Genomic DNA, 288,358 nt, shown 5'->3' with positions numbered 1-288,358 from the left:
TTTATTGCCCATCTGTAGTTGCCCTTGAGAAGGTGGTGGTGGGCTGCCTTCTTGCACCACTGCAGTCTACCTGCTGTAGGTTGACCCACAATTCTACAAAAACAGAAGTTGTTGGAAAATAAATAGAGAGAGGAGGGATGGCGCTGGGGAGGGTAGATTGGCACCGAGTTGGTGACAGATGAGTGCTGGTAAGGACGGGTGGGGATTAGTCAGTGGGAAGGGTGGGGTGGACAGGTGGGAGAGAAGATGGACAGGTAAAGGAGGTGGGGATGAGAGGGTGGGTTGGCCACGGAATGAGGCCGGGTGTGGGGAGATTTTAAAACTGGTGAATTCCATGTCTAGGACATTGGATTGTAGGCGCCCAAGGCGGAATATGAGGTGCTTCTCTTTCAGTTTCCGGTGGCATCATTGTGGTTCTGGAAGATGCCCAGGATGGACATGCCACCCAGAGAGTGAGAGGGGGAGTTAAAATGGCTGACAACTGGAAGATGTGGTAGAGAGCAGATGCATTACGAAACAGTGTCCTAGTCTATGCTTGGTCTCACAGATGGAGATGAGGCTATATCAAGAGCAGTGGATACATAGACCAAGTTGGTGGATGCACAGCTGAACTCCCATGTGATGTAAAAGGTTTGCTTTGGGCCTTGAGTGGAGGTGAGGGGAGAGCTGTAGGGGCAGGTGTAGTACTTCCTGTGGTCGCAGGGAAAGGTGCTGGGAGTAGTGGGGTTAGTGGGAACGTGGAGCAGATGAAGGAGTCGCAGAGTGAGCGGTCTCTACAAAAGGCAGATAGGGGTGGCGAGGGAAATATCTCTTTGATCATGGGGTTGGATTGTAGGTGGTGGAAGTAGTGGAGAATGATACGCTGGATACAGAGGTTGGTGCAGTGATATGTGAGGACAAGGGGGATTCTGTCTTTACTTGTTGGAGGGATGGATTTGAGAGCAGAAGTGCACGAAATGTAAGAGATGTGGTTGAGGATATTTTTTGAACACTGGAGGGGGGATGTTGCGGTCGTTGAAATAAGAGGACATTTGGGATGTTAAGAGTGGAATGTTCTATCTTGGGAGCAGATGTGGTGAAGGCAGAAGAATTAGGAGTAGGGCACCACATTCTTGCAGGAAGGTGGGTGAAAAAAGATGTAGTCAAGGTAGCTGTGAGAGTTGGTGGACTTGAAATGGATATCAGTTTTGAGGTGCTTACCAGAGATGGCGACAGAGATGTCCAGGAAGGAGAAGGAGGTTTCAGAGATGATTCAGGTGAATCTGAGATTGGGGTGAAAGGTTTTAGTAAAGATGATGAACTGTTCAAGCTCCTCGTGGGTGCATGACGCAGTATAGATACAGTCATCAATGTAGCGGATGAAGAGGTGGGGGATAGTGTCAGTGTAACAGCAGAAAAGGGACTATTCCACATATCCTATGGAGAGGTAGGCATAACTTGGGACCATGTGGATGCCCATGGCTATCCCCTTAGACTGTAGGAAATGTCCTCCTGGACAACACCCAATGGCCTCCTACCCTCCCTCAACCTGTTCATTTCCAAATGCCATCGCGACATCAATCACCTCAAACTCTCCACCTCTTTCACCACTCCAACCTCTTGCTGACAGACATGCAGCCCTCTGCTCCCTCCACTCCAATCCTAACCTCACTATCAAACCCGCGGATAAGGAGTGCACAGTTGTGGTATGGCGCACTGACCTTTACATTGTTGAGGCCAGGCACCAACTCTCTGACAGCTCCTCCTACCGCCCCCTTGATTATTATCCCACATCTGAGGATCAAACCATTGCCTCTCAGACCATTCATAACCTTGTCACCTCCAGTGACCTCCCACCCACAGCCTCAAAGTTCACCATTCCTCAACCCCGCACCGCACATTCCTATCTCATTTACAAAATCCACAAACCCGACTGCCCTGGCAGACCCATTGTCTCTGCCTGCTTCTGCCCCATTGAACTCTGCCTTTTCCTCCGGTCCAGGAACTTCCCACCTGTGGCCACCACCTCCTCCAAGACTTCCAATTTTCTGGTTCCCAACGCCTCCTCTTCACCGTGGACATCCAGTCCCTATACACTTGTATCTCCCATGCAGATGGCCTAAAAGGTCTCTGCTTCTCCCTCTCCTGAAGGCCCAACATGTCCCCCTCCACCAACACCCTTATCCACTCAACAGAATTTGCCCTTTCCCTGAGCAACTTCTCCTTTAACTCCTCCCACTTCCTACAAAATAAGGGGGTGGCCATGGGCACCCACATGGGCCCAAGCTATGCTTGCCACTTCGTAGGATATGTAGAACAGTCCCTATTCTGCAGTTACACTGGCCCTATCCCCTAACTCTTCCTCCATTTCATTGATGGCTGTATTGACACAGTCTCACACCCCCACGAGGTGCTTGAACAGTTCATCAATTTTGCTAACAGTTTTCACCCCAAGCTTAAATTCACCTGCATCATCACCTTCTCCTTCCTGGACCTCTCTGTCTCCATCTCTGGTAACCAACTCAAAACTGACATCTATTTCAAGCCCACCAACTCCCACAGCTACCTACACATCCTCTGACCCTGCGATAGGGTTAGGGTTAGTGACATGTCCATCCTAGGCCTCCTCCAGTGTCACAATGACACCATCTGCAAACTGGAGGAGCAACACCTCATATTCCACCTCGGAAGCCTACAACCCAATGCCTAAATGTAGAATTCACCAGTGTTAAAGCCTCCTCACCCCTAGCCTCATCCCATGACCAAGCCTCCCTTTTTTGTCTGTCTCATTGGCGTGACACAACTTATCCATCTCTCTCCCACCTGTCTGCCACACCTATCCCATTGACCAATCCCCATCACTCCCTACCTGTACTCACCTCTCACCATCCCACCTACCTTCCACAGCCCCACCGCTCCTCTGTCTATTTCTTTCTCAGGTCCCTTCTACCTTCCACATTTCTGAAGAGGACCCAAAACATCAAATTTCCTGCTCCTCTGATGATGCTTGACCTGCTGTGTTTCTCCAGCTCCACACTGTGTTGTCTCCGTCTCCAGCATCTGTAGTTCTTGCTATATCTGATACCTTAAAAGCTCGGCAGGTCTGGCAGCATCTGTGAAAAAAAATCAGAATTATCGATTCGGGTCCAGTGACCCTCAGAACTGATGGTAGCTGAGAAAGGGTCACCGGACCTGGAACGTTAATTCTGATTTTTTTCTTCATAGATGCTGCCAGACCTACTGAGCTTTTACAGCAAATTTTGTTTCATTTCCCTGCTTTACAGCACCTGCAGTTCTTTTGATTGTTATTTTGACCACAGTGGTATTAGGGTGCGAATGCCAGAATGTTGACCCAGTAACAGTGAATGAACAGTGACATAATTGCAAGTTAGGATGGTGAAGGGCTTGAAGAGGAACATGCAGGTGGTGGAGTTCCTACGTATTTGCTGCCATTGTCCTACTAGATGGAAGTGGTCGTGGATTTGGAACGTGCTTTCTAAGGATCTTTGGTGAATTTCTGCAGTGCATCTTGTTGATAATACACACTGCTGCTACTGAACATGCGTATTTGTTGATGTTGATGTTTGGGGCATATGTGTACGCCTGGAGGTTGGGGTGTGTGGTTTACTGAGTTATTGTCTATGCGGGGCTGGGTTGTTGTGTATGTGGGAGTGACTTACGGTCATAGAGTGATAGAGTCCTACAGCTTGGAGACAGGCCCTTTGGCCCAAACTAGTCTGTGTCAACCAAAATGTCCATCCACGCTAATCCCATTTCCCTGCACTTGCCCCATATCCTTCTAAACCTTTCCTATCCATGTGTTTGTCCAAATGCCTTTTAAATGTTGTTAACGTACCCAACTCAATCACTTTCACTGGCAGCTCGTTCCTTATGTGTATCACCCACTGTGTAAAAACGTTGCCCCTCAGGTTCCCATGTATTCTTTCCCCTGTTGCATTAAACTGATGCCCTCTAATTCTCAATTCCCTAATTCTGGGAAAAAGACTGAGTGTGTTCACCCCATCCATGACTCTCATGATCTTACACACATATATAAGATTCCCCCCTCAGTCTCATATGCTGTAAAGCAAAATGTACCAGCTTGTCCAACCTCTCCCTATAACTCAGTCCCTTGACTACTGGCAATATCCTTGCAAATTTCTTCTGCGCTCTTTCCAATTTAATAACGTCCTTCTGATAGCAAGGTGGTGAAAACTGTACACAGTACTCCAAGTGCAGCCACACCAATGTCCTGTACAACTGCATCATAACTTCCCAACTTCTGTACTCAATACCCTGACTGATGAAGGCCAGTGTGCCAAAAGCCTTCTTCACTACCCTGCCTACCTGTGACTCCACTTTCAGAGAACCGTGCACCTGAACTCCAACGTCCCTCTCTTTCGGTGCACTCCTTAAGGCCCTACTATTCACCATGAAACTCCTACCTGGATTGGACTCTCCAAAATACAATACCTCATGGGAAACAGCATTTCCCATTTCTCAGCCCACTTTCCCAGCTGATCAAGGTTCTGCTGCAATTTCTGATAACCTTCCTCACTGTCCACGATTCAACCTATTTTGGTGTCATCCGCAAACTTACTAATCATGCCTTGTATATTCTCATCCAAATCATTGATATAGATAACAAACAGCATTGGGCCCAGAACTGATCCCTGAAGCACACCATTAGTCATAGGCCTCCAGTCTGATAAGCATCCTTCCACTATTAGTCTCTGCTTCTGACCATCAAGACAATCGTGCATCCAATTTGCCAGCTCTCCCTGGATTCCATTAGATCTAACTTTCCAGAGCAGTCTACCATGTTGAACCTTATCAAAGGCCTTACTGAAATCCGTGTAGACTACATCTATGGCCTACTCCCATCAACCTTCCCGGTCACTACATTAAAGAGCTCTAACAAATTTGTGAGACATGATCTCCTATGCACAAAGCCATGCTGACTACTCTCAATCAAATTGTGTCTTTCCAAATGCATGTATATCTTATCTCTCTGAATCTTCTCAAATAAGTTACTTACCACAAATGTTAAGCTTACTGGTCCATAATTGCCAGGTTTTTCTTTGCAGCCCTTCTTGAATAGGGCACAGCATTCGCTACCCTCCTGTCTTCTGGGATTTCACCTGTGGCAAATGATGATGCAAATGCATCAGCCAGGGCCTCTGCAATTTCTTCCCTCACCTATCACAGGGTATTGGATATATCTGGTCAGGAACAGGAGATTTATCCACCTTCATACATTCTAAAACTTTCAACACTTCCTGTATTGTCCCCAAGATATTGTCACCAACTTCCCCAAGTTCCCTAGTCTTCATGTCTTTCTCGATGGTAAACACAGAGGAGAAATATTCATTGAGTGCGTTGCCCATCTCCTGCAGTTCCTCATATACATGTCCACATTGGTCCCTGAGATATCCTATTTTCTCTCTCTATTTATGATTTTTGCTTTAATATACTTAAAGATTATCTTTGGATTCACCCTAATCTTCTCAACCAAAGCTATGTTATGGATGTGAGTTTGCTCGCTGAGCTGGAAGGTTTGTTTTCAGACGTTTCGTCACCATTCTAGGTAATTTCATCAGTGAGCCTCCGGTGAAGCACTGGTGTTATGTCCCGCTTTCTATTTATCTGTTAGGGTTTCCTTGGGTTGGTGATGTCATTCAAACGAACCTTCCAGCTCAGCGAGCAAACTCACATCGAGAACCTCAACCTGAGCTATAAATCTTCTCAAAACTTGCTAGCACCTATGGGCGCAATACGCTAAAACTTGCCCGAAGATGGGAAATCAATGCCATCCGACAGAGTGCCACCCACGAACAGCTGTACTTCCTACATGAATGCCTAAGGAAAACAATGACATCACCAACCCAAGGAAACCTAAACAGATAAATAGAAAGCGGGACATAACACAAGGGCTTCACCGGAGGCTCACTGATGATGTTACCTAGAATGGTGACGAAACGTCTGAAAACGAACCTTCCAGCTCAGCGAGCAAACTCACATCGAGAACCTCAACCTGAGCTACAAATCTTCTCAAAACTCGCTAAAGCTATGTTATGTCCACTTTTCGCCCTTCTGATCTCCTTCTTCAATAAACTCCTACATCGCCTATACACCTATAGGGATTCCCTTGATCTGAGCTGCCTGTTCCTGAGCCATGCCTCCTTCAGTTTTCTGGTCAAAGCCTCAATATCTCTTGACATCTGTTTGTTGCTTATGTGAGGATGAGTTGGTGTGTGATCTAATGATAGTGATCCATCAATAGTGAAGAGAGTTCTAGACTCTCAAAAATTTCAGTTGACTATCAGTTCCAGCTGACCCCTTATTTTTAAACAGGTAGTCCCAGTTCTAGATTCCCCAATAAATGGAAATGTTCATTCTACATCTATCTTTCTCAGCCTTTGCAGGATCTTGTATATTTTAATCCAGTTGCATCTTATTCTTGTAAACTCCAGTGGATCCAAGCTGATTGTGTCCAACAGTTTCTCATGACACAGTCTGTCTATTCTAAGGATTAGTCTGTAAACCATCGTTAAACTACTTCAAAATCACTTCCATCCTTTTTTCATATTACGGACCCACCAGCAGCAGAATACAACGGTGGAGCATGGCACCGAGTAAGGCAGCTCAAGCAACTGTGCTGGGAGCTGTGGCAGAAGGAGGCAGTGATGGGGGTCAGCTGGAACAGTCCTCTCCCTGGAGGAAAGGGTGTCTTCGGTGGAAGGAGGCCTCATGGGGAGAAGAGTCGACAGACAAAGGTTTTTCTCACTCAGAAGCACAAGCTGAATTCCATGAAAATACTGTGTCTTCCTGAACTTTAATTTCCCTTTGTGTTTGTAATGACTGAATGAACACGTGGAATAAAGTATCTTTGCTTCATGATTCTTGGACTGTTGGTATGTTCAAATCAGTTGCCGCATTTAAATAAGGAGACCAATACTGTATACACAATTCCAAAAGAAGAATCATCAGTGCTGTACTCTGATGCCCTCAGTTGATTTTATTTGAATTTAAAGTAATATTGGGCTGGCTTTTCTCTCCCTCAAATTGAACATAAAATTCAATCATACTATGGTCACAGTTACTTAGGGGTGCCATCTCTTTGAGATCATTAATTGATCCTATCTCATTGCACAATACAAGGTCTGGCTGATCTTGTTCTGAAACAGAAATTGCTGGAAAACCTCAGTAGTTCTGGCAGCATTGGTAGAGACAAAGCAAATGTTTTGAGATTGGTGACTTAATCAGTTCTGATGAAGAGTCCACAGGACATGAAATGTCAACTCGGCTATCTCTCCACAGATGTTGTCAGACCTGCTAGGAGTTTCATCAGTAATTTTTGTTTTTGTTTCAGATCTCCAGCATCCGCAGTTTTTTGCTTTATTTATTGTTTATCTTATTCTCTAGTTAGCTTCAGGACAAGCTATCCTAAGTTATCCCAAAACTATTCTATGAACTCCATATCTGATCTATTTATCTTCATCTGGTTTTTCCAATACTTGTGCAGGAGGCCCATGATGGACATGTCATCTAAAGAATGGGAGGGGGAGTTGAAATGGTTTGTGACTGGGAGGTGCAGTTGTTTATTGTGAACCAAGCGGAGGTGTTCTGCAAAGCAGTCCCCAAGCCTCCACTTGGTTTCCCCAATGTAGAGGAGGCCACACCGGGTATAATGGATACAGTATACCACATTGGCAGATGTGCAGGTGAACCTCTGCTTAATATGGAAAGTCATCTTGGGGCCTGGGATAGGGGTGAGGGAGGAGGTGTGGGGGCAAGTGTAGCACTTCCTGCAGTTGCAGGGGAAGGTGCCAGGTGTGGTGGGGTTGGAGGGCAGTGTGGAGCGAACAAGGGAGTCATGGAGAGAGTGGTCTCTACGGAAAGCAGACAAGGGTGGGGATGGAAAAATGTCTTGGGTGGTGGGGTCGGATTGTAGATGGCGGAAGTGTCGGAGGATGATGCGTTGTATCCGGAGGTTGGTGGGGTGGTGTGTGAGAACGAGGGGGATCCTGATTGGGCGGTTGTGGCGGGGGCAGGGTGTGAGGGATGTGTTGCGGGAAATGCGGGAGACGCGGAGGCTTGGGGACCGCTTTGCAGAACACCTCCGCTCGGTTTGCAATAAACAACTGCACCTCCCAGTCGCGAACCATTTCAACTACCCCTCCCATTCTTTAGATGACATGTCCATCATGGGCCTCCTGCAGTGCTACAATGATGCCACCCGAAGGTTGCAGGAACAGCAACTCATATTCCGCCTGGGAACCCTGCAGCCTAATGGTATCAATGTGGACTTCACCAGCTTCAAAATCTCCCCTTCCCCCACCGCATCTCAAAACCAGCCCAGTTCGTCTCCTCCCCCCACTGCACCACACAACCAGCCCAGCCTGTCTCTGCCTCCCTAACCTGTTCTTCCTCTCACCCATCCCTTCCTCCCACCCCAAGCCGCACCTCCATTTCCTACCTACTAACCTCATCCCACCTCCTTCTCCTGTCCGTCTTCGCTGGACTGACCTATCCCCTCCCTACCTCCCCACCTATACTCTCCTCTCCACCTATCTTCTTTTCTCTCTATCTTTGGTCCGCCTCCCCCTCCCTCCCTATTTATTCCAGAACCCTCTCCCCATCCCCCTCTCTGATGAAGGGTCTAGGCCTGAAACGTCAGCTTTTGTGCTCCTGAGATGCTGCTTGGCCTGCTGTGTTCATCCAGCTTCACACTTAATTACCATGGATTTTGAAGGTGCTGTCTAAGAGCCTTTGGTGAATATTTGCAGTACATCTCGTTGACAGTAAACTAGACTAAAATCTCTCAGAGGAGCATTTCAGAGACACATTCAATCAATGATCTGCTGTTGATCTGAGCATTCTTGAATGCATCCCGCAACATACTACACACCATGAGCTCAGCAACACCACAGACTTGCACAAAGTGGAGAAGGCCATCTGCCAGTTTAAGAACAACAAGGCTGCTGTAGAAGACAGTATCCCCATTGAGGCATTGAAGTGCAGAAGCAAAGAGCTCCTGCGGCAGCTACGTTCCCTTGTCTGCCTTATCTGGCAGGAGGAGAGCGCCCAGGAGAGCTCCAAGACCACAGTTATGAGTATTTCAAAAAAGTGAACAGGTCTAACCATAACAACTACGGGGGAATCTCCCTGCTGTCAACTGTTGGAAAAGTCATCGCCAAGGTCCTCCTCAACTGTCTCTTCCCTGTGGCTGAGGAACTCCTCCCGCAGTCACAGTGTGGCTTTCAGCCACACAGGGGCATAATGGACACAATTTTCTCCGCATGATAGCTGCAGGAGAAATGCCGAGAAAATAACCTACTCCTGTACATAGCCTTCTTCGACCTTACAAAGTCCGTTGATATTATCATCAGGAAGCATTATGGTGCGCCCTTCTCCCCTTTTGTTGCACAATGAAGTTAGTCACCATCCTTCACCAGTTCCAAAGTAGTAATGACAAATGGTTCTATCACACACACATTCTCCACATGGACCAGTGTCAAGCAGGGCTACATCATCGCCCCGAAACTGTTCTTGATCTACCTCGCTGCAATGCTTCAACTCACCGCGGACAAGTTCCCCACTGGAGTGAAGCTAACTTACAGAACCAGCGGGAAGTTATTCAACCTCTACCACTTTCAAGCCAAAACCAAAGTCACCCCAGCCAGTGTCATTGACCTGCAGTATGCAGATGTAGCTTGTGTATGTGCAGACACAGAGGATGTACTCCAAATCATCGTCAGCACCTTTATGGAGGCATATGAGAGCATAGGTCTCACCTTGAACATCAGCAGAATAAAGGTCCTTCGTCAACCTGGCCTGGCATTGTGGAGCGAACCCAAGATCATCAAGGTCCTTGGGGAGGCCTTAGAAAATATTGACTACTCCCAATATCTCGGAAGTGTCCCGTTGGCCAAAGCAGCTATTGATGAAGACATCCAGCATTGCCTCCATTGTGCTAGTGCAACCTTCGGCCAGTCGAGGAAAAGGGTGTTCGAGGACAATAACATCAGATCCGACACCAAGATCATGTTTTACGGAGTTAACCATGGTGGTTCCTGTCCTCCTACATGGCTCTCAGATGCAGACTGTCTACAGCAGGCAACCCAAGGCACTGGAGCAGTACCATCAATGCTGCCTGTGCAAGATCCTGTGAATTACTAGGAAGAAAGACACACCAACATCTGACTCCTTGACAAGGCAAACGTAGCCAACACTGAGGCACTGACCACCATTAATCAGCTACAATGGGCTGGGCTTATCACCCACAAGACCGACAAGAGACACCCCAAGCAGGGACTCTACTTCCAGCTTTGAAACAGCAGGCGAGCGCTGGGAGAACAGAGGAAGCACTTCAGGGATACTCTCAGAGGTTGCCTAGTGACAAGTGACATTCCCACAGATATGTGGGAATCACTGGTTCAAGGCTGTCCAAGAATGTGTTCATCTAGCTTCACACTTTATCATCTTGGATTCTCCAGCCTCTGCAGTTCCCATTATCTCTCACCTTCAAAATCCATAACCACTTCCATCTAAAAGGACAAGGGCAGCAGATATATGGGAACACTCCCAACTGTACTGTCTATCTGTTCCATTCTCAGCCTGTTATCATTTCCCATATTAATCCCTTCTTCTGATATCTTGTTTCCACATCTTGTTTTTAATTTCGTTTCTGATCCCAAATTTGATCCCTTGCCCCCACCATTTTAAAGTAAAATCCTTTCTACTTCCCAGTTCAGCAGCTTGCAAGAACACCAACTACAGCATGAGTCAGGTGTAGACTGTCACATCTGTACAATACTGCTGCCACTGCCTTCCAAACCAAAACCCACTTCTCCCACAATTGACTTTGAACTGTGCATTCATTTCTCTAATCTTATTTGCTTCATGCCAAATTGCAAGTGACTCAAATGGGAAAAGAAAACATTCCATTTGAGGTAACTCAGAAAACGCTCACTAGGAGGATTTTATTTTTACTTACTTGTTGGACATGGGCATCGGTGTCTGGCATTTATTACACATCACTAGTTACCTTCGAGAAGGTGGCGGTGAGCTGCTTTTTTTGAACTGCTGAAGTCCATGTGCTGTCGGTAGACCCACAATGCCGTTGGGGAGGAAATTCCCAAGTTTTGACACAGTGGCAGCAATAGGACGGTGATATATTTCCGCGTGAGGATGGTGAGTACTTTGGAGAGAAACATGTCAGTGGGTGTGTTCCCATATATCTGCTGCCCTTGACCCAGATGGAAGTGGTTATTGATTTTGAAGGTGCTGTCTAAGAGTCTTTGGTGAATATTTGCAGTGCATCTTGTTGATAGTACACACTGCTGTTACTGACTATTAATGGAGGGAGTGGATGCTTGTGGATGTGGTGGGTTCTTGTGTGTTGGAGCCACACCCATACAGCCAAGTGGGGACTATTGCATCACACTCTTGACTTGTTCTTTGTAGATGGTGGATAGGTTTTGTGGAGTCAGGTGAGTGACTAGTTCTGTTGTATGTTTATGTAATGAGTCCAGTTGAGATTTTGGCCAATGACAATCCCCAGAATATTGATAGTGGAGGATTCAGTGAGGGTAATACCATTGAATGTCAAGGTGCAAAGGTTAGGTAGAGTCATAGTCATAGAGATGTATAGCACAGAAACAAACCTTTTGGTCCAACTTGGCCATGCCGACCAGATATCCTAAATAATTCTCGTCACATTTGGCAGCTTATGTCCCATTTCCATCTAAACCCTTCCTGTTCATATACCCGCCCAGATGCCTTTTAAATGTTGCAATTGTGCCACTCCCCACCATTTTCTCTGGTGTCATTCCAAACACGCACAATCTCTGAGTGAAAAAGTTGCTGCTCTTGACTTGCCCTCTCGCACTCCCAATTGAATCAGGGTTGATCCGTGGCTTGACGGTAATGGTTCAGTGGGGGGATATGCAGTTGAGCCACTGTTAGTAGTGGGTATTGAAGCCCCTCAGCCAGAGGACATTTTGTGCTCTTGCCACCCTCAATACATCCTCCAAGTGTTTTTTTTAAGATGTTGGAGCACTAATTCATCAGCCAAGGGAGGATGGTGTGTGGTTATCAGCAGAAGTTTTCCTTGCCCATGCTTAATCTGAAGCCATGGATTCCAGAGTCAATGTTGAGGACTCCCACGATGACTATCGACCAAAGTGCTGCCACCTCTGCTGGGTCTGTCCTGCCAGTGGCAAAGGACATATCCAGGGATGATGACGGTAGTGTCTGGGACATTTTCTGTCAGGTATGTTTTTGTGAGTATGATTATGTCAGACTGCTTCTTTTCTAGTCTGTGGGACAACTCTCCCCTTTGGCACTAGCCTGCAGATGTCCATAGGAAGAACATTGCATGGTTATCAGGGCTGTTTGCCATTGTCTTTTCTGGTGCCTAGTTTGATACCAGCTGATCTGTCCAGTTTCATTTCTTCATTAAGACTTTGCAGCAATATATGCAATTGATTGGCCTGGTATGAGGCGACTGTCTTATAAACAAAGGCTAAACAGGTTGGAGATGTGCTCATAGGAGGTTTGAAAAATGAGAGGCAATCTTGTTGAAATGTATAGGATTAGTAAGGGGTTTAACAGAGTAAATTCTGAGAAGATGTTTCCCTCCTGAGAGACTCTAGGACCAGAAGGCATCGTCTCAGAATTAAGCGGTACCTATTTAAGACCAAGGTGAGGAGAAATTTCTTCTCTCAGTGTTTGGAACTCCTCGCCGCAGAGAGCTGTCGGCCGAGTCCTTGTGTATATTTAAGACTGAGACAAATCAATTATTGATCTGCAGGAGATACAAGGGTAATGGGGAAAGGATAGAAAAGTGAATGTGAGGAATGTCGGATGTGTCATGATCCTACTGAATGGTGGAGCAGGCTCAAGGAGCCAAACAGTCTGCTCCTGTTCCTATTTTTTACAGTCTTATGGTAATAACCTAGAGATTAATACCTTTGAAATTCTGCTTAGTTTGGTGCTTAGGTTCTCATACTGACTTGTCATTGGCACACTCGGGGGCCATGAGAACTGGATCTTCTCTCCCTGTCTATAAGATCCTCTCCAGGCCAGGTGTCCCAAGTCTGAACACAGTTTCCTGGGGTCTTGGTCTTTTCTGCAGGGAACAGGGTCAATCACCCTCACTATAATGCCCCCTCTTGACAATACATTCCTTCTTGCTCTCCCCTCTCAAATCTCTTCCACTACCATAATGCTATTTTCAGTTAGCCTATCCACCCAACAGCCTCCACACTCATCCAAACAATGTCGAAGAACTTCATATCTGTTGGATACCTGCAAAGGGTCTCTCAGTCTCCTCATCTATCTCACTCACTTCAACCTGTTGTTGACCACTGACTACATTAGAAGACACTGTCCAAAAGGTATGACTGTCTCCTAGTACAAAACATCCAGATAGCTTCCCCTCCCCGTGTCGCAGTATCTGCAACTCAGCCTCCACCCCAAACTCAGAACTGAAGCTCCTCTAGACACAAATATTTACCACAGATGCATTTGCTCTGGATCACACTGAAGCCAAGGGACTCCCACAAGCTACAGCCATGACACATGACTCACTTGCCATTCATGATGTGTTTTACTTAACTACTAACTATTGTATTCAATTATTTGTTTTTTAATATATTTTGCTAACCCTACCACCAGTCCTATACTATTTTAAACCATACGGCTAGCATAGACCTTAACCAGCTAATAAATACTCATCAAGCAGGTAGATTCTTATCCTACAGGGGACTAAGAACCAATTCACAAGGGGTGAAAAAAGGTTGGAAAACATAAGATTAAAAAAAAGCACTTTCTATTCCAACTCTCTTAATCGCGAAAACGTTCAGCTCTTGGTCCATAAAGCCTGGTTTTATAAATATTTTAATCAGCCTGATCAAACATGTTGTGACACATGCCCAGAGCAGGCGGGACTTACAGCTTCTGAAGTTTGCCTTTATAGATAGTTTCTATTCAACCTGTTCAGAAATGTGAACAAACATACATATCTGGGGCAAGTGGGATTTACCACCAGGCCTACGGGGCTCAGCAGTAAGAACACTCACTCTGTACCAAAAGATTCCTCCCAAACCTGCCTTTGTATGCTTCAGAAGTACAAAGCAGGTAGTTGATCCCAGTTATGGAAAAATAGTTTCAATGCCTTGTTTTAACAAACTAAACACAACTGTTCTCCCAGCTAAGGTCTTATGAAGTCCTGCTTAAAACTGGGAAGTTTATAAATGAACTAGCAGATTTTGGTTAATTGTTAAATGCAAACAAAATTGGATTGTTACAAAAAGTTTAAAACTCCCTCACTCATCAACTGCCAGGATCTGATTTGAAAAAATCTCTGCTTATATGATATTAAATATCAAATTGAATCAAAATACATGCTGATTTTTTTAATAGTTAGTTGAAACGCACCTAGGCTTGGCAAAAATTAACCACGTAAGTATTCTTATAGTTAGCAATTTTTAAATTTAATGATCAATAGGTTAAATCAATAACACTTAATCACGCTCTATACAGTATAATTTAACTTGTGTTGAGCAATGTAATTATAGCGCTATAAGTAAACTATTACTGCTTGCTTTGATCGACAGTTCACTAATGAATGTTTTCTAATTTGTTAATAAGGTACGTAAAGAAACAACACTGTTTCTCAGGACAGTATGACATTCTGAAATAGAGCTATCGTCAACCCAGCCACAGTGAAATCTTAGGCTCATTAAGACTGATGCTCTTGAAAATACTTCCAATAAACACATTGATAAAAAGGTTTTCTATGATTACTGCCCAAGACAACCTGCAACAGAATAATTAGCTGAATTCATTTGAGAACCTCACTGATCCACACACAACTCTTTTGGAGTTTTCAAGGTTGCAAACATGATTGCTGAGCCGGTGGGTTTGGTTGCAAACATTTTGTCACCCTGCTGGGTAACATCATCAGTGTACCTCCGGTGAAACATCGGTGTTCTGTCCCACTTGTTATTTATACGCCTCAGTTTGTTGGTACCACTTTTGGTTCTGTCTCTCAGTGGTCTAATTCAATGTTGATGGAGTTCCAGTCAGAATACCAGGCCTCCAGGAATTCCCTGGCATGTCTCTGTTTCGCTTGTGCAATTATGGATGTCTTGTCCCAGTCAAATTTGTGTCCCTCGTTGTCCACGTGTAATGAGACAAGTGAGAATTGGTCATGTCTCTTGGCGGCTAGTTGGTGTTCGTGAAACCGTATTGTCAATTTTCTTCCAGTTTGGCCAATGTAGTGTCTCTCACAGTCCTTGCACGGTATTTGTGTACTGAACCAGCTTGGGGACTGCTTTGTGGAACACCAACGATCGGTTCGCAGCAAAAACTGCACCCCCCAGTCGCGAATCATTTCCACTCCCCCTCACACTCCTTGGATGACATGTCCATCATGGGCCTCCTGCAGTGCCACAATGAGGCCACCTGAAGGTTGCAGGAACAGCAACTCATGTTTGGCTTGGGAACCCTGCAACACAATGGTATCAATGTGGACTTCACAAATTTCAGAATTTCCCTCCCGTGACCGCATCCCAAAACTAGCCCAGCTCGTACCTACCTCCCTAACCTGTCCTCCAATCTATCCACTCCTCCCACCTCAAGCCCCACCCCCATCTCCTACTTACTGGCTTCATTCTGCCTCCTCGCCCTGTCCATCCTCCCTGCACTGACCTATCCCCTCCCTAACTCACCTTTACTGCCTCCAACTTCACATTCTTGAACTGTCTGTCTCCTCTCCACCTATCTTCTCCTTTATCCATCTTCTATCCACGTTCCCCTTTCTCCCTATTTATTTCAGAATTCCCTTCCCCTCCCCCATTTCCAAAGAAGGGTCTAGGCCTGAAAAGTCAGCTTTGCTGCTCCTCTGATGCTGCTTGGCCTGCTGTGTTCATCCAGCTCTACACCTTGTTAAGCCAGATTCTCTAGCATCGTCAGTTCCTACCATGTCTCAAAACTTATTAAACACTTATTGATGTGATTTATTATTATGAAAAAGTCATTTACAGCTGTATCAAGTTGCCGCTCCTAACTTTAGCAGGGAATCATTTTTAAAGCAAGGGATAAATAAATAATTATGTTCTATTATGCTATCCAATTGCACTAGATCATGCAACATTTTATGTTTGTAATTAGGCAAACGCTTCAAGCAGTAAATTGAATGGAACTTTACTGAAAAAAAAACTAGTACAGTTTCTGCACGGATTGCTGGTTACACCCAATGTGGAAACTCCACTCGTTGTTGGTAAATGATTTATTAACAGTGTGTTAAGGTTTAAATAACAAGAGCAATTATACAAGATGGAGCCATCTGTCTGCTAGAAAGGTCATACTATTAACAACAAATGATAAATTCCATTTATATGGTACCATTAATGTAAGAAAATAACCCTCCCACCTCCACAATTCACAAAATCATGACGAGACTGATGATGTTATTGCAGCAATGAACAAGTTATCAGAAATGTTAATGAAAACTATAGATGTGCTTGAAGCCAAAACACAAAACAGCTCTAGAGGGAGCATCATAATACCATTGGTTGATGTTAGAAAGATCAAAGGAAAATTAAAAGAGAAGATCCAACAGGCACAAAAAAGGCCCCTTTAAAACTATAGCACGCCATCAGTAATAAACTGGAGCATCAGTCCTGATATTGCATGTTCTTGTCCTTGGCATAGGGCTACGGTCATAGAATCATAGAAAATAGGTGCAGGAATAGGCCATTCATCCTTCGAGTCTGTACCACCATTCAATATGATAGTGGCTGATCATGCAATCTCAGTATCCCATTCCTGCCCTCTCTGCATTCCCCTTAATCCCTTTAGCCACAAGGGCCACATCCAGCTCCCTATTGAATATATCTAATGAATTGGCCCCAACAGCTTCCTGTGAGAGAGAAATCCACAGGCTCACAACTCTCTGAGTGAAGCATTTCCTCCTCATGTCAGTCCTGAATGGTTTACCCCTTATTCTCAGACTGCGACCCCAATTTTGGATGCCCCCCACATTGGGAACACTCTTCCCGCATCTAGCCTGTCTGGTCTAATTGGGATTTTATATGTTTCTATTAAATCTTGCCTTGTTCTTCTAAATTCCAGTGAATACAAGCCAGGTTGATCCAATCTTTCCTCATATGTTAGTCCTGCCATCCCAGGAATCAGCCTGGTGAACTTTTGTTGGACTCCCTCAATAGTAAGAATGTCCTTCCTCAGCCTAGGAGACGAAAACTGTACACAATACTCAAGGTGTGTGGCCACACCAAGGCTCTGTTTAACTGCTGTAAAACATCCATACTCTGATACTCCAATCCTCTCACTATGAAGGCCAGCATGCCATTAGCTTTCCTCACTGCCTTCTGAACCTGCAGGATGACCTTCAGCAGCTGTTCCACCATGACACACAGATTGTGATGCACTTCACCTTTCTGTAAATTGCCACTATTCAGATAATAACCTGTCTTCCTGCTTTTGCTACCAAAATGAATAACCTCACACTTATCCGCATTACATTGCATTTACCAAATATTTGCCTATTCAGCCAATCTGTCCAAGTCACCCTGCAGCCTCTAAGCACCCTCCTCACAGCACACACTGCCACCCAGCTTAGTGTCATCTGCAAATTTGGATAAATGGCTTTCATTTCCTTCATCCAAATTTTTAATGTGTTTTGTGAACATTGGGGTCCCAGCACTGCATGCTGTTGCACTCCCATGTCACTGCCTGCCACTCTGAAAAGGACCTGTTTATTTTAACTCCCTGCTTCTGGTCTGCCAACATGTTCTCTATCCATGTCAATACATTAGCTCTGAACACCATGAGATTTAATTTTCCTTACTAACCTATTATATGGCACCTTGTCAAAAGCATTTTGAAAGTCCAGATAGACAACATTTACTGATACACCATTGTCTACTCTACTAGTCACATGCTCAAAAAAATTCCAGAAGATTTGTCAAGTGTGACTTCCATTTGGTGCATCTATCCTGGCAAGGACAAATTCTGTCACTGCTTTCCAAATGCTTTGTTATTACATTCCTAATGATTGACTCCAGCATTTTCCCCACACCAATATCAGGCTAACTGGTCTATAATTCCCCATTTTCTCTCTTCCTCCTTTTTTAAAGAGCGGAATTACATTAGCTACCCCCCAGGCCATTGGAACTCTTCCTGACAATGCTGGAAAATGATCACCATAGCATCGCTATTTCTAGGGTCACTCTCTTAAGTACTCTGGGATGAAGAGCATCAGGCCCTGGGGATGTTTCAGCTTTTAATCCCATCAATTTCACTAATACTATTTCCTGACAATTAAGGATTTCCTCAGTTCTCCTTCATGCTTCCCCCTCTGCCCCCAGCCTTTCCTGAAGATTTTTTGTGTCCTCCCTTCTGAAGGCAGATCCAAAGGGTTTGTTCAACTGGTCTGCCATCTCTTTATTGGCCATTATAAATTCACCTGATTCTAACTGCAAGGGATCTACATTTGTCTTCAGCAGCCTTTCTCTCTTCACATACCTACAGAGGCTTTTACAGGCAGTTTTTAAGTTTTCTGCAAGCTTACTCTTATTTTCCTTTTCTGAACTAAACCCTTGGTCTTCCTGTGCTGAATTTTAAATTTCTCCAAGTCCTCGGGTCTGCTGCTTTTTCTGGCCAACTTATATACGTTTCCTTTGGCTTTAACACTGTTCCAGATTTTGCTTCTTAGCCTTGGTTGACCCAGCTTCCCGGTTTTACTATAATGCTAGACAGGGATGTACAATTGTTGAAGTTCATCCATGTGCTCCTTAGATGTCCACCATTGCTTATCCACCTCAACCCCTTAAGTACTCTTTGCCAGTTTATCCTACCCAATGCATGCTTCATCCCATCAAAGTTAACTACTTTTAAGTTCAGAACCCTAGTTTTAGATTTAATTGCATCACTCTCCACCTCAATGAAGAATACTACCATATTATGGTCACTCTTCTCCAAAAGATCTTACATCACAATGTTGCTAATTAATCTTCTTTTGTTGCACAATACCCAGTCTAGGATGGCTTGCTCTCTAGTTGGTTCCTTGGCATATTGGTCAAGGAAACCATCCCTCATACATTCCTGGAAATCCTCCTCCCTCGCATTGCTACCAGTTAGATTAATCCGATCAATATGCAAATTGAAGTCACCCATAATAACTGCTGTATCCTTACTGCATGCATCTCTAATTTCCTGTTTAAACAGTCCCCAACATTACAATTACTGTTTGTTGGGCTGTACACAACTCCTACTAACGTCTTTTTCCCTTTGGTGTTCCACAGCTCTATCCATATAGATTCCACATCATCCAGGCTAATGTCCTCCCTTATTATTGTGTTAATCTCCTTCTTAACCAGCAATGCTACCCCACCTCCCTTTTCTTTCTATCTGTCTTTCTTGAAAATTGAATAACCCTGAATGTTGAGCTCCCATTCTTGATCACCCTAAAGCCAGGTCTCTGTGATCCCAATTAGATCGTATCTATTAATAACTGTATGCACCGTTAATTCATCCATCTTATTACAATTACTTCTCGCACTGGGACACAGAGCCTTCCATGCTCATTTTTTGACATTTATCGCCCAACTAGAATCATTGTAAAATTTGGTCCTTTTGATTTTTGTCTTTTCTTCCACTTTCACTTTTCCCCTTATTGTCCTTTGTTTCTGTCCCCACTTTACCTCCCTCTGACTTCCTGTATTGGTTCATATCCCCCTGCTATGTTAGTTTGAAACTGCCCATACAGCACTAGCAAACAATCCCCCTAGGACATTGGTTCCAGTCCTGCCCATGTTTAGACCGTCTGGTTTGTACGGTCCCACCTCCTCCAGAATCAGTTCCAATGTCCTGCAAATTTGAATCCCTCTAGCACCATCTGTCAAGACACATATTCACCTTAGCTTTCCTGCCATTCCTACTCTGGCTGGCAAGTGGCACTGTTAGCAATCCTGAAGTTACTACCTTTGAGGTTCGACTTTTTAGTTTAGTTCCTAATTCCCTAAATTCAGCTTGTAGGATCTCATCCCATTTTTTGCCTATATCTTTGGTGGCTATATAGAACATAGAACATAGAACAGTACAGCACAGAACAGGCCCTTCAGCCCACAATGTTGTGCCGACCATTGATCCTCATGTATGCACCCTCAAATTTCTGTGACCATATACATGTCCAGCAGTCTCTTAAATGACCCCAATGACCTTGCTTCCACATCTGCTGCTGGCAACGCATTCCATGCTCTCACAACTCTCTGCGTAAAGAACCTGCCTCTGACATCCCCTCTATACTTTCCACCAACCAGCTTAAAACTATGACCCCTCGTGCAAGCCATTTCTGCCCTGGGAAATAGTCTCTGGCTATCAACTCTATCTATGCCTCTCATTATCTTGTATACCTCAATTAGGTCCCCTCTCCTCCTCCTTTTCTCCAATGAAAAGAGACCGAGCTCAGTCAACCTCTCTTCATAAGATAAGCCCTCCAGTCCAGGCAGCATCCTGGTAAACCTCCTCTGAACCCTCTCCAAAGCATCCACATCTTTCCTATAATAGGGCGCCCAGAACTGGACGCAGTATTCCAAGTGCGGTCTAACCAAAGTTTTATAGAGCTGCAACAAGATCTCACGACTCTTAAACTCAATCCCCCTGTTAATGAAAGCCAAAACACCATATGCTTTCTTAACAACCCTGTCCACTTGGGTGGCCATTTTAAGGGATCTATGTATCTGCACACCAAGATCCCTCTGTTCCTCCACGCTGCCAAGAATCCTATCCTTAATCCTGTACTCAGCTTTCAAATTCGACCTTCCAAAATGCATCACCTCGCATTTATCCAGGTTGAACTCCATCTACCACCTCTCAGCCCATCTCTGCATCCTGTCAATGTCCCGCTGCAGCCTACAACAGCCCTCTACACTGTCAATGACACCTCCGACCTTTGTGTCGTCTGCAAACTTGCTGACCCATCCTTCAATCCCCTCATCCAAGTCATTAATAAAAATTACAAACAGTGGAGGCCCAAGGACAGAGCCCTGTGGAACCCCACTCACCACTGACTTCCAGGCAGAATATTTTCCTTCTACTACCACTCGCTGTATTCTGTTGGCCAGCCAATTCTGTATCCAAGCAGCTAAGTTCCCCTGTATCCCATTCCTCCTGACCTTCTGAATGAGCCTACCATGGGGAACCTTATCAAATGCCTTGCTGAAGTCCATATACACCACATCCACAGCTCGACCCTCATCAACTTTTCTAGTCACATCCTCAAAAAGCTCGATAAGGTTTGTAAGGCATGACCTACCCCTCACAAAGCCGTGTTGACTGTATTTGATCAAGCCATGCTCTTCCAGATGGTCATAAATCTTATCCCTCAGAATCCTTTCTAACACCTTGCAGACGACAGACGTGAGACTTACTGGTCTATAATTGCCAGGGATTTCCCTATTTCCTTTCCTGAAGAGAGGAATTACATTTGCCTCTCTCCAGTCCTCAGGTACGACTCCAGTGGAGAGCGAGGATGCAAAGATCTTCGCAAGTGGCGAAGCAATTGCATTTCTCGCTTCCCAAAGCAGCCGAGGACAAATCTGGTCCGGGCCTGGCGACTTGTCAATCTTAATCTTATATGCACCACGATATCTGGCTGTTCACCCTCCCCACCTAAGAATTCCTTGCACTCCTAGACATCCTTCTCTCTTGCACCAAGGGAAAAAAAACAAACCATCTTAGATTCTCATTTGCAGACACAGAAATGTCTATCTATTCCCTTTACAATTGAATCTCCTATCACTATAGCTCTGCCTCTCTTTACCCTCGCCTCTTGTGCAGGAGAGCCAGCCACAGTGCCATGAACCTGGCTGCTACCACCGTTCCCTGGTGACCCATCTCCCCCAGTATATCTGTTTTAGAGGGAGATGACCCCAGGGAACCCCTGCGCTGCCGCCCTAGTCTTTCCCTGCCTGTTGGTCACCAAGTAATTTTTATCTGCAGCTTGACCAACTTACTGAATGTGTTATCCACGATTCCTTCAGCCTCGCGATGCACCAAAGTGAATCCAGCCGCAACTCCAGAGCTGTTGAGCAGTCAGACAGGAGCTGCAGCTGGACACAATTCCTGTACGTGAAAGAGCCAGGGACATTGGAACAGTCCCTGAATTCCCACGTTGCACAGGAGGAACATGACATTGGTCTGGGGTCTTCCGCCATGAGTTAACCCCTAAGTTAACAACATTGCAAAGTGAAGAGAAAATAACAAAAAAGAAAACCTACTCACCAGTCACTCACTTACCTGCTACCTGTGACTTCGCAGTTAAACCTACTCAGGCATGATTACTGCCAGTTGAGGCACAGCTAATACAAATTCTGACCAAGAAAGTCATTGCATATGTAAATAGAATAAAATTGAATGTGCTTATGTTCACAAGAAAAATTCAATAATAATATTAAACCAATGTCCTTGACTTTAGAATGATAACCCACTAATCACCACACATAATTTTAATAAATCTGCATATTTATGTTCCAAATTAATCTTAATGTTTTCTGTTATATTTTAATTCAGTTTAATATATCATTCCAATATAGTGTACACTTAGAAATTGTTTATAAGTAAGAAAAATACAGTTTTCAATCTAGGAAGACAAGATGTCTACTACCTAATTTTGACTCCTGTTCAATATCCCTTTGAAGCTGTGATACAGTTAGAACAATTGGCACAAGAATTAGATTACCATTAGGTCCAATAACATTTATTCAACAATATCAAGTGGTATCCTAAACCATGAAATGGAATATTTTAAAAGGTTCTTCAGACTCAGAATAGCAATGCACAAGCTAATGCATAACCAAAATAAAAGAAAAAAAACTATTCATTTTATGCATTTTATGAGATTATTTAAATTTTAAAACAAAAGGATATGGTATTAGCCATAAAGAGGTGATTTTCTTGTATGTATTATTCTCTTTTGATATCATATTGTTCATCATTATTCAAATGGACAGTGAGAATATAGTTCACTGCATTGAAATAAATTATTCTGATTTGACTTCCTCCCACTAACAATTGTAATTCCAGTGAGCAAAAGCGACATGCATTTTCCATTGGTTCAAAATGAAGAAAACTACTTATTAAAGTTATTATTCTAGTATTACTCCCCTGACAACCATTAACCATCATTAGCAATACAGACATGGAAGAATTTGCATGATAGATTCAGAGCAATTGGACAGCAAAGTGCACTTTGTGATGTGGACTATGAAGGGCAAGGGATTATGCTGGACTGAATTTCCCTTTCCCTTGAACGATGAGTGCAATGGCAAGTTGATTGTGAAAGTATGGTATGGTGGGAAATGTGAGATATCCAATGTGGAGAAACAATGTAATATGATGTACCACCCAAGGTTTTAAAGGCAAGACAAGAATCTCAAAGGTAAGTGGCATGAGCCTAGTTGTATGCAATAATCTAACATTCTTACATCATCTCACTTTACACATATGCATTTTCTGGGATACTCATTGGTCGAGTCAAAAAGGATGTTATCAGTCAGTGAGTCACCACCGTCAGTCAAGGGAAACAGACGATCACAATCCAGGGGTTTGAACACAGTCAGTCAGCTGCTTGAAGCATTCCAGTAAGTGGATTTTGTATCAGCACAGACAGAGAGTTGCACAGAGAATTGTCTGGTCTCTCGTCATTTGGAGTTGTCATTCCAGTTTGATCAAACGGGTGAGTGCTGAACAATAGAAAATTGTATGATGTTAGGATTAGGGAAAGACTAGCTCTTCCTTTAGTCTGGATTCTAACATGCCTTGGCTCTAAGGGCAGGTAGACTGTGTAGATTCATTCTTGTAGCTGCTGTTACAATAATAGTCTGATAGGCGAGTATGTAAAGAGGCAGTACATTTACAAACGTCAGCTTTTATCTTCAAAGAGGTGTCACCTGTACTAGCGTGTGCCCTCAGGATCATTTCTTTTTCATTTCATTTGCATTGCAGGTTCCATGAATGACCAACCCTGAGTGGCTGTCATTGCCCTGGTGCACAGGTGAGTTTTAAATATGGCATCAGTGGCACAAATCCTGGGAAGTCCCAGCAGTGAGGAGTATTCCTCCTCCAATGAGTGCAAGATAGTGCAAAAGTGCTCCTAGAGATGCATGCTGCATACATAAGTGGGTAAGCAGCAGAGATTTGAAAGTCTCAATAAAAAATGAAACCAGACAGATGATTTTGCATTGACCTAGATACCAGAAATAGCAATGGCAAAAACTAATCCCATTCTCCCTGCAAGGTCTTCTTTCATAATATCTGGGGGCTATTGCCAAAATTACAGTCTGACATAACAATATGGCATCATACCTGAGAGGCAATGTCCTAAATATCACCATCACTATCCCTGGATATATCCTGTCCCACTAGCAGGACCGACCCAGCAGAGGTGGCAGCTCCACAGTCTACAGTCAGGAGCGGGAAGCCCTGATATACTCAATATTGACATCAGACCCGACAAAGTCTTATGGTATTGAGTCAAACATGGTCAAGGAAACCTCCTCTGATTACCACATCATGTCCCCCCTCAGCTAGTGAATTAGTACTTCTTCATGTTGAATGACACTTGGAGGAAGCACTGAGGGTAGAAAGGACTCTGTACTCAGGATGATGGACTTCAACATTCATCACCAAGAATGGCTCAGCAGCAACACTACGAATCGAGCTTGCTGGGCCCTAAAGGACATAACTGCTAGGCTGGGTCTGCAGCAGGTAGTGAGGGAACCAGCAAGAGAGATAAGCATATCTGACATCATCTTCATAATCTGACTGATGTAGGTGTATCTATCCATGACAGTATCAGTAATAGTGACCACTGCACAGGTCTTGCAAAGGCAACATCCCACCTTCACACTAAGACTATCTTACATTGCGTTAAACGGGACAGACTTCAAACAGATCTAGCAACTGGGCATCCATCAGACATATGGGCCATCAACAGCAGAAATATACTCCAGCACAATCTGCAAACTCATGGCCCAGCAAATCCCCTACTCAACCATTACCTTCAAGCTAGAGGATCAACCCTAGTTCACTGGAGAGTGCAGGAAGGAATGCCAGGAACAATACCAGGCATAACTAAAAATCAGGTGCCAACCTGGTAAAGTTATAAAGCAGGACTATTTGCATGCCAAACAGTGTGAGCAGCATGTCATAGAACTAAGCAATTTCACAATCAATGAACCAGATCTAAGCTCTGCAGTCCTGTAAAATCTAGTTGTGAATGGTGGTGGACAATTAAACAGTGGACTGGAGGAGGAGGCTGCACAGATATCTCAAACCTCAATGATAAAGCAGCTGGGTGGATGACATTCGGACTCCTCCAGAGGACCCCAGCGTCACAGATATTAGTCTTCAGCTAAATCAATTCAATCCATGTAATATCAAGAAATGGTTAGAAGAACTAGCAAAGGCTGTGGGTCCAGACAACTCTTCAGCAATAGTACTGAAGGCTTGTGCTCTGAAACTAGCTGCCCCCATACCCAAGCTGTTCTAGTACAGTTACAACACTGGCATCTACCCAATGACATGAAATATCGTCCAAGTGTATTCATACACAAAAGGAGGGACAAATCTAACCCGACCAGTTACCACCTAATCAGTTGTTGATCATACTGTTGCTCAACATTGAAGTGCTGGAATGTGTCATCAGCAGCGCAATGAAGTAGTATCTGCTCAGCAATAACCTGCTCAGTAATGCCCAGTTGGTTCTGCAGAGAATAGTCAGCTCTTGGCCTTATTACAGCCTTCATTCAAACATGTACAAACTGCTGAATTCCAGGGGTAAGGTGAGAGTGACAGCCCTTGACATCAAGGAACCCTGGTAAAACTAGACTATTTTTCAAATTCATTCATGAGATGAGGCCAACTCTGGCTATGCCAGCATTTATTGCCCATCTGTATTCACCCACAGGGCAGTTTAAGAGTCAACCACATTGTTGTGATCTGGGGTCTCACATAGGCCAGACCAGGTAAGGATGGCACTTTCCTTCCCTGAAGGACATTAGTGAACCAATGGGTGGCAGGGGCCAAAATCTCCACTGGCTGGAGTCATGCCTGGCACATTGGCAGATGGTTGTGGTTGTTGGAGTTCAGTCATCTCAGCTCCATGGCATCTGTGCAGGAGTTCCTCTGGGTGTGTCATAGGCTCAACCATCTGCAGCTGCCTCATCAATGAGCTTCCCTCCATCCCTAGGTCAAAATTCGAGATGTCCACTGATGTTTGTGCAATGTTCAGCACCAGTCGTGTATCTTTAGATACTGAAATATTTTGTGTTCAAATGCCTGATAATGAACAAGAGAGAAATCTAACGATCATCATTGACATTCTCGTATAATACCATCGATCAGATATTACACTGGATTAGCCACATTAATAAAGTGGCTGCAAGAATAGGTCAGAATGTAGGAATCCTGCAGTGAATTATTCATCTCCTGAAATCCTAATATCTGTCTACCATCTACAAGACACAAGCTAATAGAATACTCTCAGCCTGCCAGGATGGCTACAGCTCCAACAACACTCAAGAAGCTTGAGACAATCCAGAGCAAAACAGCCTGCTTGATAGGCATGACAGCTACAAGTAGCCACTCTCTGTACTATCAATATTCAGTATCATCTACAAAATACACGGCAAAAACTCTCTATGACTCCATAGACACAACCTTCCAAACCCACAGCCACTTCTATTGAGAAGGGCAGTGGTAAAAGGTTAATAGGAACACCATCACCTGCAACGTCCCTTCCAAGACACTGACCATCCTGACTTGAAAATATAAGAACATATGAACATAAGAAATAGGAGCAGGAGTAGGCCATCTGGTCCCTCGAGCCTACCCCGCCGTTTAATCAGGTTATGGCTGATCTTTTTGAGACTCAGTTCCATTTACCCGCCCACTCACCATAACTCTTCATTCCTTTACTGTTTGAAAATTTATCTAGCCTTGCCTTAAAAACGTTCAGCGAGGTAGCATCAACCGCTTCACTGGGCAGGGAATTCCACAGATTCACAACCCTTTGGGTGAAGAAGTTCCTCCTGGCTTCAGTCCTACATCTGCTTCCCTTTATTCTGAGATGATGCCCTCTAGTCCTAGTTTCACCTGCTAGCAGAAACAACCTCCCTGCCTCCACCTTATCGATTCCCTTCATAATCTTATAAGTTTCGATAAGATCTCCTCTCATTCTTCTGAATCCAATGAGTATAATCCCAGTCTGCTCAGTCTCCTCTCATAATCCAACCCTTGCAATTCTGGAATTGACTGAGTGAATCCCCTCTCCACCCCCTCCAGTGCTAGTATATCTCTTCTCAAGTAAGGAGGCCAAAACTGCACACAGTACTTCAGGTGTGGCCTCAAAAGGACCCTATTCAGCTGCAGCATGGCCTCCCTGTTTTTAAACTCTATCCCGCCAGCAATGGCAGACAAAATTCCATTTGCCTTTATAATTATCTGCTGCACCTGCAATCCTACTTTTAGTGATTCATGCTTATGTAGCAGCCTTTGGTGTGGCACCTTCTCAAATGCCTTCTGGAAATCCAGATACACCACATCCACAGGTTCCCCATTGTCCACCATGCAAGGAATGTCCTCAAAGGATTCCACCAAATTAGTTAAACATGACCTGCCCTTCATGAACCTATGCTGGGTATTCCCAATGGGACAATTTATATCCAGATGTCTTGCTATTTCTTCCTTCATGATAGATTCATGCAATTTCCCCACTACCGAAGTTAAGCTAACTGGCCTATAGTTACCTGCTTTTTGTCTACTTCCTTATTTTAAACATTGGCATCACACTGGATGTTTTCCAATCTGCGGGAACCACTCAGAGTCCAGTGAATTTTGGTAGATAATTACTAGTGCTTTTGCTATTTCCCCCATCATCTCTTTTAGTACCCTGGGATGCACTTCATCAGGGCCAGGGGACCTATCTACCTTTAGCCCCATTAGCTTGCCCAGCACTGCCTACTTAGTGATAATGATAGTTTCTAGGTCCTCACCTGCTATAACCTTCTTGCCATTAGTTTTTGGCATGTTATTTGTGTCTTCCACTGTGAAGACCAACACAAAATAACTGTTTAATGTCTCAACTATTTCCTCATTCCCAGTTACTAAATTGGCCTTCTCATCTTCTAAAGGACCAATGTTTACCGTCACCACTCTTTTACGATTTACATATTTATAGAAACTTTTTTTTAGATTACCTACGGTGTGCAAACAGGCCCTTTGACGCAACAAGTCCACACTGAATCTCAGTGCATCCCACCCAAACCAATTCCCCTATAACCCACACACTCCTGAACACTACAGGCAATTTAGCATGGCCAATCCACCTAGCCTGCACATCTTTGGACTGTGGGGGGAAACCGGAGCACCCGGAGGAAACCCACACAGACTCAGGGAGAATGTGCAAACTCCACACACAGTCGTCTGAGGTTAGAATTGAACCTGGGTCCCTGGTGCTGTGAGGCTGCAGGGCTAACCACTGAGCCACCTTGCCGCCCCGCCTGTTTTGCTGCCTATTTTTATATTCTGAGCTAGTTTACTCTCATAATCTATTTTACTTTTCTTTATAACTTTTTTTGTGGCTTTCTGTTGGCCTTTAAAGATTTCCCAGTCTACTAGATCCCCACTACTCTTTGCTTTTTTGTATGTGTATTTTTTCAATCTGATACTTTCCTGCATTTCCTTCGACATCCATGGCTGGCTCTCTCTTTTCCTACAGTTCTTCCTTATCAGCAGAATATACTTCTGCTGAGCACTGTGAAAAATTGTTTTGAAAGTCCTCCACTGTTCCTCAATTGACCCACTGTAAAGTTTTTGCTCCCATTCTACCTTAGCTAACTCCTCCATCATTCCTTCATAGTCTCCTTTGTTTAAGCACAGGACATAGGTACTGGATTTAACCCTCTCACGCTCCATCTGTATTTTAAATTCGACCATACCATGATTGCTCCTTCCAAGAGAATCCCGAACTGTGAAATCATTAATTATTCCTGTCTCATTACACAGGACTAGATCTAGGATAGCTTGCTCCCTCGTAGGTTCCATTACATATTGTTCAAGGAAATTATCATGGATGCATTCTATGGACCCCTCCTCAAGGCCACCATGACCAACCTGGTTTGACCAATCAATATGGAGATTAAAATTCCCCATGATAATTGCTGTACCATTTTTACATGCATCAGCTGTTTCCATGTTTATAGGCTGCCCCACCATGATGTTATTATTTGGTGGCCTATAGACCGCACCTATCAGTGACTTCTTCTCCCTGCTATTCGTAATTTACACTCAAATGGATTCAACGTTTTGCCCAGTAGAACCTATATCGTCTCGCACTACCGCCCTGAAATCATTCTTAAAAATCAGAGCAACACCACCTTCCTGTTTGTTCTTCCGAATAGTTTGATAGCCCTGGATATTTAACTGCCACGATGAAGGACATGTCATAATAACTGAAGCATTTTGTCAAAGGGGAGAGTGAGAAGCCAGAAGTACACATTGGTAGGAATGACGTAGTTAGGGAAAGAGTTAATGCTTTAAAGAGTGAATATAAGAGATTAGGCTGAATGTTTTTTAAAAAATCCCTCAAAATTAGGTATCTCTGGTTTACTCATGGTGCCACGTTCTAATGAGGGAAGGAATAAAATTATAGGGCGCATAAATCAATGGCTGAATAGATGGTGCAATGTTCATGGATTCAGATTCTTGGGTCATTGTGATCTCTTCTGGGGTAGAAAAGATCTGTGCAAAAGGGATGGGTTTCACCTGAACTAGAAAGAGATCAAGGTCCTGGTGAGGAGATTTGCTAGTTCTATTTCAGGATCCTGTAAAATGTTAGGGGCAGGACAGTGGTTCCTAAGTGGTAGTGAAAATAGAAAGGCAGATAAGGATGGATCTGATGGTTAATCAGAAAAGACAGAGAAGAGCAAGTCAGAAAATGAGGTAAATCTGAAAAGTTAAATTGCATTTATTTCAATGCAAAGCATCTTAAAAGTAAGGCTGATGAAATCAAGGCATCTATCCGAACATGGGACAGGGCCATCATTAGCTACTACAGAAACTTGGCTTAGGAAAAGATAGAATTGGCAGCTCGATGTTCCAAGTTTTAAACAGGAAGGGAAGAAAGAAAGTCTAGGCAGGAAGGGTAGTAGAATTTTCGATTAAGAAAAACTTTACTCTAAAATTAGAGAGGATATTGCTGAACACCCCCCACCCCACCCTGCATAGTCAGAGGGAAATTGAGGAATAACAATGTAAAGTCATCTCAAATTTTTGTAAGAATAATAGGGTTGAAATATAATAGGGGATTCTAATTTTCTAAACAATGACCAAGAATGCCATCGCATTAAAGGTTTGGCTGGTCAGAAATCTGTAGAATTTGTTCAAAAAAATTTTCTTTATAATATGTAAATGTTCCTTCTAGAGAAGGAGCAAAAGTTGACCTTCTCTTGGGAAATAAGGCAGGGCATGTGACTGAAATGTTAGTACTGAAGTGTTGAATTATGACCATTAGTTTCACTTTGGAACTAATGGTCATAATTCAATTTGTTTTAAAATAGTTATGGAACAAGATACACCTTTCATAACAGTTTAAGTTCTCAATTGGATTAAGGTAAATTTTAATGGTATGAAAGAAGAACTTTCAAAAGTCGATTAGAGTTGACAGTTCGCAGGTGGTGGGTCAACTGACAAGTGGAGGTTTTCAGAAATATGATAAGCGTTCAAAGACATTACATTCCTGTTAGAGTGAAAGGTAAGGCTGGTAAGATTAGGGAACAATGGATGAATAAAAATGATAGGGAGGCAATGGCCTAGTGGTATTATTGCTAGACTGTTAATCCAGAGACCCAGATAATGTTCTGGGAACCCAGGTTCGAATCCCACCATGGCAGGTGGTGGAATTTGAATTCAATAAAAAGTATTAATAATCTAATGATGACTGTGAGTCCATTGCCAATTGTCAGGGAAGCCCATCTGGTTCACTAATGCCATCCTGACCTGGTCTGGCCTACATACGACTTCAGACCCACAGCAATTAGGTAACAAATGCTGCCTAGTCAGTGATGCCCTCCTCCCATGAAAGAATAAAGGATAAGGATATTGAGGTCCTCGTTAAGAATAAAAGAAGAATGGGGGGTATGGAGAGTGGCTAAAGTTATGCCTTTATTTAAGAAAGGCTGTAAAGAGAAGCCTAAAAGCTATAAGGCTGTGGGTGTACATCAATGGTGGGTAAGTTATTGGAGATAATTCTGAGAGATAGGATTTCCATGCATTTGGAGGGGCAGGAAATGATTAGGAAGAGTCAGCACATTTCTGTGTGATGGAAATTGTGTCTTATAAACTTGATTGAATTTTTTGAGGAAGTAACCAAAAAGATTGATGAGGGCAGAGCGGTAAATGTTGCTTACTTGGACTTTAGTAAGGCCTTTGGTAGATTAATTAGTAAAGTCAGATCAAATGGGCATCAGGGTGAGCTAGCCAATTTGATACGAAATTGGCTTTATGGTAAGAGACAGAGGGTGGTGGTGGAGGGTTCTTTGTTGGACTAGAGGCCTGTGACCAGCAGTATTCTACAGGGATTGGTACTTGGTCCACTTTTATTTATTATTTATATAAATGGATGAGAATATAGGAGGCATGGTTAGTAATTTTGCAGACGACACTAAAATTGGTGATATAGTGGGCCATGAAAAAAGTTATCTAGAGATTACAGAGGGATCTTGATCAGTCGGGTCAATGGACTGAGGAGTGGCAGTTGGAGTTTAGGTTGAATAAATGTAAGGTATTGCATTTTGGTAAAACAAATAATGGCAGGACTTATACCATCAATGACAAATCCCTGGGTGGTGTTGTAGAACAGAGAGACCAAGTGGTTCAGGTATATAGACAGGGTGGTTAAGAAGGCATTTAGCATGCTTGCCTTCATTGCTCAGACTGTTACGTTTAGGGGTTGGGACGTCATGTCGAGGCCCTTTGCGGATTGGTGGGGCCTCTTCTGGTGTGTTGTGTCTAGTTCTGTTGCCAATTCTGGTATAGGAAGAAGGGTTCAGAAAATATTTACCACGATGTTGCTGATAGTGGAGGGTTTCAGTCATAAAAATAGGCTGGCAAGGCTGGAATTTTTTTTCACAGGAGCTTAGGAGTTTGAGGAGGAATCTTATTTCAGTTTATAAAGTCATGAAAGGCAGAATTAAGGTGAGTAGCAAAGGTCTTTTGACTAAGGCAGAGGAGTTCAAAATTAGGGGAGCCTATTTTTAAGGTAAACAGTAGAGGTGGCCCAATTAATTATAGACCAGTGAGCCTTATGTCAGCTGTAGGAAAAGTTTTGGAAAGGATTATAAGAGATAGGATTTATAATCATCTAGCAAGCAACAATTTGATTGGAGATAGTCAACATGGATTCGTGAAGGGGAGGTCATGTCTCACAAACTTCATTGAGTTTTTTGAGAAGGTGACCAAGCATGTGGATGAGGGAAGGGCAGTTGACGTGGTGTACATGGACTTCAGTAAAGCCTTTGATAAGGTTCCTCATGGTAGACTATTGGAGAAAATGCGGAGGCATGGGATTGAGGGAGATTTAGCAGTTTGGATTAGAAACTAGCTTTCTGTAAGAAGCCAACGAGAGATGGTTGATGGAAAATATTCAGCCTGGAGTTCGGTTACTAGTGGTGTGCCACAAGGATCTGTTTTGGGACCACTGCTGTTTGTCATTTTTATAAATGACTTGGATGCAGGCACAGGTAATTGGGTTAGTAAGTTTGCAGATGACACTAAAGTCAGTGGAGCGGTGGACAGTGTGGAAGAATGTTGCAGGTTGCAGGGAAAATTGGATAAACTGAAGAATTGGGCTGAAAGGTGGCAAATGGAGTTCAATGCAGAAAAATGTGAGGTGATTCACTTTGGGAAGAATAACAGGAAGGCAGAATACTGGGTCAATGGAAAGATTCTTGGTAGTGTGGATGTGCAGAGGGATCTTGGTGCCCATGTACATAGATCCCTGAAAGCTGCTACCCAGGTTGATAGTGCTGTTAAGAAGTCTTACGGTATGTTAGGTTTTATTGGTCGAGGGATTGAGTTCCAGAGCCGTGATGTCATGCTGCAACTGTACAAGACGCTAGTGCGGCCTCACTTGGAATATTGCGTGCAGTTCTGGTCACCCCATTACAGGAAGGATGTGGAAGCACTGGAAAAGGTACGGAGGAGATTTGCCAGGGTGTTGTCTGGTCTGGATCGAAGGTCTTATGAGGAAAGGCTGGGCGACTAGGGTCTGTTCTCATTGGAGAGAAGAAGGCTAAGAGGGGATTTAATAGAGACATACAAGATGATCGGAGGATTAGATAGGGTGGACAGTGAGAGTCTTTTTCCGAGGATGATGACGTCGACTTGTACGAGGGGAAATAGCTACAAATTGAGGGGTGATAGATTTAAGACGGATGTCAGAGGCAGGTTCTTTATTCAGAGAGTGGTAAGGGCGTGGAATGCACTGCCTGCCAATGTAGTTAACTCAGCCACATTAGGGGTATTTAAACAGTCCTAAGCATATGGATGATGATGGAATAGTGTAGGGGTGTGGGCTTAGAGTAGTCCACAGGTCAGCGCAACTTCAAGGGCCGAAGGGCCTGTTCTGCGCTGTACTCTTCTTTGTTCTATGTAAGAGAAGAAAGATTTTTAAAAAAGCATGAGGAGCAACTTTTTACAAGGAGAGTTTATTACCAACCTCATGTGCGGGATCTTATCAGATGTTTTTTAAAAATCAAAATACATCACTTCTACTGATTCTCTTTATCTATGTCACAAGTAATGTCCTCAAAACCTACAACAGTTTTGTTAAATGTGATATCCCTTTCATAAATCTGAATCAATTCTGCCCGATGTCTAGTCATCATATCCTTTATAATACATTCTGACATTTTCCCCACTGCTAATCCCAAACTAGCAAAATTATTAATGTAGTTTTCCATTCTCCCTCTCTTTTCTTCTTAAACAGTAAGAACACATTTGCTAACTTCTAGTCCAGAGCTATCTTTCCAGAGTCCATAGAATTTTAAAATAAAACCACTAATGCATCCATTGTCTCTATAGCCACATCCTTTCATCACTCTCCTCACTCACTGAAATTCTTCACTTCCATCTTCAACTTTCCCTGATTTCCAATTCCCCAATCCTCTTCCTTCCCTAAATTTCCTAATCTCTGATTCTTTGATGCAAGTCCATCTCTATTTCCTGCCTTTCATTTCCAATTTATTTCACCTCAATTTCCAATTACCTCCCTTTGACAAACTGACTGCCCATACCTCATCTCTAATTACCTCTACCCAGATCCCTAGCTCTCCTGTGTTCTGCTAATCCCACATGCCTGATCTTTGTACTCTGCCCCAATCTCTGACTCAGATGAGAAGGGTAGAACTGAAGTTCAGAACACCATATAATGCTGTTTGGTGTATCTGCAATGTGGCATCTTCTTTCAGTTAGATATCCATTAAGATCATGTCTGGCTTTATACCAATACTCTTCAGAGGATGCTGCTTGATCCTCAGAATCTCTGCTCTGGTCAATTAGAGGATGGACCAGGCTATGGGATGTACAATGGGGATCCATGAAAGTCATAGGATTATACTATGTAAGACAATCAAAAATGTTTTTCAGATAGAACAGCATCTGCAGCATTCAATGCTACAAAAGCATCAGCCAAAGCAACTCAGCAACACTTTGTGAACCTTTTTCAATGGAACTGAGTTGCAGGAATTCATTTTTCACTGTTTGCAAATATTTTGATGCTGCTGAGATCAGCATTCCTCGTGCAATTGCAACTGCAAGTACAACTTATCAGTTTCCTCCCTATGCAGTTCATGCCTTTTTATGAATGTTAAGGCTGCAACTGAATGGAAGCCTCCAAAATAGCTGATGCTCCCTCATTCAATCATAACAAAGTTTCATGATGGTATGAGCTCCATAGAAAGGATAGCTATCACTCAGGCAGAGGTAGAACATTGGTTCTGTGAAGGATGGCTGGCCCCTTTACTTTCTTTTTGACATTTCAGCTGAAATGCCATTCATTTACATAGCTGATGCTGAAAGGCAAATATGTACCTACAAATATGATCGCTATTTTCAATGAAGTCTCATTCATTCCAACAATGTGCACCCGTATGATTTTTTCCCCGTTCCCTCCCACTGTATCTAGTTAGAGGCCCAAAATCTGCATCTGGGGTGAGGAACACTGCTCCATTGTGGAGCCTGTTGGCCTTGGGGCTTGTTTAGGTAACTTTGGGAACATTTGTGGCTAGAGGGTATAGACATACTTGCTACGCTCTGCCCAGATATAGTATTTTCTTTGGTTTGAAATCCTATGTGGTTGAGATCGGCAGGCAGGGTGGAGGTACAGAGAGACCAGGCACCTCTGGAGTGCCCTGAGAATATGATTCTTCTTATGGCTGATGGTAGCACTCTTTCTCTTTGTGAGGATGGAGCACCCTTGAGTGAGGAAAAAAAGCCCTGTAGGATTTCCATTGGCAGTGATAACTGACGATAGAACACTGGAGCGCAGGTGAGAGTTTATATCCAACAGATTCTGCATATGCCAGACCCTGGCTCTACATGGCAGCCACCAGCCTGTCCACGAAGATAGCCAGATCCTTACATGTTACAGTTAGTTAGGTACAGATAGCATTTGAGGTAATCGTCCGAAGCTTTGAATGAGTTTGCCCAGTGCCTGCCTGTGCATCTGGATAAATATCCAACAGCCTGCAGTCCTTCCCTACCCAGAGCTGAGCAGGTGCCTGATCTCTAGAAGATCTCTGTGTGCCAGGGATCTGGGGTGTTGCTTCCTTGACTAGCTACAGAGATATGGCAGTGATAATATTCAAGAGAATGTCCTTCTGACTCTAATCTAACCAATGTACCCACTTTAGTTTCAATATCTAATCTGATGGAAGGTGCAAGGAGGCAGCCTTGTCAGTGCTTCTCATGTGGGGTTAGTTCCTGGTGGGAGGGGGTTGGGTGGTTGTTGGTGGCAGGAGTAAATGATGTCCTGAGGGACTGCTGTTTCCAGGGTGGCAATCTTATTGATGCCACTAATGCCGACAAAAGACAGAAAAGAGAAGGGGTTGTGAAATAGGGTTAGGAATTTGGGCATTTTCATAATATATTACAATGCTGGCAATGAATGCAGCACAGCAGTTGATAATTAATCCGACTTAGTTGGCAGGGCACGGAGGTCTTGGCATCACCACATGAGCTGTTACTTTCCTCTCTCACTAGGGCAAGGGTTCTCCCCATGTAGGAGGTGAGGAGATGGATACTGGGCAGCCCACCAACCATTTTGGTTCTCTCCCCACTCTGTTGTAGAATGTTTTCTCCTGGAATGAGATAGATAGAGTGAGTTGAACATGGCTGGCACAGCTGTTAGTGCTGGTGCAAGCAGAGGAAAGGTGCTGCAAATGAGTGCATGGGCGGCGCAGAGGGCATTGTTAGATTTGGAGGGTTTGCAATCACAGTTCCCTAATGTAGGTAGTTAACCAGTTGTAAGTAATTTTCAGACAATTTACTGCGTTTGTTGAGAAGCAGTAATTTAGGTATGATTAAATATTTAATTCAACAAAGAAGGGGAAATATATGGCCCATCGCAGAGGAGAACGCTTTACCAATCTCAAAGCTGTTTTGCAGAATGAACGAGAGATGGCAGGTCCCTATGGTTTTGGTGTGATGAAGTATTTGTCTCTGATGTTAAACAGTCTTTGGTGACAGGCTTTCGTTCTTCCTTTGGCCTGATGTTGGGCAATTTCTGGCATTTTTCTCAAGAGGTGGTGGCTTGATCTCCTGCATCTTCTCACTCTCTCTCTCTCTCTCTTTATCTCTCACTTCCCACCTACCCCTGTTTATACCCCTTATTTTGTGGATGAAAATCAATGCCGTGTCATTCAACTGTCTGAACCCTCTTGGCCAATGTCCATGAGCAGCTACTCGTGATACCAAGATGATCATTGTTTCCTTGCCCATCTCTATCTGAATGTTAGTTTTCATTCCTTCTAAGACCAAAACATCCATTTTCCCAAACACTGCATTGATAATCAGATTGTGTGGCTCTTAACATCTATTTACATTTATAGAAGACTATTAACACAGTTGACTGGGATGGCAAGGTGGCTCAGTGGTTAGCACTGCTGCCTCACAGCGCTAGGGGCCCAGATTTGATTCCACCCTCGAGCATCTGTCTATGTGGAGGTCACACATTCTCCCCATGTCTGCAGGGATTTCCGTTGGGTGCTCCAGTTTCCTTCCACAGTCCAAAGATGTGCAAGTTAAGTGGATTGGCCATGCTAAATTGTCCGTAGTGTCCAGGGATGTGCAGGTTAGGTGTGTTAGCCGTGGGAAATGTAGGATTGCAGAGAAAGGGTAGGTGGATGAATCTGGGTGGGATGCTCTTTGGAGAGTCAAGGGAGCTTGTTAAGTTGAATGTCCTCTTTTAACACTGCAGGGATTATATGGAGTTCTAATTGAGGTCACATTTTGCATAGGAAGACTAAATATGGTCCGCTAAAATAACTCAGAAATATCCACTTTGAATTTGCAAACCTCAGTCTGAACTAAACTATCGATTTCTAAAGTAAAAGTTTGGACCTCTGCATTCTTTGTAGTTTGTGAAGCTGTGAGAGTTTGTTGAGAGGTTGTCAATCTGACAGAATCAAAAAGAAGTTTAGCCAGCAGCCCAGGAAGGATAACAGAAAAGAAGTCATAAAACTATCTCAGAAGTTCTAAAAGGCAAACTGAATAGATTCAGCTAAGTAAGAAATTACAGGTATGAGATAAGTGTGACATTTTCCCTCGGATTTGAGTTTCTAAAATGGATATTGCAGGGAAAGAGATCGAAACCTTGTTTTGTTACTTATAGTAAGATCTTTCTAACTCCCTTTTGCAAAAATAGTTTGGTTTGTGTTTTCTTTTCTTGCTTTTGTGTGATAAACTTGTGTTCTATTGTTTAAGAGTGTTTGATTATTAAAGACTTGTTAATCACTACCAGGTTCACCAATTACATCCATTCAACTCATGATGTATCAAGTCAGGTTTCACTTTGGGATCTGACATGACAAGTATTACTATCTCTGGGTCCTCTCAACAATCTTTGTAGCAATATGCAGAATGGTTCTGAAGAAGAATCACTGGAGTCAAAACATTAACACTGTTCTCCCTCATAAGATGCTGCCAGACTTGTTGAGTTTCTCCAGCAACTTCTGTTACTGCAATAAACTACATCTTGTTTACTCTACAAAACTCTTCTCATTAAACTAGGTGGCTACTCTCATGTACAAACCAGATCATATAAGGCCTTAAAGACCCCACATATTTACAACACACATATCACAGCATATGCAACAAGCAGCAGATGGACTGAGACAGCCGCAGAGTTGGACTATGTTCTGGAGGTGAAAATTGGCAATTTGGTGATGGCATGGATGTGCGGTCAGAAGTTTATCTCAAACACAATTCCAAGGTTATGAACAATCTGGGTCAGTTTCATACACTTTCTTTGGGAGAGATATGGAATTAACGGCTAAAGAGTAGAGACTGAAAATAATAGCTTCTGTCTTCCCAGTATTTAATTGGAGGCAATTTCTGCTCATCAATTACTGGGTGTTGGGCAAACAGTCTGCCAATTTAGAGACAGTAGACATGTCAAGTAAGGTAATAGTGGGTATCCTCAGTGTGATCGTGGGGCTTTATATCCAGGTGATGTCATCCCAGGGCAGCATATCGATTTGAAGTGAAAAGGGGCTGAGGATAGGTCAGGGAAAGTGAGAGATAAAGTTGAACCCTGGTTATTGTTTAGAATAGGTGGATATATCTGGATGGATAGACGGGTTTTTATTTAAAGCAAATCTCCAAGTTAGAAAAGGATACAAGGGAATAAAAATGGCATAATGAAGTAAAATATTTATCTACAGTTATTCACACAGATATGCTACTTTTAACAGCTTCAGTGGAAGGCCAAGGAGTAGATGCTGTAGCTGTGTACGGAATTATCTTTACCAGAATAGAAGTTTTGGTAAGAAAATCATACTGGAGACCCATCATTGTGTTCTTTTACTCTGATATATAACTGCCACTGAGACATATAAAACTAGCAAACCATGTAAGTAACTGTACATCATTATTTAGTTTTAAATCCCATGAAAATATTAAAACAATTACTCCCAGAACATTTCAGAAATGCAAAACACTGGCCAAATTCACTGGCAGATGAATCCTGGGCAAGCAGCCAGCTATATCCCCATACTTAGTCATAGACAGCTTTACTGTGTCTCTCCAGTGGATTTCCAAATCTTACTCAAATTAGGAGTATTGTCATGGTGAAAAAAATTGTTACAATAAATACCAGTGGGTCATTGGAAAGTCAATAGCCTCACGTTGTCAAAGCATTGGATAAAACAACAGAACGACACATAATCTTAGATAATAAAATGTGAGGCTGGATGAACACAGCAGGCCAAACAGCATCTCAGGAGCACAAAATGGCCTGCTGTGTTCATCCAGCCTCACATTTTATTATCTTGGAATTCTCCAGCATCTGCAGTTCCCATTATCTCTGATACTATTTTAACCTCACTGCGAAGCCTCTTCCAGGGATGCCTAACCTGAAGAAGTTATCCTCCTCCCTCCGGACCAACCTCAGGGAATCTCTCTCCCATTGCAACTCTCTTGTAATTTCTTCGGCCCCACCTATACTCTCTCCACCTATCTTCTTTTCTCTCCATCTTCGGTCTGCCTCCCCCTCTCTCCCTCTATTTCAGAACCCTCTCCCCATCCCCCTCTCTGATGAAGGGTCTAGGCCCGAAACGTCAGCTTTTGTGCTCCTGAGATGCTGCTTGGCCTGCTGTGTTCATCCAGCCTCACATTTTATTATCTTGGAATTCTCCAGTATCTGCAGTTCCCATTATCTCTGACACATAATCTTGGTAGTTTAATACATTACAAGATCATTTGGAAGCAAAAACAAAATACTTATGATGCAATTTTAATTGTGAAATTATTCAACTTTGGCAGCACTGTGATCAGTGAAATGAATTAAATGTTCTGCCATAATTTTTCAGGTACCTGTCTTACCTGTAATTTAAAGCTGTGAAAACTCTCTTAGTTCTATCTAAAGCACTCACGCTCCCCCAACTGACTGCAGGCTGACAAGAATTTTTTTTCCACTTGTGTCTATCAACACATTATGATCCGGTAGTTAGCAATTTCCCAAAAGTGGCCTACCATGTATAGTTACTCTGTGAAGTGACTTTAATTTGATGCCTCTTCCTGATGTTGTGATGTCAACAGAAGATGAATTGTGCATGGAAATCTGAAACATGGATCAGTTTCCTACAATTCAGTGGCTCAACAAACAGGAGCAAAGGCACTGTCACTGTCCAGCATGCTGTGAGGTTTCTGCCGAGCTACCATAAATCATGGAGTAAAGGCCTACATATATGGCAACCCAATTTTTCTGGCCCCATAAATCATAATTTTGAAATACTTGTTATGTAGGTTTATGCCCATTTTCAGTTACAACATGTGGTGCTTGCATTAATAATTACCTTCAATTTTTCACCTCATAAAGCATGTTTTATTTGCTGATATCTTAAACTGGGCATAAGGGATCAGTCTGGCAATGTTGCAAAGATGAGTGGGAATTTGTGTCATTTCCGCACTTTGTGTGTTGGATGCTGATGACTTTTGGGAATGGCAACCACTCAAAGCTATGCCTACAGTTAACTATTATATGCAACATATAAGCTACCCTCCATTTCTAGCAGGAATTTTTAAATCTTCAAAGGCAATTTATATGCCAACATTTACATTTTGAATGATCATTCTTTGCATCTTTTCTGGGGGACTCAACAATCCACAATTGTTTGAAGCCAATGTTGAAATATGAGATGATAGTTCTATCCTCACTGCAGTCTACTTGTTTGGGTGGATGGGGGGCGCGGGGAAGGGAGGGAGGATGACAGAAACCATGTTCAGGTCAGCTTCACCACCAAATGGACTCAAAGTGAGATTTATTTTTCTCTCATTAATGAAAAGAAGCACACCCTGAGGTACAACATTTGACTTCATTCTGGTCAGTCATTTCGGAAGTGACCGTCAGGTTTTTCTGACAATTTCAGAGCCTGCCAGAATTTCTTAAAAAGGTTAGAATTTCAATGTTGCTTTCTGTTCTGTGTATACCATCGAGTTCCCATGGAAACAACTGAAATTACTTTGACACTGCATGTAGATGTCATGACACCACACTGCTTGTTAATGTTTATCTTCCTGCTTGCTTAAAAAAATATATAGGAGTTTCAATGCTAGCAAGCACAAAATAAGTTAATCAGAATGAGTTTGAGTTTGGATTTAATCTGATGCCCAGTATAGTTTGCTTAACAGTGTTTGATTCTTTTCATAAATGGCAGCCCGAACATTCCAACTCAAAGCTGAATAATGGTCACGTTGTTAAGTTTCACAGAATGACACATGCTTCATTGTATAAATGGCTTCCTTTAGTCTGGATATTCTGAAGTAATTTCCTTTACTAACATCTGTTTTGACAGTGAATATAGATCTGGAATCGTTAGTGGTAAGGAATCAATATTGATACCTTGGCAGTGTAAACGTTATCAAATCGATCACAAAGGTCATTATGATCATTTGCAGGAATCAGGTCAAAGAAAACATTTATCTAGAAACCAAAATCAAATAATCTTACAAATTGTGTAAATTTAAATGATTAATGTTGGCTATTTCAAATGTTGCAGTTAATAAATGTCTTCAATTTCATGTATCACTCATACTTCACCTCTATGATAATAAACGTATTTTAAAAGTAATTCATTGGTTGCCAAAGACGTAGGACAGGTTGAAGATATGAAAAGCACTTTACCATACAAGTTCTTTTAGAATGTCTGCTGAAATCTTGCTGAAACCACAAGCTGGCTGCTACATTCTCACTTCTGCCTTTGGTGCTTTGTTATTTTTTTTTAATCTGTAAGTTCACAGAAAAATGATCCCCCTATCGTTTTACAAGGTCTTTGCTTCCCTTTCAAAGCTGCAGAAGAACTTTGTTTCTCTCAACTTCAGAAAAAGTATCTTTTCTGTACTGTATAAAATTACTTGCTGCAACAAGATCTGATGCTTGAATATTCTGAATGCATTTAATGCAATAAAAATATTGGTTACATGATAGTATTAAATAGGAATAGAGCATATGAAATAAATGACACAACTGGCTGTTTGCAGAAAGTAAATCAGATTGTGGTGATTCTGTTACAGTATTTTAAGCAATTGTACATTATTTTAGAATAAAAACCAAAAGAATGGGGGATGCTGTAAATCAGGAACATAAACAAAGTTGCTGGAAAATAACTGATTCTGAATTCTGAGGAAGGGCCATCTGACCAAAACATTAACTCTGTTTCTTCCTTCACAGATGCTGCCAGACCTATTGAGCTTTTTCAGCCAATTTGTTTTTGTACATTATTTTGGTTTTGGTTTGTTTGTTTAAAGGAACTTTTAAGCTCTTAACTGGTAAGTGGCAATATACAAATGCCATTCACATCAGCTTTACTAAAATGTCTTTCATGCTAATATGTCAGAAAAAAATATTCTGCTTGTTAGTCATGAAAGATTAAGCCATTTAACACTAAACACTGGTATGGTTTGAATGAGAAGTCTACAAGTCATGTTGATGGATCAGTTACTATTCTTGGCCAAAGATAATGGAGTTTCTCTTGCTGGTTTATTTCTAGTTGTGCTGAATGGATCAATACATGAGTAGAAATAAATTCTTATGTGGACCTGTAAACTACATTGCAGCTACCAAAAAATCTTCAATTCATCTGAAGAGTTTCTCATGCAGTTTGTTATCAAAGGTATGCAAGGTCTCCCTATGTGCATCTAAATTCTTAAAAAACAGAATACAGCAAGGTGTTATAGGACCACATCCATTACATAAATAGAGAATACTAAGAAGGAATAATAGAAAACAGTTTACATTCCAGAATTAACTGACACATTGGCAAGGCTATTAAGGCTAAGGGCGTCAGGGTCCAACTTTGGTTCAGGCCAGGGGGTAAAATGTACAATCTTGTTGACCCAGCAGAGAATCAGCAATTGAAGGGAACATCTATTTCCAACAACATATGATTAATTCTCCAATTTATTCTTTTTTATAAAAGCATTGGATAATGGATCATACACCTTATAGAATCATAGTCATGAGGTGCAGAAAAGGCCCTTCAGCCCATTGATTCACCTTATCTTTATCATATGGATCCTGTTTCTATTATACTAAAGGTAAGGAAAAGTGCTATTTTGCGGGGTGACATGCAGAAAGTTAATACAAAATGTATTTCTTTTAAATAATTTTTTTTTACAATTGTGACATGATGGGGTATGGTTTTCCTAGCTTACTGACTATGGTGAAAAGGTGTTATGAACATGAAATAAATCAGCTGCCAACATTAGGGATAGGGAAAATGACATGTTGACGATCCTGTGATCCATTAACTCTATTCCCAACACTGCCAGTGACAGAGACAGCGGCAAAGCATATCTCTAATACATGTTATACCAACCCGAGGCTGCTTATATCTCTGTATTCAGGTCTTAGGGGGTCATTATTCCAACAGACCTACCCTGTGGTCTTGTGCTTAGTGTCGTAAACACAGTCAGTGCTGCAGATTTCTTAAGCCTTACAGGGGTACCAACATTTGGCTTAGAGAACTTCTTTGTCACCCTCTGCTCCTCTGATTCTTAGTGAACCGGGTACAGGCATATGCCAACTTGATCCAGTAACCTATTGACTAACATTGAGAAATAAATAAGACCCTTCTTCCCTCCTAACATCCCTCTCCTACCACACTGTTTGCATTTTGGCTGTGCTTATTCAGCACAAACACTCTGCCAAACCCAGCTTGGCAGAAGCCCCAATTAACAGACCCAGAAACATTCTGACCCTTTCACTTACCTTTTGGTTTTGGGTGTGTAAACTCTCTAAACAGTTTGGACTGGAGGCCTGTTGTTCTACTCATCAGTATCTTGACGACACAAAGAAAATTTCGTGGAAATGGATGTTATCACGTGGAAGAGAAAACATCTCCCTAGAGGCTGTAAATGCAGTGTTTAAACTTTATTCTGCATTAGCCTAAGGTGCAAATCTCTCAATGCTATTGCTTGACATTTATTGCAGTTGGCATTATTCCCCTCTCATGATAAATAATGCCAGTCACATTGTAAAAAGTGTCAGCAAATTCCACTTCATGGCTTAAGCTTGTCTGTCCGTTTCTCAAATGTAATTACTAGATGATTGATAAAAAATCTCAGGCAGATTACTGGGCCTAGGAAGTTTGGAGGTGTGGAGATTGGGGTTGTGGTGGTGAAGGAAGATATCAGTGGAGGTGGGTCATGCACAGAGCAATCACGTTTAAGGATTTTGTTTATGTTATTTACTGAAATGAATTGCTGTTTAAAATCTATTCACCTGTATGTATGAAATCACTTTGTGCAGATTGAACAAAGATGAATTTTATTGTAATATTCCCTGGTTCACCAGCACGTAACTAGATCTTAGACAATAAAGTACCCTTCAGATCATGGAAAATTACTTACAAAATAACTGGTGAGTTTCAGTCCTCCCTGCTGATTTTTGCAAAACTCAAATTTGGAGCTGGAATCGTTAACTCTTTTCCTTTCCATCAACAATCTGCTTTAATTTGATAAATTCACCCTGACTTTGAAGGTAATGTCCTGTTTTTAGCAAATAGTTCAGTCAGCTGGGTGTTGGCATCAAAGCCAAAAGGTTTTATTGTTGAATGTTGGGATTCAACTAATCTTCCATCCTTCCAAAAAGAATAGCCAGTGAAATGTAACAAATAATAAATAGTAGGGCAAATTTTGAGGGTTTTACATTCTGCAAAGTTGCTAAATTCAGACATGTATCCAATGTATCTGATTCATTAAAGAGTTTAGGAGAAAGTTAGAACAGCTCAAAGACACGGCCCTAGCAAGTTGAGCAGTCTTATTACATATACTTCAGTTCAAATTTTGTCCACTACAGAAATTTGGTGAAGTTCCTTTTATGTTACAATTGTTTCTTTTAAAAGCTGGGCCTCAGGATTCCACCCAGAAAAGTCACCTTTTCCAATATCTGAGTGCTTGTGTCCAAATTTGGAACAGGCGTCCCACAAAACAGTCAAGTAAAGGGAAGCACGGTGGCTCAGTGGCTTGCACTGCTCCTTCACAACACCGGGAACCCAGGCGATTGTCTATGTGGAGTTTGCACATTCTCCCCGTGTCCGCATGGGTTTCCTGTGGGTGCTCCGTTTTCTTCCCACAGTCCAAAGATGTGCAGGTTTGGTGGATTGGCCATGCTAAATTACCCATAGTGTTTCAGGGATGTATTGATTAGGTGGATGGGTTTGGGTTGGTGTGGATTTGATGGGTTGAAGGGCTTGCTTCCACACTGTCGAGATTCTATGATCTAAGGAGGGAGGCAATGCCTTGTGGTATTTTTGCTACACTATTAATCCAGTAACACAGGCAATGAAGAGAAAGCCAAGTTTGAATCCTGCTATGTCAGATGGTGGAATTTGAATTCAATAGGACAAAACAAAGTCCAGAATTAATAGTCTAATGATGACAATGAAACCTTTATCAATTATCAGGGGAAAAAAATCTTGTTTTAGCTGATCTCCTTTAAAGAAGGGAAAATCTGCCATCCTTACCTGGTCTGGCCTATATGTGACTACAGATTCAACATCTAAAAGGCACAAGTCAGGATTGAGGTAGAATACTCTCTGCCTACTTGGATGGGTGCAGCTATAATATAAAAGCAGCCCACTTGATTACTACTTCAGCCACCTTTTTCAACATTCACGCCCTATCAAAACCAAGACCTCTGCCAACTCCTACAACTATGTGTAGAAAAATGGATCATTAAGACAAACATAGGTCCCTCACAGTCAGAAACAGGAGAAATTATAATGTAGAACAGAGATGGCAGACCAATTAAATACATTTTTGCTTCTGCCTTCACAAAAGAGGACACAAATAGAGTCCCAAAAATACCGGAGAACACAGTGTCTAATGAGAGGGATTAGTAGGGAAATGGTGTTGAAGAAGTTGATGGGGTTAAAGGCTGGTAAATCCCATTTTAGAGCCCAGTAATCTACACCCTAGAGTACTTAAAGATGTGGCCCTAAAAATAGTGGATTTTTGAAAGGGAAATCATGCTTGATGAATTCACTGGACTTTTTTTATGTACCTAGTAGAGTTGATAAGGGGAGCCAGTTGATGTGGTTTGCTTGGACTTTCAATAAGGTCCCACTAATTGATTAGTATGTAAAATTAAAGCACATGGAGTTGTGGGTATTGTACTGATGTGGACAGAGAACTTGTTGACTGACAGGGAATAAATGGGTCTTATTCAGAGTTGCAGGCAGCGATGAGTAGGGCACCACAAATGATAGGTCCACAGCTATTTACAATATATATTAATGATTTAATGAAGGGAAGAAATGTAATGTTTCCAGGTTTGCAGACATAACAAAGCTGGGCAAGAAAGTTAGGAGGATGTAGGGATGCTTCAGTGTGACTTGGTTAGGTTGAGTGAGTGGTTAAATGCATGGCAGATAAAGTATCATGTGGGTAAATATAAGATTATCCACTATGATAGCAAATATAAGAATGCAGATTATTATCTGATTAGTAATAGATTATAAGAGGAAGTGGTGTAGGGAGGCCTTTTGTTCTTGTACCCCATTTGCTGAAAGTAAGCGTGCAGGTGCAGCAGGCAATGAAGAAAGCAAATGGTACGAACGATAAAGTTTCAAATGATGAGAGATCCTTAAATAGCAACAGCATTATACGGACGAATGCACACAAGCTATGAGTAAAATGTGTTTTGAACTATAGGCATTAACGTAATGAGTGTAACCTGAACCCTTTGCCCCAAGTACTCTTGACCGCATCAGCAATCACTCCCTCCAATGGTTGTGATGCACCCATAATGCTTTGCCACCTGGATAGATTGACCATTGTTGCTAAGATAACAATATCCTATCATTCACCTATAGTGTGAACACTGCACAGAAGTTGATCATTTCACATCATGGACTATCAAACATGCACTGCACTAAGAGTGGCTAGGCTCTGTATGTAAATGTCGAAGTTGCAATTAGACAGATATTCACTCACGCAGCTGATGAAGAAAAGTGAGCATACATTTACAACTGTGAAATTTATTCATATTGACCTGCCACTTGTGCCATCCATGTATCTTCAGAAGGTCTTTTTTTTTCCCTCCCACTATATCTCAATGTAGTCCCAGATTCTGCTGCTGGAGTGGAGGAATTCTGCCCTACACTGGAGCCAGCTGGCCTTGCTGGTTTGGTCGGGTGGCCCTGGAGGGGCTTGTGTCTAGAGGACCCAGGCAGACTGAGTATGTCCTGGCTAGTGCTTGCTCCTCGCCTTGAACACCCACGGGACTGAGAGTGTGTTATGGTTCGATCGTGGTTTCAGTGGAATGTAAGAAAATACTTTATGAGTTAAGTGATACTAATTAACAAGTTTATTGGTGGTAATATTTATGCAAATGTGGAGTGGTGATGAATATATTAAGTGGTAAATTAATATATTGAGATAAATAAGTATGTACATGAAGCAGTAAATATGTATATATAGCAGTAAATCTCTATTAAGTATTAATCTACTCTAGATATATTACAAAAACACATGTAAACTAGCCATTGCTGAAACTACCTTAGACATGTTGAATAATGAGTCTCAGTGCCTCCTGCCCATTGGGGGCCCCGCTACAGTGGCTGGGGGGAACTCGGAGTGCCTAGCATCATTTGCAATCCCAGTCCAAGTTGAAGTCCCTGAATAGGATGAAGTCCCTGATTTTAATACTATTCTGAATCTAAGATTACATACTGTATTATCATTCCATGGTACCTCAGTAGTTTTTCAGAATTCCATTGTGCTGAAACAATATGTCCAGGTGAACCCATGTAACGGCTCATCGAGACAGTTCCCAGTGATAAATTTGTGCTTTTCAGTATGAAGCAGGCTATTTTTGCACTGTTTTCCAGTACTTTTCCACTTTATTTCATTTGCTCATTTTCAGGTCCAATTAACCATTAATGGCCTGATTTGAAGACATCATTTTTAATTTCTACAACCATAGAGTGCTGGAAAAGCCTCAGACCAGAGGAAAGGTGACGTGACTTGAAATGTTAACTCTGTTTTTACTTTCATCGATGCTGCCAAACCTGCTGAGCTTTTCTGGCAACTTTGTTTTATCACAGAACTACTACGGTGTAGAAATAGACCCTTCAGCCCAACAAGTCCACGCCAACCCACAGCACATCCTATCGAGACCCGTCTCCCTCTATCCCACCTAATCTACTTATCCCTGAACACTATAGGTAATTTAGCATGGCTGATCCACCGAGCCTGCACATCTTTGGACTGTGGGAGGAAACTGGAGCACCCGAAGGGAACCCATGCAGACACGGGGAGAACTTGCAAACTCCACGCAGTCAGTTGCCCGAGGGTGGAATCAAATCTGGGTCCCTGGCTCTGTGAGGCAGCAGGGCTAACCACTGAGCCACTGTGCTGCCCCGATGTTCCTGATTTGCAGCATCTGTAGTTCTTTTGGATTTTGCGAAGACTTCTAGTGGTTCTGTATGTGATTCCTGCTCAGGCTGAGTGGATCTTTGTGAAAAAGGGATCCCTGGAGACAGGTAAGGACCCCCTCCCCACAACCCCATCTCCCCCTGTTGTCTTGTCAACAATGCTGAGCATTCAATGACTAGGGTGTCTGTGCTGTTGTAGCAGTCTCTGAGACTGGAGCCAGCAACTATCGATGGAGGCAGCTAGATTCTCGGTAGCAGGTTCCTAGCTGTTTTTGCTGCCATCCTGTGGCCTTTGTATCAGGATGCCCAGTGCTCCTGTCAAACCTGCCCACCACTCCTGGCTCTGCATATGTATTCCAATGAAGTCATGAATTGCAACCTCCATAGGATCCTCACCTGCGCCTGAGCAGGCCATTAGTCCCTGGCAGTCCACTGAGCGCCAGTGCCTTGAACCATTTCTTCCTTGACCACCTGCAGAGGGTGGCAGAGAATTGCTGACCAGCAGCTGCTCCTGACTCTCAGATCACTAAACTAAACATCGAGGTGTCAGTGTCTGAGCTGGTTGAGGGATGCAGGAGACAACCTTGCCAGATCTTCCCCTGAGATGTCTGTGCCCTCTTCTTCCAAGGTGGAGGAAGGCATGTATCAATGTATTGTCCTCTTGACCTCAGAGAATGTTTCGCAACCAAGAGTTAGAGGTTGTGGCAGCTTAACAATCCATTCAGCTTCTTACTTGGTTGTTGGGACATGAAAGTTCCAGCATCTCCACAAAGACCAGTCCCACTCCTCGTCGGTGAGTCAAAGATTCTTTCCTCATAGGGGTAAGATTCTCAGTCACCCTGTCACGCATCCTAGCTCTTTTGGCTCTATTATGGGCTATGCGGGAAGTGGAGGGTTTGAGTGAGATGAATGTGGCTGGCATAGCTATTAGTATTGGTGCAGATGAGGGGAAGATGGTGAGGAGTCCTCAGTGAGTGGGAAAGCAGCATAGATATCATGCAGGGTACATGCTTAGTTAGCAGGGTGAGGAGGAGGAGGAGTGGGGGAAGGTGAATGAGGGATGGTGTTGTATGCAATAGTGTGGCGGATCTAACCCAAGCCTTGGTGGGAGTTATGTGCAATAGCAGAGATAGAGCAAGTGGGAGGTAGAAAACAGATGATTATAGCATTTACCCAGGTGGAGTGGAGAAAGCCATTGACCTTTTGTCATTGCTGGGCATTTCTCTAGGCCTTGGAGACAGCAATGACTGGGCAATAAATTCTATCAGTCTAGTTTTTGCTAATTCCTATAAATCCGTCAGGGTAGTTTAAGTTGTTTCCAATACTATTTTGTGTTATAGTATGAGAAATCTGGTATTTGTCCTGCTATCCTTTACCAATTAACCTTACTCCTAATCCAAGTCTATGATGTTCTCATTCAAAGATCCTGGACCTTGAGTCCCCAAACTTTGGTTAGGACTACATTGAAAAGAACGTATTGATAATTGAATACTACTATTCTACATTCAGTCACAAATATGAAAAAACCTAATCGAACTACCAAGTTGATCAATTTGCCTGATGCACTGCTACTCAGCACAAAATCAATTTACTCCAGGTTTCCCCTCTTACAGAAAAATAATTCTATTTACTGTGAATGTGTTTATTAATCAACAAAAATCAGGAAAATAAAGGATCAGTATCTATTACTCTGTGATTTAAAAGGTACCCCTTCATTCATTCATTAATATTGAATGGTGAAAGATAGTTTTGTACAAATATTGTGGGTGGAAAATGATAGATAGAGCATATAAAATCTGTAGGTCATAAATACAGATCACAAGATGGAGAGTTACTTTCCATAGAGACAGCAAGAACTGCAGATACTGGAGTCAGAGATAGCACAGTGTGGAGCTGGAGGAACACAGCAGGCCAGGCAGCATCAGAGGAGCAGGAAAGCTGACGTTTTGGGTTGGGACCCTCCTTCAGAAATGGGGGAGGGGGAAGGAAGCTCAGAAATAAATAGAGAGAGAAGGGGTAGGGCCGGGCAAGGTAAGTAGGACGGTGATAGGTGAGTGCAGATAGGGAGTGATGGGGATTGGTTAGTGAGTTGGGTTGGGTGGAGAGGTGGGAGACAAGATGGACAGGTTGTGTCAGGTCAAGGAGGTGGGGATGAGAGAGAGGGTTGGTCATGGGATGAGGCCAGGGGTGGGGAGATTTTGAAACTGGTAAAGTCCATGTTTAGGCCACTGGGCTGTAGGGTTCCAAGGCGGAATATGAGGTATTTCTCCTCCAGTTTCCAGGTGACGTCGTTGTGACACTGGAGGACGCCCTGGATGGACACGCCACCCAGGGAGTGGAGGAGGGTGGAGTTGAAATAGTTCACGGTAGGAAGGCATTGTCATTTGTCGCGAACAGAGCGCATGCGGTATCCGAGCCTCTGTATGGTCTCACCGATGTAGAGGAGGCCACATCAGGACCAGCGGATGCAATCAACAACATTGATGGATGTGCAGGTGAACCTCTGTCTGATGTGGAAGGTTTGTTTGATGTCTTGATTGGAGATGAGGGGGGAGGCGTAGAGGCAGTGATAGCACTTGTAGGGAAGGGTGTCGAGGCTATCGCCTCATCCCATGGACAACCCTCCCTCTCATCCCCACCTCCTTGACCTGACACAACCTGTCCATCTTCTCCCCCACCTATCCACCCAACCCATCCCACTGACCAATCCTCACCACTGCCTACCTGCACTACCCTATCACCATCCCTCCTACCTTCCCCAGCCCCATCCCTCCTCTCTATAGTTATTTTCCATAGTTCCTTTGAGTTTAGTGATGATGACACAATGTTGTCTGTAAAGTAAAGACTATTCCTGGATTTTTTATCTGATTGGGCGAACATAGGTCTTTCTTGTGTTAGAATCATTCCTATTTGGATCTCTTAAGTTTTCTTCTTTTCACTCACAGAGAGATAAAGAAGGGAGAAATGTTTTCTGTGTCCTATTTCTGAATGTCCCTGGCTGCATGGCACTCATTGCTCTGTAACAAACTTCAGCTGGGCCAAACCTTTGGCAGTATTTCCTTAACTCCTGGTGTGAGCATGCCTCATTAAGCAACAATCTCAATGCTCCAAAAGGAACATATTATTGTATAGCTAAAAATGTACAACCTACAATTCCACTTAATTTTCAAGGTGTAAAACTCCTGGTATTTTAGGTCTGTAACAGTGTCTGATTTCCATTCAAGACTATCACCCATAACAGAAAAATATGTAATCCCTTACTATTGTAGTATAAAGGGTTAATGTGAATATGTAACCAAAATATTTTACATCATAATTAAAGGAAGTGATGTCGCATCCCATGGCTACTGAGGGAGATTTCTCTCTACACCTCCAATGTGATATCTTGACCAGTACCTATTTGTCAGTTGATTAAAAGTAAAAGTTTGCAAAAACCAAGCCTCCTGTAATCTTTAATCAGCTACACTCCCAAAACAAACCTAACTAGTACAATTTAATAACTGATGCATGGGTGAGGATGGGGTATCTTGCAGTGCTTCCAGACATGATGTTAACAGCCCAGTCATAACATTAAGATGTCAAAGGTCCAGCTGCCATATTTAAAGGGAAGTCATGGAGGCATTCAATCCCTGTGAGGCAGGAGCATCTTTCCTGCTTTCTGGGGAGCTTTCATGAACTGTATGTACCGCGAGCCCATCTCAAATGTGATCAACTGTAATGTCTGATCACAGAAAACATGTGACCGCAGGGTTCATTCATGCCTCACTACAAGTTCCCCTCCAGGTCAATTGGGAAAAGTGGGAGGCATTGTTTCGCAGGCATGACAGCAAGAGGCCTGGCCAAGGTGGCCTGGATGTAGGTTACAGAGAGGATTTAGTGCCCTGGGGCCCAGCTCGGAGCCTCAGTACAAGTGGAAAGAGGATGAAAGTTGTTTTGCATTTTGCCCGAGTAGACGTCAGTATGTAGTCACTGCAAAATTATACTGATAAAGGCATCAAGCAGTGTAAGTGAGTGAGAGCAAAGGAATATCTGATAGCAGATAACACAGTGGGGAGCTGGAGGAACACAGCAGGCCAGGCTGCGTCAGAGAAACAGGAAAGCTGACGTTTCAGGTCAGGACCCTTCTTCAAAAAATCAAAAAAATCGAAAATCAAAAATTGCATTTTCTGAAGAAGGTCCTGACCTGACATGTCAGCTTTCCTGCTCTTCTGATGCTGTCTGGCCTGCTGTGTTCCTCCAGCTCCACACTGTGTTATCTCTGACTCTAGCATCTGCAGTTCTCGCTATCTCATGTCTGATAGGAGTTTGGCTCAGGGACCTCACAAGGATAAGCCAGTTCAGGCCGTGAATGTTGTACGAATTGAAGGCCAATGTGGGTGTCAAATACACACCCATTCAGATGGCAAGATAATAAAATGTGAGGCTGGATGAACACAGCAGGCCAAGCAGCATCTCAGGAGCACAAAAGCTGACGTTTCGGGCCTAGACCCTTCATCAGAGAGGGGGATGGGGGGAGGGAACTGGAATAAATAGGGAGAGAGGGGGAGGCGGACCGAAGATGGAGAGTAAACAAGATAGGTGGAGAGAGTGTAGGTGGGGAGGTAGGGAGGGGATAGGTCAGTCCAGGGAAGACGGACAGGTCAAGGAGGTGGGATGAGGTTAGTAGGTAGCTGGGGGTGCAGCTTGGGGTGGGAGGAAGGGATGGATGAGAGGAAGGACCGGTTAGGGAGGCAGAGACAGGTTGGACTGGTTTTGGGATGCAGTGGGTGGGGGGGAAGAGCTGGGCTGGTTGTGTGGTGCAGTGGGGGTAGGGGATGAACTGGGCTGGTTTAGGGATGCAGTAGGGGAAGGGGAGATTTTGAAACTGGTGAAGTCCACATTGATACCATATGGCTGCAGGGTTCCCAGGCGGAATATGAGTTGCTGTTCCGGCAACCTTCGGGTGGCATCATTGTGGCAGTGCAGGAGGCCCATGATGGACATCTCATCAAGAGAATGGGAGGGGGAGTGGAAATGGTTTGCGACTGGGAGGTGCAGTTGTTTGTTGCGAACTGAGCGGAGGTGTTCTGCAAAGCGGTCCCCAAGCCTCCGCTTGATTTCCCCAATGCAGAGGAAGCCGCACCGGGTACAGTGGATGCAGTATACCACATTGGCAGATGTGCAGGTGAACCTCTGCTTAATGTGGAATGTCATCTTGGGGCCTGGGATGGGGGTGAGGGAGGAGGTGTGGGGACAAGTGTAGCATTTCCTGCGGTTGCAGGGGAAGGTGCCGGGTGTGGTGGGGTTGGAGGGCAGTGTGGAGCGAACAAGGGAGTCACGGAGAGAGTGGTCTCTCCGGAAAGCAGACAGGGGAGGGGATGGAAAAATGTCTTGGGTGGTGGGGTCGGATTGTAAATGGCGGAAGTGTTGGAGGATAATGCGTTGTATCCGGAGGTTGGTAGGGTGGTGTGTGAGAACGAGGGGGATCCTCTTGGGGCGGTTGTGGCGGGGGCGGGGTGTGAGGGATGTGTCGCGGGAAATGCGGGAGACGCGGTCAAGGGCGTTCTCAATCACCGTGGGGGGAAAGTTGCGGTCCTTAAAGAACTTGGACATCTGGGATGTGCGGGAGTGGAATGTCTTATCGTGGGAGCAGATGCGGCGGAGGCGGAGGAATTGGGAATAGGGGATGGAATTTTTGCAGGAGGGTGGGTGGGAGGAGGTGTATTCTAGGTAGCTGTGGGAGTCGGTGGGCTTGAAATGGACATCAGTTACAAGCTGGTTGCCTGAGATGGAGACTGAGAGGTCCAGGAAGGTGAGGGATGTGCTGGAGATGGCCCAGGTGAACTGAAGGTTGGGGTGGAAGGTGTTGGTGAAGCGGATGAACTGTTCGAGCTCCTCTGGGGAGCAAGAGGCGGCGCCGATACAGTCATCAATGTACCGGAGGAAGAGGTGGGGTTTGGCATCCCTCACCTTCCTGGACCTCTCAGTCTCCATCTCAGGCAACCAGCTGGTAACTGATGTCCATTTCAAGCCCACCGACTCCCACAGCTACCTAGAATACACCTCCTCCCACCCACCCTCCTGCAAAAATTCCATCCCCTATTCCAAATTCCTCCGCCTCCGCCGCATCTGCTCCCACGATAAGACATTCCACTCCCGCACATCCCAGATGTCCAAGTTCTTTAAGGACCGCAACTTTCCCCCCACGGTGATTGAGAACGCCCTTGACCGCGTCTCCCACATTTCCCGCGACACATCCCTCACACCCCGCCCCAACCACCCCAAGAGGATCCCCCTCGTTCTCACACACCACCCTACCAACCTCCGGATACAACGCATTATCCTCCGACACTTCCGCCATTTACAATCCGACCCCACCACCCAAGACATTTTTCCATCCCCTCCCCTGTCTGCTTTCCGGAGAGACCACTCTCTCCGTGACTGCCTTGTTCGCTCCACACTGCCCTCCAACCCCACCACAACCGGCACCTTCCCCTGCAACCGCAGGAAATGCTACACTTGTCCCCACACCTCCTCCCTCACCCCCATCCCAGGCCCCAAGATGACATTCCACATTAAGCAGAGGTTCACCTGCACATCTGCCAATGTGGTATACTGCATCCACTGTACCCGGTGCGGCTTCCTCTGCACTGGGGAAACCAAGCGGAGGCTTGGGGACCGCTTTGCAGAACACCTCCGCTCAGTTCGCAACAAACAACTGCACCTCCCAGTCGCAAACCATTTCCACTCCCCCTCCCATTCTCTTGATGACATGTCCATCATGGGCCTCCTGCACTGCCACAATGATGCCACCTGAAGGTTGCAGGAACAGCAACTCATATTCCGCCTGGGAACCCTGCAGCCATATGGTATCAATGTGGACTTCACCAGTTTCAAAATCTCCCCTTCCCCTACTGCATCCCTAAACCAGCCCAGTTCATCCCCTACCCCCACTGCACCACACAACCAGCCCAGCTCTTCCCCCCCACCCACTGCATCCCAAAACCAGTCCAACCTGTCTCTGCCTCCCTAACCGGTCCTTCCTCTCACCCATCCCTTCCTCCCACCCCAAGCCGCACCCCCAGCTACCTACTAACCTCATCCCACCTCCTTGACCTGTCCGTCTTCCCTGGACTGACCTATCCCCTCCCTACCTCCCCATCTACACTCTCTCCACCTATCTTCTTTACTCTCCATCTTCGGTCTGCCTCCCCCTCTCTCCCTATTTATTCCAGTTCCCTCCCCCCATCCCCCTCTCTGATGAAGGGTCTAGGCCCGAAACATCAGCTTTTGTGCTCCTGAGATGCTGCTTGGCCTGCTGTGTTCATCCAGCCTCACATTTTATTATCTTGGAATCTCCAGCATCTGCAGTTCCCATTATCTCTCTCCCATTCAGATGGCACTCACTTATTCCAAGATTGGTGGAGGCCTGGATATGAGAATTCTGAAACCAGGTAAGGAGAATGTACGAGTGAAGACAGAGACAGAATCTGTGCTCTTCGAGAGACTGGAGTTTCAAACCATCTAGTGAAGGTGCCTCCAGTCTGCTGTTGGCACATGGATGTACCAGAGTAACACAGAGGCATTCACCCCAGTGGGTACGCATTCCAAATACGGCTCAGGTTCACAATCTATTGAGAACCAGTCTGTAGCTGATGATGGATGTGACAGCCGAAATCACTGACACTTAGGGGATTATTGGAGATTTCACTCCCACTAAGCCCAAAGCAGATAATGTGTCTCTGAACTGGGCTGTAAGAAAATTGATAGAGATGCAGAAACTGGGAAGAGAACATCTGGCAGAGATGTCAGAAGCCATATGCCAGCTTCAGTCGAAAATGGAGATGTCCATCCCAATTCTGGCTGCCGTCATAACTCCAGCATAGGATCACTTGACTGGCTCCACAGAAATGGTGGAGACTGCTTAGAGAGCCGAAACATGCATTGGCTACTGGATATGTGCTTGGACTGCCGTCTAACATTCTAGCCTATTGGTGTAATGTAGCAATGGCTACGTGAGAGGGAGAACAAGGTACTTTTGCACTCAATGAGTCCAGAAGGTGCTGTCATGCAGAAACACAGCAGAAGGAGCTCCAAACAGGCACCATCCCGGGTCACCCCAAGGGGGCCACTGCCAGTGAACCTTATTCCACCAGCAAGGCACTAGAGGGAGCAGCTGCACATCTACAAAACAGCTTCCATAGGCCAGAGCCCCCTCCGTCTTTCGCTGCCAGAGAATGACCACCCGAGTCATCAGATGCAACAGGGTGCACCAATAAACACAGACAATGCTGCAGAAACTCAGCAAGTCGGGCAGCATTCATGACAAGAGAAACAGAGTTAACATTTTGAGACCAATATGACTCTGTTTGAGCCAGGTACCACTCTGTTTAAGAACTTCAGAACTCCAGTTCTGATGAAGGGTCATTCTGGACTTGAAATATTAACTCTGATCCACTTCAGCTTTGGATATCAGAGCTGCACTTGGTAGTGGTAGGAAAAGAAAAATTAAGACGTTGTAAAGGCATTAAAGTGGCACAAGTGTCTATTCACTGTTCGGATGTAACAAAATTGTAAAGATTTGTTTAATTTTACTGACTCATTTATGCTCAATTTGATGGCATTGCTGGTTGGTTTCATGCATTTAAGGGTGTTGTATTTTTTTTCTGATTAGTTTTGGATGATATGGACTTATGGAAACACGACTTACGTCACATCATCAATAGTGACATTTCTGGTGATCCTGACAGTTATAGTTTTATACTTTGGGCATCAGTAAAGTTAGAACACAGCTGGCACCCCAGGAGATAATGTTCACCCGATTACCATCCCTCAGGATGCAGTCTGTAGCTGAGTCATTGCATGTATTGCTGCTGTGTGCTTGACAGAATTATTTGTAAGGCTTTGCCCCCATTTGTAGAACCTGTCAGTGAAACATGTGTGACATGGCTTCCAACATAGCATGCATATGGCTTTACTGTACCAAGAGCCTACAGTGCTTTTCCATCCAGTGCCAGGGGTTACAGGAATATACAGCGTTATACACGCAGTGTTCTAGTCATCACGGCTGGCATTGCCTCTGTAATTTCATCTGAGCAGTGCACCTAGCATCTTTAGGACAGATTTTATTTCAGATTGGTACTTTCACAGGATCACAATACAGCAATGTTAAGATGGAAACATCAACTTCAAACGAGCCATGAAAACAACAGAGCAATGTAATGAAGCAGGAAGTGTGCACAAATGAAGATTCTTTGGGTTCCCAGCTGCCAGAGGTTGATTTCCTTTTGATTATATTATGCATTTGTAAATGCTTTGCTTTTACATAGAGTCATGGGTATCGGGGTGGTTTACAGAATGGAAACAGACCCTTCAGTCCAAGTCATCCATGCTGATCAGATATCCTAAATAAACCTAGTCCCAATTGTCAGCATTAGGCCCATATCACTCTCAACCCTTCTTATTCATCTAGCCATCCAGATGCCTTTTAAATGTTGTAATTGTACCAGCCTCCACCACTTCCGCTCATTCCATACACCCACCATCCTTTGTGTGAAAAAGTAGCCCTTTAAATTCCTTTTAAACCTTCCCCTTCTCACCTTAAACCTTTGCCCTCTAGTTTTGGACTCCCTTAACCTGAGGAAAAGACTTTAACTATTCGCCCTATCCATGCCCTTCATGATTGTATGTACTTCTACAGCTTTTATAAATAGGGTCTAATATTTTCCCAATTTCAAACGTTAATAACTGGTCAACGATTTCTTGTCCTCCTCATATTTTGAATTAAGTTGTCATATTGACAGATTTCCACAATCTAAGAATTGTTGGAAGATTACGCCAGTGTATTCATTATTTCTGTTGTTATTTCCTTGAGGATGTCATCCGTCAGGTTCAGGGGACCTATTGGCCTTTAGCACCATTATTTTCCTGAATACGTATTTTCTAATGACGGTTTTTGTGTTTATTAACTTCACCTTATCCTCCCTGCTTAATAAACCTTCATTTGGTATTTTTGGAATGACAATGGTGACCTTTGACATGAAGACTAATGCAATGTATTAATTCAACTCTTCTGTTACTTTCTGTTTCCTATTATTATTTCCACAGCCTCATTCTGTAAGGAGCTTGCATTCTTCTCTCTTCCTTTTTCATTTTTAAAGAACCTTTAACTGTCTTTTTATATTGCTTGTAAATATATCTTGGCAGTTTACTTTTTCCCTTTTATGGTCATCTTTTGCATACTCTTACAACTTTCCCAATCCTGTAATGAATCATCAATATTTGCACTGTATATTTTTCCCTTGCAGTTTGGTACCAGCCTTAACTTATTTGGTTCCATGATATATATGTTACTAGCCAAATGTCAGCCCAAACTTGGTAATTTTCCAAGCCTTGCTATATTTGAACAGTTCAATTGGTTCAATATCTGAGGAGTCACAATTGGTGCTGAATATTGTGCAATCATCAGCAAACATCCCCATTTTGAACTTATGGATGGAAGGGCATTGAAGCAGCAGAAGATGGTTGGGCCTAGGACACTTCCCTGAGGAACTCCTGCAGAGGTGTCCTGGAGCTGAAATGGCTGATTCCAATAAACACCACGATCTTACTTTGTGCTAGGTATTAATCAAACCAGCAGAGTGTTTTCTTCCTGATTCATATTGACTCTAGTTTTGTTAGGCCTCCTTGAATCCAGACTTGATCAAATGTTGCCTTGACGTCAACTGCAGTCATTTGCACCACACCTGAGCAATTCAGATCTTTTGCTCATGTTTGAGTCAAGGCTGTAATGAGGTCAGCAATTGAGTGATCCTGACAGAACCCAAACTGAGTGTCAGTCAGCAGATTACTGCTAAGCAAATACTGGTTGATAACACTGTTTGTGTTCTCTACTATAACTTTACTGATGATCAAGAATAGACATTTTTATTGTTTATTTTGTATACAGGACAAACTTGGACCATTTTCCGCATTGTCAGGTAGATGTTAGCTATACTGGAACAAGGAGACTAGAAATAAATATATCTTTCCTGGTCCTTGCATGATCAACTAATGGAAGTTGCTTTTCTTTGTTTACCTTATCTGAATTTGTCAGAATCTTCCACTCTTATAAGGAATCAGCCTTCAATCTCCTTCATTTTGTTAGACAATGACCCTAAATTCTCCAATCGAACTTTGTAGCTGAAGTCACATATCCCTGAAATCTGCCTGGTGAGTCTCCTCAGCACCCTTCTACTTCATTCCTAATGGGTGGTGACCAGAAGTGAATGGAGCACTTTAACAGCAGCCTAAATAGAGCTTATTAGAAGTTCAGCATAACTTTGACACTTTTGTACTCAATATCTACATTTATGAAGCCTAATTTTCTGTATGCTTTGCTAGCCACTTTCACAATATGTCCTTGCACCTTTAAAGAACTATTCGCAAACACCCACAGAGTCTTTTATCCCCTCAAACTCTTTACAAATGTGTCATTAAGTCTTTATTTCCAGTCCCCGGCTCTTCTGCCAAAATACATCATCTCACACTTCTCTATATTTAATTGAATCTGCCACTTGTCTAACTATTCTGCTAGCCTATCCTTGTCTTGATTCAGTTGCTATGCATCAGCTTCAGTATTCACCATCACTCTTATTTCAATATCCAAGTCATTTATATGTATTAAAAAATAACAGCAATCTGTGCACTGATCCTTGGGAAGCAGAACTGTCTACCATACTCCAGTCTGATAAAAAGCCATTTACTACAAATCACTGTTTTCACGCTTTAAGCCAATATTTTATCCAAGAGAACACTGTACTCCTTCCTCTACGACCCTCACTCTTGTAAATCAGCCTCATATGTGGTGTAGCCTCGAACACTTCCTTAAATTTATTATGGCTATGTTAGGGGGTAAACTGATTCCTTTCCTTGACCCCTCCTACATTGATCACAACAATGTTGGAATTTAAAAATGGCAGTAACATTGCTTAATTAAAACACACACACCTATACAATCATACCCCTGCACCATCACCATCCCAACAAAAAAACAGGTTGTCCCAAATGCTGAAGACACTTTATACCCAAGATGGTGGCAATGGGATGTCCACTTGGATCAGGCATAGCTAGCTGAAGTTGCTTTTCTGGAGGCAGTGGTATAGATTTCAAATTCACCTTTACAAACCTTCACGTACGGTGAACAGGATTTTACGATGGTTTGCAACACACACCTTTAATAAGAGAGGTCTCAAAGAAAAGAAAACAGGAAGGCAAAAGCTGCTACTCCAGGCTATCTTTCTGAATAAAACCCCAAAAAAGCTACCGATGTTGTAAATCAGGAACAAAAACAGAAATTGCTGGAAAAGGTCAGCAGGTCTGGCAGCATCTGTGAAGAGAAATCGGCGGGGGGGGGGGAGGTTTTGGGTCCGGTGAACCTTCCTCAGAACTGATGGTAGCTAGGAAAATTGTATCAGCGATAATGGGAACTGCAGATGCTGGAGAATCCGAGATAATAAAATGTGAGGCTGGATGAACACAGCAGGCCCAGCAGCATCTCAGGAGCACAAAAGCTGACGTTTCGGGCCTAGACCCTTCATCAGAGAGGGGGATGGGGTGAGGGTTCTGGAACAAATAGGGAGAGAGGGGGAGGTGGACCGAAGATGGAGAGAAAAGAAGATAGGTGGAGAAGAGAGTATAGGTGGGGAGGTAGGGAGGGGACAGGTCAAGGAGGTGGGATGAGGTTAGTAGGTAGGAGATGGAGGTGCGGCTTGGGGTGGGAGGAAGGAAGAACAGGTTAGGGAGGCAGAGACAGGCTGGACTGGTTTTGGGATGCAGTGGGTGGAGGGGAAGAGCTGGGCTGGTTGTGTGGTGCAGTGTGGGGAGGGGGAGAACTGGGCTGGTTTTGGGATGCGGTGGGGGAAAGGGAGATTTTGAAGCTGGTGAAGTCCACGTTGATATCATTGGGCTGCAGGGTTCCCAAGCGGAATATGAGTTGCTGCTCCTGCAACCTTCGGGTGGCATCATTGTGGCACTGCAGGAGGCCCATGATGGACATGTCATCTAAAGAATGGGAGGGTGAGTGGAAATGGTTCGCGACTGGGAGGTGCAGTTGTTTATTGCGAACCGAGTGGAGGTGTTCTGCAAAGCGGTCCCCAAGCCTCCACTTGGTTTCCCCAATGTAGAGGAAGTCACACCGGGTACAATGGATACAGTATACCACATTGGCAGCTGTGCAGGTGAACCTCTGCTTAATATGGAAAGTCATCTTGGGGCCTGGGATAGGGGTGAGGGAGGAGGTGTGGGGGCAAGTGTAGCATTTCCTGCAGTTGCAGGGGAAGGTGCCGGGTGTGGTGGGGTTGGCGGGCAGTGTGGAGCAAACAAGGGAGTCACGGAGAGAGTGGTCTCTCCGGAAAGCAGACAAGGGTGGGGATGGAAAAATGTCTTGGGTGGTGGGGTCGGATTGTAGATGGCGGAAGTGTCAGAGGATGATGCGTTGTATCCGGAGGTTGGTGGGGTGGTGTGTGAGAACGAGGGGGATCCTCTTTGGGCGGTTGTGGCAGGGGCGGGGTGTGAGGGATGTGTTGTGGGAAATGCGGAGATGCAGTCAAGGGCGTTCTCGACCACTGTGGGGGGAAAGTTGCGGCCCTTGAAGAACTTGGATATCCTGGATGTGCGGGAGTGGAATGCCTCATCGTGGGAGCAGATGCAGCAGAGGCGGAGGAATTGGGAATAGGGGATGGAATTTTTGCAGGAGGGTGGGTGCGAGGACGTGTATTCTAGGTAGCTATGGGAGTCGGTGGGCTTGAAATGGACATCAGTTAGAAGCTGGTTGCCTGAGATGGAGACTGAGAGGTCCAGCAAGGTGAAGGATGTGCTGGAGATGGCCCAGGTAAACTGAAGGTTGGGGTGGAAGGTGTTGGTGAAGTGGATGAACTGTTCGAGCTCCTCTGGGGAGCAAGCGGCGTCGCCGATACAGTCATCAATGTAACGGAGGAAGAGGTGGGGTTTGGGGCCTGTGTAGGTGTGGAAGAGGGACTGTTCCACATAATCTACAAAGAGGCAGGCATAGCTGGGGCCCATGCAGGTGCCCATGGCTACCCCCTTTGTCTGTAGGAAGTGGGAGGAATCGAAAGAGAAGTTGTTGAGGGTGAGGACGAGTTCAGCTAGGCGGATGAGGGTGTTGGTGGTGGGGGACTGGTCGGGCCTGCGGGACAGGAAGAAGCAGAGGGCCTTGAGGCCATCTGCATGAGGAATACAGGTGTATAGGGACTGGACGTCCATGGTGAAAATGAGGTGTTGGGGGCCAGGGAATTGGAAGTTCTGGAGGAGGTAGAGGGCGTGGGTGGTGTCACGGACGTAGGCAGGGAGTTCCTGGACCAAAGGGGAGAAAATAGAGTTCAGGTAGGTGGAGATGAGTTCGGTGGGGCAGGAACAGGCTGAGACAATGGGTCGACCAGGGCAGGCAGGTTTGTGGATTTTGGGAAGGAGATAGAAACGGGCCGTGCGGGGTTGGGGAGCAATGAGTTTGGTGGCTGTGGGTGGGAGTTCCCCTGCGGTGATGAGGTCATGAATGTTGTTGGAGATGATGGTTTGGTGCTCAGGGGCGGGGTCATGATCGAGGGGGCGGTAGGAAGAGGTGTTGGAGAGTTGCCGTTTGGCCTCGGCGATGTAGAGGTCAGTGCGCCATACTACCACTGCGCCACCCTTGTCTGCGGGTTTGATGGTGAGATTGGGGCTGGAGCGGATGGAGCGGAGGGCTGCCCGTTCTGCGGGGTAGAGGTTGGAGTGGGTAAGAGGGGTGGAGACAAGCCGCACCTCCATCTCCTACCTACTAACCTCATCCCACCTCCTTGACCTGTCCGTCTTCCCTGGACTGACCTATCCCCTCCCTACCTCCCCACCTACACTCTCTCCACCTATCTTCTTTTCTCTCCATCTTCGGTCCGCCTCCCTCTCTCTCCCTATTTATTCCAGAACCCTCACCCCATCCCCCTCTCTGATGAAGGGTCTAGGCCCGAAACGTCAGCTTTTGTGCTTCTGAGATGCTGCTGGGCCTGCTGTGTTCATCCAGCCTCACATTTTATTATTGTAGCTAGGAAAATGCTGGTTTATATGTAGAAGATAGAGTAGGGGGAAGGGGGAGGGGTGAACGATAGGTGGAGATAGAGCCCAGAGAGAGAGAAGGACAGCTGGACAGACAAAGGATTGGATAATGATCTGGCGAGGAGTGTGAATAGTTATTAATGGAGACTGTTAGTGACTAACAATGGCAAGTGGAACATAGATGATGTGCGAAGTGGTCACCCATTCTACGCTTCGTTTCCCCAATGTAGAGGGGACCACATTGTGAGCAGTGAATGCAGTAGACTAGATTGTGGAAAGTGCAGGTGAAGTGCCGCTTCACCTTGAAGGTATGTTTGGGCCTTTGGATACTGAAGAGGGAGGAGCTAAATGAGCAGGTGTTACACCCTCACCAGTTGCAGGGAAGGTGCTGAGGGGGTGTGTTGGGTGTGAAAGCAGAGTGGACCAGGGTGTCATGGAGGGAACAGTCCCTGCAGAAGGTGGACAATAGAGGGGAGGGGAGGGGAATGTGTGTCTGATGGTGGCCTCTGATGTGAAAATACTGGCTGATGATCTTATGGATGCGAATGCTCATGGGATGGTAGTTAAGAACAAGGGGGACCCGCTCGCCATTGCTGGAGGTAAGAGAGAGGAGGAGGGCAGAAGTGCGGGAGATGGGTCAGACCAGATTGAGGGCCCTGTCGACAACAGTGCTGGGGAATCTTCAGTTGAGGAAGAAGGTATACATTTCAGAGGCTCCTTTTTGAAGTTGGCCTCATCAGAACATATGCAACGGAGATAGAGGAAATGAGAGAATGTGATGGAGTCTTTACAGGAAGCAGTGTGTGAGGATACATAGACCTCACATAGTGTGGGAGTTAGTGGGTTTATAGTGGATATTAATGGCCAGTCTATATCCGGAAATGGAAACAGAGATGTCGAGGAAGGGAAGGGAGGAGTCAGAAATAGACCAGGAGAAAGTGAAGGTGGGGTAGGAATTGGAAGCAAAATCAACGAACTTTTCCAATTCCAGACGAGAGAGGGTTGCAACATTGATGATATCCTTGATAAAGCCATGTGTGTGTGTAAGTGGTCAGTGGCGTTAGGCAACATTGAGCAACCTGTTCTCCCAGCAACACTGCTTGTGTGTGCTCCTGTTCCAACTCTCTATTCTGACAGAAGACAATGAGGATCCCTCGAATGGTTTACGGAACGGGTATCAATTGCTCAATGCAGTGAGGGAGGGTAAACAACTAAATATTAGCTATATTGCCTATACCATGTTGGCACTGAAACCACCAGTAAAATGGAGCTGAATCTGGGGCCATAATGTTTTAAACTTGTGTGCCTTTTCTTAGTAATTATGACCCACTTGGGTAGGTGTGCTTATTCTCAAATGCCACTACACCCAGGGTCATCACAAAGTTAATCATTTAATCAAATTACACAAAAGGGTCACAGATCCGAAACATTAACTCTGTTTTCTCCTTCACAGATGCTGCCAGACCAGCTGAGCTTTTCTAGCAACTTTGTCTGATTCCATTAAGTCAACAAAAAACACTGACCAGTCCTTTCCCCAGGGCAGGATTGACTGCCACAAGGGGTCATAGTTTTAAGGTGTTAGGAGGAAGGTGTAGAGGAGACGTCAGAGGGAGGTTCTTCACCCAGAGAGTTGTGAACGCATGGAATAGTTTGCCAGTGGTAGTCATGGAAGTGGAGTCATTAGTGACATTTAAGCGACTGCTGGACATGTACATGGACGGCAGTGAATTGAGGGGAATGTAAGTTAGGTTATTTTATTTTTGGATTAGGATTATTCCACGGCACAACATCGTGGGCCGAAGGGCCTGTACTGAGCTGTACTTTTCTATGTTCTATTAAACAAGCGCTGTTTGTGGTAAATAAATAAATTCTAATTACAAGTGAATCGCTATGAACTGTTAATATACATCTCTCCTGAGTAAAATTCTATCTCTTTCTATAACCCACACACATGTACAGACAGGTGCAGACAGTAACAAAGATTGTTAGGGTAGAGGGGAGAAAATTATGGAAACACAGTTCAAAGCACCAATCCATGGGCTTTGATAAGCCATTCCTCTTTCCTGCCAAGACCTTCTGCTCTCTAAAGTCCTTCCTTCCAGATTCACAATTCTTTGCCAAAGCCAGGGGAGGTTAAACATTAATTGTTCAGTTTTGCAGTCAATGGTTAGAGGCAAAACCTTGTAGCAAGTGATGGGACGGAATAACTGACTGTCTTCAGGCTTGTGTTACTTTGCTACGGAGATATAGGGACAGACCCTACTTCTTTCAGTCTGAAATTTCTTCTGTCACTGTAACATTCATACACACATCCTGTTCAGTTGCCTTGGACATATCAGTGAGCTGTCATCAGGTTGATGACTTTTGGCATCCAAAACTGGCCACCACTGCACAAACCAATCAGCTAACTGTTACTATGATAACAAGGTGTAGAGCTGGATGAACACAGCAGGCCAAGCCTCTTCAGAGGAGCAGGAAAGCTGATGTTTTGGGGCCTAGACCCTTCTTCAAAAAATTTTCCATGCAAGGGTCTAGGCCCGAAACATCAGCTTTTCTGTTCCTCTGATGTTGCTTGGCCTGCTGTGTTCATCCAGCTCCACACCTTGTTATCTCAGATTCTCCAGCATCTGCAGTTCCTACTATCAGCTAACTGTTGCTATCTGAATCTCACTTTGCACATACTCCAGTGCTGTGACATCTTACCTCACCTCTCCCAAAACTCACAATGCCGTAACATAAAGACAACTCAAAATCAGTTCCGGTAACTTTGTTTTATAAAGGGCAGCAACTCATTCCACAGTCAGAGCTTCATATAGTACAGAAGGGGCTCTTCATCCAATCAGGTCTCTGCTGACCAACATACTTCCACTTTCCAGCACTTGGCCACAGCCTTCAACCTTATGAAATTCCAAGTGTCCTTCCACGTATTTTTGAAAGCTTGGGAGGATTCCCACCTCTACTGCCCTCCAATGAATTCCAAATTCCTACTACTTTCATCCTGTCTAAACCTTCTACCCTTCACCTTATAATTATGTCCCCTCCTTCTTGATTCTTCAACTAAGGGTGAACAGCTACTTCCTATAAACCTTGCCCATGCCTTTCATAATATTTGCTGAAAGCTGTACAAAGTACATCAACAGCACAGACCTCATTGTCTCTCATCTACCTGTGCTTTAAAGGAAACAACCTAGGCTTATCCAAACTCTCTTCATAGATAAAATGCTTCAACCAAGGCAACATCTGGCGAATCTTGCCTACACCCCTCCAGTGCAATTGCACCGTTCCTACAGTGTGGTTATCAGAACTGCACACAGTATTCCAGCTGAGGCCTAATAAAAGTTTTGTACAGCTCCAACATAACCTCCCTGCCCTTATAAATTATGCCATAGTTGATAAAGGTAAGTGTCCTGTATGCCTACTTAATTGCCCTAGTAACCTGTCTTGATGACTTCTGGGATCTGTGAGTAAGTACTGCAAGATCCTGGATGTGAGTTTGCTCGCTGAGCTGGCAGGTTCGTTTTCAGACGTTTCGTCACCATTCTAGGTAACATCATCAGTGAGCCTCCGACGAAGCGCTGGTGTTATGTCCCGCTTTCTATTTATCTGGTTAGGGTTCCTTGAGTTGGTGATGTCATTTCCTGCATTGGTGATGTCATTTCCTGTTCTTTTTCTCAGGGGATAGTAGATTGGCTCCAAATCAATGTGTTTGTTGATGGAGTTCCTGTTGGAATGCCATGCTACTAGGAATTCTCGTGCGTGTCTCTGTTTGGCTTGTCCTAGGACACGCATGAGAATTCCTAGAAGCATGGCATTCCAACAGGAACTCCATCAACAAACACATTGATTTGGAGCCAATCTACCATCCCCTGAGAAAAAGAACAGGAAATGACATCATCAACACAGGAAATGACATCACCAACCCAAGGAAACCTAACCAGATAAATAGAAAGCGGGACATAACACCAGTGCTTCGTTGGAGGCTCACTGATGATTTTACCTAGAATGGTGACAAAACATCTGGGGACAAACCTTACAGCTCAGTGAACCAGCTCACATCTCAAACACAATAAAGACCCACTCTCTTGTGGACTGAGAGGACGAGAGTGCTGTCTTGGAGGTGAAAGGAGGACGTCGGGTTGGCTGTGCACCCTTGCGACCAGTGGATCTTAATGCTGGCTTGGGCCTAACACTGGTTCAGGGGAGCAGCCAACCTGCAACGATGGCTGCGGCAAGTGCTCGTGCCCCAGGTCAGGGGGTCCGGAACACCATCCGTGTTTCTGTAAAGAAGGTGGATGAAGGTGCACCTGTGGACCGCACCTTCTTCGTGAAGAGGGTCCTGTTGGACTGTTGTGGGTTTGCTGCTGCGGACATTTACTGCCTGCAGGATTTCCCCGGAGGAGGTTTTTACGATGTGACCTTCCGGAGTGCCAAGCCTTGCGAGCGCTTCCTGGAGGTTTTCAAGGAGAAAGGAGGTGAGGGCCCCCTCTCTGTATTGACCGCTGCCCCACTGTTTGTGATGCCAGCACAGAGGAGCCGTATGGTGACTGTACACATGTACAACCCGCATGTGCCAGCAGTTGATGTCCTGACCTTCCTCGGAAGGTATGTGAAGGTGGAAGGGGACCTAACTGACATCGTGGACCCCTTTGGCATCTGGACGAGTAAGAGGCAGGTCAAGGTGATGCTGAGGATGGACGCAGACGGGAATGTCGCACACCCACCGTCCAGCTTCGCGATCGGCGGGAGCAGGGGCTACCTGACCTATGCAGGGCAACCTAAAGTCTGCCATGCCTGTGGTAGGTCAGGTCACATGGCGGCCGACTGCAAAGTCACCATCTGCAGGGAGGAGGGACACCTGGCAAAGGATTGCCCACGAGAGAGAAGCTGCAACCTTTGCGGGGAAGCGGGCCACTTCTATAGGGCATGCCCGCGGCGGGGTACCACCTACGCCCAGGTCGCCGGCAGGGGAAATGCGGGGCCAGCCCCCCCGGAGGAGAGGAAGGCACCAGGGCCCAGCAAGGACCCCACTAATGTGCAGGAGGGCCAGGCCGTGCAGGAGGGCCCAGCCCTGCAGGATGGGCCCGAGGCCAGCAAAGCACCCCTGCAGGCTCCGATCCCCCCCCGACAACCCGGAGCTAATGGAGGCGGCGACAGGCGACCCAGGGGAGTGGACTACAGTCCGGAAAGCGAGGAGGAAGGTGCGTCGACGGGCCCAGGAACCGCAACAATCAGGAGGGAAGAGACAGCTACAGGGGGGCTATAAGAGCTCCTCTGACGAGGAGGATTCGGAGAGGGCCCACCCGAAGCAGAAGTTTAAGGTCTCAAGGGGGAAGGAAAGCAGCACCCTGCTTCCAGGTGACGGGAGGCGTCCGGAGGCTCACTCCGACACCCAGTCAAGTGCCGCTGGAGCACTGGAGGGCCCCCCCGAACTTCCAGGCGGGAAGGAGGAAACAGCACGTCCCCAGCCTGATCCGGAGCCGGACCCTCCTGCCTCCGCACCCCTGACGGGGGGATGCCACCCGGAAGGCAGCACAGACGGTTTCCTGAGCCCAGAGAGCGTCCAGCAGTTAGCCCGGGCAATGGGCATGAAGAGACAGATGGAGGGGCTGGACCTTGGACTTGGGGAGGGTACTGCGGTCACTGCCCACAATGGGGGTACGAATTGCGAGCATTAATGTGCGCAGCGTCAAGTCAACCGCGAGATGTGTGTCCACATTGGCCTACCTGACCACCATCAAGGCGGACCTCCTGTTTCTGCAGGAGTGCGGGATACCGCACCTCGGCAGGTACGGGAAATGGTCCGGCGCCTGGACCTGTGGGCCTTCGATCTGGTCGGGGGGTAACGACTGTCGCTCCTCGGGCCTGGCTATTCTGCTGCGGGGGCACAACGTCACCATCTCTCAAGTTCAGGAGGTGGTGGGGGGGCGCCTCCTAGTGGCTGACATCACCTACAGGAATGCTCCCCTGAGGCTGATCAACGTGTACGCCCCAGCGGTACGGAGTGAGCGGTTGGCCGTCCTGCAGCGGCTTCCACCCCTGCTGGCTACGTCCAGGCCGGTCATCCTAGGCGGAGACTTCAACTGCATCATTGATGCAGATGGAAGATCCGGCGTGGGGACAGCAGGTGGGGGGATTCAACTGGACGTCACGTCCAGATTCCTGATGGGCACGGTGAAGGACGCCAAGCTGCTCGACGTCTTCAGCACCCCTGCAGACGGAGCGCAGCAGAGGTACACCTGGTCGCGGCCAGACGGGTCTATCCGCTCAAGGATAGACTTCCTGTTTGTGTCACGGACGTTCTCGGTCAGATCCACTGGTGTCGAGCCGGTGTTCTTCTCTGACCACTGCCTCCTGCTGGCCGACTGTCACTTACAGGACGACCAGCCGGCCGGCAAGGGGACGTGGAAGCTCAACACGACTCTGTTGACCCCAGAGAACGTCGAGGAGCTTAAGAGGGAGTACACCGGTTGGAGGACCGTGAAGCCCCTCTTTGAGTCTCCAGGCGACTGGTGGGAGACGGTGAAGGAGAACATCAAGAGGTTCTTTGTCCTCAAGGGTGTTCAGAAGGCAAGAGAGAGGCGGGGAAAGCTGTCGCGACTCCAGAAAAGGGTGCAGAACCTGCTCCTTCTGCAGTTGATGGGGGTCGATGTCACAGAGGACCTCCGCGAGGTGAGGGGCCAGCAAGCCTCGCTCTTCGCCGCGGAGGCCTCCAGGATAATCTTCCGGTCCAGGGTCCGCTCTGTGGAGCAGGACGAAACGTGCTCGCGTTTCTTCTTTCAGAAGGTGCACAAAGAGAGCTCTGTGCTTAGCCGGCTGAAGGAGGACGACGGCTCGGTGACGTCGTCTCGGCCCGACGTTTTGAGGATCAGCAGATCCTTCTATGCCGGACTGTACGACACGAAGCCCACGGACAGCACGGCCTCCGAGTCGTTCCTGTCGTCTATCACGGAGGTCTTAGATGACGGCACGAGGGAGTGGCTGGACCGGCCGATATCCCTGGACGAGCTGGCCAGAGCCCTCAAGTCCTTGCAGAGGAATAGGACTCCCGGAAGTGATGGCTTACCGGTCGAGCTGTATTCTGCTCTGTGGGGCCTGGTCGGCCAGGACCTGCTGGAGGTGTACGATAGTGCGCTTCGGGCAGGGGAAATGTGCAAGTCCATGAGGAAGGGCATCATCACCCTCATTTACAAGAGGAAGGGGGAGAGGGAAGAAATTAAGAATTGGCGTCCCATTTCACTTTTGAACGTGGACTACAAAATCCTGGCCAAGGTCATTGCCAACCGGGTCAGGTCTGTCCTGGAGTCGGTGATTCACCCTGACCAAACCTGTGCTGTGCCGGGCAGGAAGATCGCTGAGAGCCTCGCGCTCATCAGGGATACGATCGCCTACGTACAGGACAGGCGGGTGGACACCTGCCTCGTCAGCCTGGACCAGGAGAAGGCCTTCGACAGGGTCTCTCATGCTTACATGAGGGACGTCCTCTCCAAATTGGGGTTCGGGGAGGGCATCCGCAATTGGATCCGGCTGCTCTACGCCAACATCGTTAGCGCAGTCTCGATCAACGGGTGGGAATCAGACAGTTTTCCTGTTAGATCTGGAGTCAGGCAGGGCTGCCCACTCTCTCCTGCCTTGTTCGTGTGCTGTGTGGAGCCCTTCGCCGCCTCCATCAGGAAGGATGTGAGCCTGAAGGGCGTGACTATCCCAGGCAGCGGAGGCCTTCAGGTCAAGACCTCCCTGTACATGGATGATGTCGCCGTCTTCTGCACCGATCGTCGGTCGGTGAGTAGGCTGTTGGACATCTGCGGCCAGTTTGAACTGGCCTCGGGTGCCAAAGTCAATAGGGGTAAGAGCGAGGTCATGTTCTTCGGGAACTGGGACGACCGCTCCTTCATCCCCTTCACCGTCAGGACAGACTACCTGAAGGTGCTGGGTGTTTGGTTTGGTGGAGCTGGGGCATGCACTAAGACTTGGGAGGAGCGTATCGCCAAATTTAAGCAGAAGCTGGGCAGGTGGACGCTCCGGTCCCTCTCCATCGCGGGTAAGAACCTGGTTGTCAGGTGCGAGGGGCTTTCGGTACTGTTGTATGTGGCGCAGGCCTGGCCTATTACCTGGACCTGCGCCGCTGCGGTCACCCGGGCCATCTTCCACTTCATTTGGGGGTCGAGGATGGACCGGGTCCGCAGAGATACCATGTACAAAGACCTGGGAAATGGGGGAAAGGGCGTACCGAACGCCACCCTCGCCCTGACGGCTACCTTTGTGTGTGGTTGCATCAAGCTGTGCGTAGATCCTCAGTACGCAAACACCAAGTGTCACTACTTACTGAGGTTCTACCTGTCTCCGGTGTTGCGAAGGATGGGCCTGGCCTCGTTGCCGCGGAACGCTCCGAGTAGTTGGACCGTTCCGTACCACCTGTCCTTCGTGGAGAAATTTTTGAAAGGAAACACCTTTGACCACAAGGCCGTCAGGCAGTGGTCAGCACGTAGTATCCTCGAGACCCTTCGGGAAAAGGAGAGGGTGGATCCCGTCGTGTGGTTCCCCACGCAGACTGCCAAAGTCGTTTGGCAGAATGCCTCATCGCCAGAACTTTCAAACAAGCACAAGGACATTGCTTGGCTGGCGGTAAGAGGGGCTCTGCCAGTGAGATCCTTTATGCATGCCCGGAATCTCTGCACCACCGCACGCTGCCCTCGAGGTGGCTGCGGGGGGGACGAGACTGTCGATCACCTCCTTCTGGAGTGTGCCTATGCACAGGAGGTCTGGAGGGGGATGCAGTGGTATTTGTCGAGGTTCGTCCCGAGCAGCTCCGTGACGCGGGACTCCGTGCTCTACGGGCTGTTTCTGGGGACGCACACCGAGACCAACATCAACTGCGCCTGGAGGACCATCAATGCAGTGAAAGACGCTCTTTGGTCTGCCCGCAACTTGCTGGTCTGCCAGCTGAAAGAACTGACCCCGACCGAGTGTTGCAGACTGGCGCACTCCAAGGTCCAGGGCTACGTGCTGAGGGACGCGCTAAAGCTTGGGGCAGCCGCCGCCAAGGCGTGGTGGGGAAAGACCACCGTATGAGCCCCCTCGTCCAGAAAAGGGAAAAGAATCCTATCTGGTAACTGGGCCCAGCTGGCGCCTTCCCCAACTGGTCAGGGGGCCAACTGGGACTGTGCGGGGTGACGACTGCCGGGGCGGTTTCTTCGCTTTGTTTTTTTTTCTCTGTTTTGTTTTTTTTTTCCCTTTCGTTGGTGTACGTACCCCCGGGTAACCTGGAGTGGCTTGCATGACTGGGTAGGTGTATAAATGTTTTATTTTTTGTACATTCTATGAATAAAGTATATTTTTTTCAAATAAAAAAAAAGGTGACGAAACATCTGAAAACGAACCTTCCAGCTCAGCGAGCAAACTCACATCCAGAACCTCAACCTGAGCTACAAATCTTCTCAAAACTCACTGCAAGATCCCTCTGTTCCTCTGAACTTCTTAGCATCCTGCCATTCATTAAATACGACCTTCTTTTTGTTACTTCTGCCAAAGTGTCTCACAGTTATCAGGATTAAATTCCACCTGTTATTGATATTGACAAACCTGTCTTTACCTTCCTGTTGAAAAAGATTCTCTTTCTCAGTATTAACCGCGCAACTAATCTTTGTGTCATCTCAGATATACTTATTATGCCCCTCATATTCTCATTTATATTGGCTATATACATATATCATGAACAAGAAAGGTCACAGCACAGGTGCCTACAGTACACCAATAGAAACTGGTCTCTAGTCACACAAACAGCTTTTTATCACTATCTTTTGTCTCCTAAGCCAGGTTTTATTCCATCTAGATAAGTTACCCTAGATCCCAAGTGTTTTTACCTTCTTTATCAGTTTCCTATGTGGGAAAGGTTTTGCTGAAAGCTGTACAAAGTACATCAACAGCACAGCCCTCATCATGACTAGCTAATGTGGTATATTCAAGTATATCTCTCCAGATTACTTCACACTTCCAAAGTAGTCTGACAAGATCTTCCCATTGCCCTTCCTCTAAATAAGACAACAGAGTGTCTAGCTGTCCCAGTGCTCCTGTGTTGGACTAATAGAATTCAGCAGGTTCACTTTGAGAACTGTCTACCTCTCCTTTAACCTCACTCTTATTGTCTCAGTCATCCCTGATCACACTGACCAGCTGACACCCAATCCACCTCATCCTCCTCCTTTTGATGATGCATTTCAATACTTTCAGCATCATAACCAAATCTTCTTTCTGCAATTGGATTATCTAACAAATAAGTCACTTTATCAACCCTACTCCCTCCACCTCCCTTTTTTGGAACATTGAATTTTACTTACAGAGGTTGACCCTGCAAAGGCGGTAACATCAATACTTCATCTCCTGTTTGATACACTCTAGTTGCGGAACTTCTAACCGTCTACTCTTTCACTTCATCTCCTGTTTGATACACTCTAGTTGCGGAACTTCTAACCATCTACTCTTTCACTTCATCTCCTGTTTGATACACTCTAGTTGCGGAACTTCTAACCGTCTATTCTTTCACTTTTGCTTATGAAACTTTTACACGGTCTTATGCTACCAACTCCTGTGATTCTTTCTCTGATCCAACATTGAGGATTTGTCTTTTTACGTTAAGAATTTTTCTCTCATCAATTTTATATGACACCTAATCTCATGACCATGAAACAATTTAAAACTAACTAACCAGTCAATTCATTTGGGAAATCTTGGGTAGGAAGTAGTTAGAAATCAAATCCTTTGTCTTAATCCTGTGGGTAATTTGTGACAGTGTGACTTAATCAAGGTTTTGAGAGACTGATAATAAAATGTGGAGCTGGATGAGCACAGCAGGCCAAGCAGCATCTCAGGAGCATAAAAGCTGACGTTTCGGGCCTAGACCCTTTTTAATAATGGATCTGTACAAACTACTACCATTTGACTGATGGTTTGTCAAAAACTGGTTCAGATTTCATGCCAGTTGGTGCTGATTTCATTTTGATGTTGATGTTTTCCCACCATCTGTCACTTACAACTCATTTTACAGAACTGCACTATATTTTTATGAAGTTTTGGCCATGAAAAGTACCTGTTTATCAATGCTGTGCTTTCCGTATTCCCCCTGTCCTGCCATACGAATTCATGCGTTACTTGTAATATTCTCTTACAATATCTGGGAGGTACAACTTTATGTTGAATGGTCGTCTATTCTTTGACCTCAGATCTGTGAGGGTGTGTCTACTTCCTCATCAGAAAACTGTTCTGAATGTAGTTGTATTCTAGAACACCTAGAGCTACAGCTTCAGTGTGAGCTGACTGTTAGTTTACTTAAATCCAGATCTGCTTCCCGAGCTTCAATTATTGAAGACATGCCAAACATTCCTTTCAAATTATCCTGTTTTTAATAGGATTCTGGTTGCCCTAATATCTGCCTGTGGTATTACTGTGGTCTCCGGGAATAGACTTTGTTTGGTCATTGCTCTGCTCAATACACACTATGGAAAAATACCCTGAAACCATTTTTACAACTGCTCTGTCTCTTTAGACAACAGGTAATTTCCTAATTCACCTGCCAACCACTCATCTAGACAAGAAGTCTCATTCCAATTGGATTTTGTTCTCTGGGATATCCTCTCCATCTCGCATATTAACGTACATTTTGCCTTTCAGTGAAATATCTGGAGGGAAAACTAAATCCTTCACCAGCAAGAGAGTTTGAGTAGCCCTGTGTCCTTTAGTGTAGTTACAAGCTTGGTGGCATCATTTGATAAAGGAGTGGTTATCTTAAATTCTTGTTCATGTTCCCGATTAGGGATCTCGGTGGGACCTCTAATTGTCGGGGTGGCACAGTGGTTCTGTGGTTGGCACTGCTGCATCACAGCGCCAGGGGCCTGGGTTTGATTCCAGCCTCAGTGTGTGGAGTTTGCACATTCTCCCCACGTCTGCATGGGTTTCCTCTGGATGCTCTGGTTTCCTCCCACAGTCCAAAGACGTGCAGGTTAGGTGAATTGGCTATAGGGATGTATAGATTAGGTGGGTTATAGGGGGTGAGTCTGGGTGGGATGCTCTGAGGTTTTGTGTGGACTTGTTGGGCTGAAGGACCTGCTTCCACACTGTAGGGATTGTATGATCGATGCACTTCTTCTGCACTCACAACAGTGTTTGCCTCCAGTCACTTAGTTGGAGTTAAAATTAGAATTTCCTTTGTCTTAACATCCAACTGACTCTACATGAGCAACATCCAGTTTTCCTTCAGCCAATTCATTTGTCTCACTATTTTCTCAAAGGACTTGGAGGACTCTACAGCCTTTTCCTCAAAGATAAGCATTTCATTGTTAGTCTTTTGATTATGACTCAGATTCTCTAATTAGAGCCTGCATCAGCATCTGACATCTTTCTTCTTGAACTGCAGTGTTTCAAGCCTATTCATGTTCCCTCTCTTTCCTTTTCTGTTCCCTTTGCAATCCAAATTCTAGTTGTCTCATGTCCATTTCCAGTCTTTTAAACACCATTTTCTTTTGTATTTTTCTGCTCTTTGGGATAAATTCATTTTTTATTTATAAAACTAAATGCTGTGCTAATACATCAATTCTGACTGCATTCACAGCATCCAACATCACCCCCAACTCACTTGCCAATTCAATTAACCTAACTTTTGAAACTTCATTTTAAAATGTCAGGGGTGATTCTACCAACTGCAGGAGCTCCTTGGAACTTGCTGTTCGGCTATTATTTTTAGTCCAGAATCGCTTTTACTTTACAAATTTACTTTAATGACATACCACATCCAAATTCTCCTTATCTCTGTTTCAAAATGATTTGGTGTATGCCCCAAATATCTTTATTTAAAATTCATTTGTGGGATGTGGGTGTCGCTGGCTGGCCAGCATTTGTTGCCCATCCCTAGTTGCCCTTAAGAAAGCGGCGGTGAGCTGCCTTCTTGAACTGCTGCAGTCCACACAATGCCATTAGGGAGGGACACGCTTGGCAAATTGTACTAACTCTCAAGACCCACTACCCTTGGAGTCATCGCAAAATCCTTAATCTACCTATCTAACAGAATCAGGTTAACAGAAAGCATTGACCAGGTTCCTGTACATGACGAAAACACTTTATTACAAAATGGTAAAGTTGAGACATGCCAGAGAGGAAAACAATGAAACATGTGAATGACACATACTGGTCTGACTTTTTCTTTACAACTCAAAACAATGTTCCAGTATGAACAGTATGTTCATTTCCAAATATCACACTCTATTTTATTGCTTTTTGCCCTCTGAAAAGTAAAACGCTATGACTGTACTTGTCAAAACTCTACTCTCACTTAAAAACCTTACATAAATATACAGAATGACACAGAGAAGCAAAAAAAAACTGTGGTGCTATGTGTGAAGGGAAAGAAGAACTCGGGAAACATAGTTCAATAATACTAGTCCACAGGCTTTATATAAGATTTTCTTTTCCTTCCCAATACCAGAATTCAGATTCTTCGTTCCACAGGGATATAGAGAAAAACCCTGCTTCTCATAGTCTGGCAAGCCGTCTCCCTGTAGATTGTTCACACACAAAAATTGTTCATTTACCCAGGAACTAATCAGACAGTTGTTTTCAGGCCAATGCACACAGGCAACCACAACTGGTCACAATGGCACAAACCAGTCAAACCAATAACCATTTTGAGCCCACCGACTCCCACAGCTACCTAGAATACACCTCCTCCCACCCACCCTCCTGCAAAAGTGCCATCCCCTATTCTCAATCCCTTCGCCTCCGCCACATCTGCTCCCAGGATGAGGCTTTCCACTCCCGTGCGTCTCAGGTGTCCTCGTTTTTCAGGGACCACAACTACCCCCCCCCGCCCCCACCCCGCAGTGGTCGACAACACCCTCGACCGTGTCTCCCACGTTTCCCACATCTCATCCCTCACACCCCCTCCCCGCAAGAACCACCAAAAGAGAATCCCCCTCTTCCTCACGTACCACCGCACCAAACTTGAGATCCCATGCACCATCCTCCGACACTTCTGCCTTCTGCAATCAGAGCCCACCATCAAAGACCTTTTTGCCTCCCCACTCTTGTCTGCCTTCTGGAGGGACCACTCTCTCCATGACTCCCCTCCAACCCCACCACACCTGGCACTTTCCCCTGCAACCGCAGGAAGTGCTACACTTTCCCCCACACCTCCTCCCTCATCCCCATCCCAGGCCCCAAGATCACTTTCCACATCAAGCAGATGTTCACCTGCACATCTGCCAATGTGGTATACTGCATCCGCTGTACCTGTTGTGGCTCCCTCTACATTGGGGAAACCAAGCGGAGACTTGGTGACCGCTTTGTAGAACACCTACGCTCGGTTCGCAATAAACAACTGCACCTCCCAGTCGCGAATCATTTCAACTCCCCCTCCCATTCCTTAGACGACATGTCCATCATGGGCCTCCTGCAGTGCCACAATGATGCCATCCGAAGGTTGCAGGAACAGCAACTCATATTCCGCTTGGGAACCCTGCAACCCAATGGTATCAATGTAGATTTCACCAGCTTCAAAATCTCCCCTCCCCTACCACATCCCAAAACCAGCCCAGCTCATCCCCGCCTCCCTAACCTGTTTTCCTCTCACCTATCCCCTCCTCCCAGCCGCACCCCCATTTCCTTTTTACTAACCTCATCCCGTCCTCTTGACCTGTCCGTCCTCCCGAGACTGACCTATCCCCTCCCTACCTCCCCACCTACACTCACCTCTACTGGCTCTATCCCCACCTCTTTAACTTGTCTGTCTCCTCTCCACCTTTCTTCTCCTCTATCCATCTTTGATTCGCCTCCCCCTCTCTCCCTATTTATTTCAGAACCCGCTCCCCCTTCCCCTTTTCTGATGAAGAGTCTAGGCCTGAAACATCAGCTTTTGTGCTCCTAAGATGCCGCTTGGCCTGCTGTGTTCATCCAGCTCTACACTTTGTTATCTTGGATTCTCCAGCATCTGCAGTTCCCATTATCTCTGATACAATGACTACTTGTTGCTAGTTGAATCTCACTTTGTACCACACTCCAGCGCCAGAGTATCTTACTTCTCCTCCCCACTGCTTTCAAAGCAACAGTGTGAACATAACCCACAATGTTTTTTCAGAAATGTAGCAATTCCTTTTACTGTCCTTGATTTAAACAGCCTGTCTTCCATTCTATTTACACTTAAATATAAGATAAAATAAAAATACTGTTTTTACGAAGCCAATGTAGCAATTGCCATAAAGAGAAATTACATAGAATATTACTTCATCACCATTTTAGGCAGCATTCGACCCATAATTCAGTTTACTTTGTATGATTCATATATTACTAAGAATTTCCGCAAAATATTTCTTTTAGTTGTTGTATAACTGAAAGGGAAGCTTTAAAAAAAACTAGTATGTTTTTAGAATGGTCAGCATACACATTTTGTATTACTTAGTGCCAGTTCTGTTTGCATCGATAATACTGAAAATCATATTCCTGTCAGACTTGTTTACTATAATGCTTTCCCTGTCATGCTTTGTTGATCATATCCCCAGTACTTTAAAACAATCTAACCTCCAGCTTGTTGTCAACCAAACTACAAGAGATAATTAACTAATCAGCTCTCACATGGAATTGCTCCTAGTAAGTCAAAAGTTTGATTAAAAACAAGGGATTAGGGACACTAACTTATCAACACTGGGAACAAATCTGGTATCTTGAAGCACTGGGAAAAAGAGACAGGAATAATTACATTAGAACGGAAGTCCCGTTGTCTGAGAACATTGGTTGGCTTATTCTGGAAATGCTGGAGCGGTACTAAGATCGGAGATCATTGGCAAGAAAGTCTTAACGTATAAGAATATTGAAAAGGTCTAGAAAGGAAATCACAAGGACAGCATCTTTGTGAGCAGTTGAAGAGTGGTCCAGGATTCATGTGACAAAGGGACACAAGGTGCGAGGACATGTGAATTTGCAAGAATGAAAGACGGGCTATGAGCATTGAAGAGAGAAGTGGTATTTGATATTTTTGAGATTGCCTTGATGTGACATTATTGAAAATTGATCACATTGTGGGCTAGGGAATATTGGAAAATGGGACCTCTTTAAGTCTATCAATGCTGGTCACAGACTGAAGTCATTGCTGTTATTTAGTTCATGTATTTATATTTCAAAACATCAAAGCACTTCAAAGTAAGTTTTCTGTTTCTCAACATTAATGAGATCCCAAGCAGGAGCGCCTATATAGGAAAATTACAACTCAATACAAATTAATGATTGTCAACTTAGACTGTTTGAAAACCTCCCGAGTTTTGGAATTTTGCCCCAAATCTCTTTCCTATCTGTCTCTCCACCTTAAAGATGCTTCATAAAACTTTGGAGACCAAGATTTTCACATTTATTTTAAAACATCCTCATAACTTCCAGAACTCTGAGATAAGTAGTGCGTTTAATATCTGGCACAAACTAAAATAAAACAAATGTACAGCAGCGGTAAAAGTCACATGACTACAGCAAGCCCCTAGCACACTATGTACAGTCACATTTCTCCAACATCCCACCTTTCAAGAAAAGTTTGCAGGTAAAAGTTACCCAACATATATGATCAACAAAAGAAAACTAACTTTCATGAATAAATTAATTCAAGCAAGTGCCACTCTGATCAGTCTGTGCACATATATTTCATCCATTATCCTAAAAACATTTAGATCTTTTCAAGTTGCCTGTGAGTTGTCAGTTTGTCATGTCCCTGGTTGGTCCTGGGGTGATATTCCTTCCCTGTGCAGTGTCATTCCTGCAGTAAGTGGTTGATCATTGCAAGATACTTGTCTTTTACATTCAATATTCCTGCTGGCTTGCTGACTCCCAGAATTTGTCAACTGGCTGCTCCTAGCTTTTTTTGATCCAAGTGAAAAATACTACTTGCTTTATGACCCAGTCCTGCCGCAGACACTAAACAAGAAGCTTACACTGACGTTCACACGCTGATGATAGATTAGGGAAGAACAAGAGAACAAGATCAAAGAACAAAGAAAATTACAGCACAGGAACAGGCCCTTCGACCCTCCAAGCCTGCACCAAAATACTGCCATCACAATCAAAACCGCCTACCCTTCTGAGGACTGTATCCCTCTATCCCCAACCCATTCGTGCATTTGTCAACACACCCTTTAAAAGTCACTATAGTATCTGCTTCCACTACTGCCCTCGGCAGAGAGTTCCAGGCACCCACCGCCCTCCGTGTAAAGAACTTGCCTCATACGTCACCTTTAAACCTTGCCCCTCACACCTTAAACCTATGGCCCCTGGTAACTGATTCTTCCACCCTGGGAAAAAGCTTCTGTCTGTCCAGTCTGTCCATGCCCTTCATAATCTTGCAGACCTCTATCAGGTTGTCCATCAACCTCTGTCATTCCGGTGAGAACAACCCAAGTTTCTCCAATCTCTCCTCATAGTTAATGCCCTCCATATCAGGCAACATCCTGGTAAATCTTTTCTGTGCCCTCTCCAAAGCCATCACATCCTTCTGGTAGTGTGGCGATCAGAATTTAACACAATATTCCAAATGCACCCTAACTAAGGTTCTATAAAGCTGCAACATTACCTGACAATTTTTTAACTCAATGCCCCGGCTGATGAAGGCAAGCATGCCATATGCCTTACTGACTACCTTCTCCATCTGCGTTGCCACTTTCAGTGACTTGCGTATCCGTACGCCCAGATCCCTCTGCCTATCAGTACTCTTAAGGGATCTGCCATTTACTGTATATTTTTCATTGGATTAGACCTTCCAAAATGCATTACCTCACATTTTTCCAGATTAAACTCCATCTACCATCTTTCTGCCCAAGCTACTAACCGATCTACATCCAGCTGTATCCTTTGATGCTATCATTGCTATCCTCATTGCTATCCGCAATTCTACCAACCTTTGTGTCATCAGCAGACTTACTAATCAGACCAGTTACACTCTCCTCCAGGTCATTTATATATATTACAAACAGCAAAGGTCCCAACACTGATCCCTGAGGAATGCCACTAGTCACAACCCTCTATTCAGAAATGCATCCTTCCACTACCACCCTCTGTCTTCTATGACCGAGCCAGCTTTTTATCCATCTTGCAAGCTTAGTTCTGGCCCTGTGTAACTTGACCTTCTGTATCAGCCTGCCATGACAAAGGCCTTACTGAAGTCCATGTAGATAGACAACATCCACTGACCTACCCTTATTGTTAATTTTTGTTACTTCCTCAAAAAACTCATCTAAGTTAATGAGACACGGCCTCCGCTTTCACAAAACCATGTTGCCTCTTCCTAATACCAGAACTTTGCTAGATAACTCAAAAGACCAATGTTGTTTTCCAATCTTTTGGTTTGTGCATCTGTGCTACAACGCACACTTCAATCTCAATACAAAATAATCTTGCTCTTAACAGATGCTTTTGCTAGTTGTACTTGACTTCAGGTATTTGCAATGGCATCTCTTCCTTCTGTTCATATACTTTTGCTTCTGCTGCTCTTGTAATGACAGCCTTTTATGTTTTCACTTGCTTAGCATCAGCTCTTCAAATAATGATCTCTTGGCTGTCTGATCTTACTTTCCTAATTCACAAGGATGTCCTGGATTAGTGGGGTTATCTACGCTTCTATCTTATATTTCAGATCGTATCAAAGAGCAGCTGGAAAGTTTCGCATCAGATGCCAAGTTGCTCCCTCAGCTCATCTACTTTGCGATGATTTTCACAGAAAGATATTCATGACCTGTGAGCATATTTTTGTAATCTTCCAAGGTTCAGAGGCAGTCAATGAATTGCTGCAAACCTCTTCTGGGATTTGTAGGGTTACCAACGCAAAACTTAGATTTGCTTCACCTGAAATGATTTTGCTGAATATTTACTAGCTGGAACTCCAGATCTTCGTCCTTCTCATTTAATTGGTTTCTCAGTTTCACTTATTCTCTTGGGATGAATTTAATTCCATTGCCTCAAATTCCGTGGTTGGGCAACTACCGTAATCCAATTTACACTGGCCTGTGGAGCTTATAATGTTTTATGCAGCATCAGTGTTGTCTGACACTTCACATTTACTTGATATTATCTTTTTGCAGTCATTCTATCAGATCAAGACATTTATATCTGCAGACTTGAAAATGCCAGCCTGTTGTATGGTGTAGAGTGATTTGTCAGAATTATCAATGACATCTGTCCAGAGGCTATATTTATTGTCTTGCTTTGCTTCTTTCCAGCTAAACACTTGCATATAACATGATTCAGTTTCTTGCAATTAGAGCATTTCTTCCTTCCACATTGGGCATACTTTACTTTCTGTGAAGTCCTCTGTGATATGTACATCCTATTCTTTGGCCTTGATCTTCTGAAGTTGCTCAGTAAACAGTTCCTCCTTTCTTTCAAGATGTTATTTTTGCCTGGCCTAGAATGTCTTTCAGTGTAATGCAAAGTCTCATTTGTTCTCCCATTGATATGCTCTCAATCATTGCTTCTCAAAATTTTTCCTTTTGAAGCCCACATTGTGGAATGAAAATTGTCACAAGCCCTCAGTGAGAGCAGCAAGATTAGAGTAGGAGGACGCTGAGTTCAAGACTGTTAGAGCAGGAACATGATCAGAGCTCCATGGCAGCTATCGGTGATTGAATTTCAGCATGTGGCCCCCAGTTGGGTTCCCAAACATCATGTTGGCAAACCTCAGTCCCACTGATGATTGACAATCCCAGAGTTTATGCACATACCAATAGTGTTTCTGAGAGTAATTATTATGCTCTCACAGTGGGATCTCTTGCGAGGGATAAGGCAACCTTATCTCTGATGAGATGGATTTTCAGTTGTCCAGGTTCGCAGGATTCAGCTAGTTGCATTAGCACCATCACACACTGATCAATTGTTTCCCTCTCCCTATTTGAACATACAGATTTCAAAAGCAATATCAAAATTCCAATTTTGTCCTTTATTTCCTTTCACTTCCACAGCAGCAATAAGGGGAAATTTCACAGCAATTCTGTTTCACCCAGCAAATCAAAGTTGCATTATTAATTCTTTCTTGCTAGTGTCTTTTTAATAGTAGCTGGCTCTTACACCTCTGAAATTCAATCTCAACTCCACATATCTGACACTATGTTTTGAGTAATTTGTTTAATGGCTGCCAAAAATCAAAGTTAAGTAATTTACAGTAAAGGTAGAGAATACATAGAAGTTCATTGAATCCCTACAGTGTGGAAACAGACCTTTCAGCCCAACGAGTCCACACCGATGCTAACAGTATCCCACCCACACCCATCCTCCTAATCTACACAGCCCTGAATGGACACTTTAGCATGGTCAATCTACCTAGCCTGCACATTTTAGGCCTGTGGGAGGAAACTAGAGCACGCAGATGAAACCAACGCAGGCACTTGGAGAATATGCAAACTTCACACAGACAGTCACCTGATGTTCGAATTGAATGCAGGTCCCTGATGCTAACTACTGAGCCACTGTGCTGCCCTTGACTAAGGTAAGGCAACTAGTACACTATGTAGAAATCCATTCTTCGAGGAATCACAGTATCCTGATATGAATTGAAATACATTGGTATGTAGGCATAGCAAGCAATTATAAAAGCAAATGGATTGTTGCAATTTATTGCAATGGAAAATGGAACATAAAAGTAGGGATGTTTTATAAAGGGCTTTGGTGAGACCATATCAAGAGTATTGTGTACAGATTTGATCTGTTTATTTATAAAAAGAATATAATTGCATTTTAATTAGTAGACGAATAATTCACTTGCCTGATTCCACATTAGATTGAGCTTAGGAGAATTATTTTTCTCAGAGAGTCATGAGTCTTAGTAATTCTCTTCCGCAGATGACAGTAGAGACAGGGGCACTGAATATTATTAAGGCAGAGGTAAGATGGGTTCTTGACTTACATAGGAGTCAAAGGGTGTCAGAGGTAAGCAGAAAAGTGGGCTTGAAATTACAGTCAGATCAATCATTACCTTATTGAATGGTGGAACAGGGTTGAGGGGCTGAACTGTTTCCTCCTGTTTTTTCCAAATTGTATACTTGTTATGTGTGCTGCTGTAAGATTTTGTTTGATGCAATTCAGATCAAATGCCTGAGGATATTTTACTACATTAATTGCTCCTTCTAAATACAAGTAACTGTGGTTATGAACAAATATAAATTACAATAGAGGTTACTGAATCATTTAATCCTTCCAAGAATTTAATACAGAAAAGGCTATTTAGAACTGAGGATGGTTAATAAGAATTTTGAACTCAATAGAAATAAGTCAACAATACAATTAAATACGATACTGACAGTAAATACATCACAAAACAACTTATTACTTTTATTTTCCATAAACAAATGAAGCTGTCATAAATATGGATGAAAAAGAACCATATAAGATCTGCTGATGCATGAAAACTGTCCCATATTTGCATCCTTCAAAAACAATCAAACTTTTCCTACAAAACACCAACGTAGCTTTAATTTCCCATCCTTCTTTCCCACAATCCTTTCTCAGGAGCCATACAAGCTCTTGGGAAAGGCAGAACACCTGAGAAATAAAAAGCAAGCCAATTCAGGAGAGGACAAAATACCTCCAGGAATTTCCTCTTGAATTCCTGTTGGAATTCTGATAAGCTTCAGGAAACTATGGGTGAGTGATAACTGCATCTTCATCAATCTATCCACTTCATATAACAAAAGGTGTCCTGAGTGTCCAGCTTCTTTTAAAACAATCGCAGCAAATTTATATTAAATAGCTTGTCTGAGCATTTCGATTTTGAGCACAACAGTGGTCACTTTAATTTTCTAAGATACAGTGAAATGAATGATAGTAAATCTGCAACTCATTTGATGTGTCTCCAATTTTTTTTTACCATTGACAGCAATAGGAATGAAAGTCAGCAATGGCATAAAATGGGCTATAGATGCTCTAACATTCATTTGTGTAACATCTATTGTGCAAAGACAAAATTGCCTCCAAGGGTGGCAATGTGTTGTTAATGTTAGAATAATCAGACATAAAATTCAAAGATTCAATCTCCAGTTTCTTTCAGTCTTTTGTAAGAAGCAAATAAACTCACTGGATGAAGGAACATATAGTTCTCCCTTTAAAGTCATTCTGATGTGTTGATCAAATTCAGTGAAGTGCACATGGCAAGAATGATCAGATGTCATTGAGACATCTCTTCAAAAAACAAAACATTTAGATTAATTTTTTACCAGTCGCAACTTGAGTCAAAATCTTGGGGTTACATCTGGACATTTTTTTTTCAATTTAAGAAAAGTTTCCTATCATGTCTGTGCCATGGACAAAAGAGCTGAATTCCAGAGGTGAGGTGACACCAAGTACTTGATTGAGTACAGCCTTGCAAAACGATGGGGGAAAGCTCTTTAATTGTTAGGAATCATACCCAGAACACAGGAAGATGGTTGAGGTTGTTAGAAGTCAATCAGTTCAGTCCCAGGTTATCACTGCAGGAGTTCCTCAGGGCAGTCTCCGAGACCCAATCATTTCAGCTGCTTCAGCGATGCATTCCTCCACCATAAGATCAAAGCAGGTATGTTCACTGGCGGTTGTACAATGTTCAGCACCATTTGTGACTCTTAAGATCCCGAAGCCATCTATTTCAATAAACAGCAAGCCCTGAACAACATTCAGGAGGTAGCTAACAAGTGACAATGAGCATGCGCCTGGCAATAGCCATCTACAATAGGAGGGCATGAACATGACTAAATGCCCCATTACCAACATCCTGGTGAGTGACCATTGACTAGATGGTGAAGTGGACCAGCAATACAAATACTGTGGCCTCAAGAGCAGATCAGAGGCTAGGCATTCTATCATGGGTAACTCAGTTGCTCAATTCTGTTTGCTATCTAAAAGGCATAGTCAGAAGTATGATAGAATACTCTCCAATTATCTTGGTGAGTGCAACTCTAACAACACTCAAGAAACTCGACATTATCCAGGACAAAGTAACACACTTGATTGGTATCCCATCAATAACATTCTCAACATTCGCTCCTTCTACCACACAGATTATCAGCAACATTTACAAGATGTTGTGCAGCAACTCACCAAGGTTCCTGTGACAGTGCCATCTAAACCAATGAACTCTATCACCTAGTATGACAAAGGGTGATGCATGAAAGCACCACCACCTGCAGGTTTCTGTCCAGATCACACACCATCCTAGTGTAGTAACATATTACTATTCCTTCACTGTCATTGGGCTAACGTCCTGGAATTCCCAATGTCACCATGGGTGTACCCACACTAAATGGACTGCAGCAGTTCAGGAAGGCAGCTCACTACCGTCTTCACCAGGATAATTAGGGATGTTCAATAAATGCTGGCCTAACCAGCGGCACTCACTTCCTGTGAAAGAATAAATGTGAATAGTTCTGAGAACGCAATTTACTGAATTTCTAAGCAAGCAGTTAGTAATGAGAACATGAGCTGAAGTGCAGTGCCCCCCACAGCATGTAAAGATTTGATATCTCATGTCCTTTTTTTTATCACAAAGTCATTGAAAGAAACTAGAAATGGAATGTCTGATTTTAAATAAGCGGCAAATTAGCAAAGCCTGAAAACCACTGCTCAAAGACCTCTGCTCATTTCCTCAGGCTAACAGCACCTCCTGCACTGTGTGCATTTGTGTATCCATCATGACCTTAGATAAGATTATGTAGAACTATATGTGTCTATGATAATTGCATGCATGCGACAGACATTGGGCTGGATTTCCATTTGATGGTGGGATTGACGTTGGGATTGTAATTTAAAAATCACATTCCTGGAGGGAAATTCTCCAATTCCTCTGGGATAGACCACGGTTTTCAAATGGAATGTGGGTGACTGTGGTGAGAATGAGAAACCCATTAACCTCCAATTAATGATTTGCTGACTTCCGCACAGAGCTTGCTAACAAGCCAGAGAAAGTCAGGACAGGATTTTCTACAGTCAGTTCAGCAAACCTGAACATCAGTTCAAAACTGTCCGATCTCCAATAGGGAGAACTGAAAGCTTGTTTCCAAGCAATGAAAGATGCCTGTTCATATGGGGCATCTTGCACTGGACCGAGTGCTTCATTTTGACTCCATCACCACTTTCCTTTGACTTTTTGGTGCTGGCCCTTCAAGGTGCTGTCTTTAGCAAGGCTCCCATCTGCTGGTGCTCTGCAGGCATCTCCCACCTTCTGAATGCCACCAACTAGGCACCAAGCTCACCTCTTTATCAGTTAGGAGATCGGAATTTCAAAACAGTGATGCATCAGCAAACACGGGTGGAGCAAGGTCAAGAGACAGAATTTCATCCTAACATGAATTTACTGATTCCACTTAAGAAATCTGGCCCATTGTGTACTGTGTTTGTCAGATAAAGCATATGTCAGATTATGTTCATCTGTGCAATTGTGTTGGCAGTTGGAATAATTGTCTCATGAAGGTATAAACTGTTGATGCATTCATTCTCTCTCAGATGCTGACTTACTTAATGTACATTTCTAGAATGTTCTAAATATTCTACTTTTATTTCATATTTTCTGTGTTTCCTGTCTTTCTTTTAACCTGCAGAAAATATCAAAGCAGTTTCTTTATTTATACTCTGCCCAGGCACACTACTTCAATCTAATCAGAACAGCTGTTAACTAAATAACAGAGATCCAAGCTGTCTCAACTTTCATTTTATAAAGCAATGCTGTCCTTTGAGCTTTGTGGCAGTCTTGAGGGGCTGATAGTCTTTGTTTGGTTTATATACATTACAGTCACAGGCACAAGTTTTTCAAGCCTCAAAGGTTTCATCCTCAAAGAACAAAACTAACATTAGAGACTTAACCTACAACTGTAAATCAACAACAGAGCCTTCAGTGCATTTGAAACACGGCAGTCAATCTAACAGTGCCCTCAGTGGTCAGTTAATACTGAGAATATAATTTTGATTGTCAGAACAAAACAGTCATTTGGCTTAAAAATAATGAGATGCCTGCATGAATTTCAGGCCATACACACAATTTTTGACCTTTGCTCTTTTTATGAAGAGACAAACAACTAGTGGGTGAGGTTGGAGCAAGAAGAGAACAATTTCAAGCTTGATGTGAAACTTGGAAGCGAATTGCTGAACTAAATCTATCTAAATGACATCACCCCTGAGCCCAGTGCTAATCACATTGCCCAAGGTCCATTTACTGCTTGTCTTGGAACGATTAGTGAGCAAATACAAGTACTGACCTCTTCCCAAGTCATTGAGACAATCAAGAAAACTTTTATAGCTCAGGCTGAAACCAACTAACTGTTCAATATGTTGGACATCTGACACTTAACTTCTTACAAACAATCTCCCAGACAACACTACCACCACCCCTGGATATGTCCTGTCTCACCAGCAGGACAGACCCAGCAAAGGGGGCAGCACCGTGCTATACAGTCGGGAGGGAGTTGCTCTAGGAGTCCTCAGCATTGATTCCAGATCTCATGCAGTCTCATGGTTTCAAGTTAAACATAGGCAAGGAAACCTCCTGCTGATTACCACACATCATCCTCCCTCAGCTGATGAATCAGTACTCCTCAATGTTGAACAACACTTAGAGGAAGGACTGAGAATGGCAAGGGCACAGAAATGTACTCTGGGTGGGGGATTTCAATGTCCACCACCAAGAGTGGCTCAGTTGCAGTACTACTGATCGAGCTGGTCAGGTCCTCCAGGGCATAGCTGCTAGACTGGGTCTGCGGTAGGTGGAGAGGGAGTCAACAAGGGGGAAAAACATACTTGACCTCATCCTTACTAATCTTCCAGCTGCAGTTGCAGCTGTCCATGACAGTATTGGTAAGAGTGACCATCGCACAGTCCTTGTGGAGACAAAGTCCTGCCTTCACAGTGAGAACAACTTCCATCGTGAAGTGTGGCACTATTGCTGTGTTAAATGGGACAGACTTTGCACAGATCTAGCAACTCAAGACTGGGCATCCATGAGACACTGTGGGCCATCAACTGCAGCAAAATTGTACTCCAGCACAATCTACAACCTCATGGCCTGGCATATCCCCCATTCAATCATTACGATCAAGCCAGGGGATCAATCCTGGTTCAATGGAGAGTGCAGGAGGGTATGCCAGGAGCAGCAGCAGACATATCTGATGATGAGGTATCAACCTGGTGAAGCCACCAAACAGGACTACTTGCACGCCAAACAGTTGAAAGCAGCAAGTGATAGGCAGATTTAAGCAACCCCACAACCAACAGATCAGATCTACGCTCTGCAGTCCTGCCACATCCAGTTGTGAATAGTGGTGGACAATTAAACAGCTTACTGGAGGAGGAGGCTCCACAAATATCCCCATCCTCAATGATGGAAGAGCCTAGCACATCAGTGCAAAAGTGCAAAAGAGTTCTTAGGAAGGGTCCCCAGACCTGAACCGTTAACTCTGTTTTCTCCTCCACAGATGCTGCCAGACTTGCTGAGCTTTTCCAGCAACTTTGTTTTTGTTCCTGACTTACAGCATGTGCAGTTCTTTTGGTTCTTAGTGTAAAAGATAAAGCTGAAGTATTTGCAGCAATCTTCAGCCAGAAGTACCGAGTGGATGATCCATCTCGGCCTCCTCCAGCAGTCCCCTGTATTACAGACACCAGTCTTCAGCCAATTTGATTCTCTCTATGTGATATCACGAAACAATAGGAGACACTGGATACTGCAAAGGCTACCGGCCCTGACAACATTCCGGTAACAGTACTGAAGACTTGTGCTCCAGAACTTGCCACTCCCCCGACCAAGCTGTTCCAGTACGGTTGCAACACTGGTGTCTACCTGGCAATGTGGAAAATTGTCCAAGTATCTCCTGTACACAAAAAGCAGGACAAGTCCAACCCAGCTGATTACTGCCCCATCGGTCTACTCTCAATCATCAGTAAAGTGATGGAAGGTGTCATCAACAGTGCTATCAAGCAGCACCTGCAACTGCAGATGGAAGATTAGTAAGGATGAGGTCAAGTATGCTTTTTCCTCTTGTTGGCTCCCTCTCCACCTGCTGCAGACCCAGTCTAGCAGCTATGCCCTGTAGGACCTGACCAGCTCGATCAGTAGTACTGCTGCCGAGCCACTCTTGGTGGTGGACATTGAAATCCCCCACCCAGAGTGACGCCCAGTTTGTGTTCTGCCAAGGCAACTCAGCTCCTGACCTCATTACAGCCTTGGTTCAAATATGAACATGAGCTGAATTCCAAAGATGAGGTGAGAGTGACAGCCCTTGATACCAAGGCTGCATTTCACCGAGTGTGGCATCAAGGAACCCTAGCAAAACTGGAATTGACGGGTATCAGTGGGCAAATGCTCCAGTGGTTGGAGTCATACCTGACACATAGGAAGACGGTCGTGGTTGCGGGAAGTCAATCATCCCAGCTCCAGGACACCTCTGCAGGAGTTCCTCAGGGTAGTGTCCTTGGCCCAACTATCTTCAGCTGCTTTATCAATGACCTTCTCTCCATCATAAGGTCAGAATTGGGGATGTTTGCCAATGATTGCCCAGTTTTCAGCACCATTTGTGACTCCTCAGATACAGAAACAGCCCATGTTCACATGCAACAAGATCTGGACAATATCCAGGCTTGGGCTGACAAGTGGCAAGTGACATTCACTCCACATAAATGCCAGGCTATGACCATCACCAATAAGAGACAATCTAATCACTGCCCCTTGACATTCAATGGTGTTACCATCACTAAATCTCTCACAGTCAACATCCTGGGGGTTACCATTGACCAGAGACTCAACTGGACTCATCACATTAACACAGTGGCTACAACAGCAGGCCAGAAGCTGGGAATACTGCGGTGAGTAACTCAACTCCTGACTTCCCGAAGCCTGTCCACCAGCTACAAGGCACAAGTCAGGAGTGTGATGGAATACTCTCCACTTGCCTGGATGAGGGCAGCCCCAACAACACTCAAGAAGCTTGGCACCATCCAGGATGAAGCAGTCCACTTGACTGACACTACATCTACAGGCATTCACTCCCTCCACCACTGATGCTCAGTAGCAGCAGTGTGTACTATCTACAAGATGCACTGCAGAAATTCACCAAAAGTCCTCAGACAGCACCTTCCAAACCCACGGCCACTTCCATTTAGAAGGACAAGGGCAGCAGATACATAGGAACACCACCACCTTCACGTTCCCCTTCAAGTCACTCACCATCCTGACTTAGAAATATATCACTGTTGCTTCACTGTCAGTGGGTCAAAATCTTGGAATTCCCTCCTTAATGGTATTGTGGGTCAACCCACAGCAGGAGGACTGCAGCAGTTCAAAAAGGCAGCTCACCATCACCTTCTCAAGGGCAACTAGGGATGGACAGGAAATGCCAACCAGCAAGTGATGCTCACATCCCACAAAATGAATTTTAAAAAGTGACAATCTACACTTTCCAAGTTAAATGGAGAGGGCTTGGAGGCTGGGACATGGGAAGACTTTTGTCGACATGTTGTCTTCCCAAAACATTTCTGCCTATGGAAGGTTTCATTGGGATAAACTTCGCACTGGATGCGTTGCAACTACATACAGTCAGGCACACAGCTGTTAAGGCCACATTTAGGAGCAATTTGGCAATGATAACCATATTTTCCTTACATTAAAACTATGCATTAATCCCTGCTGTGTATGGAGACTGTCAGTTCAGTTCAATCAAGACGTCCTCCTAGAGTCAGGGTCAGGGCTGTGATAGCCAGACACTCTATGTCTCAACGATGGTGTTGTGGAGATGAAAGGCCTTAACTGTGTCCATCACTACTGCAGTGGCGAGGTTTTCTTTTGCTCCCGTGGACCTACCAGCTTCAGGTCTCTTTATTTGATTACTTCCCTGCAAGCAATCAAGGGCAACTCAAGTGACACACACCTACCTGCTTCTGCTCTTCTCTCCCAGTGAGGTTGCTGATCTAAATCACAGAAGGAGGCCTCAAATTAGGAGGCTGTCTCAAGAGAGTTGTACCAGTTGCTGTATTCATGGATATGGATGGGCTTGGGCCCCCTATCTGATTAGCTACAGCCACACGTAATTAATTTATAGTTTAATATCTGATCAGTTCCTAGTCCTATGTCAGAGAGACCCGCTGCCGCAGAGAGTAGCAAATTTCCTTTCCCAAAAGACATTAGTAAACAACAATCCGGTAGCCTTATATGTATCACTGCTGGTATGATCTTATTATGCCAGATTTTGTCACTTAATTGAATTTATATTCCTTGCTGCTACGGTGGGATTTGAATTCAAGTTTAGTCCAGATTTCTGGAGTGCTAGTCAAGTATAACCACATGGCTATCACACTGTACTCCATTCATAAAATGAAATATTATCCAATGTGTTGTGAGAAATATCACAGAGATTCAGCAGCACTATAAAGTCAAAAAGCAATGGTTTGAGAAAACAATTAATTAATTTAATTTCTGGCTTCTGCTGTCATTTATAAACTGCTCAAAATTGTCTTTCTCAGGTTATATTATCTGAAAACATCTGATTGACTCACAGGCTGCCATTTTTCATCTTCCAATCATTTACCACTGATCTCAACTTCTTCCTGTAATCTTTTGTTCCAGGTAGAATCTGAAGAATTTTAAAATCCCAGGTCTAATATAATCTATCTATTTCTTAATTCACTTCATCTCCTGGTTTTCTTTACAGGCATTGACATTTCCCTCGGGTTTATTCATTCTGTGGAATGGGGGTGTCGCTGGCTGGCCAGCATTTCTTGCCCATCCCTAGTTGCCCTTGAGAAGGTGGTGGTGAGCTGCCTGCTTGAACTGTTGCACTCCACCTGCTGTGGGTTGACCCACAATGCTATTAGAGGGGGAAATCCAGAATTTTAACCCAGTGACAGTGAAGGAACAGCGATATATCTCCAAGCCAGGATGGTGAGTGGCTTGAAGGGGAACGTGAAGGTGGTGGCGTTCCTATATATATGCTGCCCTTGTCCTTCCAGATGGAAGTGGTTGTGGGTTTGGAAGGTGCTGTCTGAGGATCTTTGGTAATTGCTGCAGTGCATCTTGTAGATAGTACACACTGCTGCGACTGAGTGTCAGTGGTGGAGGGAGTGGATGCCTGTAGATGTAGTGCCAATCAAGCAGGCTGCTTTGTCCTGGCTGGTGTCAAGCTTCTTGAGTGTTGTTGGGGCTGCACTCGTCCAGGCAAGTGGAGAGTATTCCATCGCACTCCTGACTTGTGCCTTGTAGATGGTGGGCAGGCTTCGAGGAGTCAGGAGGTGAATTACTCACCGCAGTATTCCCAGCTTCTGGCCTGCTGTTGTAGCCACTGTGTTAATGTGGCGAGTCCAGCTGAGTTTCTCAGTAATGAGAACTCCCAGAATGTTGACAGTGGGGGATTCCGTGATATTAACACCATTGAATATCAAGGGGCAGTGGTTAGATTGTGTCTTGTTGATGATAGTCATAGCCTGGCATTTGTGTGGAGCGAATGTTACTTGATGTATTAAGATGTATTAAATTATGTGACAAATGAATGGCAATTAAAAAAACTATTCTGTCCATTTGTTGGCTTTGCATTTTAAGCCCATGTAAAGTTTGTTCATTTTTGTCACATGCCTGCTGCAATGGCAAGTTTATAACCCCATTTTCTTCTTTCCTAATTGGATATGAACACTTTGTGCTTGGAATACTAAGTAATGATCCAACACATATGCTTATCACCTGCTGTGTTGCTATTTTGGCTATCATCACATTTTGTTATCGGTGCAGATAACACACACATAACAATGTGACTGCATTCAGCATTCACTGGATCACATCCTTTTGTTCACTCTCACAACTTTCACTTGCTTGAAATTGATTCTAACTCTTCTGATGACAGGCCATTGACTAGGAATGTTAACTCTGCTTCTACACAGATGCTGCCTAACCTACTGAGTATTTTTTTTAGCATTTATTGCTTTTCAGGCAAAGATACAGTGAGGTGGTAGTGATAGAAAGAGAACATAGTTAAAGGGATATAGTCCAGAGATTAGAAGAGCCAGAGGCAAAAGGGAGCTGAATCAGGATTTGAAGGTAGACAAGAATAATGGATAGAACAGAAACAGGATAAAGAGGGTATAGTGACAGAAGGAAAAAGAGGCAAATAACGATCAGTTTGGCACAGAGCAACAAGGAGCAGATCAGATTCAAAGTAATGCTAAGAAAACATGAGAGAGAAAAAATGAAATGGTAGTGTTGATTAACAAAGAAGAACAAATAGAGAAAAATAGAAACTGAATTCAAACAACTGAATTCAGCGAATAACAAGATAACACGCAACTGAACTATTGGTTATGACATACATAAATAAAATCTAGAACTAACCTGTACAAGAGTAAGTCAGAGGCTAGGAATACTGCAGCAAGTAACTCACCACCTGACTCTCCAAAACCTGTCTGCCACCTACAAGGTGTAAGTCAGGAGTGTGATGGAATACTCCCCACTTGCCTGGATGGGTACAGATCCAACAACACCCAAGGAACTCAACAGTATCCAGAACAAAGCAGTCCGCTTGATTGGCAGCACATATACAAGCATTCACTCCCTCTACTACTGACACTAGGCAGCAGCAGTGTGTACTATGTACAAGATGTGCTGCAGAAATTTACCAAAGATCATTAGACAGCACCTTCCAAACCCACGATAACAAAGTGTGAAGCTGGATGAACACAGCAGGCCAAGCAGCATCTCAGGAGTACAAAACCTGACGTTTCGGGCCTAGACCCTTCATCAGAGGGAATGAAGGGTCTGGGCCCGAAACGTCAGCTTTTGTGCTCCTGAGATGCTGCTTGGCCTGCTGTGTTCATCCAGCTTCACACTTTGTTATCTTGGATTCTCCAGCATTGCGGTTCCCGTTATCTCTGATCACAATTTTAACCTTCCAAACCTATGAGCACTTCTATCTAGAAGGACAGAAGTAGCAAAGACACTGGAACATCACCACCTGTAAGTTCCCCTCCAAGCCACCCAGCATCTTGACTTGAACATGTATCACCTTTCTTTCACTGTTCTGGGTCAAAATCTTGGAATTCTCTCCCTAATGGCATTGTTGATCAACCCACAGCACATAGAGAGCAGCGGTTCACGAAAGAAGTTCTCTACCAGCTTCTCAGGGGCAACTGGGAACAGGCAATAAATGTGGTCAGCCAGGAATGCCCACATCCCACGAGTGAATTAAATTAATTACAGACACCATAAACTGAATTTAAGATTTGCTGGATAATAAGTTTGATCCATGTGAGAAAGGAGAAATTGTCTAGAAATCCTCTTCTTTCAAGCAAAGTTTTATACAAAGATTTTGACAGATAATTTGAACGTGGATAGTATAGACTGTAGAACTGTAGTAGTTTCCTATACAGTGTCTTGCTTGTCCAAATGCATGATGCAGCTGGACAATACAAAGTCAAAACTGTCTACTTATTAACAGATCCCCCATAACTAGATTTCAAGGAGTTTTTAAAAACTGATTTCAGTTTTTGTCAAAACACAATTTACATCTTGTCACCTCATATGACAGTAAGAGTCTATCAATGGTTCTCTTTTTATCCATTGGATTCAAAGAAAATTAGTCACAATAATGGATTCATTCATGCATAGTGACAATCAAATCAAGGTTTGCCAGGTACCATTCACTGGAGTGACAAATGAACAATTTTGTTTTTAAATTGTGCTTTGTTTTGATGAATGTCACTCTTAAACGGGTTTGCAATCTGTGCGCCGCTTACTGATCATGAATGACACACCGAACAGTTTCCTGATATAGACAGCTCTGTATCAAGAGTATAACTATTAGAATACAGTCAAATGTAAGGATTTTATGGTGAAATCATTCTCTGTTGTCTGTATGACCATTATCTTGACCTACCTCCAAGCAGTATCAATGTTGTAATAGCAGTATTAAGATTCTTGCCTAAGGAGGATCATCAGCCAATAAACCAACTAAAATTTCAGCCTTCTGACATTGAATCAATGAGACAGCTAATTGGATCTTGGAAATCTATACTGAAGACGCAAAGATAATTATTGTGTTCTGTAGAAGTTCAGGTCTATTTCTTAATGAGTTCCAACTATCATGTGTTAAGTTTGTAAAAACTTTAAATTGGTATGTTTGAAAATAAATGCTTGCATGGAGCAGAGTAATTGATGAAACAGACACATCAATGAGAATTCTCTTGGAAGACATCAGCATCATAAAAAGAAATTTTTATGACCAATCATGGCCAACCCCTGCAAAGTTTAGTCACAATGTGCTTCTGAAACATTGATGACTGAGGGTTGTTTGCACTGTAACATCAGTGGTATCTACTTTCCATGATTTAACCTTGGTATTCAGAGTATTATAGGAGGATAAGCAATTTCTTCCAAGTCATTTTTTTTATAAAAAGATGACAGCAATATCTATGTACATTGTGGAAACAACTTAGTAACAAAAGAACAAAGAATTGCAAGTTGTTAATGGATCTTTCAATTCCTAATTGCATACAGAACTGAATTTAACTGGCAGTCCCTGACTGTGGTTTTTAAGCAAAGCACATAGACTGCCTTCTTGAACACTTAAAGTAATGACGCTGAAACTCCTTTGAAAACAAAATTATCAAAGCAGGAGTACCAGTTAAAGTTTTCTTAAACAGCACATTCCAAACCCATCACCACTATTACATAGAAAGACAAGGACAGCAGAAACTTGAAAACACTACCATCGCAAGTTCCCCTCCAAGCACACACCATCTTGACTTGCAAATATATCATTATTCGTTCAGTGTTGCAAGGTCAAAATACGGGAGGAAACAGCACTGTGGGTGTACCTTCACCAAATGGAAAGCAGTGATTCAAAAAGGCAGCTCACCACTACCTTTTCAAGGGAAATTAAGGCTGGGCAATAAACGTTATCCCACCCATTGATGCTCACATCCCCTGAATGAAGTGAAAAAAAAATCAAGATCACTAAGTTTTGAGGCAGGTATTTTTAGTGCAATGGGTATTTTGGAATGCAATTTCTGCTTCTGCTTCTACATACAAGTCCTGTATGTAGACCTCCAATTACTTAAGCTTTATCCTGTGGCATCAAGAAGAAGTCACAGCAATTTGAGGTAATTTCTGATTACCAATCTTTTTTTGTTGTTCAACAGCATCTAAATTATTTTCTGTGTGCTTTCCACATCGGAATGAACTTTGATTTCAAAGCAACACAATTGAAAATCTTGTAATGATGTTGCTAATATCCATGTAGTCGGTGTAAATCTGCTGCCAGACTCTAACTACAGTCCTCCATGGTGACCTTGGATCTGCATTCTGTTTTCTTCTTTTTCTATAGCTCCTTTAAAAGAATCAGCATTTCCCCAAAATGGTATTGCCCAGATAATTAAGTGTGAAGCTGGATGAACACAGCAGGCCAAGCAGCATCTCAGGAGCACAAAAGCTGACGTTTCCGGCCTAGACCCTTCATCAGAGAGGGGGATGGGGTGAGGGTTCTGGAATAAATAGGGAGAGAGGGGGAGGCGGACCAAAGGTGGAGAGAAAAAAAGATAGGTGGAGAGGAGAGTACAGGTGGGGAGGCAGGGAGGGGATAGGTCAGTCCAGGGAAGACAGACAGGTCAAGGAGGTGGGATGAGGTTAGTAGGTAGGAAACGGAGGTGCAGCTTGATGTGGGAGGAAGGGATGGGTGCGAGGAAGAACAGGTTAGGGAGGCAGAGACAGGCTGGGCTGCTTTTGGGATGCAGTGGGGGAAGGGGAGATTTTGAAGCTGGTGAAGTCCACATTGATACCATTGGGCTGCAGGGTTCCCAAGCGGAATATGAGTTGCTGTTCCTGAAACCTTCAGGTAGCATCCTTATGGCACTGCAGGAGGCCCATGGCAGACATGTCATCAAAAGAATGGGAGGGGGAGTTAAAATGGTTCGCGACTGGGAGGTGCAGTTGTTTATTGTGAACTGAGTGGAGGCGTTCTGCAAAGCGGTCCCCAAGCCTCCGCTTGGTTTCCCCAATGTAGAGGAAGCCACACCGTGTACAATGGATACAGTATACCACATTGGCAGATGTGCAGGTGAACATCTGCTTAATGTGGAAAGTCATCTTGGGGCCTGGGATGGGGATGAGGGAGGAGGTGTGGGGGCAAGTGTAGCACTTCCTGCGGTTGCAGGGGAAGGTGCCGGGTGTGGTGGGGTTGGAGGGGAGTGTGGAGCGAACAAGGGTGTCATGGAAAGAGTGGTCTCTCCGGAAGGCAGACAAGGGTGGGGATGGAAAAATATCTTGGGTGGTGGGGTCGGATTGTAGATGGCGGAAGTGTCGGAGGATGATGCGTTGTATCTGGAGGTTGGTGGGGTGGTGTGTGAGAATGAGGGGGATCCTCTTGGGGCGGTTGTGGCGGGGTAGGGTGTGAGGGATGTGTTGCGGGAAATGCGGGAGACGCGGTCAAGGGTGTTCTCGACCACTGCGGGGGGAAAGTTGCGGTCCTAGATAATTGCCTAGATAATGACTAGATAATTAACTTGTTTGATGAGAGATTTCAGCTTTAGAGCTGGTCAAACCATTGGGTTGATTATTTAAATATTTAGATCTTTCCTTTCCTACTATTTTACAGCCATCTAGGTTATGGTGACTAAGCATTTCAATATATAAGATATTTCCTAAATATTCAAACTAGCCCCACATATACGCAAGTTCAAAAATTTTTTAAAAATCTATTGATATCTTGTCTGGTACAGATCTGACTTTCAAGTTATATTTGAATGCACAGTTGGATCGAAATGTACAATCCTGAGGGGTCCTGGAGACTTATTTTTCTCTGTTGCACTCTCCCTTTCTCTTCCCTAACCAAAACTGCAAATGAATTCAGCTCAGGTAATGTCAATTGTCTTTCAAGCACACATTCATCCCCAGCATCAATTGTGCTGTAATTGATTATCTCACTTGGACAGCATATAAGGATTGCTGATGTGAAAAATCAAAATTTCACAGTTTAAGGCACTATTTGAAGACTGAAGATCTGTTGGTGAAACACAATGATCATTAAATATTATGCCTCTGACCTGTGCATGTTCATGTATCAATAATCTGTTACACTTAATTCAGTGTCATGTCATTTCCATTGCCACTAAAATCATCCAATGTTGGGAGATGTGAGAGACATCAGAGAGGATGTAATTTAGGAGATGTGACTGTATTTAGAATGCCTATGGAGGTGCATGGATGTTCACTGATTACTTTTCTAATTGTGGTAATTTGTTTCATCTTTGGTCTGCATGTTGATAACAAAGTTTTGATTGTATAAACCACTTTGAGATAGTTATCCAGAGTAGAGAAATCACATCTGTTCTTCAGTCATTGAAATCCACGTACTGAGGTGTACAAATGGCATTGAATTATTCTGCCTTTCACGTGCAAAGTATTTGATCTGAATGATTTATCGTCAATTGTGTGTTATAGCGAATAATAAAGTAAAATAGAGTGACCAGCTTCAACTGTTTCCATAATTCAGCCCCATTTTGAGTAGCTTAAGAATATAAAGAATAAAAAGATTTAGCTGAAAGAAAGTCTTTCTTCGTTCTGCCACATCCTTCATGAGTCCTGAGCCCTGAGCTGGCTCACCAACAACACCTGAGTCACCAGCCCTCCTCCACCATCTCACCAGCCAGACATCAGACCCACCAATGTCAGAACCAGCATTCTTCAGGCACCATCTCTTCACCACTGGGCCCACCTTGCCAATATCGCTGCCAATACAGGGTCCAATGCTGGACCCACACACACCCTGCAACCAGAAGCCCCATCTGTGTCTTCTCTCAACTTTATTCCTTTTGCCTAAATGCGCAAACATTGCATTGAGATACAGTTCATGGGAGCTGGCTTACCCTTTGAATAAGAGTCTGTTCTTCATGTATTAGTATTGACAGTGCATTTGGAAGTCTATTGCAATCTTCCAGTGGAGGATGGGGAAGAGATTAGCGCTGGTGTTTGTACAAATGCATTGAATATGGGTATGGGAGCCATGACATCCACCTTTACTAGTCAAATCGGTGAAGCCAAATGTTACACTCCAAATGCAATGCTGGCAAGAATCTATTATGAATGCACAGATTTTTGGGCAGCACGGTGGCTCAGTGGTTAGCACTGCTGCCTCACAGCACCAGAGACCCAGGTTCGATTCTAGCCTCGGGTGTCTGCCTGTGTGGAGTTTGCACATTCTCCCCGTGTCTGCATGCGTTTCCTCTGGGTGCTCTGGTTTCCTCCCACAGTCTAAAGATGTGCAGGCTAGGTGGATTGGCCATGCTAAATTGCCCATAGTGTTCAGGGTTGTGCAGCCGAGGTGGGTTATAGAGGATTGGGTCTGGATAGGATGCACTGAGGTTCGGTGTGGATTTGTTGGGCTGGAGGGCCTGTTTCCACACTGTAGGGACTCTAAATTCTAAATCTTAGATTGAGTTTCAAACATTGCATGCAATAATGTGCCCCAGTATTGGCACTGAGGTATTAAAATCAAATCACACATACAGAAAGTTTAAAGCAATTATTTGCAATTTTACTACACAGGAAACTCATAATGGAAATTGCTGCCACTCAATAAAAATATCCAAGAGACTGTCATTATTTTCTTTGGGTTCAGGAAATAAGACTTACAATATGACTATAAGAAAAATAAACCAGAAGTAAAGCTTAAAATAGAAAGTATGCATTTTTTCATCTAGTAAAATAAAGTATTTACTATACAACATTTTTTTTCCCTTTATTCATTAACAGGATGAGGGTGTTGCTGGCCAGGCAGCATTTAATACCCATCCCTAATAGCCCGAGGATAGTTTCAAGTCAACCACATTGCTGTGGGTCTGGGGTCACACGTAGGCCAGACCAGTAAAGACAGCAGTTTCCTTCCCTAAAGGATATTAGAGAACCAGATGGGTTTCCCCAACAATTGGCAACAGATTCACAGTCATCATTAGATTCTTAATTCCAGATATTTTTTATTGAATTCAAATTCCACCATTTGCCATGGCAGGATTCAAACCAGTGCCCCCAGAATGCTCTCTGGGTCTCTGGAGTAACAGTGCAGTGATAACACCACTAGGCCATCACCTCCCCTTTAACTTTAAATTGATTTCCTTTTTTGTTTACACAGAAACAGAAAACCATGACAAACAGCAGTGACAGGAGTAAACGGTATGCTCCCCTTAATTGCGATATATCTGAAGTGCCCAACAATCAATCCCTGTCTTGAAATACTCAAATAATGAGCAAACACAGCCCTCTAGAACAGAAAATCCAAAGATTCACAGATTCATGCCTTGGTGAATGAAGAAATTTCTTCTCATCTCAGTTCTAAATGACTCCTTGTTTTGATTGTGAGGCTTCGCAGAGAGGTTAAAATTGTAGCAGAGATAATAGGAACTGCAGATGGTGCAGAATCCAAGATAACAAGGTGTGGAGCTGGATGAACACAGCAGGTCAAGCAGCATCTGAGAGCAGGAAAGCTGATGTTAGTGGCGTCACCACCATGGCCTTCTAAGTCATACAGTTCCAAAGTTGCATAGTCCTTTGATAGAATGTTTTTCTTTACCTCATCACTAAAAGGAGAATCGCATTATAAACAAAAATAAAAATAACTGGAGAAACTCAGCAGGTCTGGCAGCATCTGAGGAAAAAGGGAAGAGCTATTATTTTGAGTCCGTTGACCTTCATCAGTTGTCCTGACAGATGCTTCCAGACCTATCAAATTTCACCAGCAACTTCTGTTTTGCTTCAGATTTCCAGCATTCACAGTTCTTTGTTTTGTTTCAGTTCTGTGACTCCTTTTTAACAATGGTTGCAGACTACCTAAGCAACTATGTCTGTTTTTAGCTGAGGAGACAAAAACTGCACACAGCATTCAGGCGTGATTTGGAAAACAAGTTCAATTTGAAATATTGTTTTTATAGTTAATCTTGATTAGTAGTTGAGCGCTCCCCTGAATCTTTGCTGTCTGCTCTTAATACACAATTATTATGCTCAAAAGCTGATGAAATACGTCAGAGGCTGTGATAGATTGCTGAATAAGTTCAAGCATTTCCAGAGCAATGTATTCTTAATTCACCAATGACCAAAAGATCCCAATTCTGTCACCACCAGTGTCTGTGTTCATCACAAATTTGAACCAAAAGATGGCTTGTGACTGTGATTTAACTGGGTGTAATCTGACCTGTTGTAAACTCTTCCTAATTTACTTAATTTGCTAAAGAAATGTTTTGCATAAAGTTTCTCTTGCCCCCATTGGCTAACATTAAAAACAATTCCAGACTACTCATGTATCTGCACTATTCACCTCTGATTGCTATTCTGATTTGTTCTCCCACTTACACACATTAGCTGAAGAGGTTAAATTGCACATACATGGAAGCTCAAGGGATATATTCTAAAAATGAAAATAAGCCATTTGTGACAAATGCCTAATTTGTTTACATACCATTAATAACACATTCTTTTTTCACTCCACTTTTAACCCAACCCACATTGTTTTATCCTCCACACCAGTGTATCTGAATAATGACGTTGAGATTGTGAAGGGGATTGACAGATTAGCAGTTGTTTTAGCAATAAAAGGCTGCCCACTCTGCTGTATCAGTGCCACCTTTGGCTCCATTAAACTTTCTTGCACCTTTATTCAGGGGATCATGAGTTCAAGCCTCAATCATGAGACACCAGTACTTAATGCAGGCAGGTACTTCAATGCAATGCTGCTGGCATGTTATTTTAGGGATAAAACGAGACACCAAGCTCCAATGAATGTGGAAAATTCCATGGTACTATTTGAAGAAGAACAAAAGCATGCTCCCAGATTTGTGTAATAATAGTCAAACACCCAACAACTAATAATAGATATTTTGGCTTTTTGGCTTGATGCAGTTTGTCAGAACTTGTGCACACCTCAGCTGTTACATTTCCGAGACTGAAACAGTGACTAGACTTTACAGGAACCTCATTGGCTACATCATGTATTTGAATATCCTAAAGGGGAGAAAGGTGCTACTTAAATCCAAGTTCTTTCCTTCCTTTGGAGATTGCAGGGTCAAGCCAAATCACCCCAGTTTTTGATTGTCCAGTGCTACATTGTTTAAAAAAGATCCCCTGGTTCTTGTCTATTCTGGGCAGTGAGAGCGCATGGGGAAATATCAAACAGATTCCATCCTGAGCAGCAAGGGGCCAAATGCTTTGCTAACGAGATGACAACAACATGAAGCATTGGAAACAGCAGTGTTTTCTTCAGCTCCCCAAACACCGGCGATCTCTGAAAGGGCAGGATGGATAAACAAAGGAGAGAAGAAGGAATGAGAGGATGAAAACGAAAGAAACGAAGGAGAACGCGAAGGAAAGAGCCTCATAACTTACCTGTCTCGGTTGCAGTGTTTGTGTGAGAGGCAGCCCCCGCTCTTGGGAGCATGTGTCAGCCCCAGTCGCGATCATACCAAAGGCTGATTGACTGGCGCCTCTGTCACATCAATGCAGAGCTGTACCTACATTACTGACCTATCGAAAATCCTGTCATCCAACAGAGAGAGAGAGAGAAGGGAAAATAACCTCCTGCCGTGGCTCCAGCGAGAGGGCTGAAGTGTGCCGGCTATTGTTAGAGGTTCGGAATGTACACCCCAGCCTCTCCTGGCTTCGCTATCTCGATGGAGAGCTGCGCGACCAGTTCCTAAAGGAGGATCTGGGGAAGCCGAGAGAGACTGACAACACACGCTTGTCTCCTGCACTTTTACCAGCAAGCCCCCACCACCGCGCCCCCCAGGCCCCCGAACCTGTAGGATATAATAATGTCTCCGACACGTTAAATTAAAAGCGAAGTGTCTTATGGCGGAAAAGTTCATTTGCACAACCGTCGTGTGCAGAGGGGAATTTTAAAAACGTTTGGGATCTTAACGATCTTCAGCGATTTACATTGTATCGTGCCGCGAAGTCTTCAGGATGACAACGTTTGTACAATTGCTGCGTTATAAATTCAGCGAAAACTACACTGCACCGATTTATGGGGGGAAACTAGCGTACAGGTAAATATAAATGTCTTTTTTTCCTGTTCTACTGCACCTACTTGACTACCTTTAAATCAAAGAATAAAACCTTTGTTTATTCATTAAGAATGACAACGTTTAGGATTTGGAATGATGCCACTGCGCGAGGCAAATGTAGGGTATTTTCTATACTCTTGTATAAACCACGTAATGAATAGGATAGATTTTAAGAAATAATCATGTTTAAAAACAAACACCAAAATGGACCCAGTAGACAGGGATCTGAACCGGTCCATCCAATAGCAGGCGGTGTTTCACTGGGGAGCTGTAAGATCTGCTCAGATGGACCTACGGGCAAAGGCTGGCGCTGGGAAGGTGTACATTTACAGTTACTCTGAACTCTTTCACACCCATGTTCTCCCCCACCATTACACAGCTTCTTATTTTAACAAGTCAACCGAATCTGTCAGGCGCAATAAACAGCTCAGTAAGTTTTCATTAAATCCGTCTGGAAAAAAGAAAATGCACTTTGCAAAATTTGCTGACAGTGGACAGATCTCGCCTTCAGACGATGGGTCCAATAAATCGACAGAACCACAAGCGCGTGAAACTACCATCCATTTCTGACTTGTTTATTTGGGGGGAAGTAGGCTGGGGTTTAGCGTCTCTCGGTCTTAACGGGTGGGTCTTGTACAAATTGCTCGTAGTTCTTTATTTTTGAATCTTCATCTTTGGTTCTACTGCACAGTAGTTTATAATATAACGACCCTGCCTGCCCCAGTGAGGCAATTCGATGACAATTTCAGCATCGAAGATACTAGTCATCTATGAACTGTGTGCGAGTCTTTCTTAATGGGGTCTCATCTTGCCGAACAGCTAAAGCCATTTCTCGGACTGTGGCAATATCTTCCCCCGCCAACCCACCCATCCCCAACACCCCATTACTAAGGTGTCCTGTTGAACATCACAATATCACAAACAGTGCAATTACTATCAAAGGCTGCTTTTTAGCAGCCAGCGGAGGGAAACAGCCTATAACATTTACATAGCGTTGTCGGTACTCACTATCTTTACAATCTCATTCCAGCAATTTTTAAATTGCCCCTTAGACAATTGCACAAATGTAAACATTCACAGCTGCTACCGGGGCAGAAGGGTTGGGGGTCTAGTCTGATTAATGCCGGGATCTCTGTTGCTGCAGTAAATAGTAGGGAACATGAAAGCTCGGGGAGCGGTCTTGCGAAAGAATTAATTATGAACTATTTGTTGAAGTGTTTAACATTGAATATTTAACCAGGGTTAGCAAACACCAATCTTGACAACTGGCATTGACGAAACAGTGACCGTGAGGCTGAAAGCAAGTAGTTAACCCCGTTTGGTTACGTTGTTCTCCCCCCAAAAAATTGAGGAGATTTATGAAGCTTTTCACTGTTATCTGTAAGCGCATTGACGTACGCTAGGGAGGTTCATTCTGATAGATATGATTCCAATTTCCGACCGAATCACCCTTCCCAGGAACACGTCCGTTAACCCCAGGGCTCACAGGCAATTTCACAAATCGACCACAAACTGGGGAAAGTCTGTGCGCGCAAGCCTTTAGAAGATAAATTCTAGGGATTCACCTCAACTGCGCCATCTCCAAAAGAAACGAACGGAACGGATCGAGTGAAGGGGTAAATTTTATTAGCGGTCACGGCTCGTAACTTTGGCGGAAGAGCTGTGGAAATCCCCAGAGAGAGATGGAGAGAGAGAAAAATACCTTGCCTAAGCGGTTTCAGAGCGTTTCCATCCAAATCACGTCGGGGAACTCGCGCGGAGATTCACCCCATAAAGTAAAGGTAAGGTCCCCATAGTCTGCACAGACCGTAGGGCTGCTCCGTCTTTAGAGAGAGAGATAGAGGGAGCTGCTGGTGGTTTAACCTGAGGGTCACCACTCCTCAGGTGAGGGCAGAGGTGGAGAAACAGAATCACTCATGGTAGCCTCAGCCAATGCGAGAATTGAACCCATGCGCCTAGACTTACAAAAAAACGACTAGATGACATAATGCAGAAGAAATTGCTCTTAGCTGAACACAGCAGGTAAGCAGAGTTTCGTGGCACCAATCCACCCAAAGGGAGTAAGGGAATAGAGAATAGCTCAGGACTGCGGTGCCATTTGCAGCGTCACTCTCTGTGAGACAAAGAAAACTGAGTTGGAGTCCCATTGCTTCCTTGAAGACCACGGCAGGTACGTTAACAGTCACTTCATAACATGACAGCTTGCAATTCGCAATAGTAACAACTTCCTATAGGCCGTGGGAGACCAGCCTTAGGTCCTGCAGAATTACAGTTTCTGGCATCTATTCCAGCAAAACTTAGTGACAGAAACATGCATCACTAGAGGTAGGAAGTCTGCAATTCCAAGAATAAATCTAAAAAGGTACTCGATCACAATAAAGTGCTGCAGGGGCCTTCCAACCTGGAATTTATAAACTCAATCCACCAGGGTATTATAGCTCCTAATGGTTCATTATATCTGCATACACTGTCCAAATGTTCTATTAATGACACTTTCTTAATGCCACACCCTTCCCTTTTCTCCATCTGCTTGCATATTACTAGTTTTCAAATTACAGTCTCAACCCCTTTTGAATACAGTCGTTGAAGCTGATTCAACCACAATCTTAGGCAGTGCGGCCCAGACCCCAACTGCTGGCAGCATGAAACAGCCTTTTCTCATATTGCTATTGTTTCCATTGCCAATTACTTTAAATTTGTGCCTTCTTATTCTCAGTGTTTTCATAAATGGGAAGTTTCTCGCTGTCTGCTCTGTCCAAATATCTCATGGTTTTGATTACATGTGTGAGATCTTCTCTTAGCCTTGACTTGTCCAATCTATATTCATTATTGAAGTTTCATTCGTATAAATCTCTTTGGCACTCACACCAGGACTTTCATTTCCTTCCTAAAATTTGGTGCTCAGAACTGGACACAATATTGTAGCCGAGATAAAATTAATGTTTTATATAAATTCAACATCACATCTATGTTCTTTTACTCTCTGTCCCCATTACTAAAGGCTAGGATATTGTCTGCTTTATTAACTGCTGTCTCAGCCAGCCCTAACACCGTGTACACATACATGCCCATTGCTCTCTGCTCCCGCACCCCTTTTAGAACTAACCTTATTTTTTATTGTCCTTTTATGTTATTCCTACCAAAGTGAAAAATCTTATATTTTTCCACATTAAACATCCATCTGCCACCTGCCCTTCCATCATATCAACTTGTGTACATCTTGAAGTTCTACATGATCCTCCTCATGGGTTACAAATATTTTCACATTTTGTATTATCAACAAATTTTGAAATAATGTCTGATGCACAAAGATCCATGAATCAATAAAAACAATGGTCCCAACCATGGAAAACTCTACTGCTATAATTTCCCCAGACAGAAGAACACCCATTTTCCAATACTCTCAGTTTCCTGTTACACAGTCAATTTTCAATCCATGCTGCTATTGTCAGATTTAATCTATGAGCTTTAAATTTGTTCACATGTCTGTGCTGCACCATTATATTAATGACCTTTTGGAAGTTCATGTACACCACATGAACAGCCTCACCCTCATCATGCTCTCTTTTATGGTTAACAAGTTGTTTAAACATGATTTCCCATTAGAAAATCCATGTTAGTTTTAATTAGTTTACTTGCATTTGCCCCCATTGCCATTCATTTTTGCCATGAATTATTGTTTCTAGATGTATTCCATCATTGATTGGCCTGTAGTTCCATGATTTATTTTAGCCACCCGCCCCTAAACCCATCCTTTTTTTGAATGAGAGTGTGACACTTACAATTCTCCAGTCCCATGGCACCACCCTTGAGAGTAAGGAAATCTGAAAGATTATGGCCAGTGCCTGTACAATTTCCACTTTAATTTCCTTCAATATGCCTGGATGTGCCTGTGCCAGTGCCTTATCAACTTTAAGCAACATTAAGATAGCCTATCCTTATCATTTCTAAACATTTGTAGTGATTGAATTATTCCCTGTCTCTCCATGCCCTGAGTAGCATCTATCTTGGCAAAGACAGATGTAAAGAATTCATTTAATAATCCATCTTTGCCCCGCCTCCATGTCTAAATCCCCTTTTTCCTCCGTAATTGGCCCGATTTCTCTTTTTACCATCCTTTCTGTATATGTGCCGATAGAAGATACAGGGATTCCCTTTTGCTTTGGTTCCAGTTTCTTTTCAGACTCCTTCGTTCTTCTTTTTATTTTTTTTTCACATCTCCTCTGAGCCTTTTGTATTCAGCCTGGTTGCCAATTGTATTTTCCACCTAACATGTTTTCGTAAGCACATTTTTTCCTTTTTCTATCTCCTTTGTCCTCAATCAAATTCACCAATAGCATGAAACTTGAGAGGAGAAGGAAGCAAGAGCATGAGTTGAAAAGAAGCTGTAGGATGGATTAATGATGAATGAAATTCAGCATTGGGAAGTAATAGATAAAAGATACATGTACCTCACAGGAGAAACACAACTTGATCAAGGATACATACGAAGGAGACATAGTGGAACTAGTAGGCTCATTATTGATCACATCAACGTGGCGTGCTGACAGTAAATAAGTTAGTTGTACTACAGTGCTATATCAATTCAGCTCGATTTGTCAAAAATCCACACTGAATCTACAGTATTCCTCTCAAGGTCAGACTTGGAGTGCTGTGTTTGGTCCCAAAGATCATTTGCTATGAGGCTGATTGTTCATATCAAAATGAAGTGTTTTAAGGAACGATTTTCTAAGTTAGTACACTTCAGGCTCAGAATGGGGCATCCCAAGAAGTCATTGAAAAGTATTTAATATACTTAATGGAAGAGAAAGCATGGGCACATTATAATTTTCTGACGTAGTAGTATCACAAAACGAGAGGATTTAAGTTCAGACAGCTTGAACTGGATACATTAGGTCAGGGATCATGCTGCTTTATCTATCCTAATACTGATCAGTACTGGATTGCCAGGAAGGGATGTCAGTGGCAAAACAATTTTCACTAAAAATATCTTGTGAACGTTAGAACCAACCATGCTGGAAAAGAGGAGAAAAAAATATGCTTGGCAGGACCAGACACACACATGCTATGAATTTGAGACAATACTTTTTAAGCTTTACTATTGAGAATTGAATTCAGTTTTATCATTAGGCGCATCAATGACTGAGATGCTGCTTCCATGTTAACATCTCTATAGAAGAGAGAACAACAATAACGCCTTGACTACAACTCAGCCAAAATTCTTTTCATGCTTAATAATTGAAGTGCTGGAAAGTTTACATGATTCGCCCTTACAAAAAAATACACAAGGAGAAGGGAAAATGCACTGAATATATTCAAGGCAAGTTGTACAGATTTTTTATCGAAAAGAGAGTCCAGGGTTGTAAAGACCAAGCAAGAAGGTTAAGGCCACAATTAGATATTGAAAGACAGAGTAAGATCAATCAGCTTTACGTCTGCCCTTATTTCTTATAATCTTATGGAAACCTGTCCGGAAAAGTGACTGACAGTTGAGATTAGGCAAACGTAATACATGACAATTATTAAGGTAAAGAATTCCCCAAAGCAATTAATGGAAAACTTTTGTTATATTGTTTAGAAATTTGCTGTAAGCTATCTGTTAATTATAAGAACAGAAAATTATGAAGATATGGCAGTGTTTGTTTCTAAATGGTGAAGGATTTAACCCTTCAGCAGAACTCAAGAAGAAAAGGAAATTCATAATGAAAAGACATAATTTCATCAGTTCTGATACAGAAGGAAGCTAGGCGGAAGGAGCTCAACTAAAAAAAACTGTGACACTTGTAATCAGAAATAAGGGGATAATATTTCAACAGGGAGTTGTCAAAATCCGGTGCTATGAATTTAGTGGAACCCTAGGAGATACAATAAAAACAGATCTTCTCTTGATATCCATGCCGGAGATGGAAAAAACCTTTGTAGAAATTTTATCCCAATATGTCAGCAATACCCTACAGGTGTAAGTTTTGTAATATTCCTTTCGAGGTGTCAAACCGATTTCTGCTAAAGCATTTTTGCATTTGTAGTCCATAAGTAAAGCCTGAAACTTAAAATCTCTTGGATGTTGTATAGTGGATAGGGATCACCAGGTAATAATCTGAAGAAGGGTCCCAACCCAAAACATCAGTTTTCCTGTTCCTCTGATGATGCCTGGCCTGGTGTGTTCCTCCAGCTCCACACTTTGTTATCTCTGACTCCAGCATCTGCAGTTCTTGCTGCCTCACAGACTGATAATCATTTTTTTAACAAGGTGATATGTTTCAGAGTTCCACTAACCATGTAATCCTATGCTCTGAAAGGCAGAAAGTGACAAACTGTCAGACATTATCATTCAGGCTCAATCTACGGTATATATTTTGATTTATTCACAAAATATACGAGGGAGATTTTTCATATGCAGTAGTATTTGCAAGTTTTGATCCAGATCATTTTTTATATTGATAACTTCTCATATGTTACACTTAAGATACATTTTATTGTGTTGTGTAAAATGGTTACTGAGCTAAATGGGACAGATTCTGAACAGATCTAGCAACTCTCAACTGGACATCCGTGAAGCACTGTGTGCCATCAAGAGTGGCAGAATTATATTTGGTTAAATGGCCAAATTTATATTTTCACTCTACAATTACCATTAAACCAGGAGGACTGGTTCAATGAAGAGTGTAGGAGGGTATGCCAGGATAGGCACTGGGCATACCAAAAATAGGATATTAATCTGGTGAAGAGATAACAAAGGACTATTTTCAGAACAAGCAGCATGCAATAGATATCACGACGAATGGATCATATCCAAGATTTGCAGTCATGCCATGTCCAGTCATGACTGGTTGTGGGAAATTAAAAATTTAACAGGAGACGGAGACTCCACAAATATTCCCCATCCTCAGTGATTTGCAACAATTGCATTTGCAACAATCTTCAACTAGAAATGCCAAATGGATAATACATCTCCACCTCTTCCAGTGGCACCCAGCATTACAGATGCCAGTCTTCAAGCATTTCAATTCATTCCAGATGATATCATAGAAATGTTTGCAAAGACTATGGGCTCTGAGAATGTTGTAACATTACATTGAAGATGAGTGCTCCAGACCAATCTATGCTCCTAACCAAGGTGTTCCAGTACAGCTTCCAGTACGGTAGTATTTTTTTGGACAAATTGAAAAATTGAAATTCACGTTCTCTCTTCTTTTTCCCCTTCTAAGACCTTCTACAACAACATTTTTGTGTGGGTTTTGTCCAATGCCTAACCATTGGACCCATGGATTACTCAGTCAAATTGGAAGAGAATATAGGAGGCATGGTTACTAACTTTGTGAATGACATCAAAATTGGTGGTACAGCGGACGGTGAAGGTTATCTAATACAAGAGGATACTGATCAACTTGGCCAGTTGGCCGTGGAATGGCTGACAGAGTTTAGTTTAAATAAATGTAAGGTGTTGTATTTTGGCAAGACAAATCAGCTCAGGACTTATAAACTTAGTGGTAGAGCCCTGAAGAGAGTTGTCAAACAGAGAGACCTAGATGTGCAGGTCAGTAGTTTCTCACAAGTGGTGTCACAGGTATGTAGGGTAGCATTTGGCATGCTTGCCTTCATCGATCAGAACATTGAGCACAGGAGTTGGGACATTGGCTTGTATAGCTGTAAAACATTGGTAAGGCCACATTTAGAGTACTGCATACAATTGTGGTTGCCTTACTCTGGGAAGATGTTACTAAACTGGAAAGGATGCAAAAAAGATTTACAAGAACAGTACTGAGACTGGGAGGTTTGAGTTATAAAGAAAGCCTGCATAGGCTGGGATAATGAGAACTGCAGATGCTGGAGAATCCAAGATAATAAAGTGTGAAGCTGGATGAACACAACAGGCCAAGCAGCATCTTAGGAGCACAAAAGCTGACCTTTCGGGCCTAGACTCTTTTTACCCTGGAGCATTGGATGCTGAGAGGTGAAGTTATGCAGATTTATAAAATCATGAGGGCATAGATAAGGTGATTAGCTAAAACCTTTTCTCCAGAGTAGGGGAGTCCAGAATTAGAGGGCATTGGTTTAAGGTGAGAGGGGAAAGGTTTAGAAGGGATATGAGTGGCAGCCTTTTCACACAGAGGGTGGTGTGCTCATGGAATGAGCTGTCAGAGAAAGTGGTCAAGGCAGGTACAATTACAATATTTAGAAGATATTTAGTTAGAAAAAGTTTAGAGGGATATGGACCAAACACAGACAAACGGGACCAGAGTCCATGACTCTATGATTCTAAGTCTCTAAGATTCTCATTCCTCCTCACTTGTAGGTCCAATGGAATATTTGCTGACTATTTCTAGAACCTATTTGACATGCTCAGCTATTAGTTGTCATGTCCAACCAAAGGAATCTCTAGTCACTGAAATATTTGCAAAGAAATAGAAGATTAAGCAGCTGCAGGAATTGTTTGGATAATTATATAACTTAGACTTGGTAACTAAAGCAGCTGTCACAGATTAAGCTGGAATATCAGAGTATTTATTTGCCCTTGTAAGATGATATTCAAATTGATTGGGAAATTTTCACCATAATGGTCAAGTGGAAGGGAACTATAGACAAATCAAACATTATAAATTACCTTCACTATAGTTTAATTTTTTAGTTTTTGTGCAGGCACACATCAGGATTAAAGATAAATCTGGGTTCAAATTTTGGACCCCTATTTGTAATATAATTAGTATGTATATGAACTACTGTAGTTGTGTGCATGCACATTCCATTGTAAACTGAATGTTTGACATTTGATATCTGGTAGGATCATTCTTGCTGTTGTAAATTGGCCATGTACAGACCATTGGACAACCCTAATATAAAATTTTGTATTCGAGCTCAACATCTGAGCTCAACATCTGATTGATTGCCTTTGCATATTTTGTGCAAGAGTTTTTGTGTACTATTCAAATAAGATGATAATATATGTAAATCAGAATGTGCAGTTTCCTGTCATTCTTGGTGGAGTCATACTGTGTGTTGAACCCATCTGGTGTGCGTATAAAGAGAAGCTCCATTTTCAACACCACTCTTAAAGGGACAAACTTCTTTAATGAATATTTTTCCTTTTTTCTGCAATCACCTTTATAAGCACTTTTAGTTTTATTCATCTGCATTTCCTTATTTTCTTGCAGTGTTCTTTCCCTTGGGATGCTTTGTTTCCCTTTTTTGGGCATCAGATTATATTGACAGTATTTAAAAGTAACTCACTCCAACTCAAAAAGTTACAAATGTTGATCAGAGTAGTCAGACATGGCAAAAGGATAATGGACATGGAAACATTTACCCCAGCTCAATAAGTAACAAACCAGCTGATTACAAGCAACAGAATCCCATGCCAGTTAACCATAAATATTGTACTAAAGACAGGAACTTCAGGTACCCAAATCATCACATCTAAAAGTAGAAGTAGAGTAATGAAAGCCGGAAGACCTTTAGATTCTAGAACTAGACTACTGCTAGTCACTATTACACTATTAGCTGTATGTATAGGCTCTGTTGAAATTAACAACAAAGGACAAGTGCCTCCACAGACTCTGGATAAGCTCAGAACTGGGTCCACTGCTGTACCATCTGTTGCAAAGACATTTGAATCCAGTCTGAAAAATAGAATCACTTAGTGGCATCAAGATTTCCACTGTCCTCAAATATCTGAATGCACTTCCTTCCAGGTTACCATGGAGATCATTTGCATTATCAACAAATGTACTGCAGATAACAAACAAGTGACTGATATATTGATTAGTGCAGCCAGCATTTTTACATCCTTTTCCATTGAATAACAACATGAGCATGATGGAACTATTCAGATTTATACTTCTCAAAAATCATCCTGAGAGCAGGTTCCCACTCTACCTTTACCACTATCACATGTTTGTCCACCTATAATCTACCTCTCAATCACTGTTTCTTTCTCTAGATGTGGATGTGTATATCTGGTTCTGGTGACCTGCAAATGTGGTTGAGAAGGATGCAGGGTGCTGGTTTCTTGGGTGGCTGTTGGTGATGTAGCTGTATATTGAAAATACACCTTTGAAAAAAACGTGAAGGAATGCAGGCAAAATCCCCTTCCAAGTACTCACTGACTTACAAAAATGTGGCATGGTGTATGTTAGTATTTAGTGGTTTGTAATGAATGCGTGTGAGGGTAAGAAAGTATGAAAAAAATGGTTCTTTTGGAAAAAGTCTGTATCTCCACCATGCATCACTGTCTTATCTCTTAATCACAACCAACTATAAAGAAGCCTCTCTAAAGGTGTTCAGGAAGAAATAATTTAAAGTCATTTAGCTATGGTTTACTCCTTATCAGGTATTGCCATGTTGTCATACAAATCAACAAGTAGATTTGTAATGCTTGGAGTGTTGGGAACCTGTATAATGACACCCAGATAACCTATGCTGGAATCCATCCTGGATGTGAGTTACAGGTCAAAGGGAAGGTAACTGCCGAGTGGTAATTGATGGACTGTTAATCCAGAGAGCCAGCTAATGTTTTGGGAACATGGTTTCAAAACCTGCCACTGCAGATGGTAGAATTTAAATTCAATAAAAGTCTGGAATTAAGAGTCTAATGATGACCACAAATCCATTTGGAAAAACCCATCTGGTTTGTTAATGTCCTTTAGGGAAAGAAATTGCCATTTCAATCTAGTCTGGCCTAGATGTGACTTTTAACTGCCCTCTGGGCAATTAGGGAGGGGCAGTAAATGCTGGCCTAGCCAGTGACACCCTCATCTCATGAATCAATTTAAAAAAAGGTACTGCATCACTTGTTTTAGTGGAAATATTTATTTATTGATATTTTAGTTTGAAATTATGTTGAGTGCCACCAATAAATTGCAACAAGAATTAATACCATACTTCCATTCAAAATATCTGATGAACATTCGAGAGTGATTTGTATCAGGCTGTAGTCATTGTGTGGGAATGTGTGTTCATCTATTTGGCATGAGGTTCAAGTGGGTAGCTTAGTCATATTTGGTTTATGCAAGTCTGCAATTTTCTCATTTGGACCAGTCTCCTTGTGCAATATGAATCGCATTGATCCTTTGCATTATATTTAGTCAGGTGCTACACACCACTCTATTCCGTTGCTCCTTTCAGAAGTGACTACAAAACCGCTGAAGCGTTCTTGCACTATTGGGAAATTTCAGTGCTCTGTCTTGCCAGTGCAAAATTAAGTGTATGAACTGCAAATAATTCATTCAATATTCCCTCTAAAGGTTTGCTTGAAGAACTGCTTTGCCCTTTAATAGACAATTACAGCCAATTTAAATAGATGAGGCAATCTACAATACCCCACTTCAGGTCTATGATCTTGCTCTAATGGGTGAAATGTATGCCAGAGCTCAGAGGAGGGTATAATTAGGATTGGCCCTGGAAAATTAATTTGGGTCAAGCTTATGTTATTCAGTGGTTATATTGCCTCTCCACAAAATCTTCTTACCTTCCAAGAATGTCACAGAAAAATTAGGTTTAATGCATCACAGTCCTATTTGAGGAGTCACTTTTGTCAGCACTGTGTAATTGTGTATTAGTCAACTCTTTGAAAATGTTCATGTGTACAAATTATAATAAAAGACTCATCAATTCAAAAAATATCAGAATAGTTGATGGAAAAATAAATCCCAGACCATTTAGAAAAAAGTCCTCTCCGAGTAGTGGCCTTTTCATCACCATACTTTTAACAAGTATCCTAGGCTCTACAAAATTAAACAATAATTGAAATTTTAATGCAATATGATTTAGAAAATCCTTTCTTAAAGTTTAAAGTAAGCAAGAAATTTAACACAGAAAATTCCAATGCTTCTCTGAATAATCAGTTATTAAAAAGAATTTGTTCAATAATATTATTCCAAGTTGATGATTCATCTAATAGAAGAGTGCCAGTTATGCAAAGAACATTGCATGAATGTCAGGCAAATACAACATTGATCTTAAGTTATAAACCATCCAAATTGAAGCACTATAGTATGAATCATATAATACAGTAACATTACATTTTTTGAGTCACATAATGGTGCCTGTGGTAAAGGTATTTTCAGTTCAACCCTGCAATTGATTCTTGTTAAATAGTACATCTACATATCTAATTAGTTATAGTATCTATAAACCTACATTACATTGACATTTACAGCAAGATTAGAGTACACTGATAAAAACTTGAAAGTCCACCTGATCTCATTATGCACTGGCCTGTAACTCAAAATACATTCCATTTTGTAATGTTTCCTGTGCTTTATAAATGAGGATGGCTACACAATCCATCTGGCTCATATTATTGGGTTTAGCAGTATCTGCAATTCAATTTTTTTCTGGTATTAGATGAAATCTATGGAAAATAATCTAAAATTTTATCTTAATTCTACTTAGCCATAAAATGAAAAAAATGTAATTTAAATCTTGGTACCCAGTCCTAGTGGGTTGCTTAAACAAAAATGAATCGAGGCTGAATATTAGGACATTTCTGATAGTATTCAATGGAGAAGGTTACATTTCAAGACAACATAACATGAGAAGAAACAGAAATTTTAAAAATAAAGATTCCAATTCATTGTGTTCAGCTGAAGGAGAGGTGCCATGGCACCTAAAAGCATCACAACTTCTGTTATTATCTTCTTCCTCTGAATTTTTTATTGACATAGATCACATCAGCAATTCTATAGATAATGATGTGGTCACACAGTTAGAAAAGATCTTACCAATGCCATCATGCCACCCTGTATAATCAGTCAGTTTGATAATATAGCCAGTTTTATTGGCGTGCGTATTTAAGAAGACATGACTTACAGTCCCCTCCCTCTTGTAGTTTATTAAATAATACTTCTTGGTAGTGAGTTATTGCATTAGTTTGCTGCAGCACAGCAGTTTCTTAGCAGCATTACATAGAACATAGAATATAGAACAGTATAGCAAAGTACAGGCCCTTTGGCCCATGGTGTTGTGCCGAACGTTTACCCTAATCCTGAGGTTTATCTAACCTTCACCCCCACCTTATGCTACCATCCATATGCCTATCTAATAGCCTTTTAAATGCCCTTAATGAGGCTGACTCCACCACTCTCTCCGGCAATGCATTCCACGCCCCGACCACTCTCTGAATAAAGAGCCTACCTCTAAAATCTTCCCTATACGTATCTCCATTCATTTTAAAACTATGCCCCCTTGTAAAAGCTACCTCCACCATAGGAAAAAGTCTCTGGCTGTCTACTCTATCTATACCTCTGATCATTTTGTCCACCTCTATCAAGTCACCTCTCATCCTTCATCATTCTAAAGAGAAAAGCCCTAGCTCTCTCAACCTTTCCTCATACAACTTTCCCTCCATTCCAGGCAGCATCCTGATAAATCTTCTCTGGTAACTGAAAAGTGGTCACAAGAATATGAACAACATAGAAAGTATTTAGGTGAACAATCTAAATCTTTCTAAAAACCAACTGTTCTGCATTCTGGTACCGTCCAATGAACCCATGCCATCTTCTAAGAAAGGATTCAGAGCTATTTTGCAATGTTCTCCTCCTCAGAAAAGGTAAATTAAACACAATGCCAGAATGTGGACCTAATGTTGAATCCTTGCTGTATATTTTACCAACTCCTTTCCTTAACATGAAATGTCTACAATCACTATAGCATCAATGTTATTGGCTTGAATTTTGCAATAGTAATGACAGTGAACTGCCAATGTTCATCATAATTATTGCTTTGCAACTGACAGCAACTTCTGGAGTCTGCAGTTAATTGATAAATTTTGAAATTTCTGTCTGTGATTCTATGCTTCTCTAGTTTTTGAAGTTCCCGCAGATTAAAATCAATTAGAATTCATTGAACTAATGAGAATAGCTTCTCTTACAATGAGGTAACCATACATCTCTGTTTTCCAAGTGCTTTCTCCAGATAAGGTACTGTGTTTCTATACAATCAATGGCCTTAGAAAAGTCTCTTGTTCATAAAAATGTTCCCAAATGCCCCTACTTTTAATTTCTCCTGTTGGAATAGATCCAGTGCCTAGAGCACAAAATACATCGCATATCTCACTTTGGGCATAGGTAAAAATATATAACTGTCTCGGTAGTAGTAATAAATGCATTTGAGACAAATATCAAGAATGGTTCTGTTATTGCTATTATTGGCATTAGCTATTGCATAGATGGGAACAGCAATATTACGGTTGCCATAGGTACAGCACTGACTGAATGGCACATGACGTAGAACTCACACAAGATTGCGAAAAGTGAAAAATGAAAATTGCGTTGTCAAAAAAAGCATAATTGCTGCTTTTATAACCAGCTATAGAAATTTACCATCCAAAAAGAAACATCTTCATTGCATTTAATACAGCAATCAGTTTCTTCCATTTCAAGAGAAGGCAGGACTTCCATAAAAGAACTGAAAGAAAATATAAAGCTGCTCTTTATCTAACTCAAGTTCTGAAACCCTTTTTTTTAGTTGAGACAACACCAACTGGGCCATGTAGGCAGTGGGTATGAAAAGCTGATCTTCCTGAATAGTATTACTCGAAAAGTAATAAGCATTATCTGAGTGTGCTTCAATAGTTTGCATGCGAATGATATTCATATTTGTTTCGCATTTATAGTGTATATATGCAGGCTGAGAAAACAACTTACCTCACTATGCTGCGCAATTACATTTCCTGTCTTTGTTACTGCACTCTGACCCTGTGTGCAGTCTCAGCTAGTGCATGAAGGAAACCCATGCTGTTAGTATCAGTCTGCCTTGGCAGGCAGACCAGACATACGGCGAACTGACCCCCAATTATTAGCAGGATACGGAGCTCATCATTACTGTTAAACATCCTCTCAGGCCCTCAAGAAATGATTTTCTTTATATTGAATGACAGCTGTCTCTATTGTGATTAATTAATTGCAGTTTTGTTTTAGTCATCCTGATTGCATGTTTTTTGCTATCGATCAAAGTTAAAAGTGAAAGGCTAGACAAAAACTGATAGAACTGTGGATGCTGGTCTGACAGCATTTCTGGAGAGAAATGAGAGTTTACATTACAGGTCCAGAGACCCTTCTTCAGAACTCTTTCACTCACCTCAAACACTGTCCCTCCACCTGGACCCCTCCTTCTTGCCTTTTATCCGCACTCGACCTGTTCATTGAGAACTTTCGATGTGGCACTGGACTCTGGTTGCCACGGTGTGATGGTGAGCGCGCTGGTTTCTGAAACTTGTGATCCGAGTTCAAGCCTAGTTGGAGCCTTCTTGGCTGTGGCTGACTTGGTGTAATGGTGAGCATGCTGGTTTCTGAATCCTGTGATCTGAGTTCAAGTGTAGGTGGAGCCTTCTTTATAGGGGTGGCATGGTGGCACAGTGGTTAGCCTCACAGCACCAGGGACCCGGGCTCAATCTCACCCACGGGCAACTGTCTGCGTGGAGTTTGCACATCCTCCCCATGTCTGTGTGGGTTTCCTCACAGAGTCTAAAGATGTGCAGGTTGGGTGGATTGTCCAGGCTAAATTGCCCATAGTGTCAGGGATGTGTAGATTAGGTGGTTTATAGGGGGATGGGTCTGGGTGGGATGGTCCGAGTTTTGGTGTGGACTGATTGGGCGAAAGGGCCTGTCCCCACACTGTAGGTATTCTGTATTATATCACCAATCGCCTCAATTTCTCTGCCTCTCCTCCTGCCGCCCCCACCTTACCCATTCCAACCTATCTCCCTCTGAACTGACTGCACTGTGTGTTTTCAGATCCAATTCCGACTTTGTAATTAAGCTCACTGACAAGGTGAGGTGCAGTTGTTGTCTGGTGGACTGACCTCTACATTGCAAAGGCTGAGCACCAACTCTCAGATACTTCCTCCAATATCCCCTGGACCATGATCCCACTATGGAACATCAGGCCTTATTCCTTTTGTGATCTCTTCCTGACTGCTCCAAACTCATAGACTCCTGATCCTGCACAACTTGCTTGTACCTTCCTTGCAAAATTCACAAACAGGTCTGTCTGGGCTGAATCATTGTTTCTGCCTGCTCCTGCCTCATAGAATTCATCCCGTCTTATCTTGACTTCAATCTCTCTCCCCTCATGCAGTCTTTTCCCAATTACATCCACGATTCCACTGATGCTTTATGTCAGTTTCAGAAATTCCAGCTCACAGGCTCCAGCTGCCTCCTGTTTACCATGGACATGCAATCCTGCAATTCCTTTACACAGCCATCAGGATGGTTTCCAGACTCTTTGCTTTTTTCTGTAAAGAACGACTGAACCATCTCCATTCACCAACACCCTCGTCCCCCTGGCTAAGCTTGTCCTCACACTGAGCAACTTTTCTTTTAACTCCTCTCACTTCCTTCAGGTTTAAGGGGTAGCCATGGGTACCTGCTTATGCCCCAGGTTATCTGTTTCTTCGTGGGGTATATGGAACATCCCTTGTTCCAGACCTACACTGGCCCCCACCCACAACTCTTTCTCTGGTAAATTTCCTTATCACGGCTCTGAAGACAGGTCATATGACTTGAAATGATAACTGACTTGTCTTCACAGATGTTGTCAGACCTGCTGAGATTTTCCAGTAACTTCTGTTTTTGTTTCAAAAGTGAAAGGATTCAGTGGTGTTGCTTCTTGTCTTGTTCACAGCGAGAATATTTCAACATGATTTGCTGCTTTCTGTGCTTGATGTTATCATTGTTGCCAGATGTCTGATGAACCTCTTGATTGAGCACAAGACGCAAACTGATTTTGGGAAAGGAGAAGTCAAGCCACAATGTCACTACATTGTAGTCGTCAACTGTCTTTGAGATCAGTCACTTTGCCAGTGACTACAAAACCCAGCAACATTTGGCTTCTCACTTGCACTTATTCATGTAATTCTGCTCCCAAACAAATATTGACTAACAATTTCTACAATAAGTACTTTAAGAAATAGGAGTAGGCCATTTGGCTGATTTAACCTGTTCTGTGATTCAATAAGATCATGTCAATCATATGTGACTTTAATTACACTTGTTTGACTCCCCCACATAACTCTTGGCTTCCTTGAAGATCAAAAATTGTCTATTTTAGCCTTAAATATGTTCAGTGATTGAGCCTTTACTTCTCTTTAGAATACAAAATTCCTAATATTCACAATATGCTGAGAAAATAAGGGCATTTCTCCTCAAATCTTTCTTAAATTGAGACCCCCTGTTCTGACCTGAGTCTTAGTTCACTAATGAAAGCATCCTATCAGCACCTCGCCTGACAAGTCCCTTTAGGATCTTTTATGTTTCAGTAAGATTACCTCCCATTCTTTCAACTCTTGAGCATTTGCCCAATCTGCTCAAATGTTCCTCACAGGACGGCCCCTATATTCCAGAAATCAACCTGATGAACTCTGTCTGAGCTGCCCCAGTGAAAGTATATTTCTCCTTATTTAAGAAGACCCAACCTCAACATTATATTGTTGGTGCTGTCTCATCGATGTCCTGTAGAAATGTCATATGACTTTCTTACCTTGATATTCCATAACCTCCTTGCAACAAAGACCAATATTCAGCTTGTCCTTCTATTTCCTTGCCAGCCATACCAATGTTTTGTGATTCATTTGAGGACATATATATCCCACTATAATGCAGCAGTCTTTTAATTTCATCTTTTCCATTTGAAAAACATTCTGCATCTTTATTCTGCTAAAGCAAAGAACCTCATAGTTTCCTACATCATACTCTATCTGCTAAGATTTTACTTATCCATATACTTTATTAATATACCATCCAAACTTTGCAGACTTCTTTTGTCCTCTTCACAAACAACTTCCCTGCTTACTTTTGTATTGTTTGCAAATTTGCCTGCAACTGCTTGGTCCTTTCAACCTAGTCATTAATACAGATTGCAAATAGTTAAGGTTGCCGCATGATCTCTGCAATATTTCATTTGTTGTAATTTGCTAACCTGAAAATGACTTTATCCTGATTCTCTATTTCTATTTATTGTTAATTAGGCAGTCCTCTGTCCATGTTAATATAGCACACCAAACATCTTTCTTGCGTTGCAGCCTTTTACCTGCCTCTGGTTGAATGATGTTTGGAAATACAAATTCACTATATTTACTAGTTCCTATATCAGCCACAATGATCAGCTTATTACAGCTTAAAAGAACTCAAAAAAAGTCGAACATTAATTCCCTTTTATAAAATTATGTTAGCTTTATTTGATTGTACTGTGATTTTCTACACTTCCTTAATAATTGAATTCCAGATTTTTTCAATGACAGATATTATGTCAATGGATCTATAGCTTACGGTTTACTGTCATTCTCCATTCTTGCATAATAGAGTTACTTTTGTGTTTTTTGAAATCTGTTGGAACCTTTCCAAAACCTAGCAAATTTTGAAAGATTACAACTAATGCAACTACTTTCACTAGCACGTTTTGTCCATTGAAAATTATTATTTAAGTTTGTCCTTTAGTGGATGGTTTTTCTGTCTTTAAACATGAAGACTGATACCAACCACTTGTTCAATGCTTCTACCATTTCCTTATTCCCTCTTCTTAATTCCCAGCTTATGTCCATGTGACCAATGCTGGCTTTAGCTACTCTCTTTCTATTTATATACTGATAGAGTTTCTCAGTGTCTGCTTTTATATTTCTTGCTAGTTCCTCTCATGTTCTAATTCCTCCTCCTTTATTTTCTTTCACTCAACCTTTGTTGGTTATAAAATGGTACCAATTTTCTGGCCTACCACTAAACCGCTATCTGCTCTTCTTCTAATTTGACACCATCCTTAATTTCTTTAGTTAGCCATCGATAGTGAAACCTTCCTGTAGAAACATTCTTTCTTAATGAAATGATTAATTTTTCAGAGTTATAAATTGCCTCTTGAAATAACTGGCATTGCAACTCTAACCATCCTATCTTGTAACCTATTTTCCCAATCTACTGTGTTGTAATATTTCTGTGATCGATTTTATTCAAATTAAGGACAATAATTTTAAACTCACATTTTTCACCTTCAGACTGAATCCAAAGTTCTGTTATGCTAAGAACACTCTTGCCCTTAGAATAAATTAATTGATATGGTATTAGTTAGTCCATTGGAGCCTTTTCTGCATTTACATGGAAAAGGAAGCATGCCTTGAGTTCAGTCCAAACTGGAATAGGATAGTCTTAACTTTAAAGGAAATGCTTAAGCAGTCTTACAGGGGTTGAGCTACTCATCTAGAGAGGCAGAATCTCCCCCCACAAGACACATCCTAATCCTGGGTGACAAAAGACACAGTATAATTACAGAGGCCATGGTGTGAAATAGAATGCATTGAAATTGAACTCAGTAGGGTCTTTTAGATTTCAGAAGCAGTTTGGGTACCTGAATATTAAGACCTTCTGTGTAAATATGAGATAATTAAGTCTGTATCAAAAAGGAAGATGGAGCCTATAGTTTTGTGCCTTATGGCAGTACAATGCAGGAAATATGGGGCAATATATGTTTAGTGTTGCAGGTTTCCACCAGCCATATGAAGATGTGGTGCACTGTTCATAGAAACTCCTGTGTGATCAGCATTGGAGGGTATCACCATCAGGATCAGACCACTGCATTTCAAGCCCTTGACGTCCAGGCACCTTGGGAAAGTGTTAGGACTGTGGAACAAAATATGAGGCATGGAACATTACAGGAGAGAATAGAAACTTCAATTGCATTGTCACTGAATTGGAATCTGGAAGATTATTTTCCTTTGTTCTCCACAGCTGAAGTCAGTTTGAGCCCTTGTTTGAAGTATTTCTGAGCAGAATGAAATAATGTGAAGTTGTCCCAGCATGAACAGAAAACATCCCAAAGCATTTTGCAAAGGTGTAAGCATAAAAAGTGCTGAGCCAAATAAGTAGATATTGTGAAGCATGACAAAATGTTTTATCAAAGGGGAAAGGGGAGAGAATGGCAAAGATCTGTGAGATTTAGGAAGGAAAATCCAGTATGTGAGACTGTTGCAACAAATGGAGACACCAAAGTAAGAGAAAGAGAGTTTGGGTGGAGGGAACATAACAATGAGACAATTAAATTTTTCAAATGGAGGCATGGTCTGGGAATCAATGCAACTCGATAAGGATAGAAGTGGGAAGTAAGTTGGACTTGACACAGCATAAGATGCAGGAAAGATGAGGTAAGCGTTTTAGACATAGAATTATTCTTGTGGATGTTAAACCCAACATTCTAGCATTGTAAATGTTTAGGTTGCGAACAGTTTGATAGTATAAGATAGAGACTGGGATGCAGGGAGGAGAGGAAAACAAAAACATTTACATTGCACCTTTCATGACCATTGATTGTTTCAAAGTGCTTTACAGCCAATGAAACACATTTGAAGGGTAAACATTGTATGATATATGGAAGTCTGCAGCCGTTCTGTGTGCAGCAAACTTCCACAAACAGCAATGTGGTAATGACCAGATAATCTGGTTTGAGTGATGTTGAATAAGGGAGAGATGTTGGCTAGCAAACTAGGAATAACTGTCCTGCACCTCTTCAAAATAGTGCTATGGAATCTTTTACATCCACCCAATAGATAAATGAGGCCTTAGCTGAACATTTCATCTGAAAATTGACACCTGTAACAGTGACACTGTAGAGTTATCACAGATTTTGCACTCAAGTCATAGGCTGGAAATTGAACCCAGCGCATGTGCAACTGAAAGGCAAAGTTGCTACTGACTGAGCGACAGCAGACATGATAAAATTGGTGGCAAATTGTCTAGAATATATGGTGGCCATCACAATATTTAACCAGGGGAAATGGCAATAATCCAAGATTTGACACATAGGCAATAGAAGGTTCAAGAGAGGTGTGAGGCGAGTGGAGCTAGATGTTGTCAGTTGATCCTATTGTCAGCAAATGACCTTACCAAGGGTCAGTGCATAGATAAGAAAGGCAAGGATACAAAGGATTGACTCAGGGGTCTTTAGTGGGAGGAAGAGAAGCCATTGCTGGAGATGCTGTGATTACAACCAGATGAAATAAATCACGCCAAAATTCACCTCATTCCTTAATATTGTAAACTGTTTCTTTCCCTCTCAAGGAGACCATGTAAGAGGATGAGAAGCTGCAAGTTACTATGCAAATGAACAGAGTGAATTTCACTCAAAACAAAATATCATTATCTAAGTAGTAAATTTTATGATGTAAAGACATCCCAAAACACTTGATAGTAAATAATGAACATTTGAATTATAGTTACTTTTGTCATGTAAGGGAATATGACATTTACTTTATCCAAAAAGGCAATTACTTAATGACCAAATATTCTGTTTCACCATAAACATTGCACTTCACATGTCCCTAATAATTCTAATTATAGCACCTCTCATGTAAAAATTAAAGCAATTTAATGCACAGCAATAAGAGAAGTCAGTAACTCAAGAGTGAAAAGGAACGACTTTTGCATTTGACAGACAGCTCATGCCAAGAGAATGGTTTTAAAAGGAGAAATGGACAGATGGAGCTTCAGAACACATGATCATATATATCAATGAAAGCCTCACTAAAGATTGTGAGTCATGATTGGGAAAGATTCTTAATTGGCAAGTGATGCAGCCATTAATGATAGCTTATCCTCACTTACTTCCAAACCTTCTTTCCCATTCTCCTTACTGATTCATCCTTTCTGCTGTAGTTCCTCAGACATTGTGTTATAGCTCAGACAATAGTTTTGTCTGTTTGGCTGTGATGGTAACATAAACAACCTAAACATATATACACTCTTAGGGCCTGGACAGTGAAGAAGAGTGAGAAATTAGTTGTTTTGTTTTCTTCCTGACCTTGGAGTACAAAGGCCACTGTTAGACCCCTCTCAGACCATACCATCCCACACAAGATAACCCAATTCAGTTATTTTAATTAAAATGCCTCCTAGCACTCAAAGAGTCAATTTTGAATCAGTTATGCTCTAAAAGCTAAGCTAAGCTTCCGGAATTTTCTTTTTCTCATTTTAAAACAGGATCCATGAGGCACAATGAACAATGGCCCAGCTGTACTACAAAAAGGTCAACTATTCTCCATACATAGACCGGATTCCATTGCAGATTGTACGTGCAGAGAATGAGCTCTCACTAGAGGAGAAAGCTTACCTGAATGCGGTGGAAAAGGGGGACTATGCCACTGTGAAGCAAGCTCTGGAGGAAGCTGCAATCTACTTTAATATTAATATCAATTGCACGGATCCTCTGGGACGGAGTGCACTCCTTATCGCAATCGAAAATGAAAACTTAGAGATCATGGAGCTGCTTCTGAGTTTCAGCATTTACATGGGGGATGCATTGCTCTATGCAATACGAAAAGAGGTTGTTGGAGCAGTTGAGCTTCTGCTGCATTATAGAAAACCAAGTGGAGAAAAACAGGTAATCCATCTAATTGCAAATTATGTGTTTGAATATGTTATCCTGCTGTGTGGCATGTTGCGATAAGCAATTGGATGGTAAGCCATCTGTGATAGTGTGACAGGACTTGTGTTTGCTAACATGATTCTTCCTTATGATGAATTTAATACATGGCATTAATATGTAACTGGCTGTTCATCTCAGGGTCAACTAAAGCATCAAGATTGCAAACAGTTGCTAAAGTGTAGCTTGGAGCTAGGGAGCTCAGAGTGCAGTCTGAAAACAATTCTTACTGACTTCCCAATGTTTAAGTCGAAACTAATGAATTACTTTAGATTATGTTGTCGGTGGGCAGCACAAAAATAAGAAATACTTGGGAGCCTTGAATAGAATCTTCATGTGCACCAGAATATAATCATAGAATTCTATGTGGGCTAGCTATGGGAAATGCAGGATTACAGGGATCGGGTAGGAGTGAGGATCTGGTTGGGATGCTCTTTTGGGGGGGGATCAGTATGGATTTGATGAGCTGAATGGCTTCCTTCCACACTGTAGGAATTCTGCTGCTCTATAACCAGAGGTAACAGTGTGGCAATAGGAAGAGAAGGCAGTGCAAGTGGCATTCTGCCTCCGATTGGGTAGATAGGAATGAAACCAGACATGCAGCAAAGGAGGATGCTTTGGACAAACATACAGACAGGTTTACAAGAATGAGGAAGTAAAGTTTACCTTTGTCACTGTTGTATAGGATACATTTTGCAACTTTGATAAGAGCTGTTTCAGTACAGTGGCTGGGGTGTGGAAACTCAAATGAAGGATTTGAATATGGAATTCCAAGAAAGTTGGATTCAGGCTTAAAAGGCAACAACATGTTTAAGAGCTGGGTGATCGGCAGTTTAGACTCAAGATATAGCAACGTGAGCAGGAGGTGTGTTTCGTGTTTAAGATTGAACTCAGAGCTGTCATAAAAAGAGATTGACAGAAACTAGGGGAGTGAGTTCAGGGGTAAAGCAGGGTGGACCTTAAGGGTAGTTTTGTGCAGTAACCTACTGTGAGATAAGGACATTGCAAAGTTAGCTGATTAGATTATCACAATCTTCCTGACGTACAAGTTCAGGAGCTCCACATACTCATTGTCAAAGGTAAGGGAAGGGAACACAAGTGAGAGGTGTTTAAAAACATTCTTAGCTGTGGAGAATAAAATGCCAGGAGTTATCTTTGCAGGATGATTCCAGAATATCCTGGAATAGTCAGCAGTTTTAGCAAGGGACACAAGCCCTGATTGTGCTTTGTGGCCCAGACAACTCTGTAAAATAATGAAATTGATTATTTGGAATCAATTTCAGTAGAATTTATAGCCTAGTACAAGCATTCCAGATAGTCAAGGATAAATGAAGCGAAAGCTTGAGCTAACTCTGGAAAACTCTATATTCCAAAACGTATTTGATTCAGGTAACATGAATAGAGTCATAGAGTCATACAGCATAGAAACAGGCGCTTTGGCTCATCATGTCTATTTTGACCAGCAAACACCGAACTACACTAATCCCATTTACCGGCAATTGATCCATAGCATTCTAAACACTCATCTAGGAGTTTCTTAAATGATGTGAGACCACCACCCTTTAAGACAGCACGTTCCATATATCCATTACCCTCTGGGTGAAAAACCTTTATTTTAACATCTCCTTTAAACCACTTCCTGCTCACCTTAAATTCATGTCCTCTGGTAAATTCATGTCTATCCGCCATGGGGAAGAGATTCTCATGATCTACCCTATCAATACCTGTTATAATTTTGTACACCTCAATCCCCCCTCAGTCTCCTCTGCTCAAAAGAAAACAAACTCAGCCTATCCAGTCTCTCTTCATGCCAGGCAACACCCTGATGAATCTCATCCTCACCTTCTCTGTTGCAATCACATCTTTCCAATAGCGAGGCAACCAGAATTGCATACAGCATTCCATCTGTGGCCTAACCAATGTTCTATGAAGTTGTAACAAGACTTTCTTCCTCTTATATTCCATGCTCTGGCTAATGAAAGCAAATATCTCATAGCCTCTTTACACCTTGCCTCCCTGTGCAGACTCTTCAAGGAATGGGGCGGCACAGTGGCTCAGTGGTTAGCACTGCTACCTCACAGCACCAGGGAGCCGGGTTCAATTCCACCCTTGGGTGACTGTCTGTGTGGAGTTTGCACATTCTCCCTGTGTCTGCGAGGGTTTCCTCCAGGGGCTCTGGTTTCCCCCCCACAGTTCAAAGATGTGCAGGGTAGGTGGATTGGCCATGTTAAATTGACCATCGTGTTCGGGGATGTTTAGATTAAGAGGGTGGATTTGGGTGGGATGCTTTGAGGGTCAGTGTGGACTTGTTGGGCCAAAGGGCCTGTTTCTACTCTGTAGGAATTCTGAGATCTATGGACTTATACACCAAGGCCTCTTTTCTCCTCAGTACTCCCAAATGACCAACTAACATTCATTGTATATATCCTTCCCTTATTAGACTTCCCAAAATACATCATCTCACTCTTATTGAGATTAAATTCTAGCTGCCAAATTTACCAGCTGATCAATATCAGGGTGCAGCCTGAGTTCATCTTCCTCACTATCAACACTCCCAAAAAAAATCTTACTCTGTTCAGAACTATGGAAATTCAATACAAAGCTTGTGAATGAAGTAAAAAAAAAGTCATCCCAGCTCCTAGATAAAGAGTGATAACTAATTGATGTAATTTTGCCTCCAGGAAGGTCATTTACCTGGAGCAGCAATGTTTATGTTATCTCCCATAAAACATAAAAATAGATAATGTAGTATTAAAGAATCCAACAGACATTCCATGAGTACTAACTATTATGTACAAACATTACATTCACAGAAACATCAGTATCTGGACTAACATTAAGCTATGAAATTACAACAGAACAGCAATGAGCAGCATGCTTCAATTACAGTGTAATGCTTCAACCGATCCTGGTGTAAAGTAAGATGTTTATCCCCTTAAGTCACATGCTGCAATGATGATACAATGAGCATGTCTCTTAAAGGTATACTGGCAGATTTCGTTTCTTGAATGTATATTGACATACTGACCATAAAACATAACACAATACCAGCACAGAGGTAACGAGAGTGGGGTGCCCAGGTCTCAGTGTTAGGATGCTACTGTATCTAATTTACATCATTGGATTCAGAACCGTAATACAATTTGGTGAAATTTGCAGATGGTAGCACATTTGAATTGAAAGTGACAAGCTGCAAATTACAGAATTAGTTAACCAAAGTATGTTTGGGCCAAACATTATCAACGAAGCATAAAATATTGCACAGAGGAAGTGGAAGTTGGCAACATTAATACTCTATAGTGCCAAAACAGATGAGTGAAATTCAGTACATTCAATACCCAATACCAACTGCTGTCATTTTTATTCATTCGCTGCATGACAGTGTCACTGGCTAGGTCAGCATTTATTGGCTATCACTAAATACGTGGAGGACAATTAAGGGTCAACCACATTGCTGTGAGTCTGGAACAGACCAGGTAAGGATGGCAGTTTCCTTCACTAAAGGACATTGGTGAATCAGACAGTTTTTCCTGACAATCAACAATGAATTCATCATTAAACTTTCAAATCCAGATTTTCTTTCATTTGAATTCACATTTTATCTATTTCTAACACTAACTGGGTCTCTGATTAACAGTCAATAGTACCACTAGGCCATCACCTCCCCTAAGACAGTGTGGAGGACACTTTGGACGTGGAGAATTTTAGATTAGATTGTGTCATCTACCCACGTGATTCCACCCTCAAGCGATCTTGTTAGATATAGGGTCAGGTTGGAAGTTGATACCCAACTAGCAGTGATGGGCAGCTAACTGATGGTTGCGATTAAGTGGCAGTTTGGGGCCAGATTGGATGAAATCTTCAAGACTTTCCTGACCATGTAGAAGCCTTTTGCTGAGTAAGGATCCTGACAAATGGCTTTAGACAGCCTCCGAACAGACAGCGAGAAGGCCGGTGAAACCTCCTTTATTTCCTGAACTGGCGGTAGTGCTCAACCTTTACTTTGAAAGCTGTTATAAAACTGTTCAAGAAGCATTTTAATCTTATGGCACCCTCATGTTCTCCCACCTTCTGTAGTCGGCTCTTCCAATATGGTTGCAGGCCATCTGGAGCCTTGGGCTATCTGATTGGTCCTTCCAACAACACAACCCAACTGCTGTCTTTCATCAAACAGATGGGGTTGGATGTGGAGGCTTCCTGTCAATTGGCAGCCCCCAGAAAATTCTTGGAGGTGGCAAACCTAAAAAAAAACTATTGGGATCAGATTCTGGAAATGGTCCCATCCTTCCTTTAAAACCTAAGTCAATAAGACTCTGCCCAATATATCCATTCAATATGGAGCAGACATCAACATCTAGTACAGCATGAGCCAAAGGAAGTTGTAATTGAGCTTTAGAGTTACTACATTCGCACCGGTTCTCATTGTTGAGAAGCACAGGAGGGATTTGAATCTGGGATCAGTCTCCTGAAGAGCAATGAGGCTGATTATTAACCTCACAGTGTGAGTAATGATATAAAACTGGATAGATGGCTATTCAGAAAAAAGCATCAGGGAAATTATGCTATAGAAAAGATTAATCCAAAATGCTATCAATTTGACTGGATGGACAAGTTTGAACGAGTAAAAGATAATGTCACGATTAATATTACTCGGAGGTCCTTAACAGAGAGTCATAGGGTCATATAGCACAGAAGTAAACCCTTCGGTCAAACTCATTCACGCTGATGAGACATCCCAATATGACCTCATCCCATTTGCCAGCATTTGGCTCATATCCCTCTAAACTCTTCCTATTCATATACCCGTCCAGATGCCTTTTAAATGTTGTAATTGTACCTGCCACCGCCACTTCCTGAGCAGCTCATTCCATACCTGCACCACCCTCTCACCTCAAATCTATGCCCTCTAGTTTTGGACTCCTCTACCTAGGAAAAAGGCCTTGGCTATTCACCCTATACAGTTCCCTCATGAGTAGTTGAATCATGATGAACAAATACCCCTCTTCACCATAAGTATTTTATGACCTTATGAGCGAGTGAGGTCAAGACATGAGCTGAATTTCCTGGCAAGTCAGGGTGCTTTCTCATTTACTTTGGTCAGTGAGGTGTGATCATTGTTACAATGGAAATTATGGAAGCAGGATGTTTCTATCAGTTTTACATTTCAATTCAGAGAAGCCCTCGGGGGGATCACTACGTAACTGTAAGACACATCCCTATTGGGGTAAAATTTAACTTTGACATGTATTCAACTTTAGTGTTGGAAAATCATGAGTCCGTTTACAGAGAATTACAACGGTGATTGATCCAACACTGTTTGTTTTGTGTTCCTGCCAAACTGAACTTGGCCTTGAATACGAGGACAATCAGGATGTTGCATCAGGTAACAAATTGATATCGGCAGAGGCTTGTAGGTTACATGTCCTCTTTGTTAATGGATTAATAGATAACCTGGGAGGAAATGAGAAAGAAAACATTATCTACTTGAAATGTTTCTTGCGAAGCTCATTAAATCTTTGCACATTCATGAGGTTACTATAGTTCCAAACATTTATGACTGTATCTATAACACTTCAGTCTGCACAATTGGAATTAAACATCAGTTAGCACCACTGGGGCCACTGTCATTTCACTTGTCTGGGAATATGTGGCTTATTAAAAATATTTTTTAATCCTTACATTGTTTTTGTTTCTCCCTTCCTTTCCTGAAGCCGTTCATTTTATTATGGGCAATGGTCCAAAAACTCCAGCAAGCCTTCACTAAGGTGTTGTTATTCATGTGTGAACCTTGACAGGTAGTGTAGATACACTACTTCATGTGACATTTATTGAAGTAGAGCCTAAGCTCCTTTTGGACATATTTCTTAAAGTTCTCCATTAACAGGACATAATTGGATCACAATTCAATGGGTGAGGGAAGGGGTTTCTGTGACCAAATTTAACATCCTTCCTTCATCCCAACCACCACACCACTACCCCTTGTTGAAATCAGATAACTCCATTTAAGCAAAGATTGACCGTGGGACCCTGTGGTTTGTGTGACTCAGCTGCTTACTGGATAAATTCTTGGGATTCTCAGGAGATCTTACAAAAACTTTAGTTAAACTTTTATGAAATGATCCAATGCACATGGACTAATGACACTAATAGAACATAAATCCTTTCAATCGTAAATTTATATCGTCAGATAGTAAAGGTCATGTTTGCAGTGCTTATTTGATAAATTGAGGCCTAATTTGAGTCTACATCGGTTTATATGCTTCCATAGTTTGTTTTAATTTCCTCAGGGTTTAAATATGACATCAATAGACTTTTAACTATTTCTGAACAATTATACTACATCACTGCTTTGCTTGGTTAATCATAAGCAAATTACTGTCATGTCTGTAAGAAATCAAAGGCTCTGAAGTTCCTCAGAGTTTTTATAGAGGATTATATAAATTACACAGCACAGATGGAGACTGTTCATCCCAACCAAACTCTGTCAGCATTGCTGCCAATCTATCAGTGTTTCTACTCCCTTCTCCCTTGAGCACTTTCCCAGCCTCTCCTTAAATATATTGATGTTATTCCTGTGGTCATGAGTTCCACATTCTTACCACTCTTTGGGCAAAGAAGATTCTTCTGAATTCCAGGTTGGATTTTTTGGTAACTAAGTACTTTATATTGATGGCCACAAATTGTGCTGTTCCCCACAAATGGAAACATTCTCTCATTCTAAACTCCTATGACACAAACCCAATCTATTCATCCTCTCCTCATGAGAAAATCCCTCTTTACCTGAGATCAATCTAGTGAACCTTTCCCGGACTACTTTCAATGCTAGTATATCTTCCTGTAGATAAGGGAACTGAAACTGTTTACAGTACTTCTGATGTCATAGTCATAGACTCGTATACCACAGAAACAGATCCTTTGGTCCAACCAGTCCATGCCAAACATAATCCCAAACTAAACTAGTCCTACCTGCCTGCTGTAGGCCCATATCCCTCCAAACCTTTCCCATTCATGTATCCATGCAAATGTCTTTTAAATGTTGTAATTGTATGTACATCCACCACTTCCTCAGGAAGTTCATTCCACATGCGAACCACCGTCTATGTACAATAATTTGCCTCTCATGTTTTTTAAAACTCTCTCTCTTCTCACCTTAAAATTGTGCCCCCAGTCTTGAAATTCCCCATCTTAGGGAAAAGACAACTCCCATCAACTCTATCTATAACTCTCGTTATGTTATAAACTTCTATCAAGTCACCTCTCAATCTCCTACGCTCCAGTGAAAAATGTCCCAGGCTTTCAGCTCTTCCTTTATAGTGCGAACCCTCCATAGCTGGCAACATTCTGGTAAATCTCTTCTGAACCCTCTCCAGCTTGATTATATCCTTCCTATTAATGGGGTGACCAGAATTAGAGACAGTATCCCAAAAGAGGCCTTACCAATGTCCTGCACAACCTCGACATAACATCCCAACTCCTATACTCAAAGGACTGAGCAATGAAGACAAGTGTGCCAAATGCCTTTTTAACCACCCTGTCTATATGTGACACAAACTCTAAAGAAATATGTACCTGCACCCCTAGGGCCCTCTGTCCTACAACACTACCCAAGGCCCTACGAGTAACTGTATAAGCTCTACCCTTGTTTGTTGTACCAAAGTACAATACCACACATTTATCCAGATTGAGCGCCATCTGCCATTTTTCAGTCCATTGATCCATTTGATCAACATCCCTTTGTAATGTTAGAAAACCTTCTTCACTGTCCACTATGCCACCAATTTTGGTTTCATCCACAAATGTACTAACTGTGCCTTCTATATTCTCATCTAAATCATTTATATAGATGACAAACAAAAGAGGACCCAGAAGTAATCCCTATAGAACACCACTAATCACAGGCCTCCAGTCCAAAAACATTCTCCCTGTGTCTGCGTGGGTTTCCCCTGGATGCTGTGGTTTCCTCCCACATTCCAAAGACATGCAGGCTAGATGGATTGGCCATGCTCAATTGCCCCGTCATGTCCAGGGATGTGCAGACTAAGTTGGTTAGCCAGGGTAAATGCAAAGTTACAAGGACAGGGTGGGGTGGAGGGGGGTGGATCAGGGTGGGATGCTGTTTGTAGGTTTGCTGTAGACTTGATGGGCTTGGTGGCCTGCTTCCACCATAGAGATTCTGTGATTCTGTGAAAAGATCTAGGGAGAAAATGAAGGCAAGGTACAGATTTAGATAATGAACCATGATCATATTGGAAGGTGAAGCAGGCTCAAATGGCCAAGTGGACTATCCCTGCTCCTACTTTCTGTGCTTCTATAGTTTCCATTGCTGTTGTACACTGTTGTTTGCCCATATTGATAGTTACTTTATTTTCCCAAATTCTAGTCCCAACCCTTTAAGATTTACTCTAACTTACTATCATCATTATGCATGTTATATTATGTGCACTATTCTTATATGTTCACTGACTTTTTACTTCTCTTTTTTGGTCTGGTTTATTCCCACTCCTTGATCCAATCCCTTACCTTGTTGGGCTTTTTACGTTTTCATTTAGAAAGAAGTCCAGTGCACATTGTGAGAACTTTGTCCCCTACCTGCTTTAATTACCTTGTCTGCCTGATTAAAATTGGAGTCGTTAAATTCACCCACAATTGTTAGAACATAAGAACTGCAGCAGGAGTGAGCCATTCAGCCCCTCAAGCCTATCTCGCCATTCAATAAAATAATGGCTGATCTGCCGAGTGTATAACTCCTCTTTTAGGCCAGCTAAGCATGGCCATCATAGCGCTGATATTTCAAAAATCTGTCAACCTCTTCCATCGGTGACCTAGCCCCCCCAACTCTCTGGGATAGAGAATTGTAGGCATTCACTATCCTCTGGGAGAAGAAATTACAATTATACGAACAAAGAACAAGAGTATGTCGTTCAGCCTTTTGAATCTGCTCCACCCCTAAGAGACTGGCTGAAATGATTTTAACCTCAAGTCTATATTCCTAGAATTAGTCTACAAACTGATAATGCTTCATCCTCTTGATAATTAAGAACATAGCTACAACTGCCTTAAAAATATTTAAAAATTCTGCACCCACTGCCTTATGAGGAAGGGAATTCCATAGACTCAAATCTTCTGAGAGAAAAACACAGTTTGCTCATCTCTGTTTTAAATAGGTGCCCTCTTATTTTTAAACTATAGCCCCTAGTTCTAGATTCTCACACAAGAGAAACATCCTGTGGATATTCACCCAGTCAAACCTAGGATCATAAATGTTTCAATTAAGTCACGTCTGATTCTTAACTCCAGAGGATATAGGCCTAGCCTGTGTAACCTTTTCTCATAAAACAATCCTCTCATTCCAGGTATTAGTCTAGTAAACCTCCTCTCATCTGCTTCCAATTCATTAAAATCCTTCCCAAGTACAATGGCCTCTACTGTGTACTCCAGGTGCAATCTCAGTAATGCCCTGTATAACTAAAGTGTAACTTCCCTCTCTTGCATTCAATTCTCCTCACAATAAATAATTAACATTCTATGATATACATTATATATTAATCTTCTGCGATCCATGCATTAGGACGTGCAGATTTCTCTGCATCTCAGAGCACTGCAACCTTTTACCACTTAGATAATATGCTTTATTTTTAATTCTTTCTTCCAAAATAGACAGGTTCACACTTTTCCATATTTGTCAGATTTTCACTCACTCACTTAAGCTATCCTTTTGTTGGTTCCTTCGGTGACAGGAGCTCCCTGACCAACAGTCCCCACTCAGTTTCCGACATGGCCATTTGGTTGAATATGCATACGATGTGTTTGCCATGTAGACAGTTGACACATACTGTATTTGCTAGGTGACATCTCAGTGTGCCTTGGAGCTGCATATCCTCCCAAACCTTCCAAAGAGATCCCTTTTGACAAGCAAAACAAGCAGCCTGTCTGTGTTTCTGTACAAAAGAGCACATCAATGCGGTAGCATTGAGACCCTTTAGGCATTGTCTGAAGCCAATGTGTTACAAGGCAAGGCATGGACTCTGTAAACATGCAGGTGGGAGCTACGTCAGCAAGTACTAAGAGAACATGTGAGCAGCCCAGAGATATGGCCTGGTCCAGTTGTAAGCCAAGTCCCTGTCCCTGTGCACAGTGTCCCTATATAGTTTCACTCACTTTTCATAAAATTTCCAATTCTCATAAAGCCCATATTATAGATGCAGCTCCTTGTTAATTGAAAAGCAAACTCCTTTTCCCACAACAGTCCGTTAGTCATAATGTATTAATACTCTTGATCTAGCTGTTTCTATGCAGATGTACAAGTCGCATGACAATAATCTAGTTGTTATTACACTTGAGGTCCTGCATTTTAATTGAGAGCCCATTTCCTCTCTATCCATAACTGTCATTCATTTCAACATGACCATAAAACCATAAGACAGAAGAGCGGAATTAGGCCATTCAGCCCATCATGCTTGCTCCACCGTTTCATCATTGCTGATACCTTTCTCAATCCCATTAACCTGCCTTCTCCCCATAACCTTTGAAAATGCATGGTACTTGTTGGGAAGAAAAGTGTCTGCAGATCTCTTTGTCAAACTCTCCTGATTCTTCATGCCCTGTCTCCCTATCAGTCACCCCTCCTCCCAGAGCCTTTACTGAACCCGTGTTTTCCTCTGGGATAAGACTGTGCTCCTGTTAAAACTCTTTGCACATCAGAGGTGGAGTGGAGGAGAGCAGGATCCTGATCTGTTGCCAAAGGGAATCTTCAACACATATTTGGACTCTCATTAGGATGCACAAAGAGTCTAACTCTCATTTGAGCCTTTTAAGCCCAACCCGAAAGACAAGATACAAAAGCTGGAAAATTGGTGTGTCATCAAGAATGTGACAATTACACAGACAGGGTGAGCAGCATGTTAACAGTGACTGGATAGTTCAAGTGGTTAGAGTGTGATGATATTCATACAATGGTTAAGGGTTGGAGAGTGTAGTGGTGCAGTGTTAGTGACCCTAAATCTGAGCCAGGAGTCCTTGGTTCAAGTCCCACCTGTTTCAGAGGTGCGTAATAAAATCACATTTCAGGTTGGTTAGAAAATATATAATAAAAACGTCAAAAAACCCTGCAAACTGAGAACATTCTTAGGTACAAAGGTTCTGAGGCTTGAAGAAATGTTACAACCACATGCTACATCTTGCCACAGTCTTTACTACTCTCAGTGTGAAAGATGGTTACTGCCAAATGAAGCTGGATTAAAGCAGAAATTTCCGAACTACATTCCGTGTGCTGGTCAGGAGATCTGCATGATTGTGCATGCCATTTGGAATTTCCACTGCTCCAGAAGAGTATCAGCATGGCAGCATGAAATTACAGCGATCTTCCTGGACTGAGAGCTAGTACAAGATGTGAGATATGAGGAGCAGGAGTTGGCTATTCAGCCCACCAGATCTGCTCTGCTGTTCAATGAGGTTATGATTGAACTGAGCATCCATTAATCCACTTTCTTGCCTTTTCTCCACAGCCCTTCATCCTCTTCCTGATTTAAAATGTCTGTCCAACTCAATATGGTAAACAATGCCACAGATTCATTATTCTCTTAGATAAAAAATTCCTCCTTATTACTGCCTTATAATGGTGACCCCATATTCTGAGATTATATGTGCTGTTCCTATAGTCTCTAACTAAGGGAAACATCATTTCCACATCTAGCCTGTGGTCCCTGAGAATCTTATATATGTCAGTAAGGTCATCTGTCATTCTTCTAAACTCCAATGAGAACAGGCCCAATTCACTCAACCTTTCCTCATTAGTTTGTCCCTCCATACCCAGAATCAGCCTGCCGAACTTTTTCTGGACTGTTTCCGCTCTTCCACAGATTTCCACTTTTCCACCACAGCACCCCATCAAGTTCCAACATTTGATCGGGTCAGGCCGAGTAAAGAGAACAAGTTTCCTTTCTTAAAATACATTAGAGTAATTAGAATAAATTAGAGTTTTATAATAATCCAAAAGCTACTTGGTATCTTTTTCTTCTATAACCAATATCTGATCATTTTGCTATTCATTTTAAACTGAAGTCACATTCAAAAATTATCATAACGAGGTCAAAACATGTGTTGGTTTAATTTTAAAATATACTGGCGCCAGATTCCCATTCTACTTACTTTATGCAGGGTAACCTGTTTTGATATATTGGTAAATATTATAAAAGAATAACATAGAAACAAAGATAGGTGGAGGAGGAGGCCATTCGGCCCTTCGAGCCTGCTGCACCATTCTTCACAATCATGGCTGATCATCCAACTCAATAGCCTAATCCTGCTTTCTCCTTATCACCTCTGATCCCATTCACCCCAAGTGCTATATCTAGTCGCCTTTTGAATATACTTAATTTTTTTGGCATCAACTACTTCCTGTGGTAATGAATTCCACAGGATCCACACCCTTTGGAAGAAGAAAAGTCTCCTCATCTCCATCCTAAATCGTCCACCCCGAATCCTCATACTGTGACCCCTGGTTCTGACACACCCTGTCCAGTTCTGATAGAATTTTATAAGTCTCTGTGAGATTCCTCCCTCATTCATCTGAACACTAGCAAAAACAATCCCAATCCAGTCAATTTCTCATCATACGACAGACCCGCCATCCCCAGAATCAGCCTGGTAAACCTTCGCTGCAGTCCCTCAAGAGCAAGAGTATCCTTCCTCAAAAAAGGAGGCCAAACCTACACACAATATTCCAGGTGTGGCCTCACGAAGGCCCTGTATAACTGCAACAGCACATCCCTGCTCCTGTACTCTAGCAGTGAAGGCCGAGATACCACTTGCCTTCTTTATTGCCTGCTGCACCTGCATGCTTTCCTTCAGCAACTGATGCATAATTGCTCTGGGTGCTTAGTACTATGACATTATAAATGCATTTGTTATGCTTTCCTTTGGCATTTAAAAACAAATGAGTTCTTTCAAAATGTAATTTAGCAACAAAGGGAAGATCATTTTGGAAATATTTTTAGACAGAATGACCAGAAGAACTCTGACCAGTATAATTTTGAAATGTTGTATTTGCAATTTAAGTCCATTAATAAAAGCAACGTTTTTTTCTTGTCCGGTGCCTATTATTTGTTAATTGATTCTATTTGACAGTGATTTTCAAATCCTTCAGTGCAAACATGAACGTGTATCTGAACAATACATGCAGCTTTGTTTTGAGCCCTGATCTCTTCTATCAACAATGGAAGATGGATATTTTTCACAAAGATAATTGGCATAATTGATTTCAAGATTGTAATCTCATTTCTGTTTATGTAATTTAATAGAATTGAAACACTTTGAATCACAGCTTTACTATGAACTGTTCATTCTATTCTATTTGATACATAACCTATTATAAACATTTGTTATTTAATGTAAGCTCCTAAAGTTGAGAGTTCTGCATTTACAATAAATGCCTAAAGACTCAAACATTCTTCAACAAAATGGCTTCTGCACAGTTTGTGTAAACACCTCATGACCGCACTGGGGAGACATTTACTGACCTGCATATTTTGGCTTCCCAACATTTATTACAAACAAATGTGCTGCAATGTGTAAGCAATATAGTAAAAATGATTTATTCTGCAGGAATGACAGCATAACAAGTGGCACTTCATAGATGAACAATAAAAAGAAAATGCAAATGAATGACTTAAAGCTTAGTTGTTGATTGCATGCTGCAATATTCCAGAATGCATATAGAATTAATACATTTCCTTCTCGTGAGCAGAAATTCATTCATACAATTCACATACTGAGAAGATCACTGAAACTCACTCAAGCTTAATTAATTTGTTGCGCTTGTTGAACTTTGATTAATATCTTTGACAAAGTTATTTAATTTACATTACAATTAACTTTCTGCTTACCAACAATAGGTATGTTGCTACTAAGGAATGAAAAGTTTCATTTCTCAGACCCATTTCATAACGTCAAACAAGCTGAGTTCAGGAATAACATGAACTAACGCTGTAAAGAGGAAATGACATGAGAAAAGAATGTTTGTTTTCTTAGGCTCACAGACCATGTGCAATCTGTCTTTATCATTGTCAGTCACCTGTGAAAATGTTCTATAAAATTCACGTTAGCCGGAAGAAAAGTTCAGGAAAACATCACTATCTGCATTCAGAGCTGACATTGGCCAATTCATTTTCACAGATGACTTTTCCATTTTTCCAGCACGGAACTCATCATGTTCCATCAGCATTTTGGTAATCTTTATCTCTTGTCCATAGATCCTTAAATTACTTTATAAGTTGATACTTAAATTATTTTTGAAAGAGTTAATCAACACATAAGTTATTCACTTGCCATCCAGAGTAAACATCGCCCCCTCTTGTGCAAAACCAGAGTAACACAAATCTATCCAAGATATACAGCTATGTTGTGTCTGCAAAATAAATGAAGGCAGTCTTACTGGATATGCTTTCTAATTAAGTGCTGATTAATGATGAATTAAGGATAGTTTTGGTGTTGAGGACTCATAAATTAGAAATTAGATTGAAATTCACATTAATTAGCAACTTTACATCAAGCACTGACATGAGACGCTCATTTAGAGTCATAGAGTCATAGAACTATTTACCACAGAAACAGACCCTTTGGTCCAACTCAACCATGCCAACCAGATATCCTAAATAAATTGAGTCCCATTTGCCTGCATTTGGCCCATTTCCCTCCAAACCCTTCCAATTCATATACGCATCCAGATGCTTTTTAAACATCTTAATTGTACCAGCCTCTACCACTTCCTCTGGCAACTCATTTCATTCACGCACCACACTCTGCATGAAAAAATTTTCCCTTAGGTCCCTTTAATCTTTCACCTTGACTAAAATTTTCAGACAAGGTCCCAGAGGCAAAATTATAACTTCTAACTCCATTCATACACCTAATATAATATTTTGAAAGTGGTGCAGAAGAAATCCAACTGCATTTTTTTTTGAGCATGCAGATTTTGTTGCCTCTTCACTGAACATATGTAATGAGTGGTGCAGTATAACCAGGAAGAGGATTAGTTCGAAATATGCCATATGGTCTTTATACCCTGCTGCTAAAACTGTGCCACATTCAAATCAATTTTGAAACTTGAAAGTGCAACTTCCGGCTTGATAGCATCATTTGGTTTTGAACAAACATTGATATCAAGCAACTTTTATAACTCCAGCTGGTAGAAGTAGTTAGAAAAAAGCAGAAAGTGCTTGAGAAACTCAGTAAGTTTGGCAACATCTGAAAAAGAGCTATATCAGATTTGAGGCATAAACTTTATTTCTGTCTGTACAGATACTGTCAGACCTACTGAGTTTCTCCAGCACTTCCCGTTTTTAATCAGATTTCCAGCAATGGCAGTACTATGCTTTTACACAATCTACATCATATGCTCTTCAACAATTTCGACATAAATTTCCTGATTGTTGGTGTTGCATTATGCCACATGATTAGAATACCAGTATACTTTTGCATGCTCATGATATCATCGCTGCTTATCATATCATATGACCTGAGGTTATAAAGGTCTCATACTCCATCTTACCTCAGAAGACTTGAAGCATTACATTCCACTGGATGTATGGTTCCCTGACGTAAACCCTTCGCTTAATACTAACAGATATTTTTGCTCCAGAGGAATGTAATGTGATTGTAGAATAATTAGCTGTAATAAATGCTTCCTCAACACCATGACATCCATGCACAGTTTCTTATGCTTTGGGAGATAATATAAGTATTGCCACATTAGTTAAAAAGCCCTGTGAGAGGCAAACTCAAGTTACTGAGCATATGTTAACATCACAGCTCAAGGTCGGCCTGAGATAACAAATGTGGCTTGTTATATGAGTCAGGTTGCCACCTCTAGTAAAGTCTATTTTTGGAAAATTCAATACATAGCTTTCCATCTGGAACCAGCCCACACCTACACTGATATCAATGCTCTGTCCTCTTGGTACATTTCCTTCCTGTGGAAATCTGAAAGACAACTGACAATTGACTTAAGTGATAATGGGAACTGCAGATGCTGGAGAATCCAAGATAACAAAGTGTGAAGCTGGATGAACACAGCAGGCCAAGCAGCATCTCAGGAGCACAAAAGCTGACGTTTCGGGCCTAGACCCTTCATCAGAGAGGGGGATGGGGAGAGGGTTCTGGAATAAATAGGGAGAGAGGGGGAGGCGGACCGAAGATGGAGAGAAAATAAGATAGGTAGAGAGGAGAGTATAGGTGGGGAGGTAGGGAGGGGATAGGTCAGTTCAGGGAAGATGGACAGGTCAAGGAGGCAGGATGAGGTGGTAGGTAGGAAATGGAGGTGCGACTTGAGGTGGGAGGAAGGGATGGGTGAGAGGAAAAACAGGTCAAGGAAGCAGAAACAGGCTGGGCTGCTTTTGGGATGCAGTGGGGGGAGGGGACAAGCTGGACTGGTTTTGTGGTACAGTGGGGGGAGGGGAAGAACTGGGCTGGTTTTCGGATGCAGTGGGGGAAGGGGAGATTTTGAAGCTGGTGAAGTCCACATTGATACCATTGGGCTGCAGGGTTCCCAAGCGGAATATGAGTTGCTGTTCTTGCAACCTTCGGGTGGCATCATTGTGGCACTGCAGGAGGCCCATGATGGACATATCGTCTGAGGAATGGGAGGGGGAGTTGAAATGGTTCGCGACTGGGAGGTGCAGTTGTTTGTTGTGAACCGAGCGGAGGTGTTCTGCAAAGCGGTCCCCAAGCCTCTGCTTGGTTTCCCCAATGTAGAGGAAGCCACACCGGGTACAGTGGATACAATATACCACATTGGCAGATGTGCAGGTGAACATCTGCTTAATATGGAAGGTCACCTTGGGGCCTGGGATAGGGGTGAGGGAGGAGGTGTGGGGCAAGTGTAGCACTTCCTGTGGTTGCAGGGGAAGGTGCCAATGGTATCAATGTGGACTTTACAAGCTTCAAAATCTCCCCTCCCCCACTGCATCCCAAAACCAGCCCAGTTCTTCCCCTCCCCCCACTGCATCCCAAAAGCAGCCCAGCCTGTCTCTGCTTCCTTGACCTGTTCTTCCTCTCACCCATCCCTTCCTCCCACCTCAAGCCGCACCTCCATCTCCTACCTACCACCTCATCCTGCCTCCTTGACCTATCCGTCTTCCCTGGACTGACCTATCCCCTCCCTACCTCCTCACCTATACTTTTCCTCTCTACCTATCTTGTTTTCTCTCCATTTTCGGTCCGCCTCCCCCTCTCTCCCTATTTATTCCGGTTCCCTCTCCCCATCCCCCTCTCTGATGAAGGGTCTAGGCCCGAAACGTCAGCTTTTGTGCTCCTGAGATGCTGCTTGGCCTGCTGTGTTCATCCAGCTCCACACTTTGTTATCTGACAATTGACTTAATGCTGGTGGACGGGGAAGCAGGCTTTTCTTCCCATTTCCAATCCAGTAATAAGTAAGAAATTAAGGTGTTCAATTTTGTTTAATGTCTCAATGGTTTTCTTCCTGGGTTGGTCGCAGCAGAGTCATGGAAATTTAACCTTAAATTCCTTAATGCTAACTCTGACTAGTTGGTTGTACCTTGTACCCTATACCCCTATAGGATGCACAATTTAGGTAGACGAGGATGCTGGGTATGCTTGAGTAACAGAGTCAGGTCCCATCATCAAGTCACCCATTATTTACTAGTACACTGGCTGTGGCCAGCCAGCTCTGAATCAGTGCCCGACTGAGGAGATTCTAATCTTCTGGTTACATCGGTCAGTCAAAGCTTTCCTGATTAACCCAGAGTAACAACAGAACTCAAGAAGATTGTGGTTAACGGGGTCAACCTGGTCCAAATCACTGCATCCCTCCCCCACCCCCAGTCCAGAGATGTAGGCCTGGTCTTCTGCTTGCAGCTTCTTTTGCGATGCTTTTGCCCCAGGTCTAGTTTGTCCAACATGGATTCAGGCACAGCAGGAGTGTACCAGACTGTGGTTCATTTCTTGAACCTGGATCGTCTCAGAAGAGTCTCTTCCTCTTCTTCCAGCAGCAGTGGTATCGAGGCTGCATCCATTTCAGACTCTGAGATTTCCTTGACACAGATGAAGGGGGAGCACCTGCAATTGTGGGCCTTTGGGCTGTTCTGAGGGGCCAGGTATGTTTTGCTCCTGCCCTCTTTGTAAGATAATGGCTCTGAGGTGATCCACATGTTTGTTCAGTACTGTATCACCTACCCAGACTTTGTAAGGCTTTTTTTTTGGGACCTGACCTCATATCAACCTTGCCTTGTACCCATACAGGAATATTTCCAAGGTTCCGGCACCAAACTTTTTCCCCTGAATTAAATTGTGTCTCTTGCTTAGAGGAGGCATGTGGCTGGCATTGGCATTCCTGCTGCCATTTCACCCTCCCCACCCCTCCAGGTCTGGGAATATCAGGTTTAACGTGGTGCAGAGTCTTCTCCCCATCAGTAACTCTGCTGGAGCCATCCCTGTTGTTGCAGATGGGGTCGTCCTATAATCGAATAGGAACTGGGAGAGTTTGGTCTCAATTGATGCTGTAGGCTGCTTATATAAGCCTGCCTTCAACGTTTGGACTGCTCTTTCTGCCAGACCATTGGACAACTGGTGGTATGGAGCTGTCCAGGACTTTAGGAAATATTCAAATTCCCTGCTGGTAAATGATATCTGTGACCAACATTTCAACGAGTTTGTGTGTCACGAACGATGCTCACAGCTTCTCAATCATCATCCCTGAGTTTGCTGAAAGAACTTGATGCACTTTCAACCACTTTAAATGGATGTCCACAATGACCAGGAACATTGAGCCCTTCAAAGGACTGGTTTAGTTGACATGCAACTGAGTCCAGAGTTTACACAGCCGTTCCCATGAATGTGGGGGTGCTGCTGTTGGCAAATTTTGTCCTTGTTGGCACTCTGGGCACTGTCATACCAATGCAGCTATGTTGGCATCCACCCCTGGCCACCAGACCAAGCTCTCTGCTAGCATCTTCATCTTGGAAACCTCTGGTAACCCTGGTGAAGTTCAGACAGTATCTGATGGTAACCTTCAATTTGGACAATCAACCTTACTCCCCACAGTAATATGCTATTCTCTGTGGTGATCTGGTCTCACTGGGTCCAAAAGGTTTCAACTCTCATTTGAGGAGATTCTAATCTCTCGGATATATTGGTCAGCCAAGGCTTTCCTGCTCGGCCCAGCGTAACAACCCCAATCAAGAACCTCATAGTTAACAAGGTCAACCTGGTCCTAATCATGATAGATTCATTATTAAGTTGTCATATCTGACCATTGTTCTACCAGCAGGTAAGTAATGGTGAGGCAATGGGAAAGGTAGACTCAACTCAGAGCTCACTTATTCTGCAATACTTGTGTTCTGTCTGGAGGAGTGTGCATCTTAGATCATCATATCCTTCTCACTAAAACAGGGATACAATGAATGGTGGTAATAAAATTGAATATAAATAAATAAGCATATTACTTAAGTCATTTTCACTTGCTTCAAAATCTGGCCAGACAACAAAGCACATTGCTGTTACTTGCAATGTGCAATTGTTTAGTCAAATCTGTGTTGCCCTTATTTGTCAAATCGCTAGTAGTTTGGGACATTAAAATTGCATACATGCATATGGTGCAGAAACAAAGCATTTGGCCCAACTGGACTATGACAGAGTTCATAATCTGTCAATATTGTTTTTTTAAATCTTTCTGCATTTTTGATTGTGAGATGAAATGGGAAAGGAATTATTAACAAAAAACAAGGATTGTAGAAGAGATTGCTGCAATTTTTAACAGCAAGCTAAGAGCACCTATTTCTAAGTGCTATTTACTCTGTTGCTTGTTCAGGTAGCGGGGCCAGGCGATTGGCAACAGGGAGTGTGTACAAAGTGAGATTCAGCTGGCAAAATGTAGCCATTTGGCCTGTGAAGTGGTAACATGTTATTGATGAAAAATGCCTTCTGCCTGCTAATGACTATATGATCGGCTCCCAGGTAGCTGAACAGTTTGTGGGTGTAAACAGGGAAAAAAGCTTTTGGATCCCTGGAAGGGGAGGTGAGGTCCTTCCATGTGCAGAAAAACAAAACCTAAATCCTGATGAAAACCTGTTTATTTTACCTCACTAATTGCTGTAACTTGTTACTTTGAAGGGAGAAGACAATGATTTTGTAAGTTGTGAACCAGTTGCTCTGTGCCTCTTGCAAGCAAGGGAAAGCACCTGGCGAGGAAAGATCAAGGAAACGCAAGTCCTGGCAAGTCAAAAGGATCATCGTTGTAAACTCTGGGACAGCAACTACTTAAGGCTTTCACTGTAACAAACAAATCAAAAGCAAAATGAACTGTACATTCTGCAGAGGAGTCCTATTGGACTCAAAACATTAACACTTTTTTTTCTGCACAGCTGGTGCCAGACCTGCTGAGTTTCGCCAGCACTTTATACTTTTATTTCCAATCTCTGGCATTTGCAGTAGTTTCCTTTTATATGACATGGTAGCTTGCAATACCTCGAATACAGCAAATAATCCTATTCAGAGTTGCACAGGGGGTCCCAGGGGTGGGGGAAGGATTTCTTGTTGTCAGGTATTCTGCACCTGTCAAATGAGCCAGCATCAGAAAAAGTGGGGCGCACTGAGAACCACGTGCCTTTCCTGCTTACCTTCCCCTCGTTTTCTCTGAATTTGCACTCAATGAAAGCCATTCTACCATCACTTGCTTGTGGTCTGGGGTTCAGTGACAGTATTTGACCTGAGGTGGCTCTCATACCAGCAGCAAACACCCTCTCCCTGCTGGGTTCTGCCATTGAATGGAAATGATGGCTTGTTTGGCAGCTCTTACTGGGCAAGACTTTCGCCCCAGGTTTTATTAATTCCAGGGCAATGGGCAGAAAATGGAGTCAAGGCATGAGAATCAATTACAATTATACTGAATGATAGCACAGGCTGGAGGGGCCATGTGGTCTACTCCTAGTTTCCAGTTCTTATAGTCTTAACATGTTAAAAATTTGAGAGACGTCTATTAATTCTCCTTTCAGTCTTTTTATGTTCCAGAGCAAAATTTCTTGTCTGCTCTTTCTGATGGTTACATCCCCGTATCCCAATTGTAAATCTTCTCTACATTTTCTGTAGCATGTTCACAACTCTTTTTTGAACTGTAAAGACCAGGATGGTACACAGCACTCTAACTTATTAAAGTTTTGTGCAAAGTTTAACAGGATCTTCCTCCTTTTGTATTCTACTTCTCCACAAACTTGCTCTTGGACATTGTTGGCACTCTTTCAGACCTTAACTACTAATACTTTATGAATCTGTATCCCAAAATTATTTTAAAGTCTGTGTGCACCACAAATAATTCAATAAAAATGGTTAAGCATTATTTTCCACTTTCAGAACCCGTTGTAAGTATTTTTGTTATAATGCTACTTTTCTGAATGTTCTGATACCTTCCACTGCAGCTAAGCTAACTGCTCTAAAGTATTAAAGTGTGAAGCTGGATGAACGCAGCAGGCCAAGCAGCATCTTAGGAGCACAAAAGCTGACGTTTCGGGCCTCGACCCTTCATCAGAAAATGGGGAATGGGGAGAGGGTTCTGAAATAAATAGGGAGAGAGGGGGAGGTGGATCAAAGATGGATAGAGGAGAAGATAGGTGGAGAGGAGAGTATAGATGGGGAAGTAGGGAGAGGATAGGTCAGTCCGGGGAGGACGGACAGGTCAAGGAGGCGGGATGAGGTTAGTAGGGAGGAAATGGAGGTGCGGCTTGAGGTAGGAGGAGGGGATAGGTGAGAGGAAGAACAGGTTAGGGAGGCGGGGACAAGCTGAGCTGGTTTTGGGATGCAGTGGGGGAAGGGGAGATTTTGAAGCTTGTGAAGTCCACATTGATAGCATTGGGCTGCAGGGTTCCCAAGCGGAATATGAGTTGCTGTTCCTGCAACCTTCGGGTGGCATCATCGTGGCACGGCAGGAGGCCCAGGATGGACATGTTGTTTAAGGAATGGGAGGGGGGAGTTAAGATGGTTCGCGACTGGGAGGCGCAGTTGTTTATTGCGAACCAAGCGGAGGCGTTCTGCAAAGCGGTCCCCAAGCTTCCGCTTGGTTTCCCCAATGTAGAGGAAGCCACAACAGGTACAGTGGATACAGTATAACACATTGGCAGATGTGCAGGTGAACATCTGCTTGATATGGAATGTCATCTTGGGACCTGGGATGGAGGCGAAGGAAGAGGTGTGGGGGCAGGTGTACCACTTCCTGCGGTTGCAGGGGAAGGTGCCGAGTGTGATGGGGTTAGAGGGGAGTGTGGAGCGGACAAGGGAGTCCCAGAGAGATTGGTCTCTCCGGAAGGCAGACAAGGGTGGGGATGGAAAAATGGCTTGGATGGTGGGTTCGGATTGTAGATGGGGGAAGTGTTGGAGGATGATGCATTGAATCCGAGGTTGGTGGGGTGGTATGTGAGGACGAGCGGGATTCTCTTTGGGCGGTTATTGCGGGGGCAGGGTGTGAGGGATGTGTTGAGGGAAATGCGGGAGACGCCATCGAGGGTGTTCTCGACCACTGTGGGGGGGACGTTGCGGTCCTTGAAGAACGCAGACATCTGGGATGTGCGGGAGTGGAATGCCTCATCCTGGGAGCAGATGCGGCAGAGGCGAAGGAATTGGGAATAGGGGATGGAATTTTTGCAGGTGGGTGAGTGGGAGGAGGTGTATTCTAGGTAGCTGTGGGAGTTGGTGGGCTTGAAATGGACATCAGTTTCTAGCTGGATGCCTGAGACAGAGAGGTCCAGGAAGGTGAGGGATGTGTTGGAGATGGCCCAGGTGAACTTGAGGTTGGGGTGGAAGATGTTGGTGAAGTGGATGAACTGTTCAAGCTCCTCTTGGGAGCAAGAGGTGGCACCGATACAGTCTTCAATGTAACGGAGGAAGAGGTGGGGTTTGGGGCCAGTGTAGGTGCAGAAGAAGGATTGTTCCACGTAACCTACAAAGAGACAGGCATAGCTTGGGCCCATGCGGGTGCCCATGGCCACCCCCTTTGTCTGTAGGAAGTGGGAGGTATCTTTGTAGGCTATGTGGAACAGTCCCTCTTCTGCACCTACACTGGCCCCAAACGCCACCTCTTCCTCCGTTACATTGATGACTGTATCGGCGACGCCTCTTGCTCCCCAGAGGAGCTCGAACAGTTCATCCACTTCACCAACACCTTCCACCCCAACCTCAAGTTTACCTGGGCCATCCTCAACACATCTGTCACCTTCCTGGACCTCTCTTCCTCCATCTCAGGCAACCAGCTAGAAAATGATGTCCATTTTAAGCCCACCGACTCCCATAACTACATAGAATACACCTCCTCCCACCCACCCTCCTGCAAAATTCCATCCCCTATTCCCAATTCCTTCGCCTCCGTCATCAGCTCCCACGATGAGGCATTCCACTCCCGCACATCCCAGATGTCCAAGTTCTTCAAGGACCGCAAAGTCCCCCCGCAGTGGTTGAGAACGCCTTCGACGGTGTCTCCCGCATTTCCCTCAACACATCCCTCACACCCTGCCCCCACAATAACCGCCCAAAGAGAATCCCTCTAGTCCTCACATACCACCCCACCAACCTCCGGATACAATAAATCATCCTCTGACACTTCCGCCATCTACAATCTGACCACACCACTCAAGACATTTTTCCGACCCCACCCTTGTCTGCCTTCTGGAGAGACCAATTTCTCCGGGACTCCCTTGTCTGCTCCACACTCCCCTCCAAACCCACCACACTCGGCACCTTCCCCTGCAACCGCAGGAGGTGCTACACTTTCCCCCACACCTCCTCCCTCACCCCCATCCCAGGCCCCCAGGTGATTTTCCATATCAAGCAGATGTTCACCTGCACATCTGCCAATGTGGTATACTGTATCCACTGTACCCGTTGTGGCTTCCTCTACATTGCGGAAACCAAGCGGAGGCTTGGGGACCACTTTGCAGAACACCTCTGCTCTTTATTGTTCGCCATAAACAACAGCACCTCCCAGTCGCGAACCATTTTAACTCCCCCTCCCATTCCTTAGATGACATGTCCATCATGGGCCTCCTGCACTGCCATAATGATGCCACCCCGTTTCAGGAACAGCAACTCATATTCTGCTTGGGAACCCTGCAGCCCAATGGTATCAATGTGGACTTCACAAGCTTCAAATCTCCCCTTCCTCCGCTGCACCCCAAAACCAGCCCAGCTTGTCCCTGCCTCCCTAGCCTGTTCTTCCTCTCACCTATCCCCTCCTCCCACCTCAAGCCACACCTCCGTTTCCTATCTACTAACCTCATCCCGCCTCCTTGACCTGTCCGTCCTCCCTGGACTGACCTATCCCCTCCCTACCTCCCCACCTATACTCTCCTCTCCACCTATCTTCTTTTCTCTCCATCTTCGGTCCACCTCCCCCTCTCTCCCTATTTATTTCAGAACCCTCTCCCCATCCCCCTCTCTGATGAAGGTTCTAGGCCCGAAACGTCAGCTTTTGTGCTCCTGAGATGCTGCTTGGCCTGCTGTGCTCATCCAGCTCCACACTTTGTTATCTCGGATTCTCCAGCATCTGCAGTTCCCATTATCTCTGATCTAAAGTATTATCAGCCTTTATGAAGACAGAAATTTGTTGAGAGGTGAAAAGTGGTAAAAGGTATCCAGTGGAGCATGGAGAAAGGAAAGCAAAACACCAAGAGAGAAAGAAAACAACCTGAAACAAAACTGAAACAGAGTGATAGCACTGACTTTAAACTTACAGGTAATACCAAACCTTTGCATTGGTAGAAACCAAAAGAGCTGTGGATGCTGAGCTTTGCATTGGTAGTTTCTTGTCAGTGGAGTGAAATTCAGAATCTGCTGCTGCATCCCTTCGCCAAGTTGGGCTCTTTATAAAAATGTCTAACACTGATCTGAACCACAACCTGTTGAAGAATCAGTCCTCTCACTTTCCAGATTTTATAATTCATCCCCAACCTCAACACCTTCCCTGTTACTGTTATCTGGTTTCATATATGTGACAATGTACATTGGAGTAGTGCAAAATACTACCGAGATAACAAGGTGTAGAGTTGGATGAACACAGCAGGCCAAGCAGCATCAGAGGGGCAGAAAAGCTGACAGTTCGGGTCGAGGTCCTTCTTCAGAAATGGGGGAGTGGAAGGGGGTTCTGAAATAAATAGGGACCAAGAGGTTATGGTGAAGCTGTACAAAACCCTGGTGCGGCCGCACTTGGAGTATTGTGTACAGTTCTGGTCACCGCATTATAAGAAGGATGTGGAAGCTTTGGAAAGGGCGCAGAGGAGATTTACTAGGATGTTGCCTGGTGTGGAGGGAAGGTCTTACGAGGAAAGGCTGAGGGACTTGAGGCTGTTTTCATTAGAGAGAAGAAGGTTGAGAGGTGACTTATTTGAAACATATAAAATAATCAGAGGGTTAGATAGGGTGGATAGGGAGAGCCTTTTTCCTAGGATGGTGACGGCGAGCATGAGGGGGCATAGCTTTAAATTGAGGGGTGAAAGATATAGGACAGATGTCAGAAGTAGTTTCTTTACTCCAACAGTAGTAAGGGAATGGAACGCTTTGCCTGCAACGGTAGTAGATTCGCCAACTTTAGGTACATTTAAGTCGTCATTGGACAAGCATATGGACGTACATGGAATAGTGTAGGTTAGATGGGCTTGAGATCGGTATGACAGGTCGGCACAACATCGAGGGCCGAAGGGCCTGTACTGTGCTGTAATGTTCTATGAAATTCTATGAAAAAAAAGGGTGAGTGGGGAGGTGGATAGAAGATGGATAAAGGAGAAGATAGGTGCAGAAAAGATTGCAGGTCAAAGAGGCGGGGATGGAGCCAGTGAAGGTGAGTGTAGGTGAGGAGTTAGGGAGGAGATAGGTCGGTCCAGGGAGAACGGACAGGCCAAAGAGGTGGGATGAGGCTAGTGAATAGGACATGGGGATGGGGCTTGAGGTGGGACGAATGGTTAGGCCGGCAGGGATGAGTTGAGCTGGTTTTGGGAAGGTGTAGAGCTGGATGAACACAGCAATACGTACAGTATACTCTTGCTACAGTTAAGTCATTTGCAGCTGTACTAATTGTAAAAGCCTTCAATTAAAAGAGCAAGGCCTAAGACACAGGGCATATGCACAAGAATGTGACCAGTGAAAGAGTACAAGAGATTATATGTTCAGCGTGAATTTTTGTAAGACTGCATTTAGTTGACTTTAGATAATGATCTTAATAAATCCTGCATAAACAAGAATATTTTTGTTCAAATCAAAAGTTTTGGCTTGCTAATTTATCAAGAACAGGATGAATCAATAAAACGTGTTATTGTTCAGTAAAAGAAGGATTTTGACATAAGCATTTGAAGAAAATGCATTCCAAGTTGTTGTATTCGTGTGGATTTTGAATAAACAGAGCATTAGCTGCCTGGAGATGTAGCCAAAAATTCACAGTCCTATGCACCAACGATGTACTTAGGTCCATTTTAAAACACACTTACTGTCAACTGTCCAACGTGTTCATATTTCAGATGATGGGCTTCTTTTAATTCTCCTTTGAATCTTTTAACTACCAGAGTGATATTTCCAGACTACTCTTTCTGACAGTTATATCCCCCTTTCCTAAATAACTTGTAAATCTTTTCTACATTTTCTGCAGCATGTCACAACTATTTGTTTGAAATGTAGAAACTAGAATGGCACACAATACTCTTAATCAGAGCTGACAAAGGATTTATGCAAATTTTAACATAACCTTCCTTCTTTTGTATTCTACTTCTCCACAAACAGGTTCAGATGATCACAGCACAATGGCTCAGTAGTTAGCACTGCTCCCTTACAGCACCTGGGACCCAGGCTCGATTCCAGCTTTGGGTGACTGTGTGGAATTTGCACATTCTGCCCATGCCTGTGTGGGTTTCTGCTGAGTGTTTAGGTTTCCTCCCACAGTCCTAAAATGTGCAGGTTGGGTGGATTGGAAATGCTAAATTGCCCAGGGTGTCCACGGATGTGCAAGCCAGGTGGATTAGCCATGGAAAATCCAGGGTTACGGGGATGGTGTGGGGTAGGTCTGGGTGGGATGCTGTTCAGAGGGTGCATGTGGACTCAATGGGCTGAATCGCCTCTTTCCACACGGTAGGGATTCTATGATTCTGTTTCAGATAAAATGGGCAGTAGAAGGGAGAAGGCCTTTTGAAGATAGATGTTCAATTCATTTTGTTTACTCATGAAGAGCACAGGGATTCCTCTGGGACCCACAGGAAAATTGGGTCTTTGTGGCCTTAGAACCTCTACCCTTTGAATGAATGCTCTAAACATCACTGCTGGAACAAAGTACTCCTTCCAAAGCCCAAATCAATCCCATTCTGGTGTTGTTGACCACAGCATTTCACACTGAGTAATCTGCTTTTGATTTGTTTTGATTCACTGAGAAAATAGGTATTGATTATTATGTTGTTTCTGCTTGGCAGGTCCCTCCTTTACTGATGGATGCCCAGTTTTCAGAATTCACTCCAGATATTACGCCCATAATGCTTGCTGCACATACCAATAACTATGAGATTATTAAACTGTTGGTACATGGAGGAGTCTCCATTCCTCGACCTCACCAAGTCCGGTGCAACTGTGTGGAGTGTGTTTCTAGTTCAGAAGTTGACAGTCTCCGTCACTCAAGGTCACGCCTGAATATATACCGTGCTCTTGCCAGCCCTTCGTTAATAGCCTTGTCAAGCGAAGATCCAATCCTCACAGCTTTTCAGCTAGGGTGGGAACTGAAAGAACTCAGCAAAGTGGAGAATGAGTTTAAAGCTGAATATGAAGAGCTGTCTCAGCAGTGCAAACTCTTTGCCAAAGATTTGTTGGATCAAGCTCGAAGTTCCAGAGAGCTAGAGATCATATTGAACCACAGAGATGACCAGAGTGATGAGTTAGATCCCCAGAAATGCCATGACCTAGCAAAATTGAAGGTAGCCATCAAGTACCATCAGAAAGAGGTAGGATTAACAAACAGTCATGTCTACATGGATGTAAATTTAAGTTAATCAGCTCCTGTCAGAAGCACCATTTTAAGTCATTGTATAATTTGTTCCTTGCTTAGGCTTTAATTCATCAACATCTATTCATTGGAAATAATCTGACAGATTATAGAGCAGCGCAGGATTTCAAATGTTGCTGCTAAGTGGTGCAGGGAATTCCATATCCTACTTGGCCTTCTGTATAAATGTACTAACTAATCACCCATAATATTGTGGTCCACAAGTGAATACCAAAGGTAAAGAGGGGTTAGAGGGTTGAAAATGATTGAATCAGGGCTTGCAGACATCTTTCAGAGTCCATTTAAGAGTCAAGAGGGCACATTTTGTTGCCTGCTTCTCATCTAAATATCCAGTAGCCAACAGTGGTGGTGGGAAAGAGGGATACATCTACTAGCATTGGCATTGTATACATTTTTCAGAATGATCTGTAAATGTGGGAACAACCTCAAATAGTGATAAAACCATTAATAGATACAAATTGGAGCTCAGTGATGGCTGTAAGATCACAATGATCAATTTCAGTTTAGAATGAGTGATGCATGCATCTTGAATACTCTTAAGTGTTGACTTGCCAACCAATGTAGCAAACTGCCCAGAAAATCTTTTAACGCATTTTTGGATGCAGATGTACTTCTCCTGGACCTAGTCAAAAAACCTTGGCCTGTTTTTGGCCAGGCGTGGCCCTTTCCTGAGATCACATCAGGTTGTCCAATCTCCCTTTCTTCCCAGCCAGGCAGTTAAATAGACAACTGTTTGGCTGCAGTACTTAAATAAAACCTGGGACAGGCATTTAGCTTGCCAGTCTTGGACAATTACAACCTTCCACTAGTGATGGCATTGGCAAGTGAGTATAGTTACAAATATGTCAAATTTACTTACCAATTTCTACACAACTTTAAACATAGAACATCATAATAGGTAATTATGGCATGATGTGTACATGGAGTTTTTAGTATATTAGATATTTTGCTTAGAGGTGTCGGCCCAATTCTTCAGGATACCATCAGTGTTCAGCGAGGGTCAGGTGAAAGACAAGATGAATCAAATGACAATGGATTGGAGCTGCCAAGCTTGTCATTTAAAACTTCTGGATTACACACAGAAGAAAGACAAAGGAAAAAGCTGAGGTTCAGAGCAAGAATGATAATAGAATAATGTAGGACTGGTGATAGTAAAGGTGCAGAGAGGAAGAAAACCAGTCAGACAAGGGAAGACTATAGCTATTTATTCACATAGAATGTCATTCTCACAAATAAAATCACCACGGGCCTGAATATGAGGGAATACAGCTGCTGCCAGGAAGTTGATTTGAGACTTCATGTAGCAATGATATCTCTTCTGAATGTGGAGCATTAAATGGTGAGTAGATTGTGAAGATATATTGGATTCTGTCAAACACTGAAAAATCAACTCAGATATGCCAGGGAATGTGACTTCTCACTTTATTTCATATCTTCAGCTATTATTTCTAAACGTTATGGAGAATCCTGATGCATGGTGCTCCACCACGCTGAAGCTACTCATTTGCATGTCAGTCATTTGCTACTCACAAAGCATTGTCAATCTCAATTTGTATTGTGATTTTATCCAAACTGAAGGGGATACAAATATTGACTTCCACATTCAACTGCAATGTGTTAGGCTTCCTGTTCATAACCCCCTTTCGGGATTTTATATATTAATCATTCAGTTTGGAGTGCGACTGATGCACTTTATTCCATTTAACGTTTGGATCCATGAATCCATGGAGGAATGCATCATTCCAGTGGCCTGTCACACCACTATTTTCCTGTTTGCAGTGAACTCCAACCCTGTTCAATTGTGTACATTCCACTTTGAAGGCCTGTCAGGGTACCACACATCACCTGCTGCCATTCAGTGATTCATCTCTTCAATAAAAGTGCTCAGCATCATTGACCAGCTGAGAAAAAATTGAAGAGGGCACTGCCCTCCAATGTGGTTTGCCCACGGTTGTACTTTTGTGTCCAGGTGATGTGTGAAGCAAGGTGTGAGTCACCAGGTGAAAACCCAATTACCTGCCTTACAGAAGCTGCCAAAGTATGGATGCAAAATTCTTAGGTCCATGGATCTCCAGAAGGACTCTGTGTTCCTTTGAGGATTCAGCATTAATGATCTCACCAATTGCTACTGCACAGCTCTGCTCTTAACATGACAACTAACTGCCCTGCTTTTGGATTAGTCACTAGAGTATAGTGGAGTTTGCTTGGACTGTGTAAAACTGATAGATTATAATAGTGTGATGGCACAATTAATTGGAAAAGCTGTAAATTGGAACATTAACACGCAATGATGTGAGATGATAAAGTCAGCATCATGCCAATGAGTCCATTAAAAGCCAAATGACTGATCTCAGCTGCACGGCATAGCAAAGCCGTGAGCAAAACCAGCTGCTTTTCTGCATGAACAGAGTAACTCGATATACTCTTGCAGGCTCCCTGCAAGCAGATTTCCAGTGCCCAAATGATACTAGGCACAGAAAGGGAGTAGGAGAAAAACACATTAAATTGCGAGTTGTTCAATCACAAAAGGAAAAATGAAAATTGTTCTGATTCTAGATACTGATTCTAGTAATTTTTACCTATTCTTGCTTCTTTCACAGTTTGTTGCTCAGCCTAACTGCCAGCAGTTACTCGCAACGTTGTGGTATGATGGATTCCCAGGCTGGCGCCGTCGACACTGGGCAGTCAAACTCCTAACCTGCATTACGATTGGCTTTCTATTTCCGATACTTTCTGTGGTTTATCTGGTGGCACCAAAGAGCAGACTGGGGCTGTTCATTAGGAACCCTTTCATTAAGTTTATCTGCCACACAGGCTCCTACTTGACATTCCTTTTCCTGCTGTTGTTGGCATCTCAGCACATTGTAAAGACAGACCTTCACATGCAAGGGCCACCACCAACTATTGTCGAGTGGATGATATTACCTTGGGTATTAGGTAAAAATTTTTCCATACACTCTTCTTCATTTAGAGTAAGTTAATACATTGCTTGATGCCATAGACTCTTACAGCAATTTGTTCCATTGTGCATATGCTATCTCTTTCAGAGTTAAGCCAACAAGTTGCATAATCCTGATCTGTCCCCAATTCAGCAAGTTTTTCCTTCTTAAGATTGGATCTAATGCCCTTTTGATTGTTATTGTTGAATTTACTTCCACTGCCCTTTCAAGTCATAGACTCCAGACAATAGCATTGCACATTTGTAGGGTCCATAAACAGATTTGCTATTAACTGGTCTTGCACTTACCCACAAAGTTTGACAGTGCAAGCTGATAGTGAGAAAAACAGTATCTAGGCCTGAATGGACTGTGTAATCAACTGGCTATCTGATAACACAGACAGACTGAGGATTGAGAAATAAACACTAGAAGGATTGAGGAGTTTGAATAACAGTGAGTGGATTCTAGTCAAATCAAACGAAGAAAGAGGAAAAAAAAGATTGGACTAAAACAGAAAGAAAAATGACAAAAAGAAACAAAACTTTAAGGATTACATCTTTTCTTGGATCTTGCCAACAATTAATACATGAAGGGGGCATGTGATATGAGTCTCATCATATTTGAGACTCCACATTTTTGATAGATCATTATTAGTGTCAATGAACTGATCTTTGAAAATTATCATATTGAGCTTATTCTTGAAATAACAAGACTTCACTTTCTGTGGTGAATATATCTTGCATCCATATAAATAAAGTACCTGAATGATGTTCTGCATTTGTTAATGCTGAGAGTGAAATACTATTGTTTTCACAGCCAATGGTGGAGTGGCATATTTTTGGACAAGTATAACTGACATTATTGAGGAATTCATCTGTTTCTCACCTGAAGGTGTTGTACCATTTCCACATTAATAATAGTGCATACCATTAGCTTCACCATAAATTTAACAATAAAATATCCCTACAATTTGACTTGTGGAGAGAATTCCTCCCATCTCCACCTTCATGTTCTTTTGTCAGATATCTTAAATCTGTAACAAAAACGGAAAATTGCTGGAGAAACTAAGCAGGTTTGACAGCTCCTGTGGAGAGAAAGCAGAGGTAACATCTCAAATCCAGTGACCTTTCTTCAGAATCTTAAATCTGTGTTGTCTGGTTATTGACCCTCCAACCATGGGAATAGTTTATTTCCATCTGCACTCTCAAACCCTTTTAAATTAGGTTTAAAATCTCCATTAAATATCTCTTTAATAGTCCCTGATCTAGACTCTAGATTATAAAGCCATAGAGCACAGAAACAGACCCTTTGGTCCATGCTGACCATAATCTCAAAGTAAAATAGTCCCACCTGCCTACTCCTGCCAATATCCCTGCAAACCTTTCCTATTCTTGTACACATCCAAATGTCTTTTAAATGTTGTAATTGTACCCACATCCACCACTTCCGCAGGAAGTTGGTTCCACAAGCAAACCACCTTCTGTGTAAAAAATTTTCCCCTCATGTCTTTTTTAAATCTCTCTCCTCTCCCCTTACAAATGTGTCCCCTTGTCTTGAAATCCCCCATCCTAGGAAAACGATAACCTCAATTAACTCTTTCTATACCTTTCATTATTTTATAAACTGCTATAAAGTCGCTTCTCAACCTCCAATGCTCCAGTGAAAAATGTCCCAGACTCCAGCCTTTCTTTAAAACTCACACCTTCCATATCTGGCAACATTCTGAACCCTCTCCAACTTAATATATCATTCCTATAACTGGGTGACCAGAACTGGACACAGTATTCCAGAAGAGGCCTCACCAATGTCCTGTACAACCTCAACTCCTATATTCAAAGGACTGAGCAATGAAGGCAAGCATGCCAAATGCCTTTTTAACCACCCCATTTATATGTGATGCAAACTGTAAAGCATTATGTACCTGAACCCTAGGTCCTGTGTTCCACAACACTACCCAAGGCCCTATCATTAATTGCATAGGCCCTATCCTTGTTTGTTGTACTGAAATGAAAAACCTCGCATTTCTCCAAATTGAACTCCATCTGCCATTTTTCAGCCCATTGACCCATTTGATCGAGATCTGTTCGGAATCTTAGAAAACCTTCTTCAGTGTCTACTGTGCCACCAATTTTGGTGTTGTCTGCGAACTTACGAACCACACCTTCTGTATTCTCATCCAAATCATTTATATAAATAGCAAACAAATGAGGACCCAGAACAGATCCTTGTGGAACACTGCTGGTGACCGTCCTCCAGTCTGAAAAGCAACCCTCCCCCATTACTCTCTGTCTCCTGCCATTAAGCCAAACATTTATCCACTAAGGAAAACAATTCCCAATTCTCCAGCTTCTCTGAAGTTCTTCATTTCCTGTACCATTCTAGTATATTGCTATTCTATCCTTTTCAAGGACTTCACATCTTTCTAAAACTGCCGTGACCAGAATTGAGCACAATACTCCAGCTGAAGCCTAACCAGTGAATTAGAAAGATTTAGCAAAACTTCCTTGCTTTTGTGATAAGCCCTCTACTTATAAAGCTCAGGATCCCCTATATGTTTTAACAAAGTCATCAACTTGTCTTACCATCTTCAAAGATTTGTGTATGTGAATCTTCAGGCTTCCTTGGTCTTGCACCCCTTTTAGTTATACCAGATCATTTGAACTGTCTCCCCTCATCTTCTCTTTTAAAATGCTTCATTTTACTTATTAATTTAACACTGCATGTTTCTATTTCTTCTGAAGTATCCTTCTCACTGTTCTGTACTCTTCTAACTCTTGGTATCTTCAACAAATTTTAAAGTTATGCTTTGTATAGTCCTGCCCAGGTGATTAATGAAGACCAAAATAAGTGAATGCTTTTTCAAAATACACTAACGACTGACTACTTTCAGCTTACATTCTTATTGATTGAACAGAATGAAATAAAATTTTAAATATAAACCACAGGAACAGTTTGTAAATTCTGTAAGGAATTAAAACTGGAGACAATAATCTGAAATGAAGCAGAAAGTTGATCTGAATAAAGGTGCCAGGCACATTGATAAAGGAAATCTCTTTTTCCAGGCTTTATATGGGCTGAAATCAAAGAAATGTGGGATGGTGGGTTTACCGAATATGTACATGACTGGTGGAACCTGATGGATTTTGCAATGAATTCCTTGTACTTAGCCACCATCACACTGAAGATTGTTGCCTACGTGAAGGTGAGTAGTCAGTACATATGTTGTTGAAGGAATCCAAGAAAACTGTAGTAATAGCTATAGTAATTTCTGGGATTACATGCATTTGATCGCTAAAAAAATAGTATAAGACCATAAGACCATAAGACATAGGAGCAGAAATTAGGCCATTCAGCCCATTGAGTTTGCTCCACCATTCAATCAGGGCTATAAACTGTATCCACGTAAAGAGGAAATTATCTTGAGTCATATACAGAAATTTGAGGGAGTGGTGGTGCAGAGGTCATTTTTTTAATTTGAAGACTTCCATTGTGCTTTCTTGTCCATGTTATGATTTTTTTAACTACTTTGTGGTTTTCAATCTGCTTAACTCATCTGTTAGGTAGTTCTGACACATAGTAACAATACCTTTTGTATTGTGTTGATATAAAGGGTTTGGACTCATACAGAAGTACAACTGGAACAATTTACCAATATCCCCAACAAGCATCACTGCTCCATTAAACACAAAACAGTAGGAAAATCTATTTTCCTAGTAACCACAGAGCTTAAATTTGACACAAGACACCAGGAAGCATTATTTTTAAAATATGACTGATGCACTTCTACACATAAAAAACCATCACCCAAGACATGCTTTCCAAGGACTGGTGAAGTTACAATAGGACATTGCATGTTGCCACTAACACATCCATTGCATCACAAGTAATTCACAGTATATAAGATGGTTAGAGATGTGAAACACATAAATACTAACCTTCATAAAATAAAACTTTTCAATGCTAAATGATACAATTGACACAATGTTCATTACAATCACATCTATTGCATTTTTCCCATTTGGTAGCTCCTGAACTCCTGCAACTTTAATATAGAGACTACACATTAGTTTGCATGAAATTTATTGCTAACAGTTTCCTGATCCAAATTAGTTGAGTACTCCTTTATTGAAAAGTTTAAAACTGTTTTATCCTCTTTGCGGCTCCCTTCTCCCTTTCAGACCCCTTTAACACTTTTCAAATTCTCAGTTCTTTTGCAGATAGTCCCCCCCTTTTCCAGCCTCTTGTCTCCTTTGCAGCTGCTCTTTTCCACATTTGCAACCTCACATTCATCCCTCCTACGATCACCGTAGCCTCCTAGGTTTGTTTCCCACAGGAACAGGAATAGGCCATTCAGCTTCTGGAGACTATTTCACCATTCAGTAAGATCAGTAAGAAGGGTACTTCCCTTCATATTACTGTGACCTGTGATATGTGACCTAGCTCCAAATACCTGCCTTTGGCCAATATCTTTGCTCAACAAAACTTTATCTATCTCAGATTTAAAATTAACAACTGATCTAGTATTTGTGGAGACAGTTCCAAACCCTTCCCTGTCCAGTATGTATATAAGTGCTTCCTAAGATTGGTCCTGAACAGTCTGGCCCTAATTCTCAGACTTCCCTAGTTCTAAAATCCCTAACCATGGAAATATCTTTATATAACCTGTCTTTTTCTGCTAATATCTTGAAGATTTTGATCAGATAACTCCTTAAACTTCTAAGTTCTAGGGGAAACAGACCTAAGGTGTAAAATTTCTTGTCATACATAAATTGACCCCTGAAGTGTAAGTGTCTTTCTTGTACTCCATCCAGGTATGATACAACCTTGCTGAGGTGTGGTGCCCAGATCTACTCACAGAGCTCCAAATGCAGTCTAACCAGTGTTTTGTAGAAGCCTAACATAACCTCTACACCCTTGTACTCCAGTCCTTTAGAAATTAAAGGCCATAATTCCATTAGCTTTCTTAATTATTTTCTGCACCTATTTGTGACATTTTAAGGAACTATGTACCCTAAACTCCCAATACATCCACTGTATTTAATTCCATATTATCTAGAAAGTATCTAATCTACGCTTTCTCGGTCCAAATGTATAACCTCACACTTGTTTACATTGAACTCCACCTGCCTTGGTTTTGCCCATTCATCTTGTCCATCAATATCACTTTGTAACTTCTATCGTCTAATCTGTCTACAATCTGTCTTTGCTTCATCAGTAAATTTGGATATATAACTTTTTATGCCATTATCCATGTTGTTAATAAACAATGTGAATAATAGTGACCCTAACACAGATCCTCATGGGACACCACTGGTCACATCCTGCTAATTTGAGTGCGTACCCATTATCGCTACTTTCTATTACATGCTGTGCCCAGCCATATCAGTAATTTGCCCTCAATTTGATGGGTTCCTACCATGTCAAATGCCTTCTGGAAGTCCATATAAACAATATCTATAGACATTTCCCTGTCAACTACCTTAGCCATGTCTTCAAAAATAATTGGTGAGGTTTTTCAGGCATGACCTTCCTGTCATGAATTCAACTTAACTGTCCTGATTAACTGAAAATTTTTGAGGTGTTCAGTTAATGTATCCTCAATTTAAGAGTCCAACAATTTCCCAAATCACTGATGTTCTGTTAGCTGGTCTGTAATTCCTTGGTGTTCTTCTTCCACCCTTCTTAAAAAGTGGAGAGACACATGACAATTTTTCAATCCAGAGAGATGAATCCAGTATCTAGGGAATGCTGAAAGATTATAGTCAGAGTGTCTACAATGTGCTCCCCTACTTCCTTTAACACACTTGGGTGGAAACCATCAGGACCTGGGGATTTATCACTCTTTAGGTTTCCCAGGCCCCAATCTTGTTCCCCAGCCCGCAGCAGGCCTTCGTTCTAGTCACATATGAGCTACATGACCAGGATTATTTCTCCTCATCCGAGAGGGAAAAAAATAGCTTTTAAATAAAAAGTAAAACCAGGGAAATGGACATACTATTTTTGCTGGAGCTCCATTTTGAAGTATATAAGACCAGTATGCTTCATTTGCCAGTTTAGCTGGTTTTTCCTTCTGAGACCCTTTACTATGTTACCTGTAAGTGTGGTATTTCCCTTCATATTACTGTTACTTAGCAGCGTTTTGTAATTAGCTTTGTTTGACCAATTTCAATGCATTTTAATTTCCACTTGCTAAGATTTTGAAATAAGTTATGGTTCTCTTTTCTTGCTCCTGTTCCCACCTATGAGTTACAATGGGCAGGAAGGACATCAGTCAACTTGCTTAGTCGCAGCTACAAGAAGAGCTTGGGCTAATCTGCCACCAGTTTCAATTTTAGAAGTGACTAGTTTCTATATAGCAGGATCGCACCTTAAGAAAGTCAGTGCTGGCAAATTGCAGGAGGAGGACTATTGCTGCCGTTCTGTAGCAAAGTGCTACAGTTTCCCATTGCACTGAATCCACATCCTCACGAGAAAGACTGAATGATTCCCACAGGATTTGCAGTCCTGCCTTTACAATGGCGAGGTTAAAAATCTGCAATGGCAAGGTGGAAATGTATTCAGTAGATTGCCGCTTATCTATCCAGATGGTGAATTGTTCTGCTGACTAAAAGCATTTCTACTCAGAATACATGGGAATGTGTACAGAATGCATCTATATTTAAGCAGTTTCAGTCAAAATTTCACGCTATAAATCACACTCAGGTCAGTGAAGAAGATAACATTTTCCGTGGAGTTAAATTATGAATTTAAGAAAATAATGGCTGAATTTTGTGCACTGCATAGAAGTCCCACTGTCAGAGCTGAAAGTGGGATGTGAACCTGTTTTGGCTGCTTGTGGGATCCTGTAGAAGCAGACCTTGCCAGTGGCCAGTGAAGTGGTTGCCACCATTGCACAGTCCAAGTAAGAAATAGAGTCCTTGTGCAGAAGCTGCTGGCACAATCAGAGGGCTGGTAGCTCAACATCTCACCCTTTCTGACTGTGTCCATTGCCAAGCCTGCAGTACCAAGAAGTGGACATCTCAATGAGCAGTCACCCTCTAAGTGAGGTACGTGGTGTTGTGGGGATGTCAGTTCCAGATGGGTAGATCTTGGAGGTCTGGGTGGCTCAGGGCACCAGTATTGACACTAGCACATGTGTTACTGCTGACGTGCCTCCATTAGCCAGATGGCATCTGCTGGAGCGTTGACGTTGAAAATGATAGTGTGTATGTGAAATCAGTGCTGCATGCTTATTGACATCACAACCTGACAGCTCAGTGTTCTTCTGAAGTATATATTCCCAACAGCCAGATCATTAACCTTAAAAATGGCATCAAATACAGCCTAACAACAAGTCCATGCAACTAGGCTGGTAATATTTTGGTACCAAAATTGCCCCCATTCTCTGAAAATAGGACACTACACAACTGAACCTTGCAACAAGGTTCTCTTGCGAGGATATTATTAGTAATTTGCTAAAGATCCGAGAACGAGCTTCTTCCCCTTATTCCACATCGATGGGTTTTTTTACACTTTCTCTGGGTTTTTTACTATAACTTTTTTTTTAACCTATGTTCGTCAGAAGAACAGGAAGAGTTTAGTAGGCTTGGGTCATATAACTCCTGATTTAGAAGCAGTTGGATGATTTCACTGGAGGAGCTTGTCAATAGGTGTAAAGGATCTTGATCCAGCTTTAGCTGGTACTTGATCTTCTGTCAGTGGGTTTTGGGGCAACTATGTGAGGCAGTAGGTAGTAGAAATGCAGCAGTTGATCTTGGAATACATAGTTAATAAAACTAGCATTTCCCTGCGAATTATTTTCCTGATGAAGGTCAGCAATTGCAGATTTTAACTGGTTCATGACTGGGACAGTCTCATCCTCCAGGCTGGAGTACACACATGCTGGATGGCAAAATAAGGGGATTCTGGTGGGAGAACATGGTGAGCAAAACTACAGTTGTATACAGAAAAGGCTTATGTTTCATGGATGAAATTCCCAAGAACCTAGGAATAAGATTTTTACAGAGCAAAACCATACTGGCCACGTGGGTGTTTAACTATTTCCGGATTTAATAGCTGGCTTATAAAGTTGTTACAAGTTGATGATAAACTCCCAAAGGAATGAGACATGACCTTCATCTCTGGGTAGGACAGAGGTGTGAGATGACTGCACAATTAAAACCTCGGGGATTTCTAATCTTTAGAATTCGGAGCAGCTTACTGCTTGTCAAATGCTATGTCCATCTGTTCAATTCGATTTTCCAGTCTTAACCTATTGCTTTGTTTTAAAGTACAATGGTTCACGCCCTCGTGAAGAGTGGGAGATGTGGCATCCAACGTTGATTGCAGAAGCTCTATTTGCAATAGCCAATATCTTCAGCTCCCTGCGTTTGATCTCGCTTTTCACTGCAAACTCTCATCTGGGACCACTACAAATTTCACTGGGCCGCATGCTCCTTGATATTCTCAAGTTCCTCTTCATTTATTGCTTGGTGTTGCTTGCATTTGCAAATGGATTGAATCAGCTGTACTTTTACTATGAGACCAGTGCTTCTGAAGAACCCAATCATTGCAAGGGAATACGGTGTGAAAAGCAAAACAATGCATTTTCAACGTAAGTCCACTTATTAAATATTATAATCAGCAAAGTTAAAACACTGAATAATATTTAAATTATTTCTAATAATCTAATGGCATTTTTATATTGATGTTTTACTGTCCATCCAGGTGACATAGCCTTTGGAACATCTTTGCTTGAACTAAGAAATCTCTTGTAGCACTGCCCACAGGTCATTTGCAACTTAAATGTGTCTTTTGATGGTGAGCATGGATCTTATTGCAATCCAAATTGGTGCAGTTCACCTTATACTACAGAACATTAACTGAAGAAGAAATATATTACGGAGCTAATACCAAACGAAAAAACAAAAAACATTTATACTTATAACTTTGCTTACTAAACAGCTTGCAAACAAAGACATGCTTACAGTAAAATAGCAGCAACCTCATCCAATTATTTGCATTATGATATCTTTGTTTGATTCTCTACCCAAGTTTTTTAAAATAATCATTCACTAGATTGGGGCTTGCTGGCAAGTCCAGCATTTACAGTCCATCCATAATTATCTTGGACATGTAGTGGTGAGCTGCCTTAGGATTTGTTAAACCATTTCAGAGGGCAGTTAAGGGTCAACCCTACTCACACATAGGCTAGACCAATCAAGGACAACAGGTTTCTTTCCCAAAAAAGGACACCAATCCATTGATCCTCTGAGTCAATATCTTTGTGGTATTTCTAATAACATTTTATTCCAGGTTGAATTAATTAAATTCAATTCACACTCTGCAAGAATGGAATGAGAACTCACCTCAACAGATTAGAAGTTTTAGCCTTAGAATTGCTAGTGCAATATTGCAGATCCTCAAGAAAAATCTCCCAATTTTTCCATGTTTATATGATTATAAAGGTGGCTTTTTTCTTTCCATTATGTCTCACCGTAGATTTGACGTTCTTATTGAAACAGTCATTAGTGAACTATACCCCAAGGAAATTTCTGCCATGATGAGTTTCCAGTGACCCATACTTCAAAACAAGGTCATTCCTAACGACTTGGTCCTTGATGATTGATGGGACTCTAGTCACAATGTCCTGAATCAACATCACAGTGTCTTGTAAAGCCTTCATTTCCCATGCTAGAAAAAGTGTACCAAAACTTTCACCATTTTATTTAATGGACAAATTTGTGTAAAATGTTGCACTTACTTTTTAACTTTTGATTTCTTTTTCTGAATTCTGAATCCTTGTATGCTGTACATTAAAGAGTGGATTACTGTGGGATTTACTGCTTTAACTTTGATGGAAGATTCATACAAACCTGACAACAGGGAAGAAGTTACAATTTCTGTGATGTCTCTCAGACTCACACACAATTGGCCTCCAGGAACTGTAATTCCCCATTGCTTTCATTCATGCGTTTAATGTAGTATAAGTTGTTGTGATGCATTGAGTGTTCCAGGATAATGTTGAAAGCTGTTACTCTCACTGTACAGAATTTTCCCACACAGATGGAATCCTCAGTACACAAGGGACAAGAACAGTACCAAATGAAATCCTTAGATTGCAGACAGTACTGACAGGCACAAATGAGGGAAATCTGAAATGTAATGACCAATGTTATGCGAAGATCTTTTTCAGACCTTTTTCTTATCATAGAATCCCTACAGCGTGGAAACAAGCCATTCAGCCCACCAAGTCCACACCACTCCTCTGAAAAGCATCCCATCCAGACATATTCCCCTATCCTTTCCCTGTAACCTAGAATTTCCCATGTCTAATTCACCTAACTTACGCATCCCTGGACACTACAGGCAATTTAGCATGGCCAAACCACCTAACGTGCACATCATTGGACTGTGGGAGGAAACCCATGCAGACACAGGGAGAATGTGCAAACTGCATACAGACAATTGCCCGAGGGTCCCTGGCCCTGTAAGGCAACTGTGCTAACCACTGTGCCACCCGCTGCCACCCATCCTTTTAAACTGGACATATCTGATTGCACTATCAAATCTCTTATATATTCTAACAAGGCTTTTCACTGAGCAATTTTACTCCCCTATCCAAGAACATTGTGAATTCTACCACCATCTGGTTCAGTTTAACAGACGTAGCACAGAGGAATACCATAGATATTTCTGTTCTGTACTGCATAGCTGACCACTGGATAAACTTGCTGAATCATTGAAAGTCATCTTATGGTGACACACTACTACTTAATCTGAGGAAGGGTCACCAGACCCAAAATGTTAACTCTGTTTCTTCCTTCACAGATGCTGCCAGACCTGCTGAGCTTTTCCAGCCATGCCTGCTATCCCCCAGCTATGCCTGCCTCTTTGTAGGTTACGTGGAAAAGTCCCTCTTCCGCACCTACACAGGCCCCAAACCCCACCTCTTCCTCCGGTACATTGATGACTGTGTCGGCGCCGCCTCTTGCTCCCCAGAGGAGCTCGAACAGTTCATCCACTTCACCAACACCTTCCACCCCAACCTTCAGTTCACCTGGGCCATCTCCAGCACATCCCTCACCTTCCTGGACCTCTCAGTCTCCATCTCAGGCAACCAGCTTGTAACTGATGTTCATTTCAAGCCCACCGACTCCCACAGCTACCTAGAATACACCTCCTCCCACCCACCCTCCTGCAAAAATTCCATCCCCTATTCCCAATTCCTCCGCCTCCGCCGCATCTGCTCCCACGATAAGACATTCCACTCCCGCACATCCCAGATGTCCAAGTTCTTCAAGGACCGCAACTTTCCCCCCACAGTGATCGAGAACGCCCTTGACCGCGTCTCCCGTATTTCCCGCTACACATCCCTCACACCCCGCCCCCGCCACAACCGCCCTAAGAGGATCCTCCTCGTTCTCACACAACACCCTACCAACCTCCGGATACAACGCATCATCCTCTGACACTTTCGCCATTTACAATCCGACCCCACCACCCAAGACATTTTTCCATCCCCACCCCTGTCTGCTTTCCGGAGACACCACTCTCTCCGTGACTCCCTTGTTCGCTCCACACTGCCCTCCAACCCCACCACACCCGGCACCTTCCCCTGCAACCGCAGGAAATGCTACACTTGCCCCCACACCTCCTCCCTCACCCCTATCCCAGGCCCCAAGATGACATTCCACATTAAGCAGAGGTTCACCTGCACATTTGCCAATGTGGTATACTGCATCCACTGTACCCGGTGTGGCTTCCTCTACATTGGGGAAACCAAGCGGAGGCTTGGAGACCGCTTTGCAGAACACCTCCGCTCAGTTCGCAACAAACAACTGCACCTCCCAGTCGCAAACCATTTCCACTCCCCCTCCCATTCTTTAGATGACATGTCCATCATGGGCCTCCTGCACTGCCACAATGATGCCACCCGAAGGTTGCAGGAACAGCAACTCATATTCCGCCTGGGAACCCTGCAGCCTAATGGTATCAATGTGGACTTCACCAGTTTCAAAATCTCCCCTTCCCCAACTGCATCCAAAAACCAGCCCAGTTCGTCCCCTCCCCCCACTGCACCACACAACCAGCCCAGCTCTTCCCCCCCCACCCACTGCATCCCAAAACCAGTCCAACCTGTCTCTGCCTCCCTAACCGGTTCTTCCTCTCACCCATCCCTTCCTCCCACGCCAAGCCGCACCCCCATCTACCTACTAACCTCATCCCACCTCCTTGACCTGTCCGTCTTCCCTGGACTGACCTATCCCCTCCCTACCTCCCCACCTATACTCTCCCCACCTATCTTGTTTACTCTCCATCTTCGGTCCGCCTCCCCCTCTCTCCCTATTTATTCCAGTTCCCTCTTCCCATCCCCCTCTCTGATGAAGGGTCTAGGCCCGAAACGTCAGCTTTTGTGCTCCTGAGATGCTGCTTGGCCTGCTGTGTTCATCCAGCCTCACATTTTATCTTGGAGCTTTTCCAGCCAATTTGTTTTTGTTCTTGATTTACAGCATCCGCAGTTCTTTTGATTTTTACTTAATTCCTATGTTGCATTGCAAAATTGCGAGAATTTAACAATTTGACAAAGGAAAGTAAATCTTTAGGTCAGCCTCAAATTTGATTAGTTACACGAGATTTCTTCTGGGTCTACTGCCCCCGTCCAGAGAAGTCCCAAAACCAGGTCATAACGAAATAAACAAAAATAGAAATTGCCAGAGAAACTCAGCAGGTCTGACAGCATCTGTAGAGAGAAAGCATCCATAGATGCTCCAGACCTGCTGAGTTTCTCCAGCAATTTCTGTTTATGTTTGTTTCACATCTCCAGCATCTGCAATTCTTTATTTTATCCTATTGAAACAAACTGACACTTCAAAAGGAGCTGAGTTCCACAAACTAACATTTAGGCAGGTACCAACTGTGTATAACTTGGCCAAACCCTGATCAAAGATCCCAGTGCAAAATCTAGACCAATAAAAATAAGTATTGAAATATTTACCTTAGATATTTGTTTCTATATTTTTTTGAAGAGTATGTGAAAACATGGGGATATATTGATCTCAGAAATCTGCTCATTTTTGATTTTTTTCAGGGAAAACATCTAAATGCTTCTCCTGCAATAATGCTGTGATGGTATTTTTGTCAGGTCCTATCTATCACTAAGGTTAAAGCTTCTGCTTCAGCTACAGTGTAACAATAAACAATCACAATCTGGGCATGTTGAAGTGAATAATTAACAGAGCAGTGAAAAGACTGAAAAGCTAAATGTGTTATAACAGTAGTTAACTGGAACGATAAGGGTTTTCATTTCCTGCTGCTGTGGATCCAGATGCATAGTGTTGTCATGACAGAATTTATAGAATACAATAAGAAATATAATTATAATCAGTCAACCTACTGTGAAATTGTACTGGGCGCACAACTGTAGTCTAATGAGAAACTTAAATGACAAAAAAAAATACAGATTTTGGTCAGTATTTTCTGTTGTGTTTAGGTTGAATTTTTGAATATAAATTTAGATGTGGATGACAGATTTGCAAGTTATTCACTGTAGTTGATAAAAATTCTTGGTTCAAGCAGATTGTTGTTTTTGACAAAGCAGCTGTGCGATTATTAGGATTCAGCTGTTGAGGCTTGTTCACTAAGTGAACATTCAGTTGGAGGAAATTTTACTGCCACTTTGAAATTTTTTTGTTCCTTTACATGGTTACACAATAATTAACAATTTATAGCTAAAATTTGAAACTGTAAGTTGGAAGAATCAGAACCGATGAATAGGATCAAGAATAAGTCACCTTCTTAAAAGTGTTTCCTCAATAATGATCGACTTGAGAGCAAGTTTCAGAGACTTTTACCAGGCTGACTTCTTTAACTGATGGAGAACAACTGAACTTGCTGAAAATGAGGAAACATGTTGTTACTGAACTGAGCGAGTTTGATTAGTTTTTAGAGCTTTATTGTGATTTTGGTGATTGATTTATCAAGAACATTTTCCCTTAAAATCAAAGCCTGTTCAGAAAGTGACAGCTGGTTAAAAGGTACAAAAACTACACACAATTCTGTTGAAGGGAATGTCAGTACAGTGGTAATGTTTCTAAACTAGTAATCCAGGGGCCTTGCAGACTGAGTTCAAATATTACCATTATAGCTAAATTCAAAATGACTAACTAGTATATCTAGAATGAAAGGTTAATCCCAGTATTAATAATAAGGAATTTCTTGGATTGGCGTAAGATAAAGATAGCAGAATCATAGCTTTGCCACAATCTATAAGCTTGCCTCCAAACCACTGACCATCTTAACTTGGAAATATTTTGCCGTTCCTTCAATGTCACTGGACAAATCGTTTAACTCCTTCTGTAATTTTTAAAATTTAGCCTATATTGCTTATCAACCTGCTCAGAGATGTTATTATGCTGGAGCAGGTAGGAATTCAATACAGGCCTCATGGTCCATAGGGAGGGTCACTACTTCTGCACTAAACAAGTCCTTTCATTTTGCGTTTTTTATTTATCGCTATACAAGCTGATGTCAGTTGAAGGTTTTAATGATGTCATTTTAGGCCTAGCGATTTTTCTGCCTGTAGACCAGAGCAGAACTCTTGAATCAACTGCAGCACTTTTATTTGAACAATGTCCAAGTTACGCACGTAAGTCAACATGCATCATGCAGAGTAGAATGCAGCTTTGTAACAGGTTTTTACAAATAGTGCGATGACCATCTTAATTGATAGTATCATAGAGAGTTGCAGTAGTCCTCAGGAAAGACTTGATTTCTCAAGTATTTCATATGAAGATAACACAACTCTGGTTTTCTGCTAATCTCACTGAATCACAACGTTACATTTTTTTTAGATGTGTTTTCTTTCTATATTATTCAATTGAAAATGGAATCTTTAATTGCATTAATGTAAGGGGTAAATCTATTTCCATGGTTTTCCACCCAGTGTTAGTATCTAGCACAGTTCATCTGTGAGATGAAGGTTAATCATAGAATCAAGAAACATAGAATCCCTACAGTGTGGAAACAGGCCCTTCAGCCCAACAAATCCACACTGACACTCAGAGCATCCCACCCAGACCCTTATAACCCACCTCATCTACACATCCCTGAACAGTATGGGCAATTTAGCAAGACCAATCCACCTAGCCTGCCCATCCTTGGATTGTGGGAGGAAGCCAGAGCACCCAAAGGAAACCGAAGCAGACACAGGGACAATGTGCAAACTCCACATAGACAGTCACCCAAGGCTGGAATCAAACCCAGGTCCCTAGTGCTCTGAGGCAGCAATGCTAACCACTGAGCCACCATGCCGCCCCGTTTGGTGAGCTAACCAAGCAGTGTGCCTTATCATGGTTTTCCAACAACAAGTCAAATTTATAAAATATTTTGCTTTTCTGATATGGGTAGTGTATCACAGATGAGTAGTCTTTTCTGACTGTTATGCATTAGACCACTCACCAGGAATTTATTCTTCGATTCAACAGATGCCACCATTTCTCCACATGCTGTGAAAAATTATAACATTGTCACATTTCTGTCCCTTATGCAGATTATTTGAGACACTACAATCGTTATTCTGGTCAGTATTTGGTCTGTTGAATTTGTACGTCACTAATGTGAAGGCTCGGCATGAGTTCACAGAATTTGTTGGAGCCACCATGTTTGGAACCTACAATGTCATCTCCTTGGTTGTCTTGCTCAACATGCTGATTGCCATGATGAATAACTCTTACCAGTTGATTGCAGTAAGTCAACTATAATGGTTCTTTATAATGTTATAATTAGCCAAAAGAGTTACAGAAGAGAGATGACATCACTGATATTCTGTGCCACCAAGTATGAGACAGAAAAATGCTCTTATTTAACATCCTTGTGAACTGGCACTGTTTGCAGTTAATTTGCAGACCAGTTGTCTCAAAGATCAAAGACATAAACAAACATTTAATTTGTTTCAGTGGTAAAGATTAAAGGATGAATGTTGCCCAGCAGACAAAATATCAAGTAATGTTTACAATTCTTGCATATTGTGACTTCTCAATTTGTTAAGCTCTATGAGGTAATGTTGCAGAATGAAGGCCAGACAAGTTGAGATAAAATGTGAATAGGGAATTAAATCAGGTCACACACTGTGGCGCCTAACTCAAAACTGGCCTAAGGGGACTAAAATAAATCTTAAGCAATTTAATGAATTTTATCATTTAAAATGAAAATATTCCTGATATATGAAGGGTGAAACAGCTGAACTCAGTGAGGAGCTCATTGGCAAAGATGCTAAAGATCCACAAATCCATCCTCAGGGCAGGGAAAATTACCCAGGCTTTCCACTCCTATGAGAACCTGAGGGGTATTATGGAAAGGGACAATGATAGAACAAATTTGGAGAAGGTAAACTTCACAAAATGTGAGACCTGATCTGACAAAAAGTGGGCTGGTTACAGCTACTTGAAAGTTGAATGCCAAGTCAGTGGGAGGCATTCAAATGCAAGATTCTGTGAGCAGAAGTAGACATGTCAGGACAAAGAAAAAGGTTGTTACTGCTAAATCTTGAGACCCTGGTTGTCCAGAAGTATTTCTTTTAAGAAAGGTTGTAAGGAGAAACCAGGCAACAATAGATCTGAGGGTCTGAATTCAGTTGTGGGAGGTGATTATAAAAGATAAGATTTATGGACATTTAGAGAGGCAAAAATTTATGAGGGATAGTCAGGATGGTTTGGTCAAGGAAACTCATGTCTCACAAACTTGATTGAGTTTTTCGAGGAAGTTACAAGAAAGATTGATAACAGCAGAGCAGTAGCATTTGTTTGTTATGGATTTTAGTAAAGCCTTTGACAAGGTTAGCATGGTAGACCGTAGTAAAGTTAGGTTACATGGGATTCAGGGTGAGCTTGCCAATTGGATACATAATTAGTTTAACGATAGGAGACAGAAAGTAATGATGGAGGGTTGTTTTTCAGACTGGAGGCCTATGACCAGCGATGTTCCACAGGGATCAGTTCTGGGTCCTCATTTGTTTCTCATTTATATAAATGAATTGGATGAGATTATAGAAAGCATGGTTAGTATATTTGCTGATGACACCAAAATTGATGGATAGTAGACAGTGAAGAAAATTTTCTAAAATTAAAAGGGGATCTTGATCAAATGGGTCAATGGGCTGAAAAATGGCAGATGGAGCTCACTCTGGATAAATGCAAGGTATTGTATTATGATACAACAAACAAGGGTAGGGCTTATACAGTTGATGGTGGGGCCTTGGGTAGTTTTGTAGAACAGAGGGACCTGGGGTGCAGGTACATAATTCTTTGAAGTTGCATCACATGTAGACAGGGTGGTTACAAAGGCATTTGGCACACTTGTGTTCGTTGATCAGTCCTTTGAGCATTGGAGTTAGGAAGTCATTTTGAGGCTGTACAGGACATTGGCAAGGCCACTTCTGTAATACTGTATCCAGTTCTAGTCATCCAGTTATAGGAAGGATATCATCAAGCTGGAGAGGATTCAAAAGAGATTTACCAGAATGTTGCCAGGTGTGGAAGTTTTGAGTTATAAAGAAAGGCTACATAGTCTGGATCTTTTTCTATGGGGCATAGAAAGTTGAGAGGCAATGTGATAGAAGTTTATAAAATAATGAGAAGTATAGATAGAATTAATGGGAGTTGTCTTTTCCCTCGGATGGGGAGACTAGGCAAAATGTTTATAATGTGAGAGGAGAGTGCTTTATAAAAGACATGAAGGGCAAATTGTACCAGAGATAATGGGAACTGCAGATGCTGGAGAATCCAAGATAATAAAATGTGGAGCTGGATGAACACAGCAGGCCCAGCAGCATCTCAGGAGCACAAAAGCTGACGTTTCGGGCCTAGACCCTTCATCAGGGAAAATTGTTTACACATGTGGAATGAATTTCCTGAGGAAGTGGCGGATGTGGAAATAATTACAATGTTTAGAAGACATTTGGATAGATACATGAATAGGAAATGTTTGGAAGGATACAGGCTGACAGCAGGCAGGTGAGAGGAGGTTAGTTTGGGATTACGTTCGGCATAGACTGTTTAGACCGAAGGGTCTGTTTCCGTGCTACATGACTCTGTACATACACAAGGTAAGGTCAAACAGATAAATAGAACACATGACAATCTCAAAAGAAGTAATAATTGAGGAAATGAAGGGGAGTGTAGAGAGTGAAGTGAAGAAATATTGGCCAGTAAATAAAGGAAATATGTTTTATCAGTACTTGAAGAGCAAGAGAATGACTGAGCAAAGTGTTGGACATATTAGAGATGCATATGATGATGTACGCATGAGTATAAAGTATAGGGAAAGGCTTTTAATGTGGGTTTTGTCTCGAGTATTCTGTCATCACAAAAATGCCATGATACAGACATTTGGGGAGGCAATTGCCTAATGGTATTATCGCTAGATCAGAAACTCAGCTAATGTTCCAGGGTCCCAGGGTCAAATGAAGCCAGAGCAACTGATGGAATTTGAATTCAATAAAGAATGTGGAATTGGGAGTCTTAGAATTAAAATCATGAAGCTATTGTCAAGTGTCAGAAAACCCCAGTTGGTTCGCTAACGTCCTTTAGGGAAGGAAATTGCCATCCTCACCTGGTCTGGCCTACATGTGACTCCAGACCCACAGCAATGTGGATAGTTTGTAACGGCCCTCTGCCCACTAACCATGAATAAACAACATAAACTTAATTAAAGAGGAGGAATGTGAAATATTAGATAAAATAAGAATAATGAAAAGGGAAGTACTTGTTGGACTGACCTGCTTAAATCTGAATGAATCACCAGGGTTGGATGAATTGTATCTGAGGCTATTAAAGGAAACTAGGGTTTTGAGCATCATTTTCCAATTTGAAGTGTACAAACATTGTACCATTATTCACAACGTGTAAGTAATAGGTCAAATATTTAAAGACTGATCACTCTGATTACAGTGGTCAGCAAATTACTAGAATCAATAATGAGACAGTATTGACTACTTCTTGGAAACGCACAGATTAATGAAAGAAAATCACCATGATTTTGTTGAGGGAAGGTCCTGTCTTCCTAACAATTTTTTTTGAGGAAGTAACAAAGAGGAATAGTTGGCAAGGCAGTGGATGTTGTCTGCATGGATTTTAGTGAGACAAATGAGAAAGTCCCACAAAGCAGGCTGGTCAGAAGAAATTAAACAGCACAGGGTTCAGGGGTAACAAGGTGTAGAGCTGGATGAACACAGCAGGCCAAGCAGCATCAGAGGAGCAGGAAAGCTTTCCTGTTTCTCTGACGTTGCTTGGCCTGCTGTGTTCATCTACCTCTACAACTTGTTGTCTCAGATTCTCCAGCATCTGTAGTTCCTACTATCCCAGGATACAGGGGAATATGGTGAGTTGGATCCAAAATTGACTCAGTGCCAGAAACAAAGGGTAAGGTTTGATGACTGTTTTTGAAAATTCTCTTTCCCAGGGTTGGGGGATCGAGGACAAGAGGGCATCAGCTTAAGGTAAGAGGGGAAAGAATACATGGGTATCTGAGGGGCAACTTTTTTTTATACAGAGGGTGGAACACATATGGAATGAGCTGCCAGCGGAAGTCGTTGAGGTGGGTATATTAACAATATTTAAAAGGCATTTGGATGAATACATGGACAGGAAGGGTTTAGAATGATATGGGCAATGTGCAGGGAAATGGGCTTAGCATGGATGGATATTTGAGTTGGCATGGACCAGTTGGGGCCAAAGGGCCTGTGTCCATGATGTAGGACCCTATGACTCTAAATAGAAAGAGATTTAGTGAAGATTGAGTGGGTTCAGGGTTGGATCCCTTGCTCTTTGTTGTGTGAATGAATGATTTAGACTTAAATGTGGGACTAGCAATTTTGAAGGTGACACTAGAATTAGCCAGATAGTTGACAGTGAAGTGGGCTGCTGGTGACTCCAGGCAAAAGATTGGTTAAGTTGGCAGAAAAGTGGCAAATGGAATTCAATCCAGAGAGGTGCAAGATAATGTACTGAGGCAATGCAAACCAAGCAAGGGAATGCACACTAGATGGGAAGGTATGAGAGAGGAAGAAGATGTCAGAATGTCTGGAGTTATGACCACAGCTCAGTGAAGGTGGTAGAACACGTAGATTAAGTGGTAAAGGAGGTATGTGGGATGCTTTCCTTACCCGGGAGAAGTACTGAATATAAAAACAGGGAAGTAAATTGGAAACTATATAAAGCACTGTTTAAGCCACGGCTGGACCTTTGTATACATCACATTATAAGAAGAACTTAATTTTTCTAGAGAGAGTACAAAGGAGTACAAGAATTATGCCAGACTGAAATATTGCAGGTCACCAGAACCCAAAACATTAACTCTGTTTTCTCCTCCACAGATGCTGCCAGACCTGCTGAGATTTTCCAGCAACTTTGTTTTTGTTCCTGGAATATTGCACATACGAGCAAAGGTTGAATAGGCTAGGATTGTTTTCCTTAGCATAGAGGGGGCTGACAGGTGAGTTAGTTGAGGTCTAAAAATAATATTGAGGGATTTGGTTACAGTGAACAGGGAAGACCACTTTCTTCTAGCAGAGGTCACTTATCAGCGGGGCACAGATTTAAAGTAATCAGTAGAAATATTAGAGGATGCATAGAATAACATTTTCACTTGGAGGATGGAGAGTATTTGGAATTCACTGTCCAGTTGAGTCAGAAATCCTAAATTTGTTTAAAAGGCATCTGGATCTGCATATGGAGAACTGTAACCTGAAAAGCTATGGGCCAGATTCTGGGAACTGGGATTAGCATGGATGGCTAGTTTATTCAGCTGGCACAGACAGACACGATGGGTTGAATTGCCTCTTTCTGTGCTGTAACTTTTCTATGGTTCTGTGGTTTTATTTACAACTTTTACAGTAAGTGCATTGCAGGTGAGGACAGGGTCAGGCCCACCCTGATGTCTTGCACTATTAGAATGTCTGCTGTTCCTCACTGTCACAGCAACACTAGAGGGTATCCATTGCCTGGCAACTGCATTTCAGTTGAGGCAGTCATTACTCTCTGGAGGAAATGAGTGGTGAGGAAAACATAAAAGAGTACTCAGAAAGAGTATGGGAAGGGAGTAAGTAGAAAGTTTTTTCAGGAATCCGACACAGGCAAACTGAGCCAAATAATTTCCTGTGTCTCATAAAATTCTCTAATTCTAAAACAGGGAAAGAAAACGATACAGTGAAATTCTCAACTTACAATACAAATACTTTCCCGTATATCACACTACACAAGCAATGTTGCACAGGAAATGGCGGGTATGAAGTTACACAGAATTTGTAATTGCTACCCCATCTTAAAACAAACAGATAATTCACATGTTTTCTTACAAGATAAACTGCGTAGCTCATTCATATCACTACATCGTTCATTTTTGAATATATAGTTTATCACTGACACTGATGCTCAGCTCGATTCATCCAAACAGCTAACTGCACGCTTGCTATTCTCTGTATTTATGACTACACTGAGCAAATCGACAATAAGAGAGAAGTCAGCAGACACCAGCTATTCATGACATAGACAAAAAATATGGACAAGGCCAAGTTCCATGCTCAAAGCTTCAGTTTAGTGCTTCCAGACTTGTAGCTTGTGACAATATTTCACACACCATGATATTTTCACAGATCTTGTAGGCTAATAACATTTCAAAAGAAAATCAGAACTAGACACTTAGGGGAAGAATTTTAATCATGCATTTGAATCACTGAAGATCGCAGCTGCCAGTTCAGAGCTGTGGAACTGTGTAGCTTGATGCCAGCAAGTTGCACTGCAGGTCTCTGTGACATTTAAACAAAGTACGATCAGAATCAAGCCATCCAGGTTTGAGTACTAAACCGAATCAAAGGACAGCAGAAGCTGGAGATTTGAAACAAACAAAAACAGAAATTGCTGGAGAAACTCAGCAGGTCTAGCAGCATCAGTGGAGAGAAAAATGGAGATAATGCTTCGAGTCCTGTGACTATTCTTCAGAACTGGACCTGAAATGTTAACTCTATTTTCTATCCACAGATGATGCTAGTCCTACTGAGTTTCTCCACCAAAGTTTGAAGATTGGATCTGATCTAGAAATATAGGCTTGATTTTCATTGTAACATTTCACAGCTGCAGAATAAAGTTTTTTTTCACATTGATAGATAATACATACTGCAGAGACTCCCTTAAAAAAACATAAGTAATAAACAATAGAGGTCCAGTCAAATGGTATCATAGCATGTAGATGGAGATATTAGTCACCAGGCATCATAAACAACAGAGACATAACAGATTCCAGGAGTAACAGATAACAGACAAAGACATTGCAGTCACTGGGAATCAGATCAATCAGAGATGCCGGTAATCAAGAATCATAGGCAGCAGACAGACATGCGTGTCTCCAGGAATCACAGTCAGTAGGGACAGACACATGAAGAATCACAGATAGCTGGTCGAGACACTGTAGTCACCTGACAGCATTGGTTCACCAAACAAGAACCACAAACAAGATAACTATTCATCCTCATTTGTGTCTTTAATCTACTTGTAGGACCATGCTGACATTGAATGGAAATTTGCCAGAACAAAGCTTTGGATGAGTTATTTTGATGAAGGTGCAACTCTTCCACCACCTTTCAACATCATCCCCAGTCCAAAGTCTGTCTGGTACCTCTGTAAATGGCTGCACTTGCATATCTGTCGAAGCAGAGATTCAGAGAATGAGCAAAAGCGTGAAAATCTCAGAGAATTTACAGTAAGAAATCTCATCTTTATACAATTTTATATCAAATGTTACATTAACAAGCAATTCACTTTTTTTTTCCTTTTCTCTTGCTCCTATACAAGAGTAGATGTAACATCAGTATGCAACGACCGGGGAGGTAAAGTTATGCATTAAAGTCAGCATAGCCTTGAAATTAGAAAGTGAAACTTGAAAAGTCTGCATTTTATAGAGTCCTAGAGTGCAGAGGAGGCCATCTGGCTCGTCCAGTCTGCACCAACTCTTCAAAGAGCATCTCACCTAATCCTGCCCCCCCGCCCACCCTATTCCCATATTCCCACAGACAGACACTTAATGCTGAAATCATAGCTAACCATGCTGCTCACTCAAAAATTTTTCAGTTCAGTAATAAGCCAAGGCTGGGATCTGTTTACCAATAATTCATCTGCTGCCAGGCATGACTAATAAGTCACACTAGAACCCATTGACAAGTAAATGTTAAATATTGGGCTTGCTTCGAAAAACCTGCTCCAGAACTTGCTACACCCTTGCCAAGTTGTTCGAGAACAGTTACAACACTGGCATCGACCCGTCAATGTGGAAAATTGCTCAGCTATGTTGTGGACACAAAAAGCAGGACAAATTCAACCAGCCAATTACCATCCCATCAGTCTATTCTCTGTCATCAGTAAAATGATGGAAGATGTCATCAACAGTGCTATCAAACAGCACCTGTTCAGCAATAACCTGCTCAGTGACACCAGGTGCAGATTCTATCAGGGTCACTCAGCTCTCAATATCATTGCAGCCTTGGTTCAAACATGGACAAAAGAGCGAAATTCCAGAGGTGAGGCAAGAGTGATAGCCGTTGACATCAAGTATGCATTTGACCAAGCGAAGCATCAAGGAGCCCTAGCAAAAATGGAATCAATGGAAACCAGGAGGAAACTCTCTACAAGTAGGAATCATACCCAGCACAAACGAAGATAATAAAGTGTGAAGCTGGATGAACACAGCAGGCTAAGCAGCATCTCAGGAGCACAAAAGCTGACGTTTCGGGCCTAGACCCTTCATCAGAGAGGGGGATAGGGTGAGGGTTCTGGAATAAATAGGGAGAGAGGGGGAGGCGGACCGAAGATGGAGAGAAAAGAAGACAGGTGGAGAGTAGAGTATAGGTGGGGAGGTAGGGAGGGGATAGATCAGTGCAGGGAAGACGGACAGGTCAAGGAGTTGGGATGAGGTTAGTAGGTAGGAAATGGAGGTGCAGCTTGGGGTGGGAGGAAGGGATGGGTGAGAGGAAGAACAGGTTAGGGAGGCAGAGACAGGCTGGGCTGGTTTTGGGATGCAGTGGGGGGAGGGGAAGAGCTGGGCTGGTTATGTCTTCAAGGACCGCAACTTTCCCCCCACAGTGGTCGAGAATGCCCTTGACCGCGTCTCCCGCATTTCCCGCAACACATCCCTCACACCCCGCCCCCGCCACAACTGCCCAAACAGAATCCCCCTCGTTCTCACACACCACCCCACCAACCTCCGGATACAATGCATCATCCTCCGACACTTCCACTATCTACAATCCGACCCCACCACCCAAGACATATTACCATCCCCACCCTTGTCTGCTTTCCAGAGAGACTACTCTCTCCGTGACTCCCTTGTTCACGCCACACTCCCCTCCAACCCCACCACACCCGGCACCTTCCCCTGCAACCGCAGGAAGTGCTACTCTTGCCCCCACACCTCCTCCCTCACCTCTATCCCAGGCCCCAAGATAACTTTCCATATTAAGCAGAGGTTCACCTGCACAGCTGCCAATGTGGTATACTGTATCCATTGCACCCGGTGTGTCTTCCTCTACATTGGGGAAACCAATTGGAGGCTTGGGGACCGCTTTGCAGAACACCTCTGCTCGGTTCGCAACAAACAACTGCACCTCCCAGTCGCGAACCATTTCAACTCCCCCTCCCATTCTTTAGATGAAATGTCCATCATGGGCCACCTGCAGTGCCACAATGATGCCACCCGAAGGTTGCAGGAACAGCAACTCATATTCCGCTTGGGAACCCTGCTGCCCAATGGTATCAATATGGACTTCACCAGCTTCAAAATCTCCCCTGCCCCCACCGCATCCCAAAACCAGCCTAGTTCATCCCCTCTCCCCACTGCACCACACAACCAGCCCAGCTCTTCCCCTCCCCCCACTGCATCCCAAAATCAGCCCAGCCTGTCTCTGCCTCCCTAACCTGTTCTTCCTCTCACCCATCCCTTCCTCCCACCTCAAGCCGCACCTCCGTTTCCTACCTACTAACCTCATCCCACCTCCTTGACCTGTCCGTCTTCCCTGCACTGACCTATCCCCTCCCTACCTCCTCACCTATACTTTACTCTCCACCTATCTTCTTTTCTCTCCATCTTCGGTCTGCCTCCCCCTCTCTCCCTATTTATTCCAGAACCCTCACCCCATCCCCCTCTCTGATGAAGGGTCTAGGCCCGAAACGTCAGCTTTTGTGCTCCTGAGATGCTGCTTGGCCTGCTGTGTTCATCCAGCTTCACACTTTACTATCTTGGATTCTCCAGCATCTGCAGTTCCCATTATCACAAATGAAGATAGTTGTGGTTGTTGGATATTATCATCTCAACTCCAGGACCTCTCTACAGAAGTTCCTCAGGGTAGTGTCCTAGGCCCAACCATCTTCAGCTGCTTCATCATTGACCTTCCCTCCATCATAAGGTCAGAAGTGAGGATGTTCACAAATGATTGCACAATGTCCAGCACAATTCACGATTCCTCAGATATTGAAACAGACCACGTTTAAATGCAGCAAGATCTGCACAATATCCAGAGTAGGGCTGAAAAGTGGCAAGTAATATTTGTCTAAATTTGCTTTATATTGTCAACATAGGAGTGTGATATGAGCAACGCTAAGCACTTGTCAGCTAACATCTCCCCAACTCCATCAAAAAAGCAAGAAGGGTATATTTTCTAAGTGCATGCTCCGTAACATAGCGTTTCCACCAGCAGAGGATATCTAGGAATCAGGAATTTGAAGCTCATAATTTTGCATTTGAATTTATTCCTGAGTGGTTCAGTAGGATTTACCTCCTCTTATGGGATAAAGTGAGTTTGGAAGCTGATTAACCAGTTCCATTGTGCCTGTTGAATTGGCAATGGAAGATTACCCACCCACATGCAATGAGTAGCCAATTAGTGGTTGACTAGAAACTCTAGATCTTCGCAAAGCAGCAGAAAGTAGGCCAGCTAGCTAGTGTCAGCACTGGTCCCCATCCCCAATAAGCAATGCTGGCAGCAGAGTGGGAGTGCCATTGCTCCAAACAGGTGTTTAAGCCCCCCCAGTTGCCTAGTTGCAGATGCTGCCAGAAGCTGCTCTGTGAAGGGTTTGAAACCATTGAGGCTGCATTTTGCTTCAAAGCATTTACAATTTCTAAGGAGGGTGTCTAAAAGTGGAGGCACATGAGGCATCACTTATACCCTCTTAGCTCAAGTGCAAGTTGCTGTTTTCTCCTTGGCGGATGGCATCCCATTAGTCCACCAATTTTGATAGACCTTTTCGCTATCCCCAATTGGGATCACCAGCCTTTCTTCGGCCACTAATTAGCCAATTCAGGGAATTCCTCTATCTGACTATTTCCCACACAATTTAGGACTGTGACCTCATTTGACTCCAGTATCAGGGCTAGGATTCAAAAGGAATAGATTTGTCTTCTATTTCTCAAAATTTAGGGCTGAACTCTGTATTCTTGCATTTTGTTTTGATAATGGAGGATGTAGAAATATCCTGGTGAAATCTCAACTCTAGCCATTGAGATATATCACTATAGAAAATCCTACATTCCAGCTGCGTGCTACAACCCACTGGGGCAACACATCATAAATTGAGTCCCACTATTCCTAGAGATGTACCAAATAATAACGTTTTTATTAAAGTACTCATAGTACCTCAACTTCACTGACTTTCGGATCAAAGTCAACAGAAAGCACAGACCAGGTTTTTATACTGAACAAGAATAATCACTAATAACAAGTAATTAGACTGTAGCTATAAGTAAACAGTATAAAACACCACTAAAACTCAAATCCCCTTATACATCCTCCCATTATACACATGCACAAGGAGAAAGGCACACAGATAAACATATAGGAAAAATAGATATTGGTGGAAGCAGAAAGAACTGGAAAGTCAGTTCAGTGGCCTTTGCATCTTGATTCTAATTTTGTGATGATCCTAATTTAGCTGGCTAGACTCCTTGTTACTCAGTTATACTTCTCCAGAAGCTTCACTGGATCGTAAAAAATACAGGGTGGAAGATTCACTTGGAAAATACCTCTAATCAATCAGTTCAAAAGTCACAATTCACAGCAACAGCTGGAGAAAAGGTAACTGGTCTTCTTCAAGTTTAAACTGAGTTTTTATATCCTTACTGCAGAGAACAGCTTACTTTTCAGTTTATTTTTTAATGTTTCCATGTAAGTTGTCTCCAGCTCCAACCTGCTCATTTAGCTGAGAACCAATCAGTTTCACTTGTAAACAATTCCTGATTGGCTGCTCTTGGCAGGACCCCAGAGCAACAAAACAGAGTTTACAATAGCTATCAAATTCCTTGCTGTGAAATTATGCAGCCATCCTAGTAAATTCCTGCTTTTAAAAGCAATCTTTCTCCTCGTAGTCCACAGTTTTTAAAGAATAAAAAGTAACAATATATGGCTCTTACACTACTTTTGTGACATACTTGGCAGATAAAAGGAAATCCTTAGCTTATTTGATGTCTGAGTGCCTAATTGCATGGCCATTTTGGGTGGAAGTATACAGAAAATGTGACACCAATATCAGTCACCAGCTTTACTGAGGCAACCAATATCAGTTGCGATTGCAATGTGGGAATGAGAAATGGACTCTGAGCTAGTTGACACAAGTGAAGCACAGCAACATTTCCAATGCTGGTTGTAACTGCCCATCTGTTACAAAGTGCATATGTATAGACATCAAGTAAGATAGGATCAAAATTCATTCTTGATTATGACTGCCTCTCACCCAAATGGGTATGTGACATACCTGGGCTCACCAGTGAAGAAAGACCATGTCATAAACTACTCAACCTTCCTTTCAGTGTATGTTCAGCTATTGTCCAGCATGAACCAGAATTTTAAAGGGGAGAAGATCAAAATATGCAGAGCAAAGCCTGCACAGATGAGGGCATCTGCTCAGCTAATGTTAATCCAATGTGTCAACTATCCTTCGCCACATAAAATTTAAGAACAGAAAGTTTCACATTGGAATGCAACGAGAAATTTAAATACATAAATAATAGAGCAGACAATCCACTGGCGAGAATCTGCTTCTAATGGTACCACTGTGTAGACTTTGTTACTGCTTAGGTGCCCGGAGTCAACTTGATATGGGAAGAAAGCTGATGAATGTAACAGTTACATGTCCATCCACCTCAAGACAAAACAACTTCATCTTTCTCAACAGATATAAAAACAAGAATCAAAATTTAGATGGTCAGCTTACCATCGCATTTATACCACCAATTCTGTTGCATAACTCCAAGAGCATCGAAACATGCAAGAGCTTCAAGAATTTATACAATTTGGGGTACTTCAACATATATGGAATGTTGATCAAACTTAAATGGCCCTTCTAGATTTGCTGAGTCTGATACGACCTGTGAAATAGGGTGAAGTCGAAGCCTCTTTACTCAGGCTGGATACATCATGGTAATCCCATTCGTAAATCTGCAATTTCAATGCTTCAGAGCTTAAAAAGAGCAGGAGTAAACAGTATCACCCTTCCTCTGCAGAACTGTAACACACAATCATTAGCAGCTTATCATCTTACTTAGGAATGTACCTGGGGTTTCTCAATTGACAGGAATTTTATTGACACCTGTGTGGGTTGAGAACATATTTACCCTTGTTAATTCCAATCTGCTTATTTTTGAATTGTAGCTGTACTGTCAATGAAATGTGCACCTGCAGTGGCAGTGCCCACTGTTGTATTTCATCAATAAATGGAATTCTGAAAACTATTTTCTTCTTTCAGGAACGTCATGCAGACGACTTGATCCAAAACCAACACTACCAGGTTTGCTGACCAGTCAGTATTACAAAGAAATCACATAAAATCAACTCATAATTACAAATCCTATCAAAAGTCAAAATTCATCTACAAAATCATTTTGGATTTTGTTTTCAACTTTCATTTTTAACCATGTGCTTCTGCTCCTTCACACTCTCTCTTTATTCTACCTCATTATTTTATGGCTATCATTACAATCAGTGTTTATCTGAACTTTCCTATCTTGTTCCTCTTGTGTGTTAACTGCACCAATCTATATGCTTTTTACTCACTGAGCTTAAATCAAGGATGTTGATCAGATCATCCACTTTCGCCAAAATATGTCACTTGCCATTGTCAGAAACGATTTGCTAAGGCACACTGCTAATGACTATACTGTTGCAGCCTAAATTTTTAAATTATGGACATGTGAAACCCAGCAGTTGTCCCCATTCTACTATTCATTATACTTATGGCATTTTAATGGCCCCAACAAAGCGCACACATTCCCGAATAAAAGTTTTTTTTATTATTAGTGGGCAGAATTCTTAAAAAGGACAATCTCATTTTTCAAATATAACGTGTGTGGATAAAAAATATATCCATTATGGATGTGAGTTTGCTCGCTGAGCTGGAAGGTTAGTTTTCAGAAGTTTCTTCACCATTCTAGGTAGCATCATCAGTGAGCCTCCGACGAAGCGCTGGTGTTATGTCCCGCTTTCTATTTATCTGTTTAGGTTTCCTTGGGTTGGTGATGTCATTTCCTGTTCTTTTTCTCAGAGGATGGTAGATTGGCTCCAAATCAATGTGTTTGTTGATGGAGTTCCAGTTGAAATGCCATGCTTCAAGGAATTCTCGTGCGTGTCTCTGTTTGGCTTGTGCTAGGATGGATGTGTTGTCCCAATCAAAGTGGTGTCCCTCCTCATCTGTATGTAAGGATACTAGTGATAGTGGGTCATGTCGTTTTGTGGCTAGTTGATGTTCATGTATCCTGGTGGCTAGCTTTCTGCCAGTTTGTCCAATGTAGTGTTTGTCACAGTTCTTGCACGGTATTTTGTAGATGACGTTCGTTTTGCTTGTTGTCTGTATAGGGTCTTTTAAGTTTATTAGCTGCTGTTTTAGTGTGTTGGTGGGTTTGTGGGCTACCCTGATGCCAAGAGGTCCGAGTAGTCTGGCTGTCATTTCGGAAATGTCTTTGATGTAGGGGAGAGTGGTTATGGTTTCTGAGCCCGTTTTGTCTGTTTGTTTGGGTTTATTGCTGAGGAATCGGCGGACTGTGTTCATTGGGTACCCATTCTTTTTGAATACACTGTATAGGTGACTTCCCTCTGCTCTGCGTAGTTCCTCTGTGCTGCAGTGTGTGGTGGCTCATTGGAATAATGTTCTAATGCAGCTTTGTTTGTGGGTGTTGGGATGGTTGCTCCTGTAGTTCAGTATTTGGTCCGTATGTGTTGTTTTCCTGTAGACGCTGGTTTGAAGTTCCCCATTGGCTGTTCGCTCTACTGTGACATCTAGGAATGGCAGTTTGTTGTTGTTTTCTTCCTCTTTTGTGAATGTTATGCCAGTAAGGGTATTATTAATGGGCTTGAATGTTTCCTCTAATTTGTTTTGTTTAGTGATGACAAAGGTGTCATCCACGTAGCAGACCCAAAGTTTGGGTTGGGTGATTGGTAGAGCTGTTCGTTCGAGTCTCTGCATTACTGCCTCTGCTAAGAACCCTGATATCAGAGATCCCATGGGTGTACCATTGGTTTGTCTGTAGGTTTTGTTATTGAAAGTGAAGTGGGTGGTAAGGCATAGGTCCAGTAGCTTGATGATGATGTCCTTGCTGATGAGGTTGGTGGTGTCTGGTGTATGTGTCTTCTGTTCTTCTAATAGTGTCATCAGTGTTTCTTTGGCCGGGTTGATGTTGATGGATGTGAACAGGGCTGTTACATCAAAGGAGACCATTATTTCATCCTCTATCTTGGTGTCTTTGATGGTGTTCAGGAATTCTTGAACTTAAAAGATAATGAACTTAAAAGACCTTATACAGACAACAAGCAAAACGAACGTCATCTACAAAATACCTTGCAAGAACTGTGACAAACACTACATTGGACAAACAGGCAGAAAGCTAGCCACCAGGATACATGAACATCACCTAGCCACAAAACGACATGACCCACTATTACTTGTATCCTTACATACAGATGAGGAAGGACACCACTTTGATTGGAACAACACATCCATCCTAGGACAAGCCAAACAGACATGCACGAGAATTCCTAGAAGCATGGCATTCCAACCGGAACTCCATCAACAAACACATTTATTTGGAGCCTGATCTACCATCCTCTGAGGAAAAAAGAACAGGAAATGACATCACCAACCAGAGGAAACCTAACCAGATAAATAGAAAGCGGGACATAACACCAGCACTTCGTCGGAGGCTCACTGATGATGTTACCTAGAATGGTGATGAAACGTCTGAAAACTAACCTTCCAGCTCAGCGAGCAAACTCACATCCAGAACCTCAACCTGAGCTACAAATCTTCTCAAAACTCAATATTCCATTATCGGAAAATTAATGGTGCTCAGTAATCACAATTGTAAATCATTTTTTGTACCTTCTTCGTTGCAATGATATGGCACCCAAATTGTACACAGGTTTCTATATATGTTCCAACCCAACTTTCCATCCAGAGAGGCAGTATCCCAACATTATTTCTAATTGTTCCTTAAACATTTTAGGCTGGTCACCTGCACCTTTCTATCAAATGTGTGCTGCCCTGTTCAGAAATAGCTTTTTTTCTTACTCATTTGAGTGTGCATCTCTGTTTTCCTATTTTAAGTTACAGTAGTGTTCTGCATTAACCTCTTCCTCATTGCACCTCAACAATTACCTCCCCATGCCATATTTCTAAGTTGAAAACTCCCAGTTTCTTCATTCCCCCCACCCCCCCCACAGAAACCCTGGCAAAAGAAATCAGCCACCTGTCTTATACTTGCCCTGTTTACAGCATTTTATACATCTGCGGTCACTCAGGTACCAAGCGTTGGCACAGTGCTCGAAGTGCAGCACTGTATAATTGGACTTTGGGTTACACACCAATTAATAGAGATGGAGTCAATTCTACTATGAATGATGAAGTATGGTAAAAGGGTTACCATCTGTTTATTGGCCCAAGGCAAAAGTACAGTACAATCATCATCACAATGAAACATTTGCAATTGATGACATTATTCACATAGAGTTGTAGGGACGTACAGCACGGAACAGACCCTTTGGTCAAACTCGTTCATGCTGACCAGATATCCTAAATAAATCCAGTCCCATTTGCCAGCATTTGGCCCATATCCTTTTAAACCCTTCCTATTCATATACCCATCCAGATGCCTTTTAAACATTGTTGTTGTAACAGCCTCCACCAATTCCTCTGGCAGCTCATTCGACACACGCACCACCCTCTGCATGAAAAAGTTTGCCTTAGGTCCCTTTTAAATCTTTCCCCTCTCACCTTAAACCTATGCCCTCCAGTTATGGACTCATCCATCCTAGGGAAAAGACCTTGTCTATTTACCCTATCAATGCCCCTCATGATTTTATAAATCGCTATAAGGTCACCCCTCAGCCTATTCAGCCTTTCACTATAGTTCAAACACTCCAAACCTGGCGACATCTTTGTAAATCTTTTCTGAACCCTTTCAAATTTCATTACATCCTTCTTATAGCAGGGAGACCAGAATTGTGTGCAGTATTCCAAAAGTGGCCTAACCAATGTTCTGGATGAACACAGCAGGCCGAGCAGCATCTCAGGAGCACAAAAGCTGACGTTTCGGGCCTAGACCCTTCATCAGATGAAGGGTCTAGGCCCGAAACGTCAGCTTTTGTGCTCCTGAGATGCTGCTCAGCCTGCTGTGTTCATCCAGCCTCACATTTTATTATCTTGGATTCTCCAGCATCTGCAGTTCCCATTATCTCTAACCAATGTTCTGTACAGATGCAACATGACCTCCCAACTCCTGTACTCATTGTACTGACCAGTAAAGGCAAGCATATCAAACACCTTCTTCTGTCGGTGATATATTAAGTATCAAGTATAGTATTTTCACAACAATTGAAGTCTCTTTAAACACAGCATGTTTATCATGTTTATCTGCTAATATCTGAACATTGCGACTCAAATTAGTCCTAGTAATGACTAAAATTAAATAACGGACAATGATTTTGTTGCATGTTTCCTTTTCATTTGGCAGGAGGTTATTAAAAACTTAGTGAAAAGATATGTTGCAGCCATGATCAGAAGTGCCAAAACTGATGAAGGACTTACAGAAGAAAACTTTAAGGTAAACTTGGCACTTGCTTCAATTGGTTTTACTCTCTGGTAATATTTTGATAGTGGGTTTCAAGCGTTCAAATTTTTAAGCAGTTTCTAATCCTGTACTGTTCTACTGGGATTTTGATAGAGATAACCAAAGTGGTATTTTCTGCTTGCTCAATTGTATGGAATGACTCAAAATACCAGGAACAGACTGCTGGCAGAAATATTGCTGCTGGCACCGTGGAAGCCAACGCCCAATGTAAATGGACAGATTCCAAGACATAAGTGCTCCAGTATTTTATAGCACATTTCTTGAATGAAGGAGCTCTATAATATGAAGCAATAATGTTTTTCCAATTCATCACAGACTCCTCTAATACCATTCTTTTAAGAAAAAACCACAATTTGCCAATCTATAGGGAAAGAATGGGACATTGCGCAAACTCTTGAATGGCTGAAGTAACACTATAAGCTACAAGGCAGAATTAGGCTATTCAGCCCATCAAGTCTGCTCTGATATGATCCAACCAGAGTGATTACACTTTGAGGGAGTTATCACAGGCATAAAAAGCTGAATGCCTTCTCTCTGCATTTTATTATTCTATGAAATGCTAAAAGAAAAAACATTCAAAAATATCTTGGGCTGGTTTGTATGCAAATGTTTTGAACTATATGTAGCACAAATGTACGTAGTTTGCTGAGGATGAACGTGACAGTGAATTGATAATTAGAAGCTGTAAAGATTTTAAGTTTTGTCACCAGGCATTTTCTGTGCAGAAACTTAGAATATTGAGTATTACTGAAAAAAGATATTTTGTCCAAGTTTTTTCTTGCCCTGCAATCATCAGGACATTTCACAAGAGGAAAACCAACATTAAAGTACATGATTGTTGATTGATAGAGGTATTGACATAAATAATGCACACATTAAGGCTGATTGACAGTTAACAGCTAGGGTTTAAATTTTAAACCAATCAGACTCACTATAGTTAGTTCATATCTGGACAGACTTGATCAGCCTAACAGATACCAGCTGTCTACTTCACAAGCAAGGAAGATTTCCCAGATAAGACTTCATGATTTATACGTGCAACTGGAACAGACTGTATTTGAAGGTCATTTGATCCGTCTACCTATTTTTATTCACTAAACTTGTACATTAACATATTCACGTAAGTGTCATCCCAGCCAGACATCTCAAAGTATGAGCATTTATTTTGTACCTGATAATCATACATACAATCTGGAGTGTAACAGAATATATTCCCCTCATTCATAGGATTCCCCCACTGTTCTCCTTAGTAAGCCTTTTGTTCTCGATCCAGATATTTAGTTTGATTATGTTGAGGAATTAAGTTGTTACTGATAAAAGCTAGCAATTGGGAACACAATTGGCTGCACATTTTGGCAGAGCTGTTGGCTAGGGTGCAGTAAAACCTGAATATGCTTCATTGTGCAAAGCGAGCAATTCTGAGAAGCAGCAATATCCTTGTACAGCTAGCAAGTAAACAGTGAAGAGAAAGGGGAAGAACCAGACTAAAGCAAATTTTTAAAGCAAGCTTTTTCTAAACTGGGGTCTTGGGCCAAATCATCAGCTTTTGCACTCCTGAGATGCTGCTTGGCCTGCTGTGTTCATCCAGCTTCACACTTTGTTATCTTGGATTCTCCAGCATCTGCATTTCCCATTATCTCTGATCACAAATTTGTTCAGTTGATTTATTATTGTCTCATGTACCCAAGTACAGCAAAAAGTTTTGTTTTGCATGCAGTACACACAGATCATACCACAAAGTGGATAAGGGGAATAAAACAGAGGGAAGTTTAGTGTTATAGCTGCAGAGAAGGTGCCCAATGAGCAAGAGCAACATTGATTTAAAATATGTGAAAGGTCCATTCAGAAGTCTAATAAAAGAGTGGGGAAGAAGTTGCTGTATGTTTAAGCTTTTATAGCTTCTGCCCAAGTGAATTACAAATCATAGTCTTACTAAAATTCTGCAAGTGTGATTTTATTTCTTTCACATCATTAATTTTAGTAACTGGTCTCAGAAGTACTGTCAACTAAACTTGGGCTATGGCAGCAAACCTAGAAGAGAGGCACACAACAGGTTATCAGAATACTCATTAGGGGATAGTGACCACTCCTTTATGAGCCAGCTAATATATCCAGGTTTTCTAGGGTCTGTATAAATTGGTAACAACTTTTTTTGTTAATTTGATACATAAAGCTACAACAGCTTAAATTTGAGTTTAACAATGTACAGACATATAAAAAAATTTTGTTGTCATCATAGGAACTGAAACAGGATATCTCCAGTTTTCGCTATGAGGTTCTTGACCTGTTAGGAAACAGAAAATCTCGAAGAACATACTCTACCAGCAGCGATGGAATGCAAATAGGAGATTTGGAGGAAGATAGTGCTGAAGAAATGAAAAAAATTGTATCATTCAATTTGGCAGGTGAAAGCAATGACAGAAAGAAGCTGAAAATGAACTCTTTTAGTGTTTCAGCTCTAATCAAATCAGTTTCTGGAATCGACCTTAATGAAGAGAAATCCAAAAACAACAGACTGAGTAAACCATCTTCTTCAGTCAGAAATGGCAATCGATTCCAGAGATATCCAAGTTCAAAGAAGGATTCATTTAAAAGACTTGGTCTCTTGTTTAGCAAAATGAATGGGCAACTTTCTGAACCAAGTCCAGAGCCTGTGTCAAGCATTTCTGATGGACTACTTCGAGCACAGAATGTGTGGCAGGACTTCAATTATTCTGAAATTGCGAGTCCTAACAATATAACAAAGAGTGAGAGCAGTCTTAATGCTGTTGGTCTTAATGAAGTAAACAGAAGGAACAGAATTGATAGCCATTGTTCAGCTAACTTTGAATCCTTTAATTGTTCTTCCACTATCAGTACCTCCAATAACAAACTCATTGACTCATCAAGTGATGTCTATGACTCCTGGGGGGAAGCTTGTGACTTGCTAATGACCAGGTGGAACAGTCATCAAGAGGACTATGTAACAACTCAATTATAATACAGTATATCAAGATACTTTACCACAAGGAGCATAGGTCATGTCCATGAGGAATTATTTTATAAAATTAAATACAGTAGAATGAGAATGTGGGGGTGTTTTCTAAAGAGAAACCACACTTCCTGTAAATGATAAACTTGTATTTGTACAGCACCATTAAAGTAATAAAACATCCCAAGGCATTGCACAGAAGTTTTAGGTGAAAAAAATGAACCATGTAAGGCAATAAGGATTAGTCAGAAGAATAAGTGCCTTAAGAGGAGAAAGGTTAAAAAAGGAGGAAACATTTAGGAGTAAATTACAGTTTAGGCCCTTGGCTTCAAAGGCACAGTTACCAAAAAGGTAGAACAATTAAAAATTAGGGGTGTCCACACAATTAAAATTTGAGCAGATACCTCGGAAGGTTGTGTAGCTGAAGACCAAATCACAGATTTAAAAAAGGCGGGGCAAGACTATGGAATCATTTGAAGATACAGACAAGATCATTGCTTAATTAGGAACTTATTGGGTCAGCAAGCACAACACTGATAGGTACACAAGTCCCATGCACCTATGTAACAGCAGACTTCTGCGCAAGTTTGAAAAAAATTGAGACACATGCACTAGAGTACTCAAGAGGGAAGAAAAAGGATGAGCTTTTCAAAAACAGACAGGCTGAGGCATAGGCAGAGTCAGATGATAGGACAGTGATAGAATTAGGCAATCTAAGGGGTAAGGAGATGTAATCAAAAATAACCTCAGTACACACAAAGAAAGGCTTCCTAGTCTCCTGACCCCCAATTTGTTTTAGGCCCCTGGCATGTAGCAGTTCATGAAAGCAGCCCACCACTTTCTCAAACAATCATTGTTGGAAGAGTTTTGGAATCAATTAGAGGTAACAGGATCAAACTAAATCAAACAGTTAGCATGGCTTCATGAAAAGGGAACATCATGGTGGACTAGGTTGAAATTTCCCTCTATCAAGAGTGGATAGAGGGAAACCAGATGATGTGCTGTAATTGGGCTTCCAGAAGGCATTTGACAAGGTCTCTCACACAAAGTTAAGTCATAAACTAATAGTCTATGTCAGAGATATACATTGACATGTTTAGAGAATAGGGTCATAGACAAGAAAAAAAACAGACAATCTGAAAATTTTAAGTATGCAGCAAATGGAATTTAAAATATGGGAAAACATGAAGCTGTTTATTTAAATGAAGAAACTGCAGAAAGCAGCTTGGGTACTCGTGCACAAAACAAAACCAGCACACATGGAACAGATAATTCAAGGAGACGGAGTATGAAAGTTTTACAGCAACTGTACAAGGTGCTGGTGAGACCACAGCTGAGTACTGAGCAGTTTTTGTCCTCTTAATTAACCAAATATACCATTTCATTGGAGGCAGTTCAGTGAAGATTCACCAGGATGATGTCTAGCATGGAGTGACTGTCCAACAAGCAAAGATTAAAACAAGTTGTTACTTGGAGTTCAGGAGAGAGATCTCATTGAGACATTCAGGATTCTGAAGGGGCTTTACAGGGTGAATGCTGAGTGGATTTTTCCAGCAGAGGAAACATCAAGGACTAGAGGGCATAGTCACAATTATGGGTGTCAATGCAACATTGAGATGTGAAGGAGTTTTTTCCTCAGGAGGTCGAGTACTTTTCTAACTCCTTGACAGCTGTGCAGGTGAAATTCTGGTGTACATTTAAGATTGATAGATTCTTGATAGGTAGGAGAATCAACGGTTTAGGAAAAGGGTAGGGAAGTGGAAGTGAAGTGTGTCAGATCAGGCACGATCTAACTGAATGGCAAAACAGGCTTGACGGACCAAGTGGCCTACTCCTGTTCTCATTCCTTATCTGTTTCAGGTAACAGCACTTATTACCTGCAAAGCTGACATTCCAAAATTGAATGCATGCAAAGTTATACAGGCAGTGATAATGTTACTGGTTTGGTAATCTAGCAAATGTCTAGATAGAGGGTTCAATTCTCACCATAATAGCTGGATTATAAATTGTTACTTAGCTAAATCTAGCATTAAAACTTAGGCCAGTAACAGTGCTAAGGAAACTAGCAATTCATCAACATTCTTTTGTGAAGGAAACTGACTTTCGTAAAGAAGAAAACTGACTATTGACTTTCATAAAGACATCAAAATTCTCCAAGGCCAATAAAGGAGGAGCTGCATGATAAGAATTCAAATTTTAAGGATTCTATTGTAACAACCAAAAGGTAACAGTGAATGATATACAACTTTTGTTAAAAATTCAGAAAATAACTTTCCCCTTTTAACATTTAAAATCTTAAATATTCACGTACATTTCACACTGCCTGACTTAAGATGTTGTAACTAGTCCAAACTGACTCTCAGCATATACATACAAATGTAACAAGGGTTTTTATTTCCACTTCTCATTTCCTAGTCTGGTTTTCATTTGAAAACCAGACCTGTTTTTCACAATTCGTTTTATTTTTCCCTGGAAATTTTTCCTTTAGCTCAAGCTAGGTGAATCTTCCACTCTGGTTTTAAAACCTCAATTCTGGGCTCAATTTGAATGCAAGCTCTTACCTGCATTTGTCTGCAGTGACCCAGGCACCTGCTCTCGTGCCCAGATCTTGCAGGCTGGTGCGCTAAATTCAGCACAAGTCATCTCAAATGATATTGAACACTGTTCAAAAATAAAACGTCACACATTGGACATTATGTTGAAGAGGTCATTGATGAGACAGCTGTAGATGATTGGTCAAGGACAGAATCCTGGAGAATTACTGTAATGATGTTCTGGGGCTGAGGTGACTGTATTCCAACATCCACAAGCATGAGTTAGTACTTCAACTAGTGCAGACTTGACCCCCTCAGCCCCTCCACCCGACTCAACTCCCAATAACTTCAATTTTGCTGGGGCTTTCTTAAAGTCAAACTTTAATCAAATGTCACCTTGATCAAGGAGATTCGTTCTAACCTAGCCTCGAGTTCAGCACTTTTACACACAATGAAGTTAGGAGCAGAGTGACCTTGGCAGACTACAAACTGAACATCAGTGCAAAGATTATTGCTGAATTAAGTGCTGCTTGACATCAGCTTGTCATTACAAGATACAAAAGTAAAATTACAGATGTAAATCCAGAATAAATGTGGAAAATATTAGAATTACTCAGTAGGTTTTGCAATGTGTGGAGAGAAACATTTAATGTCAGATTGATAACTTGTCAGACTCTCTTGCATTTGGATGAAAATTTTACACATGGCTAGGGAGATAATGGCAGAAAAAAAACCAAAGCACAGTTAAAACAAATGAAAACTGGTGTTATGAAGGAAACACCCCAATATGTACACCACAGTGCAGATAACCTGGAGAAAGGCACGTTATCTCTCACATTTGACTGTCCTTACTTCACATCACTAGTCTCCCACAGTAGGAAAACATGGGAACCCAAGCAGAAGTCAAAAGCCAAAATGTTCATAGGGCTGCACAGTGCCCATTAAATACAGCTTCTAAGGACTGTACTGAGCTTGGTTGGAACAATGTAGGGGGTCAAAGAATTCCACAGTCCTCCTGGGTGACAAAGTAATTTATAAACCAACTTTTTACTGACTATGACTGAGTTGTCGATGAAATGTTTTGTTAGGAACTGTGCCTTGCAATGGCTTGTTTCAATAAAAACTGGGGCAGAGAAGCTGGCATTCATCTCAAGGGGAAACCCAAGGAGACTTGATAGAGGTGTTTAACATCAAGGACCTGAGTAAATGAAAGGCAACAGCTTCCAATAAGCAAGTGAATGAAGTGCACAGATGAGAGATAATTGACAAAAGACCAGTAACAAAAGCAGTATTTTGCAGTAAATGATCAGGAATTTACCAGAAAACAATAGCAGTTTTCAATTGGAGTTGATCATTACTTGATAAAATGATGCATATTTACACTAAGTGGTGGTTACATTAACTAGACTGCTTTTCAAAAGAGCCAGAGACTTCCAGTTCAGCCATTTGAATCTCTGCTTTGATTTCTTTGGAAAGAGTAGCATCAAGTAACCGCCAAGTTTTCCTTTACATTCTTATCCCCAGCCCCATCTCAGTTCATTGATCCAAATTTCGACTTCACGGTTACAAAAATTGAGACCAAAGAATCAATGCAAGATTGCAAATACTTCACTGCAGTATTTATTGCTTTTTGTGCAGTCCAGTGAAAACTAAAGTACACTGACGCAAGTAGGTTGCAGTGCTCATATTTTATTACTTAACATGAAATGAAAGATGAACCCACAACCACATAGCATTTCTATTGGAACTATACTCCAGAACTGAGCAATCATCAACAGTCTAAAACAAAGAGTCTATGCCAAATATTCTCTGGCACAAAACTGGCAAACAAAAGTTAACATGTTAACCTGAACTGAGTATCAAAAATATACAAGCTTTTACAAACTGAAGATCTCAAAAACAACAAAGATTTTAAACATGAGGTAGAAGCGGTACAGTTTATATGCTGGAATCAACCAACTTAAACAGGGGAAACAAGTGATGAAACAGTACAATATAGTGTTGGAATAAGTTCTCTTTGAAGGGTGGCCCTTCAACTGGTTTCAGAAGACAGACTTCATTCAAGGTGAAGGTGAAATTCTGTTGATATTGCACAGTGGGAAGAACTTGCATAAAGCACATCTACTGACAAGCAACATTTGCCCTTTTTGGCCTGTAAACCCAATTGCAAGCTTTACTGCAAAGTGAGATAGTCTCAGGCTTGAGATGTGAACAGCTGTTTAAATAAAAGGCCACATATACAAATATTTCAGGCAAATGCAGAGGAAAGGTGGAAGATGTCTTGAATCCGAGTTAAAGCATATAGAGAATCTGATGCTCAATAGTGGTTAGGGTGGGCAAGGGGGTAAACAATCTACCTCTAATTAGGAGTATAGAATTCAAACTTTTTCATTGTACTCTCAGTGCGATACATAATGTGTAGGCAGATTGGCAGGTCCAACATAATTTACTGGAGCTTGAGGTGCTGGGCTCTGCAACCTCGAAGAACTGTTACACATCTGATTTGTTGGGTACCAGGCACCAACATAATGAAGTGTGGATGTTGCAGGGACACATGGATCATAAGCAGGTGCTGGAATGTATTGGTCAGCCAGTACTGGATAGTATATAGTTGAATGAGGAACAGTTTGAGGCTCCATAGTAGTGTAAGATCCTGCAGAAGGGTTAAAAAAAAGCCCATCAGTACCAAAAATATACATCTACTCCAACCAAAAGCCATAAAATCATTGTTACTCAACAGTCTGGTTTCTGTAAATTCCTTATGTACATGATCTCAACATGTAACAATGGCCTTCTGTCCCATCCTGGAAAATGCAATATGTTCTAAAAGGAAACAAAATTATTTTGGAGCAAAGTAGTGAGGATGCCCCAATAAAGTTAAATTTTTCATTTTCTCTCATTTAAATTAGCTGAAGGCCACAACTTTTGAACTAAAAATCCTGCAATTATATCTAATTTGTCTAACCATTATCCAACCATGTGGTTTGCTTAACATGTTTTTAAAAATATTCATGAGATATGGGTACTGCTAGCAAAGCCAACATCTGTTCATTCCCAAACTGCCCGCAAGGAGGTGGTGAGCCACCTTCCAAGCCAAGGCATCTAGAAGGACAACAGTAGCTACGTGGCAATGCCACCACCTGCAAGTCACACACCATACTAATTTGGAACCAATGGTCTTTCTTTCAATATTGCTGTATTAAAATTGTGAAACTTCCTTTCTAACAGCACTATGGGCGTTACATACAGCAAGAACTGCAGCCAGTTCAAGGCACAGCTCACTATCACTTGAAGGTCAACTCTGGATAGGGTATAATTGCTGCCCCAAGTGATCTATCCCATGAAAAAAAATAAACAAAAACATTGTTAGTTAGAAAAGTGAGAAAACACTTTACAGCAAAGGAACAATGCTGTACTTTCAAGACAGAATGTGACCTGATGGGGAACGAGCTATAATTCCTTCTGCCTGTTATGTCAGAGGTCAGAAAGCAGCCTTGACTTATCAGCACATCTGGTGGATAGTACAGCTACAGCTCACTTGAAGGAGAGGGGGAAACTAATGCTTGAAGTGGTGAATGATAGTCCAATCTAGCAAATGCTTTCTTCAGTTAAATTGGGCAGCAGGTTCTGTCATATCTTATAATTGATGGCAGCAAGTATTTGGAGTCAGGCAAACTTATTTGCCATAGAATACTTGTCCTCTGACCACCCTTTATAATTATAGCATTATGCAGCATTTATGGTGAATGTCCTGTAAGATTACCTATTCAGGGTGAACTCTGCATGTAAATGTTTGGGAATTCTTTGAAATTCAACAGGATTACCTTGATAAACAGCAGAATTGGGCTGAAAGGTGGAAAATGGAGTTTAATACAGATAAATGTGAGGTGATTCACTTTGGGAGCAATAATAGGAAGACAGAATACCGGGTCAATGGAAAGATTCTTGATAGTGTGGACGTGCAGAGGGATCTTGTTGTCCGTGTACATAGATCCCTGAAAGTTGCCACCCAGGTTGAGTGAGGTTAAGGCGGCTACGGTGTTTTAGGTTTTAATGGTAGAGGGGTTGAGTTCCGGAGCCATGATGTCATGCTGCAACAGTACCAAACGTGAGTGCGGCCTCATTTGGAATATTGCGTACAGTTCTGGTTGCCCCATTACAGGAAGGATGTGGAAGCATTGGAAAAGGTGCAGAGGAGATTTACCAGGATGTTGCCTGGTCTGGACTGCAGGCCCTATGAAGAAAGGCCGAGGGACTTGGGTCTGTTCTCATTGGAGAGGTGGCGGCTAAGAGGGGATTTAAGAGACATACAAGATGATCAAAGGATTAGATAGCATGGACAGTGAGAGTCTTTTTCCAAGGATGATGGCTTCCGCTTGTACAAGGGGGCATAGCTACAAATTGAGGGGTGATAGATTTAGACAGATGTCAGAGGCAGATTCTTTACTCAGTGGTAAGAGTGTGGAATATCCTGCCTGCCAATGTAGTTAACTCAGCCAGATTAGGGGCATTTAAACCGGTGTTGGGATAGCGTGGGGGGGTCTTAGATTAGTTCACAGGTCAGCGCAACAGAGGGCTGAAGGGCCTGTTCTGCACTGTATTGTTCTATGTTCTATGACCAGAGAGATGTTAGAAGATCACCTCATTGGGTGGGTCTTCTCCTAGCATATTGCGTGGCATGCATGTTAATTGCCATATATCAGCCTGGTCGCCCTACACAAGACCATGGATGAATCCAACACCATGAGAATTGTTTTAGCAATATTTTGAGGCTGAGATAACTGGTCGAGTACTATACATGGGTCAGTTTTTGTCCAGAGTGTGCAGGAGGGCTTCCTGACAAAGTATGTAGATAGGCCAACAAGGGGCGAAGCCACATTAGATTTGGTACTGGGTAATGAGCCCAGCCAGGTGTTAGATTTGGAAGTAGGTGAGCACTTTGGTGATAGCAATCACAATTCTGTTATGTTTACTTTAGTGATGGAAAGGGATAGGTGTATACCACTGGGCAAGAGTTATAGCTGGGGGAAAGGCAATTACGATGAGATCAGGCAAGATTTAGGGAGCATAGAATGGGGAAAGAAACTTCAGGGGATGGGCACATTAGAAAAGTGGAGCTTATTCAAGGAAAAGCTCCTGTGTGTCCTAGATAAATATGTACCTGTCAGGCAGAGAGGAAGCTGTAGAGTGCGGGAGCCATGGTTTACGAAGGAGGTGGAGTCTCTGGTCAAGAGGAAGGCGGCAGCTTATGTTAGGAGGAGATGTGAAGGCTCAGTTAGGGCACTTGAGGGCTACGAGGTAGCCAGAAAAGACCTAAAGAGAGCTCAGAAGAGCTAGGAGACATGAGAAGTTGTTGGCAGGTAGGATCAGGGTAAACCCTAAGGCTTTCTACAGGTATTTAAGGAATAAAAGAATGACGAAAGTAAGATTAGGCCCAATCAAGGATAGTAGTGGTAAGTTGTGTGTGGAGTCAGGGGAGATAGGGGAAGCGCTAAATGAATATTTTTCAACAGATTCACTCTCAAAAACGACAATGTTGTCGAGGAGAATACTGAGATACAGGCTACCAGACTAGGTGGGATTAAGGTTCACAAGCAAGAGGTATTAGAAATCCTTCGGAAGGTGAAGATAGATAAGTCCCCTGGGCCGGATGGGATTTATCCTTGGATCCTCTGGGAAGCCAGGGAGGAGATTGCCGAGCCTTTGGCATTGATCTTTAACTCGTCATTGTCTACAGGAATAGTGCCAGATGACTGGAGAATAGCAAATGTGGTTCCCCTGTTCAAGGGGAGTAGAGACAACCCTGGTAATTATAGACCAGTCAGCCTTACCTCAGTTGTTGGTAAAGTGTTGGAAAAGGTTATGGACGGACAGGATTTGTCATCTAGAAAAGAATAAATTGATTAGGGATAGTCAGCACGGTTTTGTGAAGGGAAGGTCGTGCCTCTCAAACCTTGAGTTTTTTGAGAAGGTGACCAAACAGGTAGAGGAGAGTAAACCGGTTGATGTGGTGTATATGGATTTCAGCAAGGCGTTCGATAAGGTTCCCCACAGTAGGCTATTGTACAAAATGTGGAGGAATGGAATTGTGGAAGATATAGCAGTTTGGATCAGAAATTGGCTTGCTGAAAGAAGACAGAGGGTGGTAGTTGATGGGAAATGTTCATCCTGGAGACCAGTTACTAGTGGTGTACCGCAAGGGTCGATGTTGGGTCCACTGCTGTTTGTCATTTTTATAAATGACCTGGATGAGGGTGTAGAAGGATGGGTTAGTAAATTTGCAGATGACACTAAGGTCGGTGGAGTTGTGGATAGTGACGAAGGATGCTGCAGGTTGCAGAGACACAGATAACCTGCAGAGCTGGTCTGAGAGGTGGCAAATGGAGTTTAATGTAGACAAGTGTGAGGTGATGCGCTTTGGTAGGAGTAACCGGAAGGCAAAGTACAGGGCTAATGGTAAGATTCTTAGCGGTGTAGATGAGCAGTGAGATCTCGGTGTCATGTACACCGATCCTTGAAAGTTGCCACCCAGGTTGACAGGGCTGTTAAGAAGGCATACAGGTGTTTTAGCTTTTATTAATAGAGGGATCGAGTTCCGGAACCAAGAGGTTATGGTGAAGCTGTACAAAACTCTGGTGCGGCTGCACTTGCAGTATTGTGTACAGTTCTGGTCACTGCATTATAAGAAGGATGTGAAAGCTTTGGAAAGGGTGCAGAGGAGATTTACTAGGATGTTGCCTGGTATAGAGGGAAGGTCTTACGAGGAAAGGCTGAGGCACTTGAGGCTGTTTTCATTAGAGAGAAAGTGGTTGAGAGGTGACTTAATTGAAACATAAAATAATCAGAGGGTTAGATAGGGTGGATAGGGAGAGCCTTTTTCCTAAGATGGTGACGGTGAGCATGAGGGGGCATAGCTTTAAATTGAGGGGTGAAAGATATAGGACAGATGTCAGAGGTAGTTTCTTTACTCAGTAGTAAGGGAATGGAACGCTTTACCTGCAACGGTAGTAGATTCGCCAACTTTAGGTACATTTAAGTTGTCATTGGACAAGCACATGGACATACATGGAATAGTGTAGGTTAGATGGGCTTGAGATCGGTATGGTCGGCACAACAAGGGCCGAAGGGCCTGTACAATGTTGTAATGTTCTATGTTCTATGTCTCTAACAATAACAGTATTACTCTAGGTATGAGCAGTTCTCAGCAATTTCCATCAACGTGAATTTTCCAGAGATTCTACAGGCATACTCTGGCAAATTCTGCCTTCATGTCAAAAAGCATTTCTGGAATTCATTCACTGCCAGAGGCCTGGAGCAGACTGGGAACATCCAGCACCTTTTAAAAAGAAATAAACTTCATTCTTTTAAACTTAAGCAGAGGGAACATTGATGAAAATACTAGTGTTTCTGAAGATACCTGACGTCTTGTAGATGTCCAGCTGACACTTGTGCAATCTCCTTTGAGATTGCATCCTGCTTTTATCTAACACCTGCTCAATCGTGATAGAGACTGTTTTAGCATAATGATTCTGCACCATTTCAATATTCTCTACACAAGCCGTACATTGTTATTCAAAAGACTGAAACGAGGAGTAAGGATCAACCATTGAATCCCACCCCACTCCCAATGCAATTAGCTCTAGATCTCAAGTAGAAAACTAACTCCCATATCACAGCCTTCAGAAAAATTAAGTTCTGAAATTGCCTAAACGTCTGACACAACATGGAATGTGGGTTTGAGTGAGGGAGGTCCAGAATTTTTCAAAACTGAAATCTCAATTTACATTTAAATTGCTGGTTCAACTTAAATGTTGATAGACGTTTTAGTGCCAAAATCATTCTGGTTCAATTGTTGTGTGTTTTAAAATATAATTCATTGTCTAGGAGCAGAACAGAATCCCTACCATTTTAAACACCTTGGTCAGTTAAATTGTGCAGACTGGCTAGGAGGCATGTAGAGCAAAGCCAGAAAATGGACAGTGAATTTGGCATCACTCTTTAATCACTCTGCTCAGACTTATCATTAAATCTGTTTTCTACAAAGTCACATGACATTGTGTCAATCTGGGTTCACTCAGCCATTACTCAGCTGCATAATGCTCAGTCTAATTTAACTTTACAGTTAATTGCTGCATTTGAAGAATCATGTTCAGCACCCTTTAAAAGGAATTTATTTAAATCGCATTATTTTGGTATGGCAGGAACAGCTATACAGAGCTATTTAAAATTCAGAACATGTATAACATGCCAGGGAACATTAGTAAAAGTTACAGCTTATATGAAAGAATTAGTACGTGAAGTAGTGATAGTGAGCAGTTCACTGCTGCCTTCAAGGCCAATCGATTTAGCCCAAATCAGCAAAGCCCTCGTACCCCGAATGAATAAAAATGGTGGAAAAATATTCCATAGAAGTTTGTCATGTGGGCAGCACCCAGTACCAAACTATCCATGACTCAGAACTAAATGGTTAACCTCAGACCGTTTTAAATGGAAATTGAATCGAATTGCAAAACCAGTCCAGCCAGGATTAGGGACTTGACATGTTCTTGGGTAGAATACAAGGTGTTTTATTCTACATATGGCAAAGCCACCCCTGACCAGAGCGTTTTATTCTCTTTGAAAGCAGGTTTGGACAACTGCCTTTTCCAATATTGATCAAAACTTAAAAAATCTGTTTTCAATTAAAAAAGTGAAATAAACTTGCCATTAGACATTGTGTCAGAGGTCCCTTGATGGTCATCACTTCTTCCATTATCACCATATGGCTGTGGCATGGTTGACTGTTCAATAAACTGGGAAGCAGCAGGAAAGACTGGGTAAAACTCCACTGGCTGTTGTTGTGGCATATAGACAGAGTGCCAATAGTTTTGGTGGCAACACTGGAAACAAGAGAAAAAATGCACTCAAAATTGACAAGGACTTCAAACGTGCTATGTTAAAAAGATTGATAAACGTTTTAGTGTTGCAAATTAATGTTTAACCAACAGTTAGGAATACAAAACAGCTGTATAAACAAATCAAAATTCAGGATGGGCCCTACACACTTTTACAATCATGTTTCAAAAATATCTTTTGAGACAACTAGCAAAAACTAACTTGGAACATAAATTCTTTCATTTTCTCCCATTCATAAGAATCTGTGATCTCAGTGTTAAAATGTAACTTAGCACACATGCTGCTTCAAACACGTTCAGTGGTTTGCAGAAAACCTCAGGAAGGGAAATCCTCTGTAAAGTCCTGGGCCATAATCTAAAAATTAAGTTCGCAAAGCAATGTAAATAAAATGCCCTGTCTTTTTCCTGACTCATCTGAAGAGCCAACCACTCGAGTTTTGTACTTCAATTAAATTTACCTGCAAGCCAAGGTTGAAGTAATATTGGACCACCTTTCTATCTAAAAAGGAGAGAGTTTTGTTAGATTAAAAAAAATTTGAACACTTCCTGAACTTAGCTTTTGTTCAGAGTGAAAGAGGTCTCACCTCGAGGAAGATCATTGCCATTGGGATCACAGGAATACGGTGGCGGTGGTGTAGGAGAACCAACAGTTTCAGCCATTTCGCTGACTGGAATGGGGGGGCCTGAGTGGAAGCAACAAAGTATTAAGAGCATCCCTCCCAAACATTCACAGCAAACATTCTTCCAAACAAGCGGAATTGAAAAACTGCAACACCTTTGTTGATGGATAACAAGTGGACCTGAAAACAGGCCAAGATATTTAATCAGGAAAGGAGAATAGTACTATTTACAGCATGACCAGATATTAAAAGCAGGACAGGGTACAGGGAGAGAGAAGCCTGCAGTCAAAATACAGTAACTTATTTTCCTTTGTGCAACATGCAGGAAAATGCACAAAACTGAGTGAAAGTGTTAAGTGGACCAGAAGTGCTGAAGGATAAAAATGCAGATACCAGTACTCTTGCGCAGCGCTGACGATGCTAAATTGAACAGCACTGACATGAAACATGGGGTGGGGAGCAAACAAGCTCCAGATGAGCAGATATTTGCAAGAATCAGGATTGGGCTAAAGTGCAATAACTGACCACTATGCCAACATTTACTGCACTGCTTTATGTCTCATCCAATCAAAAGCAAGGTATCCTGGAGTTTACCAGTGTCCATGCATCCATAACTGAAGGAAAGCAGCTCACTAGGGAAAGATGGCTTATTAACAAAATCAGGTTTCACTTTGTGTTAGTGACAATGTGGTGGTGCTCCTAAGATGCTGCTTGGCCTGCTGTGTTCATCCAGCTCCTCACCTTGTTATCTCAGATTCTCCAGCATCTGCAGTTCCAATTATCTCTGGTGGTGGAGATTGCTCAAGTTTTCAAATATTGAAATTAACCCTTAATTATTTGTATAAAGTGAGCAATCTTGCCAACTTCAGCATTGCTCTATTTCTTATTGTCGGATTCAGCTGGAGGGTGGGTGGGAATCTGATAGACAGGGCACTTGTACAATCCAGTTAGCTCCCTTGCTGAGCAGTAGCAGGTAGGAATACAATATTCATAACAAATAGATCTTTTCAAAAAAACTTCATATTTGGAAAGAAAGTTTACATAGATCGTATGTAGTGAGTGGAAAAAGAGGCCCAATTGCTGCCTCTTTATAGTTATTGCCACAAGAGGGGTTGTCACAGTTTGCCATGCTCATCTGTCTTGCATCATCCTCATTCACCCCCTACAGCTACACACAGATCCATCATCCAACTCGACAGGGGCTGTCTTCTTTTTGCTGCCCTCCACTTTGTAGCATTTAATCAAAATGGCCAAAACAGGCATTTCTTTTTACTCTTGCAATTTCATATATCACCTCATTTGTCTTACACTCCAAGACAAGTTTTACCATTTATGTTTGCATCCACACTTCAAAGGTCTATTTTCTCTTTTTTAAAAAACTGTCAGAGTTGAGGCAGAAGGAAATGGATACAGGGTCACAATGACATTTTTTTAAAAAAATCCTGTGTTACTTAATTCAGGGCAGAATGTTACTTTTTTAAAAAAAGGGCACAATCACTATGAAACATTAAAACATCCCTGAAACAATCCAACTTGTCTACTTTGTTTTAAAAAGTCTACATTTTATGCAGATCATTTCTTATTCACATGGAGGCAGAAACAGTTGATTCAGACACCTTATACAACACCTGTTTACCCCCTAACCATTAAAGAGGTGAGTGAAGTATAAAAAGGTAATGAGACACAGGAAACGGATGGTGCTTTTCTTTCCCTTGACCTGTTCCTGACTCCATAATAGCATGCATTCAGCTGTTTCACAAAAACCTGACGGAGAAAGAATGCATTCTAATTCAAATTAAAAATGCACAACCTGTTTTTGGTTCAGAGCCAAATGATTCAGTTTTTTGCTCCAGTCAATTCTATTATTTTTTCATTTTATACAGCTTTTAACCAACATTGATTATGAAATTTTAAAGCGACAACTCATTAAAAAAATCAAAGCATGAAGCCGGGGCTGTCATATTTCTGACAGGCAAACAAAACAGTACCATCTACTGGAGTTTAAAAAATAGTGCAGAGGTATTAAGATGCTACATTTGTTTACAATGCCTTTGAGATTGGGAAACAAAGAGACTAAACTCGCGTAGGACAAAATCATCCCATAAATCAATTTAACTTTGAGAACTATCTTTGCAAAGCTTTTTATTTTAAAAACTTTCTGAAGCTGCAGCTTGTAGCTATAAATAGGAGATCTACTACATTGTTGCATCATATTCATGTCTTGCAGCCGTCTCTCATCCACCGTAGCTCATCTGTGAGATGTATTAATCTTAACTAACACCTAACACACACCCTACCATCCTCAATGCTGGGATATGGATGGTAATTCTAGACAGTATTGCATCTACATTACAATGTTACATATGACGGAGTGATCAAAGAACATGGACTTTTATCTAAGACCACCTCTGCATTCAAGTTGCTGGTAAATTGGGTATTGTAGCCTTTGGTTTCAAAAAAAAAAAAGAGTCCATGGTTGATTTACCATTTTTACCTGTGCTTATGCAGTCAATCAAAATCTGTTATATTCAAGTCCATTCATAAGTCAAGTCATAAGGACTACTTCATGTTGTGCTGCATTTTAAATACAGGAAGCATTCCTACATTGAATCTTTAGAATTACACCTTGTATGGAGGTTGCACTGTTAAGTATGAGTGTTCTTAAGTTGGACATTTGTGAACCAGAGAACTCCTGTAGTCATGGAATCATTTATACCGAGCATAATTTTACCCATTATCTTACACTGGGAGGCAATGGCCAAACAGCATTATAAGCAGTTTGGGAGCCAGAGTTCGAAACCCAACACAGCAGATGGTGGAATGAGTTCAAATAAATAAATATCTGGAATCAAGAGTCTAATGACAATCATGAATCCATTGTTGATTGTCATGAAGAATCTGTCTGGTTCATGAATGCCCCTTAGGGAAGGAAACTGCATCTTTCCCTGGTCTGTCATCATGTGACTCCAGGCCCACAGCAATGTGGTTGACTTAACAATTAAGCATAGGCGATAAATTCTCACCAAGTCAGCAATTTTCTCATTCCATGAATGAATTAAAAAATCCTTTCAGGCCTGCCAAAATGCAAACAAGGTCTCTCTATCAAATACAAAGAGATCACATCACCTACATGGTATAGTGGTATGTGTTAGCTTGACCTTTTGAGCTCATAACATGCAATTACTGTACTATTTTAGTTTATTTTTAAGAAACTGGAATACTTTGTTCTCATCCTTCTGTTCAAAGCCAGAGAATACCTTCCCTTGTTACAAATGTGGCAAGGTTGACTACCTGGCTGTACATGGTCTGTAGTATTTCATTGGATCCAAAAGATGATCTGAGCTCATATGGTACACATGGCACATTATCCTGATGCTTGAACATTATTCTGGAAAGATGTAGCTCATCTTTGTCTAACCAGCAATGCAAATACTTAACAGGATTTTAAAACATTTCAGGTTTGACAGTCTTCACACTAAGTTCAATACTTTAAATACTGGAACATCTTCAGCTTGTCATCAGGGATGCACCTGTTTGAAGTTAAAATAGCCAAGTGATCCAAGTAACTATCCCTTCCATTTATTTCAATGTAATTTATCATCCTTTGAAATGTTCTGGGGACTGAAGACAGAGCAAATAAGAGCCGATGAAACTGACGCAGCTGTAGGTGTATATTGCTAGACAAAAATGACAACACCCAATTCAAATCTACTAATAGTGCCATAACACACTAATATTGCCTGAAAGACTTGAATGACTGAGGAAAAGGAAATTTATTTCAAGTTTTGTGGAAATACCCAGAGTAGTGTTTTTTTTTTAAAGTCTTTGAAAGCACAAATCTTCAATGCCTTTGCAGCTAATGTCTCCGTTTCTTGATATCATGTGGAGTGAATCAAATTGGCTGAAGGCTGGCAACTGTGATGCTAGGGATCTCTGGAGCAAGTTGAGATGGACTGTCTAATCAGCACTTCTGAAGACAGAATATGTCGACCTCATCTTAATGAAATGTTGCCACTTCCATTGAGGATGGTGATGTTTGTGAAGGCTCCTCCTCCCAGGGATTTGCTCAATTGTCAACCAGCATCCATCACTGGATGCGGCAGCACTGCAGAGGGTAGATCTGACTTGTTGGTTGTGAAATCGCTCACTGCTGATGCGGTTGTTTGGCAAGCAAGCCCTGTTGTTCACCTTTACCAGATTAACACTATTTTCATCTATACTTGGTATACGCTCGGCATGCCCTCCTGCACTCTTCATTTAGCCAAGGCCAAGCCCCTGGCTTGGTGATAATTGTACACTCCAAGATATCTGGCCACAAGTATGCAAGTTGTTTTACAGAATGCTTCTGATGACCGTGGCTCCTCAAGATTCCTAATCTCTAGCTGCTTGATAACAGCACTATACAACACAAATGAGGTATCCGCAACCTAAAAGGTAAATGCTTGGTGATTTGATTCCGACTCCAAGTCGCATTCTGCTTGATTCAATGTCAGTAACTTACTAACAATGTGGCCACATCTTAAAATGCACAAAGATTCTCTTGAAATTCTCCAAAACAAAATGGATAGATCCATTTTTTCACATTCATGATAAACTTGCCAAAATCCTGGTGGGTGACAGATACCCTGCTGCAAGCCATCATTTTTCAATAACCTCCAATGTTTCAGGCTGTAGAGTTGTTCAAGCTTGTACAATGTCTGTCAAAGGCATCTCTTGACTTAGCAGATGTTCAATTTCTTGAGCATTTCATATAACTCTGGACCTACTGCAATCAAAAATACTGGCCTTTTACTTTCCGCCACTACCTAACTAACAGGTGTATTTATCAGTAGCCAGAATGTTAGCGGTGGAAAACCATCTCGGGCCACTCTACATTCAGAAAAGACTCTATCCCTACTGCCCTCTGCAAGTCTTCGATGAACCTTTCCATAAGAGGGCATTCGGTTTCGGTCTCTCTCTCTCCTCCTCCTCCTCCTCTCCTCCCCCCCACCACCACCACCGCAACTGCTCCTCCAGTGATCAAAAGTGCCCTCGGCCGTGTATCCCGCATTGCCTGTAACTCATTCCTCACCCCCCCCCCATCCGCGATAATGACCACAACAGAATCCCCCTTGTCCTCAATGTACCACCCCACACTCCAAATCCAACGCATCATACTGGCAGAGATAACAGTGTGGAGCTGGGAGCAGCACAGCAGGAACTACAGGGTTGTTGGCATAATCCCAGACACACTATGAAAACTAGGGATAATGGGAACTGCAGATGCTGGAGATTCCAAGATAATAAAATGTGAGGCTGGATGAACACAGCAGGCCAAGCAGCATCTCAGGAGCACAAAAGCTGACGTTTCGGGCCTAGACCCTTCATCAGAGAGGGGGATGGGGGGAGGGAACTGGAATAAATAGGGGGAGGCGGACCGAAGATGGAGAGTAAAGAAGATAGGTGGAGAGGGTGTAGGTGGGGAGGTAGGGAGGGGATAGGTCAGTCCAGGGAAGACGGACAGGTCAAGGAGGTGGGATGAGGTTAGTAGGTAGATGGGGGTGCGGCTTGGGGTGGGAGGAAGGGATGGGTGAGAGGAAGAACCGGTTAGGGAGGCAGAGACAGGTTGGACTGGTTTTGGGATGCAGTGGGTGGGGGGGAAGAGCTGGGCTGGTTGTGTGGTGCAGTGGGGGGAGGGGATGAACTGGGCTGGTTTGGGGATGCAGTGGGGGAAGGGGAGATTTTGAAACTGGTGAAGTCCACATTGATACCATATGGCTGCAGGGTTCCCAGGCGGAATATGAGTTGCTGTTCCTGCAACCTTCGGGTGGCATCATTGTGGCAGTGCAGGAGGCCCATGATGGACATGTCATCAAGAGAATGGGAGGGGGAGTGGAAATGGTTTGCGACTGGGAGGTGCAGTTGTTTGTTACGAACTGAGCGGAGGTGTTCTGCAAAGCGGTCCCCAAGCCTCCGCTTGGTTTCCCCAATGTAGAGGAAGCCGCACCGGGTACAGTGGATGCAGTATACCACATTGGCAGATGTGCAGGTGAACCTCTGCTTAATGTGGAATGTCATCTTGGGGCCTGGGATGGGGGTGAGGGAGGAGGTGTGGGGACAAGTGTAGCATTTCCTGCGGTTGCAGGGGAAGGTGCCGGGTATGGTGGGGTTGGAGGGCAGTGTGGAGCGAACAAGGGAGTCACGGAGAGAGTGGTCTCTCCGGAAAGCAGACAGGGGAGGGGATAGAAAAATGTCTTGGGTGGTGGGGTCGGATTGTAAATGGCGGAAGTGTCGGAGGATAATGCGTTGTATCCGGAGGTTGGTAGGGTGGTGTGTGAGAACGAGGGGGATCCTCTTGGGGCGGTTGTGGCGGGGGCGGGGTGTGAGGGATGTGTCGCGGGAGATGCGGGAGACGCGGTCAAGGGCGTTCTCAATCACCGTGGGGGGAAAGTTGCGGTCCTTAAAGAACTTGGACATCTGGGATGTGCGGGAGTGGAATGTCTTATCGTGGGAGCAGATGCGGCGGAGGCGGAGGAATTGGGAATAGGGGATGGAATTTTTGCAGGAGGGTGGGTGGGAGGAGGTGTATTCTAGGTAGCTGTGGGAGTCGGTGGGCTTGAAATGGACATCAGTTACAAGCTGGTTGCCTGAGATGGAGACTGAGAGGTCCAGGAAGGTGAGGGATGTGCTGGAGATGGCCCAGGTGAACTGAAGGTTGGGGTGGAAGGTGTTGGTGAAGTGGATGAACTGTTCGAGCTCCTCTGGGGAGCAGGAGGCGGCGCCGATACAGTCATCAATGTACCGGAGGAAGAGGTGGGGTTTGGGGCCTGTGTAGGTGCGGAAGATGGACTGTTCCACGTAACCTACAAAGAGGCAGGCATAGCTGGGGCCCATGCGGGTGCCCATGGCCACCCCCTTAGTCCGCCTAGCGGAACTCGTCCTCACACTCAACAACTTCTCTTTTGACTCCTCCCACTTCCTACAGACTAAGGGGGTGGCCTTGGGCACCCGCATGGGCCCCAGCTATGCCTGCCTCTTTGTAGGTTACGTGGAACAGTCCATCTTCCGCACCTACACAGGCCCCAAACCCCACCTCTTCCTCCGGTACATTGATGACTGTATCGGCGCCGCCTCTTGCTCCCCAGAGGAGCTCGAACAGTTCATCCACTTCACCAACACCTTCCACCCCAACCTTCAGTTCACCTGGGCCATCTCCAGCACATCCCTCACCTTCCTGGACCTCTCAGTCTCCATCTCAGGCAACCAGCTTGTAACTGATGTCCATTTCAAGCCCACCGACTCCCACAGCTACCTAGAATACACCTCCTCCCACCCACCCTCCTGCAAAAATTCCATCCCCTATTCCCAATTCCTCCGCCTCCGCCGCATCTGCTCCCACGATAAGACATTCCACTCCCGCACATCCCAGATGTCCAAGTTCTTTAAGGACCGCAACTTTCCCCCCACGGTGATTGAGAACGCCCTTGACCGCGTCTCCCGCATCTCCCGCGACACATCCCTCACACCCCGCCCCCGCCACAACCGCCCCAAGAGGATCCCCCTCGTTCTCACACACCACCCTACCAACCTCCGGATACAACGCATTATCCTCCGACACTTCCGCCATTTACAATCCGACCCCACCACCCAAGACATTTTTCTATCCCCTCCCCTGTCTGCTTTCCGGAGAGACCACTCTCTCCGTGACTCCCTTGTTCGCTCCACACTGCCCTCCAACCCCACCATACCCGGCACCTTCCCCTGCAACCGCAGGAAATGCTACACTTGTCCCCACACCTCCTCCCTCACCCCCATCCCAGGCCCCAAGATGACATTCCACATTAAGCAGAGGTTCACCTGCACATCTGCCAATGTGGTATACTGCATCCACTGTACCCGGTGCGGCTTCCTCTACATTGGGGAAACCAAGCGGAGGCTTGGGGACCGCTTTGCAGAACACCTCCGCTCAGTTCGTAACAAACAACTGCACCTCCCAGTCGCAAACCATTTCCACTCCCCCTCCCATTCTCTTGATGACATGTCCATCATGGGCCTCCTGCACTGCCACAATGATGCCACCCGAAGGTTGCAGGAACAGCAACTCATATTCCGCCTGGGAACCCTGCAGCCATATGGTATCAATGTGGACTTCACCAGTTTCAAAATCTCCCCTTCCCCCACTGCATCCCCAAACCAGCCCAGTTCATCCCCTCCCCCCACTGCACCACACAACCAGCCCAGCTCTTCCCCCCCACCCACTGCATCCCAAAACCAGTCCAACCTGTCTCTGCCTCCCTAACCGGTTCTTCCTCTCACCCATCCCTTCCTCCCACCCCAAGCCGCACCCCCAGCTACCTACTAACCTCATCCCACCTCCTTGACCTGTCAGTCTTCCCTGGACTGACCTATCCCCTCCCTACCTACACCCTCTCCACCTATCTTCTTTACTCTCCATCTTCGGTCCGCCTCCCCCTCTCTCCCTATTTATTCCAGTTCCCTCACCCCATCCCCCTCTCTGATGAAGGGTCTAGGCCCGAAACGTCAGCTTTTGTGCTCCTGAGATGCTGCTTGGCCTGCCGTGTTCATCCAGCCTCACATTTTATTATCTATGACAACTAGGGCTGGTTTAACGAGTGAGTCCCTAAAACTGCAGGTACCTCAGGAGAGGCACTGAGAAGGACCATCCTTCATGGTAACCTCAGCCAGAGTGTGAATTGAAGTCATGCTGTTGGCATCATTCTGCATTGCAAAACAGTCATTTCACCCAACCGAGCTAACAAATCCATGATCTAGATGAATAACAGTTGTTTCAAAGGGGGTGGATGGTAGTGATGTTCCTCTCCCATTGAAATTTGATGCAGATGGGTAGTGCATATCTTCCGTCTGCACCAAAATTTTCCAATGAATACGCAATGGACATTTGCAAAAAAACAGACTTGCCAACTGTACATAATGAACTTCATACTTGCTAATCAATTTACTTCCGTACAGAAGTGCTTGTGTCAAGATCCAGGAAAACACCAATTGGTCACCGCCATTGTGGCACGTGTTGATGGAAAGTGAAAAGCAAACTGAAGCAAAGTGTAATAGAAGTAGCTGCGCGCTCATTCATTTTAATTGCAACAGCGTTTCAAACAATCTATTTGTAAATCCCATGTAAAAGTTTAACAGTTTATTGAGTACACCAGTTGCATAGTCTTAGTGTTAAGGTATGCCATGATTAGGGTACAGCACTAGGACTTAAGTGCAGGTGATCATGCTTTAAAATGCTGCTTTTGCTCCCTTGGTACAGTTTATTTGTAAACATGAAAAAATTGCTGGCATTATTTGCCTGACACAGCTGGCTGGGAGCAGGGGAGTGAAGAATGGTTAGATGCTGGAGATTATACTCAAGATTCTTTCCTTCTCCTTTCTCTGCCCCTTATTTCCCCACCAATAAAAACAATCTACAATAAAATGATCCAAGTTTGTGTTACGAATGGAATACAAAATCAAATGCTTTCATGTTCATCAGCAGCCAAATGATGTGTTAATATTAATCAATTCTTGTTACAGTCTACGATTAGTATTTACTTCACAAGTAATTAAGGAAATTATATTTTCACATCCTGTCCTTCGAACACTAAAACACAGCTAGAAAGATCAGACTAAATTTAAAGCATTCAAACTTTTAATGCATCAATGTTGGATGGGGATACCTGGGTGTCCTGCAGGATGAGCAGGTACAAGGACAGGTGATGCAACTGTCTGCGATGGCACTGTTGTGTAAGTTACTGATGTTTGGCTCGTTTCTGTCGAGTTCGAGGAGAAACCTGCAGCAGGGGCTGAACAGCTGGATGTAGATACCACTGATGAATTCACCATCTAGGAGTAATGAGGAACAAATTTAGAATGTACATATCTTAAAAATAAAGATCCTGCTTAATTCTGAATATAAACTGTTACAGTTGAATGTTGTAAGAACCGTGTATAGAGAATCTCCAATACCATGCTAAGTGTGCATGCTACAAAATTTCCAGGCAGTATTCACCAGTGGCATTTTACCTATGATATGCCACTGAATTAACAAATACCTAAAAAATATTCTGGAGCTCCATTTGTGGAACTGCTTGCCGAGTCGCTAAGTTTGTTTGTAGACATTTCGTCTCTATACCAGATAACATCAGGCTATCTCTGGTGAAGTTTCACTGGAGGAGCACTGATGATAATACCTAGTATCATGACATAACATCTCCAAACAAACTTCCCAGGTTGGCAGGCAAGTCAGTCAACAACCCAAGCTACAAATCTTCAAAAACCTTGATTTCTGGAGGTCACTGCTGACCAGAAACTTAAATGGATTCAGTCACAAATACCATGATCATGAGATCAGGTCAAAGGCTAGAGTTAGTGTACCTCCACCTCCTGGGTCCCTAAATGTTTCCATCAACAAGGCACAAGCCAGAAGTATGATGAATTTTTCCACTTCCCTGGCTGACTGCAGCTTCAACACCATCCTCTTCCAGACGAGCTTGATTGGCACCCCATCCACTACCTTAAAACATTCAGTCCCTCTGACACCACACTGTGGTAGCATTGTACACCATTACTGCAGTAACTCACCAAGTACCTGTGGCAACATCTGCCAAGCCCACAACTTTTACTATGTAGATTTGGACACCATGCATGGGAAAACCACCACCTTCAAGATCCCGTCCAGGTCGCTCATTACCTGGAATAATGTTACTGACCCTCAAAATCCTGTCACTCCCTCCTTAAACAGTGCAAGTGGCGTACCTACACAGACTGCAGCAGTTCAAGAAACCAACTCACAACCACTTTCTTAAAGGCAATTAGGTTCAGACAACAAGTATTGACTCTCTCATCCTCAGGTCACAAGCAAACAAATCCCTCAATACGAATGGAATAGAATACTTTCATCTAGGGTACACAGTGGCATCTTTGCACATCAGATCAGGTTATCAATTAAAACAGGAGCTTTCATCATTCAGAACACATGCACTCAATCTTTGATCATCTTAAAAAGGTACAGTCCAAAGAAACTGAAAACCCCCAAAGAGAACTGTTATAGCACAGGTGGCCATTAGGTTAATCAAACTACAAAATGTAAATTGGCAAGGTCAGTCACAGTTATATTACACCAATTAATTGGTGGAGGTCTCATGTACACTTACGTTGGTTATGATTCACTATTAGGAGAAACGTTTTAAAATTCCTGCATCTATTCAGTTAAGGAAAGATTCAGCAAATCAGCTAAAATGTCAGAAGTCTCAGCAATCTGGGAGAATTCGCATACTTTATATTGAAAATATAGTGCTAACTGCTCAGGTGAGCAAATTAAGTACTTATTTTACATCACCCAATTTAAAAATTAAATGGATGAATCAGCAAAGTTTTAGCAAAAAGGGTCTTGTGCAACCAGGAACAAAATGGTAGCAAGTGCATTAGTAATATAATATCCAGTTTTATAATATGACCTGAAAAGCAAATATCTAACGAGTATTCATAATGCAAGTTTCAAAAAAATCAAATGCCATGAGATTTGTACGTCCATTAAACAGAACACTATGAAATGGAACTTAAATTGACTTCATTTTTAAATACAATGTGCTCATCCTGATTTAACACTAGATTAGAGGGGAATAGAATCAAATACTTGCTTCTCAAAAGTATACCTGTTGTGAATAACTGAAGTGTGCAGCAACCTGGCCCTCCTGGGGTGACTCTGCAGCAAAACATCCTTCTTGAATAGTCTACAAGATAAACAATGATCAGTTTTTGTTTTATCCATCACCTTATACAGTGGAATAATTGCTCCAGATTAAGGACTTGATTAAAACAGATCGTTAGCACAATTGAGATAGTGTAAAAATCCTAACTGAATTGAATGAAACTTTTGGAAAAATTCTGAAGGAGCAAATTAATTTCTATTTAGACAGGCAAGGTTTGATCAAGGTAGTTAGATTGGCATAGTCAGAGAGGTCATGTCTAATAAACCAGGTTGGAATTGAGGTAACCAAACATGTAGATGAATATAGTGCAATTGATATGGGTTTATATTTAGATAAATTATGGATTTCAAATCAAACCTTCAATAAGTCTCCATACACATGGGATTCCAGGGTAACCCTGGCAAGTTAGATCCAAAATTAACTTAGACCCAGGGTGATAGCAGATGGCTGATCGAGCATGTTAACTACAAAAAACAAGCCGGTGAAACTCATTCTCCTCTTTGGAGCAGAAATGTTTGAGGGGCCCCGAGAGGCACATTAGATCGAGGGACACAGGCAGAATGGATAAAAGCAGCTATTCCCTTTAGTTGAAGGGTCATAACTGGGTGGTACATTTTTAATGAGAAAGGCAGGAGATTAGAATGGAATTTAGAGGAAAAATCTTTTCACCGTGGCAGGTTAGGGTCTGGAGAGCACTCTGGGTGGATCGTTGAGATAAGTAACTTCGAAGATTTTGAATGAGCACTTGAAATGTCAATATTTGAGGCGATGGGCCTAGTGCTGGAAATTGGAGCTAGTGTAAGTTTGTACTGCCAAAATTACAAAACATGGTCTAAAAGGGCCACTTCCATACTGTGAAGATCTGCTTCCATAAATTTGGATCATACAAGAGCATGCATTAACAAAGATAAATTGTAATCAAGTTTGTGCTGCAGTGAACTGGAATGCAATAGCCTGATTATTTTAAACCCAAGTTGAACAGCTCAAAGAGTACAACCCCATGAATTACTGCATCTGCAGTAACTCAGCTTGTTGTAAAAGTTTCATTTGAGACAATATAGTGAGTAAAATTGATGCAATTCAATCATAATAAGATCTTAACTGTAAGACAAATGACTATTTTAATCTGTATGAGAATAGGGAAAACAAATACATTCTGGGAAATTAAATGCGAGACGAATTGGAAATGATTTACTCCTTCCCCTATAGTTAAAGATGTTTTAAGTTTATAAAATAGATTGGAAGAGTAGAGACTGTTTTCTTCAACAAAGGATGAGGTAATCAAAAATCATGGGAGGGTGGATGAGTAGACAAACCGATCCCACTAGCAGAAATGTAAAAGTGGCACAGATCTCAGTTTACTGGCAGAAATAGCGTTGACATGACAAAACAAATCTCATACGCCCGAGCGTGGAGGAGGTAGGTTCAACAAAGCTGTACAATTCCATCCGAATACCACCCGAAAAGGCAAAAAGGGAGATGGCAAGGAAGGCATACTTGTGAATTATTCCTATAGAACAGTCAAGTGGATAGGATGGGCCCAAAGTAACAATTCAGATTTTGTTCTGTGCCTCTAAAGCACATTAGGTTCTTCAAAGTCAAGCCAAGATTCCAAATGAATTCCATCTAACTGGTTGGCCAGCCTAAAGATGAACTGCAGTTTATTCTCTTGAATTGCAGAGTGTTTTGAGGATAAAGTGTTTCAACATGGTTTTTCCTGGTAGATGCTACGTATGGTGAGCAGTTCCATTCTCAGTCAGATACACGAGTGAATATGATGGAAGGAAATAGACAAGATTGCTCATACCTCAAAAGTGGCATGACTGTTCAATGCCTGCTTATGATTGGAGAACAAATTAAAACAAAGTGTTAGCATCAAGTTTATTCAGATTTTGATTCCCATCATCTAGAAGCCAGCTTTTACAGGCTACACAAGGGCTTCTCCCACACATCTACCATAATCCCTAGGTAGCAGGATTCATATTTAGGTTATGATGGGGGGAAAAGAACCTAGTAGATTTTGGCTTTTAACTGGGACCTCCATTTTGCACTCCCTAGCAAGGAAGATCCATCCTTGACATTTTAGGGAGGCTGTAATTGTTTAGAAAAGAGCAGCAGCAAACCTGAGGACTGGGAATGATTTTGACAAGCACTAAAATATTAATTTTTCAAAAAAGTGGAAGAAAGCAGGTGAACTAACAGATTATAAATAGAGATGGCAAGAAATTAAGACATACAAGTGCGAATGGCTAGATTAAAAGTTGATCCCTGAGAAACGCCATGTAATGAAGAAAAAGTCACTGAACATACATTTAAGAAACAAGAAATTACATACCTGAAAAAAGATAATTACTATCAATTCCTTAAGTTTCTCACCAGAGGGAGTTTGAGAAAATTTAGGGTCTAGAAAACAAATCTACAGGCCTGGTACAGATGGCTTAAGTGCTCCAAAGAGGACAGCACAAGCAGGAACAAACTCTCATCTTCCACTTGGGGACCTTACAGCATTCAAGAAGCAATAGTTAAAGTTTAATAATTTCAGAGTATGAACATCTCCTTCCACAACTATTACCTACCCCCACAGCCTAGGTCCTTTCAGCAAAGCCAACCCACTTTCAACTAATCATTGCCCTCATCACCACCTATCTAGCTTCACTTCTTCCTTGGCTTACTATCTACAATCCTTTTATTCACTCTCTAGGTTGTCCCTAGACATCTACTCACTCCTTCAACTCATCTCCTGTCATCAGTATTAATACCACTTTTCCCAGCTGCCAGTATCCCCAAGGGGGTCACTGGACTTGAAATGTTAACTGTTCTCTCTCCACAGAGACTGCCATGCTGCTTAATTTCTCCATCAATTTCTGTTCTTATTTGTTTCCAACTTGAGTGTTCATACATGAAAGAGACTTGCTTGCACTTGTACAAGGAACACCAGGATGGTGTGCAAGTAGAAACAAATAGGAAGGCAAATACTGTCCCTAGTGCAAAGGGATTATAGCACCAAGTAGGGAAATCTTAGTACAATTATACAGGATGAGACCATACTAGGAGCACTGTGCAGTACACTCTCCAGATTTAAGAATTATACTTACATTGGAGGCATTACATCAAAGGTTCAGCAGATTGCTTCCCAAGTTGAGAGAGTTGCCCTACGACGAGGGGCTGAGTAAATTGTGCCTAAACTCTGCAGAAGAGAGAGGTGATCTCACTGAAGTATACAAGATTCTGTAGGGACCTCATTGGGGGCACAGAGTTTGAGTCGTCTAGAACATAGCCTTAGCACTGACTGAGGATAAAGTAATAGCCCATTTAGGATTGAAATATGGAGACATTCCAAAGAGCTGCGAATGCTAGGGATTGTTCACTTCAGTGTTCACAAAGGTTTTATTGTCACACATACTTAAGACTAAGATGGGTGGGAAAGTACCCTCTCCCCACCATGGTTAATCTTTCTTTAAAAGTAGCCTCATTAACATGCATCATTTCTTAATGATCATTCAAGCAAGATCTTTGCTCTTCTCCTTTGACACTTGCTTAAATAGTATGTGACATTATTATTGCTCCTAAGATCCACGACCTTGCAAGTCACAATTTGGCAAATGGTATACAATATAATGCTCCCATTTTGCAAGTTCAATGCCCTAATGTGGAAAGCTTTCATCTGACTGGTAATTCCTGAGGGCACAATACACTACTTGTGGACAAGGTTTCTAGGGCAGTCTGAAAAAGGAAATATATTACACAAACAGCAAATCAGTATGTTGATGAAATCACATTTTGTACATGGACATAAAGGAAACTATTGAAGAAATAATGTCAGATTTTGAATTTTGGGCTATCATCCCCAAAACAAACACGCATAAAGCAAATGATGCTTACTCTATTACGTTACACAACTTGGAGATTTAGTAAATATTCCAATTTAATCCAATATTCAGAAACTCAGATAAAAGAAATTACAAAAATCATTCATTGAAACACACTTACAAGATTAGCTGTCGATTCTGTTGCACTATACACCATTGGATCGGAATATCCTGAATCTGTAAATGAATTGACTTTATATACGTGGGAAGCAAAGAATCGATTATAATTAGAAGCTGTAAGGAGCATTTGACATTAGTCTGCAAAAAAGTACACTTTAAATTCCTGTACAAATAAATACAGGGTAGAAGGAATAAACTTGGATGGTTTGGGATACATTCTCTTTCATATATAGACATCAAGTATATCTTAATTACTGAACAACCTTTTAATTGCTTAAATTTAGCCCAATGGGAGAAAGGAATTTTGCATCCAGGAAACCGACAGGGAAAGCACACAAACTTGCTCTTGATGCAAAATTCAAGCTCATGAAAATTTCAGTTTTCCAATGAAAGTAGGAATTCCAATTCCTTCTAAAATTTCTTACCATGATGCAGATACAAATTATTGCAGCTATTAGGTAGATACCAATTTCAACTGTTGCAAAGATTTTAAAACAATGATCAAAATATCGCAATCTCAGATCAAATAATTATTTTAATTGTGTAAGTTAGAACTCCAGGAACAGACATCTAAAAACAAGTGATCATATTACCAAATATCTTGTTGCATTTTACAACATTCCTCGCATTAGTTCAACAGAAGCCTTCAACTAGCACAGGAAAATCACGAGTTTAAAAATACACTTTTGAAAAGAGGGGCCATAGACCTGTACATTCTTAAAGCAATCAGATGTAAGCAGACAATTAACCCATGATAAATACCAGTAGTCTAGGTTAAGAGGGAAAATCACAAGGATCCAATTTACCACTGAATGCATTTTAAAAACATTTGAATTTCAATTCTAGACCTTCAAATCTACACCAACCACTTCTTGAAGATTGGTTAAGTGGGGAGATGGGATCACTAGACGATGAACTGGGCCATTCAACCACATGAAAAACAAAGACTTGATATTCTACAACAGCAAATAATTTATTTTGACTTGTTGAAACACCCTCAGTATAAAAAGATTTAAATGCGGTGAAGAAAAAGTCAAGCAGATAACCAGTATATCAAGGCTGAACTGTTCATATGACTGGCGATCACCATTTCTCAATCACCCAGATGATGTGGCTACAATCTACGTATGCAACATAGAGTTATCTTTATGTCAACAGCACCTCCATCCTCTGCCAAGTAAGTTTTCCACTCAATCACCAAGCTTAGAGTATTCTTCAAAATCAAATTGTCCTGACAGATTTTTCTTAATAGTAAATATTCTGGAATTCACAAGTTAATGTAATGCAATTAGAGGAGTAAATGAGCATTACAAAAATCTGAATACATGAAGGTTAAACAATAAAATGTGGTCCAGTCAATAATGCCCCTATCTAGTAGAACAAAACTCAGCACAACTTCAAAATATTGCTGGAGAAACTTCTTGCAGAAAGTCACAAGATCTGCTAAAAATGTAAATTTCACTACTTAACTTCGCTATGAACTCTCAAAGTATGTGCTGTACTAACCTGACGCTGCATAAATAAAGTCTTCATGATATTCTCCTAAAAAAGAAATAGTTGTCAAATTTTCAGCAGGTAAATTTAAGTATAGCTTAAGAAAATGCATACCATTTTCTTAACATTTAAGATTGTTAAGTTAGTAACTGTGTAAAAGATTGCAATCTGGTGTGTGACATAAAATTCACTAATCTGGTTGAGTCACCCAATTCTGAACTGAATCTTGGAGTCTTGTTATGCAAGGGAACATCTGCCAATCTCATATGAAGTAATGCTCACGACCACACACACGCACACATTATCGCAAGAGCAATATTGAAACCAGACCGCAAAACTATCATTCACGGGATTCTCAAAGTGGAGAATTTGCATCAATCCAATTGCATCTATCATACATTTCTACTCACCACCATCACTTGGCTCATCGGCATCTTCAGACGAATTGACGTGCTTTGCAACAGAAACAGAGGTTCCCCTTCTAGTCACCCAGTACCCAGCTGGAGCTTGTAAAACTGGAGGGGAAGCAGACTGGCTCTGAAAAGGACAAATAAGGACACAACCAGTTTGGTGATCTCCAGTCTTGGAAGAATCATTTTGGAATGAAATTTATGAAGTTTTCAAAGTTCAATGAAGTCAGGATCAAGCAAACTAAGTCCCAGAACAGAAATCCCACAATATAACTAGAAATTAATGCCATATCTTGTTGAATATGTATTGAACAATGATAAACGCTGAGGAAAAAAGTTCTAGTACGGCAACAAGTTTTGCAAACAGTTATGAAATCTTGTGCTCTGAGAGCTGTTTCCCTTTCTCTACATGCCTCTAAACTGCACTGAAGTACTATCTTGTCATGCAGGTGAAATGCAGCCAATTTATATATTTTATGCATACAGCAAGTTCCCAGGTTACAAATAGGTTCAAGGACATTTGTAAGTCAATTTTTAATGAAAGCTGGAACCATACAGTACAATACAAAACTGTTGTTTGTAAGTGTGTTCATGAAGCAAATCTGTAAACGTAACAGTAATTTGGGATCTTGGGATCTTGCTCAAAAGTGAGTGGCTGTAAATCAGATACTCAAATTGGGGACTACCTATACTGCACCACAAACAATAAAATGTTCGAGCCAAATACAGTTTAGAACAACTGCAATATTGGCATCTAATTAAAGTGGAAAACTGCCCAAGTATGCCTTGCCCACAATCAGCAAATCCATTTCAGCCAGTTACAACCCAACCTTCACCTTCTCAGGGCATGTAACAGGAAATAAACTGCTGACTTGGTCAATGGTACCTTTATCCTATTAATGAACTTCAAAATTATAGGTTCTTCAAAATCCATGTGAAACACCAGTTGAATGCAGCCTAGGTTTACTAAGTGACCTGAAGAACTGCATACTTAATAACAAAGTCCTCTGTCAATTCTACACAATCAAATGGTGTTTAAGAAATGCAGCATCAACATTTTGCACAACTTCTCTTGTTAAAGTTTGGCTGGCATGATAAATTCACAAAACTTGTCTGCAGAACAAAGCAAGACAGTCACAGCTAGATTCAAGAATATGTATTTCCAGAAATACAAAGTAGAGATAGTAAGTATTATGCCTTGTTTTATTCAATTTTGCAAAGTCACAGCATAGTCAGCATTTTGTCTCTTCCTGCCCTTGAAATGATGATCCAGACTTCTGAACTGTCACACTCCATGTTAAGGGAATTCCAGGATTTTGAATAAGCAATGAAGAAATGACTATTTAATTCCAAGTGACGTGGGGCTTGTGTATCACTTGGATGATTTCAGAGAGTGTGCCCATGCATGTTTCCTTTTACTTCTAAACGAAAAGGGTTAAGGGTTCGTAAAGTATTGTCAAAAGTGTTTTGGTAAGTTGCTGTCACTGCACACTGGCAACATCGGTAAATACCTTCAGATGGTGGATCTAATGCCAATCAACTGGGTTGCTTTGTAATGGATGGTGTCAAACTTATTGAAGAATAATATGGATGAGTTTAACAAGTTGATAGCATACTTGTCACTTGGTTCATATTGGTGGTGGACGGGCTTTGAGGAATGAACTGGAAAGTTAATTTACAGCAGAATTCCAGTTTTGTGACCGGCCCTTTGAATCACAGTATTTATGTTGCTGCTCCAGTTAATCTTCAGGTCATTGGTGTAGGAGCTGCCCGTGAAATAATGGCAAAAATACGAAAGGGCCAATGATAGCCCCAACAAGCTTTATAGTGTATGTTCAGCACAAATCAGTATTCTTAGCACCATCTGTCAGTTTAAGAAAGACAGGACGTGCAACATTCTTCACCTAAGGAACATTTCCCACCAATTAGTTGTTTCTCTTAATTTCTCTAATCAGTTATTATACAAGTAGATTTTAATTAAGATTAAAGTTAAAAACCAGTTGTAGATTCCAAGATATCTCAGATGAGAGATTAAGAAGTCACTAGAAAATAGAAAATGTTTGAAATCAATTATCTTGTAACTGTCCTAGTTGAGAGATAAAATGTTATTGGTAATCATGGAGAGCTCACTTTCCCACATATCAAAAAGGGCCCATTCAGATCATAGCAACAAGCAATTACTAATAGTGAGATATTCTGGAAACCCAAATCATAGTTGAACAGCTCAGTTTTAGGCAGCGGGGGGGGGGGGGGGGGGGGGGGGGGGGGGGGGTATGGGCAGTCATCTTACAAGAAAAATGTATAAAAGACAATTTACTTGGATTTAAAATTAGTGTCATCAACTTGTCTTCGAATCTGAGCTGAAGGTTATGGGAGTAAATCGGACCCTCGCATCAAGGCCAGATACAGAAGAATAGTCTTTGCCCTCTCCCTGCACTGGTAGATGCATGAATAAATTACCACGTACCTTCAACTCTGCTCGTTCCTCAATTTATTACCTCAAACTTCCTCCTAGTTTGTAACACGCAGGATGTTGGTAATGGGGAATCAGCAATGACAATATTTACTGAATATTAAAGGCAAAATCAGATTCTCTAATAGAGATTTTCACAATCTGGCACTTGAATAGCAGTTATTTGTTATTTAAACTGCCCAAGTCTGAATACCATTTATATCTTGCTGAGTGCCAGCAAAGATTGGTCACCTCAGCAGCAGTGACTGGTACTCAACATTGGACGATCATTGGTAAACATTATCACATTGGCCTTATGTTGGCATCAAGGTCATTAATGAAACAGTTGGAAATGTAGCACCCCTGCAGCAACATCCTGTGACAGCAATGACTGTTCTGCAACAAACTTCCAGTGTGCTCAGATTGATTTTAACCAATGACTTCCTAGTTACTGAGATAAGGTGTTGATCTGGATGAACACAGCAGGCCAAGCAGCAGAGGAGCAGGAAAGCTGACATTTTGGGTCTAGACTCTTCTTCAGAAATGACCCATTTCTGAAGGAGGGTCTAGACCCATAACATTAGCTTTCCTACTCCTGATGCTGCTTGGCCTGCTGTGTTCATCCAGCTCAAAACCTTGTTATCTCAGATTCTCCATCAGCAGTTCCTACTCTCTCAAACACTTCCTAGTTACTTCAAGTTTTCCTAGGAGTCCTTAAATGGGACACTGCAGTCAATGCAATCTTGAAATTAAAACAGGTTTCTCTCAAAGTCATAGAGGACTCAAAACTCTGCTTCTCGCCCCATAGATGCTGCCATCTTCAGTTGCAAATATACATGCTATAATTTTATTATAGCAATCTGTCAGATTGGAATTGCACCGTGTATAAGACAGACTTTGGTACATACCCAATGTCGAATACAGTCTGTTTCGGCTTGCCATAATCAATTCAGAGCCACCTTTTTTAAAGTGAAAGGAAAATGCCTGTGGTGGAAGAAGTGTTACCCAGAGACTGATGCTACCTGCTCTGCTATGCATTAATATTTTGCGTTAAAATCAAATTTTTTTAAAAAGTGTTATAGTTTTCACTCACATGTACAACAGGAAAGGGTGCCTCATTTCCTTCTTCAATTTCATAGAAAGAGACACTTTCTTCAGTAGCTCTTGGTTCCTCCTCATTCTCCGTTACATAGCCAAACTGGCAATCTTTGTTAACATACTGAATAGGTTTGCGACTTCTGCTGCAAGAATTGTAGAAAATTGGAAAAGTTCACAAGGCACCATTAGTTGCGCCATGAGATTACAGAGCACCTGATTATTTGAGGCATAGCATGAAGATTAAATATCCCTTTCTCTGAAATATGTCCATTATTACTTGTTGTACATTACCCATAATGATTCTGCAAAAGGATTTGTTTTGATTAAATTTACATTGAAGTTTCCTTTTTGTAGAAACACCCCAAAATCATGAAATTAATTCTGAAGTCTTTTTTTTAAAAAAACCCAGCTGCACAGTGTCATCCAAGGGTGCACAGCCACATCTTGATTCAAAAACTACTCTGCAAAGCTGTAAAAATTTTAGCCAGCTAACAGAATTGGGAAGGAAGAACATATTCAGAAGGCAGAAGTCAGCATTAGGATAAACATGGAAATTATACAGATTGCAATTGCAATTTGGTCTTGTAAATGTGGATATCCAATGAGTCGAACACTATAAAACAAGTGAAGAGAACGCAGAGCATACACCTTCACCATCCTGTGTTGATTCAACTTCTTCACAATTTCCCCTATTTCTTAATACTAATGATCCTTTATAAAAAGGTTCCAGGATCTAAATAAATTTGTACGTTCACCAAAATTATTCAGCCACACTTTTGAACTAGGTTTTGTATCCCAAACTAACAGATGGGATTTGACATCGTTTACAGACTAATGGGCAAAATGTTAAAAACAAATTGCTGGGAAAACTCGGATCTGGCTGCTTCTGCAGAGAGAAAGCAGAACTAATTTTTTGGGTCCTGTGACCCTTCTTCAAAACAATTACTTCATCTCTGTGGAGAAAATGGAGGTGCTCCCAACACACTTGTTCTTCACTACCCCTCTAAATATGATCATCCTCAACTTTTCCATCTTCAAGTTACCCCACACTTTTCTCCAAGAAAAAAAACTGGATTCCAGAGAGTTTTTGTGCAAATAACTTCCCTCAGCATCAAGGCCACATTTCACTTGCCTACAGAACGGGTGGACCGAAATATAATGAATAAATTTGAACCTTAAAAAAAGCAGAATATCACATGTAACGGCAACTGGAAATACACCTTTTGATGAAAAAGTCAATTTAAAACTTAACACTATCCACCTACACAGCAGCAGCCAAATTTGTGGCTTATTTCCAGTTTAAGTTTCTGAACCTTTCAGATTAGCATCTGGATAGCTTTGGTAAAGACCACGCAAACCAGCCATTTATTGAACCTTTTAATTATATAGTATATGAATTACAGAACATGTAAGACAATAGTTTGAAGGAATATTAGTAATTCCAGAAATATGAAAGGGGCAACAAGTGAAAGCGTTTGTTTTGTACTTAAAATATTCAGCATAACATGGGAAACTCTTCTCTATCAAATATTGAGCTACATTTTGTCATTTCCAAAATTCATGACATTCGAGTGTTGTGCAGAAAAGTGCTCATCTCACTCAACCAAATAGCTGGAATTTTGACTTTATGGCTGTTTAATGTGGTACTCAATTCAAAACAATAACTTAAACATATTACCGAGATCTATAGGTGAAATTGTCATAATGTTGATAACATCCCTTTCCTGAGCCAAAGCCATAGATGTAGTCAGGTTCAACAAAGCCATGTTGACCCACAAATCGAGTAGCCTGATTCCTGGAAAAGGAAATAGAAAACTTTTTATACACACACACACACACACACACACACACACACACTTCCAAGCTGGTCAAACTTCAGTGATGACCGTTTGCTCATTACCTCTACTTCCCAGTCTAACACCCCTTAGCACAACCAACTGAATTAAAAATATATTCATTTCATGGTGCACACTGTAAACATCACTGTAACAAGGTTTTATCTTAAACCAATAATAATTCATCCATTACTCTCAATTGAACACATTTCATTAGGCTGACAAGTCTTCAACTGCATTCATTAATACACAAGGGGCCAGGGGGTGCATTATATCCGCTAAGGGGTGTACTGGCATTTCAAAGAAATAAACATCAAAATTTGAAATGGTACACATGGCCGGTATGAGTCTCAGCATGGACAATGGACTCCCTCCACCACCAATGCATCATACAGATCTAAAACCTTATAGTACAATCCTAAATACTCGCTGTTTACGAACCGGGATGGAGCATAGTTGTTTCTTCCATTCCTTTGAGTTGGAGGAGGGACCCTGTACTGGTCATAAGGAGCAAAACTGCCACTTTGAGTTGGAGGAAGAGAAGATCTTCCAGGAGGAAGACTGTGTTGCAGACGTGGAGGAAGCATAGCCTGACCCCTTCCATAAGCAAACGCCATAAAAACCTGCTTTCCACGAATCTTCTTCATAAATCGTCTGCGTGACTTTGGGTCAAGGTCTGTAACGAAGAAACATTAGGTGGTCAAAGGACTGAAAAAATGTTTAATGTTCATTTCCTTAGAAAGTTGATCACTAAGTTTAGCTTGTACTGTTTGCTCTTTCCTCAGAGTATAATATCATTATGAGACAAGCCAGATTGAGTAGAATCAAAACCAAGTAATTACAGAACCAAAAAAAGTGGCAAAGTGGAGACTCTGACACTAGTTGGGCTGGATTTACACTAAGTACAGAGCAATTAAAAACAAAATACTTATTTAACTACCACCTTATTTTCAAAGAACTAGTTGGTAACAGGTTTATATTGAAGCCAAAGGAAATTCAGTGCTTTGAGCGCTGAGAGGCTCCAGTCATAAATCAGTAAAGTCAAGTTTCAAGATTTTATTATTGCATTCTCCTCTTTACTAACCTAACTCAGAAACATATCCACTAGGTATCTTCTGATAGTTTCCACCTTTTCTGTTTGAAACAATATTCCAGGCAGGAACCGGTGTCACTTGGGTCACAGGCTTCAGGTTTGCCAAAGGAACAGTGTGCCTGGGAGTAATTATTTTTCGTCACAAGAACTTAAAGATAAAACATTATTCTTTTAACAAACTTTGTATTTTAAGCACATGCAATACCATTTGCATTATTCACACCTAACACTTCAAATGGTTTGGACATCATATCCTCACAATATTCCACACCACCCCAAAGGGCAAGAAGACAGTCTAAACAAGCTGACCACAAACTGGTCATCCTTTCTGGAAATACTGGATGGAAAAACAATGAGTAGATAACTTTTTTTCCCTCCCCAGTTGCACAATATATTTCTTTTACTCCTGGAAGGAGTATCACCATGCAGCAAAATGATCCCCCACAAGCTTAAGATAAGGTAGTATTTAGGTATAACAATTTAGTACAATTGAAACCTAGGTTAGAAGTAGGATGGAAAAAGGGAAACATACTACCCAGGAGAAAAGTTAGTTAACTAAACCTCAAAAGTCAGTTCAATAAAACAAAATTTAAAATCCATCAAAAACAGACCAGTCAAGACCATTATTTAGCAGATTTTATTTACATTTAATTCACAAAACTCCTCAAACTATACCTTGGGGTGAAGAATTGTTCTGACCCATTATGTAGACATGCCTATCTATTAAATTTTTCTGCCTCAATTCCTCTGTTGCGATCACGCGAGTTTTGCAGAAACTTCTTACACCTACTCATAGGACAACGAAGGAACAGGTCTTACTAGCAGCACATCAAGATTCTGGTTTCAGTTTATTCACTTTTCAGGAATAAAGATTTCCCTACTCTCTACTGCCACCACTTGGGATAACAGCTACATGTTCTACCTTAGTCACCACTTCAACCGAAACCATTTAATAAATCTTCAATTAGAGCTCCTTGACCCTCCCTCATTACTGAAGGGTCCCAACCCAAAATGTGAGCCTTCCTGGTCCTCTGATGCTGCTTGGCCTGTTATGTTCCTCCAGCTCCACACTTATCTGACTCCAGCATCAGTAGTTCTTACTACCTCAGCATTTAGCCTTGTTCATTTCTAGGCACTCATCTTTCAGTGACCTTTTCTGCATATACAAAGCATTGCTTTTCCACATTGGAAGTTGCCAGATCCAGTCTAAGTTCATTCTAGATTTTCCTTTATTGAAAAAAGCATTCAATTTTCAAATGCATTTTTAATGGGGAAGCCAGGAATCAAAATTGCTTTAAATTCTTCCACATTAAGTTGTAAAATCAAACTACAAAATACAAGTGGCTATACAAAGCAAAGAAATCCTACGACAGTGATCAGACAAAATCCCAGCCGAGATACAAGAGTCAAGTAACAAAAAAAAAATTAAACACAAAAAACACAGATTGCAGCAAACTAGGTAACTTACTATGAAAGTGCGACACCAGGGCTGGGCAGTAGCAGACAAACATTCCACTGCAATTTGCAATAGGTGGTGCACAAGAATATTTAGTGGGTATGGAGATCACCAGCAACCACTTTAGTGAAATAGCGTGCAGCTAACATGAAATGGAGGTTCAGTCTTACTTTTTTTTTGGGGGGGGGGGGAGGGGGAGGGGAGAAGAGATGATGATTCAGGAATTCAAGAATCTAGATAAACTAGCATCATGGTTAGTACAAAAAAAGGTTGTGGATGGTGCAAAATAGACTTTAAACCAATAACTGCCACAAATACTCAGTAGTTTAGGCAGTATCTATGGAGAATGAAGAATCTCAAGGAAAGCTTCGCTGACCTGAATCATTAACTTTCTTTTTCCTCAGATTATACTGGATTTGCTGATGAATCCCAGCATTCTTTTTATTTAAAATCACCAATAACTTTACCCCATTACTGGAAATGCTAATATACGTTCAGCCACATTTTACAATACAACACTAGATTGGCACTTTAACCTAAAAACATGGAAATTTTAAAAACTTGAAACAGATTCCAAGTTAGAATGCTTTCATGTTTTACAAAAGCTACTTTTGAAAAAATGGAGCAAAATTGACAATAGTGGTAGTCGCTTCAAATACATTATATGGCACTGACATTAAAAAACTGTTAATACAAGTGCACTTGATTCAATATCCTTCACTTTAAATTCCATACCATGCTTTACCATATCAAACAGGCCCAATCCAAAAGTAATTGAAAAATCTTGCAAGTTTGGGCTTAGTTTGTTTTGACAACTGCAATCTAGCAAAATGCAGAAGATTTACAATTTGGCACAACTCTAATTAGATTTCTTTCTCAATTAAAATAGGTGCTCAATTTAAACAATCAGGTCCACTATTGAGTTGGAAACAAATGCAATTCTACTTCATCACATTATATGATCAAGCAATATTGCAAAAACTGCTGCTGAACCAATAAGCACCATAGCAGTCAGAGAATAGAGGCTAACTTTTCAGCTAGTTCTTCTATGAAGACAGTCACCGAGTTGCCGTCTTGACCTGCTTCTTGTATATGAGCATTGTAGTATTTGTCTCCTTGCTCAAGTTTCACCTGTAGAGAGAGTAACATTTAACTTTTAAAAAAGTGTTATGATAAAAATGATCTGAGCTCCTTAAACAAACAGAATCAATGACTGGCTCAGAAACTAAACCTACAGCAATTCAGCTTTCAATATACAAGCAGAGCTAAAACAAAAAAATTGCTCAATACAGAACTGTGCCTATATTTGAAGTGGAATACAGAAGTTACAATGAAACATTGCTGGAGATCACAGGTCAGGAAGCATCCAAGAGAAAGCAAGCTAATATTTTTAGTATAAAAGGACTCTTCTTCAGCTCTGAAGAATCATCTGACTCAAAACACTAACTTGCTTTCTCTTCAAGAGTGCTGCCTGACCCCATGGTCATCTCCAGCATTCAGTTCATGAAAGTTAATGATTCTTAAAACTAACTTTAAAAGCCAAATTCAGCAATTATTACACAATTTTCCCATTTCTATCCATTGCCAATTTCATTTAAATAATTTAGAGATGGTGATAACATGCATTTCCATTAAGTTCCAAAAACAAACAAATAATCTCAGTCATAGAAGAAACTACTGCAACAACTGTGCACACTGAAGTGACACTGCCACAAAAAGGCTTTCAAACTTGTGTATTTCAAACAAGTTTGAATAAACTATTTATGATCCAGCTCCTACAAGACCAGGTGTGCCAATTGGTCAGATTCTGGATGATTAAGAAGCTCAATCAATTAACACACCACAAAATGTATTTACCCCTGTATTACATTACATACTTTATTTACAGCATATAGCACAAATTATAAATTCAACTTTGCCTTAAAACAAAACTTAACTGGCAGAGCCTTCTCACTTGCCCCCTCAACTGACTACTGAGTGCAGGACATCGTGGTATTAAGGAGAGTTTGACTTGAAATTGAATCAACTGTTGATATTTTACATGGCCATTCTATTGAACCAGTATATTTATACTGAGGCAAATAACTTATGAAATTATAATAATTCAGAATACTACAGAACTTTACAGTATAAAGCAGATAATTTGCTAATTAATCAGGAGTATCCATTAAAATAAAGTTGGCTGTATTTAATTTGGTGATCCAGCTACTTCCAAACAATTTCTGCGCCTCCATTTACCTGCAAATGTCTTAGTTGCTATTTATGGGACTGGGATAGAAGCAAAATGGCTGCAGTATGTTGTGTTGCAGCAAAGGTTGGCCATTAGAAATGTCACAGGTAAGTTATACAAATGAAGAGGTTCCTTTTGCAAAATATCATACCTGTTGCATCTGTTGCTGCTAATTTAACAAAAACAGGACAGACAGGTAAATTCTGGTCTGCCACAACTAGCAGCTTTAAATGTGGTGGCGAGGAATAATTTATTTTCCACAAAACTAAAAACAAGCACATTCAATTATTTAAAATTATTAAATTATTAACCATTGCTACATGCCCCTTAATAACTCACCTGACATTTGTCACCTAAACAATACTGCCTTCCAGAAACCACCATATAGTCCACCTTCTGCTGCTCTGTAATAAACATATTGCTTTGAGAAGAAAGAATATAGGTCAGCTTTATAGCTAGGTTTCCTATAAATCCTCAAAGAAAAAACACAATCTGGTCGAGAAGCATGCTTTAAATGAAACATTTAAAAACAAGCCAATTAAAGTGGCTTAGCTTCTGATGAGAAATAAGATTGGGATTCTGGATGCGAATTTGCTCGCTGAGCTGGAAGGTCAGTTTTCAGACATTTCGTCACCATTCTAGGTAACATCAGTGAGCCTCCGACGAAGTGCTGGTGTTATGTCCCGCTTTCTATTTATCTGTTTAGGTTTCCTTGGGTTGGTGATGTCATTTTCTGCATTGGTGATGTCATTTCCTGTTCTTCCCCCCCCCCCCCCTCAGAGGATGGTAGATCAGGCTCCAAATCAATGTGTTTCTTGTTGGAGTTCTGGTTGGAACGCCATGCTTCTAGGAATTCTCGTGCATGTCTGTTTGGCTTGTCCTAGGATGGATGTGTTGTTCCAATCAAAGTGGTGTCCTTCCTCATCCGTATGTAAGGATACAAGTAATAGTGGGTCATGTCGTTTTGTGGCTAGTTGATGTTCATGTATCCTGGTGGCTAGCTTTCTGCCAGTTTGTCCAATGTAGTGTTTGTCACAGTTCTTGCAAGGTATTTTGTAGATAACGTTCGTTTTGCTTGTTGTCCGTATAGGGTCTTTTAAGTTCATTAGCTGCTGTTTTAGTGCGGTGGGTTTGTGGGCTACCCTGATGCCAAGTGGTCCGAGTAGTCTGGCAGTCATTTCAGAAATGTCTTTGATGTAGGAGAGAGTGGTTATGGTTTTTGGGCCCGTTTTGTCTGTTTCTTTTGGTTTGTTGCTGAGAAAAATCGGCAGACTGTGTTTATTGGGTACCCATTCTTTTTGAAAATGCCGTATAGGTGATTTTCTTCTGCTCTTTGTAGCTCCTCTGTGCTGCAGTGTGTAGTGGCTCGTTGGAATAATGTTCTAATGCAGCTTCATTTGTGGGTGTTGGGATGGTTGTTCCTGTAGTTCAGTATTTGGTCCGTATGTGTTGTTTTCCTGTAGACGCTGGTTTGAAGTTCCCCATTGGCTGTTCGCTCTACTGTGACATTTAGGAATGGCAGTTTGTTGTTGTTTTCCTCTTGTGAAAACTTTACTCACTAATGGGACAGACCATGAATGGACAGGCACTGTACAACGAGCCATAGACATTAGACAATAGCAAACAGAAAACAAAAAAACTAGACCTGCAGGAAAAAACTAGACAAACTCACAAAATAACAACACAAGCATGGATTAAAAAAGCATCTGACCAACCATTACAGACACTGAAAAAGCCGTCTCAGTAAGAGGATTAAATTACAACTTCCAGGATGCGGACAAGATTTCTTAGCAGCGTTAGAAACAACACTGAAAGACAACAAACTCACAGAAGAAACCCAGCAAACCAGACAGTCGCACCAACATTAAGCAGGAAAAAGGAAGAAAACACAAGAAAGGAAAGCCCTAAAAGGACTCAAGATAAAAGCATGGTTATCCTACCTGCAAAGGACGCTTGACAGTCATTTTAAACCGAACAGACTACATTGAGAAAGCGAACACACTGCTCGCGGATACTGACACTTAACAGGTGGCGATAGACCCGACCCCACAACCAGAGAACCAAATCACAGCCTTACTCAAAAAACCTCAAAAATCTGGAGAATTAAAAGAGACACTTCCAAAAAAATGAAACCAGATGGATCCAACACACCTTGCTTCTACGGTCTACCAAATATTCACAAACTAGGAGTCCCCCCTCAGGCCCATAGTCTCGCTACCTGGAACACCAACCTATAGATTAGCCAAAGAACTACACCAAAGACTAAAACACCTAGTAGAAGACTCCCACCACTCCATTCGCTCCACCCAAGAATTCCTGAATACCAAAGATACCAAGATCGAAGAGGATGAAATAATGGTCTCCTTTGATGTAACAGCCCTGTTCACATCCATCAACATCAACCTGGCCAAAGAAACACTGACTACACTATTAGAAGAACCGAAGACACATACATCAGACACCACCAGCCTCATCAGCAAGGACAACATCAAGCTAGCGGACCGGTGCCTTACCACCCACTTCACTTTCAACAACAAAACCTACAGACAAACCAACGGTACACCCATGGGATCTCCGATATCAGGGTTCTTAGCAGAGGCAGTAATGCAGAGACTCAAACAAACAGCTCTGCCAAATCATCCAACCCAAACTTTGGGTCCGCTATGTGGATGACACCTTTGTCATCACTAAACAAAACAAATTAGAGGAAACCTTCAAGCCCATTAATAATACCCTGAACTGGCATAACATTCACAAAAGAGGAGGAAAACAACAACAAACTGCCATTCCTAGATGTCACAGTAGAGCGAACAGTCAATGGGGAACTTCAAACCAGCGTCTACAGGAAAACAACACATACGGACCAAATACTGAACTACAGGAGCAACCATCCCAACACCCACAAATGAAGCTGCATTAAAACATTATTCCAACGAGCCACTACACACTACAGCACAGAGGAACTACAAAGAGCAGAAGAAAATCACCTATACAGCGTTTTCAAAAAGAACGGGTACCCAATGAACACAGTCTGCCGATTTTCTCAGCAACAAACCAAAAGAAACAGGCAAAACGGGCCCAAAAACCATAACCACTCTCCCCTACAAAGACATTTCTGAAACGATTGCCAGACTACTCAGACCACTTGGCATCAGGGTAGCCCACAAACACATTAAAACAGCAGCTAATGAACTTAAAAGACCCTATACAGACAACAAGCAAAACGAACGTCATCTACAAAATACCTTGCAAGAACTGTGACAAACACTACTTGGACAAACTGGCAGAAAGCTAGCCACCAGGATACATGAACATCAACTAGCCACAAAACAACATGACCCACTATCACTAGTATCCTTACATACAGATGAGGAAGGACACCACTTTGGATTGGGACAACACATCCTAGGACAAGCCAAACAGAGACACGAGAATTCCGAGAAGCATGGCATTCCAACCAGAACTCCATCAACAAGCACATTGATTTGGAGCTGATCTACCATCCTCTGAGAAAGAACAGTAAATGACATCACCAACCCAAGGAAACCTAAACAGAAAATAGAAAGTGGGACATAACACCAGCGCTTCACCGGAGGCTCACTGATGTTACCTAGAATGGTGACGAAACGTCTGAAAACTAACCTTCCAACTCACATCCAGAACCTCAACCTGAGCTACAAATCTTCTCAAAACTCACTAATAAGATTGGGATATTATGGACAGAAAATTCTCTACTTGCCCCACAGCTGTCCCAAAATTTGAGACATAACTATTTATTGCTTGTACCTTTTCTACTATCGAGCCAGACATCAAACTCCACATTGCGATAAATTTCTGAATCCAATGCCTTCAATACCTTAAAGGGAAATGGCATCTTTGATGGCCCATCAACATTCTGAAATACAAAAGTTAATTCAATTTTGGAACCAAGTCTTCCAACAAATATCACCACATCACTTATAATTTTGGAAGTATTAATAGAGGAACATAAGCTCAATGCGCAATCATAACTCTTGGCCCTAACAAAGGGTTTCAAAATTTTCAATACGATGTGTGGTGGAGAAGGCTTGTGAAACAAATTTCATCAAGAAGTTTAGCTTACCTACAGCGTGGAAACGGGCCCTTCAGCCCAACAAGTCCACGCCACTCCTTGAAGCATGCCACCCAGACCAATCCCCCATACACCCCCTCAACACTAGGGGCAATTTAGCATGGCTGATCCACCTAACCTGCACATCTTTGGACTGTGGGTGGAAACCAGAGCACCAGGAGGAAACCCACGCAGACACTGGAAGAACGTGCAAGCTCCACACAGACAGTTGTCCGAGGCTGGAATCGAACCCGGATCCCTGGTGCTGTGAGGCTGCAGTGCTAACCACTGAGCCACCATGCCAAAAATGAAATTGGATCTTTCCTCAAATTATAACATTGGTGGTCATAAAACAATTATTCTTGTTCACTTAAGTTCTGAAAGGTAGCCTTTTTAGGTACTTTAACAAAGACCCTTGCAAGCTGCCTGGAAGCATGAACAAAATTGTCTTAAGGTAAATTAATCAATCAATCAAGAAAATTTCTGAAAAATCAAAAAAGGTGGATACCAATATCTTCAAACAATTTGTCTTATTATGCTTTCCAAACAAAATGACTCAGCTATTTCAAACTAAAACATTTAATCTGTTCCACCTTAAATCTCCAAAAGAGACAGACAGTCTTTTCCAACCAAGCCTAACTTCAGAAGCAAAGAGATGAGAACACATTCAAACTCTCAGCACTAAATGTGCAACGATTACTCAAGAACGCAACAGGAGATAAATCAAAGCATACATCAGAATATCAGGCAGATTTCTGGCTGGACACAGCAGCATTATCAAGACATTTAAATGTTTAAAGCAAACTCACAGCATTCACATATAGCTAAACTGTGGCCATCTAGATTGAAGCCAGTATTTCACTTTCTCCAAAACCAAACAATTTATTTTTCACTAATATGTTGCAAGACACTTTTTACAAAGTGTGCTGGCCATACAGAAAACAGCAGCAACTGCTTGTTTCAATTCTGAAACTTTAGTGGAAGAGAACATTAAAGTGCTTTAAAACAAGTGAAAACAAGAATTTTCTGTAGCATTGGACAAGAAAAAATTACAGATAAGATCACTGTCCTATTGGACCACAGGAATGCTCTCATTAGAAACAGATGAATGGTGTGTGGGTTAATCTGAGGGAGGAGATTGAAAATGAATGACATTGTGTTTTAGTGAGAAAAACAACAAAATTGATTAAAAAGGGTTTCTACTGTCACCATTTTGACTAGTTAGGAAAGAAAAGACATAGTTCAAAGGATGGACTTGAGAATGAAGCGACCAAGAAAAAAAAGACTAAATTGCAAATGCAAGATGCTCCTGAACAGAAAACACTACTGATGCTCAAAGGAAAAAACAGTAAGTAGGAACTTCCAGAGAAAGTGGTGGAGGCTGATACAATTACAAAATTTAAAAGGTATCTGCATGGATGAGAGTAGGAAGAGTTGAGGGATATGGGCTAAATGCTGGCAAATGGGACTTGAGTAATTTAGAATATCTGGTCGGCATGGACATGGTTGACCAAAATTAAAACCAAAAGACCCGCGGATGCTGTGAATCAGGAACAAAAAACAATGCTGCTGTAAAAACTCAGCACGTCTGGCAGCTTCTGAGGAAAGAAACAGTTCATGTTTCAGATCTGTGCTGTACAGCTCTAGGACAATGAAAGCCACAGAAAATGCAGCCAAGGTCCAACAAAATACACCAAAGAATAAATGATAAGCAGGAAATACAACAACCTAGGCAGCTATTGTGTCTGGATTCTTCAGGGCAGCCAAGAACATATACAGCCATAAGCACCCATCGACCAGATAGGAGAACGACAGTCAGCATTCACTGTTAAGGTATCGATGCAAGTGCCACAGCCATATTCCACATCATGCTGCCTGCCACCCCTTCAGCACAACCCCAGCCTGATGTGGTTGAAAAAAAGCACAATCTGACATCTGGGAATCAATAAGGCCACCAGTGCAGTGAATTCCAAACAAAATACTTAAATCTGGCAGAGAAATCCTCTTGGTTCATCATTATTCAGAAGGCAACAAGCTTGCCAGACATGAGACACAACAGAACAGCAACCATCAAGGGAGACAAAGCAGATTTGGTGGTAATAGAAAGGTACTTTTGTTGCCTACCAAACAGCAGGTCACCACAAGGAATCCTCAAACTGCCTCCTACCAGAATCACTGTAGATTCTGTCCATCAGGAAAGAGACTGCACAGATGACCACAACAAGCCAAGTTCAATGAAAACATATTTGTACAGGAGGTCTATTTGTTTATATGAAATTCATACATTTCTAAATTTTAAGTTTATTAACTAGCCCAAACTCCTTTCATTATAAAGTTATGAACCCTCGATACCTTTATTTCTTCTGCACTTTGTTTTGCCATTTTCTCCTCTGGTGAGCCTTCCTGGTCACTATTTCCTGTGTCACTCTTCCTAAAACATACAAATGAAAGAAGTTTTTGATTGAAGTGTTAAACAAAATCATGTCACCTCAGAACTGACAGCAATGTAGAAATCTTTGTTGAACACAAATATGTCCTGACTGATTTAAGAATAGGGTCCACAACCTATTTGCCCAAATCGAAGGAGAGGCTGATGAGCAATATCTTATGAACCAAATCTGATGAAAAATTACAATAATATTTATGAGTAATAATATTTAATCAGATACACTTAGGTCAACTGGTAGCTTAGTATCCTGCAAGAATACAGTATCCTACCCAGTTTAACGGATGATCTTGCTGGATGCAGACAACTTCTGTATGCTGAGCTTTTAAGCTAGAACTTTTGGGACACTGCCAGGGTTGTGGGTTTTAACTGTCAGAAGTTAATTGTCAATACTTGAAACAATGACCACCCCTCAAGTTAAGCTTATTGAGATGGCACCATAACTTAACATGATGGTGGCTGATCCTCTTTCTCAAAGATGTGCTCCAACTTGCACTGTATCACTTACTGCCTTAAGAAATAGGTTTCTAGGGGCTAAAACATACAGGATTAAACAGGTTCACCACCTTTTGAGTGAAGAAATTCCTTCAGTTCAAAAATGTCTATAATGCGTCCAGAGACTGAACTCTTATTCTGGATCTGTGGTTAGAGGAACCAATCCCTGTATCTAGTTTGTCCAGCTGTGTTAGAATTTTGTGTTTCAAATGAGATCATTATTTCCACATTATTGAATACATGAATAGGAAGGAAAGAGAGGAATATGGATCTTGTAAGCAAAAGCAGTTTTAGTATCAAAGGGCAGAAGTGTTGATGCGGGGTTGGAGGACCAAAAGGCCAATCCTTGTGCTGTACTGTTCTTTCTTTTATTTTAAGATCAGTGATTTCAAAACTAGTCAACCCTGCAATGTCTTTTCATACAGGAAACCTACCATCTCAGAATTCAGTTTGGATGACCTTCAATGCATTCCCTCTGTAACAAGTGAATCCTTCCTGGGATAAAGACAATCAAAACACCACAGCCTACTCTATAAAAGCACTACAGGTGCAGTCTGCAAGGACCTAAATAACTGCAATTAGATTTCCTTGTTCCCATACTCAAGCCATTCTGCAATAAAAGCCAACTTAGCATTTTACCTTAACTGCTTTTTGCAGTTGATTGCTTGCTTTCAGTGACCATTGTACATTGACACTCAGGTCTTCTGTACATCAAAATCCCCAATCACCAGTTAAACACTGCTCTTTATTATTCTGTTTTTCTTAAAAATGGGCAACCTAACTACATTATGCTGCATTTTATTTGCACATTCAAACTAAATCAGCCTGAAACCTTATTTCTAGGGTAGCCAAGAGATTAAACTGCCTTTGATAAGTATACAAAATTTGTATCATTACAGAGACATCCAAATTGATTTATATATTTACTTAAACAATTAGTTTACCCAGTGTCGCAGATGCCTTGCTTGCATAAAAGTGAGGAATTAGACCTCAAAACAAAGCTAACCAATGTTGCAACACCTATGCTCAAAAAGGAAAGTAACACCTATTAATCAGATGTCATAGTTGGATTTTTCTGGGAAAATCTTTAGTGACCAAAACCTCCAGCTCTAAGATTTCATCCTCTGACCGTGAGCCACAAAACTAGACACTAACAACTTTTCTCACCCTAATATCTATTAACAATCTTTCTAAAATCAAAATGCACTCCAAATTTACATACTGCACAACTTTTTCAGGAAGATATTCAATATCACCATTTCCTTTAGAGTTACTGCTCTTTCTGGTTTTCTTGCCATGACTGCGGAACAATTCGACTGCAGCTCGTAGTTCTTCTTCAGCCACTCCAAAGACATCTCTGTACAGCACTTCATACACAATTGCTGGAATATAATATGATACACATTTATTACATTTGAAGAATTTCAAGTACTACAGGCCACTCAGCTTAACTTCAGTGGTAAGAACACAGTCAAACAATAATCTGGAACAAAGTGAACAGCCATATGAATAAATGTAGGCCAAATCAAGGAAAGAGCCAGCATGGATTGAGAGAAAGAATAGTGCTAAACTAACTTAGAAATCTACAGGAGTTAACAAAGGGATGAGGCAAGCAATGCTGTTAACGTGATATATACATACTTCTAAAAAGGCACTCAATACAGTTCCACACAGATTTGAGAGCAAAGTTATAGCCCATAGAATAATAAAGGGACAAAAACAGCATGGATACAGATTTACAGAGGCTCAGAAGCTGCTTTATCAAGCCCTTGTGCTCAGTTCACAACAAACAACAACACGTTCCCATCACAAACCACTTTAATAACCCTCCCACTCCCTGGACGAGTTGTCCATCCTCCAGTGTCACAACGATACCTCCTGGAAATTGGAGCAGCAGCACATATTCCACCTTGGGAGCCTACAACCCAATGATCTCAACGTGGACTTTATTCACTTCAAAATCTCCCCACACCGAAGCCTCATCCCATGACCCACCCTCCCTCCCATCCCTGCCTCCTTGACCTGTCTGTCTTCTCTCCCAACTATCCACTTCTCCCACCTCACTGACCAATCCCCACCACTGCCCATCTGCACTCACCTATCACCATTCCATCTACCTGCCCCTGCCCCAGCCCCACCCCCCTCAATTTATTTCACAAGTGCCTTTCCCCCCCTCCCTATTTCTGAAGGCCCCAACCCGAAACATCAGCTTTCCTGCTCCGTTCCTCCAGCTCCACACTTATCTATGATTACAGAATTAGTTCAGTGACAGCAATAAGTCAGTCCTAGTTAATGCATGCTTTTCAGGCTGCAGGAATATTTGTAGCAGAGATCGCTAGTGATGAATCTGGCTTTTCTTACGCGTTTCACTAGCTCCTCACCTCATTCCTAAAATCAACACATTTCCAACTGAATGAGGAAAGTAGCAGTGTTGGATCTAAATCTGGGAATATTTCTCACTACTTCTACTCCCAACTCCCCACAAAATAAAACAAAAGCACCTGTTAATCATCTTAAAGACTGAGCGATTAAGTTTCCTATTATTTTTACTGAGCTCTACTTGCATCTGTACATTATGCCTCCAAATTTCCTGCCTTTAAATTATTTGGTGGCCTTATTGTATGCAGCCAGTGTAACAGTTGTTTGAAAAATCTTTCTCCAGTGCTTTGATAGTTTGTGATCAAATCTGTTACTTCATTTCCTCACCTAGTGTTTCCAGAACACCATGCAACCATGAATTCTACATTCCTGGTCATCTTGTTGGAACCAAATATTATTTATTGTCAAAACTGTCCATGACATCTTGTGCCACATCACCAAGCTTATTTTTTCATTTACCATTTTCCATGCATATTCCTAACCCAAATTTGCCTCACATCTTCAATAGATCTATTTTGTGAGGGGTAGGTCATGCCTTACAAACCTTAGAGTTTTTTGAGGATGTGACTAGAAAAGTTGATGAGGGTCGAGCTGTGGATGTGGTGTATATGGACTTCAGTAAGGCATTTGATAAGGCTCCCCATGGTAGGCTCATTCAGAAGGTCAGGAGGAATGGGATACAGGGGAACTTAGCTGCTTGGATACAGAATTGGCTGGCCAACAGAAGACAGCGAGTGGTAGTAGAAGGAAAATATTCTGCCTGGAAGTCAGTGGTGAGTGGAGTTCCACAGGGCTCTGTCCTTGGGCCTCTACTGTTTGTAATTTTTATTAATGACTTGGACGAGGGAATTGAAGGATGGGTCAGCAAGTTTGCAGACGACACAAAGGTCGGAGGTGTCGTTGACAGTGTAGAGGGCTGTTGTAGGCTGCAGCGGGACATTGACAGGATGCAGAGATGGGCTGAGAGGTGGCAGATGGAGTTCAACCTGGATAAATGCGAGGTGATGCATTTTGGAAGGTCGAATTTGAAAGCTGAGTACAGGATTAAGGATAGGATTCTTGGCAGCGTGGAGGAACAGAGGGATCTTGGTGTGCAGATACATAGATCCCTTAAAATGGCCACCCAAGTGGACAGGGTTGTTAAGAAAGCATATGGTGTTTTGGCTTTCATTAACAGGGGGATTGAGTTTAAGAGTCGTGAGATCTTGTTGCAGCTCTATAAAACTTTGGTTAGACCGCACTTGGAATACTGCATCCAGTTCTGGGCGCCCTATTATAGGAAAGATGTGGATGCTTTGGAGAGGGTTCAGAGGAGGTTTGCCAGGATGCTGCCTGGACTGGAGGGCTTATCTTATGAAGAGAGGTTGACTGAGCTCGGTCTCTTTTCATTGGAAAAAAGGAGGAGGAGAGGGGACCTAATTGAGGTATACAAGATAATGAGAGGCATAGATAGAGTTGATAGCCAGAGACTATTTCCCAGGGCTGAAATGGCTAGCACGAGGGGTCATAGTTTTAAGCTGGTTGGTGGAAAGTATAGAGGGGATGTCAGAGGCAGGTTCTTTACGCAGAGAGTTGAGAGAGCATGGAATGCGTTGCCAGCAGCAGTTGTGGAAGCAAGGTCATTGGGGTCATTTAAGAGACTGCTGGACATGCATATGGTCACAGAAATTTGAGGGTGCATACATGAGGATCAATGGTCGGCACAACATTGTGGGCTGAAGGGCCTGTTCTGTGCTGTACTGTTCTATGTTCTATGTTCTAAACTATTTTACTCGTGCCATTTTATCTGTCATTTTCTTCTCTTTATCCCAGTGCCCATCCTTCCTATGTTAACCTTACGTGCATGTACAGAGAGCCATCTATATGCTAAACAAATGCTGCTGCCTTGTTAATCATCTGTGCACATTAAGAATGTCCAATTTCAAAATCTGTCTGGCAGCACTAGGTGATCCACTGGCATTTTATTTTCTGAACATGTATGCCAATGCAGATTTGATAAGTGAAGCTATTAGAGCTTATTCTTTCTATGCTGATTACAAAACTGACACTTAGGTAAAATAAAGATCAGTCATTTATACTGTTTTAGGGATACTTAAGATCTGTTTTAAAGACAACATGAATTCTTGAGAATGAATAACACTGGTTTCACAAAGTGTCAAAGTCACTTTTGATAACTGTAAAGGTTGAAACATTACTGATGAATCGGACCTGAGCTGCCTTGGTGTGATTATTCCAAGACATAATATAATGGATGGTACTTTATATCAATAGAAAATTGAGGAAGGCATCATTTTCTTGACGGTTAACAGTATGTTTTTCAGGAAATACATCCATATTAGACAATTTAAGGAGTTCTGTGGAGGAGGTCTTAAAAGACAAAGGATTGCGTAAAGGTAGATAAATTGTCAGGACCTGATCAGTGTTTCTCAGAACTCTGCAGGAAGTGATCGCTGGGTCCCATGCTGAGACATCTGTATCAACAACAGCCACTGGTGAGGTGCCAGAAGATTGAAGTCAGTTGATGTCATTATTTTAAAAAAGGTGATAAGGAAAAGCAAGGGAACTACAGACCAGTGAGCCTGAAGTCAGTGGTGCGTAAATTGGAGGTGATTCAGAGGGACACTATTTACATGTATTTGGAGAAGTCAAGAATGATTAGGGATAGTCAACATGGCTCTGTGGGGGGTAAATCATGTTTCACTAACATGACAGTTTGTTTTGAAGTAGTGACAAAGATTGAAGGCAGGGCAGTGGATGTTGTACACTGATTTCAGCAAAGTTCCACATGGTAAAAAATGTTAGCAAGATTAGATTACGTGGCATCCAGGGGGAACTAGCCAATTGGATATAACTTAGCTTGAAGATATGAGATGGAGGGGGGAGGAGGGGAGTTATTTTTCAGACTAGAGGCCTGTGGCCAGCAGTGTGCCACAAGGATTGGTGCTGGCTCCAGTGTTTTTCATCATTTAAATAAAACAATTTAGATGTGAAATGAGGAAGTACAATTAGTAAATCTGATGACAGTAAAATAAGTGGCATAACGAACAGTGTAAAAGATTACCTCAGTACAATGGGACCTCGATCAGATGGGCCAAGAGGCAGATTGAGTTTAATGTAAATAAGTGAGGTGTTGCATTTTGGAAAGACAAACTAGGGCAGAACTTACACGCTTAACGCCAGGGGCCTGTGGAGTGTTACCAAACAAACAGACGTTAGGGTGTAGGTACATAGTTCCTTCAAAATGGAGTCACAGGTAGACCGTTTGAAGAAATTTGACATGGCTGCTTTCAATCGGTCAGAACATTGAGTTGGGATGTCATGTTACAGTGGTACAGAATGAGGTATACAATCTGGTCACCTTTCTACAGGAAGGGTGTTGTTAAACTTGAAAGGATGCAGAGATGATTTACAAGGATGTTGCTGGGACTTAAAGGTTTCAGCCATAGGGAAAGGCTGAATAGACTGGGGCTATTTTCCCTGGACCTTCAGAGACAGAGGGGTGACGTTTAGTGGATTATAAAATCACGACTGGCATGGAAAGGATGAATAGCCAAGACTGTCTTCCCTGAGTGGGGAGTCCAAAACAAGAGGGCATAGGTTTAAGGTGAGAGAGGAATGATTTAAGAGGAGCCAAGGGAAACTTTTACCAGGGGGATCGTGTGCATATGGAACAAGCTGCCAGAGGAAGCAGCAGGTACAATTATAACATTTAAAAGACATCTGGGCAGGTACATGCACATGGTTTAGAGGGATGTTGGCTAACTGCTGGCAAACAGGGCTGGATCAAATTGAGACGTCTGGTTGGCATGGATGAGTTGGACTGAAGGGCCGGTTTCTGTGCTGTAAGACTCCGACTCTATCCTTGATTTAAACCATACAAAAATTCAATGGTCAATAGATGAAACAAACCTAAAAGCACTGCAAAGCTAGGAAAATAACAGATCAAATGAGGCACAAGACAAGTTGGACACCAAAAGTAATAAGTGAACTGAAAACAAAAAACACTGGAGATCACAGATCAGGCAGCACCTACTGACAGAAAGAGAGCAAACACCTAGATAACATGTCACAGCTGAAGCAATGTATAGGAGGGGCAGCATTTATGCAACTGTTGAGTCAGGTGCTGGGGAGAAAGCATGTTGATAGCTTAGATTAAGTGACTGAATGCAAGGCTGAACAATGGTGTGCCTAACAGCCAGACTGAAAAGAACAGACAGACCCACAAGGGGCGAGAGCGAGGCTAAAAGGGAAGGAATGGGTTCAAAATTTGAGGGTGTTGAACTGAATACAGAACGCAGGAAGGTGTAAACTGGCAAGTTTGAAGATGAAATGTTGCTCCTCCAGAATACATTGTGATTCGCTGGAGCACTATGGTGACAGTGGTTAGCACTGCTACCTCAGCACCAGGGACCTGGGTTCAATCCATCCTTGGGTCGAGTTTGTACAATCTCCCCATGGGTTTCCTCTGGGTGCTCCAGTTTCCTCCCACAGTCCAAAAATATGCAGGCTAGGTGGACTAGCTGTGCTAAATTGCCTGTAGCGTTCAGGGATGTATTGATTAGGTGTATTATAGGGGGATGAGTCGGTATGGATTTGGGCCAAAGAGCCTGTTTCCACACTGTAGGAATTCTATGAACATTGCAACATACCAAGGACAGACAAGTGAGCATGTGAGAAAGACAAAGCAACTGGCTACAGGAAAGTTGGGATCATCCTTGCGCACAGACTGGACATGTTCTGCAAAGCGGTTGCCCAGTCTGCATTTGGTTTCTCTAATGTAGAGTAAAACATATTGTGTGCAGCATACAAGTTCAATGGGAGTAAAAACTTGTAGAAATTTGGAAGGATGAACATGGAGATACAATATAAAACCTGAAATATTACAGTAAGAGCAAACTCAGCAATCTACTCTAGTGACACAGAACACTTGGGATATCCCAAGTTAAAGAAACCAAACTAATGAACTTTACCTTCAAAGCATCATTGATTCTATTTCTATGCGGGATAAATGAAGCAGTACCAGATTTACTGGCTCCATCACAAACATGGAGAACCACCTGTTGCTTTGCAAGCATGGTCCAAACTGTAATTACCTCAGTTTTTCAAACCCAGTTATTTCACCCCTTCATTTAGGGTTAGAGTTATACAACAAGGAAATAGACCCTTTGGTACAACCAGTCAGGCTGGCCATAATCCCAAACATTTTTTAATTCACGTACTTGCAAGTGTCTTTTAAACAAACTGTTCCCACATCTACCACTTCCTCTCAAAGTTCATTCAACGTACGGACTGAAAAAATCCCCCTCATGTCTAGAAATCTCTGCTTTCACATCAAAAATATGCCCCATAGTCCTGAAATTCCCAAATTCTTGTATTGAAAATTCCCTGTACTTTGTTTACTCCTAAAATATAAGGATCTACCTTGAATCATTCATCCTAGGAACTCTAAAGGCCGTAAGAAAAAACAAGAGTAAGCCACTTCGCCCTTTTGAGCCTGATATGCCATTCAATGAATCTTGACTGAACCAAGATATTATATTCACTTTCCTGCCCTTTCCCCAGAACCTTTGATTCCCCTACTGATCAAGAATCTAGCTCAACTTTAAACATATAGGGGTAGAGTCCTTGTATAGCCTGCTGGCATGAGATCCAATGACTCAGCCTCAAGAAATTCCTCATCTCAGTCCTAAAATGGCACTGCTTTATTCTGAGACAACACACTCTTGGGCCTTGATTTTCCCATGAGGGAAGCATCCTCTCAGCATTTACATTGTCAGGCCCCTCGAGAATCCCATATGTCGCAATGAGATCACCCATCATTCTTCCAGATTCTGATGGAGAGTCACTGCTTAACCCTTGCTCCTAAGACAACCCATACCAGTGATCATCCTTGTGAACGTTCTTTGAGCTTTCCCCAATGTGCCATCTTTCCTTGAATAAGCGGACCAAAGTGTGCTCAGTACTCCAGATGTGGTCTCACCAACACCTTCTACAGTTGAGGATTTCCTGATTCTTATACTTTGGGCCTTATTTCAACAGGGGTCAATGTTCCATTAGCCCTCCTGATTACTTGCTGCACTCATATGCGAGCTGGTTTTCATGCATAAGACACTCCCAAGACCCTTGTACTTGGAACATGCTTCCAAAAACAAAAAGGGCATATGCTGGATCATTTAATTTTTAAAAAATTAGATGATTTTCATTAAACAAAGCTATTAAAGATATGGGTCAAAGGCACGTGTAGTGAATTAGGCCAGAAATTAGCCATGATCTCATTGAATGATGGTAAAGGGTCAAGGGACTGAACAGCCCACTTCTGTCTTATTGTTCTACATACTTCTGTAATGGATTCTGAAACTTAAGCAGTATATATTAGGCTAATCAGCCTGAACTTTCAAACTTTGATGAGTTTAGTGCTAACTGCAGCATTTACATGTTAGATCTTTTTTAAACCCCTCATCCGTTAAAACAAATTTTCATTTGACAACAAAAGCATATGGTCACTGGGAAGTTCACTGAAGGCTGAACACTTGGAAGTGTGAAAGCGTGTTCAAGAACTCTCAAAATTTGGAAGTATTGTATAAATTTACTTGCAGGAGAATATTTAAGTATTTTTCCTAAACATGAAGACTTATCATTATACGACAAACTTCATTTAAGAAACACCTACAGAAAAAGGAAAAGTTGAGAATACTGTCGTTTTACCCCATTAGAAATACCAATTCTAAAATTTGAGGGGGGAGAAAAAAGGAACTTTCTTGCTGATTGAAGGAAATTTGCCAAAAAAACACTATGCAGTACTCAGCCACTCTTCCCTTCTAACATGTGATCACTGGGGAATTGCATGCAAAGTCTAAAACAAAATGTAAATGCATTAGAAACCAGAACCAACAGCCATCGGATTTGTACAAGGTCGAGATTATTTTTAAAACGTGACAGGTTACGATGTGTAGCTATTTTAATCATCCTGCTCAGACACATTATGACACCGCAGGTGGAGTCTCAATCCAGGCCTTCTAACTGAAAAGGTAGCAACACTACCACTTTGCCACAAAAGGCTCTATGCTGGTTCCAGGCTTCTTCAACAGATAGTAAACAAGCATCTCAAATTAGATTGACAGTAAATCATTTTAAATAAAACTGTTTTAAGGGTCAACCAACGACAACAGATCGCATTTAGACAAAAGACAAACTTACCTTGACAAACAGCTGCATGCCCTTGAAACTGTTTTGTAAACACACTATCATAATGACCATTGTTGGAACAGCAAAGTAAGATCTTAAAAAGAAAAATATTTCATATCTTTACTTTGGATTTTATCCAAACATTGCAAGATTAACAAACAAACCAAAATCAGAAACTGTAAACTCAAAGGAAAATACTGCAGATGTTGGAAATCAAACATTATTTGTGTTTCTTTCCAAAAATGCTGGCTGGTCTGCACAATATTCCCAATTTTTTGTTTTTATACATTTTAATGTCTATTTGGCAATTCCTATTCCCTCCTCTCCTCCATTCTGAGATATACTATCCCTTCCACTCAAATTTTTTAAGAACAGTGATACATACCCATTATGGACCAGACCAAATCCTCTCAAAACAGACAGCTTGGCTCCTAGCTTTTATTTAAAGCTAGTGTAAGGTGCTGCTTTTCAGATGGTATTTGATTGGTCATGCTGTGTTCCAATCCCATGCAGCAGACAGCCCGGCACCTGGTTTACATCAGTCCTCTTCAAGAGGAGCAGGGCAGAACAAATCCCTCTTAAAAAGGCATATCTTGTCACAAGCTGACAACAGGCAAATTAAGATCAGCACAAATGTGCAAGATACCACTTGAAAATAAAACAGGGTGTGCTCATTTGTAATAAAATCTTCTGCCTTTAATTGTGGGAAGTTACAGTTTCATTCTCCCTGCCCACTACTGCTGCACATACATTTGTCTTCACTTGACTCATTCTGTTCTAGACCATCTCCAGCTTATCCTCTCACTAGATCACTGTCACTGTGCTTAATATTGCACCTTCCTGCTTGACTTTACTCAACAGGAGGGTCTTAGAGCACACTGTCATTCACACTCTCATGGAACACCAATTGTTCTGTAGCCATGGCTCAATAAATCAGTGCTATATCTGCTTTCTTTCCCAGGCTGCCCAGCACTCTTAGATAGCAAGAGACTGAGGAGAACAGATAACCCAAAGCAACACAATGAGGATCACTAATGTTGAGACTACTTGAAGCAAAACTGTGCCCAATTTTGGCTGAGCAATGCTTCATAATTACTATTTGTCCATTAATCTCCAAAATATTCTATAATGGTATAATTACAACTTGAGACAAAAAAGTGCACAATTCACCAAATTTAAGGGGATCACAAGCAAACAATACGTTTTAGGTTCAAAATTCCATTTCATTAGAATCTGGCTGTCTTGATTATTGTGCAAGTCAATATCTGATACCCATTTTTGATCTAAATTTACATTTAGCATTTAAAAACCATTATTAGCCTGTTGATAAGACTGTTTATAGTCTTGTCCTCAGCATTTATACAAGAATTAGGACGAGTACAACTAATAAATCAGGAAATTAAGAGTTGTTTTTATTATATTTACAAATATTTAGAACAGCATAGTGAGGGGGGAGGGGTGTGTGTGGAGTTTGCATGATTTCCTCCCACAATCCAAAGATGTGCAGGTTAGGTGGATTGGCCATGCTAAAAATTGTCTTGTAGTGTCCAGTGATGTGGTAAAAACCCTGAGGGTGGGGTGAAATGCTCTTTGGAGAATTGGTGCAAACTCAAAATGGGCCAAATAGTCTCCTGAGGCACTGTAGTGATTCTGCGGTTTGAGATTTGATACTTGATTTTATGTTAAAACATGAAAGTATTAATAAATGAATGCTAAAAGGACAGTGTGAAATCTGATGTCTTCATTAAAAAGAAATGGATGCAAGTCAAACAATATTGCACTTTTGCTAATTAGATAGGGAGATGTGGGAAATTCGTTGTTTTGGGATAAATCTCAATTAAATTTATCTGTGAATTGGAAACAACCTCTTTGGATTTTGAAATTTTAAACCCATCTCTTAATACAAAAAGTGAGAATGATAAGACCATTCACACACAACGTCCCATACACTGCTTTTTCATTGGGAAAATAGGGCAGATATTGCATTTTTCAATTAATAAAAGAAATTTGCAGCAGTCTGTTATACTGCATTGACCAGCTGAATTGCCAGCACTTGCCGTACAGTCAACGTTTGGGAACTGGCCTCCCTGATGTACGAGAAAGCTACATAAATAATTTGTCATGACGTCTCCAAAATAAATGCAAAGTAGTGTTCAAACACAAGTAGTGTTACCACTGTTTTGATATATTTTTACAAAAATTCAACTTTAAGAAAATTGTGTATTTGCTTTTACTTAGAAATTAGATAAATAGACAGTGAGAGAGGCAAAAGTAAACCAGTTCCTGATTGGTCATTTGTAATTCAGAAGAGCAAATTAAGACCAAGCAAATTAAATATTGCATTCAGAATAAATTAGCATGTATAAATAATTTTCAGACAATAAACTAAAGATGATAAATACTAATGGGCAGCAAAATGGCTGTGGTTAGCAGTGCTGCTTCAGTGCCAGGGACCCAGGTCCAATTCTGACTCAGGCAATGGTCTGTGTGGAGTTTGCATTCTTCCTGTGTCTACATGGGTTCCCACCCAGTGCTCCAGTTTCCTCCTACAGTCCAAAGCTGGGCAAGTTAGGTGGATTGACCATGCTAAATTACCCAGTGATCACAGATTTATAGGTTAGGTGTGTTAGCCATGGGAAATGTACGGTTACAGGGACACAGTCGAGGGATCAGTCTGGGTGGGATGCCTGTCGGAGGGCTGGTGTGGGCTTGTTGGGCCGAGTAGCCAGTTTTCAGAGTCGGGATTCTACTCAAGTCAACTTCCAGAAAAAGGACAAGATTCAAAGTCACCAAACAATAAAGGATCAGGTAGGAAAGGCAATCTTCCACCTTTCTTAGTAATTTGACTGAGTTTCCCAGGTGCACTTGTTTGTTCATAAATTGACCAATTCTTTGATTTGTGCTAGCTACTTGGTAAGTTAGAGAACACACACCCAACTGTTGACATAATACAAGATGAGGTTTTTCCTTACCGTCTTCTCAAATCCATTATTTGTAGCTTGGGTGGGTGATTTTCCAGGATACCGGTAAATTAGAAAGTCACAACTTGACATTTGGAAAAAAGTGAATCGGTAATGTTTTACAAGCAATTAGTTTGGTTTCTATTATTTCGGTTAGAAAGCAATTTGCTGCAGATTGCACCTCCATAAGCAGCCCTCTTTCAGATTTTAACATTTCATGTCCACTCTCCCTCCACAGATGCTAACAGAGCTACTGAGTTTCTTCATCCACTTTGAGACTTGGGACTAAGCCCTTGCTGAAACAGGATTTTCTGGACATTGGGAGGCTGTGCGCCCAATACAGCCCCCAGACTCCAAACTTATGCTATCCCTTCAAATGGAATTAAAGCTCAGCATGACCAATCCACCTGCTTGGTTGATGTTCCTCAAGAGGATGAGGCAGTCATGCTGAAGACAGCTTCAAGGTAACCCTTCAGAACATCAGCATGTCATGATGCAGTCCTGAGCAACTTGGGGAGTTTTGGGGAGAAATAGGTGGGTGTTTGGTCGTGGTGGTGGTGGTAGTAGAGGAGAGAGATTAGGGATGTACAATCTGCATTAAAATCCTGCACATTATTAGTATTCCTTGCCCCATAAACATTATTTGTCAGACATTCAAACATTTTATTGTAATCATGACAGAACTGCAGTGGAGAAGCTGAACACAGAAGGAAAGGATAGAAGCTGTGGGCTCTCCAGTAAAACTGATTGGCCTGAAGGTGGGTAAGCCACCTGGACCAGATAGACCACACCCCAGAGTACTAAAGGAGACAGCTGGAGAGATAGTGGACACATTAGTCATCTTTCAGGAATTGCTCGAGTCAGGGTGGGTCCCAGAGGACTGGAAAATTGCTAATGTGATACTTTGTTTAAAAAGTGAGTAAAGCAAACAAGGGAAAGTTACAGGCCAATTAGCCTAACCTCAGTCGTGCCTACGATTTGGAAGCCCATTGCAAAGGATGAAATTTCTGAATATCTGGAAGTGTATGGTAAAGTAGGGCAAAGTCAGCATGATTTCATCAAGAGGCCATGCCTGAAAAATCTGCTAGAATTCTTTGAAGAAGTAATGAGCAGGGTAGACCAAGGAGAGCCAATGGATGTTATCTACCTGGACTTCAAGAAGGCATTTGACAAGGTGCCACACAGAAGGCTGCTGAGTAAGATAAGAGCCCATGGTGTTACAGACAAGGTGCGAGCGTGGATAGAAGATTGGCTGTGTGGCAGCAAGCAGAGATTGGGGATAAAAGGGTCTTTCTCAGGGTGACAGCCGGTGACAAGTGGTGTGCTGCAGGAGTCAGTGCTGGGCCCACAACTTTTCACTTTCTACATTAATTATCTAGATGAAGGAACTGTGGGCATTCTGGTTAAGTTTGCAGATGATATAAAGATAGGTAGAGGGACAGGTAGTATTGAGGAGATGGGGAGGCTGAAGTATTTGGACAGGTTAGGAGAGTGGGCAAAGAAGTGGCAGATGGAATACAATATAGGAAAGCATGAGGTCATGCACTTTGGTAAGAAGAATAAGATATGGGCCAGCTTCTAAAGGGGGAGAAAATTCAGAAGTCTGAAATGCAAACAGAATTGGGAGTTCTAGTCCAGGATTCTCTCAAGGTAAACTTGCAGGTTGAGTCAGTAGTCAGGAGGCAAATTCAATGTTGGCATTTATTTTAAGAGGACTTGAATTTAAAAGCAGGGAAGTACTATTGATACATTATAAGGCTCTGGTCAGGCCACATTTGGAGTGGTGTGTACAGTTTTGGGCCCCATATCTCAGGAAGGATGTACAAGCCCTGGAAGGGGTTCAGAGAAGGTTCATGAGAATGGTCCCAGGTACAGAAAGCTTAATATGAGGGACGTTTGAGGTCTCTGGGGCTATACTCATTGGAGTTTAGAAGGAGGAGGGGGAAATCTAATTGAACTTAAAATACTGAATGGCCTGGGTAGTCTGGATGTTGTGACGATGTTTCCATTGGTAGGAGAGTCTAGGACCAGAGGGCACAGCCTTAGAGTAAAAGGGAAGGCCTTTTAGAACGGAGAGAAGGAGAAACTTCTTCAGCCAGAGCGATGAATCTATGGAATTCACCACCACAGAAGGCTGCAGAGGCCAGGCCATTGAGTGCATTTAAGACTGAGTTAGATAGGTTCTTGATTATCAAGAGTTACGGGGAGAAAGCAGGAGGAGGGGGTTGAAGAATTTACCAACCATGTTTGAGCGGTGGCACGACTCAATGGGTTGAATGGCCTAATTTCTGCTCCTGTCTCTTACGGCCTTAATAGAAATCTTTAGGATAAATGACGGAGTTTGATAGGGTGAATGTGGAGGAATTTTTTTTTTTAAAAAAACCTTGCGGTGCAGCCTGAAACTGATGGCCCCAAGTACACAGTGTCACCAACACATCCATTAGGATTTGAAGAAATCTGCTTTACTCTATTTTTAAATGAATTTTGAATGCTACAACTGATCACAGTTGACATAAAAGATATGGAAGTATTGAAGTGAGATCTAAGTAAGTGTCAGCAAAGAAGAGAAAGCTGATGAGACTAGAAAAGATGACAGGAAAGCTGAGAACAAACCAGCACAGAAGAGTTGGGCCAAATGATTACTGTCAGTTGATAGCAGGAAAGAACAGAAAGAGATATAGATTTAAAAAAGTAAAATATTTAACATTACTATATCTAACAAAAAGGACTTTCAAGTTGAAACATTTCTCAAAAGGTAATACTAAATTGCCAGCAACTAACTTCAAAGGCTAAAACAAAAAACAAACTTAAACACCTGGTAAGGAAGCTACTTTTAAACTTGACTTAGTTCCAACCAGTAGCACTTGATCATTCTTTAGAGGAAGGCAACATTCAACATTTCCAGTTATAGGCAAACTCTTCTCCGAATCGGCTACAATTCATCCAAACATTCCAGTGTAGCATTACCTCAAAACTTTTCCTGCCTTAACAGAACAGAGATCTGAAACTCTATGCCTAGAAAAAGGTTAGTTTTTTTGTACAGAAAAAAAATGAGACAGTCAAGTCTATATTATTCTACCATGGTCTGGTGATCTCTCCCGTAAGGTACATCATCTCTTCAAGAAATGTTGTACACAACTGAGGCAGGTATCAACAACTTTCAAAAGTACTCTTATCTGCAGAGACTTAACTTGGGTTACAGATGAAGAGTCAGCAAATTGGAATAGAAAGGATAGCTTTTGATGGGGTGGACATTGCGCTGTAGGTTTGCACGATTCACGTCAAAAATTTATTTCCAAATTCTCAGGGTGTGAGCAATGGCTGAGCTGACATTTATTGTCTGTGATGCCTATTGAGCATTAATGCCCATCAGTAATTGCTCTCAAGGCAGCAGTGACTGTCCTCGGCCAATGCAGTCCATGTGGTGCAAGTACACCAGCATTGTTAGTGGGTTCCATGACTTCTCCCATTAGTGAAGGAATGATAATATAATTCCAGCTAGAGCTGCCAGTTCACTCGGATGGGCACACAAATGGTAGTGTTCCCATTGTATCTGCTTCCCTCATACTTCTAGGTGGTAGAGTTGGCACATTTGGAAGCTGTTGAAACAGCCTTGGAAAGTTGTTGCACTGCATCTTATAGATGGCACACATGACTGCCATTGTGGTAAAGAGTGAACAATAGATCCATTCATCACCTTCAGTCAGGCAGGATACTTTGTCCTAGTTATGTCTAATGTTCGAGCATTGTTGGAGCAACACTCAAGACAAGTGAAGAATAAAGATCCACACTTCTGACATGTCTGGTCAATAGTGGACAGGCTTTGGGATATCAGGAGGAAAGTAGATTGTGTAGAATTGCCAGCTTCTGATCTTGTAGCTTTGTGTTATGTAGCTTTCTGGTGAATGGTAACCCTCAGCTATACTAACATGTTGCATTAAGGGGAGATTATTAGATTCTCTCGTTGTAGATGGTCATTATCTAGCAATGCATGGTATGAACATTGTTTGCTACTTCTCAGTGTCAGCCTGGATCTTGTCCAGGTCATGTTGCATATGGACACAAAATACTTCAGGACATTAAAAACACAAATTGTACTAAAAAATATGCAATCAAGAGCTAATTGCTTACTTCTGAACTTGAGAAGGTCAATGTTTGGGCCTAGGACACTACCTGGGGAAATTGAGGTGACACCCACAACTATCCAACTGTGCAAGGTACAACTCCACAGCACAGTTTCATTGATTCTTATTGGCACCACACTTAACCCAATGCTGCCTTCTTGTCAAGGGCATTCAATTCTACCTTATTTGTCCTCCATATTTTAGATATTTGCCCGTCAGCTTGAGCAGGCATGTCACTTTTAATTTGCCACTAGTTACTGTTTAAAAATCTTATGTTCCATTGTTAAATCAAAACCATTGGACACTTACTTGTACATCAGTGATAGAGCACTCATCTCTAACATTCCAGCCCATTCCTATAACAAAAATAGCAGTTTAAATGGAAGTTAAAAGCATCAGCTTCAAAGGATTCAGACATTAAGCACTAGCAATGCAGTATTTTGCTCAGGATTCAATACATTGCTGGTGGTTCACCAAAGCAAAGTATAGAGTCAGTGTCCTACAACATGGGGACAGACCCTTCAGCCCAAACTGGACCATACTGACCAAAAGTTCAATCTACATTAACTCCACTTCCAGCAGTTGGCCCATATCCTTCTAAACACCTTTCCCTAAACGTATCTGTCCAAATGCCTTCTAAATGTTGTTAATGTACCCACGTCAACCACCTGCAAAAGAATGCAATGATATCAAGTACAAAAAATTATCAACATTTTCCTATTCTGCACAAGAAAAACTCCTTATTCTAGCAAAGAAATGCAGAATTGTCATGATAAAGTATCTCAGGCCCATTTAACAAATTCAACTATTCCAAAGCCTTCAAGGCATTAAAATCCTACCACTTCAATCACGATTCAAAACACATTGTTCAATGAGACGTGAATATTACTAAGGTCAGCATTTATCAATTCCTTACTGCCTGGCTTAATCATTTCAGAAGGCAGTTGAGAACAAACCTCTCTTATGGGTCTGGAGTCAGATGTAGCCCAGAACAGGTAAGGACTACAGATTCTTTCCTTAGAAATTAGAGAGCCAAATGAGTCATATCACAATAATTGACAATAATATTGATGACTGGCTTTACATTTCAGATAAAGGTTTAAATGAAATGTCAGCTGCCATGTTGGAACTTCAACCAGTATCACCTGGGTCATTAGCCTGGACCTCTATTACCAGTCCAGTAGCATCACGATGCTACCAACACTCTCGCTCTCTCATGAGGGCATTGAAGGATATGCGCTTCCAATGCTCAATGTACATCACCTCCATTCAGAAAAACACTGTACAGATGGCAGCACTGAGACAGTTTTGCTCAGATGTACAGTGATGACTGATTTAGTTTTTTTTGCCATGATTCCTTTGACTTTCTGGAATGAAATGGTTTCAGAGAGAACTTAACAGCTGCAGTAATCACATGAAGAGGTTAAGACACATTTCATTAATAAGAACCAGTCTGAGCTGAAACTTGGGGTAACAAAGTGTAGAGCTGGATGAACACAGCCGGCCAAGGAGCATCCTAGGAGCACAAAAGCTGACATTTTGGGCCTAGACCCTCCTTCAGAAATGGCAGAGGGGGAAGAGAGTTCTGACATAAATACGGACAGAAGGGGAGGCAGATCAAAGATGGATGGAGGACAAGATAGGTGGAGAGGAGACAGACAAGTTAAAGGGGCAGGGATGGAGCCAGTAGAGGTGAGTGTAGGTAGGGAGGGGATAGGTCAGTCCAGGAGGACGGACAGGATGATGTTGGTAGGAAGGAAATGTGGGCGTGGCAATAGGTGGGAGGAGGGGATAGGAGAGACAACGAACAGGTTAGGCAGGCAGGGATGAGGTGGATGGTTTTGGGATGCAGTCGGTGGGTTGGGGGGGGGGGGGGGGCGAATTTTGAAGCTGGTGAAATCCACATTTTTACCATTGGGCTACAAGGTTCCCAAGCGGAATATGAGTTGCTGTTCCTGCAACCTTCAGGTGGCATCATTGTGGCACTGTAGGAGGCCCAGGATGGGCATTTCATTGAAGGAATGGGGAGGGGGAGTTGAAAGGGTTCACGACTGGAGATGCAGTTGTTTAGTGTGAAGCATAGGTGTTCTGCAAAGCAGTCCCCAAGCCTCCGCTTGGTTTCCCTGATGTAGAGGAGGCCACAATGGGTACAGCGGATGCAGTATGCTACACTGGCAGATGTGCAGGTGAACATCTACTTCTTGGGGCCTGGGACGGAGGCAGGTGTAGCACTTCCTGCGGTTGCATGGGAAACTGCTGGGTGCGGTGGGGTTAGAGGGGAGTGTGGAGTGGACAAGGGAGTCACAGAGAGAGTGGTCCCTCCGGAAAGCAGACAAGGGTGGGGAGGAAAAAACGTCTTTGGTGGTGGGGTCAGATTGCAGATGGCGGAAGTGTCAGAGGATGATGCGTTGGATCCGGAGGTTGGTGGGGTGGTACGAGTGCGCGAGGGGGATTCTCTTGGTGGTTATTGCAGAGACGGGGTGTGAGGCATGAGTTGCGGGAGACACATTTGAGGGCCTTCTCAACCACTGCGGGGGGGGGGGGGGGGGGGGGGGGGGGAATGCGGTCTTCACAATTTCAATGAGTGTGAAACACCATAGCACCTTTGTGTATTTGGCCTCTGGTATCAGGACCACCATGCTTGTCACGGGCTGTGTACTGTATGTACAACATATCAGAACTGCTGCTTACACAATCCAAAAATCCCTTAAGAGTTGACTACTGCCTATATTAAGTAACTGTAGGCACAAACCCACAAGATCTAACACTGCCAAATTGTTGAACTGTACCAAGTAACAAAAGCAGTAAGACTCCTAGCGTTAACTCTTAAGCTTTTGGCACAGATACTTGAAACTTTTGAAAAAAATTTTGGACAACATTAATTTCCAGCAGCTGTCATGTGGCATTGTCACAAAGCTTTAAGGATAGAATGCTTTTTGCATTGAGATCAGTCAGATATAAGGGGCAAAGGCACCATAACAAGTGACAACAGGGACTTTGAATTTTTAAAAAATTCAGCTTTTAAAATTTATTCATGGAATGAGGGTGTTACACATCCCTACTTGCCCAAAAAGTTAAGAATCAATCACAATGCTGTAGGTCTGGAGTCACATGGAGGCCAGACCAGGTAAGGATGGCAGTTTCCTTCCCTAAAGTACATTAGTGAACCAGACTTTTTCCCCTGACATGCGACAATGGTTTCACAGTCATAAGAATCTTATTTCCAGATTTCTTTGGAATTCAAACTTCAACATCTGCCATGGCAGGATTTGAGTCTGCACCCTCAGGATATTACCTGGGTCTCTGGATTAACAGTCCAGCAATTATGTCACTAGGCCATCACCTCCCCATAAAGGAGCAGACAGCATGAATTGAACATTAATTAGAGCAGCAAATCATGGAAATGCCAGAGAATGCAACAGGTATTTCAGACGTGATTCAAAACATATGATAAACCACCTAAGTTTGGAACAAAATGGAACACAATGCAAAGATCCATGGTATGGCATTCAGAACAGGAAGTTGCTCAAAAGCCTGGGATCATAAGTTTCATTCTGGAAATGAACATACCAACTGAAACTTCATTTAATGGTACTGTCTTGGACAGTGCTTGTACACTGAAAGTATAAGATATTGTATAGCAGACACTATTGATGTCAGGAGTCTACAATGTCTAATCAATTACATTATTAAGGGTAAACAGGTGATGTGTTAACAGATGTCTGTTAGCAGAAAGGGGTTCTTGTGGTCTCCACTATCTCCCCCTCTGGGCCACGAAACCCAAATTCCAAGTCCTATCTACTCCAGAAATGTGCATAGTCTCTGGACAGGTTGATTAAAAATACTTTAGCACAAAAATGGGACAGTTGAAATGCAAGAGGTGTGTAGTCAAAGGTCCATAAATAATACATAACATTAATGAAGTTACAATAAAAGTTCATATTTGGATCCACAGGTGATAACAGGTACAATATCCTTAAGGAAATGGGTGGAAAACAATGGAAGTTTAAGGAAGTTTACAAAACAGGACTGAGGGGCCTGTGGCACAATAAGTGTCCCCACTACTGGACCAGAATGTTTGGGTTCAAATCCTACCTGCTCCAGCCAAGTGCCAATGGTTTGAACAGGTTGTTATAAATATCTAAGCAGTGAATGTTCAATGTAATAGAGTGCATATGAACTGGTTTTATACATCCAATTAAAATAGATTCCAAATAGTACCAGAAGGGGCAGCAATATGGTATACTTCTAGCTCCATCACTATATCTCTAGCTATCAGGAAGGCCCAGGGTTGTGATCCAGCAGCAAGTGAAGGAACAGCTGAATTTTTCCAAGTCAGGATTGTCTGTAACTTAGAGATGAACGTCAAGGTTTTTGTATTCCTACACATCATCTCATTTCTTGATGTGGTAGAAGCCACTGGTGCAATCAATGAAACCTTGGTATGAAGATGTGACCCTGGCAGCCCGAATATTCTGACCTTATGAAGTCACGCAGTTTCATTGTTCAGAGATGCTGTTGCACACCTCTGCAGCAGGTAGGACTTAAACCCAGGCCTCCTGCACCCCTCTAACTCACCTGTGAAAAGAAACACCCATTTTCTTGGCAACATTAGGCAGCAATGTCCTCATCTGATAGGTGAATCCAAGTAAGAATTAAGAATAAGAGTTAACATTTAATAGTTACAATAAAAACACCACTTTTTTAAGATCTGACTATACATCTCAGTATCACAGCTGTCCCATTTGTGCTGTAATCCCATCAACTGTTAATCTTTAGCTAAGTAATTGATTTGACTTAGACACTCGATGTAAATTGCATCCCATATACCGACAATCATCCACTCTAGATCTATTAGTATTCTTTCGTGTTGAACACTCCTTGGAGAAAGCACCACAGGAGGGCGCACTCTTGGGAGGGTGGTCAATGTCTATTATTCAGAATGGCTCCCCAGTATGTCATGCTCATGTAATACAAACTAAAACATAAATGCAAAATTCCATTTTTGTTTAAAGGAAAGTATCTTTTCAGGCCAACACACGTAAACGGAAGAACACTGATCCAAAGGTCATAACTAAACAAGTCGTGGTGCTTCTGGTGATGTCAGTATTGTTTTAACTAATTAAATAAGACAACTGGGTTCATATTACTTTCATAGCCTTCAAGACTGAAATCCAGAAACCGAGTATGAAAAGCTTTTTTTTTTACAAAATTAAGAGCATACAAGTCATAATGAAGCTCCACGATCTGGTAACAGCTTAACCAGAAAGTTAAGAGGACAATGAATGATGGCCGGGTCATATGACAGACGATATTTTTGCAACTGCTTTTAACAAGGCATATTCCGTTCAGACAGCAGAAACATCTCTGCCAAAAGGGGGGATCCCTACTTAGAATGCCCGCTCAAACCAAAAAATACTTAAGTTGACCTAAAATACTACATGGGGAACTGCATCCAGGCTATATTTTTGAACTTGCATTGGAGGATGTAATAAGAGTTCTACTGCTGCGATAAACAGAGCAAATCCATCCTTCTAAACTACCGAAGTTGGTCTTCACTGGAAAGAAAGATTACAGACCTGCCTGATTAAGTCATCACCAGCATGGTACTTTTATAATCATCTTTTTCTGAGCATATGCATCCATGCAATTAAAAAATGTCCCATTATGTATTTGTTGAACAACTGAAAAGGCATTATAAAAATAGAAACCTGTCAATTGCCTATTCCAGGCAATTAAAAACTCCAGGAGTCAAACAGTTCATTGTAAAATACCAGTGGTCAGTAGGTTAAATGGAAAGGCAGAACAGGAGTTCTGTTCATTACCTCTCCCCATATGTAACAAGAACCACTACTGATGGAGTCCTAAACAACAGCAGGATTGCAGAAGAACAGAACTAACACCAATAATAGTATTCCAACTGGGCATCTGCAAGGAAATACTTGCCAGCAGCAGCTTGTAAACTCATGGCCAAACTGTTCACCCTCCATTACACATCACTACCCTGGTGGAAGAAGGAGCATAGAGGAGCTTAAACAGAAACAAGTGTCACACCTGAAAATGAAATACAAATTTACTGAAGCTACAGTGAACTATTTGCATAACGTACTTAAGTGGATTGAAAAATTACAGAGCGATAAGTGATCTGACATAAGTCAAGTAAAAGATCTGCCAACCTCCTACACAAAAGTGAATAATAGTGCAGAATTAAAACAAGACTGTTCATTCCAAACCCAGGATTTGAATGCAAAAAGGCTGATCTGTTCTCTACCATCTTCAACTAAATGTGCCAAGTGATACTCCAACTTCTTCCCAATATTCTCACATTTAAGCATGCCAGTTTTCAACCAATTCACTACATGGTATCAAGAATGGGCTGGCTGCATCAGATACATGGAAAAATAAAGACAACATCCCAGCCATAGCACTTAAACCTGCACTGCATCCTTTGCCATGTTGCTTCATTAATGCTGTCATCTGTCTAACCATTTAGAAATGCTCAGGCATACCCCATTCAAAACTTGACAAATTTGACACAACTACCAACAGCCTACTTTCAATCGTCGACCAAATTGTGAAAAGCGTTTTTAACAGTAATTTTACATTTAATCAGTTTGAACTTTTCCATTCACTCAGTTCTAAAATCTCTTTACTGCACCAATCTGACCATACACACCACAGTTGAACAGTGACAACTGACTGATGTCAAGGTGGCCTTTCACCATACCAACAATTGTGATATATGAATCATACATACCTTCGGATCACTCAAACGTTCCAAGTGTTTGTCAAAAGGGCCATCGATAAACTGAGAAAGCAAAGGTGAAATTCTGCTGCATGAGAAGTCAAGCTAATCAATTACTTTTTAAAGTCAACATATGACAAATTCTAAGTCACATTTCTATAAACAATTCCCCAAGTAACTCATACAATAGGCAATGAAAAATTCTCTTTAAGAGAAAGTCTAAGAAAAACAGGAAAAAGGAACATGGAATTTCAGAGCCTTAAAGTTACTAGGCTTACTCCACAAGTAATAAGTACACGTTCTGACCATAGAGACAGATAGCAACATCGATTTCAAGTCAACATATAGTAAGGCAGCCACCAGGAAGTCACAGTGCCGTAACTGTAACTCAAGCGTTTACCACCCGCCTCATTTTTAAAAACCAAAACAGTTAGATCAATTCCACACATCATTTGATTTGTCTTCTCCGTACGACACCGCCCACAGACTCAACTCCCAGAACCAAGAATTCACAAAACTGCGCATCTCTAACACACTAGACTAATAACACGTTTTCCCACGTAATTTGAAATGGGCAAAGTAGTATTTAAAAATAAGCCCTCTTAAGTACTTAATGATTTAATGTTTGACAAATCATGGTTAACGTTATCACCCATTTTACATCGCAACTTGGTCATACCTACGGAAAGGCGCTTGTACGACATCTTAAGTAGTTTACAGAAATTCAATGGAGTTACCAATACTTACTGTCTCGAATTTACTTCGGTTCACCCTCATGTAAATAATGCAAGTTTTTCGGATCTCCAAGTGATACATTTGAGTCAAAAACAGCTGTTAAAAAATGCAAAAAAATGTTTTGGTCAACAAGTAGAGGACAAGGAGAAAAATAATGGCTGGAGCTCTCTGAAATACAACCATAGAATTGTTCCCTTCTGAAAAATCAATGAAACGAAACACCAATAGGAAAGTTGGTTGGACACAAAAGTGAAGCAATACGATACAGTTTTAAATTGTTTTGTTACGTTTACGAAAATATAAACTTTGGCAAAGAGCTTACCTGCTCGGAGACGGTCCTGAACAGGCAGGAGCCATCCTTAGCGGTGAGTTTTCGATACAACCCCTGGCTGCTCAGATACTCATCCATCGTCACTTCATTCAGAGACTTCTGGCCGAAGTATTTTCTAACCCCCTTCTGCATTTCTCCACCCCGCCATAAGGCAACATATATTTTTTCCACTCTTAAAAAATATACTTTTTTTAAAAAATGTTAGATAGAATTTAAGCTAAAAAGCAAAACGCTGTCGAAGTGGGGGGAAAAATACTTTTTTTCCCCCTCCCCAGCGCTGGTTGACAGAATCAGGGTTATTTTTTGAGTAGCCCTATTCTGCTGGGCCGAGTCAGACCAGGTGCATCACATCCTACTGATTACAAATAACCTTCCCCCACGCCCACCCGCCACACTGTCTCCAGCTCAACAGCAACACATTGGGGCTAATTATTCACAATAGCCTTTCATCCTTTAATGTTTATATTTTAATTTCTAAAGAGTGACGCCCTTAATTCTGTCATTTCACATAAGGCATATCAAATGTTTTTCTTTAAATGACAAGCAGTTTAAGAGGTCATTAGCTTCACGAAAACCTGCTTTCGCACGCACAGCAAGATTAAATATTGGCCGCGATAAATCAAGAAATGCATCGTCGGCTCACACGTCCGTGATGTCACGGGTCAAATAGCACTTAAACAGAGAGGGAAAAAAAGAGTTCTTATGTAAAGCTAATAGTCACCCTTTAACATGCTGGTATTGATTCAAAGGCCTAATACCTCCGCAAGAATGTGCATTATTTGCATAGAGCAGAGGGGATATTGCGTAGCCTTCTTTTAAAGGGGGAAAAAAAATCTTGGTTTGGAAAATGTGGAGATGCACAGAATATTACAGCACAAACGAATCAGAAGTGAAAATTCCCACCACCGTAGACATTGGCCGGTGCTCCAACAGACAAAGCAGCCTAGATTCAATTTCTAATTCTTGATAATTTAGCCAATTATAATTGAACTCAGTGTTTGCGAGGTAACGAAATATTAGGGAAAAAAAATGGACACAGTTGTCTGTCCCAAAGTCAAGTAATCCTTGTTGGGAAATATCTAGGCTGTGGATTGAATTTGGTTCAACTGTAATCCTTTCTATGGACAAACAGCTGTTACTGTTCATCATATGACTAGGTCAGTTTTTTTGGACAAACTCCAATAGGAGTTGAGTTCTTCAGAAAAGAAGCAGTGGAAATAAAATGCTTTGCAACAACAGTAATTATTTCCATGTACTAAAATATTAGGTACAATTTGTCAAGGTAATGTTTTTCTATACTGATTAATAGCCTCAACCCAAGGCTTTCCAGCAGCTCTCACGTTCCACGGTCATGAGGAACAGTGCTAATCTTATCTAATAGGAACACAAAGTGGATTGTCTCCACAATGTAGTAACTAGCTGAATAATGGAAAGAAAGCCCATCTGAATCAAGTTATGCATTTTCAAGTGCTTAAACAGTCACTGACTACTGCTGAAAAGTAGCCATGCAGTTTTCATTAAGATGATGCAACTTTGCATTGCAATTATTTTTAATCAACTAGTTCAGATATATCTTGACACACATCTCTGGTGGGTGAGAGCTGAACTTGTACCTTCTACTACTGTACAAGAGCCTTATGACTTGCAGAAAATGAACAACCAAATGTTTATGTATTTAAAATATTAAAACATTTATAAATAATTGCAATGCACCCTTTGTCTTTGACAGGAGTCATTAAGCTAGTTAAGGGAAGGAAAAGTAGGCTGTATGTTCACGCAATTTAGCAATGGGGCTCTTGTAGTTTTGTGATAGTGCCCCTACCTCTAAACCAAGAGACGTAGGTTGAAGTCCTACTCATTCCAGAGGGGAGGGTATGCAAGTGTTATATAAAAATTATCTCTGACAGGTTGTTTTGGTAAATATCTGAATGACAGTACTAGTTCCTTAACAGGAATATTGATAGATTGTAGAAAGTGCCTACTTTTAAAAGTTCAGAATAGTGCTTACTACTTGAAAGAACCTGAGGGATAGGAATGAAACCTAGGAGTGAAAGAAAAATGGGAGTGAAAAACAAGATCAAATGCTAAAAGCAACAAAGACAACCTAGAGGAGGACTTGATTGAAATCCAAGTCCACATCATATATCAAGCGATTCAGTCAGAGCAGTTGACTTGTGCTGCTATTTGATACATATATCTTGTAAGTCATTTTTAAAAGGAACTAGCTTTCACAATATCAGACTCAGCAAGTATATATTTCAGATTACTTTGTCACTAACCAAAAAAGTTGAATAGATAATTGTTTTTTAAAAATTCAAGCCACATAAATTTTCCAAGATTAAAAAACAGATGATATACCTGATTTCTATTATCAGGGCCATCTCTAATAACAACATGCACTTAATAAAGTTGTGTTTAAAAACAATATAATTCAGATTGGTTTATTGGCAATTTAGTAACATTTAAGAGATTCGGGTTTTTTTCTTATGTTTTGGATCTGCTTCTTTCAATTAGATCTATGTAAATTACTTCATATACCAATCAACCAAGAGGCACAAAATAGGCAGGTCAAACAGAAAATTATTAGGCTTACATAAAGATCATTGCAGTGATTTTTCTTAAATGAAGAATTGATAGGCTGTGCTTGTAAATTACCCTTTTAATTAGAAACACAGGTGCTTTGATGATGGTTTAAAATAACATTTGGAGTTGTGTAATAGTATCTCTGGACAGAAAATAAAAAGAAATAAAAGTTTAAGAAGAAAAATAAGCAATAAATTATTAACCAGCTAGGTGGTAATTGGTTTTTGAATGGTGTGTCTGCTCAAATGAGATGATAAATTTCAGGAAAGAATAACTACCTACTTTTGAAAGTGCATTGTGTGTAATTGTGATGCCTTTTTGAAACTCTTCAGTGAATATTCCCCCTGAATTTAATATCATAAAATCAAATTATCTGGTCGCTGTGGCATTGCTGTTTGTCAGATATCAGTGGAAATTGGTTGTAACATCTCTTATACTATAATGTTGGCAAGATTTTATAGGCAGTAAAGCTCTGAGCATCTTGCCTTTGTGAAAGGCGCTGAATATGTACAAGTTCTTTTTATGTTGAACATTGGACAATTTATTTCCATGTGTTTTAAAATGTTATCATTCTAATGCCTGATTTTTTGTTCCAAGTGAAATAACACTCAAATACAGGGGGACTCAAATTTGAAATCAGTGTCTGTAATAGAAATTGGTATAACTTCAAAATGTAAACATAGAACTGAAACATCTTAAAGTAATTTTCTTCCTATAGGACAAGTAGTGTCTAAACAGAAGGAGCTTGTGTAAAACACAGGGGCTATCTGAGTTGCTCCTCCAGAAAGCCAGAATGGCTGAGGATCCTGGGATTGTATTCGTTACAGTTTAGAAGGTTAAGAGGAGATCTAATAGAAACTTACAAGATAATGTATGGCTGAGAAAGGGTGGACGCTGGCAAGTTGTTTCTGTTAGGTGGGGAGACTAGGACACATGGGCACAGCCTTAGAATTAGAGGGAGTAAATTTAGAAGTGAAATGAGGAGACATTTCTGCAGTCAGAGTGTGGTGGGCCTGTGGAATTCATTGCCACAGAGCGCAGTGGAGGCCGGGACGTTAAATGTCTTCAAGGCAGAGATTGATAAATTCTTGATCTCGCAAGTAAGTGGAGTTGAAATGCCCATCAGCCATGATTAAATGGCGGAGTGGACTTGATGGGCTGAATGGCCATACTTCCACTACTATTTCTTATGCTAATGGGCTGCATGGAGTTTATCTACCACCGTTCTACGAATTAAAACAAAAAACAAAATTCTCCAATGAAGCAGGTGTTCCTCCATTTGCCCATTTATTGGTCACTGTGCTTTCAGCCACATAGATCCTTCCAAATTCCCTCCCATAACTCCTTTGCCTTCAAGATTTTTTTTAAACTACGTCTTCACCTGGGTTTTGCAATGCCTGATTTTTTTTTCCCCATTAACTTGCTGCATACATTATTTTTTATTATATCTGTTTGAAATACTGTAGGACAAATGACAAAGAAACTCATGTCTATTTTTATTTATATACTCTTTGAACTAATACTTCACGGTAGTGTTGTCGAACAAAATTCAACACTGGCTCCCAGTATGACAAAACCTAAGTAAAAATTTAATGTTCAAGTAACATAGATGAGTGGGAGTTTTAAAGAGTGAATTCTCGAGCTTGGAACCACAGTATGACCACAATTGATAGAGCCAAAAAACTTTCGAATATGCATTGGGCCAGAGTTGGAGGAACATACATACCTCAAAGGTAGGAAGTCAATGACTTGGTTGATGGATGAACAAGAACTTTATGCAAGTTGGTATCAGGGCAAGAGACTTTGGATGGATTTGAGATTTTTATATATATGCAAAGATACCATGGAAATTCATATTGTTTTTGTTGAAGTACAACATTATAAATAGTTGAGATGAGAAATACTCCATCTCTGAAGGAAGGTGTCTGTCAAAGTGAAGAATATATATTGGAGGTTACACTGTGATTCCAAAAATCAGCAATCATTGTACTAACTGTATCACAAATTCCCAAAATTTATATAATTTGGGACCTCTTGATATCCATTTAAAAAAACAGATCTTCAATCCACCTTTTATATGTGCTATGATTATAGTATTTTGAATCCAGAATCCACATCAGTTTTTGTTTTACAATGCATTTCTGCAGACAAGATAAAGCGTATGCTTCTGACAGGAGTGGAAATTATTTCAAAGGTTTGTGTACTTATGGAAAACCCTATCCTAGAAATCTGTGTGTTCTCCTTTGTTGAACTGTTAAGGCAGGGACATAGATTTTTGTGCTGTTTCCTGAGAATCAGGCAAGAATGTGGAGCTGAGGCTCAAGATCAGCCATCAATTGTATTAAATGACAAAGTAGGATTGAAGGTCTACTCCTGCTCCTGGTAATTGTATTTTTTTGTTTTAAGGGAAAATGTTTACATCGTTTTTGGATTAGCTAGCAGAGACTGAATATATAGCCTATAACATTCCCTCTGCTACACTGTTAGAAGGGTTTCAACTATTTAGCCCTCTATCAATTACATAGGAAAGGGACCAAATGTATGGCTAAATTTTCCAATGACACCAAAATAGATAAGCAAGCCTTCAAAAGGAGGTAAGAGACTGCAAAGAGGAAGTACAAACTGGATCACTTTGGAATGAAGAAGAGATGTAGTATACAGTTGAAATGGAGGGAGATTGCCCATCTCATTCATGAAGTGGGATCTGACAGTCCTCGTATACTAATGATAGAGACTTGGTATGCAGACACAGCAAATGATTAGGAAGGTTATTGGAATAATTACAAGGGGAGTAGAAACAGAACAATGGAGAAGTTTTGCTGAGCTGTACAGGTCCATGCAGTAATCACATCTAGAGCACTGTGGACAGAGTTGGTTGTCTTATTTGAAAAATGACAGCTTTGGAAACAATTCAGAAAAGGTTCACGTCACCCATTCCTGTGATGAAAGATTTATTTATGAAGAAATGTTAAACAAATTGGACCAATACCCAGAGTTGAGCAGACTGAGATCTTGAGGGGACCTGATAGCGTAGGTACCAGGAGAATGCTTCTACTAGTGTGGGAGCCTAGAATTAGGGGACAAAGTTTCAGAGTAAGATACCTTCCTTTTAAGATGGAGATGAGTAAAATGCTTTTTTGAAGGTTGTTCAATATTCTCTCTCAGAAAACAACAGAAGTTCGGTTATTGCATCTAATCAAAGCTAAGTTGGACAGATTTCTGATTGATATGGGAGTTGGACAGGAAACTGAAATGAGACACAACAAGATCAACTATGATTGGCAGAACGTGCTCCACAACTGAATGGCCTACTCCTGCTCCTAAGTCTTATGTTCCAAAGTTCTATATTCTGCTACCATGTTTGTCTTGACTTGTGTAGCTGTGTGAGACTACATTGCCTGATTTTGCTCTTAACTGTCTAATCATGGTGTAAGCAATAACTGCAATGGAGTCTCTTCTCACATCCAGTTACCTCATGGTTGTGTAAGGAGCTATCCCTTGATCCTCTCTAATCCACACACAGCTGCCTCAGTAATGTAATCATAAATCATAATATCAATTTTCACGTTGATATGACACCAACCTCTGTACCCACCTCTCCTTCGACCCCTCTTCTGAATTGTCTGACACTTCTCCAACAGTCAGTATAGATGAGTAGTAATTTCAACATATTAAGTATTGAAAAGACAGACATTACCATCTTCAGTTCCCAGTGCAAACTTTCTCACAACTCTCTTTCGCTCTCCTTATTAGATGTTTGAGATTGAACCAGGCTGTTGGACCTTTTGATGCTGACCATCATAGATTGACTTTTCACACCAGTAAAAAGCAATCCCCTATTATATCATGTGTGACATGCATTGCAGATAGCTGGAAACTGACAAAAGTTAGAACTACGTTTTGGAAACAAACAATTAGATTAGATTCCCAACAGTGTGGAAACAGGCTCTTTGGCCGAACAAGTCCACACTGCCCCTTGAAGCATCCCATCCAGACCCATCCCCCTATAACCCACACACCCCTGAACACTACGGGCAATTTAGCACGGCCGATCCACCTAGCCCGTGCATCTTTGGACTGTGGGAGGAAACCGGAGCACCCGGAGGAAACCCACGCAGACACAAGGAGAACGTGCAAACTCCACACAGACAGTCGCTGGAGGCTGGAATCGAAACCTGGTCCCTGGCGCTGTGAGGCTGCAGTGCTAACCACTGAGCCACCATGCCGCCCTAATTATTCAGAGGTTAATACTGTAGGCACTGCACTGAACAAAAATTGAGGAAATTATATCAAGACCTTTTCTTTACATTAGCTATTGGTTCCCCTACAGCGACCCTTGTTAAAGGAATTAGAATCAGTAAGTCTGAAAGTGTGATTTTTTTTGGGTTAGGAGATCAGAGATTTCTTTTCAATCAATGTGCAACTAACAGTAATATTGACACCGCATTACCGTCTAACAGACTCCGGAATATCACTGCACACAAATACAGCAACTGGGATCAGGTTCAATACCTCTGTAGGGTCAAGGTCTAGGTTTACGTATGTTGAATAGGTTGTTGAGTGTTGGCATATGTAAATTTACTGCAGTAAGAAGGGGAAAGGGAGTCGAAAAAGAAACTAGTTAAGACTTCATGCAGAGATAGATCTTTAAAAATACATGACTGTTTCTCAATTACACATTGCACAAATGCATGAACAATTTCTAGATAACAGAATTCACCACAGAAAAACAATTAATAAAATGATGGAACATCAGTTAGGAAACATGAAGAACACATTTATTGCACATATCAATGTTGCACAATTCTTCTGGATAATGATCCTTTTCCTGGTTCCATACAATTACTTTACAAAAGTAAGGATTTTAAAATTTCTATCCAAAGGATGGGTTTGGCTGTTCAGTTTGTTACCAATTAAAAAGATTGGTGTTCAAAATAAGTAGAAAGAAAAAGTCCATCATTCTTTAAGTCTACTATCAATGTCATTGAAATCCTAGGACTTTATCCAAAAATGCTGAAAATTTTTCTGGGTGTCCTGGAGGAAAGGGTTTCAGGGATGTGGAGTCCAATTTCTGTAACGTTTCAGAAAGTGTGCTGAAACAAGAATCACAACACAATTTAAGAATGTGGCAAAAAAATCTGTTGTAGCAGTTTTTACTTCCTGAAACATCACTGTGATGAACTTGGCCAAGACATCGTGGCACCTTTTAACACAGCTTACCTAATACATTGCTTACAAAGTAACTAATTTACGCAAAGAACATTGTCTTCGTAAAACCAATGTACATTGTAACTCGTAAAAAAAAAGGTGTACACCATGTAGATCAGCCATAATGCATCATCCAGAATCCATAGATTTTAAATAAAAGGGAGACCATGACAACTTACGTGGAATACATTAGAATAATTTACTCCCATCGCTAATTCCCTGAGCTAAATAAAATCCTCTCAACAGTCTAGGCACTATTATTGTAGCTTTTTCCTGCAGTGATATTATTCATAACATTTGATAGATCAGTTGGAATAGATAACTATTTCAAACAACATGGTTTCAGTGAAGCCCAGATTCCTCATCATCTTGCAGCAGAACCAGCATTTCAAATCATATGCCTTTTTTGGAATAGGTAACCAATTTTTTTTTAACCTTTTGCACAGTTTATAAGTTTTCTCTTTAGTTGACTGATATGGAAACAGCTTGTTTTATGAAGTTGCTCATCACTTGTTCTAAGGTTTGTAAATTGGCACATATAAAACTTAGTATATAGACTTTAAGATAATTTTGTTATCTCCCTGACAACATAGTACTGCACCAAATGCAATATTTATTTACAATGTTAAATAAACCAGAATATTTCAATCTAATATCCTGGTTTATAATGGATTCATGTAGGAAGCTTGAGAGGTTGTATGTCATCAAATCAATTTTTTTTTGATATTTATAATTTTCCAAACCATCACAGAATTCGAATGTCAATCCTCAATTATTGTAACTGAATTACTTTAATCAAAAGCATCCTTAAGAATTTCAGGTCGAGACCAATAATTGCTTAAACTGGATTCACTGATATGCTATAGGAACCAAGTGTTTTTAAGTTAAAAGGATAAAAGGATAATGCTGTCCTATCATCCCAAATTGACCACCCCTTGTTACAGCAATACTTCACCTTAACTGATGGACATTTCAAAGTTCCTTTGTTAAACTATGCTAGTTCTTAAATTCCATTCCTGGGAATGTGAACATCACTGGGAGGGTCAATGTTTACTGCCGATCCCCAACGGTTTCAAGAGGTGAGCTGCCCATCTGTAGTCTGCCTTCTTGAACCACTACAGTTCATGTGCTGTAAGTAGACCCACAATACCATTAGGTACGATTCAAAAATCTTGACCAGGTAACATTGAAGGTACAGCAATACACTTCCAAATCAGGATGGTGAGTAGCTTAGAGGGGAACTTGCAGGTGGTGTTAAAAATCACACGTGCATGTATGCACAACTAAGAAATCAGTACTTGAAAATATATCAGTAAAGCAGACAATCTTTTAACTTCCACAGACACTCCTCTTCAGTGACGTTCACATAATAGGCCCTGTATCTTAGTTTTTGGTCAGACCTGGCTATGCAAACTGCAGTTTAAATGAGGTGCATGGTACAAGTGTTAAAAAGAAAATATTTTAAAAAACAGTTCCACAACAGTTAACTCTTCTAGCCTTTCAGTTCTACAAATAATTCGCTACCTGCAAGTGCAGTAGAGGAGATGCCCATCAATATGCAGCTGTTTGGCTAGTTCCAACTGGTGGTTGTTCATCAGCTCTTCATTAATGACAACAATGAGTGACTTTCCTGCTTCAAGGGTCTCCAGACAACTTCCAGCACCTAGATATGTGTTGTAAAGAGAAAGATTTAAGTACAGGTTTTAAAAAGTGAAAGTAAATACTTCTAACTCAATTACACTGCTTTTCAGTATTCCTTTTGATGACACTGAGTAACTTGATTTTCAGTACTTTTTAAAAATGTAATTCCTGGTGCTAATGTCATTGAGGCAACTGATAGCATCAAAAAATATTACATCTGCAAGTGGTCACTTGGGCATGTTACTAATACCGGATCTCAGTATGGGACAAAACCAAAGTATGTTGCTGACTCAATGATTCAAAGGTTGAGAATTCTGCAGTGAATAACTCCCCTCTTGACTCCCCAAAATGCTTCTGGATGTGAGTTTGCTCGCTGAGCTGGAAGGTTAGTTTTCAGACGTTTCGTCACTATTCTAGGTAACACCATCAGTGAGCCTCCGGTGAAGTGCTGGTGTTATGTCCCGCTTTCTATTTACCTGTTTAGATTTCCTTGGGTTGGTGACGTCATTTCCTGTTCTTTTTCTCAGATTGGCTCCAAATCAATGTGTTTGTTGATGGAGTTCGGTTGGAATGCCATGCTTCTAGGAATTCTCGTGCGTGTCTCTGTTTGGCTTGTCCTAGGATGGATGTGTTGTCCCAATCAAAGTGGTGTCCTTTCTCATCTGTATGTAAGGATACTAGTGATAGTGGGTCATGTCGTTTTGTGGCTAGGTGATGTTCATGTATCCTGGTGGCTAGCTTTCTGCCTGTTTGTCCAATGTAGTGTTTGTCACAGTTCTTGCAAGGTATTTTGTAGATGACGTTTGTTTTGCTTGTTGTCTGCATAGGGTCTTTTAAGTTCATTAGCTGCTGTTTTAGTATGTTGGTGGGTTTGTGGGCTACCATGATGCCAAGAAGTCCGAGTAGTCTGGCAGTCATTTCCGAAATGTCTTTGATGTAGGGGAGAGTGGTTATGGTTTCTGGCCAGACTACTCGGACCTCTTGGCATCGTGGTAGCCCACAAACCCACCAACACACTGTTGCTCCTCGGGCCTGGCTATTCTGCTGCGGGGGCGTAACTTCACCATCTCTCAAGTTCAGGAGGTGGTGGGGGGGGGGCCTCCTAGTGGCTGATGTCACCTACAGGAACGCTCCCCTGAGGCTGATCAATGTGTACACCTCAGCGGTACGGAGCGAGCGGTTGGCTGTCCTGCAGCGGCTTCCATCCCTGCTGGCTACGTCCAGGCTGGTCATCCTAGGTGGAAACTTCAAATGCATCATCGATGCGGATGGAAGATCCGGCGTGGGGACAGCGGGTGGGGGGAGTCAACTGGACGTCACGTCCAGATTCCTGATAGGCACGGTGAAGGACGCCAAGCTGCTTGACGTCTTCAGCGCGCCTGCAGACGGAGCACAGTGGAGATACACATGGTCGCGGCCAGACGGGTCTATCCACTCAAGGATAGACTTCCTGTTTGTGTCACAGGCGTTCTCGGTCAGGTCCATCGGCGTCGAGCCAGTGTTCTTCTCTGAGCACTGCCTCCCGCTGGCTGACTGTCACTTACAGAACGACCAGGAGGCCGGCAGGGGGACGTGGAAGCTCAACACAACTCTGTTGACCCCAGAGAACGTCGAGGAGCTTAAGAAGGAGTACGCTGGTTGGAGAACCATGAAACCCCTCTTTGAGTCTCCGGGCAACTGGTGGGAGACGTGAAGGAGAACATCAAGAGGTTCTTTGTCCGCAAGGGTATTCGGAAGGCGAGAGAGAGGCAGGGAAAGCTGTCGCGACTCCAGAAAAGGATGCAGAACCTACTCCTTCTGCAGTTGATGGGGGTCGATGTCACGGAGGACCTCCACGAGGTGAGGGGCCAGCAAGCCTCGCTCTTCGCCGCGGAGGCCTCCAGGATAATCTTCCGGTCCAGGGTCCGCTCCATGGAGCAGGACGAGACGTGCTCGCATTTCTTCTTTCAAAAGGTGCACAAAGGGAGCTCTGTGCTTAGCCGGCTGAAGGATAGCGACGGCTCGGTGACGTCGTCTCAGCCCGACATTTTGAGGATCAGCAGATCCTTCTATGCTGGACTGTACGACGCCAAGCCCACGGACAGCACGGCCTCCGAGTCGTTCCTGTTGTCTATCACCGAGGTCTTAGACGACGGCACAAGTGAGTGGCTGGACCGGCCAATATCCCTGGACGAGCAGACCAGACCCCTCAAGTCTTTGGAGAGGAATAAGACTCCCGGGAGTGACGGCTTACCGGTCGAGCTGTATTCCGCTCTGTGGGACCTGGTCGGCCAGGACCTGCTGGAGGTGTACGATAGTGCGCTTCGGGCAGGGGAAATGTGCAAGTCCATGAGGAAGGGCATCATCACCCTCATTTACAAGAGGAAGGGGGAAGAGGGAAGAAATTAAGAATTGGCATCCCATTTCACTATTGAACGTGGACTACAAAATCCTGGCCAAGGTCAGAGCCAACCGGGTCAGGTTTGTCCTGGAGTCAGTGATTCACCCTGACCAAATCTGTGCTGTGCCGGGCAGGAAGATCGCTGAGAGCCTCGTGCTCATCAGGGATACCATCGCCTACGTACAGGACAGGCGGGTGGACACCTGCCTCGTCAGCCTAGACCAGGAGAAGGCCTTCGACAGGGTCTCTCATGCTTACATGAGGGACGTCCTCTCCAAATTGGAGTTCGGGGAGGGCATCCGCAATTGGATCCGGCTGCTCTACACCAACATCGTTAGCGCAGTCTCAATCAACGGGTGGGAATCGGACAGTTTTCCCGTCAGATCTGGAGTCAGGGAGGGCTGCCTTGATCGTATGCTGTGTGGAGCCCTTCGCCGTAACCATCAGGAAGGACGTGAGCCTGAAGGGCGTGACTATCCCAGGCAGCGGAGGCCTTCAGGTCAAGACCTCCCTGTACATGGACGACGTCACCGTCTTCTGCACCGATCGTCAGTCGGTGAGTAGGCTGTTGGACATCTGCGGCCAGTTTGAACTGGCCTCAGGTGCCAAAGTCAATAGGGGTAAGAGGGACGCCATGTTCTTCGGAAACTGAGATGACTGCTCCTTCATCCCCTTCACCATCAGGACAGACTACCTGAAGGTGCTGGGTGTTTGGCTCGGTGGAGCTGGGGCGTGCACTAAGACTTGGGTGGAGCGTATCACCAAACTGAAGCAGAAGCTGGGTAGGTGGACGCTCCGGTCCCTCTCCATTGCGGATAAGAACCTGGTTGTCAGGTGCGAGGGGCTTTCGGTACTGTTGTGTGTGGCGCAGACCTGGCCTATTCCCTGGACCTGCGCCGCTGCGGTCACCCGGGCCATCTTCCACTTCATTTGGGGGTCGAGGATGGACCAGGTCCGCAGGGACACCATGTTCAAAGACCTGGAAAATGGGGGAAAGGGCGTACCGAATGCCACCCTCGCCCTGATGTGTGCAGCTGCATCAAGCTGTGCGTAGATCCTTAGTACACAAACACCAAGTGTCACTACTTACTGAGGTTCTATCTCTCCCCGGTGTTGCGAAGCATGGGCCTGGCCTCGTTGCCGCAGAACGCTCAGAGTAGTTGGACCGTCCCGTACAACCTGTCCTTCGTGGAGAAATTTTTGAAGGGAAACACCTTTGACCACAAGGCCGTCAGGCAGTGGTCAGCACGTAGTATCCTCGAGACCCTTTGGGAAAAGGAGAGGGTGGATCCCGTAGTGTGGTTCCCCACGCAGACTGCCACATTGCCAGAATTTTCAGACAAGCACAAGGACATTGCTTGGCTGGCGGTGAGAGGGGCTCTGCCAGTGAGATCCTTTATGCATGCCCAGAATCTCTGCACCACTGCACGCTGCCCTCGAGGCGGCTGCGGGGGGGGATGAGACTGTCAATCACCTCCTTCTGGAGAGTGCCTATGCGCAGGAGGTCTGGAGGGGGATGCAGTGGTATTTGTCGAGGTTCGTCCCGACCAACTCCGTGACACGGGACTCCGTGCTCTGCGGGCTGTTTCCTGGGACACACACCGAGACCAACATCAACTGCGCCTGGAGGACCATCAATGCGGTGAAAGACGCTCTTTGGTCTGCCCACAACTTGCTGGTCTGCCAGCTGAAAGAACTGACCCTGACCGAGTGTTGCAGACTGGCGCACTCCAAGGTCCAGGACTACGTGCTGAGGGACGCGCTAAAGCTTGGGGCAGCCGCCGCCAAGGCGCAGTGGGGAAAGACCACCGTATGAAACCCCTCGTCCAGAACAGAAAAAATTGGTAACTGGGCCCAGCCGGTGCCTTCCCCAACTGGTCAGGGGGCCAACGGGGACTGTGCGGGGAGACGACTGCCAGGGTATTTTCTTTGCTTTGTTTTCTTTTTCTTCTTTGTTTTGTTTTTGCCTTTAGTTGGTGTACGTACCCCCTGGGTAACCCGGAGCGGCTTGCATGACTGGGTCAGTGTATAAATGCTTTCTTTTTGTACATTCTATGAATAAAGTATATTTTTTCAAATAAAAAAAGGTGATGAAACGTCCAAAAACGAACCTTCCAGCTCAGCGAGCAAACTCACAGTCAGAAACTCAACCTGAGCTACAAATCTTCTCAAAACTCGCTATCCCCAAAATGCTATCAACAAGGCATAAATCAGAAGTGTAATAACATAGTCTCCATCTGCCCACTTAAGTGCAGCTCTAACAAGACTCCAAATGCTCAAAACTATAGCCTGAATAAGAAATACTCCACTCATTAATGTCAACATTAACTCCCTCCACTACTGACACAGATTGCCAATAGCATGTATCTATAGACGCAATGCAGCAGGTGATCAACATTCTGACAGCATTTTCCAAATCCATGACTGCCTTCGAGAATGACAAAGGTAGCAAGTGCATATTTTCAATTTCCTTTCCAAGTTACATGCTGTCCTGCCTTGGATCTATTTTGCTACTCAATCAATACGCTGGGTCAAAATTCTGAAATTACCTTGATATCAACATTGTCGGTGTTCCTGCACCCCTACAACTTGTTATCCAATTTCTAGCTTCTCAAGAACAATTAAGAATGGGCAATAAATGCTGGTCTAGCCAGCGATAGCCATATCATTGAAATTCTTACAAAAAATTTCCAAAGTACTGGATTCTAGAAGAATAGAATACGAAAGTAGGAAGATAATGTGTTTTCTCTCAACAGGATAAATGTCTTAAATTATGACTGGATCTCACAATGTAGATGAGGACAAACTGTTTTCGCATGGGAAAATTTTTTTCACTCACTGAATCATTGGGGTTTGGAATACACTGTCTGGAAGTGTGGAGGCAGGTTCAGCTGAGACATTCAAGAGTGTTTTTGATGATTATTTGGATAAACATACCACGCAAGAGCATGGGGCAATACAGGAGATTGGTACTGGGTAATGATGCTCGTTTAATGAGCACGATAGGCCAAATGGCCTTCTTCTGCACTTTAACACTTCTATGATTCTGTGATGTGAATGAGTCTAAAACATGGGCATAAAATGAGATTACACATAACAGACTGCTTGAAGAATCTGAGAGGAATTTCTTCACACTTCTGAATGAAGTTTGCTGTTCAAGCAGATAGAATTGATGCATGCAAGGGAATACATACGTGACGGTGAAGGAAGATGATGGCAAGATTGGAAGAGTCTCAAGCAGAATGTAAACACAGTCATAGATCAATTTGGCCAACTGACTAATTTCTGTGCTGGAGATTTTATGTAATTGCCGCAAGCCTCAGTAAGAGTTACGTGAAAATAGCAAAATTATATTTTAAATTAACAGCTTAATGATAGTTAATTTTCAATATGACAATTTTGACCCTGAACACTGCCAATTTCTCTTCTTAATGCATCTGGTGAGTTTGATGAGCTAATGCAGGTCAGGTCACAAATTCCATCTCCAGTCTGAGCTGTTCGGCAAAGTCATCCACAATTGTAGTCACAGTTTATATTTGGCTAAAGTACGTCTGAAATAAGTAAAGGAAAATCTGCCCAATTTCTGGTTCAGTGTCCAGGGACATTTGATTATTTTGTGTTCATGCTGGTGACAATAGAAATGAGGTCAATTAAGATTGCCCCCATAGTTGAATAAGATTTCAACCATTATTATTTTCTTTCACTTAATGGGATGCAGGTGTATTGTCCACCCCTAAAAGCCCCTGAGAAGGTGGTGGTAAGTCACTTCTGAGAACTACTGAATCATATCCGGACACTTTTTTTTAAAAAAGGCTCTTGTTGAAATTTTCCTCGACGGCTACATTTGGTTTCTGCAGTCCCCTTTTTCACTGTCACCACCTGACTTACTTGGTAATGCAGTCAAATTATAACAATAACTCTGCATTTGTCAGACATAGTAAGAACTGCCAATACTGGAGTCAGATAACACAGTGTGAAGCTGGAGGAACACAGTAGGCCAGGCAGCGTCAGCAGAGCAGGAAAGTTGGCATTTCGTTTTGGGACCCTTCTTCAGAAGGGTCTTGTCTGAAGATGGGTCCCGACCCAAATGTCTACTTTCCTGCTGCTCTGATGTTGCCTAGCCTGCTATGTTCCTGCAGCTCCACACTGTGTTACCTCTGTATTTGTGTTGATGTGTGTTGTTTTTACACTCACTTAGAGGCAGCATTAGAAGAATTCAATAATGATCAAACCTCCGTTAGATCTAAAGCCATAACACAAGGAAAGCATTCATGTTCTAGACACTACATTATTTATAGTGGGACAAGACCACAGGCAGAAGTTAACAATTTTTTTTTTCAAAATAACTGGCGCAAACATAAAAAGATGTTATCCTAAACACACTTTCCACCAACTGATCAAGTCATAGTTAATGCACTGCCACCGCATATACCCACAGGTAGAACATTTTAGCAGATAGTTATGATCCTTCTTATTGATTTCAGATCTCAGTCTCAGATTTACATTTAATGATAGACAGAGCTCACTTAAACAACAGACACTACATTTTACACTATTCCTAAACTAAAATTTGTTTTTTTTTTAAACAAGGACTTCATTACCTTTGTGATTTCAGATTCTCCTGCTTCTAGTTAGCAGGGTATGCTATGCCTAAATGAGCTGCCATATCGTCAGTACTATAATCATGAGTATACTTCAGTAAGTACCTTGTTTGTAAAACATTTGGGTTGTGTAAGGCACTTTATAAATAAATAAAAACCTTTATTTATTAAAACACAATCAATACTTACCAGCATGACTGATAACAAGTGTAGCATTTTTAATGTCATCTGCTATTGAGTTCTTGAACCTATAAACTTCAAGAGTAAAATTTGTTCCAACAATAGTCTTTGGTTCAACACTACCACGGCCGATCTGAAGAATCAGTTTTCTGTAGCCTAAATCTTGTAGAATCTAAGAATGAGTAATAAACAATATGAGGAGAAGGCCAATAAATTTCTGAACAGAGGAGGAAATCAATGTGGAATGTGGCTATATCAATTCAGCGCAAATAGCTGTGCAAAGACAAGTTAAATACATCTTAAAGTTTGAATTAACAATAGAATAGAATCCCTACAGTGTGGAAACAGGCCCTTCGGCCCAACAAGTCCACACCGAACCTCAGAACATCCCACCTAGACCCATCCCCCTATAACCACGTAATCTACACCTCCGTGAACATTAGGGGCAATTTAGCATGGCCAATCCACCTACCCTGCATATCTTTGGACGGTGGGACGAAACCAGAGCACTTGGAGGAAACCCACAGACATGGGGAGAATGTGCAAACTCCACCCAGATAACCTGAGGCTGGAATCGAACCCAGGTCCCTAGCGCTGTGAGGCAGCAGTGCTAACCACTGTGCCGCCCTAATGCATCTGATAATTGTTTAGAAACAACTTCAGAACATTGCTGGATTAAAAGCACAAATCTTGTAGAAATCACAAAACAAGAAGCGTGCCTGAGAGTCAATTCTTACTCTGAATTTTAAAATAAGGTAGCATAAATAACTCAGTAAATAGTTATTTCTGGACATAGCGGAGATAGTAGCACAGTAAATGTGAAACTGGACTAGTGGTAAAAAGTAATAAGCTACATCAGGGCCTTCACAAGATCTGACAAGCCACATAAGGAACTATTAATGCACAAGAATTAAAGTTTGTCCGAAAGAGGAAAGTTTAAGTAGTGGCTTATAGAAAGAAGGCAGGGAATACAAGGAAACAAATCCAAACTTTGGCCTCAGGTCAACTAAGGATATGGTCTCGAATTATGAAACAATTAGAATTAGACATGCTGAAATGGACAGAATTGGGACTAGTGGTGATAAGCGATGAAGGGACATCAAGTGAGAATTTTGAAATCAAGCCATCATTTAACTGGGACTCAATGTCAGCCAGTGAACACAGGGACTTTGTGTGAACACTGGTGTGGGTTCGGACAGAGCTTTGGATAACCTTGGGTAAGGGATACAGTATGTGGGAGGCTGTTCCAGGTCTCCAAGATTCAGAGGGTTTTTTTGGTTTTATATCAGACTACAGACGTGGAAATTTACATGTAAAAACTTGATTTGATGTTATTTATTGCCCATCGCTAAATGCCTCGGCAAAAGCGGTGGTACCCCTTCTCATCGCCCCCGTCCCAACTCATCCTCCTTCCCACCATTCCCCACACTCTTCACACACACCGCTCCCCGCGCCCCCGCCAAACCCCGGGACCTGGCCCCACCTCCTGCGCTCCTGGTTGGTGGCCTATCCCCTGCCTCCCGCCTCCGGATATCGTTTGTTGACGAGCCCGCCGATCCTTCGCGTTCCCAGCCCCTTCAGGGGAGTGAACTCACCCGTGTCACCTTTTCCGAAGACACTTCTCGGATCAGCTTGTCGAAGCTGGTTGTACCGACTGTCACAAATACCGAGTCCATTTCTCCTTCGCCGCCCGCTGTTCGCGCTCAAGCAACCTCCCGTTTCGGGGAAAGCCGCTGAAGCCTAACCGCCACAGCAGCTGGCCGACCAAAACAATGTCTGGGGTATCGGGCCGGGGGGCGTGACCGTGCGAAAACTTGCTCGGCGGGTGGCCGACTAGCAACCGCTCATTATAACAACTGACCAGTAACACCTAAACCAGCCCAGTTCGTCCCCTCCCCCCACTGCACCACACAACCAGCCCAGCTCTTCCCCCCCCCCCGCATCCCAAAACCAGTCCAACCTGCCTCTGCCTCCCTAACCTGTTCTTCCTCTCACCCATCCCTTCCTCCCACTCCAAGCCGCACCTCCATCTCCTACCTACTAACCTCATCCCACCTCCTTGACCTGTCTGTCTTCCCTGGACTGACCTATCCCCTCCCTACCTCCCCACCCACACTCTCTCCACCTATCTTCTTTACTCTCCATCTTCGGTCCGCCTCCCCCTCTCTCCCTATTTATTCCAGTTCCCTCTCCCCATCCCCCTCTCTGATGAAGGGTCTAGGCCCGAAACGTCAGCTTTTGTGCTCCTGAGATGCTGCTTGGCCTGCTGTGTTCATCCAGCCTCACATTTTATTATCTTGACCAGTAACACTGTCTGGTTTTCAAACCTCCGTTCCACATTACTTCACAGCTTTCGTTCTGTATTGCATTTTTATTTCCAGTGCTCTCTATCCCCATTATCCACCAGGTGTTTGAAAGGTCATTCTCATGTGGGAGTTTGGACTCAGGAGGGGGTATTGTCCTTCAAGGTACTAACAATACAAATCCTGTCCTCCACACCTGGACTTTTTGGCAGGAATTATCAAATCGTAGAAACTTCAAATGATTCTGTTTTTATACTTGAAGTACCTTTTTTTACAATTTTATTCATTAACGGGATGAGGGTGTCACTGGCCAAATGGCATTTATTGCTCATCCGTAATTGCCCAGTGGGCAGTTAGGAGTCAACCACATTGTATGTAGGCCAGACCAGATAAGGATGGCAGTTTCCATCCCTAATGGACATTAGTGAACCAGATGTGTTTTTCCCAACAATCAGCAACAGATTCACAATCATTAGACTCTTAATTCCAGATAGTTATTGAATTCAAATTCCAATATCTACAGTGGCAGGATCCCCAGAACATTGTCTGGGTCTCTGGATTAACAGTCCAGCAATAATACCACTAAACTGTTGCCTCCCTATGCCTGATTAGGAAATAATCCAGTGAAGACCAGCAACTGAATCTGACAAGATGGTCTGAATGGCTATTTACCATATTCATAAGATAACTTTGTTCAGTCAGCCTTGCAGGAACTTGTGCTCGATTCTTTTCATTCCACAGACAAAGTTACAGTAACTGTAATTGTATAAGGAATGATACTATCCACTGGGCAGGTACAATTCCCCTCCCCCTATTTTTATTAAAGATTAATCTTGGATTTTTGGGTACTGCAAATGGCTGGCATTTGTAAACCTACCACCATACTTTACAACCTCCAAATTACAAGAAGTCAGCTTCTCTGATTATTTGATGTGGACTGTGCATTCTCATTGGCATACAATGGTGCCCTACTATATTGCCCATTTGGCTCCCTAAAGTTGGTTTGTTTCCAGTTTACCATCATTGAATGTGTCAGCTTGGACTCAATAAGAGATTCCAAGGGCAATCCATTATACTTTGTTACCACATAACCTGCCATTACACACCCCTTGTTGTTAGTCACTACAGTCCCCATTAACAACTCCTCACTGTCCCAGCCTGATCATTAGCAACTCCATTGTCTGTCCAAAGATAACAAGATGTAGAGTTGGATGAACACAGCAGGCCAAGCAGCATCAGAGGAGCAGGAAAGCTGATGTTTTGGGCCTAGACCCTTCTTCAGAAAACATCTCCTGCATCAGCAGTTCCCACTATCACTCTCTCCTTTGTCTGCCCAACTGTCTTTCTCTGTCTTTGAGCTGTATTCTATCATTTACTCCCTACCCCACCTCCCTATTTTCTGCATATAAACTGACATTTTCCCAGCCACAATCAGTTCTGAGGAAGGATCACTGGACTTGAAACGTTAACTCTGTTCTTTCATTCACAGATGCTGCCAGACCTACTGAGCTTTTCCAACAACTTTGTTTTTGTTTTTAATCCATTATACTTCCCTTCTCCACCCCACCCCCACCCAACTAAAGATAGCCACTAGTCTGTGATGCAAAGTTAAGGTGTACTTCAGATCCCTTTTCAGCTCCATTGAAAGTATCATTTCCAGTTCTTTTCTATATAATTCACAAGCTGGAGTTGACTTGCACTGCCATATATCTATTTATATGGGAAGACAGCAGCATAGTAGTATTGTTGATAGATTGATAGAGACCCAGGTAATGTTCTGGGGACCCAAGTTCAATAAAAATCCAGAGTTAAGAGTCTACTGATGACCATGAAGTTGTTGTTGATTGTTGAGGAAAAAACCATCTGTTTCATTATTGTCCTTAGCTGTTCTGGCCTACCTGTGACTTGGACCCACAGCAATATGGTTGACTCTTAACTGTTGTCTGGGGAATTATGAATGCATAATAAATATTGGTCTAATCAACAATGCCCACATCTGGTGACTGAATAAAAAATAGTTACCACCAATTAGAACACAGAACAATACAGCGCAGAACAGGCCCTTCCGCCCTCGATGTTGCGCCGACCTGTGAACTAATCTAAGCCCCTCCCCCTACACTATCCCATCATCATCCATATGCTTACCCAAGGACTGTTTAAATGCCCCTAGTGTAACTGAATAAACTACATTGGCAGGCAGGGCATTCCACGCCCTTACCACTCTTTGAGTAAAGAACCTGCCTCTGACGTCAGTCTTAGTAGCACATGAAGTTTAACTTGGATAAATGTGAGGTATTGCATTTTGGTAAAACAAACAAGCAGGACACACACATTAATGGTAGGGCCCTGAGAAATGATATATAACAGAAAGATCTAGGCGTTCAGGTATATAAACCTTTAAAATTTGCGTGACGTAAGCAGGGTGATTAGGAAGGTGCTTAGCATGCTTGTTTTCATTACTCAGACCTCTGAGTATATCAACTGAGATGTCATGTTGAGGATGTAACAGGGCGTTGGTGAGGTCTCTTCTGGATTACTGTGTACAGTTCTGGTCGTCCTGCCTTAGGAAAGATATTAGTAAATTGAAAAGGGTTCAGAAAAGATTTACCAGGATGTTGCCAGGAATGGAAGATTTGAGTTATAAAGATAAACTGGGAGTTTTACCACTGGATTTAAGAGGTTAGGGGGTGACCTTTTAGAGGTTTATAAAATCATGATAGGCACAGATAAGGTGAAGGGTAACTTCCCACGCGTATTAAATTATACTACTTAAAAAAGAAGATGGATATAATTGTTTTTAACCCTTCATGAGTGTTTCCAATAGTTAAGTAACAAAATACTTGGTAAAATGAGCTTAGACTGTTTTATAACAAGTGAACATGGAAAGCAACACACAAGCTCAGCCTCAGGGATAATTCAATCATATGACTAGTTATTGCAGATTAATACAAGATAATAAAAGCACCTACATTTGTGGGCTGTCTTGCTTCACGAGAACAAAATAACATTTATCATCATAATTGTCTGAGCCTAGCAAAATCTTGCCCTTAAACCTTTGTTTCAAAATCTAATATGTGTGCATTTCTGTTTTTTTTATTGCTGCCTGTTGACAAAATGATTGGAGGTCATATGCTGAACCACCAGCATCAGTGACTTCCTAATGCAATGAACTTGATGGATTTATTGATTATCAACTCAGGCAGTCAAATTGATTATTGCCTATAATCTTTGTTGAATTGAATTAGGTTTATTGTCACGTACTCACATGAGTACAGTGGAAATTCACACAATACAGGTGAAACCTGTCTGTGCTCACAAAATGCTGTGTGAGAACTTTCACATTGACCTGTTGAGTGGAGTCTAAATCCTTGCCCCAAGCACTCTTGACCACATTATGCAACATTATGAATCAATTCCACTAATGGCTATGATGCATAAGTAATATATTATGACCTGGAAAATTCACCCTTGTTGCCTAAGTAACCATCACCTTCCAAGATCCCATAGCCAGCAGGTGCTGTTTATTCACACTATGCATCAAAAACATAGTGCAGCACTAAGGATAGCTAGCATCTTATATGGCCAGGAGGTCCTAGCAGTACAAGCATACTTGCGCTTCTGGTGAGATGGATGATAGGATGAGTGGGAGAGCCTTGGCATGTTGGTAATGAGGTGAGTTTCGCAGAATAGCATAAGAAATTTCACATGTAACAAAAGCCCCTTGAAATTCTCCAAAATTGACACATCTGATTTCTAGTAAAATCAAGCCTTATATTTTGATGCTGGGCAGATGGAAAGGAAAAAAAACCCTTTCAGTGAGAAAATGATGAATGCTTCCAGACCAACCTGTATTACAGATAATTGTATGGAGAA

General features: G+C 42.2%; 2 protein-coding genes across 4 annotated transcripts; one reads left to right on the top strand and one right to left on the bottom strand.

Moving 5' to 3' along the window:
• The first annotated feature begins 103,845 nt into the window (after positions 1-103,845).
• On the top strand, positions 103,846-194,560 carry LOC125459058 (short transient receptor potential channel 5-like). 3 transcript variants are annotated; one of them, XM_048544984.2, is made up of 11 exons: positions 103,846-104,807; positions 126,779-127,178; positions 154,661-155,182; positions 157,845-158,181; positions 161,246-161,385; positions 166,454-166,776; positions 173,713-173,908; positions 180,711-180,914; positions 186,941-186,982; positions 191,196-191,285; positions 193,552-194,559. In XM_048544984.2, exons 2-11 carry the CDS (start codon positions 126,801-126,803, stop codon positions 194,290-194,292), a joined length of 2,973 nt encoding a protein of 990 aa, XP_048400941.1. In that variant the 5' UTR covers positions 103,846-104,807; positions 126,779-126,800; the 3' UTR covers positions 194,293-194,559. The 3 variants fall into 3 exon arrangements, with proteins under 3 accessions (XP_048400941.1, XP_048400942.1, XP_059507362.1); XM_048544985.2 differs by lacking the exon at positions 103,846-104,807 and adding an exon at positions 106,297-106,606 and having other exon boundaries at positions 193,552-194,560; XM_059651379.1 differs by lacking the exon at positions 103,846-104,807 and adding an exon at positions 106,912-106,995 and having other exon boundaries at positions 193,552-194,560.
• A 3,981-nt stretch (positions 194,561-198,541) lies between these two features.
• Positions 198,542-284,064, bottom strand: alg13 (ALG13 UDP-N-acetylglucosaminyltransferase subunit). The gene is made up of 28 exons (XM_048544847.2): positions 283,778-284,064; positions 282,192-282,354; positions 274,905-275,043; positions 273,156-273,265; positions 265,581-265,774; positions 265,271-265,354; positions 264,536-264,586; positions 258,088-258,134; positions 253,667-253,739; positions 250,707-250,788; positions 242,353-242,512; positions 240,542-240,620; positions 237,886-237,994; positions 234,439-234,503; positions 232,900-233,000; positions 230,405-230,532; positions 229,762-229,996; positions 229,164-229,280; positions 227,481-227,628; positions 223,936-224,062; positions 223,538-223,573; positions 222,033-222,103; positions 217,986-218,063; positions 216,009-216,174; positions 206,296-206,394; positions 206,170-206,210; positions 205,522-205,696; positions 198,542-199,470 (listed from the first exon to the last, which is right to left on the bottom strand). The coding sequence occupies exons 1-28, from the start codon at positions 283,856-283,858 to the stop codon at positions 199,217-199,219; spliced, it is 3,213 nt and encodes a 1,070-aa protein (XP_048400804.1). The 5' UTR covers positions 283,859-284,064; the 3' UTR covers positions 198,542-199,216.
• Positions 284,065-288,358: the final 4,294 nt, after the last annotated feature.

Source organism: Stegostoma tigrinum, chromosome 15 (genome assembly GCF_030684315.1).
Source record: "Stegostoma tigrinum isolate sSteTig4 chromosome 15, sSteTig4.hap1, whole genome shotgun sequence".
NCBI lineage: Eukaryota > Metazoa > Chordata > Chondrichthyes > Orectolobiformes > Stegostomatidae > Stegostoma > Stegostoma tigrinum.
The sequence above is the reverse complement of the archived record's forward strand: the minus strand, read 5'-3'. Positions and strand labels throughout refer to the sequence as shown.

What these genes read in the sequence shown, in the direction of transcription:
- LOC125459058 (XM_048544985.2), top strand. Translation starts at nt 126,801, where the DNA reads ATGGCCCAGCTGTACTACAAAAAGGTCAACTATTCTCCATACATAGAC. An exon ending in CAAAACAATGCATTTTCAAC is followed by an intron (nt 166,777 to 173,712) that starts GTAAGTCCACTT and finishes TCCCTTATGCAG; the next exon opens with ATTATTTGAGACACTACAAT. An exon ending in AAAATCTCAGAGAATTTACA is followed by an intron (nt 180,915 to 186,940) that starts GTAAGAAATCTC and finishes TTCTTCTTTCAG; the next exon opens with GAACGTCATGCAGACGACTT.
- alg13 (XM_048544847.2), bottom strand. Translation starts at nt 283,858, where the DNA reads ATGGACTCGGTATTTGTGACAGTCGGTACAACCAGCTTCGACAAGCTG. An exon ending in CGATGAGCCAAGTGATGGTG is followed by an intron (nt 223,574 to 223,935) that starts GTGAGTAGAAAT and finishes TTTCTTTTTTAG; the next exon opens with GAGAATATCATGAAGACTTT. An exon ending in CAGAATCGACAGCTAATCTT is followed by an intron (nt 218,064 to 222,032) that starts GTAAGTGTGTTT and finishes TTTATCTTGTAG; the next exon opens with ACTATTCAAGAAGGATGTTT.